This window comes from Eschrichtius robustus, chromosome 3 (genome assembly GCF_028021215.1).
Source record: "Eschrichtius robustus isolate mEscRob2 chromosome 3, mEscRob2.pri, whole genome shotgun sequence".
Taxonomy (NCBI): domain Eukaryota; kingdom Metazoa; phylum Chordata; class Mammalia; order Artiodactyla; family Eschrichtiidae; genus Eschrichtius; species Eschrichtius robustus.
Window position 1 is genome coordinate 143,134,657 of NC_090826.1, and position 288,358 is coordinate 143,423,014.

The 288,358-nt window shown below is 41.6% G+C and overlaps 1 protein-coding gene and 1 pseudogene across 3 annotated transcripts; one reads left to right on the plus strand and one right to left on the minus strand.

Moving 5' to 3' along the window:
* The first annotated feature begins 415 nt into the window (after positions 1-415).
* Positions 416-234,917, plus strand: C3H1orf21 (chromosome 3 C1orf21 homolog). 3 transcript variants are annotated; one of them, XM_068541394.1, is made up of 6 exons: positions 416-741; positions 81,815-82,033; positions 115,981-116,075; positions 203,567-203,643; positions 211,764-211,824; positions 222,894-223,488. In XM_068541394.1, the coding sequence occupies exons 2-6, from the start codon at positions 81,940-81,942 to the stop codon at positions 222,915-222,917; spliced, it is 351 nt and encodes a 116-aa protein (XP_068397495.1). In that variant the 5' UTR covers positions 416-741; positions 81,815-81,939; the 3' UTR covers positions 222,918-223,488. The 3 variants fall into 3 exon arrangements, with proteins under 3 accessions (XP_068397495.1, XP_068397493.1, XP_068397494.1); XM_068541392.1 differs by lacking the exon at positions 222,894-223,488 and adding an exon at positions 234,106-234,917 and having other exon boundaries at positions 418-741; XM_068541393.1 differs by lacking the exons at positions 416-741; positions 222,894-223,488 and adding exons at positions 26,743-26,762; positions 234,106-234,917.
* Positions 234,918-251,019: 16,102 nt separating this feature from the next.
* Positions 251,020-252,582, minus strand: LOC137761493 (serine/threonine-protein kinase PLK1 pseudogene; annotated as a pseudogene).
* Between the last annotated feature and the right edge of the window lie 35,776 nt (positions 252,583-288,358).

Here is a 288,358-nt window from a genome sequence, read left to right on the forward strand (position 1 = left end):
CGCCACCGCCCGGGTGTCAGGCCCAGGACGCAGCTTTCGCGTCGGGGTCTCCCTTCCCGCTGGCCGGCCGGCGCGGGGTGCGCGCGCGCGCGCACGCGCGCACACACACACACACACACACACACACACACACACACACACGCCCGTCCTCACTCTCCTTCCCTCTCTGCAGCCCTGGCAGCCCCGCTCTCCTGGTTCCTTTCTCCGGGGTGCGCGGCACCCTCCCGACCTCCGCAGGCCGTTCCCAGGGGCGAGGCTGGGTGCTGGACGCGCACGGGAGCCGGGCGCGGGGAGGGGCCGGCGGTGGGGGAGTGTCTGGCTGCCCCCGCCCCTCGAGTGAGTGACTGGGCGAGGAGGTCCCCTCCCTCCCTCCCCCTCCCTTTTTCCCGGTCCCCTCCCTCGCTCGCTCGCTCCCCACCAGCTCCGGCTTGCTCCCTGCCCACTCTCGGGGGGACGTTCCGTGCCGCGGCCGCCGCTTCTTTCACACTTTAGTTGGGAGCCGCGCGCCGCGCTCAGTTACTGGAGAGCTGGCCGCGCGCCGCCGCCTCCCGCACGCACGCACGCGGGCCGGGCTTCGGGGGTTTCGGCTCTTACTCCCGGCGTCTGGGAGGAGGGGGAGACCCGGACTCACTGTGGGGAGGAGGAGGAAGAGGAGGAGAAGGGAGGAAGAAAACAAGCGAGGAGGATCCGGGCGGGGGGCGGGAGGCTTACCACCTTCAGCCCCCCCCGCGAGCGCCCAAGGTAAGCGTGAGCCCACGCCGACCTGGGGCGGGGGGAGTTGGCGGCGCAGCCCGCCCGGGTTCCGCTCCCGGGCGCGCCTGGGTGGGCTGGGAGGGAGGCCTGCGGGGTGCCTGCCGCGCGGCGGGGATGGGAGCCGCGGTCGTGGCGCTGCCGGCGCGCGCGGCCCGGGCCGGGGCTGCTGCTGCTGCTCCTCCGCTGCCGCCGCTGCTGCCGCCGCCGCCGCTGCCGCTGCGGGGCTGGCGGGGACGGAAGCTGGGGTGGGGGGGGAGCTGCTGGGGGCGTCTGCTGGCCGGGGCGGAGGGGTTGGGATGCGGTTGGAGCTGCTGACGACTTTCGTCACATTGAGGCCTGGGTGGCTGGGATTCGACCCCCCTCCCTTCCCATCCGCACTCCCCGCCGCCCTCAGCCTTTCCTGCTCCTCTCGAGCTTTGCCTGTAGCCGCCGTACTTTGCAAGCCAGAGCTTGAAAGAAAAAGCAAAATTCAGAATCCTCTGCTAAATCTCCGAGTCTCTTCTCCCGCTCCCACTGATTGATGTGTTTGTGTGGGTGCCGTGATCCCCGGGATTTCTGAAGTTTTGACCTTTTTGGGGTGACTTGTCTCGATGCAGCGATTTGCCCACCTCGATGTATTTATTATTCGTGCCCATGCGAGGCAGCCAGAGGGTGCCTGGTTATTGTACTGGGGAAAGATTTCACTCCCTTCTGCAGGCAGTTCGCGAAGTGCGGCCGCCGCAGCTGCCTCTGGTCTGCTGCCTGACGTCCTTCGCCGGTCTTCCACCCTGCCCCCACCCCCTCCTCGGAGGGGTTTTTTTTTTTTTTTTTTTCCACTTACTGTTTGTGTGAGAGAAGCCCCTGGGCTTAGAGCCTTTTATCTCCCATTCATCCCTCTTCCAAAGCTCTGAATTGTCTCAGGCACGATGGTAAAAATGGGGTGGCTTTCTCTGCTCCAAGAGTTGCACGGTCAAGGATAAAAATATATACACATAAAACACGCATTAATCCTGGGAGGTGACAAGCACAGTTTGCGATAGAAGTGCTTGTTTTCCAGTAGGAAGTTGACGACCTATGTATGAGGTATCTCCCATCGCATGTGGGGTAGGAAAATTGTTTTAAAATAGGTAGTTGCTTATTTTGTACCGTGGCTGGAAGACAGCCCTAAGTTCAGCTATTGGAGCAAGTCTGAAAGTGATACACCCTAGTCACCCAGAACTTCACTAAAGACACATATACTCTGACTCAGACTTTGGGAGGGAGACTGACACCGTAAATTCCATGTAATTGTTTTTTTTTTTTTTTAAGGAAACAGTTGGGCAGTTTGGGGAAGTGACACACGTTCATTACACAGACAGATCTTATGAGCACTTCCTTACTTCATGGGCTGGGCTCACCTTCTACCTAATGGAATAACCTTTCAGTTGGTAGAATTGGGATGTACCAGGGTAGAAAAAAATTATGGGTAGAGTGGGCCTGGGCTACTCTAGCTTTCTTGGGGGGAGAAGGTGATGTTTCTGAAGGGTCTTTAAGTTCAAGATGCTCAATCTGGGGGTTTCCTCCCCTTTTTCATACTTCTAGAGCTGCATTGTAGGATCAATAGAACATGTTCTGTGTTGGCTGTTTGGAAATGCCATTGATCAGGCATGGAAATTAATTTAGACTTAATTATCTAGTTTTCTTTTGCTGCTTGTAAAGTAGTAAGTGCTGGTGATAGGACAGCTGAGTGTATTTATCTCTGCATTAAACCAGTGCTGGGACTAGCACTTCACAGATGAGAAATGCAGCATTGAAATGTAACCTCCCTTAAGTGTTTCCTGCTGTGCAAACTGGGTTCAGAGAACAGCTCGGGAGGGCTACTCAGAAAAGCAACAAAGACAAGCGGACTCAGCACTTGGATGAGAAGATGCCTGCGAAGGAGTGGGGTGCTTCTGTTGTCAAGCTTATCTCCATTCGGGCATTTTTCCCAAGAAAAACTGGCCTTGGTTGGTAGGGAGGAAAAGTTCATCGTAGAAGGATCCTGAGGTTCTAGCTTCCCTTTTCAGCTGACTCCGTTTCAGTGGTTGAGAGAGCTGATAATTTTGTTTTATTGGCTAGTAATTTACCCTTTACCCTCTCACCCCTGATCTCACTTTATCATCTAGCATGGATTTCTGGGAATTAATAGGCCACAGTCTGAAGTGGTTTGAGCTTCTTGAAGAATCACAGGGTATACATCAAAAGCTTGTTCATTAATTGGCACTGTTTGCTGTGACTGATGCAGAAACTCTACCCAGGAGGAAGGTAGTGTGTCCCATTGTGAATATCATTTCCAGGTTGATGGTGCCTCAGCACTGTGTTGGATTTTTGACCAGGCAAGACTTGACTGTCACATCCTGAGTGGCTTGCTCCAGGCTCCTTGTGGCCTCTTTCTTCTAGCTATTTTCTGTCAGGGAATGAGACGCTCCAGGTTGGAGAGAAAGAATCATGGCACCGCCCATTAGAAAAGGAGAGGGCAGGAGATTATTCACAGAGGGTCTTAAGTGTGATAAGTATCACCAGCTTCACGTGAACTTATCGATAGAATTTGGAACCCTGTGAGACACAAGCAAGTGCATTTTTGGCCATCTTATGTTCCTTCTTTGGAATTTTAGAAGCCTTGGAGCTTGGGAGAAGTAAAAGCTGTGATTACTTAGGCTCTCATTAAAACATGAAAGGCAGATTGCAATAGATCAATATAGAATACTTAGAAAACTGAGAAGACAGGGATAGGGCCTGCGTGCAGGGAGAATTGTACACTGAAGCTGTATTTTAAAATTGGTGACAGTTGTGACTTTAAGAGATCATAAATCAAGAGCTTATCTAAAGTGACATGTAAATTATATACATACATATTTTTAAAGTAGGCAGTTATTTTACTTGACTCCCTCAGTTCTGAAGTTTAATTTTACAAGTTACAATTGCAACAAGAAACAACTTGACATGCTGTGGTTATGCAATCAGGACAAGAGTGGTTGCACGTAAACTGGGCTAGGATGAACATGGAAATGAACACACAGCAGTGTCCGCAGTCCAGGTATTAACAAGTCCCCTTTTTTTTTTTTTTTTTCTTTTTAATTCATTGTGTTCCTGGAAAATGCATTTCCTAGGTTGTAGGGTAGTCACATAATGTCAAGATTGCTTTCTCTCTATACTTGTGAGAGGAGATGCAGCTGCCCCAATCTGAATGGAAACTGAGAAGATTAACTAACTGAACTAGGTAGTTAGAGGCAGACTGTTTTGCTCATCTCTGCAACCCCCATGGCGGCTTGTACACTACCTTGCACTTGGAATCACTCAATGAGTGATTGAATTGAATGGAATTCACCTAATTAGTTAAGATCTGTAACGTGTCAAAAACCTCCTTGGAAATGCATTAGATGTGGATTTCCATTTTAATAAATCAGTAGGATAGTTTATCAAGAGCTCCATATTATGCCTCAGGTAGGGTTTTTAAATGTTGAGAAGTATTGGACAGGAAAGTAAACATACCAAGCATAATGTCTTCTCAAATAGGAATTTCTAGTTAGGGTCATCTTGATTTGGAATATATATACTATCCGTAATTGACAAATATTTCTTCACTCCTGATTGTGACTGTGGTCTTTCTTTTTTTGTCCAAGGCACTCAGTGAATAACAATGCTTCATATTTATAGGGTGCTTTATGGTTTTCAAAGTTCTTTCATGTACTCTTGTCTTACCTGGCATTGTACTGCAGCCATAGCACTCAGGGTTTTCCATGCTGGGATCTCTCCCAGAAGATGCCTGCATCAGGGAGTCGGGGAGAGGTCCTGGGGAAGCTCACAGGTAGCCCCGCCTCTTGGTTTACTGGATTTTCTCAAGGGAGCCATAATTGGTATTCACTGCTGGTCCCTCTAAAATAACTTAAAACAAGCAAAGTTGAGACTTGTCTCACGCAGCGAGCACACTTAGCCTGCCAGCATTCATTCTGTGGCTCTGCCCCTACATCTGTTCGCTCTCCTTGGGCTGCCTTTTACCTTGCTCCTTTGCCAAATGTCCCTTTCATCTACCTATCCTTTCTGAAGTGTTTCCATGTTTTTCTGTCCCACAGATTTTCATCCATAGGCTCTCCTGCTTCTTCTCCCACCACCTTACTTTTGCCTGCAAGACTTGGGTTGTGTGTTTCCGAATGACCTTTTCCAGTACTTGAACCACATCTCCAGGCCCACTTTCCCTCTGAGTCCTCCCACCTCTCTACTCAAGTGTAGACTTTCTGCTTCCAGCCACTTCTCCTTTCTACCCTCAGGGCCCCTCTGCCTTGTCCTACTTTGCCCCCTACACCTCCCTTATTCCTTCCACCCACTTCTCTCCATCAAGCCCTCAGATCTTCCAGCACATGCCTGCCTCTGCCTGTTTCACAGGCTCACGCCATCTCAGCAGATGTGTTTACAGCATTCATGAGTTGAAGTCCGCATACATGCTTTGTACCTTTAGAAGAATGGAGTTAGAACACCCCAAGTAAAAAAAAAAATAAAAAAATAAAAAAAAAAAAAAGAACACCCCAAGTTTGGGGATCTTTCTGCTTTTGTTTTCACTTTTGATTCCACAATATTTTTGACTTTTAAAGGCTCTTAAGCCCTTTAATCATAGCTGAAGCACTTTGCTTCTTCACTTCACTTAGCTATTACAGCCTATGTTGGATAATAGATAAAGGAATATCTAGGTGACTATTGTTATTATTATTATTTTTTTAATTATTTATTTATTTATGGCTGTGTTGGGTCTCCGTTTCTGTGCGAGGGCTTTCTCTAGTTGCGGCAAGCGGGGGCCACTCTTCATCGCGGTGCGCGGGCCTCTCACTATCGCGGCCTCTCTTGTTGCGGAGCACAGGCTCCAGACGCGCAGGCTCAGTAGTTGTGGCTCACGGGCCCAGCCGCTCTGCGGCATGTGGGATCTTCCCAGACCAGGGCTCGAACCCGTGTCCCCTGCATCGGCAGGCAGCCTCTCAACCACTGCGCCACCAAGGAAGCCCCCTGTTATTTTTAAAGATTAGACAACATATCTTGAGAAGCATTTCAGAGATTTTCATAATGGCACCATTGAAAGGCTTTCCTGTACACCCAAATCTACTTACTAATCACAGAAGTAGAATGGTTTGTTTAATTTCATCCTCAATACCTTGTTTTTTTCTCTTTTGGTTAAATAAATGTTGGTTAAATGAATGTTGGTTAAATAAACATTACTGTAACTTGAACCAAATTTTTTCTCATTTGTTGTGGTTTTACTGCTCTCCATGAAAATTTTATAAGCTCACTAGACACATTTCTACCAAGCAAGGATTCTTTAGTTAAGACCTAACATTGTTGCTTTCCCTTATAAATTTATAACCTATGTTGGCCCTACCAGTAGGGTCAGTGGGAGAAAGAGGACTACCGCTGGAAAAACGCAGCCTATTGACTCATTGCATACGAACTTAGATTGGTCTTTTTACAAAACCATACTTCAAAAGTAGATCTAGCACTAGTTACGCAATATCCTGAGTGCTCCAGGGTTTTGGAAGAAGGTGCTGTAAAGGAGAGCAGGGACAATGTTTTTTAAGTAAGAATTCCCTTTCTTTGATGGATCTGTGTTTTATTTGAGTGCAGTGGTTATTGCAGTAGTTTCAGTTTATTGTTACACCATATATTAGGACATTTTCTACCTTACTTGGTGACTTATGTTTTTCCCTGCCTGAGCAGGGTAAAGAAGGAGAATGAGAGGTTGGTGGTTTTTGCTGGAGTGTGAGGACATTTTTCATACCCATCATCACAGATGCTGGTGGAGTAGGTGACACCCACTCAACAGTCCAAGAGATGCAGTGTGTATCATCACAGGCACACCTAAAAGCTTCTCCCTGAACCCCACAGTTGACAAGGAGATCTACACATGTCGTTTACAGTGCAGGGGAGCCCCTATATCAACACTACAGTTTCTTTCAGGAGAGGATTGAAAGGCCAGATGTAGAGTAAGGAGATGCTGCAGGCTCAGGCCTAGGTTTGCAGAGAACTTTTCAAAGACACAGATAATTAATACATGCCAAGGGGTGACTTCAGCAGTTCTATCTGAAAGTTCTGCCAAAAGCAATTTTCCTAAGATAATTTTGTAACAGTTCTTACAATTAAAAGGTTATAAAGGAATAAGCTACATATATCTAATTCTGCGTCTCAGGCAGATACTATTACTATTTTGAGGAAGGAGGTGAGAATCCAGGAACCTCTTTGAGTTGTTTAATATCTACTGAAAATTCGGATGTTCTGGTTTCTATGCCAGGAGTCCATGACAGTCTAGGTACAGCTCCCAAAACAAACGTTCTGCTTACCCTTGGTGGCCGTCCAAACACCCACCCCCGCCCGGCCTTGAGCTTTCCTCCCTCGGTGACTTCTCTTGGGGTCCAAGCCATTTCTCGAGTCTCAGTTCAAATCCCTTCTCCTTCAGGGGGCGTCTTCTCTGACCATCAGAGTGGTTTCTCCCTTGGCTTCCACGAACTCCTGCAACACTTATTTGTTGTTTATTTTATTTCATTATTAGTTTTGGTCTTCATTTATGTTTATTTGTCGCCCCACCGAATTATCAGCTCTTCTATCGTGCCCACTGGGCCTTAAGAGTATAACATGCTGAATAAGTAGCTGTTGGTTGATTGACAGCTGGTCATTGGTCCGAGGCTTAGAATTTTTCTCTGTGAAGACCTTGCTCCCATTTAAAACCCTTTAACCAAATGAGGAAGTGGAGTTTCTCAGGGATGAGAAAAGATAATGGGAATTGTTTAATTCCTTTGTTGCCCAAGGTCAAAGCATCTAATCTCCCTTACTCTCTTAGATAATATGTTAAACAAACATTTACTTTTGTTGATGATACTTTGTGTCATCTCTGTGCCTGGCACTGGAGAGATGCTGGAGATACAGATAAGAAGGGCTGGCCCTGACTTTGTGGACTTCTCAGACAAGTGTGGGAATTGGCAAGCACATGGTATGTCGTAAAGAGTCAAGGTGCTTTGGAAGTTGAGGGGAGAAAGCAGCCAACTCTGTCTAGAGGTAGGCTGACCCGGCACCCTGTCTCCCTGGGACAGTCCTGGTCTGTGCCCATTGTTCAACATAGTTATTAATGCACTCCCTTTGCCCTCAAAAGTCTCCCAGTTTGGACAATGAATGATACGATTCCCCAACATAAAGAAGTCATAGAAGGCTTCACAGAGAAGGAGGTATTCTGGATGACACTCGAAAGCTGCACAAGGGTCCCCTAGGGTATTGTTGACATTTCCAGAAATATTGGGGGACCAACATTGGTTTGCTAAGTGTTTTTCCTCATTTTACTATGGATTTATAGACTAATTCACAGACTGGCATTTGTGGATAAAGGGATTTGGGGGCAGATGGAAGATGAAGTAGGGCATTCTAGCAGAGGACACACGGTGATGTGGAGAAACGTGGATGTGGGTCATTGTGGCTGGAGTTTCTGCATCTTGTAGCACGATGCAAGATAAGACTGATCAACTATGCAAGGCTTCACAGTACCTAGTTTGGACTCATTGCCCAAAATAAGAGGCATTGAGAGATTGTGAACAGGGGAGAGACATAATTTGCATGATAGATGGTTCCTTTGTGAGTGTGGGGAAAAGACTGGAGGGGAACAGAGAGTGTCCCCAGGACACCTACCACAGAACTGGGGCCCAGCACATATTTGTTGAATGAATGAATGAGAGAGAGTTTTTGAATCTGTGGTAGTTGAAGCTACATGGTTTTGTATGAGATTGCCCAGGGAAAGTAAATATTATAGAAGAAAAACACTGAACAGTGAGTTCCAGGGAACACCAACTTTTATGGGCTGTGGATGGAAAGGATAGTGAAGGAGACTGAAAAGTGCCAGCTCCTCATCGAGGCAAGAGAACCAGGCACGTGGTGTCAGGAAGAGAGGATGGATCAAGAATTGGTGTGTGCTTAGAATTGTCACAAGAAGAAGTAAAACAGCATTGAAGAGTTTTTCTCAGAATTTGTAATTCTATTATTAAATAGAAGTGGAAATATTTACCTTATGGGAGATAACAAGATATAGGTACTTAGTGTTATTATTATATTCATGCTGCATGCAAAGTTTGAAGTTTTATCACTTTGTTAGTTTTATATGTCGGGATTCTGAGGCTTGCCTTATATAATTTATGCCAGTACCTGGTGTAGTAAAAAACCTGAGGCCATGTTTTGGGAGGATGATGAAATAACACAGTGTTTAATCATTGTGAACTTATGATCGTGCATAGTGATTTATAAAGGGGTTAAAACACCTGAGTGTTTACATTCCACCAGATGAGGAGCCATCCACAGTAAGGGCACATTGAGTGACAACATTGTGACAAAGGATGGCTAGTTGCAGAAGCCAGGCTGAGTAGCAATGTCATTAAAGGTTTGTGGTAGAAATAGAGACTCTTGTTGCAGAGTGAATTGTTACTTGTCCTCAGTCTCCACTGAGAGACCCTGGGTGGAGATGGGGGCAGCGTCATAAATGTATTGGAAAGAGTGTGGGCTTTGGATTCAGCAAATTTTATCCCTTTTCCGCCACCTCCTAACTCTAGCTTCGTGATCTTGAATATCAGTGGTAATAATTGACAATAGTAACAATAAAAGCTAACATGTATTGAGTGCTTACTCTGTACCCAGGTGCCGTGCTAAGTACCTTACATGCACTGTCTTTAATGCTTGTGACAACCTTATGAAGAACCTACGACCGTTACCTCTACTTTATGGATAAAGAAGAACTGAGGCTCAGGGTCTCTGGGACCTTGACCAAGGTCTTGTAGCCAGCAAGTGGTAGTGCTGAGACTGGAATCCAGGCCTTCTGACTCTAAAGTCAGGCTTTTAATTATCAACTCCTGGGCAGTTCTCTTTTCGCCATTCCCCCTGCCCTTCCCACCACACACACATTCCTTTCCCCTCACCTACTGCTTCTCTTTGAAGCAGATCACAGACACTATGTCATCTTGTCTGTGTATACTAGATTATATTTGTAAATGATAGCAGCTTTTTTTCCTTTTAACATAACCACAATATCATTATCATTTCTAAAAACTTTTAACAATAATTTCTTAATATCAAGTATCCAGTCAGTAATCAAATTTTCCTGGTGGGCCCAAACATTTTTTTAATGATTAATTTGTTTCACACTTGAGAGATGCATCCGTCTTTCTTTCTTTTTTATGTTATTTTTATTTATTTTATATTTTTATTTTTTTGGCTGCGTTGGGTCTTCATTGCTGTGTGGGCTTTCTGTAGTTGCGGCGAGCAGGGTCTACTCTTCATTGTGGTGCACGGACTTCTCATTGTGGTGGCTTCTCTTGTTGCAGAGCACGGGCTCTAGGTGCGCAGGCTTCTGTAGTTGCGGCGTGTGGGCTCGGTAGTTGTGGCTTGCGGGCTTAGTTGCTCTGCAGCAGGTGGGATCTTCCCGGACCAGGGCTCGAACCCGTGTCCCCTGCATTGGCAGGTGGATTCTTAACCACCGTGCCACCAGGGAAGTCCCCGTCTTTCTTTATAGGCTTCCTTTCTCTATTTTTCCCTCTTCTTTTTCTCCCCTAGCAGTTTATTTGTTAAAGAAACAGGGATTTAATCTATAGGGTTCCCTGCATTCTGTAGTTTGCCAATTGCGTCTTCTTTCTTAGTGTTCTTCACTGTATTCTTCAGATTCCAATATTTCCTGTAGTTTGATCTAGACTGGAAGCTTGATCAGGTAGTTTGGCAAGAGTACCTCATAGAAAGTGTTCTGTACTTCCTCTTATATCACATCAGGAGGCCTTCTTGTTTCTTTATTTGTGAGGTTAAGACTAATCGGTGGATTTAGGTGTTGTCAGCCTGACCTTTCCATTATAAAGCTTCCCCAGGCCCTTCAAAAACCACTTTGGCCATTGCTTAGATGTATTATTTCAGAAACAGTTGAAAAATGATGATATTCTATCATCCCTTCTGCATTTGTTAGCTGGAGTTTTTCTATTAAGAAGAAATCTACCACATCAATTATTTGGTTACCTCGGGATATAGGAAAATTAATGCTCAGTTTTGTTCCCTCTGTTTTAAATAATGTTCAGAATTATGAGTTGACTTTCTAACATCTTCCAAAGAAGACCAATGAGGTTTTTTTAAAAGTATCATTATGAGCTCATGGATTTTAACACAATTCATGTGTTTATAGTCCTTTGAAGTTATTTCTTTTGAAGTTCAAATTATCTTTGGCCTGTAGGAGACTCTTTAAATTGGCTTCTGAATCATTTTGACATGACTCTCGTGGTCTTTGAGGACGTCTTTACTTTGTGGTACAACAAGGTATTTCAGGCTGATCTAGTACTTTTCCTGTCCCAGATCTTTTTATTGGTAAATGGTATTTAGATACCACAATACGGGTGTTAGTAGTTTTCATTGCCTCTGGGCTGGTCATTTTTCCTAGGTCTGTTCAAGTGGACAAAGTTAGAAAAATATATAAGTATGTATATCTAGCTACTGAGATATGGATATATACATATGTTTGTGTATGGATGTTTTTGTATATACATGGTGTATGTATGACATATGTATATATACATATATGTGCATATTGTTTCTATTTAATGTAAGCAAACATATCTCTATTTTTTCCCTTTTAGAAAAAAGGTTGCATACTATAGTTACGCACTTTGCCTTTTGCACTTAATGGTATTTTTTCAGAGATCACTCTGAAGCCATATATGAACATTTCTTAGTGCCTTTTACAACTTCAGAGACTCCACTGTGTAAATAAACCAAACTTTGTTCATTTGGATATATAGTTATTTTCAGTCTTTTGCTCTTACATTGTATTGGGAATGATTTGTTTTTGGTGGTGGGGTTTTATTTGCAAATCAGACATAAAGCCTGAACGGAAACATTATTTTTCCTTAGCTCAATGGACAGCTGAATGGACAGTGCTGCAGTGAATAGCCTTGTGAATATTTATGTACATATTCTTGCCAGTTTATCTTTAGATAGATCCCTAGAAGTGGGATTGCTGGGTCAAAGGATGAATAGGTTTGCAGTTTTGTTCAATATTGCCGAAGTCCCTTCTGTGGGTGCTACACAATTTTGCATTCCCACGAGAGGTAATGAGAGTGCCTTCTTACCCCCAAAGTCTTACCAGTAGGCATGTTGTAAAAACCTTTGGGTCATTGCCATTTAAATGATCCTTTAGTGTAATTTTAATTTGCATTTCTTTTATTATGAGCTCGCTTGAGTTCCTTTTCATATGTTTTGGGGCCACTTGCATTTCTTTTTCTGTGAACTGTCTCTTCATATTTTTTGCCGATTGTTATAGGATTTTAGGTCTTTTTTTCCCCTTTATTTTATGAAGCTTTTTATGTTTTAGGAATATTATATACTAGGGATATTATCCCTAACATATGACAATTTTTCCCCAGTTTGTCATTTGTCTTTTTCCTCTGATTATGGTTTTTTTAGTGTAAATTTTTTTTCCTTGATTTAGTCTGTTATATCAGTCTTTTTCTTTATTGCCTCTTGGATTTGAATCAGAATGTGGAAAAACTTTTCTTCTAGATTGTAGAGCAGCACTATCCAATAAAAGCATAATAGGAACCACATATGTAAATTTTTAACAGCCACAATAAAAAAAGTAGAAAGAAAGAGGTGAAATTAATAACATATTTTATTTAACCCAATATATCAAAAATATTGTTATTTCAACAAGTAATCAGCATTTTTAATTACTAATGAGATATTTTACATTTTTTTCATGCTAAATTTTTGAGAACTGATGTGTATTTTATACTTAGCACATCTCAATGTGGTCACTAAATTTTCGTTGTAAATACTTAATCTGTATTTAGACTATAAAATTTACAGTTGAAAAAGTAAATTCACATAACCAAGTTGTTCTAAGTGTACGTAAAAGTTTTCTAATAACTGAGTTGAGTGTCAGTTTTTTAATTTCAATTTAAATTATTTAAAATAAATTAAAACTTAAAATTCAGTTCCTAGCCACATTTCAGGTACTTGGTAGCCATGTATGGATAATGACTTCCATTTTGGACAGCACAGTTATAGGATAGTCACCCACATTTTCTTTTAGCACTTGTGTGGTTTTATCAATTAACATTTAAATCTGTGACCATTGGAATTTATTTTGCTGTATGGTCTGGGGAATGGATCCAATTTTCTCTCTTTTTTTTTTTTTTAACATGGCTATTTGGAAATCACAAACCACTTACTTACTAAAAAGTTCATCTTTTTTAAAAAATTTTATTTATTTATTTATTTATCTATCTATGGCTGTGTTGGGTCTTCGTTTCTGTGCGAGGGCTTTCTCTAGTTGCGGCAAGCGCGGGGGGGGGGGGGGCGCCCCTCTTCATCGCGATGCGTGGGCTTCTCACTATCGCGGCCTCTCTTGTTGCGGAGCACAGGCTCCAGGCGCGCAGGCTCAGCAATTGTGGCTCACGGGCCTAGTCGCTCCGCGGCATGTGGGATCCTCCCAGACCAGGGCTCGAACCCGTGTCCCCTGCACCGGCAGGCAGACTCTCAACCACTGCGCCACCAGGGAAGCCCTAAAAAGTTCATCTTTTCCCCACTGATTTGGGATGTGCCCCTATCCTATAGTTAATTGCTATAAGTAAGTAATTAGCTATATTTCTGCATTTTCTATTCTCTTCTATTGGTTTGTCACTTCATGTTCCAGTACCCTACCGTTTTAATCATAGAGGCAGTATAAATATGTTTTAACATTAAAACCATGTTGAGATACCATTTCATACCTAGTAGATTGGTAAATGTCTGTCAACATCAAGCATAGGGCAAGAATGTGGAACAAAGGGAATATACATACATACAATGGTGATGACAGTATAAATTGGTATATGATTTTTGAAAGACATTTGGAATGCCTTGTGAGATGGTCCCCTGACCCCCTTAGCCTTCAGCGTAGCAGAGCAAGGTAGCAGAGCAGATCCAAGCCTGGAGTGGGAGCAGTTTTGTCTAATAACTTCAGTTTGCCATTCTAATATTATCATTTTCTACATAAATTGGATGGTGAAAAAGGTTGGGAGGCAGTGCCTTAGAGAAACTTACACATGTGCAAGAATGCTCATAGTAACCCTATTCATAACAGCAAAACACTGGAAACAACCTATATGTCAATCAGCAGTATACTGAATAAAGAAATTGTGGTACGTTTATGATAAATAGTCGTGGGAGTAACCTACAACTGTGTGTATCCATAGGGATGAATCTCACAAGCACACGATGAGTGGAGAGGCAAGGTAGAAGAATAATACAGTGTGATTCCATTTATGTAAAATTCAAAAAGTGCTAAACCAAAGCAGTACATTGTTCAAGGATTGATTCATGTATGGGAAGACTAAAGAAAAGCAAGGGAACTATTAACATAAAATACAGGAAGATAGTAGTTACTTCTGGGGGCAAAGGGGAGGGTGTGATTAGGAAGGGCTACACACAGAACTTCCAAGGTGCTTGTAAGGTTCTGCAGGTAGCTACATAGGCATTTTTTTTTAATATACATTATATTGTACATGTGTTATGTGATTATTTCATAGCAAAACAACAGCAGAAATCCAGACTCAGGAGTAGGCTAACCAAAACTCAAATAATTAAATTTATGCTCAACAAAAACTTCTGTTAGATGTGAAACACTTGGCTCTTACCATGTCTCGTTTAGTGACAATGACTTTTTAATTGGCTGGAAGAACAATTGGAGACAGGTTTGCTTTTAGTGTCTGGGTCGGGCAGCAAGAAATATGTTATTGTGTGTTATACACACACGAGTGACTGTCACATCACCAGGTACAACTATAGGTAGAGGCATGGGTTCTTTGACACTTAAGCAGTTTTTTTTTTGGTACCAGGCAATTATTTTGGGTACCATTTTTGCAAAATATAATCATGGCCAGTTTTAAACTTTATTCAGAGAGAGAATGTTTTTTGAAGGGACAGCATCATAAATAGCAAACATTTATGAAGCATATGCTATACACCAGATGCAACACATACATTAACTCATTTTATCTAGATAATAGTCCCATGTTAAGCCACACAGGGAATACATGTTGTCAGAAAGTCAACACAGGAAATACATGATGAGATTTTCATGAAAGCTTGTCTGGCCCCAAATCCCATGTTCCCAACTTATATTCCAGAATATCTTTTTAAGAACTTCAGGAACTAATCTATCCTTTGCTCAGTGGAGGCCTGTCCCAGAAAGTTGGTATTTCTAGCCTTAACATTTCAGAGAAGGAAATCCCTGACTCTAGTGTGGCAGTTCTTCACAATGTCTGTGAATTTTTAACATCAGTTTTAAGTTTGCTGTCTTCAGTAGCATTAAGCAGTTGCTCTCTACCCCTCTGTGTGATAGGTCGGTCCTCTTATACACTTGGTGGCCTTAAAGAATTTGATTGGGCAGTGGGAGACCTGCCAGGGTTTCTGTTGGTTTTCTGATTTGAAGCCTTTCCTAATTTTCCATCCCCAAGATTAGCCTGAACCCTAAAACCTCTCTTGACCATGCCTGTGCAAAACCTTTGCAGCCCATTTCCCCTTCTGGCATTAAGATTGTATGTATCTCTTTTCTCCAGCTTGTCAAAATTTTAAAACCTTTTTTTATTCTTGGTTCTTCAAGAATTACCTTACATATCCCAAATTGTGATATCAACAAATGAAACTTATTCCTGGTCTTTTATCTGAGTCGTTATTTGGCATATTATTATCAGACCCAGCACTAATAATTGTTATTATGCTTTGAAGTTACATCATGTTTAGCTTCAAAGTTCCCCCATTCCTACCCCTTCTTTCCACTGGTATTTTGAGGAGAGAACACAGCTGATGAAGGGGATAGGGTGGGAAGGAGCATTCAAATGAGCATTTGGTTGCTAGGTAACCTGGCTTACTCAGGATTTGTGACTTCCTAAAGTTATGTAGAAATTAAATGCAGAGCTATTTGGAATCTCTGTCCAATGGCACATTCCTCTTTAGATAAGTGTGCGTTCACTTTGGAGCTGACAGTAGCTTCTAAATCTACACAGCCTCTTTCTCTGGGGGCTATTAGACTCGCTGTTTCAAGGGAACATATGTGGTAAAAACCATTTTTTTAATAAAAATGAGAAGGTCAGTGTACAAGTGAAGATGGTGAATCCCCATCGCATCTTGTGATCTGTGGATGTGTGTGTCCCTTTCTGAGCCCTAGGAGGATGGTTTTCATAGTGATACTGAAGCCATCCTTGTATCTTTCTTCTATTTTCATTATATTTGAACTTCCATCAAGTTTGCTTTAGGTTTTAATGTCAAGAAATAGACTTGCCCTTTGTATAATCTCAAATGAGAGCTATATGGTATTCTGTGTGAGGATAAAATCCCTTGCATGTGTTTTGATATTTCACTTTTTAAAAAGCATAATATCTAAGACTAACAAAGTTAAAAAGGAACCAAATAAAATTAAATAAACTCCTATGATTAGGAAGGAAGTAAAATGAGTATATCCAGAAAATGAAATGCCTGTGAGATTTATACTGGTTTTCTACTACTTGGTTAGATGCTATAATAATGATTTTTGAGGGCTGTTCTTTGGATCTTAGATGTTGTCAGTTACAAAGGTGGCATTAGAGTGAGGGTGAGGGAGAAATGGCCTTGGAAGGGAATAAAAAGACGCAGTGGTATTTATGATCAAGTGTTGTTCTCTGGAAAATAACATTTCTAGTAGAACTTGTAGCAGGTTATTTGTTAAGTGGCAAAGAGGATCAGAATTATGAGGGAAATTCAGTTCAGATAGCACTGCTTGCCCGCATAGCCTGAAGATAACCTTGTAATTTACAGAAACACATTCGGACTGTATTTTCCTGATTGCTCCTTTAAAGGATTATTCCGGAAGGACTTGAGCCTCTCACTCTGTTACATTGTGCTTTAATGGGCCAGCTGCTTGCATGTGAAAGAGTAAGAGAAACTCTGAGAGGCTGTGGTCTAAATTTGGATGCATTCGTGAGATTAAGTGGGTTTTTTCCTCCTTTCTACACTGCCCCCCTCACCCCCATTTCTCTATGGAATTGAGTCTTTGGTGTGGAACTAACTGTGGCTGTAACATGAATGGGAAAAAATCAAATAGGTACCTAAATGGTATTTCCCATAATTGAATGACTACAGCTACATTTGGTAACATTTAATATGAAAAACTCAGATAACCTCTTAGGTAAGATTTTCTTTCTAAGCTGAACAGAACTTTCCCCACGGGTCACATCCTGTGCTCTGCCACCTCCACTGAGTGCCATGAATGCATCTGCTAAACAAACGCATGCACAGTAGTTCAGAAATCCACAAACACCGTTTTCTCTCTGAAGTAAATAAAATACATCATCTTGGGTTATTTTGATAGCTTTAATAGATCTCTTACCTGCTTGCCTTTGAAGTATATTGCCATTTTTTTTAGGGTGGGAGGTAGGACTGGGGCATTTAAGGAAGTATACCAGGTCTCTAGCAAATCATTCATGATGCCAAATGAACATTGTATTTGACATGGCCATTTATCTTTTTTATCCAGTGTAAAGAAGTCTAAAATAAAAAGTTCTGTTTCTTCCTTGCACTGATAAGTCATAATAAGGCCGTGATGAAGTCATGATGAAGAGGACTCAGGGTCTGGTTTTTGTACTGCATGGGCACAGGGATTCCATAGCAGACGTGCTAACGGGTATCAGGTGAGGAAGGGAGCCGTAACCTTCCATTATCAGGGTTTTAGAAACCATCAAGTGGGCCACAGGAAGTCAGAGTTCTTGTTTTCACTTTTTACTAGACTGGCTCTACCTACAGTCAACACAAGAAAGAGCAGTTGGAGAATTAATAACTCAATGATATTAATACTGAGATGGGGCAGCTAAGAATGAGAAACATGTCCTGAATCGAAATCATAGCAATTCATTATTTCCTTGCTGAGTAGGTAGATAACTCGATGCACTTGGTAATACATTAGAATTGCTCTATTAAAACTGGAAAATGTATGCTAATATTGTAACATCACAGTCAGGAATGGTTTATTTTTGTTGGTGGTAGTTTATTTCCAAATCAAACATAAAGCCTGAACTGAAACATTACTTTTCATTAACTAGACAGAGAGCTGAATGAACAGAGAAGGTGAGTGAATTTATTCTACAGCAGCAGAAGCCCTGGGTATGGAGGGTTTGTGCTTCTTGGCAAAACCCTGCACCCAAAGAGACTTCTGTGTCTCAACAGTGGGACCCATTGTATCGGTGAGAAAACACTGCTCTACTGGGCTTTTTATTACCTTGATTTTTAAAATTCATTATTCATTATTTTGAATCCAGCTCAACAAAAGGTTATTATTTGGGTCATTTACTAGGGCCCAGAGCTTTGCTAAATTGAGCTATAGGTTAAAATGTTTTGTCTATGTTAGGTATTTGTGAGGAATGAGAAATCCCTGATAAGCGCTTAGAAATAGGAATAGTCACTGAACTGCTAAATAGATAGAATGTGAAGGCACATCCCCCTGAAGGCTTTAACCATCCTTTGGGGATAGTATGACCTTTGAAAAAGCTGTTGTGGTCAGATTTCACCACCTTTTCTCTTGCATCCCAATCTGGTGAAGTCTCATGCATAACAAAAATGGTGAATTGGGATCCTTTTATTTAATTCCAACAATGACCCACCAGAAAATTTTAGAACAAAGTCTGTTCCTTAGTCACAGGGCTATTCTCACAGTGAACTAATGGGTTTCAATGTCAGTGTTCTTTCAGTACTAGACTACCAAGAGTTATTTCAGTTGAGAAGGTGAAATATGGGTAGTTTCCATCTATTCAGCACTGTTTTTTTTTCATTCTTACTCAATTTTCAAAGGAAGTTTCCTTTGGTGTTTGTAGTGTAGGGATGACCTCAGGCCAGCAGTTGGGTAAACTACTTGCTGTAGTTTCGCCTTGGTCCAGGTGAGTTACAGCTGAGATATCAGGAAGCTGCTCTCTTTGTACTTTTCAGTGAGTGGGCTCTTGTGTAGGAATTGATTCTGATCTTCAGCCTTTGTAGAAAGAAATTACCTCACAGTATTGGGGAAGAAGTAAATGAAATGAGGTAGTAATGGAATGTATGTGGGGTGTGCAGTGTGGGCTTGAGGTGGGGGATGGGAAGACTGCAGGAAATGACCTGCAGATGGATTTTTCAGGTCTCCTATTGGAATAAAGGAATTCATAATGGATTTTGGTGAATTAAAACAGAAAGAGCAAGAAAGTGATCTATACCAAAGTAAAATAACTCTCTTAGTCATGAATTAATAGCTCTTTAAAGACCCATTAATATCTCTCTGCAGAGTGAGGGTTTCAGCCCACCTGGCCCACCACAAATTTGTAAGCTGACTGTCTACCTAACACGTTGCCTGGTTAACTGCAGGTCTCAAGAAATACATGCAGAATTGAATTAAATGTTATGGTGACTCCAGGGGCTCTGGGTATTCATTGTTTCATTTCCCTTCTCTGTGGGTTTCTGAGTAATATCTTACTGTTCTAAACTGTACTCTCAGTTGGCTTTACTCTTATTTATGCCCTTTCTCAAGCAGCACTGCTGAGTTAGCTATCAACAGAAGAGGATCAAACCATTTATATAAATTTGTATAATGGCAGGGAAAGACTTATAGCAGAATAAGGATAAAGTATAAAAAATTGGCAAACTTATGAGAAATAAAAGTGATAGACTGTGGAGAAGAAAGTGTAGGGACAGTAGGAAATTTATTTTTTCAATATAATAGAAATAAAGCGTCTGTTCTTAAATTTTAAAATGATAAATAAATATGCTTCAAGATTCTTCTTTTTAAAGAATTTATTGTTCTGGGCAGCAAAAGGAAAAAAAGAACTGTAATAGATAAAAGGTCTGTGAATAGTTTGTTTATCTAGGAAACATGGCTTTGGAAGCAGTGTCCTGATAATTATGCCTGTGTCTGGATAGGTAAAAATATTTCAGGACATTAGAATTTGTCTTGGGAGGAAGGGTTATACTAAGACTAAGGATTTTTTCAGGTGGATATCTTGGATTTCATATTTTAGTCATAACTTTTGAACATGTTGAATGATTTTGACCAAATTTGTAATAGCACAAGAAATGTCTTAGATTCAACCTGTGGTTTGGTGTGCAGTGTTGAAACAACATTGAAAGCCAGTCCATTTCCAAGTGAATATATTTCCGTAAATTAAAATGAATTACAGTGAATTTTAAGTGGATAAATGTGGCTGATGGTGTATGTCCATATTGAACGAGAACGGGTGGCCAGTTGTCGAATTTTCTTCTAATATATATTTTGGATTATTTTATCTGAGGTTATGAAAGGTTAATTTGCCAAAACTACTTTTTCGCTTAAATCTGCATCAACTAGAGCTGCTTTTCTCAGGCAATTCTAAAATCCTACAGAAAAAATATAAATGAAATATTTCTAATTGGAGAAAATGCCTTATTGAGTCTCTAATTTTATTTCCATTTGTTTTAAATTTCAATATATATGGAGGCTTAAACATGAATATATGTGGCTTATGGGGAAGTTTATGATCAAATGCAATAATCAGTGGGGTCCTGTCTAGTTTTCAGGTTTGGTGTTAAGCAGGCATAGAAAAACTGCTGGTTTCTCTAGTCTTCAGAGAGCTCTTCTGCAAATGGACTAGAGACTATTACTCCCTTGTTCATGATTGCAAAATAATTAAGAATATTTATCTATTTTTTGCAGTAAAGTGTGGCAACTGGGCAGCTTTCTATGCTACTTCCAAACTAGGGTGTGCAGAGTTCAATGCTATCTTTTTCTTAAAGACAACATAACTAAAAGTTATTGGTTACATGAATTTCTTTTGAAGTGCCTCATCCTGAGTTTATCATGAGACCTTACTAGGTTCTGTGTGTTATTTCTGTTATAAGCTAGAACTTGTCTCCCATCCACTAAGCTTGCCTCATTGTTCCAGACCCGGATGCAGGGTTCAAAACTTATTTGATGCTCTCCTGGTGCTAATCATATAGTTGAGACACCTAAAATTATGCAGAGATGATTGGCTATTTAGAGACTGTTTGATATGACTGGTCATCATTGAATGAAATTTCCAAGAGAACTGGGATGTCGAGGTTTTACTCTGTGTTCCTATTGCACAAGTACAGATGGCTTTTTATCTGGGTTGGATTCTGTGGCAAAGATAACATCATTGGGGGGCTTTTTATATTTCTGTGTTTTTATTTTAGTTATTTTACTTCCCTAACCCCTGTTTTTCAATTCCTGTCAGATAAAGCAAGGATGTTCTTAGGAAATGATGTAGCCAGGTTTAATTACCACTCCAACGAAGATAGCAAACAACCCGCAGTTAAGGCGAGGGTATCGTCCCTAGGGATTGTCAGCAGGCCAGCAGGGGGTCTTCCTGTGTAAGGAATGTGTGCTTGAAGATACAATATAAATTATAGACTCAGGGTAATGTGAACACGTCTCCATGCCTGGGAACATCTTCACAGGTGGTGAACACTTAGAGGAAGCCTCATACGGGGTAAATAATGCTCAGGGACTCATTTGTCTGTTTCTTAAAGAAACACGTTAATAAAGACAAAGAAACCAGAACAAAAGTGGCATAGGGATCAAACAGATGACATCAGAAGAGAGTTAAAATCCAGAAGTGCGTTCTGGAAGGCTCTGCCTAATTACGTTACAAGTAGTCTGCAAATCTAGCCCTGAGTTTGTCTGTAGCCATAGGAGAGGAAGAAACATCATCAGTTACAAGATTCAGTTATAAAATAAAAATATATCATTTCTTTGCCCAAGTGCAACTGTCGCTGCTTCTCATATAGAAGAAATTCCCCCTTGTTAATGGACAACTGCATGATGACAGATTATCTTTGCTTGGGAAAATCCAGATTTCTTCCTGAGCCTTTTCTAGAAGTAATTCTTTGATTACTGGAGGCAGGAAGCAATGGTAAGGCATCACGTTTTACACATCTAGAAGGATTTCCCCTCAGGATACAGTTATCCTAAAACCCTGAGAGCAAATGAAAGAAATATAATCTTTGCTGTTTCCCTGTTATCTCTCTGGTGGGATTGTGTTACTGGGGTGACCCTGCAACGCCCACCATGAGTCATTTCTCAAATTCTTCAAGGGAAGGAATGATTGTGGCTTCGTGCATGTTGTGATGTGCATGTAGGTAGGTGTATGACAAAATTGTGTGTCGAGAGATTTTTAAAACCCTAATATTTGTCATCAGACTCCAGAGGTGAGGCTCATTCTCACATCCTGATAAAAATTATACAGTGTATTTATAGTCAGTTGTCGAAATTTATTTGAGCTAAATCTCACAGTATTAATGATGACCAAAGTAAGGGAGTGAGTCACTGCTTTAGATCAGGATAGGTGTCCTGTCTGAACGTCTTAAATGATGCCAGCGTTGATTTTCTTTTTAGGTTCATAAAAGCCTTTGAAATCTGTAGGATATTTCTTTGTGGTTTTGACCAGTTGCAGAGCTTGCCAGTAAGTCTCTGAAGGAGTTCTGGTCAGACCTGAGTTATCAGAAGAGAGTATGTTTCTGAAAAACGCTCAGTAACTGGAGGCATTGAGTCTGTAGCTGGTGTTGGCTGTCTCACCGACCACGAGTTTACAGAGAAGACTGCAGGGAATCTTGGAGAGGGATGCAGGAAATGAAGTGAGAGTGTGTGTCAGCTTTGCCCTGATTCCTAGAGCCTTGTGAAGAATTCTCTCTGCCCTTGAAATATGGCCTGTGTGTATGAGTGTATGTGTGGTGGGGACATCTTCAAACCTCTTTTTTCATCTGTAGTTTGACAGAGAAGTTGAAAGAAGAGTCTCCAAGTCAGAGAGGAAGGGCAAGGGAAGGTCACTCGGCCTCACATTTGAATATTTCCCTGGAAAAAAAAGGTCCCCTTGTGTGCACATTGCAGCTACTTCCTTCTTTCTTCCAGGTAAATCCATTGGCCATTGTGTACCTGCTTGAGTGATTATTAGTAATAACCTTACACTTATGTAGACACTGGGAAATCTTTGCAATAGAATATGTGACCTGAGAGCTGCAGAGTCTGGTTGTATCTCCTCCCACTCTCCGAAAGCCTAACACTAGACCCAGAAGTTAATAGTTGCTCCATAAACGCATATTGGATTAATTTGATTTTAGACCCTGGGAAAACCATCCTTGGGCTGTTTTTGGAAGAGGGAGCAAACATTACTCAGTGGAATCCTCAGAGGTCGCTGGTCATGCCATAGGTATTCCTGTGGCTGTGACTAAAGCTTGACCCATGTAAACCTGAACTAACTGGAGGAGCAGCCCTTCAGATGGAAAATTTGATTTTAGAAAGGCAAAATCACAAAGCCTAACCAAACCATGGATTTGGCAGTAAACGTTCCAATTCCATGGTCTATTTTTATTCTCTTACATATAGCTTTATTTAGTGTGCTAGAGTGACTTGCTTTTTGTTGATACTGTTCCTTTGTTAAAATCTGAGAAAACCATTTGTAAGTTTTGTGATTTAGGAAGTAAAACTGATGCTTCTCATTACTAATTTTTTTGCTTCTTTTGGCCACTGTTGTATCATTTATGTAAAGTTTTCTTCTTCTGTGGAGGGAAAGCATAGCACTTTTGCCTCCATTATTTCATTTTTCAATTTTGGAGATAATTTGTTTTGTAAGTCAGAGGTGCATTTGATGAAGATCAGTACTTATTAAATAAACAATGTGCTGGTTGTTGGATTGGCCATATGTGTGATTTTGCACTCTTGTGTTCTTTGAACTTTAATTTTCAAAATGATAAGACATACATTTCTGTGGTTCTTCCTTATCTCTGCCCAGACATGGCACTGTGCTAGGCATTGGAGATACAGCAGTGAGCATGACCATCGAGTAAAGTTGTGGGATACTGGATCACAGATGGGCATGAGTGGTCTTTATGTACATAAAGAACACTACCCAGGAATACAGCAGGCAAGGATCCCCACTGTTGGCTTCACTACTAATTAGCAATGTGACCTTGAAAAATCATGAAGCCTCTTTGGACCTATTTGCCTTATAACTCATGACTGGATTGGGGTCTAGATGAGTTTCTAAATTTCATTGCACATCAGAATCACCTAGAAAGCTTAAGAAAATGACAGGTCCTGGGCTTTAACAACAGATAATCTGTTGCAGTAGGTATGGGATGGAGCCCAGACATTTTTTTCTTTTTGCATGTTCTGTTCTGATGGAAGTGGTCTGTGGGTCACACCGTCAGAAACACCTGGTGTAGGTCGTTTTTCAAACCATGGGAGGTGCCCCATTAATGCGTCATGAAATCAATTTAGTAGATTTTGAAAAGCCTTTAAAAATGAAATAGAAGAGTGGAGAAATTATCAGAGGCATCGTAGAACAAAGATAAATAAAATTAGAAAGCCATTATGTACATTTTTGGGTGTTTGTTACAGCAGCACCCTATTTCCAGGAACCTAGAAAACTATTAAACCTACTCTCTGCCAATTGATTTGAATGTGCAAATAGATTTGGAATTCACCTTATTCCTGGAGGACTAATTATTTCAAGAAGGTGAATTTATCTGGAATAGGGGTTTTAATATTGACAATACCACCCGACCTGCCCTAGGATAGGAGTGTTGATCTCACCATTGCAGGGGAAACTTCCTCAGTATCATAACGTAGAGTAAGTAGATCCTTCCTGAGTCTTCTCCTCATGAATATAATAAGAAGCCCTGCTCCCTTTCATTTATTGAAAACAACTTGGATAACATGGAAATAATAGTCCCAGGCCAAAAATAATGCCAGGGACAGACTCACAGCAGCAAAATCATCTTCCTAAAGAGAGGATTTACTGAAAGGAGCTCTAGATGGTTACTCCCGGAAAACTGAACATCTCTCTCTTTGGTAGTATTTGCTCAATAAGTATCTTTTGGGTGAATGCTTTCTAGAGCCACTTCAATTCTAAGATGCTAAATAAGACTTTTCTTTATTCATTCAATCCACTTGTTCCTTGAAGGAATCATATACTTTAATATTTTTTTTCTGTCAGTGAATGATTTTAACTTATGAGAATGATAGTGGGGAAAAAAATAAAGTTTTGGGAAAATAATCAAAATGTTAAATTTGGAGGCAGTTGGCAGGAATTAATCATTTAATTTAACTTATTATATATACTCATATATGTGTGTCCAAATGGGAAACACTGTCTTCAAAGTAGCTTTGGTGATTTTGTACTAATTCCAAAGATCTTGCCACTGCTTAAAAACAAGAATATCTATCAACTAACACTATTTGAACTCGTTTTATTTTTATTTTTTGTATTTGCCTTCAGAGTCTAGTTGTGATCCTCAAAAGAAAACCAGTTTTATTACTTTTATGGTCACACCTCATTTTTATGAAAAACAGTATTACTCAACATGATTACCTACCTTATTTGACAAGCGTGGCTTGGAATGCCTGTTGATTGCGTCCCAAAGACATCTTCAGAGAATGACAGTGCACTGTCACTGAGCTATTGAAATGGGAGTTCAGAAAGAGGAGTTTCAAACATATTTGAGCAACCCTCTTCATCATGTCACTGGAAGAAATACTAGTTTCTAAAGGTGACTACTCCAAAAGGCTGATAATCTTAAATGTAACATTTTTGAAGCATTTGTTTTAAAACAAAACTTGGTCACGCTTACTCCATTTTGATGGACAAGTTGCCAATGATGGGTCCAAAAAGACCCAAGGAATGGTTGGAATTTAGGCCAGTTTCACCAGTGACAGGAACCTGAATAGGCCTTGTCTATGATTCCTCCAAGGAACGAATGATTGATGAATGAAAGTCACCTTTTTCTTTTGCTGGTGAATGCCCATATTCCGGTTCATCTGTACTCTACCTGCATGTTTGTGGCTCAGCTAAAAGAGTGGTGCTTGAACAGTAAGAGGGAAGGGTGACTGCCTAGGCAAGGCAGGGCTTGCTACAAACTAGGTGGATTACTGTCAAAGCCCTTTCCAGTGAAAAGAGAAGTTGCATATAAAGAATATGGCCTTTGCTAGCATAAGAAAAAACAGCCAAAATTTTGAGCTGCTTCCATAGCGACAATGCTATTTTTCAAGTACAGTTAGAGCCTAAGTACACCCCTCCCCCAAAGACATCCATGCGTCAAGACAGCTCTCAGAGTAGTTGTGGAATACTTGTGAAGGCTTTTAATTAAAAATTTTTTTCCTAGGGAAGGCGTGTTTATTTTACATTACTAATAAAGTAAAAATGTCTGCAAATAAGAGACCTCAAAAATTAATTAAGACTTAAGGATTGCCATCTTGATTAAAACAGTTTAAGCAGGCATTTTAAATTTGGGATTTTTAACAGTTACCACTAAAGGAATTCTTGGCATTTATATGTGTAACCTAATTTTAGACATTTGAGCTCACAATTTGGAATTATCAAGTAAAAGAAAAACTTCAGTTATCCATAGGATACGTTGAAGTTTCAGACATTTCATGTGGATGAGGCAATTTCCAACATCAGCATCTGCTAGATCCTCCTTTTACTTCTGTCCCTAGTCACTGAGGTTGCCACCTCCCATCTAGGAAAGGTGAAAGCAGATGTTTTCTTACGGAATGTCTGAGAAACCACCAGGCGAATTTGTGTAGAAGGTCTAATGAACTGTGTTGGAATAAGGCCAGGTCTGGCTGGGGACGAAACTTTGTCATGCTCTGTGTGTGGGAGTCAGCAGAACCCTCGGCTGGTCTTTCTCCCCGTTCCTCCCAGTGTCTGTAGTTCAGGAGTTGTTTAAGGTGGTGACAGTAGCTTGGGGAGGACATTCCGGCCTTGCCTAACCACATAGCCTACGCTGAGCCATAGAAGTGGGTTTGGACTGTTTCCTCCTCTGCCTGCAAAGAAGCTGACCCTAACAGAAACTTTTGCTTATGGACCCTGTCTCCTTTGTGGCTTGGTGGCAACTAAGACTTTGGTCCACCACTGAGATGATTCAGAGAAAAGAGCCTCCGTTAGAGTTACTCTATTTCTGCCACAGTCTGGGGGCTGCTGGACTTAGCTGTCTGAGTTGACGTAAGTTTTGCTCTGTTGGGCTTGGGTAATGGCTCTCAAACGACTCCTACCAACCTCAGAAATGGTGATCAGGAGATAATTGAATTTACAGAGTGCTTTTCTTTTGTAAATTCATTCATTCTGCAGATGGATTTTTGTCATCTTGTTTCAAAATCTGCAGACAGTACATAGGCTGGGTGGCTTCACGCCAGTTAGTTGAGGCTTAGTGAAGGGGTCAGTTCATCCTGGTCACACAACAAGTCTTCAGGGAGACCAATGCTGAAGTTAGTAGGTCATGCCATCTCCCTTTCTTTTTCTGTTACTGTGGGTTTGATTGTAACAGTAACAGAATGATTTCATAGGAGTGACTGTTTTACTATAAAAGTACAGTTTCTTTCACAAAATTTTATTGCATTTTTTTTTTAGTCCAGGTTTTCTCTGTATAATTAACTGCACTCTGGATTCTTTCTATAACACGTCCATGGGGTCTCTCTGTTATCTGGTGCTATCGAAGAAGTGAATCCATCTTAAAACGAAGGAGGGAGAATGGGGTGTCAGACTGTCCTGGGTCTGTAGAAAGGCCAGCAGAGGCACTCATAGCAACATGGTCTTCGGTTACTTAATCTTTCTGAGCCTGAATTTCCTTAGGCTCTTTAAGACAATAGGGAGGAACGGAATGTCTTTCTAACTGGCTTTTGGTGAAGATTAAATGAGAAAAATACATGTAAAAAAAGGTATCAGGCCCATGGCAAATTCTCAATACATGGTGCAACTAATCCAGTGTTTTTTGACTGTAGTAACTCAGTCTCATGGGTTGGTTTCTGTGGGGAAATAACTGGTTACCAGCTTACCAAGCAGGAAGTACTGGATACTTCATGGAATCGTAAGAAGAGCAATAAAGGATCTTATTCATTCATTCTGCAAATATTTATTGAAGACCTACTACATACTAGGCTCATGAGATACATCACTGAACAACACAGGTAAATCCCTGCCCTCGAGTGTTTACTCCAGCTGGGGGAAACAGACAATAAATAAGAAACAGTAAATAAGTCAATTGTGTCATTTGTTGGAAAGTAATGTACCATGGGGGGAAAAAAAAAAGAGCTTAAAGGCCCTGTGATTTTATAAGTTATTTATTTATTTATTTTTGGCTGCATGGGGTCTTCGTTGCTGCACATGGGCTTTCTCTAGTTGCGGCGAGCGGGGGCTACTCTTCGTTGCGGTGCGCGGGCTTCTCATTGCGGTGGCTTCTCTTGTTGCGGAGCACAGGCTCTAGGTGCGCGGGCTTTAGTAGTTGTGGCACGTGGGCTCAGTTGTTGTGGCTCGAGGGCTCTAGAGCACAGGCTCAGTAGTTGTGGCGCACGGGCTTAGTTGCTCCGCGGCATGTGGGATCTTTCCGGACCACGGCTTGAACCTGTGTCCCCTGCATTGGCAGGTGGATTCTTAACCACTATGCCACCAGGGAAGCCCAGCCATGTGATTTTAAATGAATCTAATTGGAAGGGATACATTTAATCAAATACCTGAAGGTGACAGGGTTAGCCATGCAGATATTTGGGGGAAGAGCATTCCAGGTGGCGGGGGTGTGGACAGTCAGTGCAGAGAGAGACCAGTGTGTCTGGAGCAGGTAGCAAAGGGAAGAGCAGGAGGTGAGGGCACGGGGCCAGAGTATGTAGTGGCCTGGAGGCCATGGTAGGGCTTTGGTTTTACTCTGATAGGGAAGGTGAAGGGAGAGTTTTGAGGACAGGCCTGACAGTATCTGACTTAGGTTTAATGGGATCACTCTGGGTGCTGCTCAGAGAGCAGTGGAGATGAAGAACATAGATCTTGGGGGTCACCTTTAACCCCTTCATGTTGGAATAGAATTTGGACTCAGCCTTTGAATCTGGGTCTGCTGCTGCACCACCATGGGTGTCAGAGATCCCCAAGGGAAGGAAATCTTCCAAATATCCTGTTACTGCCTGAGAACCAGGCTTTAGGCTGTGCAAGAAGGGGAGGAAAATGCTGATTCCATTGTTTTACTAACAATGTATCTTTGGGGGATAGAAAGCTGAGGCATTTTTGTAGCCTAAAATTACTTTTGGGGTGTTTGTCCACAGAGCTTTGGGTTTATAGCTTGGATACTTCAAATAAGAGATGAGATTTCATTAGGTTGGCTGTGACATTTTATTAGACTTAAATTCTCTAGCTCTGGTTAGCTGTGAAGTTAGCTGTCAAGAAGTTGGGGAACCAAAATACTTCATTGGTGTTAAAAAGGGAGGTTTGTGATATCGTTTTTACCTAAAGACAGCAAGCATGGCTGCGGTATCTAATTTTAGACTGTTAGGAGGAAAAAATAACTTAGTTTGGTAGACTTGCCTTCCTGTTAGGCCTTTTTATTTTTAACCTTGGTCAATATTCCATCCCCCCAGTCTTTCTCCTTTGGAGAGCCCTCAATATGTCTTATTTTGCATCAAAATGCACTTTTATCCTCCCTTTTGCTTAAACTGAAGTTGTTAAAAAGAAGCTAATGCCTTAAAAAAAAAACACCCCAAGGCCAAAAAAAAAAAATTCTCCTTCAATTTTAATTTTCTAAGTATTTTTAAGCCCATGATTTTTTTTTTTTAAATAAGGAGAACTGTAATAAATAGAGATTAATCAATGCTGAGAGGCCAAGTTAATTCTTTGAAAGAGGGCTGCTTATCTAATTTTGGATCTTCTTGAACTTTCTACTTCTGTTATTTTGACTATATTGTGACCACAAATCTGCCTACTCCTTCTATAATTAGACTGAAAGAGGGAAAAGAGATGAAATTCATATTTGTCCATTTCATCCATTAACTACACAGTTTCACCATTTTTTGTTGCACTTTCCCTCTGACCTGCTATTATACTTTGGTTTCATTGCATTCTTGAGGTGTTTGATCAAAAGTTGGCCGTGAGAAAAATAAAATTTCTTCAGTCTTTAAAATAAAACAATATTTGACATAGGCTGTCATTAGGAAATTTTTATTAGGCTTCTGATAATTTTTAATATAAAATTCCTTCCTGCTTTTTTCCACCCCAGCTTACAAGGAAGCCAAGAAAGCAAATGTGACAATTTCAGATAAATGTGTATTTGAGAGAAGTTTCTTTAGTTTCAAGTTCTCCTTGTCCATTTTTTAAACTATTTAGATGGAGTCACAGTTTTAAATAATAAATCACAGTTTACTTCCCCCATCAGTGAGATATTCATGATGAGTTAGGATGATTAGGGAATATTGTTTACAGTGGAGCTGTCTGCAGTTTGGGGGTAGTTTCTAAATTCAGCTCTGGAATGGTAATTAGTATAACAAATATCTCTGAACTGGAGCTGAGAACATTATCTGTGGGGCTTTATAAAGTACCTGCTCCATGAATGTGAGGCATTCTGGAAGCCTTGAAGATTTCTGTTCATATGCATACATGTGTGTGCATACTTGTGTAGATGAAAGTGTATAAATACAACCGCATACACAAGACTAACCCTGACCAGAGAGTTATCAACCAAGTGCGTGAGAAGGAGATCAGGGGCACATTCATCGAAGAAGTCTAATATGATGGCTTTGTGTGTTGGCTGATGGATAGGATTTCAGTGGGTCAGGGTTGTTGGAGAAGGAACATCAGGCAGAGAAAAGAATGAGCAGTAGTGCAGCAATAAGGCATTGTGGAATGTTGGCTGTCCCCAGAGCTGATCGCACCCTTCCCTGCTCTTATCCCTTCATTTGCCTTTCAAAGCCCAGCTCAAGCATCACCTTGTCTTAGGTGCATTCTGGAGGAAGGCTTTGTGTGAAATGGATATGAGTACTGGCATCAGACATTTACGTGCAATGCTCTTGGTCAGTTATGTAATAATAAGTGAAATTTATGTAACACTATATACCAGGAGGCATTTTTAGTGCCTTGCATAGGTTTAGTCTTTAAACACTACAGCATCCCTCTGAGATAGGAACTACTATTCTTCCCATTTTACAGATGGGGGAACTAAGGGGCAAAAAGCGTGAATAACTTGCTCAAGGGCACAGAGCTAGAAAGTAACAGTACTGAGGGTAGAACAATGGCACTTGGACACCAGAAACTATTGTCTCAACACTAAATGCACTGTAACGTTGCTGGGCCACAACTTACATTTATTTGTAAAGCCTTGTGATATGATTTTCAGCACACTTGTTTAGCATGCAGTGGATGCTTGTTAATTGGAAATCATTGCTATAATTAGTATTTCCTGTCTTCCCAATTTGATTGAAATGTTTTTCTTTTTGTGCATACCTCTCTGATAGCATTATTGCACTGCGCCATAATTGTTGATTTGTCTGTTTCACACATTGAACTGTAAGCTTCTTGAGGGCAGGACCTCTACGTAGAGAACCTGTCCCTTATGGCTCAGTAAATGCTTGTTGAATGAGTAAATGGATAACATGTTTGGGCTGTCATGGATGGTCTTGCTGCCCAGAAAGCAGCACTGTAGAGTGGTTCCTATCCAGGAATTTAGGGCATGCAGTACCAGGTTTGAATCTAGCCCCTGCCATGTATTTGCTTTGTGTCTTGTGCAAATTATTTATCTTCCCTTCAGTCTCCACTTCCCTGTTTATTTAATGGGGCCAATGGAGTTGTTATCAAGATCCAGGGAAGATATTGCATATCTTGAATTTAACAGAATTCCTGGTTTCAGATGAATAATTCCTATTTTACTATTATTGAATAACTGCTGAAAGGCAGGTTCTGTGCTATTTGGTTGGAGTACAGAGGTAAAGATTCCTCCCCCATGCAGGGGCTTCACAGCCTCATAGAAGAGAACTGTCACCAAATGCATTATAATTGTGTGCAATAGTATACAACAATGACACGATTCCGATAAACTGGGGGGGAAAGGTGAAGAGTGGTCATTTTCTTGATGGAGGATATATCCAAGTTGGGTTTTGAAAAAGGAGTAGAAGTCCTTAAGGCAAAGTCAAACGAAGCCCTCAGATATCAGGATTGTGGACCTAATTGAATAGGCAATGGGGAGCCAGTAAATTTTTTGAGTAGGAGGGTGACATCAACAGAACTGTCTTTTAGGAAGATTAATCTGACAAAAATATGTAGGATGAGTTAGTGGGGAGAAAAGTGAGGAAGTAAATATCACATAGACCATCAGTGGAACCTCCTACACGGGATAGAAATCTATCCTGCAGCACCCCTTACAGATAGATGGTCATCCAGCTCTGCTGGAACACACCCAGCAAGGGGAAGTTCACTGCCTCTTAAGGCAGCTCCTTCTTTCCTCTTTCATCCCCTCCTTCCTTCCGTTCCTCCCATCCATCCACCCACCTATTCACCCAATTATTCACCTACCCATCCATCCATCTATCCACCCACCTATTCACTCATCTACCCACCCATCCACCCACCCACCTACTCTCCCATCTACCCATCCATCCATCCTTTCTTAAGGGTTTCCTTTGTGTCTTTTACTGGGCTAGGTGACGAGAGTGCAAGGTGAATACAATATTGTTCTGCCGTTGAGGATCTCCAGTCTTGAATGATCACATGTCCGTTATTGAATAATCACATGTCCGTTATTGAATAATTTTTTTTGTTGGAAAGTTCCTTTCTCCTTAGCCTAAGCCAAAAGCTGCTTCCTTTTGAGCCTCTCTCCTACTGGTCCTACTTTTCTCATTATTTCTTCTAAAATACACTAAGTGTGCTCTTCCTTTATGTGACTGCTTTTATTATTTTAAAAACTGTATCGTGCAGCTTCTTAATTCTCTCTTCTTTTGGAAAATATACTTCCTTTAAAAGGTCCTCATAAGGCAGGATTTATAAAATTTAAGGAGTTTTGGACATGAATGGGACTTTAGAAGTCAACTAGAATTTATATCTTAACCTTCATCATTTTACAGGTAAGATCTGAGTCACAGGTAAGTTGTGACTTGCCTAAGATCACAGAGCTAGGTAGTGGCTAAACTGGGACAAGAACTCAGGCTTTAGGTGTCCGTACTTGCAAGGGTAGTGCTCTCTCAAACCTTCTCTGCTGATAACCCTTCCCAAACATTCTATAAATTTTCACTATCTCTCACAGAATGTGGAACCAGAAGTTGAGTGTGGTGTCTCAAATGTGCTCTGACCTTGGGAGAGAGCTGTAATGAGAGTTAATAAAGCCCAACATTAACAGAATGTGCCAGGCTTTGTGCCAGCCTCATTACCTGCATTTTCCCATTCAGTGTCCCAATAATCCTTACAGGATGGGTTTAGTACTCCAATTTGAAGATGGAGGAACTGCACTTAAGAGGGAAGTAATTTCCAGTCCATGACCATACAGCTAGTAAGTGCAAGTGCTGGAAATCAAACTGAGGGCTCTCTGACTTCACGGTCATAGAAAGGCCATTACTTACCATAATTTCTTAATTATATATGATCTTAAAGAAGCTTGCACTGGCTGAAGCGTAGTATTTGTGAGCATGTGTTGCGCTTGTGGTCACCTTGCGTTTCTGAAATTTTATAAAAATTTATTGTGGTCTTTATTTTTCTTTCTGTTAAATGTTGCATTGTTGGTCTTATCTGGTCTCATTGGTTAAGAGTGGAACAAGGCTCGTGCATGGGGCCCGAACACTTGGCTGTGACTGCCGGCTCTCTCCCATGTGGTTGGGTCAGTGGAGCGTCAGTATTCTCAGATGTCAATGTCATCCTACTGACCTCGGTGTGGATGTGAGATCAAATTAGACAATATATGTGGAAGGGCATTGTAAACCGGCAAGTTAATGCTAATCCTGATCTTTTAAAATGTGGATTGGGGCCTGCCTTGCCCCTGGGCTCTAGCAAACTTGCTCCTCTCTGTTCTTGCAGGTTTTTCCTGCTCCCAGGAATACCTCCCTCCCTGCCCTCCTCCAACCCCTCAAAATGTTCCTCAGCCCTGAAGGCCAAAGTCAAAGGCAAATTTTGGGAAAAAACTTCCCTTACTTCCCTGCCAGAATTAACTTTTTCTTGCCAGTGTGTGTTCATACAACTTTTTCTTTTTCCTTTCTTTCTTTCTTTTTTTTTTCTGACCGCACTGTGTGGCATGTGAGAATCTTAGTTCCCTGACCAGGGATTGAACCTGTGACCCCTGCAGTGGAAGCGTGGAGTCTTAACCACTGGACCACCGGGGAAGTCCCCATACAACTTCGTTTATAGCATCATTATAGCCCTCATCTCAGTTGGCCTTGTATTAATATTTGTTTTGCTCAGATATCCCTACTAGCCTCCTGAGAGCTCCTTGAGAATGGAGACCTTATAGTTTTCATCTTTATGAACCTTCTCTTTCCCTGAGCCTACAAGAGAGTCAAATAGTAGTTCATAACCATTCCTCCTAGATTTATGTACTAACAGCTTTGCTAGTTTCCCTTCTGACCTTATTCCCATCAAGATAAAGATGTTGGAAAGGATGGACGGAGTGGAGCTAAGGAGATATTGTGGCCCTGTGTGGAAGATCTTCCTTCAAGTTGTTACCCAAGCTTGAATGAACTCTTGGGTTATTGTTATATAATGGTGATTCCTCAGAACAGTGCTCTTGTCAGTTTGTCTGTCCTTTCAAAACTGGCCAGGATTACTGCAGGAGCCTCTTAGCTGGTCTTCTTCCAACTTTCCCCTCCAGTTTATTCTGCACACACAGCCAGAGTGGTCTTTTAAAAAAGCCTGTCTGATCATGTCGCTCTCCTGCTGTAAGCCCTTCAGTGACATGCCTCTTTGCTCTCTGGGCAGGAATCTTCAATGGGACCTGCCTGCCCCTCACGCTTGGCCCTGTCTCCTTACTGGGGTGCACTCTTCCTTATTCCAACCCCACAGGCCTCTTTTTCAGTTCTCTGAAAGCACCCTGCATCTTCCTACCTTGGGGATTTTATGGGGGATAGAGGGAAAGGGCTCTTTTTTTCTTCTAGAAATGTTCCTCCCCCTATCTTTTAATTTGCTAGTTCCTATCTTGATTCTTAGCTTAAATGTCATTCCTCAGAGAAGTGCACCCTCACGAAGCATCTGGTACTTTCCCTTAGTAACTCTGATAATTATTTGTATAATTATTTGCTTTATGCCTGTCCCTCCCACAAGACTCTTAAGTTCCCTGAGGGCAGGGACCATGTGTGTCTTGTTAAGCAAGGCACACTGGGTACTTAGCACAATGCCTGACACACTGCAGACGCTCAATAGATCATGGCTCTGTAAACAGAAGTACGGATTCATTCACTGGACTGATACTTCTCCGGATTCTCCCGTGTGCAGGGGCCTTGGATCCATCGACTCACAGACCACTTAGGGGATTCAACCAGGTAAACAAGCCACAGGAAGATGTCACCTTTGCTCACAGAGTGAGTGTACAGACCTCTGAGAGTGGAGAGGGTGGGGTTTCCAGGTCTGCGGTGGGGCTGGCGAAGGTGTCTTGAGAAGGTTACGTTTGAGCTGAATCCAGCCCACATTTTGCCATTTTCAACTCCAGGTATCAGACTACCACGTACCTTGCCTATATCTTGACACCTTAAGTGGACCAGACTTTTCTTGCTCACCAAGAACTCTGTCAAACACTGTATATAAAGTTAACTTGATGTGATACTCTTAGTGAATTATTAGTGTGTAGTGTTTGCAAAAATCTGCTAAAACTCCTTTATGGCTTGGACAGAAATCTTTCTACTGGTTTAGTTTCCTGGATCCACCCTATTTGGAAAAAAATAAAAATCAAAAAAACTCTGATTATCTCCTTTCCTTAGTCTTTGGGGATCCCCAAAGATTTCTCTAGAGAGGCTCTGAGGTCAGGATCTCCTATGTGCCCTGGATTGCTTTTTTTTTTTTTTTTTTTTTTAAAGTTATTTGGCCTTTCATTTCTCACCAGCAGGCCCAGGGAGTTAGTTGGGGGAAAGGAACCCTGGAGTGGAGTCTGAAGGCAGGAATACTCTTCAGTTGGGCCATCTTGAACAAGTTATTTAACCTTTCTTGGCTTTGGCTTCCCATTTTTTAAATGAGGGTGTTGAAATGAATGAACTTGGTGTCTCCCTCTGGCTCCTGGCGTTTGGAAGCTTTCCTTTCTGATATAGTGATCCTCCAGTTCCAAAATAATAGGCACAATAGCTCTGCCTTCAGTTTGGGAAGTGTGCATCTTACCTTTTCTATCTTTCCCATCATCTTTGCTTGGAAAAATTTCTTTGGTTGTCTTTCTTTTCTCCCCGCCTCCCCACAGACTTCGCTCATTTCGGGCATGGCCATCCTAACATTTTTACAGGTTTGAATCACTCTTGGGCAATGACCCTTTGTCCGCTTGACTCCAGGACTGGAGCAATCAATGACGTATCTAAAACAGGACCAGGTTTTCCAAGTTTACATCCTGGCTCAGCGTGTGACCTCTGGCAAGGTACTTAGCCTCCTCTAGGTCCCAGTTTCCTAGGCTGTACAGTGAAGCTGACCGTAGGTGCCACCCACTTCAGCGGGTGTTGCGAGGTGTCAGTACCCTCCCTGAACACAGTACTTTACACGTGGGGAGCACTCCTTAAGAGCCATTTTTAATATTTGTGCCTCTTTTTGTGCTTCAACCATTAGAACTTTTCCCAGCAAACTTACACTGAATTCTTTAGCTGTCCCATAATGGCACCTCACTGTAGAAGACTGTATAAAACTCTACAGGTAAACAAATTTGCTGCATGAAGCAGCATTTAAAATCAGGGCATTACTGCAACGAGCAGCTTTGAGGAGGAAGAGGATAGGAGGCAAGGAGGGACCAGGAGAAATGCTTCTTTTTCCAAACGTTGTGGGACCTGCTCTACGTGCTCTACCAGGTAATTTACATTAGAATAGCTTCAGGTGGGAGGGAGGAAGGAACATGGACAGGGCTGGTCATACTTCACAGTGTATCATAATTCATAATATGTACCCATATCTTATATTAAATATCCTTTATATTTAACTGTGTGAGCATTTGATTATTGACTTAAAGTAATATTTTGTAGACATTTAAGCAAACATTTGCTAATTTTGGTAGTTCTAATTTCCTTTTGTGTTCTGGAGTCAATTTTTTTCCGCCTCGTTGCAGATGTTTCTGTAGTTCGGTGAGAGCCTATGGGCCACTTACCTGTGCTTGTGGGGGATAAGGTGGTCCTAGAGAGGGCAAGCAGCTGGCTCTGAGCAGACACTGGGCTGAGATCAGGTTGCCTTCCTGAAAACCCACATGCAGGGAGTGATGACATCTTCGCACCATTATTGGGGGACATTACAAACAAAGGAATTTGGTTAGGAAGATGAACTTGGGGCAGGAGCTGTGGTCATCCTACCTTCTTCCATCACCCTGCCCTCAGGCTTCCCAACGTGTTGCTTTTCACCACCTCACTCTCTCTCCCAACCAACACACATTTGGTCTCGGTGACTCAAGACCATACACACCATCACCCATTCATTCATCAGACATTCATTGAGTGCCCACCAAGTGCCAAACTCTTGGATTACACAGATGAATTCAATACCCGTCCTGTCCTCAAGGAGCTCACAGTCAAGTTCTCCTCTGCTTATATCACCAGTTGTGAAAAGGGACCTTAACAAGTTGCTGACATTGGGAAAATAAATAAATTCTGGGAGTGGAGAGGCACCGGAATCTTCTTGGCTCTCCTGTGGTTAAATGTGGTGCCCACATCGCTCTCCTCACTCCCACGTTGGTAATTGGTTGTAGGAAAGTTCCTTGCGCTTGGGAATGACATAATTTTTTTCTTTAAAAAAAAAAAAAAAAAAAGAATCTATGCAAGTCTCCAATTCTAAAATTCTGCAATTGTATGATTCTAACTTAAATTAGGAAAGCAGGCAGACAGTTTCTGAACGTGTTGCCATGGATGTTGTGTTGAGATGTCTGCTTAGTCACATTTGGTGCCATCTGGCATGAAAGAGTGACTGGATTTTGGTCTGAGGGCAACTCAAGGTACTTAGAGGGATCTGCTGTCCTTCCAATATTCAGTTGAAATGTCCTAGCACCTTAGCAGACCACCTGCCAGATAAAATACAGTATATTAAAAAATATGAATAATTTTTTTTGTGTAAGTATATCCCATGTGGAATACTTCGGGACGTACTTACACTAAAAAATGATCAGTTGTTTATCTGAAATGCAAATTTAACTGGTGATTTTTTTTTTTTCGGCCTAAATCTGGCAGCCCTGGCAGCATCCACCTGTAATCTGTGATCTTGAGAACATTTCGGTACAGGTAATACTGCACAAAAGTATCTATCAGATAGTGAGAAAGTTTTCAGTCAGTCAAGTCTGCCTCATGTTCCACTGAATGTTCTGCACTCTAAGTCCCTCCTCACGTTTTACTGTTTGTGGAGCTTTGATTAATGTTTCTCTTTCCTGCACTACTAATGAAGTGACAAACAACCATTCTATTAAAATCCTTAAAATGTCCATAAATGTAATTTATATTTCAATTAGCAGTCAGTTACTTACATTCTGAAAAATAGGCTTCTCTTGACTAAATAATATTTGGTGAAATTTGAAAGTACAGTAATTTATGAGTACTTTTTGGCTTTGTTTTTCTTATCTGATAAAATAGCTCTGGAATTTACGTGAGGTCAGGACCTTTTAACTCAAGCACACGCCAGGAGCCATCCCCAAATACCAGATTTTTCTACAGTTCATCTTTGGTTCTCATTAGCCTTGGAGTATTTATAACTATACCCATTCATCATCCTTTCTTTTGAGATCTGGTGCCTCTGCAAGGAAGAAGGAAATATACAGCCCTACATTCTTGCAAAATTTATAGGCTTTTTGTGAGTTAAGATATTTGGTGAAGATAAATGGAGAACACGAGAGTTTTGCAAAATCCTTAAGATTATTAGGAACTCTTCTGCTTTGCTTTTCCTGATTTTTAGTGAAGGAAAAGAGAATATGGAATAATGAATTTGCTGGTTTTCATTATTGTATTTGATATCAAAAGACAAGTTTCAGAATATTTTTATTTTTTTAAACCTTAATTCAGTCATGGAATTTTGGCACTAAAGTTCAGGATCAGTGGTATCCAAGTCAGACCCAAGAGGCACATGCTTTTGTTCTCTCAAGTTTGTAGAGTGAGGAACCATATGTAGTGCTCTTTTTTTGAGCTGTCCCCAGACATAGGTGGGTGAACTTTCTTCAGGGCCATTGATTCATCCTCACTCTGGCCATTCCTTAGGCAGGTAGATGTCTGCCGCAGCCCAAGGCAGCAGTGCACGACCGTCTCCTCTTGGCCTCCAGTGTTACAGCAGATACGGCAGCCCTTCGCCTGTTTGCAGGGGGAGGTGGGTTGGGGTCAGATGTGTGTGCATGGTGGTCATCCTGGATCTTCCCTGCTCTGGTCCAAAGCCATAGCCACGGAAAACCCTTTTTCTCTCTGCTCAGGCTGCCAAGAGTAGCGCTCATTGCTCTCTGCTGGACCAGCAGAGAGAAGGGTAAGTACGCAGAAGGCTTTCTTTCCCAATTCCCTCTTTGCAAGGCACTGAGAAAGGACTGCTTTAAAACATACAGTGCGTATGTGATGTCCCTTATCTTTGTAAAGTGCAGATCTGAACATACTATGAGTACTTGCCTACATAGATGCTTCCAGTGGCTCCCATTACCTATGGGAAGAACTGTAAACATCTGAGGATAGCAGCATGTTGGGGACCAAAAGCCCAACGGGGCTAGGAGGAGAAGAAAATAGGATGTGAAGATGAGGATGCAGGAGAAAGAGGAGGATGCAAGAGAGACAGCCTTGGCTAGGTGAGAAAGGGAGGGGAGGTTGGCATTAGCAGAAGGCATACTGTTTGCATGGTAACCAGCTGGAAGGCAGAGTATGTGGAATAGATGCAGCGAAGTTGGTGGCGTTATCGTTGCAAAGACAGGGTAATTCTCTTTTCTTTATTATGCGTGTAATAAATATCAGCTGAGAGCAGCGGGGGAAATCTGAGATTTGAAGAAGTGGGAGTGGTCAGTGTGGAGAGTTGGCAAGTGCACAAACACAGGGAGCACAGGGGAGTGTGGGGCAAAGTTGGCTTCCCATTAGAAATGCTCAGCGTAAGGAGAAGTCATCACTTGCGTGGTCTGAGGCAGCGTGGCATTGGAACCCACCTCCCAGGAGCCCGTGACTTAGCAACACGCTTCCCTGAAGGTCAAAAAATCCATCTGATCTGTGCCATACTGCTCCGTTCTCCACGGAATTGACTTGTTGTTAGAACACATGCTGCCTTTTCCTCCCCTTTGCCCTTCCTGGGCCTTCTCCCACTCCGTTACCCCTCTAGCTCTCCCTTGGTCGTTCATTGATCACTCAGCAGCAGCAGGCATTGGTCTATGTGCTGGGAATTCAGCTGTGAACACGGCAGATGAGGGCCCTGGAACAACTGTTCTAAGAAGGGGTAGCAGCCATAACCAAGGAAAAACAGTTGAACACAATACTTTCAGATACCAAGCGCTGTAAAGTCAATAAACTGAGGCAGTGAGCTTGAGTGACTGGGGTGTGAGAAGGGAAGGAACTTCAGAAGGTCCCTCTGAGGACAGGACCTTGGAGTTGAGACCTGAAGGGCAGGAAAAAGCTGGCCAGGGGGCATCTTCTGTGCCTTGTGGGGAAGAGGAGACTAGATGAAAGAGCAATCCTGTGGGAGTGGGTGTTAGCATGGGGTGAGGAAACCCTCTTGACATTTTTGTTCAGGTGATTAAAGTGTAAAAATGTTTCAATCCCATCATGGAAGAAATCTCTCTCTTCTCCCTCCTTCTCTCTTCAAAGCTCTTGTTTCAGTAAGGCAAGCAAAGAACAATAAATAAGGAAATCTTTCTCTAATAAGTTTCACCCAGACCTTCCCTTGGCTCCTGTTTTTCCTCCTATCTTAACTCGGTATGTTTGATTCCTGTCTTACCTGAGGATCTTTTTCACTTTTTCTCTCTGGTGTCACACCCTGAATGGAAACATAGCCGCAGCTGTGGGTGAAGGTGGGCTGGAAGGCTGGAGGTACCAGGTTGTCTGTGTGCTTGTTGGGTGGGGCCCGGAGGAACTTAGGTTTAATTTGCAGCCATAACATCACTATACGGACTTTTCTCAGTGGGGGAAAGAAGAACAAACCAGGAAGGCTAAAAAAAGGTCGCATTCTGAGGCACTCTCAAAATTCACTCTCCTCCTCATTTCTGACAAATATCATAGAGAATTTAGCTTAATTCCAAACACTGGGTTGCCCTGGAAGTCCTGAGCAGGTACCATTCCAAGAAAAAACTTCATTTGCCAATTATATTTCCCCTTCAGGGATTTGAGAGCCAGAAGGGATCTTGGAGCTTGTCTAGGTCACCCAGGGCGGTACCTCGGTTCTCCTTCTGTGGCAGTGCTTTGTCTGGATGACTTGGTGCAGGCAGAGGAGACTGGCCCCTCTAGTACCAGAGTGCACTGTTTCCCGATCTTTTTCCACGTCACAGGACCCGTAGGAAGTGATCACCTGGGCAAGGCAAATTGGGGTTCATAGACAAGGTTGCTCAAGGCTAGAGATGGGAAGGGGAGCCTGGGTTGGGGCGGATGCGCAGAGCAGGGGGTTTGTATCTTGGCACATGTAGAATCCATTGGTGGCATCTTTTTAGGAAACACTCCTGGTAGATTGTAGTCCTTTACTAGATTGCGGGCCCCTTAACAGTAGGCTGTGTTTAGTTGTTCTTGAATACTTTAGGCCCTTGAAAAGTTCTTTACAACTGAGAGAGAGCCCAGGAATATGGTTGCCTTAAATGCAACAAGGATCTCTTCGGTGAGAAATAACTACAGAGAATTCTTGCTAAGCCTCATTGATAAGTTACATCTTTGGGCTGCCTGGAGTCACACTGCTCAGGTTGGAGTTCCAGTTCTGCCACCCATTGGCTGTTCCATCCTAAGCAGATTGCTTTATCTCTCGAGGGCATTGCCTCATCTGTGCAATGAGCATAACACTATTTGGTATGTGACAGAGTCCAGACCCTACCCTAGAGATATCTGACTTAAAAGCCCTTGCTCTAAGTCACTCTTTTATTAACACAAACACATTTATCAGACGCTGGAAAAGTCAGAGGTTGCATTTTTGGGGGAAAGATTTTGTGGGTTAGATAAAATAGATATTGTCCAATAATGCCTGGATTTGTAAAGCAGTTGAGAGTCATCATATCAATGCATTATTGGGCATAATATTATGTTTTAGAGTTACAAAGGTGGTCAAAATAAAGATGGTATGAAAAAGTAGGAGAAGAAGTGAGCCTGATGATTTCTTAAGGTTTTTGTGGTGGTTAACTTAGCAGAAATGAAAATGAAGTAAGAATTCAGCTTGGTTACAAGTCAATTTATCTAAAGAACCCCCCTTCCGCCCAAATAATATTAGACTTGTTTCTTGCTTCTACTTTCCCAGTTTTGATTGGGGCTGAGAGTCACGAGAGTGAGGGTCTACTATGCGGGATTTAAAATGGTTGTTGGGAGAGGACAGTAGGAAGTGATATCTGATTTCTCCACAATAGATATTGATTGCTTTGGTAGAAATTAGCATGATTGAGACTTGCCTTAAGATGAATAGCACCAGAAAATGTGTCAATTTCCTTATTTTCTTTTTTTAGTATTAGAGGAAACTGTCTAAATATTTGCCCTGAGGAAATCTGATGATTCTAAAAGCTTCTTTGAAAGAAGTTTACTAAGAAGTTGAACAAACATTCTAATATAGTAAGTTTGGGAAAACATTTCTGATACTTTAAAGGCTATAATATGAACAACAAATATATATATAAACACACACACACATATAAATATATATATGAAGGAGAGAGGAGTGCTTTGTAAAGTTTGTGAAGTGTATATCCCTTAAAAGTATGTATTAAGTTATGCATTAAGCATGTATGTTTTAAAAAAAAATTACCTTTCCCAATTAAAGGAACCTGGCTGAGAGACCAGCCAGATTCTACATTTTGCAAGAAAATCAAGTCCTAGAAATGTTGCATTTCCTTTTGAATGTTGGTGCCAGAGATACATCAAAGATACCGGGGGAAAATCTTACCACGTTCTCCCTATAATTTGAACTGAAGGGTTCTATTTGATGTTTTTTTGGTTGGACCCAACATCCTGGGTAAACTGAAATTCCAGCTACTCCCTTTGGAGAGTGTCAGGGGAGAAGTACCTCCTTAAAATTATAAGTCTTCTGATAGAAGAAAGCTTCTTCTTTTGGTTGGTGGAAATTTCCATTCCCAGGATACGTATTCATTTTTACCTCAATGCAGCTTCCGCTTGGTTTTGTGACTGAGTTATTTTTAGTGAGTTACCGTGCTTCTTCTCATTCCCTGCTTAACTACGCTGCATCTTTTACTTCTCTTTCTCCATTAATTAATTCCCGCAACTCTTTCCTTAAACCCTTCGTACACTGAGGAATATTTTAATTTTTTTATGTTCCTCTTGAAAAAGAGGGAAATACCTGGTTTGTCTAGAAATGAGGTATCAGACCTGCCCAAAATCAGATGTTTGATTCCAGGCTTATATTTTTGTGTCTTATAACGCAATTTGAATTTATTCACTATTTTCTTAGATTGTTATTCTTATTCGACCTAAAAGACCCAATTCCAGAATAAGAGGGCAGTAGCATTGCTACAATGTTGTGTGCTGATAATGTGCCAATGCTGTGCACATTCATGACTTCATTTATGATAAGTGATATCATCCCCATTTTATAGATGAGTAGGCAGAGCTAGTTATCTTAATCACTGTGCTTATACCGTCTAGTAAAGGTACAGTTCTGAGCTAGTTGGAAATTTATTTGTGCAGTTAAAGCTGCTATAAACCCAAGATAATGTTCAATTTTTTGACTCGGTTTAGAAGATGTTAAAAGCATTTGACAATAATAAAAGAAATGTATAGGCCCACTTTGCAGTGCTTCATGTCCAGCAGGTATTGTTGTTTATAGGGGTTGATAGTCGTTAGTAATATTATGAGTAGATATCAGTGAATGTCACAGCCAAACTCTTGTACTCCATTCAGTTATATTGTGGTCGATGGATGGAACAGTCCTAGTAGAGGGCACCATGGATTTTTAGGTCAAATAGAATCCCAACTTTTCCCCTACTCTTGGATGACCTTGCAAGAGTTACCCCTTCTAACCTCAATATATTCACGTGTAAATGGGAATAATAATACCTCATATTGCTATGGAGATGATTAAATTAAATGGGAAAATGTACATAAAGTGCTTAGAGCCTTACACATAATATTCAGTAGAATGGCAGTTGTGAATAATAGCTGTCATAATCATACAATAGAATCTCTGAGTTGAGAAGGATCTTAGGGTCAGATGGACTTAGTACCAGGTCTCCTTCTACTAGCAGTGACGATAGGCAAGTCACTAGCCTCTCTGAGTTTCTATTTCCTCATCTGTACAACGGAGATAATATTTAACAGGGGATTGTGATAAAGATTATATGAAATGTGACATCTGTACAGTGTTTAGCACTAATTAACCCTCATAAATGGTGGTGACCTCCTTCGTTTAAGCCGATAACCTGTGGGGACAGGGCAGCTCTAGCTACAATTGTTAGAGCTTTACTAACACTGAACCTTAGTTTCCCTGTGACATTTGCCAGTTTGGCTCTAATCCCCATGATCTGATTGGGAAAGTTATTTTTGCTCTCTGGGTCATGATTTTGATTAGATCTAGAAATATTGTTAGGACCCTAACCCACTTGCTTGATTGTTAAGATTAAAATTCTTATTCTTCTGCAGTTGATCTTTTATCTCCATCTTCCTGGATACATTCTGTGCTGAACGAAAATATTTGTGTACATGAAAAAAAAAAAAAAGTTCTAAAGCAGAGGAATGTGACAGGCAACGTATCAGTGGATTGGATGGCTGAGTGCTCTGTGTGGTTGTTACCTGTGACTCAGGATTTAATATGGAGATCAACATTTTAAATCATTTAATGCTGAGTGTGACATTTTAATTTATTGGATCCCTGCTCCGTTCTCCCTTTCTGTCTACCTTCATATGAAACACTATAGTTTGAAGTCAGTTAATAACAATAGTATTATGCGGGGCTTTGAATGTGAAGAAAACATGAATAAACCAGCTAAATCAAGCATTTTCCTGAACGGAGTTCCCCTGCTTGCAGGATCTTCCCTGAGGTTTAGGTGCAAAATCCCTTAATCATATACTTAGCGTTTCTACTCCTTACGTGCAAATTTATTTGATTTCTGTGGGCTGTTCCTGTGTGCCCTGCATAAATAGCTCTGGGTGAGATTATTATGTGTAATGTAAGATCTTACCTAACCTGCTTTTCAGTGTTTTGGAACTGAGAGTGCAGTAGCTGTTCTGATGTGAATAGTTATCTGGTTTTAAAATCCAAAGTTGTTTTCGACACTGGATGCCAGATTTTACATTCCACCGGCTAACAAGTCTATAAATACCATGTTAACTTTCCTCCCTTCTGTCTCAGAAGGAGACTTCATCTCCAGTAGCGATCATCATGGGCATATACCCAGTGGTGGGCTCCTGGAGCCCTCAAAGCAAGATTTCCTTTATAAACACCGTACCTGTAAAAGATAGTTTGACTGCTTGGTGTTCTTTCAGGTGCATTGGGAGAATTCTACACCCCAAGTTATTTTCCCTGCTAATTACACTGTTGGACATTTATTCCTCTGGGGTTCACATCTCTCCTTCCCACCTCTCATGTTTCCTTGGAGGGACAGTACTCAAGTCCCTAGTACTTGATTATTCCATCATGACCCTTTAACTATCCCCCTTTTCCAGAGCTGCAGAAATGATGAGTTCCCACTGGTCTGGAGTCCCTGAAATGGGAGGTATCAGGCACTGAAATCCAAGCAGCTCCTGAAGTGCCTGGGTTCCACTGTGTTCAAAGTCTTTGGGCAGGAAGGGAGAAGGCCCAGTCCCGAGGCTGAGGCTGTATATATGGGCAGCATTTTCCATAGTGATCAGAAGTAAACCACAGCCTTCTAGGATGAGCTGGTAATTGAAAATTCTTTCAATAGAAAAAAAAAAAAAATACTGCTTATGGGTGGGTGCAGGGAATGCACAGCCTCCTAAAATGCTTTCCATCCCAATTTGTTTAACTTGTATCTCTTTGGAGGGCTCTGCCTCCCAGTGAGGGAGTCCTGGAAAGAGATGCCAGGGCCCAGTCGGCACAGTCTCTGCAAAGGAGGATTCTGAATCTTTTACCTCCATCCATCTGTCCTCTTGCTTATCTTTATCTACTCTCAAAACGGATTGGGTTCCAGGGGCCCACTTACTAGCTGTGAGACTTTAGGGAACATTACTTTTGAACCTGATTTCCTCATGTAAAAATGAATAGGTGGTCTACATTCCTACCGTCCACCTCGCAAGGTTGTTAGGAGGAAACTGAGAATAGTGCTTCATCCAAGCATTCGACAGACACACGATGAACACCAAGTAGTGGTTTATGCTAGTATTGTACAAATGCGTAGTATAGTTCCCTATCTGGGGAGATAAAGAGAGCACTCTTCCAAGCAAAGAAGATTCCGTCTCACCTGTCATATCCTCAGCGTGTAAGCACCTAGTATGGTTACAGTGTTTGTTCAGTGGTCATGTGTAGTGTGCTTTGTGCTCTAATATTATATGTGACTCCATATGGGACGACAGCAAGATGGCAGATGAGTACTACCCTAGGTGCGGAAAGACCTCCCAGCAGAGATAATGTTTGAGTTAAGCCGTGATGGATGAGTAAAGTTTTATGAAGAATTTAATATGTCGCCCAGGTTTTTTTTGCATTTCACCGTGGGCTGTCACGGGTCTCTGGACTGGCATCTGAGAAGCACTCCTTGATTTTTAACTTGTCCATTAATCCTAATAAAATAATCTCGCCCATGTGTTTATAAATGTTTTTAGCAGGCTTGTTTTCAGATGAAAGTTTTCAGAATATAAAATTTTATAATGAAAAACCTCTTAGTTTATATGAGCCCCCTTTTTTAACCTGATACTACTGCACTTTAAATTAAGCCATGCTTTGTTTTTATTTAGGCCTGGCATTTGTTCCTAATGGCAGGGTAATTATAGTGCCCAGGAACACTCAGTGAATCGGAACATACTTGCTATAGATGTTCAAATAGAATTTGTTCTTTTGAGGCAGGGACAGGAGAAAAGTCACAGACAATGAGACAGATTTTCCAGAGGGCAGGATGACGGAATGAATGTGTCCCTTAGGGGGCATCAGTTAATGGAGATCTGTTTCTTACGGGTGCATTTTGTAAAATGAAAGTTTTGGTCCCTAGCAAAGAATGTCATGTGAGGATAATGGTGAAAATTAATTAAAAGGGTATACATAACCTTAGATCTTGCTCTTTGTTACTGTTTTACTGTAATAATTACATCAATGTTATATTATTGGCTAAATATTTCCCTTGTGGGGTTGAGGGATGTCATTATATGGACTTTGTGTTTATAAGACAAAATAGTTACCCATATGAGTTATATGGTAGAGCTCCCTCTTCCATGGATTTTCTTGAGAGATTAATTCTTTAAGCATAGAAACTTCTAATTCTGAAAATTTTAATGATAGGCTTTTTAAAAGTCAGGAAATGCTTCACACTTCATCAAAGTAAATGCAAAATAATGTAGTCTTCTTTATGACTTTACGATTATTGTGATGAGTGCCAGTTATTACCTTGAATGCTCTGGAGAGATGCTCAGGGCGGCTTGAAATGGTCCGAGAACGTGGTGCTTTATGAGTAGAGGAAGCAGTTGCTTTTTATATTTTTCTGTTTCTTTTTTCATCATCCACTGTCTTTTATGCTGTGCTTTTTACTGTTCCTCAACCTCACCTTTTTCACTGGCTTCTTTGCCATGGCAGATAAGCATGATTTGTCTGCTCCATCTTTTACAAAATCCTGCTTGTAGATCTCCTGTTGGAACTCAACACCCCCTTAGGAAGTATTCTTGCCAAAATATTGACCCTGAATTAATCAAACCTCTATATTCGAGTACCAATATATAGGACACAGAGGAATAAAGGAATAGTAATGTTAAATGATCCGTCAAGGATGCAATCAGCAAAATTAAACAAAACAAAACAACTTTACAGAGTAAATGGCCAAAGGGGTAGAAAAAAAAAAAAAAGAAGAAAGACGTTCATGGAACCTATAGATTAAAAGAGATTCGTCAGCCAGTTACACTGTGTGGACCTTATTTGGATCCTGATTTAAACAAACTGAAAACAAAATGAAAAAAATACGAGGCAATTGGGGAAAGTTGAACACTAACTGGATACTTGATTTTAAGGATTTATTATTATTTTTTAAGATGTGATAGTGCTGGCATGGTTATGTTTTTTTTAGTGTGGTCTTTTATAGATAAATACTGATATTTAGGAATGAAATGATATGAGTTTATAATTCTCGAAGTTCGGACATAGGTTACAAGGGGCTCCATTCTACGGTTCTTTCTATTTTGAATATGTTCGAAATTTTCTATAAAAACTTTTTTAAAAAAACAACACCAAACTAAAACTCTACTTTGAAGCCCAGTTCTGTCTGTGTATACAACCTGTTATTTCATGGACATTTCTAGAAAGAGTGATCTGCAGTCACTACAGAGGCATAATTTTTCTTGACAGCTCTTGCAGTTTCTTCTTCTGTGCCCTATTTCTTAACTGCCTCCATCTAAGCCCTCTTCTCTTCTTGCTTTATACTAGGAATACTTAATCTGTGAGTTCATAGATGAACTTCCTCTAAAATATAGTGCCTTTTCTGTATTTGAAAATGTGCATTTTTTTAGGGGTTAGGCTCATGGCATTGACCAGAGTTTTAAGGGTCCATGATTCTAGAAGGATAAGAACCACCTCACTGCCCGCTGTGCTCAACAGTCACATTCATGGAGTTTTCTTCTACTTGCACATTTCGCGGCTCATATCTGATCACTGGTCCACAACTCTGTCCTGTGCTTCAGTCCTGTCCATTCATTTGTCTGCTCTTTATCTCCATCAACACCTCAAAGATAACATGTTTGGTGATAGTTTTACGATTTACCCAGTTGTTCTTCATGCCAAATACCTCTGAAGTAGCCTAGATTTCACTTTCTTCCTTACATGAACATCTGCACCTAAATAATCATCAAGCTCCTATTATTTTACCTCTTAAATGATATTTTGTGTGTGTATCCTTTTCTTATTTGGTACAGTGTTTTTTTTTTTGGTTTTTTGTTTTTTTAAACATCTTTATTGGAGTATAATTGCTTTACAATGGTGTATTAATTTCTGCTTTATAACAAAGTGAATCAGCTGTACATATACATATATCCCCATATCTCCTCCCTCTTGCGTCTCCCTCACTCCCACCCTCCCTATCCCACCCCTCTAGGTGGTCACAAAGCACCGAGCTGATCTCCCTGTGCCATGCGGCTGCTTCCCACTAGCTATCTGTTTTACATTTGGTAGTGTATATATGTCCATGCCACTCTCTCACTTCGTCCCAGCTTACCCTTCCCCCTCCCCGTGTCCTCAAGTTCATTCTCTATATCTGCGTCTTTATTCCTGTCCTCCCCTAGGTTCTTCAGAACCTTTTTTTTTTTTTTAGATTCCGTACAGTGTTTTGATTTGGATGTGCACCGTCTCTCATCTGGTTACTAGACTACCATTGGAATCCTTCTTACCAACCTTCTTGCCCTCAGCCCAATCCCTTCTGTTCCCAGAAATGATGTTACTAACACAAAAATCTGATCGTTTCACCTCTCTGTTGACATCAGTGGCTTACAAGGCCCTTCATTATCCAGCCCCTGTCTCCCTAAGCAGCCTGATTTCCTGACACTCCTCTTCAGACATATTTAGAGCATGACATACTCGTCACATCTCCTGGGCTTTGCTTCTATATTCACTCTGCCTGGAGGTCAACACCCTTTCCACCAGCCTACCTTACTCATCAACATGGGAAGTACGGCTTTACCCTTCAAGTTGTTAGGATAACTCCTCTCTCAGACGCATCCCAGATGTTCCTCTTAGAGCACTTGGGAGCTTCTCAAATGCTCACTCTGCCATTTGCACAAACTGCCATTAAGTGGTGTTTTTTTAATTGCCTTGTAATTGTTTACAGGCTATAAGCTAACCTGTTATTACCTTTGTAGCATCTTTGAGACTCTAGCTTTTGCCCAGTCATGAGGGCATGAGTGTTTAGTAAGTGGTTGCTGAATGCATGACCTTGGTCCCCAGAGACCTTCTTTCCCTCATGTGGGTGCCACCTTGAGCTCTTTCAAGGAGATATTGGCAGGGAGACCACAGGGCTTCTTTTCCTCTTGGATCCCATTTCCTGAAGAGAGAGGTGTCCTGAGTGGCCACTGGGAGGGGTAGGTGGGAGACTGTTTTCAAGCAAAAGTTTTTCTTTGGTGGTTTGATTATTTCCCTCTCTTTCTAGGTTCCTCTGTTCTCTCCCATTTCTTTTCTCCTTTTTTAAAATTGAAGTATAGTTACTGTACAATATTATATGTTACAGGTGTACAATATGGTGATTCACAGTTTTTAAAGGTTATATACTCCATTTTTAGTTGTTATAAGATATTGGCTAGATTCCTGTTCCCTCCCATTTCCTAGTAATCCCTTTCAAATATGAGTAAAGGGTTTGCAATAAGACTACTCTCTTCCTAAACATCTTGCCTACATATATGTATTTTTTAAATGAATTAGGGTGGTTGGTTGAATTTTATTTTCAACTTATCTTGTAGTATTTTTAGCAATGAAAATTGGAGTTTAACTATCTTACTACCCAGGAGCCACTGAACTCAGTATTGATAGTGGAGCCGTTTTCCCAGAAAATTATTAGTTAAGTATTCTGAGAGCAGTTTTAGTCAGAAAAGGCTTTGTCCATGATCACAACATTATCTCAAAATTAAGATCTCTATTGCTAATATTTTTATAAGCGTACATATTAGCAGCTGTGAGTATATATCTAACTGTGTTATCTCCATATAGTTTTCCTTCAGTGTTTAGTAACCTCATCCTGCCAGGTCCATGGTGGAGAAGGCAGGATCTGCTAGCCCTTAGTCATGAAAATAGGAAAGCAAGGCTTACACTGGATTTGGGACATCACATAAAAGTCTTTCTGTCTGGTGTGTGGGGTGTGGGTAAGACAGAACACAAGATGGAGGGAGGTATCTTTATGGTAGGATCAGGGTGTGTGGTGTCTTCAATTCCAGGCGTATGAGTCACTTGTTTAGAAGACAGCACAGTGAGGTCGTAGGTGGATGTCTGGTACATTCATCGAGGGGATGGTGCACAGAGGTTGCATGAAAGGTTTATTGCTCAGGGTTCCATCAGAGAAGCACCCCTTTGCTAGATTCCCCGTGGTCAGTGAAATGCAGAGCACGGCCTCCACACTGTGTGCAGGCCTCTCCGGGACCAGTGCTCCTCCAGGCACGGTGCTCATTGCTGCCCTTTCTTGGACTCCCCCTGCCCCCAGTCAGAACTCGCTAGGTGTCTAACCAGTTAACCTGGAGCACCAAATCAGGGAAGGGTTAATGGTAGAATATGTTGTTAGCCCAAGAGTATGTGCATTTTAATGGATATCAACAATGCTTTGAATACAAAGAATGAGACATCTGTGAGTTTTATGGTGACAAGCAGCAGAGGTGAGGTACCTACCTGGTAGGTTGTGGCAGGCCCAAAAGGTGTACACGCGCGCACACACACAAACACACATAGCTAGGTAAAGGTTACCAACATAAACATATAACCAAATTGCCTGTCCTTTTCTTTAACTTTCCTGCTCTCTGCTATGTCCATATCAATATTAAACTTAATTAAATTTCATCTGGATGAAAGGCTTTATAAAGGTCAGGAAGAAAACCTAACTCATTTTTCTGTGCTAATGAGTTCTTTTATTCTTTAAAATCAGAAATGAGGATGGAGAAAAAAGAAGTGTCAGTTGACTTCTGAATTCACCAGCATAAAAATTGCTTATTAAAGCTCTGATTTGAAAAAATGAATTACACAAAAATAATCGCCACGCCCTTTTCTTTTTAAAATTTTTTATTTTTACCCAATTTGGGGACATTGGTTTTAATCTCAATCTGCTCATCAACAGTTGTAATATTGTGCTTTGAGGCTCTAAAAAGCTCTACACACACACACACACACACACACACACACTTCTCTAAAAACTTAGGCATGGGTCCACAGTATGTTCAAAAACAAATGAATTAAAAGTTAGCAGCTGAATTTACCCCCAAGTGAGTATCTTGCAGCGCTGGAAGCCTCTTCTGCTCCAAGTTCACAAAAAGAGCATTAGCAAATGGTAAGCATCTGAAAGCGGAAGTTTTCCATGTTTATAAACTTCATGAGCACATGCTCCACTGAGTGATTATATCCTTTATAAATAATTTCATTTTTAGAAATAAATGTTAATGTTAGTTTGTTACTGGAGATGAATAAAAGTGCCAGCCAATCCCCAAGTGATCTTTTGCTTTCCCTGGAAGGTGAAGTATTTCGTGACATTGAAATCAGAAGTCGAAGCCAACTACTTAAATGAAATTTCCCTCTGGATAGTGTACAGAATACATCTTAAGCTCCTAGACGTGTGTGTGTGATACAGAAGTGTTCCTGATGAAAATTCTATGGACTGCTTCTTGGAGGGAGGTTACTTCTCATTAACAAGATAGAAGGTTCGGTTGTCAGGAGTGATGGTATCACCACTGTGTCTCCTATGAAAGGCTTATTCCCTTTAGAAAGATTTTGGTTTCTAGAATCCCCAAAGCCTAGTGCAGAGCAAAATTCCCCATCTTTGCAATTGTGGTCTTACCAGTCCAAAGGGAGATGGCACTTCTCACATCATTGGTGGGGTCACCATCGGATGTGGGTCACTGGATAACGTTGTGTTTATCAGAAGCAGCAAAATTAAGGGTTGCCCCAAAGTAAGCTCTGTGGTTTTCTGCTTGGGAAATAAGGTCATATTTGCCTTGTGTATCATCAGCCTGACCCCAGCATACACTGGTGGCAGAAGAGGGTGTAACCACCACGTGCGTTGTTTGCACGTAGCCAGGCTGTGATTTGCATACCTTTTCACGGACGGCTCAGAACAAACTTTGGTTGGCCTTTTTGTAGCTAAATAACACATAAAGAATTTCTGTGAATCACTTTATTTAGGTGTCACCCTAGATCGCTGGGATTGTTCAGGTTCTATGAGGTAGGAACAAAATCTGTATCTTGCTTGTTGATTCTGCCTGTGCCCTCTTGAGCTCTCTCTGTCTTTCTCGTGACTCGGCACAGTTTTATTATAAACTGCTCTAGTTGATGAGCAATTTTGAAAGCCTTTAAAAAATTTAGTAGTTTTGCCTCACCTCTATTGTTTGTGCCTGGCCTTTCCCTGGCCTCGTGAGTGGAAAACTTTCAGTCAGAAGGAAGCATAAAGCCCTTTGCTGAGAGGATTGCTATGTTCCAGGGGCCACTGGTGTCTATTCGGCTAGGATCATTTCCCTCCTCGATGGTAAACAAGCTACCTGACGAGGAGCCACAGCCTGTTTCTAGAAAAATCTTAGAGCTGGGAAGTATACCGTGAAATGTCTCTAAGTGGTGAGGGACACAGCCCACATCACTTCGGGGAGAGGACGCCAGAGTTGTGTTGTAGCCAAACTCATCTGGAAGAACTGAGCCCCATTCGGTCCTCCAGAGGTTCTATGAGCAGAGGGGAGAACTCAGCTGGCACCTATGGAGCCCCAGGTAAATGCAGCATTGCCTTAACTGCAGGTAGAGCCCAAAGCCATGCCTCTGCCTGTGCTTTGCTTTTGTTTTGCAATTCTTTCTTTCCTTTCTATAAGATTTTAAAGGAACACGTTTTTGCTAAATCTGCCTTTCTTATGAAACTAGTGTCTCCTTTTCCTAAAGGAGACAACCCAGTGTAAACATTGGTCTGCCTTTCAGTGTTTTGTCTTTTCCTTCCTTTGCTGAACCTACCGATGTTAATATCCTCTTTTGTTCCAAAGCCTTGACTTTCCCTGACATTGCCACCTATTTTAGTTTTTAATCTCTAAAGAAATCTCAACCCAAACTCTTTTTTTATTAGGTTATTTGTTCAGAACTGCCGTGTTTGACTTGCTGTTCAAGAAATAGCTGTTAGTTTTATGTGTGAAACATCAGGGATTAAGGGACAGCCAGTGCCAGATATTTTACAGCTTTTGTCTACCTCAGTTAGAGTTTAAAGAGGCTGCTCTCCAGCTTTCCCCAGAATGTGTTTTTAAATTGCAATTTTGAAAAGTCAACTCCGAAAGAGAAGAGAGGTTATATTTAATCTTTGTTTCTGGCGGTTGGAGAGATGGATTGAAATTTCTCTCTAAACTTGAAAACAAGAAACACAGCATTGGGACTTCCCTGGTGGCGTAGTGGTTGGGAGTCCGCCTGCCAATGCAGGGGACACGAGTTCAAGCCTTGGTCTGGGAAGATCCCACATGCCGCAGAACAACTAAGCCCGTGTGCCACAACTACTGAGCCTGCGCACCTAGAGCCCGTGCTCCGCAAGAAGAGAAGCCACCATGATGAGAAGCCCATGCACCGCAAGGAAGAGTAGCCCCCGCTCGCCGCAACTAGAGAAAGCCTGTGTGCAGCAACGAAGACCCAATGCAGCCAAAAATAAATAAATAAATTTATTAAAAAAAAAAAAGAAACACAGCATTGTATGAATAGAAGGCTAACATGCATCATGTGGGGACTCCGAGTGCTTTATGCTAAACATATACCAATAGCAGCAGATCCATAAGGAAAACACTAAAAATTTCATATAGAGAGTGAATTTCTTTTGTTTTATTTACTTTTGGAAAGACAGTAAGTAGGGAATTGCATATATTTAAAACTTAATCCTTATACAGTAATTGAAGCTGAAAATCAAAGGAAAGGCTAGGGATATTTCAAGTTTTGATATATTTGATACACTTCATTCAGTAAGATATGGTTGAGTAGATTAGAAACTTTGAATTTTGTATGGATAATCTCTTATCAGAGTTGGTGGTATAAATCAAATCAGTAATTACAGTCACAGATACTTAGAGGTAAATTCAGTGGAAAGTCCAACAGCAGTGGGCAACATAACCCATTAGTCTCAAGCATATGAAAGAGATAGGATCTCTCAACATTGTCTGGTACCATGGTGTGGTTTCCCTAAATTCCTTAGAATTATAAATTACTGACCCCAAGCAAGTGTCAGACTGTTCTCAGATACTGACATTCTTTGGAGGAATTAGGGGGTAGTAAATATATTTCTTTTATATAGGCTATTTTTAATAAGTTAATTATATCCTTATTTCAAAACGGTCTAGATTCTGAAATTCGGAATTAGAATTTATGAAGTGTGATGGGTCGTATATGTCTATTATAACTATCCTGTCATCAGAATTTTGTATTCCTCAAAGTTCCACTGTAAAGAGTATACAGTATTTGTAGGTTTGTCCCTAACCTGACATTTTAAAAGGCTTAAGTGAGCCCTCTCCAGACTTTTGGTGCCAGTGTCACTGTACTGTCTCAAAGTTGGAAGGAGCCTTAGAGGTCACCTTCAGCCACAAATGTATGGTGACCTGTCTTGTAATTCAGCTTGTAAATAAAACCTGTTGGAACAGTGCTTTTGAAACTTATTCGTGCATAGGAGTCACTGGAGATCTTGTTAGAATTGCAGATTCTGAGGTCCAGGGTGGAGCCTGAGATTCTGTTTTCCTAAAAAGATCCCAGGTGAATCCCAATCCTGTTGGTCCCTAGATCACACTTTGAGAAATAAAGTCTTAGAAACTAGCTGTGAGATAGCCAGCTTCCCTCCCCCACCCCCAAATTAGAATCAGTCTTTCTTTTCTCCCTTTCTTTCTCCCTTTCTCTCTTTCTCTCTCTCTCTTTCTCTCTCTCTCTTTCTTTTTCTTCTTTCTTTCTTTCTTTCTTTCTTTCTTTCTTTCTTTCTTTCTTTCTTTCTTTCTATTGAAGTATGGTTGATTTACAATATTGTGTTAGTTTCAGGTGTACAGCAAAGTGATAAGGGTATACAAATACATATATTTATATATCTATGTTCTTTTTATGCATTCTCCCTATGGTGTTGTGTTTGCTTCAGTATTTTCTCTCTTTGGGGAAAGCAATGAAAATACAACCATAAATGGTTACCTTTCTGGGATTGCTAATATCAAGATTTACCATAATCTCTTTCACAGTGACCACTTAAAGCTCCATGTCTTTCTTGTTCCCATCAGATCTCAAGCACCTAGAATTACTCCTGGCCCATGCTGGGCCCTGAATAAATATCTGCTGAAAGAGGTCATGATTAGATGAATGTATAACATTCAGATTTTGGGATATTATGAGTCTTCATTTTGGGTTCTCACTGTCAAATTTTTAATATACCCTGGGAACACATCAAGAAGCTACATAATTCTCTGATGTGTGTAGTGTGTATAGTCACTCAAGTTCTTTTTCCCTCTTTTACACCCTTCTGTCCCCTTTGGATCTTTACCTTTACAGACTGAAGAAGACTCATTATATCAGCCTTTCCTAAAATCAGGGTGTTTTCATTTTGTTCTGTTTTTCTCTGGGCGGTTTCTCCTTTCATCGTGTCATTTATGTTTAGATCAGTGGACCTGATATGCTGTATCACAAATATGGCTTGTACAAGATGAGGTCAGAGTGTAAGAAACCCTTTATGCTGAATTTCCAATAAACTTTCCGATGATAACCAAAAAAAAAGCAGCTGCATAATTCTCTGTGTATGTACTAGAGTGTGTGTGTGTGTGTGTGTGTGTGTGTGTGTGTATGCATGCACTGGAACATGGTTCTTACTTGCTGTGAGTTGTCAGGTTGACACGTGATGTCTTTTCATTGCTTCCTGCTTAAATTTAACTTCCTCTTTGATTAACCAAGTTAGGTAATTTCATTATCATAGCTAACAGCTTAAAGGCAACATGAAGAGTTTATGTCTGCAATAGAAACTTGATGATCTTCAGAAAGGTTATGATATGTTTATTTTCTTTCATAGTAAAATATTCCCACTCTTCCCCTTTAGAAACAATTATGATAACACAAGCCCCAGATTTGATATTTTTCCTGCTAAAATTCTCCGAGTGTCCACTCAGATCCCACTTTCTGCACAATCTTTCTTTTTTATTTATTTATTTATTTATTTATTTATTTATTTATTTATTTATTTATTTATTTATTTATTTTGGCTATGTTGGGTCTGTGTTGCTGCGCGCGGGCTTTCTCTAATTGCGGCAAGCAGGGGCTACTCTTCATTGCAGTGTGCGGGCTTCTCATTGCGGTGGCTTCTCTTGCTGCAGAGCACGGGCTCTAGGCGCGTGGGCTTCAGTAGTTGCAGCATGTGGTCTCAGTAGTTGTGGCTCACGGGCTCTAGAGCACAGGCTCAGTAGTTGTGGCAGCAGGAGCTTAGTTGCTGCGCGGCATGTGGGATCTTCCCGGACCAGGAATCGAACCCGTGTTCCCTGCACTGGCAGGCGGATTCTCAACCACTGCGCCACCAGGGAAGCCCCTGCACAATCTTTCTTGAATCCGTCCAGGCATCCTTTGTTATTTGGTTTTATGCTAGCCATATCAACCATCTTATGGTATCACAGTTTCTTACTTGCTCATCTTTTACTCTCTAACAATTGCTCCACTGGAGGCAAATACTTTTATCTGTATAGACATATATGTCCAGGTGTGCCTAATCTAGTGCTGGCCCACAGCAGCAGCAAATGTTGACTGAAAAATTGAATGAATGGTCGCAGCATTTGGAAGGAGAGAGAAGACCAAACCAAGCAGAAGTTACCTGGGGCAGCTTGGTGGAAAAGGTGATGGTGATCATTTGGTTTGATGTTATCCCTTGCCTTATAATTATGATAACATGGCTGCCAAAATGTTAGAATTGTAAATAAATGCTCCATAAGAAGATGGTGTTGTTGCATAAAGCAGTAAGCTGCAGATATTTACAGCGTGTTCCGAATTGAGTTCTTAATAGGAGAGAACTTGTTGGGGACGTAGAAGTTACTAGAATTGCATCTGTCATCTTGAGAGGAAAATTGGCACATTCAACACTTACTGAACAAAGATGAATAACAATGGTTACCTGCTTTCAAGAAGCTTATGTTCTCCTGACACGTAGACTAACACCAAATAGACTGTAAGGAATGGATAAAGAAAATGTGGCACATATATACAATGGAATATTACTCGGCCATAAAAAGAAACGAAATTGAGTTATTTGTAGTGAGGTGGATGGTCCTAGAGACTGTCATAGAGAGTGAAGTAAGTCAGAAAGAGAAAAAGAAATACCGTATGCTAACACATATATATGGAATCTAAAAAAAAAGATGGTTATGAAGAACCTAGGGGCAGGACAGGAATAAAGACGCAGATGTAGAGAATAGACTTGAGGACATGGGGAGGGGGAAGGTTAAGCTGGGACGAAGTGAGAGAGTGGCATGGACATGTATATACTATCAAATGTAAGATAGATAGCTAGTGGGAAGCAGCTGCACAGCACAGGGAGATCAGCTCAGTGCCTTGTGACCACCTAGAGGCGTGGGATAGGGAGGAGAGGCAAGAGGGAGGAGATATGGGGATATATGTATATGTGTAGCTGATACACTTTGTTATAAAGCAGAAACTAACACACCATTGTAAAGCAATTATACTCCAATAAAGATGTTAAAAAAAAAAAAGACTGTAAGGAACCCTGTGGTGGAGAAGCAAGCAAAGTGCTACGAGAACCCAAAGGAAAGAGACCTGGATTCCAGCTGCGGGTGGTAGAGGTGAACTAGTAGGATAGAAACATTTTTTTTTTAACATAGATTCTGTCTCTCTTGCTTTCTGAAGTGGAATCAATATGCTGCAGGCAATCGGACCTCTTTGTGATCATCCACGTGAACACTGGTTTGGGGGCTCAGTCAGCTGAAAGCCGCTGTCCCTGTACTGCATTGCTCAGACTCTTCTGGACTCTTGCATCTGCTGATAGTTCTTTTTTGTGCCTCTTTGATGGGAATCTTGCCAGCTGTCAGTGTGCTTACTTCCCCATCTTCGGTCTGATTTGTTATGGGCTGTAACAGATAAAGGGAAAGTGAGATTGCATCAGTTTTGAGTGTCCTGAGGCATTTTTATGGGAGTGAAGCTTAGGGTAAATATCATTTAGGCAGTCGTAGCCTTTTTTATCATTTAATGACATGTATACTTCCTGATACATATTCTCTTATTTACAATGAGAGCTGTCTTCTATAAGGATCTACTAAGTGCATACATGGTAGTTGCTTTGTAGACACTGCTTCAAATGCTCAGAACTACCCTCCAAGGTAGATGGTTTTATATTCATTTTATAGAAGAGGAAACTGAAGTTTAAGAGATTAATTAACTTTCCCTGGGTCTCATAGCTGATAAATAGCAGATCCTGTTTCTTCCCTAATCTGTCTGACTCCAAAGCGTGGGTTCTTATAACTGCTCCATCCTGCCTCTGTAAGTGGAGTCGAGTGTCCTGTGCTAGATGTGGGCGATACTTGGGCCCTAGGAGACTCAGGGTCCTGCCCTCATGGAGCTTTGGCTGGGGGCCGAAGTATTTAAAGCCTGGATAACTGATCTCAGTAGAGGAACTATTACTATTTTGTGGTGTCGAGTATAGATTGTTCCAGTGGCGTGTGGCCTTTTGTCCATCTTCTGCTAATATTTGCTTCTCTTTGGGAATTTAACCAAAGATTGATAGGGGGAAAAGGTTTGTTACAATCTTCTAGTCATTCATTCATCTGTGTTGGGTCCCAATGGGGAAACAGATAAAAGGAATCTTCTCTAAAGGAGTTAACATATACACTGCTAGATCTACACTATTTGAAGCAATAAAAAACTATATATTATGCTTGGCATATGTGTACTGAATGGTAAATGGATATGGTTTTGGCTCTGCTATAATTTGAAACAGCTCCAAAAGTATTTCAATTTAACATCTTCATTTATTTACACCAACTCTGGCTTTTACAACAATCTGGCTTATTGCCAGTTATCACAAGCGATTGGAAATTTCTCATAACAGAATTAATTTTAATTCATGTCTAAATGTATTCCATAAAAAGAATTTTAAAAGAATCAAACTTAGACTAATTCAGAATTTAAGGGGCCTTAAAATTTGTGTCAGGAAACAAAATGATCATAGAATGCTGGAACTTCAGAGAGAGCGAGAAATTTAACTCTTGCATAAATGAGTCTGTGGCAAATTTAAATAAATAGAAATTAGAGTAGTATTCGTAGCTTTATCATGTGTCTCTGTTTTATAGGGAATTCTATCAAAGATTTTGCCATTCCTTGAATAAAGTGTATGTTTAAAAAAAAACCTGCAGGGTATCTTAGTAATAATCATATTTACTTAAACATTATTTGACTGCATTTTATGCATATCACGTTGTGTTGTATGTTATGAAATAATTTTGTTTCTTCAGGGGAACACTCACGTGATAGATGACTTTTCCTATCAGCTTGTACCGTCTTCACTAGAAAGGTAGATTAGAAAGTGGTTTGGGGAGTAATTGATTTTAGTAAATAGCTTGACATTTAAGAAATTCATTACCTTAACAGAATGGGCTATATTTTTCTAACATATAAGTTGTTCCTGGGGAAGGTGAAGGGTAAGTCAGACACTTTTAAAGCTTGCTTGTAACACTTTTAGGTCAAAGAGTACAACGTGTGAAACCTGTACCCATAGGGAATTGATGCCGGTTATAAAAATGCCTCATTTGGCCTTGTGGAATACTGAAGAAACTGCACACGGCTCTCCTTGTTTATTTCCCAGTGACTGAATGACTTTGTTTTTTTCACTTTTTTTTTTTTATTGGAGTAAAAGTGCTATTACAATGTTGTGTTAGTTTCTGCTGTACAATGAAGTGAATCAGCTGTATGTATACATATATCCCCTCCCTCTTAGACCTCCCACCCCCCTGCCCCCAATCCCAGCCCTCTAGGTCATCACAGAGCACCGAGCTGAGCTCCCTGAGCTATACAGCAGGTTCCCACTAGCTATCTGTTTTACACATGGTAGTGTGTTTATGTCACACCTAATCTCCCAGTTCATCCACCCTCCCCTTCCCCCACCCCCGCTGTGTCCACACATCTGTTCTCTACGTCTGTGTCTCTATTCCTGCCCTACAAATAGGTTCATCTGTACCATTTTTCTAGATTCCACATATATGCGTTAATATACGATATTTGTTTTTCTCTTTGTGGCTTACTTCACTCTGTATGGCAGACTCTAGGTCCATCCACATCTCTACAAATGACCCAATTTCGTTCCCTTTTATGGCTGAGTGATATTCCATTGTATATATGTATCATTTATCCATTCATCTGTTGTTGGACATTTAGGTTGTTCCCATGTCCTGGCTATTGTAAATAGTGCTGCAATGAACATTGGGGTACATGTGTCCTTTTGAATTACGGTTTTCTCAGGGTACATGCCCAGTAGTGGGATTGCTGGGTCATATGGTAGCTCTATTTTTAGTTTTTTAAGGAACCTCCATACTGGCTGTATCAGTTTACATTCCCACCAACAGTGCAGGAGGGTTCCCTTTTCTCCACACGCTCTCCAGCATTTACTGTTTGCAGATTTTTTGATGATGGCCATTCTGACCGGAGTGAGGTGATACCTCATTGTAGTTTTGATTTGCATTTCTCTAATAATTAGTGATGTTGAGCATCTTTTCATGAGGGCTTTATTAGTTTGTTGTGCTCTGTATTGGTTTAAGATTCCAAAGCTGCCCTGGGATTGTTACAGCCAGTATCTGTTTATTAACATCTCCATTTTTAAGATTCATGCTATTTGGCAAACGTGTTGGACACCTTCTATGCATCAGTGACTGTGCTAGGAGTTGGGGATAGATTATTATTTTCTTTTTTTTTTTTGGTGAATAAGAGAGTCTGTGCTTCTGTCCCTCATGGTCTAGTTTGGGAGACAGACATGAGCAGGCAGTGCGGACGCGGGGTGGGAAGTGCAGGAAGAGCTGAGGGCACCCCGGCGGTGGGGGCAGGGAACAGAGATCACAGGAGGCTTCCTAGAAGCCCGACACTTTGAGTGGAGTCTAGGTATTGAGTTGACCCTGCAAGGAAAGCAGTCGTAAAAGCTTCTGCCTCCATCCCCTTATTTTTCACTTTTCCTATGGTGGCTTCCAGTCTCCTCCACCCTGACGGCTGCTCAGCATGTCTTTTCCTTGCACCCCATTTCTCTCCAACTCTTTCTGTTGTTCTTCAGGACTTTTCCGCACCGGGACTACCTGCACAGCCCTTCCCACAACCAAGAGAGCAGAGAGCGCGAGGGCGCATCCTAGAGAGAACAACGCATTTCCTCTCTGTTATGCTGGAAACCATCATTGCTTTTCTCTAGCCATCTTAGCCACAGATTTCATTCAAAATCATCTTGGTAGGTAGTGATAGAAACAGATTAGGGGTGGGGGACTAGCAAGCCGTGGAGGGAAGTCACGCAGTGTGTCCCCCAATCCCAGGGTTCACTCTGCTCCTTCAAGCAACTGCTACCATTGTCAGGAGAATCAGGATCCTTCATGGATGTTTACATCCCCAATAAAGTGCAGCTTCAGTAGACATTCAATAGAAATTGAGTTGGGGAGGTGCCAGCAAGAGGTAACAAGGTCAGTGATGCTATAAATGCCATTGAATATGCTCTGATACTCTTATCGATTTTTTTTTTTTTCACTAAAATCCTGTTACTCTCAAGCAGAGGAAATCAAAATGGGGTGACTACCCCTTTATCTGAAGGAGCATTTCCCCTTTCTTACCTCTCCAGCCAGGGGTGCCCTAGATCTGGATTAACTCTACTGGCATCTAGAGTTGCGTTGTCAGTGTCTTCCGAATCATCTACTGAAGACCCTGGCAGATTGACAGAGCCAGCGTGTGTGAAAGGCTCCACACATGGTAAAGTGGTATATAAGCATCAGTTGTTCTTATGTCTGTGATGCCAGCAGAATTCCGTAGCTCTCCATCACTGTTTGACATTGAGGACAAGTTTCCTTCCTTGTCTCCAGCTCGTCTCCATTTTCCCTGTCTTCTTTGTCTCCATTTTTTCTCCAGAAAATGTTGATGTTTGCATGCCTGTCATCTGAGCATCACTGGTAGGGGTAGCGTTTTCAGTATCAGCACCTTGCCCTACTCCCGTGACCCAGGAGCACCCACGTCATCCCTTCTGTCGGCCAGACCTCTTGCTTAGGACCTCGGAGCACCAGTCAATCAGGGCTTGAACTGGGTGTTCCTTATATGCCAGTGTGGTAGCCTTGTGCATCTACTAGACTGTCCTAATGTCAGTGGGCAGGGCTCCCCCACGCCTTACATACTCTGTCTTTGGTCTTCTTGACAGAATGTTGCTGGTGTCCAGCTTCTAATAATAGGTGGTTGAGTTGGAGGGGAGAGAAGTACCATTGCATACTTCTTACTGGATTCAATGAGTCTAAGATTTTTGACCTTAAGCACACTGTATAGGCGGTCACCTGGTGTGGAGAGCCGTGGCGAGGTTGGGTCCCCCTGTCCTAGGGTGCTGCTACCAATAAATCCTCCGGATTCCTGCCGCTACCCAAAGACCTCTTATCGGTGAGCCCGTTTCCTGCGCAGCAGAGCCAGAGCCACCAGCCAGGAGTCAGCTCATGTTTCAAAAGGATGCAAGTCTGGCTGCTGCATTTCCTGTCTTACAGATTGATGATCTTTGACTGTTTTGCTGATGTCATTGTACATCTGTTTTTTGGAAGTGAGTGTAACAAGGAAGGAGAATGGTTAATCGCAAGAACTCATTACACCATGAATGATGAAGGGTAGGCTCCTGTTTTATTTCTATTTCATTTGTTTGCTTCATTGGGGAAAACAAATGAACGTGTCACCCTATGGGGAATTTCACTTTCTCTTTGATATACAAATAAACAGCCTTCCACAGTTCATTCATTTTTGCCACTGCTGGAGTGGTTGATTAAAAAAACACATTGTTATGCTGCTTTCCTATATCATGACCTTCACTATTGGGTAGGGAAAGGAAACCAATGAAATATGTATATTTTTTAAGAAATGGAGGACCCTTCACTACAAATGGCCCTAGAAACCCAGGTCCATTAAAGCGAGATGGATGAGGTGATGACAAAACCAAACTAAACAACGGGGAGGAGGGCATGAGTCTTCATTTTCCTTCTGGTAATATGTCTCAGAGATGAGAATTCAGTTTTCATTAATTTATTAGAAAAAAAATGAAAGTGTCCCTTTCTCTCCTTCTTGTCTTCAGCTAGGAGAACGTTCCTGGTAATGGAACTAAAATTCATTCTCACTAAAACGTGTGTTCAGCCTTTGGCATATAAAACACATGTGAGATGTGGGTTGTTAGAGGGTTCTTGATGCTGACTAACTTGGATTTTCCCAGGGCCAAATCCTAACTGGCAACTCTGTGGCCTCTAGTTCCTAGTAGTGTGTATGCTTCCTAGGTTCCTATTTATATCCCTTTATCCCCTGGCTTTTGGAGCCCAGCAAAGAGGCTCCTCTGTTTTGTGATATTTCTGTTGCTGGCCACTATCGATTTGTGATTAGCCAACACTGATTTGAACAGCGGGTTTGCAGGCCCGTGTCTTTGGGGTGTGTGGCCATTTGGTAGTTGAGGGTATAGATTAGGAGGTCTTGACATACTGTTGCTAGGTTACTGAACCCTGACTTACTGATCTCCCAACACAGCATTTGTATTCTAAAGTTGCTATTTATGGTTGAAAGCAGTTCCTGTACACACTGGGGGGGGGCAGAGTATGGTGAGATATAAAATAAATAAATAGTTAGACCCAGTCCATCAAAAAGTAATTACTGTAAGGAAATGTTTATGACAAAGTAGGAAAAAGAGATTGATACTCCTCCCTCCTCTCCCTGCAACCCCGGAAGAATTATTTTGTTCATGTTCAGGGAGTTGTTGGGCAAGCGTTTGTAGAAAGCCATGATGTTAACTCAGTCATGAACTAGACCTTGTCATAAAAGTCAGCTGATGCAGTTGTGGGTGCTGCAGCCAGCCCTCCTGACGTAGGGGTAGGGGCAGGGTGTGTGTGTCAATCTTGGGTATATGTTTTTATTTCTTTCCTTTTTTATTCCTTTTCTATTGTTTTCTATTCATAATTTTTTATCATATGGACAAAAGTTTCTATTTAAAAATAACCTTTATTCAGAGAGTAATTTTACCAAATGATGGTGTAATTATACTATCACCATTTGACCTTATTAGACAGCCTCTAATAATCAGAAACTTCAACTTCACTTTTGGCAAAAGTTATTTTTTATAATTTCCGTAGTTCTCTCCTCCTGCACATCTTTGCTTTCTAGCTAACATGTCAAGTAACGAATATTTATTCATCTCCTACTTTGTGCAAAGAATTGCAGAGGATCAAAGACATCGAAAGCATGACTTGCCTTGAAAAATTTATAAGTAGACTAGGATACCAAGACAAAAGTGCACAAAAGTTAACAATATAGAACAACGGTGCAGGAGATGTCCCAAGACCATGTATATAATTATGTCCTAAATGGAGAGGTGAGTGCTGACTTCAGAGGAAAGGGGATTCCGTAGGCCAGGTTCCACCGAGATGGAAAGATAACTGTGGACTTGCAGCAACATGAACAGGTGATGAATGAGCCATGTGGACACATGCTGATGAATTTAGAGAAGGGAAAGATCTGTGTGGCCTGGAGCAAGGTTTCTTAGAGGTGATAAGACTTGTTCTGGACCTTGAAGGATGGGTAGAATTTGAAAACAGACGGAGATGAATAACAGGAGGGCTTTCTATCTAAGGTGAGACCGTGAGCCAGAGGCAGTTCGGGTTAGCATATGAAAGTATGTTCAGGGGTTAGTAGCTAGAGACTAGACTGGCTAGAGCAATATGCCTGTAGAAAGCTGGATGAGATTGGAGATGTGCATGGAAAGCCTTGATTTCCATGAGGGGTTCAGACTTTCTTCTGGGGGCCTTCATTCCTTATTTATTTCCTGAGCACATATCCTGAGCCGTTGGAAGCTAGGGATACAATAGGAAGCAAGAAACTCATAATCTGTGTCTCCCAAGGAGTTTATACCCTAGACGTATGGAACCAATAGATGGGCAGTTAGGAATTAAGAATATCCTGCCCTATATGCGGGCTACGAAGGGGCCTATCAGGTATTCTGAGACCTTTGGGGAGGGACAGCTCATACAGACCAGAATTTCGACCAGGCAGAGGTAAGGAGGGAGAACCTTCAAGGCAGAGGATAGCAGGTGCAGAGGTGGGAAGACAAAGCCAGCCTAATGCTCGCTATTTTGAAGCGGGTTTATTGAGTTCCTACTCTGTCTAGTTGGGCCTCCAACATAGCAGGGGAGACATACAGGAGGTGGTTTCTACCCTCCAAGTACTTAGTGTCTATTTAGAGAGAGATGCCTGAGAAACACCAAATAATTGACTCTATAAGTAAGAGTTTAGGAAAGAGAGGATTGAAGGAAGGCATGAAATGGTGTGACGTCTTCTTCCTGGAAAAGTAAAGGCTTAAGCAGAAGTAGAGAGGCAGGCATGTGAGCAGAATATTGAGGGAGAAGGGTGGTCTGTGAGACCTACCTGATGAGATGGAAAGGATGCTGGTTACCTTGGAGCAGTAGCAAGGGGCAACAGTGAGACCATGGGTCTGGGTCCTGGGGGACCCTGAGTAAGTTGCCTAAACTCCTTAGACTTCAGTCTTCTCATATGTAAAATTAAGAACCTTGACCTCAGTGGTCCTTGAGGCCGTGTCTAGCTTGAAAGTCCAAGTATCTCAAGCTTTACCCTAGAGGCAGAGTGAGTCTTGGAGGGTTTTGGGCCAGGGGAAGGACTTGACAGAATCAATGCACTAAGAATCTTAATTTGTCTTAGTTGTAGAAAATTAATGGGATAATTACTAACTTATGAGAAGTACAGTTTTTTATTAAAAATTTTAATCATGTTCTGATGTTTTTAAAACTGCCAATAGGACCATCCTGATGTCCATTGGACATTGCCTTGTGAATTTTTTCCTTTCTCAGAACAGCAAAGACACAAACAAAACCTGTGGCCTAGAAAATGCTCATGAATAGTGAGAGGTTTAAAGGGTTCGGAACATGATTTCCAAATACAAATTTGAATTTGTGAATCGTGAAAATTCTTTAACATGTTCAGGGAGATCTTGGAATTAGAAAATTTATGTCTTTTATTTTTGCAGTACCATTCCTAGGGTGGTAATGGCAGTGATGTCATAGAGACGATATGGGGGTGACTTCCTCCCAGATACGGGAATACTAAGCAGCTTGCCAGATGTGCCTTTGTCATATCCAGGACCAAAACTGCCTCAGCCTGGACCCCACTAGAGGTCCCACAGAGATGACAGCTGGCCAAAGGCCTTGTTAGAATAGAACGTGGTCAGACCCTAAACGTAATCCGTTTCTGCCATGTCTTTCTGCAATAGAAGTGTTTACCATCAAGCCATGCATTTAGTTCTCTTTTCAGACAAAGACTTGAAACCTTCATGTGTCAGACTGGAACTGAAGGTGGATCTTTGGAGAGTGTTAATGCCAAGAGGTGCTGGCCAGGTTGTCTGGATGCTGAGCTATCGTCTCCTGTTGGTGGGCCCCAGTCGTGTGGCTCCTGCCCGCATTGTCTGGTCCTACCAGGCTTGTCCCTCTGGTCTCTTTCTCTAAGTGCATTGTGTTGGACAAGCGGGAAGGAACACCATGTTCACTAATTATGCTACTTCAAATGGGGAACATTTGGGCTGATTTCAAATAATTATTTTAGAGTAGACTGCAAATGTTGGTAACATTTACAAGGTCCTAATAACTCATAACCTGTAACCCTAGATGTTCCTCAATAGCTTTTCAGTGGCTGAAGATGAACATCAAGGCTAGGGAAGAGCTTCTTGCCCTCCCTTTATGTGTCTGTGGTCTCAAACCCCACTAAACATCACCGAAACGATGGCAGGTGCATGGAAAGACTCCACAGTGCAGAGTCAGGAGCGAACTCGTCAGGAGCAGAACAGCATCTGCTGGTGTACATTAGGGAGGAGTGGTCATTCCTCACCTGGTTTTGCTTTGTCCTCCTAGGTCTGTTTTCTCAGCTTCTTACCTTTTGTTTTCTTTAAGTAGATGATCACACAGAATGTGTTTTTTGGCTGAGCTCTACAAAATCGATGAAGTTCCCAAAAGTCCTATGCATTTCTTGAGAGCAGCATGAGAACTGAAGTGCTTTTTTTGTTTGTTTTTTAAACTCAGTAGGTTAAAGGGACATTGATTTTTGCTACCTGAAAATGGTTATTTATAATTTCAGTTTGTTTCGCCCTCTGAGGACATCATCCTTAAAAAGTTCTTTGTCATGCAAAGCTTAGCAAAGATTTAAATTTCAGCAAAAACAGAAACAAACCCTTGATTTTTCAGATGGTTGAGTTTTAGAAGCACCGCTAAACGTCTCTAGACTCTAACTGACAGTCAGGAAATGCACAATCAAGGTCTGGCTGACTTATGCATTTTGGAATCTCTGGTCCCTAGTGAAATGTTGAGAACTAAACAAGTTACCAAAAAATGGTTGTTGAAATAAATAAATAGCACAATTTTCTTGGGCAGATTAGGGACAACTATACAAGTGCCAAATGCTTCCAAAATTCCATTATACTAGTATAATATTACATATAACTCCCTTCCTGTCTTTTTAGGGAGTATATACTGAACATAATTTTAAATTGTCTTTCATGGCTCAGATGAACCTTTTTAACTATACCTATTGGTGATATGCTAAAGAGGTCACTGACCACGCAGGTGACCTAGGACCTGAGGCAGAGGAGAGATAGATCCCTTCTTTTTTTTTGAATTTGTTTTTTTTATATACAGCAGGTCCTTATTAGTCATCCATTTTATACACATCAGTGTATACATGTCAATCCCAGTCTCCCAATTCATCACACCACCCCCACCCCCAACGCTTTCCCCCCTTGGTGTCCATACATTTGTTCTCTACATCTGTGTCTCAGTTTCTGCCCTGCAAACCGGTTCATCTGTACCATTTTTCTAGGTTCCACATATATGCGTTAATATACAATATTTGTTTTTCTCTTTCTGACTTACTTCACTCTGTATGACAATCTCTAGATCCATCCACGTCTCTACAAATGACCCAATTTCGTTCCTTTTTATGACTGAGTAATATTTCATGTATATATGTACCACAACTTCTTTATCCATTCGTCTGTCGATGGGCATTTAGGTTGCTTCCATGACCTGGCTATTGTAAATAATGCTGCAGTAAACATTGGGGTGCATGTGTCTTTTTGAATTATGGTTTTCTCTGGGTATATGCCCAGTAGTGGGATTGCTGGATCATATGGTAATTCTATTTTTAGTTTTTTAAGGAACCTCCATACTGTTCTCCATAGTGGCTGTATCAATTTACATTCCCACCAACAGTGCAAGAGGGTTCCCTTTTCTCCACGCCCTCTCCAGCATTTGTTGTTTGTAGATTTTCTGATGATGCCCATTCTAACTGGTGTGAGGTGATACCTCATTGTAGTTTTGATTTGCATTTCTCTAATAATTAGTGATGTTGAGCCGCTTTTCATGTGAGAGCTCCTTTCTTTAAGAGCCCCCCATGTCTCTTTGTGAAAAGAGGTTTCTAAGAGAATTCATCTGCTCAGCATCTATTGCAGACCTACTGTGTGCCTGACCTGTGCCAGAGGGAATATAGAGAGGAATAATTAGGACATGGTCGTGACCTTGGAAATCTGTCTGGTGAAGGAGACAGACACATAAACACGTAAGAGTGGAAGATGTGAGTGGCACAGTCATCCAGGCTGTGACAAAGCGTAGGAGAGCTCACTGACCTTCGATTTGTCTGCACAGCGGCCTCTGCCTTCGGAGCCCTGGAATGTCCTCACAGAGGCTGGCCTGCCCACCCCCAGTGCTGCAGAAACACCGGCACTGCTCAGGGCTCTCTGTGCAGGAGCTGCAGTGGGGCCATGAGCCTCTCCTGCTGCAGAGCTGCTGTTTCTTGGTTTCTGTCTGTATTCGGTCCTGTCTGCTTATCTTTGGTTTAGTTCCTAAGGAGAACTAAGCTGCCACAGTTTACCTCTCATCTCTCTTTCCATCTTTTCTTTCTATTCTCTTTTGCCTCTGCCCCTTTCTTTGTAAAGTTCATCACCATCCCATTAAATCATGATGATGGTGATAATGGCAGTAACTATCATGTATTGATTTTTTTTTTTTTACTAATTGCCAGGTGCTGTGCTAAGCACTTTACATCTATCGTCTCATCTGCTCCCCTCAAAATTCATGCAGTCTTATCCCATCTTGTAGATGAGAACCCAAGGCCCTCTGAAGTCAATAACTTGCCCAAAGCCACACAACTCCTTTTCTTTACAAAATCACAAAATGCTGGAGGTAATCTTTGCATCTCTAGAATTTTTAGTGTGTGTGCGTGTGTATGTATGTTGTGTGTGTGTAAGAGAGGGAGACTGAGTCCTTCACCAACAAAGAGGTTTTATCTGTTTGCTTTCTCTACGTTTTGGGGCCACTTCCAGAAATTGAGCTGTTCTGGTAGGAACTTGAAGGTTCTAGCAGGCAGAATTTCAGATGGCCAAGGCTTTCCCCGAGGGACACTCATTTCAGTGAACAGCTCTCAGTCCAGCGGGCAAGTGATGGGTTTACTCAATCACTGGGTCATTGCTGACTTCCCCTCAGACCTGGGATTGTGTGGCCTGAGGCAGAGCACTGGGAGAAAGAAAGCGCTGTTAGGCCAGACTTTGCAGCAGTCTCTGATGGATGAGTTCATTTGTTTCAGTAGGGAGGGGCAAAAAGGAGGAAAGGGGTTATTGTGAGAGGAAAGAGGGATGTACGTTTAGATTTGGAGAGAAGCACTTTTTCTGGTGTTCACATCTTATCAAAGTGTTACTACATTGCTTCGTTAAAAGTTTTTTATAATTCTGAGGATATTAAACATACACATACTCAAATATTAGCACCAAAATCCACAAATAAAATAGCAGCAGGCTTTTCTTGTTTTTATACAATTCTCACATGTGCTTCTAATGGTTAGTTTGGGTAATTTGTATCTTTTGTATCTGTTGGTCCTCTTTCTTTGTATCTACCACAGTAACCAGTTTAAGGCTGAGATACAAGTCTCTGCATTAAGTTTAGAGATTGAATTGAGTCAGAAATGTGGACTACAGTAGCCTTGTATAAAAGTTGAGACTTTGTAGTTCAGTAAGGAAAACATCCCATGTCTTTTTCCAGTGTGTGCATCAGACAAAGATCAGTGGCATTCAACTCTTGTCCTTAGCACCACAAAAGTGACATCCAGATTTCCGAGGGATTAATCCAGCTGCAGTTCTGTTCTAGTTTATGTTGTTAAAGAGGATCGGCAACTCGAGACTGACATGACATCTGGTTCACTGTCCTCCTCCTCAGTAAACGAGGGTCTCTTACCCGAGGGTCCCTTTCCAAGGGTCTGCTAAGAGTAGCACATTTGCTGGATGTTACTGCATTTCTTGTTGCATAAAATAAAGCTGAGACAAGCACTAATTTAATTAGCTTGAAATATCCTATGACTTCGAAGAACATCTCTGATCCTTTTTTTCCTTGCCATGTCCATTAGTCATTGGAATTTTATTTTACTTTTACTTTATTATGTTTATGATCTGTCAGCCATGTCTGAATGCTGGCCCTTCAAAGGCAGGAATCGTTATCTGTTCTTCACAATGCATTTCAACACACAGGTCGCCCAGGATGTCCTTCATCGGCCGTTCAGGAAGGATCATGACTTATCTGCTTAGGTTAGAATCAAATTGCGCTTTTTTAAGTAACTCATACTTATTCTATTTACATGTTCTAGTCATTTCTTGATTTTTATTTTTTCCTTTCCAACTGTTTTCTCTCTCATTTTCTCCAGGGCCACATATGGGGGGGGGGCAAACTGATTCTACCCAGTGCTCCTGAAAAGCCATGAGTCCGATAGGTAATGTCAGGCACCTGGCAGAGCAGAGCATGCACAGAACATTACCTTGCATTTTATAAGTGCTTTGCGCAGCACTTCATAATCTACCTAGATTTTCAAAACAATCCAAAAAAAGAAGGAAAACAGCCGTTACTACTAGGATACTGACAAGGAAGTCACATGGATTTGTCCCAAGTGACATGGTGAACCAGCAGCACAGCTGTCAAAAGATCCTGGTCATGGGTGTCTTGGTACAGAAGTTTCCCCACTGACGCAGGTTGGCAGCTTCCTGCAAATCCCCTTGGTATTCTGAGTCTTGGAAGTGGAAAAAGAAGGAGAACTCAAAAAGTCCATGAATATCCACCACTGGCCTTGATCACAGAGGAGCAAATCCAGAAACGGCCTAATTCTTCTGCATAGGTTCACCCTGGTGTGGATGGGTGGCTTTAATCAAGATCTGGTATTTTCGTCTCTTGCCTTCACGGAAGTAGTGTCAGCCATGCGTGAACTGTGTGAACACATATAGGTAATACAAGAATAGAGTTTTCAGCTACAGGGTAAAGGCACCAAACTCTTCAGTCCTTAGCTGAAGAACAATTATTCCATAAGCTTTTTCTATCCAGCTCTCTGTAAGAAACATTTAAAAATTTTATTTTATTTTTATCCATTAAAGGCAGAATAGAAAAGAGGAAATAAGAGAGCTAAGCCTTGTTCATTTTTTCACTTGATACACAATTGAAATCAACACCCTTGGGCCAAAACATAATTGGTAATAATCTTTAGACCTCATAGGGCTTCCTGAAATATTTTGGAAAAAAAAATTTGCAAGTATGTCCTAACTGGGTAAGTGCTGAAACAAAGTTCCTAAATAAACCTAGTCTAGGTGAGAAATGGCCTTTTTATAAGTGGTAATTTCATCCTCAGCATCACTTGGACGTGAGTTCAGGTAGGTCATAGAATAAAAGGAAGAGGCTCAGAGAGAGGCAGCCCAGCCTTGGTACTGAGGCAGACATGTAACCCCTGCGAGCGACCAGAGCTCAGCATTCTCACTCCCCTTCCAGTGCTCTTTCCACTTGTCACCTTGCCTCCTCATCCTCATACCTCACTGCGGAAATCCAACAAAAATGTATCATCTTGCATTGGACTTAACTATTGTTATGTTTCGGAGAGACACCTCTGTACAATTATTGTTTGTGGAAGTGAGAGTTTTCCCATAAAGAAAGCAGAAGCAGATATTCCTGTTTCTTTGGCGTTAATAGCATATTGTCAATTGTCATGCCACCAAATGAGTGTGATAAGAGGAATGAATATCTTCTGTGATGCCAGCAATTGCTGGGTAATAGGAAGGTTTGACTTTTCCAGAGTATCCTCACGTCAAATGTGACATCTCTTTGTGTATTATCTTTAACATGCACAGTGAAATGCGAAATGGTGTTAACAGTAGCCCAAGGATACCAAAGCTTCAAGATTAGAAATCACTTTCAGGCTGTCTTTCTTCTTCCCCCAGTGGGCTGCTGTATTAACACTCATTACAGTGAAGCAGAACAGATGGGCAAACAGACTGATTAGTTATTTATATATATATATATTTTTCTTTGTGAAGCTTAGATGTTGGCTCTTTCTTCAATAAAAGAAAGGAATTTTTAGATGTTGCCTTGTCTTGATTTCCCTTTTTAATCAAAGGAAGAAAGGGGGTACTTTGCTCCTGATCTATTAATAATGTGCCTATTATCCTTTTCTTAATTGCTGACTTCATAGCTCTCTGTGTACCCATTGCAATCAGAATTCGATTTTCTCCAACCCTCCAAGCTGCATGTGGTGTCTTCATGTTCTTTCTGCCCTAGGATTTCTTTATGGAGTTTATCACTTTTTTTAATTCATTTTTCAGAAGTGTCTTTCTTGACAAGGAAACTGTCTACAGTATTTTTGGCTTTTCCATCCAAAATGAAAAAATACATGATTAATTGGTGGAAAGTGAAATTATCCATAATATTACATAAATAGAAATATTATCCATAGCCTTTTTTAAGAAGGTCAGATATTTCTTTGATTTTTCTTAAAACAGATTTTGCATGTTTTATTCCTTCCCAATTTTATAAAAGTAGGTTTTTTGATGAAATTATGCTTCCAGTTCAAAAAGTTAAGGTAAAGAAAAAAGCCATCCACAATTCCACTTCTGGATATATATATTCAAAGGAAATGAAATTATTATCTTGAAGAGATATCTGCACTCCCATGTTCATTGCAGCATTATTCACAGTAGTCAAGGTATGGAAACAAGCGTCCTTCAGTGAATGAATGGATCAAGAAAACGTGAGGCGCACACACACACACACACACACAGAGGAATATTATTCAGCCTGATTATGAAAGAAATCCTGCCATTCCCAACTATATGGATTAACCTGGAAGGAATTAAGCTAAGTGAAATAAGCTAGACAGAGAATCTTATATGTAGAATCTTAAAAATAAAAAAGTCAAACTCATGGAAACAGAGAGTAGAATTGTGGTCGCCAGAGGCTGGGGAGTGGGAAAAATAGGCAGAGGCTGGTAAAAGGGTACAAACTTTCAGTTATAAGATGAATAAGGTCTGAGGTATAACATGGTGACTATAGTTGATAACACCGTATTGTATAATTGAAAGTTGCTAAAAGAGTAGAACGTGGGTACACATCAAAAAAAAAAAAAAGTAAATATATGAAGTGATACATGTGTTAATTAACTTGGTGGGAATCCTTTCACAATGTATATAGTATATTGAATCATCCTGTTGAATATAGTATATTGCAGTTTTGTCAGTTATTCCTCAATAAAGCTGAAAAAAATAAAACTAAAATAAAAAGAAATCCATCTGCACTGCAAAAAAAAAAGCCATCATAAATCCATAATCTTTTCTTATAAAAGGGAAAATGTATCACACATATATAACATGCATAAAAAAGTAACGGACTTACTTGTATACAGAAAAGAACTTCCTCATGTTATAATGTGAAGTGTCCTGGAACAATAATTCCCCTAAGGATATCTAAAATAGTACGCGAAGAGTCTTGAGGCATAGTGTAAGGAGAGGAGGGATAAACGTGCACAGTTAAAGGTTTTTTAGTCTTTTTGAAAAATTTTGAATTGGATTTACAGATTTGTTAATGTATTTTATCAAAGCAAGAAAATTATTCTATAAAGATGGCGCTATATGAGGTTAATGCATAGCATTATGAAGGGATTACAGCTTCTAATTTCATGATATAGGATAATATAGCCATATAGCCACTTGGGGAGATTTTTACACAAAGCTGTGGGCTATTAATTGGAGCCCGTGTGTTTGAGGTGCCCAATGATCCTATCATATAGATTATTTAGTTTTAAAAATCATCCTCAGTGGGACTTGGTATTAGAAGATTCCATCAAACATCAAAGAGATGCTTCAGTTTAATTCTCACACTGTGATCTGTGACATCAGAAATAGCATGCTGTTAATCACAATATGTGAGAACGAGACTCAGATCTTCTTGGTGCTTTCGGTCTCTGCATGCTCATTTGCACCCTCAGTTACCTCTCTAAGTGGGCTGGTTTCAGGGAGGTGAATGAATAGATGATGTGGGAGTTGGGAGAGAAAAGCTGAGCAAAACTAATGGAAAAATGGAAGCTAAAAAAATAGGCTCGAATTTATGTGAAGGATGGATAGTAGAAACTGAAGGGAAACTTTCTTGAGCAGATGATGGTGGCAGTCATTAGGGGTACATTTCTGAAGGTCTCCTCAATTTGAGGTCTCAATTGGACTGAGGTTAATTAAGGGAATTTTCAGTAGAAATGAAACCTTGACATTACATCAGGCTATAAAAGAGATGCAGTTCAGAAGTGTTTTAATGATGTTTATTCAGCTATCGTCGGGTCTCAAACTCAACCTTTCTTGACATTCCCAATCTCGAGGCTGCATCAGATGCCTGTGGGGTGAACTCCCCTGTCGTCCTGTATCTAACCGGCAGTTGCTGTAACACATTGCTGTGAAACTGGTCTTTCTCACGACTTCCTTTCTCTGAGTGTTCGTATTCTATGGGGATGGAGAGGACACTGTATCTTGTCCTGTTTATCTCTATATACCCAGTGTCTGCCAAAAACGTGTCTGTGAGTTTAGTAGTTTTCAATAAATATCTATTGATTAAATGAATGAATGAATGGACAATTGTTTATGTGCAGAATCCAAATGACATAGTAAAAAACTTTCCCCAGTGATCAATGGTTAATTTTGAGAGTTGGAGATCCTCTGCCTCTCAGGTAACTTCATAATTATCTCCTTCGAAATGGGAAAAATATTAAAATACATTTCTGTCAAAGTTGTAAGACTTGAAAACCTCACTCTTCAAATTAACTTACTGCTATAAAATACATAATGTGTGTGTTTCAAAAACAAAACTTGCACCTAATTGTGATTTGGAGAGAACTCACATTGAGTGATAGTGCTTTTTAAAAAATATAATTAAATGAAGACTTCTCAAGTCATCACTTGAATTGGATGTGTCTAATTAGAATCGTGTCTAATCTGCTTATTAACATGCTTCTCACTTCCATGCCTGAATAATAGAGAAGTCCTTTGAAAAGTTTTTTTTATGTTTTATTTTTGTTTGCCTGCTGCAATGTGTTTGATTTTCATGTGATTTCAACTTTTTTTTTATTCAGGTAAGATTTGTTGCTACAAACAGAACTTTTAAAACAGAAGAGACAGCACACAGCGCTTTTCAGGAATAGCAAAGATTAATTCACGTCTTAGATTCTTACATTAACTTCTTGGGTAGACTGTGAGGCTGTCAGCGTGAAATAGGAATGAGGAACAGAAAAGGAAGAGGACTCCCAGAGAGGAGGGTTGTAAACTGTCTCTGGATTCCTACTGTCCTTCTGGATTTTGCTAGGGTTTCCCACTCTCCTTCCTGTTTTTTACTTTGTTCATTCTGAGGAGGCGGCAACAGACTGGGAGGGGAGGCGAGGTTTCCCCTCTCACTTCGGGTTGCTCTGCGTGTGTACCGGTGTACCGTGTACGTGTGAGGTTGTTTTCCCGCATTCCTTTTTGAAAAGTAAGGAATTCATTCTGGGAGCCAACACCTGTCACCTTACGTGGTAATGCTGAAAGGGAACGAGGGAGATGGGCCAAGCAGCAGCAACAAGAACCCTTAGCAGCCACCTGCTTACAGAGGAGTCTTCTCCCTTCTGCCTTTAGAACTGATTCCTGTCTCCTGTCCTTCTTGTCTCATATTTCAGTGCTGTTTCTTTAAAAACTGTAGTAGGTCGACAGAGTGGATTTCAGCACTACTAATTTAATGTCTCTCAAAGGGTGCTCAAATTTGGATCAAATGGACTTCCTATGTCTTAGGAGCTTTTATAGTTTATCTTTATTAAGTTGGATAAAGTTAGCAAGGCCTCCTCCAGGGCCTTCACAAGCATCAGCAGTGCAGTCCTCTTCCCTGCCCCGCCCCGACCTTGACCCCTCTCAACACACACACACACACACACACACACACACACACACACACACACACACACACACACACACACACACACACACACACACACATCCGCCACGCGCTTCCAAGTTCCAGCGTCTTAGCTCTGGCAGTTCTTTACATCTGGATGATGGCACTGTCCTTTCAGCCTGGCAAGTTTCTACCAAACGTTAAGACCCTACAGAATATCACTTCTTTTAATTCCTGCCTTTTCGCAATCATCATTTAATCTGCTTCTTTGAATTCTATATTGCCATAGATTCCTGTGAATCATTTACCGTGGCACTTAATACACTGTATTGTGTAGGTTAAAAAAAAAAAAAGTCAGCACATCTCCCCGATCTGGCCCGGGAGCTCTATAGACCAATATGAGTAGACCATCAGTGGAAATACTGTAGCTTTAATGACATTGCTGCCAACTATCATCAGAATAGTTGTGTGTGTGTTTTCCATAGAGCTTTAAAAAGGGGAAAATGTGTTAACCTGAGGTTACCTAATAGTGTTGAGAAACTGTGATAAGCATTAACTAGGAAAAAAAATCATCCTTGTTTGTAAAACTTTACCAACTAACCCTATACTTTCTGTTAATGATTTTATATAACCAGGGATAGAAACTAGTCTGGAGAACTATACAAAGACATGGCTAGTATTATAGCCATTGAGTTGATGTTGAAATTTGTATTTGCTTGGCTTGATTTAAGATCATTACCTGTGTTATCTAAGTTCATTTATTAGATTGATTTAGAATTATCTCTTAGTATTGGGCTAATTTGAAATTTTCCCTTTGCTGAGATTAGGTGGTTTAAATGATAGAGTTTCTATGTCCATAGGTGTTGTCAGTGCTCTAGGAAGGAGGGCTTAGGGGCACCAATTTTGCTGGAAGAGAAAACTTGCAGCTGCCTTTGGGTAGCACTGTTCTTGACACTGAGAGACATCAGTTGTTCCTAAAGCGGAGAGGCGAGTAGTGGAATACGGGTGCTGATGAAGATTAAGAGGGTGGCTTGGCAGCTTCTTTTGCTCTGCCAGGGGTGTGAGGGGTAAGGGCCTGTGTTACAGTGGGATGGGTGGAGATGAAGGCATGGGTAGATGTTTCAAAGTAAACATCTGCAAGACTGGAATGGCTTGATAAGGATGATGAAAAAATAAAATAAATAAAAATGAGCAAGTTGAGCATGACAGACCTTGCGAATTTGGATAGTGACCTTGAGTGGGGCAGGGGAAGGTAAATTCACTCCGGTTAACTAGGGGATTATCTCCCTTGTGGTTTATCCGTAAATGCTCTTGCAGCCTTTAGTAGAGGTCAAACAGAGGCATAAAGACTCTGAAACAGGTGGACGACCACCTCGTTTTCTTCCCTTCATATTCCTACATCTGCTCAGTCCTTAAAGCATTCAGCTAACTAAGCAGAAAATTGACAAAAAGTACATTTAAGTCCTTTCCTCCATCTCCTTCCTTCCCAAACAGTATCGCCTCAAGTAAAATAAAATATTGAATCATTTATGGAACCCACTGGAAATGCTAGCCCATGTTCCAACCCACCTCCTCCTGGCAAAATCTGAGGAGCCAGGAAGAGCTGGCCTGTGTGCAGGACGGGATGAGGAGGTTGGAGGACTTCTCCCAGCCTCTGGAACTCGATGGATCTCATCAATGTGCTTTCCTCCCTCTGAAGCTTTTTGAGATTCCGGAACATTAGCAAACCTATATAGCCCATTAAGTTTGTGTGTGGCAAGTAGGAGTGCTCAAATATTTATTTGAATAAATAAATAGAAATTTTTTAGCTCCTCAAAAAGTTCAGCCACACCTAGAGTCTGTCATACAGAGTGAAGTAAGTAAGCAAGAGAAAAACAAATACTGTATGCTAACACATATATATGGAATCTAAAAAAAAAAAAAGGTTCTGAAGAAACTAGGGGCAGGACAGGAATAAAGATGCAGACATAGAGAATGGACTTGAGGACATGTGGAGGGGGAAGGGGAAGCTGGGATGAAGTGAGAGAGTGGCATGGACATATATACACTACCAAATGTAAAATAGATAGCTAGTGGGAAGCAGCCGCATAGCACAGGGAGATCAGCTCGGTGCTTTGTGACCACCTAGAGGGGTGAGATGGGGAGGGTGGGAGGGAGGGAGATGCAAGAGGGAAGAGATATGGGGATATATGTATATGTGTAGCTGATTCACTTTGTTATAAAGCAGAAACTAACACACCATTGTAAAGCAATTATACTCCAATAAAGATGTTAAAAAAAAAAAAAGTCCAGCCACAGAACACTCTAAGACATAAATCACAGCAAGATCCTTTTTGACCCACCTCCTAGAGTAATGGAAATAAAATCAAAAATAAAGAAATGGGACCTAATGAAACAAAATCTTTTGCACAGCAAAGGAAACCATAAGCAAGACAAAAAGACAACCTTCAGAATGGGAGAAAATATTTGCAAACAAAGCAACTGACAAAGGATTAATCTCCAAAATATACAAGCAGCTCATGCAGCTCAATATCAAAAAAAAAAAAACCCAATCCAAAAATGGGCAGAAGACCTAAATAGACATTTCTCCAAAGTAGACATACAGATTGCCAACAAACACATGAAAAGATGCTCAACATCACTAATCATTAGAGAAATGCAAAGCAAGACTACAGTGAGGTATCACCTCACACCAGTCAGAATGGCCATCATCAAAAAATCTACAAACAGTAAATGCTGGAGAGGGTGTGGAGAAAAGGGAACCCTCCTGCACTGTTGGTGGGAATGTAAATTGATACAGCCACTATGGAGAACAGTATGGAGGTTCCTTAAAAAACTAAAAATAGAACTACCATACGACCCAGCAATCCCACTACTGGGCATATACCCTGAGAAAACCATAGTTCAAAAAGAGTCATGTACCAAAATGTTCATTGCAGCTCTATTTACAATAGCCAGGACATGGAAGCAACCTAAATGTCCATCGACAGATGAATGGATAAAGAAGATGTGGCACATATATACAATGGAATATTACTCAGCCATAAAAAGAAATGAAATGGAGGTATTTGTAATGAGGTGGATGGAGTTAGAGTCTGTCATACAGAGTGAAGTAAGTCAGAAAGAGAAAAACAAATACAGTATGCTAACACATATGTACGAATCTAAGGAAAAAAAAAAAAAAGCCATGAAGAACCTAGTGGCAAGATGGGAATAAAGACACAGACCTACTAGAGAATGGACTTGAGGATATGGGGAGGGGGTGGGGTGAGATGTGACAGGGTGAGAGAGTGTCATGGACATATATACACTACCAAACGTAAAATAGCTAGCTAGTGGGAAGCAGCCACATAGCACAGGGAGATCAGCTCGGTGCTTTGTGACCACCTAGAGGGGTGGGATGGGAAGGGTGGGAGGGAGGGAGATGCAAGAGGGAAGAGATATGGGAACATATTGTATGTGTATAACTGATTCACTTTGTTATAAAGCAGAAGCTAACACACCATTGTAAGGCAATTATACTTCAATAAAGATGTTTAAAAAAAAAAAAAAAGATACATGGGGCTTCCCTGGTGGCACAGTGGTTAAGAATCCGCCTGCCAATGCAGGAGACATAGGTTCGAGCCCTGGTCCAGGAAGATCCCACATGCCGTGGAGCAACCAAGCCCATGCACCATAACTACTCAGCCTGCGCTCTAGAGCCCGCGAGCCACAACTACTGAGCCCGCGTGCCACAACAACTGAAGCCTGCACACCTAGAACCCGTGCTCTGCAACAAGAGAAGCCACCACGATGAGAAGTCCATACACCGCAACAAAGAGTAGCTCCTGCTCGGTGCAACTAGAGAAAGCCCGTGCACAGCAACGAAGACCCAATGCAGCCAAAAGTAAAATAAATTTATATAAAACAAACAAGTAAAAAAAAAAAAAAAGATACATGTACCACAATCTTCATTGCAACACTATTTACAATAGCCAGGACATGGAAGCAACCTAAATGTCCATCGACAGATGAATGGATAAAGAAGATGTGGCACATACATACAATGGAATATTACTCAGCCATAAAAATGAATGAGATTGAGTTATTTGTAATGAGGTGGATGGACCTAGAGTCTGTCAGACAGAGTGAAGTAAGTCAGAAAGAGAAAAACAAATACCGTATGCTAACGCACATATATGGAATCTAAAAAAAACGGTACTAATGAACTTAGGGGCAGGGCAGGAATAAAGATGCAGACATAGAGAATGGACTTGAGGACACGGGGAGGGGGAAGGTTAAGCTGGGACGAAGTGAGAGAGTGGCATGGACATATATACACTACCGAATGTAAAATCGATAGCTAGTGGGAAGCAGCCGCATAGCACAGGGAGATCAGCTCGGTGCTTTGTGACCACCTAGAGGGGTGGGATAAGGAGGGTGGGAGGGAGATGCAAGAGGGAGAGGATATGGGGATATATGTATACATATAGCTGATTCACTTGGTCATACAGCAGAAACTAACACAACATTGTAAAGCAATCATATTCCAATAAAGATTAAAAAAAAAAAAAGTCCAGCCACGTGTTGTGCAGGGCGCAGGCCTTCTGACCTTGCTTTTCAGGCGGGGGTCAGATGAGAATGACCGGTGCTGCATTTCCTTCTTCAGCGCCTGGTCGCACCCCAGTTCAGTTGGGTCGGGCGGGAATCACCACGGAGACTGAGACACTGGCTTCGTGTCCCACATTCTGATCTAGTGCTCTCTTCTTGCAGGTGCGCACATTTTGACCGACTCAGCAAGAAGGTGGATTTTCCTTGTGTCTAAAGAGAAAAAAATGTCCCCGTGTCTGTAGAGATGCTTTGCAGTTCAGCCCGGCTGAAGCTGACCGAATGAGACTATGGGCTGTGCCTCTGCGAAGCATGTTGCCACTGTTCAAAATGAAGAGGAAGCCCAGAAAGGGAAGAACTACCAGAATGGAGATGTGTTTGGTGGTAAGTGCCGTTGAATTTCATCCTTGGCCCCTCCATCCAGGCCTTTCACATGAGCAATTGCAGTGTTCCTGTGTTCTGTTTGCTGAGGGGCGGGGCGGGGTGCAGGGGTGACGGGGGTGTGTGGGTAGAGGGCTGATGAGAGATGATAAAAATCAAGGCAGATCTTTTACACTGGACAGTTTTCATCATAATTTATACCTAGAAGACTTTGAGGAGGATCATGGAGGTTTTAGGCAGAGCTCACATTTAAATCAAGCTTTGAAGAACTAGTAGGACATAAACAGGTGCACGGGACAGCGGCCACAGGGTGTCCCGGTCCAGAACCGTAGGGCTGAACACATGGAGGTCCAAAAGCGGGCGAGGATTTATAATGGAGGGAATGACGTGTGTTTTGGAGTTTATTATAAGTTTATGAGGAATTACTCTTTCTGTGAATTAGAAATTCTCGGTTTCAAAAACACAATTACAGTGAACTTAGAAATCGTCTTTTAACCATCCTGTGATGATTCATAGTGACTTGAGACTCTCTAGCGCAGAGGTCACAAACTGCCAACCCACGGCCACGTCTGGTTTACAAATATCTTCTCTTTGGCCCCCAGAGAATTTTAAGATAAGAGAGCAAGGTGACCTTTAAAAATCAGGATGTTTCACACAAAACCCCACATGTCTTGAGAAGGTCTGACAACACTGATTTTCCATTTCCTGAGGCAACAGTTGCTGGAATGGGATAGCAGTTGCCGGTTCAGTCAGAGTATGGCCTCCGGTAAACGGGCTGAGCCCTCCCCGTGAACGCACATCAGGCCCAGTTGGCTCACTGACGTTCCATGCCTGGCCACTCACAGCCTTTTGAGTTTGCCTAATCTTGAGTTTGTCCTTTGCAAGATCAATGATTACCCTGATGCAGGGTGGCTATGGGTTTGTAGAAAATTCCAGCTAGTCCAGGCAGATGAAGCAGTTTTTGCTAATTATTTTAACAATAATACCCAAGACTTGACATTTTCATGGTACTTCTATTCATAAAAGCACCTCTACATCTCTTTTTTTTTTTTTTTTTTTTTAATTATTTATTTATTTATTTATTTTTATTTTTGGCTGTGTGTTGGGTCTTCGTTTCTGTGCGAGGGCTTTCTCCAGTTGCGGCAAGTGGGGGCCACTCTTCATCGCGGTGCGCGGGCCTCTCACTGTTGCGGCCTCTCTTGTTGCGGAGCACAGGCTCCAGACGCGCTCCTCTACATCTCTTATTCGATAAAGAACCTCATTGCAATGATGTTTACATGTAAACAACTCAAGTTGCACTATTCAGTCTCTGTCAAGGAATTCCACTGCGTTTCAACCTCTAGCTTCTGATCCGTTGCAATGGTTGTTTCAGTCCCCTGGGGAAGAATTGGGAACAATGTGGAAGGGGTAATGCTCTGTTACGAGTGGGCTCATGTATATGGAGGGAGGAAGATTTCATTTTGGTTTGTTTTAAGGAGATGTATTTGTTGCCTGGAACAAATTTGCTTCTAGTGGTCACTACCGATAGAAACAAGAACTGTGGAGAAGAGTGACATATGAGCGTCTTAATAAAGTAGAATCCAGCTCTTTGAAACCACACCTTCTGGGAAGACAGCTAATGGGAACTAGAGTCATTACTGTTACTCTCAAACACTTCACTTTTAAGAGGAAATAATCTAGTATCAGGAATTTGTTTAAATTAACTTCTATGTGAGGTTCTGTGTCATTGTCATTTTTGTAATTAGAGCTACCACTTACGGAGCCTTCACCATATGTCAGACACCGAGAAGCATTTACATTCATTTTCATGTTGAATTTTCACAACAATCCTGTGAAATCTGTGCCATCTTAATTTTACAGATTTGGAAGCTGGGGCACAGTGTGACTAACTGGTCCAAAGTTACTCAGCTACTAAGTGATAGAATCAGATGTCTCAGACTCCAAAGTCCACATTTCTTTCTCAATGTCATTTCCTGCTGCCTCCCATCCGTCATTCATTCTTTAATGCGAAAAAGTATTGACTGGCCGGTACACGATGTGTCAGACCATTTGCTAAACGCCATGGAGGATACAGAGATAAACCTTGCTTTCTAGGACTTCGTAAGAGGATGAAGAAGTGTTATGAGGCAGAATAAGCCAAATACCAGAAAAGGAAAAGACATACACATCATGATAAGAGTCAGAGGGTTGAGAGACTGCCTTAAAAGGTGGGATCAGAGCAGATTTCTTATAGAGGTGACAGCTGACCCTGGCCCTAAAGGACTGGAGAATCTAAACCTGTCGGATGAAGGGTGTAGGAAGGAACTAGATGAGGAAAGGCTAGATGTGATGTGACCCATATTCAAGAATTACAAGTAATCCAGTTCGAATGGAATATAAAATATACGTGAGAGGGAATTGGGTACGAAACTAAGTTAGGGTTAAATTATGGAGAATGTGGAATACCAGATTACAATCTGTAGAAAGGTAACCTTAGATTTGTAAGAGCAAAGATTTAGTGATATTCAGTATATTGTATTAATATTTTGCTTGGCAATGAGGCCATCTAACCATTCATTTGCTAATATGGTTACAACTTTTATAGCTAAGAAGACTTTCTGTTGTTCTAAAGTACCATGTGTAGTTTGCAAATGTTAGCATCTAATAAAGGAGCCTTGTATTAGTCAACTATTGCTGGGTAATAGACAGCCTCAAGATCTTAGTGGCATTCAGCAATAATCATGTCTTTCTTGATCACGAGTTGCTTGGTCAGCTGGAGTGGCTCTGCTCCATGTCTCTCTCAGCTTCCTCCTGGGACCAGTGAGCCAAGGGGGGGTATGCTCTTCTTTTGCAAAAGGGTAAAAGTACAAGTGATACACATGATGCCTCTTAAGCTTAGGCTTAGACCTGGCACACTGTCACTTGCACCCACGTTTTACTAGCCGAATCAAGTCACGTGAACAGGCTCAAAGACAAGGGGCAGAGAAGTCCATCTGACCACGGCACATTCATGGCAAGGGTATGGATGTAGAGAAGGGTCAAGAATTGGGGCTAATTATTCAGTCTGCCCCATGCCTGCGCAGTCATTGCTGTCTGTGTGGCTCCGTGCCATAAAGTGCACTCAAGGCCTCTGCCAGCTTCTCTTCACCCTCCTGGTACTCACACTGAAGTTTCATTCACTCCAGCATTCGTCATCTTGTTACTCTTTCTTACATCAGCATTCGCAGGTTTGTGGCACTGTGTTACATAAAGCAGGAATACAGGGAGGGAGAGAGCTTCATGTACCAGTCAAGGGAGAGTTCTCCTAGCCCTACAGGGTTCTGGGAGTAGAATTGTCAGAATCCATTGTGAACATCAGTACCAGTATCCTAGATGTTACTGAATGCTAGAGTTTGAATATGACAAGAGAAGGTCCTGTCTGTGTCTCCACTTGAATTAGTTTGCAAGCAGAAGTCTACAAAATCCCAATAGAATCACAGATGGTCACAGATGAATGGTAGATCTGGCTCACTTTTAGCCATTTGATATCTTTTGTCACCCATTGTTTCAGTGATCTATTATCACATAGCAAAGGACTCCAAACTTAGTAGCACTGATTTATTATTTTTCCCAATTCTGTGGGGTGACTAGGGTTCATCTGCTGGGTTTTTTTTTTTTTTTTTTTTTTTTTGCCTGGGCTCAGCCATGCAGCTGCATTCAGCTGGGAGCTCAGCTGGGCTCGACTGACCATGATGGCTTCAGACCTCTCTTTCCATCTGGGTAGTCAAATTTTCATGTGACAGCTAGCTTCCAAGAGAGGAAGTAGAAGCTTCCAGGCCTCTTAAGACCTGGGTTTGAAAGTACAAGAATGTTGTTTGTGCCGTGTTCTGTTGAGCAAAGCAAGTCACAAGACCAGCCCAGAGTCAGGGGAGCACAAAGGCTCTCCATCTGTTGAGTGTGTGCCTATAGGGAGGGGAAGACCTGTTGGGAGCTGTCTTTGGAGATGGGTTACCACACCCATTGACAGAGGCAATGAGAACTCATGACTGGATTGTATTCCAACCTGGACAGTTGTATTCTGCTTTCTAAATCACGCCTCTCTTTTCCACCGAATAAAATGGCCTCATTCACTTTTTAAAAGCTTAATGCTTGAAAGATGTTATTACCACATGTTGTTGAAGAGTTGACCAAGTCTGTGAAAGGTAGCATATTCGGGGACAGCTCTGAAGTATATGTCTGTGAGTGTGTGTACACACACACATTCGATCCTTTTCCTAAAAGTGTTAATTTAATTTCATAGCTTCTAAGGACGTGCTGGGGAGCGTTGATAAGCAGTGTGTTTTTACAAATAGTAGTTTCCATCTATATGAAGCATTTTGGTCTCTGTGATATTTTGGTTATTTACAAGATGATGCCGAAAGCTCAGCTTCCCTGTACACCGGTGCTGAGTTGAATCTAAGAGACATATTTTTGGGTGAAGTAGAAAAGGATAGCTTTATTACTTTGCCAGGCAAAGGGGGACACAGCGGGCTCCTGCCTCGAAAAACTATGTGTCCCCACTTGGAGAGGATAGTGAGAAGTTTTATTGGAATGGTTCAAAGAGGGCATGATGAGCTTGTGGACATTCTTCTGATGGGTTGGTGGTGAGGAAAGTAGGAGTCAGCATCAACCTTCAGGTTCCAACTGGTCTGGGGTCTACATGCTTGTGGGTAGCGTACCGTCATTAACTTCTCCCACCTGGAAGGGGTTTCAGTATCTGCAAAACAGCTCAAAGATATTGTTGTTTGTATCCCTTGATGGGGAACCAGGACCTTGCCCCAAGCCTGCACTGTTGTTTCTCTTGACTGTTTGTTTCTCCCTGGTCTCGCATCCCCTCCCTTCCCTAATTAACAACTGCTTGAGTCTGCCCACTGGGACTCAGGGAAGGTCATGGAGGCTGAATGAAAGCTCCTTCCTGTAATCAAAGAAATGGGGGACACAGAAAGGCTTTGTGCCCAGGAGCCCCAGCCCAGGGCCCTGCTCGGTATCAGAGACCCACCACTCCAAATGCGTGGGACAGAATTGCTATAGAATATTCCACCATTGAGGATTAACTGACAGATGGGCATCTTGACTCCTAGATTTCATAGACTTCAGGAGATCATTGACAAGGAACTTTATCCCTGACGTTCACCTGTAGACTTTCTTTCACTTGAAGTATAGAAGCATAAAAAGTTTCAGATCTAAAGTTGTGTCTCATTTCTGTGGCCCTTTCAGAAGTAAAAGCCGGGCCAGAAAGCTCCATCTCCAGATTGGAATTTTCTTTCCCTCAGTGGTTAGGGCAGATGTGAAAAGTGATCAGCAGATCTGCTGAGGTCATTCAGAGGACAACTGAGCAGATGGCCAAGACCAGCTTGCATAAAGTAAGTGACCAACAGGCTCAAGTTATCAGGAACTAGTAAGGCAAGTTCGAAGAAAAGCCAGGTGCTTATTGGATTTCTTTCAACCATCATTCACTTAGACTATTAAAGTAGGTGCACAGAACAGATTCAGGCCTTATTAGGGAAATTTTCATATCAAACCTGAGATCATTATCTCTTCTGCAGCCCATCCCCAAGGGGGAAAACTCTTAGTTACATTGACTTTCCTATTTGCGTGAAGGTCACCATCATTCTTCCAGTAAGGTAGGCTTTAATCTTGCAAAGGCTTTAAACTTGAGGCCTTTGTCTCTTCCAGTTCCCAGACCTGTGAATCTCACTCTCTCCTCTCATCGCTTTTCCTACCACCAGCGTAGTTTAGGTTGTTATAGTGCATAACCCAGAATAGCGCAGTGTCCTCTGAACTGATGCTCAGTTAGCCCTCTTGTTGTTTGTTTGCTTCTTTGCTTTTGTTTTTAACTCTGAATTTTTTTGCACCCTTGCAGATGGTAGCAAGTTTTTCTAAAGCACTCCTCTGTCCGTGTTAATTCTCCTGCACTCAGTTCTTAGACAGTAAAATCCTAAATCCTTAGTGAACATTCAAGACCTCTGACGATGGGTCTTACCCTCTTACCCACCTTGGCAGCCTTGTTTCATACTCTGTCCCTCATGTTTCCCTGTTCTTCAGCCAGAGGGACAGCTCACCCTGTGACCACTTTGCACGCCTGTGTCCTCCAGGTCAAATACACCGTGACCTCTGCTTGGCATGGGCCCTTTCTCCTGCTTTCATCTCTTTAAATCCTGCTCTTTTCCCAAACTTGCATAAAGCTTTCCTAATACCTTCAGAAAGAATCTCTTTCCTGCCATCCCAGAGTACATTTTTACATACTTATGTATTTGGTTTATTTGCTTATATGTTTAATCTCATTATTTGTGTGTGTGTGTGTCCTCTGTCTTATGAGCTGCAAAAAGCCCCTGGAGGAAGGGACTGTTTGACCTTGAGAGGACGCAGGCTTCCAGGAGCCGGGGCCTGACCATGCCAGCTCCCCTATGATGAGGTGGCCTTGACTGACTAAGGACCAGGACGGTCCTCTTTTTTTTTTTTTTAATTTCCCTCCATCTTTTTTTTTTTAGAACATTTATTTTTTTATTTTATTTATTTATTTATTTTTGGCTGTGTTGGGTCTTCATTTCTGTGCGAGGGCTTTCTCTAGTTGTGGCAAGTGGGGGCCACTCTTCATCGCGGTGCGCGGGCCTCTCGCTATCGCGGCCTCTCTTGTTGCGGAGCACAGGCTCCAGACGCGCAGGCTCAGTAGTTGTGGCTCACGGGCCTAGTTGCTCCGAGGCATGTGGGATCTTCCCAGACCAGGGCTCAAACCCGTGTCGCCTGCACTGGCAGGCAGATTCTCAACCACTGCGCCACCAGGGAAGCCCCAAGACGGTCCTCTTGTTTGTACGTGTTCTCTTAAGTGGAAGTGCTTAGATTATTAGAGTAAATTCTTCTGGAATGATGGTGTATAAAAGAGGAGCGGTAAAGCAAGAATTTGGCTGCTTTCTTTCACTTGGGCTCTATATTGCTGTGTGGCTTCAGTTCTGATCTGGTCCTTGGCTACATAAATTGAGAACATGTAACAGGGTGTGTGTGTGTGTGTGTGTGTGTGTGTGAGAGAGATGGTGTTATGCCAATCTGTTATCCATCTAAAATACTATAGGAAAAAAAAAAATACTATAGGGACCAACTTCACAGGTTATGGTGAAGATTAAATGAGAAAATAGATTTATACAGAAATTCAAAGCAGTTGGAAGCAAAGTAATAATTCACTGTTTCTTCCTGTAATAATTTCTGATTGTGTAAAGTGAAGATTAATTAAAGATGAATTAATCTGTGTTTGTGAGATAGTAGCAGAGAGTATAATGTTTAACTCTGTGCCATCCAGTACAGTAGCCGCTGGCCACGCGTGACTATTAAGCACGTGAAATAAGGCTAATCCTGATTGAGATGTGCTGTAATTGTGAATTACACACGCGATTTTGAGGACTTACTATGATAAAAAAGTATAAAATAGCTCACTAATTTTCTATTGATTACATGTTGAAAGGATAATATTTTGGATATATTGAGTTAAATAAAGTATATTATCAAAATTAATTTCCCTGGTTTCTTTTTACTTATTTAATGTCGCTGCTGGAAATGTTTCAAGTACTTACATAACTCACATTACATTTCTATTGGATAGTGCTAGTTTAAGTCACTAGAAGGTAGTGTTGGTGTTGACAGTTTCCTTCCCTTTCAAGTTTCAGTTTTGGAGTTTACTTATTATTGAATCGAAGAGGAAGGGGGTTCGGCTGAGGCAGCAGCCCTCATTTTCTGCTTTGACTCTCCAGGTGGGAGGTGCACGCAGGTGGAGAGCACAGGACAACGAGTGAGACAGAGATTGGGAGCCAGCCTGGCAGAGGAGGTAGAGCAGACTCTGACTTGCTCACCTCTCAATGCTAATTAGTGGAAGTCTTTAGCTGCCTCCCCTGTAGCTTTCCTGCTGGCCTCCAGAAGCTTCTTTTGACTTCTGAAGTTATTTCCCAAAGGTCAGAGAGGACATCTTCCCCTCCCCCCCTCCTTTTTTTTTTTTTTTCAGTGAGTTGGTAAAGAACCTTAAAAGAGAAGTGTTTGATGGGTGTGTGATAGAGCTGGGTCACAGTCATAAAAGCTGAAAAATATTGAAGTCAAGATGAGTGAGGAACCTGGCCCTGGGTTTAGTCTTTGAAGATTCCACAAGGTCTTGAGCTGAGCCTCAGAAAGGTCTTAAAGGCTTTTAGTGCACGTGGGGCTAATGAAATGATAGAAATCAGCCCACCTTGGCCCTGAGTTTCCATCTCACACTTCCGAAGGGAAAGTGCTTAGGCCAGTGTCTGACTCAGAGAAGGTCTCACAGTATCTTAGTTTCATTTTCTGCTTTTAGATCGTTCCTGGGCCATTCTGATAGGTGCTTATCACTTTGACGGGAAAGAAGAGACAGGCCCAAACCGTGAGCACGTAAGGCAGTGATTGTGAGTTCCCTCCTACCAGCTGGGTTCCTTCCAGCTTCCCCACTTCCTGTGTTGTCTTTGACAAGGAACCTCATCAGTGCCTGAGTTTCCTTGTCTACAGTTATAGAGATAATAATGGTATCCACCACTCAGAGTTGTGTGGAGGATCAAACCACGGAAAGCACTTAGAAAGATGCCAGGTGTAATTAGCAGTTGAGCATGAGTTGTAAATAGGAGTAGACTGGCCCAGCCTCTTCACTTTGGCCCCTTGCCCACCTCAAAACAGACCGCACCGGAATGCCACGTGATGCAGAATTTAATCTAGCTGAGGTAGAGTCAGTCTGAATTTCTGTTTGGAAAAATTGTCTATGACAGAAAGTCTCGAAATGCGCTATACTTTCTATATTTAAAGAAAGAAAAATCCAAGTGCTGTTTTTCCTTCCCTTGCCAACGGTACCACGAGCCTGTTCTTTTAATATTATATACAGAGGTAAGCCGAAAAGTAGGACCATCTGTCACTTATTGCTACAAGGCAGCCTGACAGCAAGATGAGGGACCCTCCGAGTTCTCAGATGCCATCGACGGGGACGTGCTGGCAGGGCCCTCGGTGGTGTCACTTCAGTTTTATGTCTTGAGGGTTTCCTTCAACTGCTCCCTTGCCCCTCTAGGTGCCTGGTCTTCTCTGTAGCTGCCTGGAACCCTTCCTCAGGCAGAAAATGAGACTGAATTTGGCCCTGGAGAAGGCAGCAGAGATGCTGCTGGGTGCCTCCCGGTGTCCTGGTACCATCCAGCGGAAGGCACAGAGGACTGGAGCTGTGGGCAAGGCTTGTTCTCTGCTGGGGGAAGTTCTAAAAAAGTGACTCAGCCGCAAGAGAGAGGGTGGGAGGGTTTCTGTACCCATAGCACTTCTCCTCAGAGTTATTTTCTCATGAATGACGTCAAAGAATTCAGAAATTCAAAACAATGTCCTCTTCCTGGAATCCTGGCTGATGTGGCAGAAAGGACCTGTTTTGCCATCAGCACCTGCCAGGTAGCCCTTACCTAGCAGCACCTACCTGGTAGCAACCACCTGCAGTGCACACCTGGCCATACCTGTCTGGTGCTTAGACCTCATTTAGGCCCCAGCTCTCTACAGAGAAGCACAGTACCTACCTTCTGCACCTGGAGCCTTAAACGTGGCTGTTTCCTTTGCCCCTGAATTGTTAGTTGGCATCAGAAGCACAGACTCACACTTTACAGTTTATAAGGCCTTTTCACGAGCAGTTATAATCCCCACTTGATACAAAAGGAAACTGAAGAGCCCCGCCAGTTCACTTAACTAAAAAAGTGGGACTGTGCCTAGAATTAAGGGTGCAGACTCTTGACGAAGGGTGATTCCACTCTCAGGAATAAGATATCTGTCTTTGTCATTAAATCCGAACCCACTGCCAATGCAGGGGACACAGGTTCGTGCCCTGGTCCGGGAAGATCCCCCATGCCGCGGAGCAGCTAAGCCCGTGCACCACAACTACTGAGCTTGAGCTCTAGAGCCCGCGAGCCACAACTACTGAAGTCCGCACGCCTAGACAACTAGAGAAAGCCCACGCACAGCAACAAAGACCCAACGCAGCCAAAAATAATAAAAAAACAAAACAACACAAAAAATCCAAACCCACTTTTTGCTCAGGAGTCTTTACGAAGCAGTTGTTAACTGGCTGCCCGAGTTCAGCCTCAGCCTTTTTTTTTTTTTTTTTTTTTTACATGAGGATGTTGCAAGACTCTAATGTGGTAGTTAGGGCTATTTTCAGTGGACCTGAAGTTCACTCTCATGGTAAATGCCCAGGCCTGGAATCTGACTAATTGGTTTCAAAGCCTGCCTCGGCTACTCACTAACATGTAGTCTTGACAAATTACTGAGGCACTCCTTGCCTCAGTTTCCCCATCTGTATAGTATGGAGAATGCAGTACTAGTACTTACTGCCTTCAGAGGACTTCAATGTATCAATGAATGGAAAGTCCTTAGATTAGGACCTGCCACATGATATGCACTGAGTGAAGCCCATTTATTTATTTATTTATTCATTCATTTATTTTTAGCATTTTATAAATTAATTAATATCTGGATGCATTGGCTCTTCGTTGCTGCGTGCAGGCTTTCTCTAGTTGTGGTGAGCGGGGGCTACTCTTCGTTGTAGTGCGCAGGCTTCTCATTGTGGTGGCTTCTGTTGTTGCAGAGCATGGGCTCTAGGCAGGCGGGCTTCAGTAGTTGTGGCATTGCAGGCTCAGTAGTTGTGGCTCACGGGCTCTAGAGCACAGGCTCAGTAGTCGTGGCACATGAGCTTAGTTGCTCCGCGGTATGTGGGATCTTCCCAGGCCAGGGCTCGATCCTTAGTCCCCTGAATTGGCAGGCGGATTCTTTTTTTTTTTTAATGTATTTATTTTTTATTTATTTTATTTTTGTCTGTGTTGGGTCTTCGTTGCTGCAAGTGGGCTTTCTCTGGTTGCGGCGAGCGGGGGCTACTCTTCCTTGCCGTGCTCGGGCTTCTCATTGTGGTGGCTTCTCTTGTTGCAGAGCATAGGCTTTAGGCATGCGGGCTTGAGTAGTTGTGGCACATGGGCTTAGTTGCTCCATGGCATGTGGGATCTTCCCGGACCAGGGCTCTTACCCGTGTCCCCTGCATTGGCAGGCGGATTCTTAACCACTGCGCCACCAGGGAAGTCTGGCAGGGAGATTCTTAACCACTGCACCACCAGGGAAGTCCCAAGCCCAATTATTATTGTCATCATCATCTGGCCCTAGTTTCCCTTGACTGTGCTGGGGGAAAAGCATAACCAGTCTATTGCAGATGTGGCATTCTCCAAACTTTAAAAGCTTATTGATTGTCTACATAATACTTAGCTCTTTATTTTGTATTTTAGAATATTTGTGTCCCTATGATTTGTTCTATCTCTGTTTTGATCTAGACCAGCTTATGTTCTGTGTAAAATGTGAGTGTGTATGTGTCTTTAAATCAAAAGACTAAAGTATATGATTTAAGAGTGGTGAATATAATATTATGCCTTATCACTATAAAAGTTTGGTTTAAAAAATAGTACCAACATAGAAGTTAGCAAACATATTTTCATTTATCAAACATTAATTTGTGTGTGTTGTGTTTTTGTATATGGTGTGATCCAGCATTTTCCTAGTCTTGGGTTTATCATGTACAGTGAGGATGTTTATGGAAGGAAGGACATTTCTTTGTGAAGCACTGTGGAGAGGCCAAGAGGCAACAGACACAGATTGTAATGGGATAAATGCATTCATAGCTAACTGAAGTAAAAAGATGCACAAATTAGATACTATTTCAATTCATGTTTTATTCTTTATTCATATTCAACTCTATTTTATTCTTTAAAATATGAATCATTTTATAGAACTTATATGAACTTATATTCATAAGTATAATATTAAAAATTGAATTTCTAACTCATCCCTTCATACTAGTTTTCCAGATGAATCTAAAGGTTGAATTGTAAGATATGAAACCATAAAAGTACTATAAAAAAATGGATGTTTTTATAATCTTAGGTTGCAAAATGTCTTCATAATGCCACAAAACCCAACACCCTAAAAGAAATAGTTGACTACATAAAATTTTTAAATCTCTGCATGGCAACAAACACACCACCCGCCATGGACTAAGTTAAAAGACAAATGTCAAAGTGAGTGAGAGTAATATCTGTAACACAAATAGCGTTAAAATGACTAGTATGAAAAGACTAAAATCTATTAAAAACATTTCCTTAAAATCTACAAGGAAAGAACTAATAACTCCAATTGAAAAATGGATGAAATTTGTGACCGGCAATTGACAGAGAAAAAATTTAAAAGGTCAATAAACATACAGAAAGATATTCAACTTCTTAGCAATCAAACAAACCACACCAAAACCCAAAGCAAAACAAAACGTGTCACCACTCAAATTGGCAGGAACAGGCATCTGTCTCATGCTGTAACTGGGAATGTCAAACCAGAACAATTTTTCTAGGGCACCAAATGGTAATATATAACATGTAAAATTTAAATGAGCGCAGCCTTTGCCCCAGCAGCCCCACTTCTAGGAATTTATCATAAGGAGATCATTGGACAAGCATGCAAACGGGTATGCTCAAGGGTCTTTCTCACTGATGAGGCATATATCGAATGCAGCCATTAAGGATTAAGGTACTCTATTTATTGAGATGGAAAGAGGTCTATAACATGTTGGTAAAGGGTTTTACACAGCATATCTTGTTTGTAAATTTTATATGTTTAAAATACATGTAAAATTCTGTGCAAGTTCGTAAAAGAAATGCTTGGAAGGCTGTTTACCAAAGCGTTAACAATGGCAACCTCTCTGTTGTGGAGGTTCAGGTGATTCTTAATTTCTTTTCTTGTATTTTCCTGTATGATTTAACTCTTTTGTGGTTAATATTTATCATTAATACGGCCATTTATTTTGCTAAATATAATTTTATGTTCCCATCTTCTGAAGGCCTTCAGTTGTGCTTTCAGGGTAATGTGAACTCTGTCCCACAGGAGAGAGCTCTGTCTATCACTGGAAATACCCCAGGGCAACAGGGATTGAACTGATGGTCTTGTTTGTCCAGGTAAATAGATGGAGTCTGATCAGTGGTGCTTGTTGGTTTCATTTAAAACCTAGCAGTTCGTTAAGTCCACGAAACGCTTAGCATCTCACGTGGCTTAGACACGGTGCGAGGCACTGAGGCTATAAAGATGGATTAAATCTGGTCCCTGTCTTTTAGGAACTGATAATGATGCAACAGATGGGCATCTCAACAAAAAATGTCAGTGTCCTATGATGATAATGCAAAAGGGTCTCTTATCTTAGGAGTAGGAAAAGACTCATGAAGAGGATGATTGCAGTTATACTCCGGTAAAGGTGTTAAAAAAAAAAGAGGATGATTAAGGCCTCAGCTGAGTCTTAAAAGATGAAAAACAGACAAAGGAACAGAGATGTGGCAGGAGTTTCAGGCTGAGAGACAGTGAAAAGGCTCAGAGGTACATTATGCATCAAGCATGTCAAGGGGAGACTGGGAAGCTTTACCAAACCAGTGGGGAAATAACTTTAGAAAATTTCATATTAGGACAAGTATTTTAATATTTGGAAATTTTACACTGTAATTTTTTTTTCAGAACACCAAAAAGCTCACACAGACAGTATGGGAATCATAATTATGTTGCCTGGAAATTGGCCGAGCATTTATTTATTTTTTAAAATTTATTTATTTTATTTATTTTTGGCTGCATTGGGTCTTTTTTTTAAAAATTTTTTAATTTTTATTTATTTATTTTTTAAAATCAGTCATCAATTTTATACACATCCCTGTATACATGTCAATCCCAATCGCCCAATTCAGCATACCACCATCCCCACCCCACCGCAGTTTTCCCCCTTGATGTGCATATGTTTGTTCTCTACATCTGTGTCTCAACTTCTGCCCTGCAACCCGGTTCATCTGTACCATTTTTCTAGGTTCCACATACATGCGTTAATATACGATATTTGTTTTTCTCTTTCTGACTTACTTCACTCTGTATGACAGTCTCTAGATCTATCCACATCTCAGCAAATGACTCAGTTTCGTTCCTTTTTATGGCTGAGTAATATTCCATTGTATATCTGTACCACATCTTCTTTATCCATTCGTCTGTCGATGGGCATTTAGGTTGCTTCCATGACCTGGCTATTGTAAATAGTGCTGCAATGAACACTGGGGTGCATGTGTCTTTTTGAATTACGGTTTTCTCTGGGTATATGCCCAGTAGTGGGATTGCTGGGTCATATGGTAATTGTATTTTTAGTTTTTTAAGGAACCTCCATATTGTTCTCCATAGTGGCTGTATCAATTTACATTCCCACCAACAGTGCAAGAGGGTTCCCTTTTCTCCACACCCTCTCCAGCATTTGTTGTTTGTAGATTTTCTGATGATGCCCATTCTGACTGGTGTGAAGTGATATCTCATTGTAGTTTTGATTTGCATTTCTCTAATAATTAGTGATGTTGAGCATCTTTTCATGTGCTTCGTGGCTGTCTGTATGTCTTCTTTGGAGAAATGTCTATTTAGGTCTTCTGCTCATTTTTGGATTGGGTTGTTTGTTTCTTTAATATTGAGGTGAATGAGCTGTTTATATATTTTGGAGATTAATCCTTTGTCCGTTGATTCGTTTGCAAATATTTTCTCCCATTCTGAGGGTTGTCTTTTCATCTTGTTTATGGTTTCCTTTGCTGTGCAAAAGCTTTGAAGTTTCATTAGGTCCCATTTGTTTATTTTTGTTTTTATTTCCATTACTCTAGGAGGTGGATCAAAAAAGATCTTGCTGTGATTTATGTCAAAGAGTGTTCTTCCTATGTTTTCCTATAAGAGTTTTATAGTGTCCAGTCTTACATTTAGGTCTCTAATCCATTTTGAGTTTATTTTTGTGTATGGTGTTAGGGAGTATTCTAATTTCATTCCTTTACATGTAGCTGTCCAGTTTTCCCAGCACCACTTATTGAAGAGACTGTCTTTTCTCCATTGTATATCTTTGCCTCCTTTGTCATAGATTAGTTGACCATAGGTGCGTGGGTTTATCTCTGGGCTTTCTATCTTGTTCCATTGATCTGTGTTTCTGTTTTTGTGCCAGTAGCATATTGTCTTGATTACTGTAGCTTTGTAGTATAGTCTGAAGTCAGGGAGTCTGATTCCTCCAGCTCCGTTTTTTTCCCTCAAGACTGCTTTGGCTATTTGGGGTCTTTCGTGTCTCCATACAAATTTTAAGGTGATTTGTTCTAGTTCCATAAAAAATGCCATTGGTAATTTGATAGGGATTGCATTGAATCTGTAGATTGCTTTGGGTAGTATAGTCATTTTCACAATATTGATTCTTCCAATCCAAGAACATGGTATGTCTCTCCATCAGTTGGTATCATCTTTAATTTCTTTCATCAGTGTCTTATAGTTTTCTGCATACAGGTCTTTTGTCTCCCTAGGTAGGTTTATTCCTAGGTATTTTATTCTTTTTGTTGCAATGGTAAATGGGAGTGTTTCCATAATTTCTCTTTCAGATTTTTCATCATTAGTGTATAGGAATGCAAGAGATTTCTGTGCATTAATTTTGTATCCTGCAACTTTACCAAATTCATTAATTAGCTCTAGTAGTTTTCTGGTGGCATTTTTAGGATTCTCTATGTATAGTATCATGTCATCTGCAAACAGTGACAGTTTTACTTTTGCATTGGGTCTTCATTGCTGCGCGCGGGCTTTCTCTAGTTGCGGCGAGCGGGGGCTACTCTTCGTTGCCGTGTGCGGGCTTCTCATTCTAGTGGCTTCTCTTGTTGCGGAGCACGGGCTCTAGGTGCGCGGGCTTCAGTAGTTGAGGCACGTGGGCTCTAGAGCACAGGCTCAGTAGTTGTGGTGCACGGGCTTAGTTACTGCAGTGCATGTGGGCTCTTCCCCAACCAAGGCTTGAACCCGTGTCCCCTGCATTGGCAGGCAGATTCTTAACCACCATGCCACCAGGGAAGCCCTGGCCGAGCATTTAGAAAACACTGGACAGATAGTGTAGGAGATTCGATGCTAATTCCTTAAGCTATTTAAATGATCAGCCTCACCTCAGGTTAGATAATTACAAACCTTGAAATACTAATGCCAGTACATGGTCTTGCATACATGTTGAGACTGTATTATCATTAAAGCATCATAGAACCAGCCTAGACCAAGTATGATGGTGTGGTATTTGTCCCATGCAGGGATCAGAACATGACAGTTACTTATTATTGCACACTGGTGATGTCTACAAAGTTGATTTTATATGCATCATATGTCACGTGTAAATTCTTCACATCTGGTGAAATAAGAAAGACAAGTTACTGCCTTGAGAGGCATGTGGGAAGTTGTGGCACGTGAGCCCTGAGTCTTTGCCCAGATTTTAGAGGGGAGGATTGGGACAGAGTAGGAGATAGCAATAGCAGGTCCATCCCCGTGGGACAGAGCAGAAGTAGTCTATCATTCATTCACCCACCAGGCCTTCCTGAGCTTTCAGCTGTGAAATATTTCCAGTTGAGTAGTTTGTGATCATAAATCGGTGTCACAGTTTAATTGTGTTTCTGATAACACATTCTAAACAGTGAGGAAAATTGCTTCATCCAATTAAGTACTCCTAAGGTAATAATCCTCATTCAGTGGTTGTTGATAGACCAGTTACAAGGTTAGAATGGCTCCAATTGAATCAGTGTTTATAAACAGGCCCTGTGTGCTCGTGGGTGGTGGATACACAGGAAACAAAATCAAGTGACCTGCTCTCAAAGAGTTTACCTTATTTTAGAAAAGACACCATTTATGCATGGGAAATATTCAGCAGGAAATAGAAACTTGAAAATATGTAACAAAGTGCTACGTTGAGTGTCTGTTGGCGCAGAACATCCTTGGGTACCATGTCTGTTGGCGCAGAATATCCTTGGGTACCATGGGTAATGGGAAAAATTAATGTAGGCCTGCATTGGGGTAGAGAGAAGAGTGAAATGTGATGGGAAAATAAAGACATTTCCCTTCTAGAGAAAGATCTAGCCACTCTTCAGTAAATCGTTATTAGTTCATGATCATTGACTCTGAGCTCCTTGAAGATAATGCTTATAATTTAATCATACACCGCTCTTACCTAACATAACATAATGTCCGATATTTAAGTTATTCAATAATAATGAACTGATATTAATGATAGCTATTATTTACCGGGGGCTGTTATGCCCACTTATAGGTGAGGGGATGGAGATGGTGAGAAGTTAAGCAACTTCCCCTAAGTTTACACAGGTAATATGTTAACCTAGGGAACTTGGCTGTGTCTGGTTTCAGAACTTAAGTGAACAAATGTGTGCTTTAGGAAGGGGAAGCAAGGAAGGCATTCTGTTAGGCATAGAAAGAGATTTTTAAAAGTATACAAGATACAGTTCCTCTGTGCCAGGAACTTTCAATCTAATGGAACAGCAAAGCCATGGATCACCTACCTCTTCCTTTCTCAGCCTGGCTGTCCGTCCATCAAGCACTGATTGCTGGAGCCCTGATACATGCAGGGCCCTTTGGTCCTGGCCCTCACCCTGTGATCTGATGGCAGCCCTCTGGCCCAGTCCTCTCAGTGCCATCTTCACTGCCACGGATCATCCCATGACAGTGAACTTCAGGGCTCTGAAGGAAGAGCACACAGATGTGACGTGCCATGCTTTACACTGAATTTCTTTTTGTTGTTGTTGGCAAACAATCACTGAGTACTGGTAGGAAAACACCCCCTCTTATTGTACCCTGCTTCTGAGCCAGCGCCTGTTGACTAGGGTCTGGGAAACTTATATCTGAGCCAGAGTAAGGTCAGGGGCACCTCTGTTTTAGAGTCTGGGAACTCATCTGCATGTCTGGCTCTGTCTGGCTTTGCAGTTCCTTGGACCAAATGAAAACCTAAGTGTACCAAATAATTAATCCTAAGCTCTCTAGACTTTGGGATAGGAAGACAGTAGAGTTTACTATAGTTGATGCTTCATTTCCTTGTTCGGATATTTCTATTTGTTCATTTCATTGTACTAAGATGCTCTGATGTTAAATGGAGAAAAACTGGTTATGAAACTCATATATATATAGAATGTCATGGACTGAAAACAAGCCTCTAGGTATTTACCAGGAAAGGTGAGTGATGATTATCTCTAGGCGGTGCTTTGCACTTCTATTTCCAAATATCTACACCTTCTTTTCTAAAGGAAGTTTTTTGAAAAATAAAATAAATTTTATTTTCAAAAACATACTATGATGAACATTACTGTTTAAGATGAATATGCTGTTTATGAAGGAAAGAATAACCTAGAAATCTTTCTTAAAGGAGTTTATTTAGTACTTTTTATGTGCCAGACATTATTTCAAGCATTTTGTTATTTATTCGTTCATTTAATCCTCAGAATACCTTATGAGGTAGGTTCCAATAGAAACCTATCAGCATGGTCCCTAAATCTGTACCTTCAGCCACTATGCCATGCTATTTTATCTTCAAGTCCTTTTTAACTTAAAGTTACCACGTGCATAGGTTATAAAATATGAAAAGCAATGTGGTCAAGGTGCTGGCTTATTAAGAAAGTTCTGTATTTTCATATACCTGTTGCCACTGGAAACATCAACACGTGTAGTACTTTCCCTCATTAGCAATTATTGCTGATAGCAAAGTTCTTCTGTCTCCTGCTTCTCAGTGTCAACTTCACCATGAGCCATAACATGGAACTCCAGGGCTCTGAAGAAATTGCTCACTTTCCTAACTCCTGGTACACTAGTTAAACAGTTCGGTTTCATTCTGCCTGTCTTCAGCCCGGCACCCAACTGGTTGCCTAAGATTGAGACTAAATTGAAAGATAGGAAATAACTATCATATAATTCCCTCTGTGAAGTTTATTTTTAGCTAATGGGCCTTGTCTTGCTGTTCATGTCAAAGCGTAAAGAGGAGAAGTCAGGTGGGGCTCGACAGATTACTAATTCGAAATTGCGCCACCTTAATCCTTCGTGACTTGACTCTCAGTCTCTCATTTCTCACATTTTTCTACTGTAAGTAATTCTTTGCAGAAGTAACTATCTTAGAGAGCACAGTGGGCTACATACGGCTTAAGGTTTTGTTAAAACAAACAAAACAAATGATTGTGGCCCAGGAAGCCCAGCTTATGGAGAAGCCCTTGACTCAGTGGCTGGAGATCTTGGGTGTGGTTGGATGCTGCCGCAGATTAGCTGCTACAAGGCGATCTCTGTCATCCTCAGTTCCACGTTTTGGGAGTGAGTGTTGAACTTAGGTTGGAGAGTGTTGAGCGCTCGTGTTCAAAGGTTCTGCTTTACCTGCTTCCCAGACTGTGGACGCTTCACATGACTCTGTGGTCTCAATTTCTCTCAAGCCATGGGGCCATTGGAAAGACTATATATGATACTGTTCTGATGAGTTGTTTTTTTAAAGAAAAATGATGGTGGTGGTAGTGGTTAACAAAATAATAGCTTTATGGTCCCAAGTTGACCAAGTGTTGATTGCTTTATAATTTTTTTCTTCCAGGAATTTAGAGAGAATTATCCCCAATATCTTCTGTAGCTTCAAAGCATTACCACGAGTAGGAGGCAAGAAAGCTGGAAGTGTGGGTGTTAACTATCCCTGCTTCCATCTTGGCTGGCTGGTGTTTAGTTTATCTTTCATGCAGCGATGCTTGAATTGGTACAGTGTAGTTGCTGGTCAGTGTGAGATTTGTGTTGCTGACTTTCTGTTGTAAAGTTTTGTTAGAAGTAGTAGTGGGATATGTTAGTTCTATTTTTGAAAAGGGTAATAAAATGTATGCTAGGACATAGTTTTAAACAAAATTTAGACAAAAGGGAACCTTTAATTTCCCAGGTTGATGACTTTATACTGTACTGTACTCTAACCTGGTCACTTTCAGAGTGTGATTTTGTTGTTGACTTAACGTAGCTGTCTGTGTTGGTCCAGCCAGACTCTAAAAGAGCAAGAGAAAGTCACAACTTATAGAAAGTCAAATTCTAAAGGGTAACAAAGAGATAATAGTCTCGTGGCTGTTATATTAAATATATGCATAAATAATATTCTACTAACGTATAATTAACAATACAGTTTTAAACAATGAATAAAAATGGTCTTTGGTTTATAAAGGTTGCATAATTAAAGTTTTTATTGAAGTATAGTTGATTTACAATATTGTGTTAGTTTCATGTGTACAGCAAAGTGATTCAGTTATACCTATATATATTTTTCAGATTCTTTTCTATTATAGGTTATTACAATATATTAATTAAATTTTCTTAGCTAAAAGGGCCATTGCTGGGAAAGGAAATTGGTGGAGAGAGGGACAAGTATATGCAGTTCAGTTCCTTAAAAGTAGTAGTCCAGGGCTTCCCTGGTGGCGCAGTGGTTGAGAGTCTGCCTGCCAATGCAGGGAACACGGGTTCGAGCCCTGGTCTGGGAAGATCCCACATGCCGCGGAGCGACTGGGCCCGTGAGCCACAACTACTGAGCCTGCGCGTCTGGAGCCTGTGCTCCGCAACAAGAGAGGCCGCGATAGTGAGAGGCCCGCGCACTGCGATGGAAGAGTGGCCCCCACTTGCCGCAACTAGAGAAAGCCCTCGCACAGAAACAAAGACCCAACACAGCCATAAATAAATAAATAAATAAATAAAAATTTAAAAAATAGTAAATATATTATAAAAAAAAATAAAGTAATAGTCCATGCTTAAGTTATAATGTAAGTGGATATTTACATTTTAATTTAAAATATATTTTCAAAAGCTATGTGCGTGGCTATTAAGAACTGAAGGTAAAAGATTAAGGGTGAAGTGAAAAAGCATGGTGCTAAAATACCGATCTGTGAAACTAATGAATTTTTTTCAGACTGTAAAACAAAGCCAAACTGGTACAAATCTGTATTTATATTATGTTGCATTTCCATTTTGAAAACCACATTCAAGACAAGCTACATTTAAATTCCCTTCTAGCTACAGGCACCCATGCTTCAGTGTATAAATGTCACTGTTGATTTTGATCTATAACCAAAGAAGAAATGATCAAATTATATATGAAATAGGATTTTATTTTTAATGTTGCACCCAGCATTTTGGCCTTTAAAGTGTCAGCTGTTCAACACCATATTTATTCATTAATCTTTTACTTCCCATTGCCTTCTTTCACTCCAGAAATGTCTCTTTATTTAAAAGTGTTTAGGTCTTGAGTTTTGACCACGGCTTTCCTCCTTTGTTCCTTGCCTTGTTTCCTCTAATGCAGTTGTTCAGTTGCTAAGCATTAAAATGAAAAGCAATATGCTTTTAGCTCAGATAGAACTCTGAAAATCACAGTTATTCATTCAAGAAATATTTATTGAGCAATTGCTAGAAACTGGCTTTTACTAGGGGATGTAACAGGTAAAAAGACAATGACTGCCCTCATTTTGTTCACATCCTAGGGAGTGACCCAGGCAGTAAACAGAGAGACATATAATACACTATCAGGTGGGGATGAGCACAGTGAGAAAAATAACAAATGCAAGAGAGTGATGCAGTGGCTTTTTTTGGGGGGGGGGGTGGCTGTGTTGGGTTTTAATTGCTGCGCACGGGCTTTCTCTAGTTGTGGTGAGCAGGGGCTACTCTTCGTTGCGGTGTGCGGGCTTCTCATTGCGTGGCTTCTCTTGTTGCGGAGCACAGGCTCTAGGCACACGGGCTTCAGTAGTTGTGGCATGTGGGCTCAGTAGTTGTGGCTCGCGGGCTGTAGAGCGCAGGCTCAGTAGTTGTGGCGCACGGGCTTAGTTGCTCCGTGGCATGTGGGATCTTCCCAGACCAGGGCTCAAACCTGTGTCCCCTGCATTGGCCGGCGGATTCTTAACCACTGTGCCACCAGGGAAGCCCCGCGGTGGCTATTTTAGATTCATAGGTCAGAGAAGGTCTGCCTGAGCAGTTGACATTTTTGAGCAGAGACCTGAAGGAAGGAGCAGGCCCTGAGAACACCCAGGAACAGTGTTTTAGGCAGAGGAACACCAGGGCCAAATCCCTGAGAGGGGGCAGCTGGTGGTTCCCAGGAAAAGTCGGAGGCCCTCAGGTGGGGAGAGTGGTGGGTGATGAACTCAGAGAGGCAACCTGGGGTTAGACCAGGGGTCCCCACCCTCTGGGCCGCAGACCGGTACCAGGCTGCACAGCAGGAGGTGAGCGGCGGGCTAGCGAGCGAAGCTTCATCTGCCGCTCCCCATCGCTGCGCTGGCATTACCGCCCTCACCATCCCCCCACCCTCCCCCCCCCCCCCCAAGTCCGTGGAAAAATTGTCTTCCACGAAACCGGTCCCTGGTGCCAAAAAGGTTGGGGACCACTGGGTTAGACTGTGTGTTGCCCGAAGCTCAAATATGGGCTCTGGATTCTATTCTAAATGTAATAGAAGCCAGGAGAGGGTTTGGGGAGTGGGGGAGTAATGTAGTCTGACTTTGGTTTTAATGTAAAGGCTTACTCTGGCTGCTCTGTAGGGAGTAGACTGTCAGACCTGGCCAAGGCCAAGTCTACCCATAGAGCTTCCTGAAGGAGACAAGTGAATCATTTCTAGGCCCTCCCCAGTTGAGGGGAGGTCAAAAGGATTTCAAGGCTTGAAACCCACACCTAAAAGTGGGTGACGTGGCTTGATCCACGGGAAACAGGTGCCTCAAACGGTGATGTCGGCTGTTTCTGGAAACTGACACGGTGGTGGTGTAAAAGGGGTGAGCTTGCAATCCTTGCCCTTCTGGTCTGGCAGATACTTTGTACACCCAGACCTTGGGTGTACCTCTACCAGATCCTGCAGGAGCAGTGGGGAACCTTATCACCCACTGGCCTTGGTCAGGTTAAAAGCCTCTTTACACCATGTAAAAGAAACTTTGGAACATGTCCAGGCCATGCATTATACTTGAAGATCTTTGAACTCTCGAGATTTTACCTAACTGAGGCCTTTGGGTGCAAGCAGTATCTTAGAAAGGTAGCTGAAAGAAAATGGTACAGAAGATGTAAGGAACTGTGGCTGTTCTGTGTCTCTGTGTGAACTGTCCTCCCAAATTCTCCTTTGGCCTGTTTGTATAGAATGGTGTGGGCCTTTCATACTTTTCTATGTGTTGAAAATGTCTGATTTAAGTCATTCAAAGGCTTAGAAGTTACAGCAGTTCTTTTTTTTTTTTTTTTTTTTTTTTTACTATTTCCAGCTTTATTTACATGTAATTGACATAGAAGGTATAATTGAAGGTGTACAACGTGACGATTTGATATAGATATACATTGCAAAATGATTATCACCATAAGGTTAGTTAACACTTCCATCACGTCACATAATTAATTATCTTTCGTGTGTGTGTTTATGTGTGTGTGTGTGTGTGCACGCGTTGAGAACATTTAAGATCATTTCGTTAGCAACTTTCAAGGATATAATACAGTATTGTTGTCTCTAGTCACCATGCTGTACATTACATCCCCAGGACTTACTCACCTTATAACTGGAAGTTTGTACTCTTTGACCAGCATCTTCTTATATTCCCTTACCCTCTAGTTGCTGGCAACCACTATTCTACTCTCTGTTTCTATGAGTTCAACTTTTTTAGATTCCATATGTAAGTGATATACAGTATTTGTCTTTCTCTGACTTATTTCACTTATCACAATGCTCTCAAGATCCATCCATATTGTCACAAATGGCAGGATTCTTTCTTTCTCATGGCTGAATACTATTTCATTGGCTATATGTACCACATTTTCTTTATCCATTACTGCATCAGTGGACATTTAGGTTGTTTCTATACCTTGGCTCTTGTGACTAATGCTGCAGTGAGCATGGGAGTGCAGATATCTCTTCGAGATCCTGATACCATCTTTTTCGGATTTATACCCAGAAGCGGGATTGCTGGATCATATATATGGTAGTTCTATTTTTAATTTTTTGAGGAGACTCCATACTGCTTTCCATAGTGACTGCATCAATTTACAATCCCACCAACAGTGCAGGAGGGTCCCCTTTTCTCCAAATCCTTGCCAACACTTCTTATCTCTTGTCTTTTTGATGATAGCCATTCTAACAGGTGTGAAATGATTCAGCAGTTCTTTTTTGCTACTGTACATCCCTGTGGAGGAAGCAAAATGGACCCTTAAGAACTTTCACTATTGTAATCTACATTTCAGTAGCTTACATATAGATGGTGGGTGAGGGTCACTGAGGACCACTTACCCATCAGCTCTGTGTCCTCAGGCTCGCACTGCAGAGCCTACCTCGCAATTGCGATACTGCACAATTTGAATTTAATTGAACCACTCAAATGCCCTTATGAATCCTTCCCGAAAGATAAATAATAAAACCAGCTACCATCTCTTACAAACAAATTGAGCAGAATGTGTTACTAAAATAGTCTCGTTCAAACCGACCAGGTTGTGGAAGATGGTGTGTTCTTATTTACTGTGCTGTTCACCATTAAACTGTCCTCAAATATGCTGTTCCCCCCACTCACCCAGACACGTTATTCCTAAAGAGCTATTCTTTGTCGCTGTCAGAACACACTTTAGTCTCTAAGGGGAATCTAACTTGGCGATTCATAGCAACTGGAAATGATCTTTTGTTTTATGTGAATGAATCTCTTGTGAGAAGAGGTACAGACTTGGCAGGAGAGAGAGAAAGAGAGCGAGAGCCCTCCTCGCCCCTCATATGCACATGTGAATGAGCTCTCTCCTCGCCTTCTGGGACCTTTCTTCATGAGATCCGCAGTGAACGTCAAGTCATGAATATTTTTTATAAGTAGGGAAGCTGTACTCTTTTATCACAAACTGTATTTTAGCCGTGTTTTTCCATTTTAAAAATTCAGTGGCAGTGCTTGTAGCCTTGGGAATTACTTTAACTGAAAACAACTCTATCCAATTTCTTCCTATTCTTGCTAATGATTTTGCTGCCACTAAATTATTTCTAATGGCTGTAGAACCCAGAAGTCAGCTTCAGTCCAGAGGCATATTAAAAGAATCACCAAAGATCACTGAAAAGCAATTTAAATTTTTACTGGATAAAGAATCCCAGAGGCATCTCATTCATAAACCTCCTTCACAATGTACTGAAATCTATTCCCGTGAATCTCTAGCTCTCTGCCACTCTGGTGACTTTTTGTCTGTCTTTCTTTGGACTGCCTCCAAAATCTCCCCTCTCTAATCTTCTGCAAAACTTTCCACTCCAGCTCAATTCTTCTCATTAGCTCTGCTCTTTCTGGTGTAAATCCAGGCTGCTGCAGTTTCCCGCTAACCTCCTCACCCCGTCGCCAGACTGCATCACAAAAGAGCACAAGCACGTCTGGCCTGCTGGTGAGGTTCCTTGGGAGAGGGGGAGGGGCCTGGGATGCTTAAGCATCCGGATTATTATCTGAGAATCTTTTCCTTCACAGAAATCCACTTAAGTCAGAACCCAGTTAAAGGAATTACATCAGATCAACATTAAGATGTCCTTCGTCCTTAACACACACACACACACACACACACACACCCACCCACCCATTGGCCAAATGGTTCAATGTTTCGGATAACTCTATGGCAGTCACACTAAATGGGAAGAGTTTCTGGAATGATCATAGAATTTCCTAATCCTGACCAGCCATCCTGCAAATTCATGACCCTTGATCTTGGGCAGCAGTGAAGGATTAACTGTGAATGAATCAGCAGAAATTTATTGCCAGTCCTAGAAAAGCAACTCTCATTTCAAGCCCTCTTGACAGTGGAATGACAGTGGAGTTTTATCGACTTCATGTACAAAGGAAGGCATGTGAGCCCCTCTGTTAGTATCTGTTCGTATTTGCTGTTATTGCCTTATAGTTTACCCCTAAAAAGAAAATAACTGTTTGCATTTATTTTAGATCTTCTTTTATCATAATACATTTTTTAATGCCTGACCTGAAAAGGTTTATCTTTATCTTAAAGGTGACTTCCGTTCGGGGAGAGGATCCATGTTGTGATAACATTTTCTACTAGTTCTGTAACGGAAATCAGCAAACAAAGAGAATTTTTGTTTTTATCAGAAATTAACTTTACTACACGTTTGTGGGAAAGTCAAATAAGAGCCTGGGGTCTGAGTCAGACTGCCTGGTTCAAGGCCTGGCCCCACTCCCACCACTTACTGGATGGTATAGCTGGATGAGTGAACGTTTCCTTTTGATGGAGACATTGACGGTTCTCTGTCTTAGGGCCCTGTGAGCATTAAATGGGCTGTTGTATAACAGATTTTCTGAACTGGATCTGGGACATTTAAAGGGCTCTATAAACGATAGCTCTCTTCCTCCGCCTCTTCTTCCTCCAATCCCTCCTCCTTCTCCTCCTCCTTACTCCAGTGAAGGAAGACATCCTTGATTTTATTGCTTGGTCTTAATGCTAAGATCATATATCAAAATTGTAGTGTATAACAGAAGGCTTAAAAGGAAGTTATCTTTCAAAATACAAAGTTTTTGTAAAGACATTGCAGTATTTACTGTATACTGTAGAATAGCTTCCGTTTTCTTCCATTAGATGCGGTGGTGGTCAAATCGCCATTGTAATGAGAAGTCTCACAACCCTTACTTTGATTGGTATGTTAATTCCTAACTTAAGGAGCACAGGGATGATATCTTCCGCTGACAGAAGCTCCAGACGCCTGACAAGGGAGGCTCTGAGAGTTTCCCTGATGTTACCCATGAATGTTAGTTGTCTTTATAACTTTTATTTATGTCACTGTGATTTGCAAATATGTCCAAATCCTTTCTGAATCCATTCATACTTTATGCCTGTACCGTTTCTCAGAGTAATTATTTCCTGTGCTTTGCGGTTTAAAACAAGAACTGGCTTAGTGGTTAGAAGCCTGGCCCTGGATTCCAACCAACCTGGGTTAGAACCAGCACTGCCACTTGACCAGCCAATCAAGGACTAATCTCTGCAACTGGAAAATGGGTTATAATACCAGCCTCATAGGGCTGACATGAGGATTAAATCAAAGCAGGGGAGAGGACAGACAGCTGGGCGGCAGGCTTTCTCTTGAACGGTTATCAAGGATAAGAGGAACCACACCAAGAATAGTAGAGAGGACTTAGCTGGCCTCCAGCTTTCCTGTGGTTGGTGGAGAACCAGCACTCCAGAAGAGTCAGAGCAGGGCTCTTGAGAAGCTGGAAAAATGGCTGTCAGAACCACCATGCCTGCCCTCCCTCTCTGGCAGTGGCTCGCCACTCATTCTCTTTCTTGGTTAGGAATTATTACTGTGTGACACAAAAATTAAACCCCCTCTCCATAGGAAAGCCTTGGTTGCATATGCATTCCTAAAGGAGTCCAGGCTGGATCTGCTTCTGGTTGCATGTCTTTTGTCGGAGCGTGTCAGAAGATGCATGTTCCGGGGCCCTTAATGACTGGCTAATAGTTCCCTGGTCACTGAATGAGCCTCAAATGAATGGAGGAGATGTGCTCTCTGGCCTCTGAAATGATGAAATGATTCAGGAATGGGGCCTGCAGGTCCAGTCTTAATTATTGAGGGTGCTGTAATGAGGGAAGCTTTACCACCCTCTCATCCTTGCAGCTGTGGACACCTCTCAGCTTGTCCTCTTCGAAGGCGTGGACAAGACCCTAAGAATGCTGAGAGGCCACAGCACCCGTGCACAAGCATCTCAACGCACTCCGTTCACTCAGAGAAGTCTATCCCCTGCCTCCACGGCACACAGCTGGGAAGCCGCCAAGCCAGGCCCAGAAGAGACAGGCCCTTTGAAGCCGGTGCTCTGTCCCTTGTGATTCACTGCTGTCCCGCCAGAGGGGAAAGAGCTGGGATCAGGTTCAGCGGCAGCTTCTCTGCCCCTAGGATGGATCACACCCCATCCCCACCACTCCCTGTTCTGCATGTCGTGATATCTCCCCATCACCAGTTGAAGGCATACCTGTCAGGGAAGCAGGAAACAGGTTCTGGCAGATGTTGTGTCTTAAGCTCCAGCCCCACCAGTGCCCCGCCAGCTGACTCCAGGTAAAAACTCCACCCTCGTGAGACTCTTTGTGGCTGCTTTCTCTGGCTCTTGGCCAGTCTTCTCCGTGTGTTGTTCTTCCTCACCTGACTGGTCCACCTCCACTGCTCCAAGTAAGTTCCACCTTTGCTACACCTTCTTTCAGAGAGAGGGAGAAAGCCTTGGATTGCGATGGTTGGGGGGTCTCTCCAGAGGAGATGGTTGAGGACAGGCCAGAGGACAGAAGCTTAGCCTGTAACGGTGGCTTCACTCTGGGCCCTGGTTGGGGAGACCGTATCCCCTCAGAATGGAGCCTGCCTCTGGTGGGATTCACATGCCAGGTCTTCCTGCACCGGCCCTAGCAGCCTCTGCTCCTTACATCCCTCGAGGCCCCCTGGAATCTGCGTGTTGGCCATGCTAGACCACTTGCAGTTGCTCCTGTTTGCCGTGCTCTCTCTGGTTGTTGAACTCACCGTCGCCTTGCCTAGAACCTGTCCTTCCCACACACACACTAGTGTTCCTCAGCGCTCCAGTGAGATAACGTCACCTCCTCCAAGACTCTCCCCATCCTTGCCTAGGGGGGTCCCTCCCTTCTGTTCTTATTACAGTCGCCCCACACATGTGCTTCATGGCTGCAGACATTCTGCACTCTATTTGCTCATTTTCTTAAATCTTCCCCTACTGTCTGTGAGCTCCTTGAGAACAGGACCTGCTTCCCTTCCCTAGGCGTAACCCCAGGACTGAGTACTACGATCTCTGGCACGCGGTAGGTGCTCAATGAATATTGCTGAAATGAAGAAGGAAAGAGACCCAGAAAAGACAGCAGGGGATAGCTCAGCACTTGCCTCAAAGACAGAAAGCAGCTAGTTCCTTCCATCACCTCATGTCTGAACGAAAATCAAGAGGTGTTTTTGCCCAGACCTTTTGGGGCCAGAAGTATGTCCATAAATTGGTATAGTTTACAGAGAGCTCATATCACAATGAATAGGAAAAATGCTACAACTCCAATTAGAGAAAATGGGCAAAGGATATGAAGAGATATATCACAAAGGGCACACATGAATGATCAAAACAGGGGGAAAGTATTCAGTATCACTAGTAAATTTTGAAACATCAAACTAAAATAAAAATTAGATACCATTTTCTCCCTTCAATTCATTGCATATTTTTAAAAAGGATAATACCCTTTATTAGTGAGGGTGTACTGAAATGAGTTTTACATGACTGAAGCAAGACTATATCTTTTATCTACCTCTGGTTTTCAAATATATCCAAGCATTAGGTTTCACTAGTGAATAAGGGTACAGTAGACATATGAGACTTGCCCTCTTAGTGATATTAACAGTTTTCAATTATGAGATATCATAAAAGGAGATATGTACAAAATCTTCCTAATTCCCCTAGTGGAAACGCAGTGGCCAGGGTTTAATCTTCCACAAATATGAAGTCTGAAAACATAGTATTTCCCTGCTTGTTATTTTTTAACAGTTTATATTTTTAGACCATGAGCACTTAATGTATTAGAGAATCTTATTTTGAAATTAGTTTGCCTTTATTAGGTTGATTTGAGACACACTCTGAAAAAAACTGAGAGCATTTTTGTTATATTTTAGTTAAAGCACTCTATGCATTTAGTTAAAAAATGCTAAAGGCTTATCATGGATGATAATATTCCCTTCTCACTTTATTTGTTAACATAGTTAAGTCAGAATTTTCAGTTAAATTAATTCTTGATGTTTACATTATGCTTTTTGTTTTTATACCTTGATGGATTTTGTGCATTAGAAATAGTGTTCCCTGCAGAACCAGCACAGTTTTTCTAAAGCAGCAGCCAACATTTATTGAGCATTTATTATGGGCTAGGCACTGTTTCAAGTGTATTCATATATTAATTCATGTGACTCTGTGTGTGAGATTAGGTACTATAAATATTCCCATTTTACAAATGAAGAAACCAAGGCACAGAAAGCATGAGTAAGTTGCCCAAGGTCATATGGCTAGTCATTCAAGCTCTAGAGGCTAAGCTCTTAGCCACCATGAATACTCACCTCTTGAAAAAAAATCTCGCCAAGTAAAGAAATAAAGATCCTAGGCATGAATTTGAAGTCGTACCAAGATTTGGGGACGTGAATTTAGTTAGCTTGGGGGACAGGATGTTCAGTGGGAGAAACCCAAGGGAAGTGAGTTTACACTAAAATGCAGAATAGTTTAGTCTTTTATTTGGTTTGTTTATTTTTATAAATACTTCTTTTACCTCTTGTTCCAAGCCCTCATATTTTCCTGAGCATATAATAATAATAAGTCTACCAGAGAATCTTCATGCAAAATTTGGATGATGAACCAATCCGGAGCATTCAGTGAAGATGCCCAGATGTAGGATTGTTTGGTTTTTTTTTTTTTCTTTGTAGGATTGTTTTGATATGAGGACATTAGCGCAGAGTTTTTGAAATCGGAAGAGTCCTGGGAAAGATTCATTCTGGTACATATGTCATTGATCAGAAGAAGACTTGAGTGTGAAAGTATCAATAGATACGAATTTCACCATTCTAGGAAACAACTGTAAGATCCCTTCCTGCCTCAAAGAGTAGCGTTTCTACAACTCTTGCCTGTCTTCCTCCTTCCCCATCTAATATGTGCTTTTATGAGAACTGTTAACTTTTTAATAGTTATGGCATTATAAACTCACTCCAGCACTCATCTCCTTCTAATTCACTCATTTTGAAGTCAGTTCCGTTGATTATAAATGTAACCTTGTAGCAGATCTTCCATCTGCAAAGCTTGGGAGGAGGACAGGATAGGGGCCAGTGAGTTGTTGACAATGGAAGAATTGACAGGATCCTGAAAATGGGGATGATTCCATAACATCTGAAGCAAGTCCAACCAACTGATCCCCTTCTAGTTCTAAAAACCTAATTTTATGTACATATATATGAGGCACTTTACGTACGTCAAACGTGAGGTGCAGAGATTTGGTGGGAAACAGTGTGTCTTTAACATGATAGAGCTGCCACAGAAACAGTGTAGCCCTCTCTGATGGAATCTGAGGAATAAAATGCTAAAAATATCACCATAGCAGTGCTTTTACCCCAGATCTATTTTTTGTGACTGGCATAGCCTGCAACTGTTTACATAGAGAGAAAGGGGAGCAGGTTGGAAACGGGGTGTTAGCCTACAGCTCCTGACGTGCATTTTAAGAAGCCACCTGACAAGATCAACAGTAAGAAAAGAAAAATTGTGAACAGGTGTGAGGGAGCTAGAGGAAGACAGTCTGCTTGTGGCTCCTCTTAATCAAGTTGGCAGGTTGTTCTGTTGCCGGGCGGGGCTCTCTGGCTTGTGACAGTGGCTCTGCTACTTGCAGTTGCCTCCAGTGTGTGATCTGATGAAGGGGCTGAAGTCCCACACGGATTCCCCTGTGCCCTCACCAAAAGGAAAAATGGATTTCCGTAGTGGTTGTGTCACTGCCATAACCCGAAATGCTCCATTGGTCCACACAGAGTGCCGTTCCTGACGGCTGCATCGCCATGGAAATGTGTGACACGTTGGTTGACGAGTTGTCTGTTTCCAGATGGGCATCTTCATCCCCAGCACCCGCCTTTGAGAGACTTGACAGACCGTTTTTAAGTATTTGCTTTATACGAATTGTGGTTTATCTAAGGGTCTTGCTGGCTTTTTTGTTTCGTACCACGATGGATTCTGTGCAGTGTGTTATGTAAGTAATAATGATAGGTCTGGCTTTGCAGTCGTGGCTGTTTGTTTTTCTTTTTTATCCAGTCATAGCGTGTTCCACAAAGACAGCATTGGCTAGCCAGGCGTGTTTGTTAATGACACGCTAAAACCTATCCTCTTTCTAAATTGGCGACATTATAAAAAGTCTGTAGGTGGGATAACACTGCTTTGAAAGACATGTAGCCAGCAGCTTTTGTTCATTGTAGAAAAATATTAATAGTTTGTCTACTATTGATACTTTGAATTCGGCTGCGTTTCCTGGAGGGATAAAAAGAGAATGAAGATTGAATATCACTCAGCTGTTTAGAGAGTTTCTGCTGTGGGCTGTGGCTTAGGGGTGGGAGAGGACAGCGGGCAAGGCAAGGGTGGGTCCCCTCTGGAAGAAACCTTTTGCTATGCCGCAGGCAAAGGGCCATCTTTCGGAAGGCTCTTTCAGAAGGTTCTGCTTAGGTCCTAAAATGTTGTGCTTTCCCCATCTCATCATGTGAGGTTTTGTGTCCTCTAGACAAAATCATGGAGTCCACTGGAATTGTGTTTAAAACAAATATGTATGTATGTGTGTAATTTACATTTAAATAATTAGAGACTCGACTCACCGTAAGTAATTAAGATCACAATTTAGTTCAGTTAAATGTTAGTAATTATCCCAGTGAACCATCATTTATAAATATCAATGTTCCGAAGTGAAGTTAGGGAGACCCATCTTTAGCTATTATTTTTTTCCTTTATTTTTGTCTCTGTTTAATTGTATGGGAGGCATAATTAGCCAGTGTCTTTTCTTTTTCAATTAACAAGTGCTTTTCCAACTTCTGAGTAAATAATCCTTAATTAAATGTGCCAAATTTATTAATTTACTCTTATTTTTTTCTCTTCTGAATACCAAATTGGAATGTGAAATTCTGTATTTTGTAATTGTGGATCAGAACCCATTGATTAACTTGTTAATACATTTAGGACGTGGTATTCCTAAAGGACTCATTACTGTAACCTCATACCAGTCTTTCTAATTTCTTTAGAAAGAAGCAGAATCAATAACTACCTTGAATTGTCAGATGGAAAAAACAATTGGCTCAGCTGTGAACATGGAGTCTTTATTCAGATATATGCAAATGTATTACTTTCATAAGGATGATAATTTTGAGAAACATTGGAACAGCATAATTACTTGAAGAACTATTACTGTAACAAACATCTTTGGGGGTAGCGTGTTAAGGGATAGTATGAGGAAGCCTGAAACTGTATAGGAAATGGTATTATAAATAGTAAGGCAAGAAATTATATAAGCATATAGTCATTGTAGCAAATTAACCACAGGCAGTAAGAAAATATATTGCAACTTCCTAGTGATAGACATCTGTCTATTAGGTAGCCTTTTATAGACATTATTCCATGTCATATGCTAGGCAATCATCAGTTTGTTGGTTGATGAAATTTTCTAATTCCATAATGTCTGTGATTTTTCCTATACACTGGACTAAAGATGACTCAAAGTCACACCTGTTTTTGACCTTGACATGCCCAAGTCATGTCATTTCCTGTTGACAGAAATCTGGTGAATATGTCATCATTGTCATCACCAAACCTCTACCCTGGAGAGGAGCTTTAATTGCAAGTTTTCCCAAGTTTGTCCTATGATGTATTTTGATACTGGAATTTGTTGTACTCTCTCTCTGGCTGTTGCAAAGTCCAGGTCCCGTCCATGGCCCACTATACTCTCCTGCCTTGCGTGATAGATATACCTACCAATTAGAGCCGTGTGATATTATGGCTCTTCATGTGTGTGACTTTACAGAGAGATTAAAGTCTGTATGTATCATATGAAATCGTTGCAGACTGTTCCACATTTAATAGGGGGATCACCAACAGGAAAATTTCAATTTCCAATTGTTTATATCTATTTGTTGGTCAGTTAAGCTCTTTAGTCTTACTTTGTTTTTCCAAAAGAAAGAAATTCAGGTGTGAACGTACTGCATAACGTTGCTGCCACAGGCATTTTGAACTAATACTCTCAAGGAGAAAAATCTCCTTAAACCATTATGTGGTATGCCCTAATGCGTATAAATTCCGAATAGGCTTTAGATATGGAATAACCTCTGTTTCTTCTGCCACCACCTGCTCTCTGTGAAAGGACCAGGCAGTGCCACTTTCATTAGCTGCCTTCGTGGTGCTGAGCTTTTCCCAGTAGACAGAGGAGAGCGCCTCATAAAAAGAGGCTGGTTAAGCTTCTTCCAGATTGTTTCAAATGAACCACATAGAAAGGCCGCAGGGAAAAGGCTCTAACAAATTATGCTGTTGGGCTTTTCTTACTGACACTTTTCTCCCATTGTGAAAAAAGTTATAAAATGTCTTTTCTTTTTTGGCACTCAGATGAGTATAGGATCAAACCGGTGGAAGAGGTCAAATACATGAAAAATGGGGCAGAAGAGGAGCAAAAAATAGCAGCCAGGAACCAAGAAAACTTGGTAAGCATTGAATTTCTTGTATAACAATGAATTTTGGTGACAGCAGTATAATAAAATCTGCACTGCATGTTTAAACTGCAGCTTACACACTGGCACGAGATTTCTTGAAAATGCCGTTGCTATTTATAGCTTGCCTGGAAGCTGTACCAGTACTCCTGTATCCTGTTTGTTTTTGAACAAGCTCTTCTTTAATCTTCATAAAGAATGTTTCAGGGGAAATGTAGCAAAATTATTAGTATTTCAAAATGGTTAAATTTAAAGGAAAAAGCATAAAGTAGGAATGAGTTTTATGGGGGGGGGGGGCGGGGACCATTACCTTTTTTCTTTTTCTCTGCATCCTTTAACTCGTGTCCAGATCACAGTGGATGGCTAAGTTTCGTTACTCTCGATATGTAGTGTTGTTAAGGAAGTTGCCTTTCAAAGGAAAATAAGGTACTTTGAAGGTAGGTCTTTATCAAATTTGTACTTCACATTCACACTGTTAAGGTATTGTGGGTTTTGAGTTAACGTGAGAATTCTAATGATCTGAAGCAGATAGTTGGAACGTCTTTCTCTAATACAAATCAATATACATGTTCCACCTTAATATTCCATCTCTTAGACTTAGTAAATTATCATATTAGCTGACTTCTTAAGAGATTACAGATTGTTAAGAATATGCATTTATTCAGTTATGTTGGAGCAGAATTGTTTTTCTCTTTTATTTTGGGATTAATTGCTTGCTATTTTTTTCATGTTTGAGTGAATGTATTTTTTAAGAAGTTTGCAATGTCATAAAATATTTTCACTTGACTTAAACTCCTTTTTCCGTTATGTGCTTTGTTTTTGTTTTTCTGATTTCTGCGGCAGCAGAGGGAGTCGGCAGAATATTCACCAGTGCTCATGAGTATTTAAGGCTGTCATTTTTCCATGATACACTAATGAACATAACAGGCTCACTCTTTTTCCTCTATTCTTTTCTGAACATATGATCTACAACTTGAAAAACTCAAGTATCAACAACTGAGTATTTTAGATCATTTTAAAGGAGTGAAAAATACTCTGATAAAATTTTGCTTTATAAATGGGATTTGGATTTTAAGGTATCCCTCAAGTCACAGAGGTTCATCATACCTGTGGTATATTTTAACATCAATACTTAAATCCAGAAAAGGTAGCTATGACTAAATAGTGAAGTTAATATTATCAGACTTTTTACATGAATTTTTTTTTTTTTTGCTTTGAATAGATAAATAGAAGATCTGAGTAGTCGAAACATCAGTAGTCAGTTTTCTACTGTATTTTATTGAACAAAGTTTGTCCTTGCTTGATATAATTTCATCTTAAGTTATGAATCTCATCTTTAGTAATAGTGTTTCCATTGGAGGCTAAAGACACATTGGTGACCAGTCCGCTGGTGGCTCTTTCTTAGATGTAACTACTAGCGTCCATCTCTACTTCACATGCTTGCATCTCTGAAATCCTAAGGAAAGCAATGACTTTTATCTTACAGCTTGTGAGTTTTTCCTCAGTGTTGATCTCATCATATTTAGGGCCAGTACGACTTTTTTCCTTCTCTCTCAGTTTCATAGTCTATCAGCTCCTTGGTGCTAGTATATTCTTTTTCAGCACTGTGGTCAGAATTGGCGCTAGTGCTTTTCCATGAAGACTGAATGGAGATTCAAAAAGAGAGCAATTCTGGCCTATTTACTCATAGATTATCTATGTCAACCCCACACCCCTTTACTCTGCCAGCGAATCAGAGTCCAGGCCACCGAGAGGAGTTTTCAAGTATATGAAGACTTACAAGGAGAATGGGGACTAAATGGTTATTTTTGGTTCTGAGATTTCTAGACTGCGTTCCAAAATTAAATGATTTTCAGTTATTTGGAAGTATGTTACCTTTGTCACCTCCATTTGGGGGCATGCATAACCAAGTACTGACCATGCATACCGTTGGAGAAAACAGCCTCCTAAATTTGAAGCTTACATTGGAAGGTGGATGAGATAGACTTAACAATTCTTTATTTTTACGTCCATTAAAATAATCTGAGAGTCAAGATGTTCTTATGTTTCAAAGAATGATTTTAAGATGTAGCTTGAAGTATTTTTTAAAAGGTTTTTTTTTTTTTTACCCAAACTGTTGAAATTAAGAGGGTTGGCAAACATAACCAAGGCATATGGCATGATGGTGACAACCATGGGTTTTTGGAGGCAGAAACTGCCTGGATTCAGATCTCAGCTCTGCCACTTACTCATTGCAGGATCAAGTTACTTCACTTCTCTAAACCTCCCGCCCATCCATTGGGGAAAAAGACAGTGCTTCATGGTGCTCTTGGGAGGATTACACGAGGCGATTGTTGTAAAACTTTGAGTGCAGTGCCTGGTACGTGATAAGCACCTAATAAGAGTTAGGCATTATCACATAAAACGAAAGGAAAGAATAATGAACGTTAGAGTCAGTGTTCCTTTTCTTTTTCTTTTACGTTAATCGGTGAGAGAGATTTAAGTGAATGTTTTAGGTTAATGCCAGTGTTACATCTGTTTTGAAAAATCTTGCTCTGGAACCATGAAATTACTTAAACAAGTATGTTTTGAGTACCTGTTATGCACAAGGCCCTTACTTGTGTTGAGAGACACAGTGGACTTAAAGTTAAGGAGCTTACAGTAAAGTTGAGGGAACTGTTCAGGTCAACCAGTAGCTTACTGGGTGCCTCTGTGTACAAGGCTCTGTCCCAAACTCTGCAGATAAACACAAAAATAAGGAAACCACTGACTCTTACCACAAGGCGCTTGTATTGCAGTAAACAAGGTAAGTGCCAAATGACTATAAATAAAGCAGGGTTAGATAAATAAAACAAGATTGATTCCAAGAAGACAACACAAAGAGCTGCCGATATCAAAGAAGGCAGATATCCTGTCTGTTGTGGCATCAGGACCTACTTGATGAAAGAGCTGGTGTTTACAATGGGCCTCAAAGGATAGAATGAGGGAGAGTGCCCCAGGCTGAAGTAACAGAGATGGAAAACACAAAATGTATTTAATAAAAAGCACATGGTCCTGTTTGATTGCGGAGCGGGAGGGGTCAGGAGAAGGCATCAGTAGGAGAACAGCGGGAAATTAGAGGCAAAACGTAGATGGGGTCATACACAGAGCTTTGATGTCTAGCTGAGAGGTCCAAAATCAATTCAGTGGATTAATGGGAGCCTTTGAAGTTTTTAAGCAAGGGATTGTCAGAATGAGATTATGATTCAGGAAAGTTTATGTGGAATCAGCAGGTGTAATATGGAGTAGTATGGGGAGCCTGGGTGGGAGATCATTCATAATAGTTTTTGCAAGAGACAGTGAACCTGAACCAAGGTAGTGGCAGGGAGAATAGAAAAGGTTTAGGCAAGGTTGCAATAGAAGCAACAAGATTTGACAGCTTGTTATAGGTATTAAAGGAAGACAGAGGAGTCAGGAGATAATGGTAATAACACGACTGTGACACCTGGAAAGATGACCGGTAGTGATGAGAATAAATAGTGACCGCAATGAAAAGATAAAATCACTAAGAAGGCTGTGTTTGATGAAAATACAAAGTGTTCATTCATTCATTCATTATTCATTACTCATTCTTGCCCACCCTTAAAAGATCAAATGTGGTCCACAAGAGAGGAAGTGAAGCATCCATCACATGACAATGTAATAACTGCAGTAACAGAACACCTGTACTGTCAGGGCCTTAGGCTCTGTGCTTTGGGGGATGCAGAGGCGCATAATGTAAATCTCATCACCCCAGTGGGCTCACTTTCTGCTAGCACATAGAAGGCATGTGACCTAAAGTGACCACAACTCAAGGTACATTGCGAACGTAGAGGTTGCTTTTGAGCAAGCAAAGCTTTAGGAACTTGCAGACTATCCATGCGAAGGAGTCTAGCAAAGTCCACATCTATGAGTGTGTGGCGCTTGTTACCTGGGACATGCTAGGTGTTCGGTATATTTTTGTTTGCTTGAATGTGGATGGAGGAATGTATGAATAAGAGAAGTTGGACCTCGAGGTCCAACTATTAGTTTGTACCTAGTAGTTGCTCAATAGTATTTAGATGTCCAGTCACTTGGGACATCTAAATACTATTCACCACAGTTTCTGTGGGTGGAAGAGATTGTGCTGGTTTTCTGTGGCTGATGATGAGTCATTTATATGTCAACCATTTATGTACTCAGTACAAACGTGTGCATTCATCCAATTTTTACCACTGTTGGACATCCATGTATTTCACTTTACTTCTCTCAGACTTTAATTCCTTCTTCAGGAAGGTAGTATAAAGTAGTAGCATTGGCTTTGGAGATTATATATAATTATATATCAATATGGATCCCAGGTTATTTCTAGCTTTATAATTTTGGTCAAATATCTGAAACTTCTGAACTTCAAGTTCCTCATCTGGAATCTGGGAATTATAAAATTATTGAAGTATTAGAAGAAAACATAGGAGAATATGTTTAGAATCTTAGCAAAGCAGGGGAGGCTTTCTTAAGACATAGAAAGCAAAAGCTATGAAGAAAGAAAAATAGTGGGACTTCCCTGGTGGCTCAGCGGTTAAGAATCCACCTGCCAATGCAGGGGACACGGGTTCAAGCCCTGGTCCAGGAAGATCCCACATGCCGCGGAGCAGCTAAGCCCATGCGCCAGAACTACTGAGCCTGCGCTCTAGAGCCCACGAGCCACAACTCCTGAGCCCATGTGCCACTACTACTAAAGCCCATGCCCTAGAGCCCGTGCTCCGCAACAAGAGAAGCCACCACAATGAGAAGCCCGCGCACCACAACAAAAAGTAGTCTCCACTCACCGCAACTAGAGAAAGCCCGCACTCAGCAATGAAGACCCAATGCAGCCAAAAATAAATAAATAAATTAAATTTATTTAAAAAAGAAAGAAAAATAGTTTATTTCATTAGATCAAAATTAAGTACTTCTGCAAGACAGACTAACTACAGAAAAGTAGTTAATAGATAGGCAACATCCTGGGAGAAAATATTTATGACATAAAAGACAAAGGATTAGTACTGGGATTTCTAAAGAACACTTGTAAATAATTAAGAAAAGGCTAATCCACCAGAAAAATAGGTAAATGAAATGAACAGATGGTTCACAGTAGAGGATATTGGGTAATAAGCATATGAAAAGATGTTCCACATCACTAGTACAGTGGCTACTCTCTTACCCAACCTGCTGTGTTAGAAGACTCTCACAAACCCCTCTGAAAGATGCTGACTTCAGTCCAGGGTGGGCTCACAGAATGGCTGGTGGCCTACTCTCTAGAATACCCCTGTGCTTTTGCTGTCTCAGTTAAATGTCTGTTTTCCAAGCGCCAGTACGATGGTTTCCAAACCTGCTTATGCTGGTTGAATGTCATTGTAATTATGTAATTTAGTTAGGTAATATGTAAACCGATGAAACACAGGTGTGGAAAGAGAGCTGTTTTTGTGAAAATTAAATTAAATGCTTTGGAAAATCTTGATGAAGGCAGTTACTAAAAACTTGCGGTTAAATTAAATTAAATTCTGCACTCAGATTATTTCACAAGGCTTTTACGTTCTCACTTAGATGTACATTATAAGGGTGCGGTTACATTATCTTAGATGTACATTATAAGGGTGTGGTTAATGCAGAAAGTATATGTAGAGCCCCAGTCAGTGATCCCTTACTTGAGAAGCCTTGTTCCTGTGTCAAAAGATGGGAGGGGGAATGCACATCTATGTATTTTAAAATAAATAATACGCTTAATGTACATATACATTTTTTATGTTGCCCTACTTTAACTCACTTTATCATTTAATTACCAGTCCAGATGGTGTTGCCTAACACAACCTTTATGGTAATCAGGGAAATGCATATTAAAACATGATTCCTTAGCTTGGCAAAAATTTGAGGATTGATAATATCAGAGTTTGGCATGGTCATAGGAAAATATGTATTTACATACTAGTGGTACCTATCTTGGAGGACAATTTAGCAGTATCTATTAAAATTTAAACATGCGCTCAGCATCACCCAGCACTTCCATATCTTGATATCCACCCAAGCAGCTGCCCTTGTGAATGAGAAAGCTTGCACAAGACTTTCACTACAGCATCGTTTCTATAAGTGAAAAATCAAAAATAACCTGCATGCTTGTCGCTAGGAGAATGCTACAGCTGTAGTACACGAGACAGCAATTAAAAAGAATGAGTTAGAATTTATGAACTGTCAGGGAGAAATGCAAATTGTAGATTGGATATGTATAGTATGATACCATTTAAGGTTTTTTAATGAAACAAAACAGCAACACCCTACATGTGCCATGAGTACTCATAAATGTACAGGGATCCATAGAAAAACCCGGATGGATGTGTCCCGAACTACTAAGAGTGGGCACCTGAGTTAATGGGGGACATAAGTGTGCCATGGCTCAGTTTCCTCCTCTGCAAAATGGGGATAATAACTGAACCCACTTTAGCAGGAATTTGCGAAAATTAAAAAGGTATTCCTGTAAACTCTTAGCACGGTTTCTGGCATAGAAAATGCAGATGTTGGCTATTGTCAACAGTGGAGTTGGATTGGGTGGGAAGGATGAGAAAGGATCGGGTGTGGTGGTTAGGGGATTTTTATCCTTATAAAAAATATTTTAAAAATTTAATATTTTTAATCTTTTAAGGAAAATATGAGTATATTATTTGTGTGATTTAAAATTTATTTTTAAAGGGGATAATAATAACAAAACTCCAGTAACTACTTGCATACCTGGGATCTGTAATGTTAAGTAGGATTGTCATTTTCTCATTATCTTAAATACCCTCAGTTTTTCACCATTCTCTGATATCTGATTAACAGCAGGCAAGCTCAAGGAGCTCAAGGAAGCTCAAGGATCATCCAGCTTCATTTTATGTAGGTTAATACTTTTGCATATAAATAATTTAAGGGTAAATTACTCCAGTCTTGGCACTATTCAGTCCCCTTCCCTCTCCAAAGACAAATAAAAGACCTAGTTTTGAAGTGCTCCTCTCACTACACGCTAAGACATTGTCATTTTTTCCTTGATTAACATTTGTCATTCTTAAGCTGTCCTCCCTTAGGAGTTAATGAATCATTTGACGCTGGTTTTTTGTTTTGGGGGGTTTTTGGGTTTGAGTTTGGGGTTTTGTATGTATTTCCTAGATTTACACGTATTATAATAGTTTTTGACTCACTATTTCCAGGTATCTTTGTATAAATGAGAAGGCACTTTTCTATCAAATGAGACATATCATGGTTGGGTGAGCTTTTCATTTTAGTATTATCCATAGAGTTGAAGACTGAGTTGAAACATGCTTGTCTAACTCACCAATTCCTGAGTACAATCAAGTGACAAGAAATAGAGCATTCTAATGGGCTTTAGTGGAAAAGGAGAATGAATCAAGCTCTAGGTACGCCCTCTTCCCGCCCGTTGAGTTTGTGAGAGCTCCCATACCTATCTCTGGTACATTACATTTCCAGTAAATGTCAGGACATCCAGTTGGAGAAATGAAGACTTAGAGATTAGGAGACATCTTTGATAAGAGGAAAATTTCCAGCAACCTACCAGAGCTCTCTTTGGAGCAGTGGCATTCAGCTGGTGAAAACTGGGAAGTGGCTCTGACCCACGGAATGTGCTGTGGTTGAAGCAGTCGCCTGGAGGGGGCTAATGTTCTCCAAAGCATTGGATTGATTGACAGCCTGAAACAAACCAGAGAACAGTCTGCAATTTCACTCTGTACCTGTAGGTCAGTAGGAAAGCTAAGTGCTCAAGACCACAGTCACCATATCACTCTTTCTCGAGTATGCCGGTGAGGAACAAGTCATGTGAATGAACATTGTAAACTTTGACTCAATAACGTTTATTATGCTAAGATTTATAATTGCCATCTAGATGTTCTCTAATGAGGAACCCTCTAAGAGTCGATTTAAACTCTTCTTTTTGACAGATACGACCATGTTTACTTATCCTATGACTCTGCAGAGCAGCTAATATAATGGCAAACTGACTTTTCGGTTTAAAGGTTGTTCTTGGTGATCTTAGGAGTGACTGTTTATCTTTGAGTGCTCATCTCACATGGAAGGTCAAGTAATTATTTTTGGAAACCAGATAATGCAAAAGACCGTGACATTGAATTGTCCCAGTTTCCCAAGTCATTTATACATTCCTAGCACTCTTGAGAATAAGGTAAAATAAACTGACAAGGGTAAAGCTGATATTACAGGCAAAGGGTCAAGCTCTACAAAGCACCTCCTTTCCCCTCCCCTCCCTCCTTCAAGGTGCAGGTTGGATGTGAGCTCAGGCTGGGGCTGGAATGAATTGTGGAGGTGGGAAGAAGTGGGATTTGGACTTGAAGGAGTTAACTTCCTGGGTTGCGGACATTCTAGAAGGTTGAGGGTTCCCAAACCAAAGTGAAGGTAGGGGGTGAAGATGCCCCCGAGAGCATCTGTTTTATTATTTTTCTTTTTTTTTTCTTTTTTTTTTTCTTTTTTTTTTTTCTTTTTTTTTTAATATTGCTGGAAGGCAGGATTGCCAGCCTGTGTCTTTTTGATTCTCATCTTCTCAGGTGATAAGCCCAGCAGTGTGTATGCTTGATTAAATGGTAGCTCAATGTTTACCTTTTCAAGGCACCTCCATATTATTTTCATTAGTGGGAGAACATCTGTTTTAGACGAGAGAAACCTCTTCCTAGAGCAGCTTCATAAACATCACTTAAGCCCAAGACTCATCCCCAGGATTCCCTGCTTTTAACTCAGTGGTCTCATTCTCATTTCCTGTTCTCGCATGCATAGGACATGGGCACCAGCCTCGGGTTCTTCCAGATAATTAGAGAAACAGCATAAGGATCTCAGACACGATCTACCTGACCGGAACCTTTTAGCTTCTGAGGAGAAAAACAGCTCATGTGAGCTTTAGTTCTGGCGGCATCGTTCTCTTTTGTTTGTTGCGGCACAGACGGAACAGGAGGGAAGAATTCTGTCTCTTCACTGATCTTGGAAAACATTCTTTATCCAACTAGTATTTTTGTGTTACTTGAGCCAGGCACATTCAGGGTATTACAGATTCTCCTGGCACTGTGGTAGTTTATTTTAGAGAAGAACAGGAGTAGAGTTTAATTCACTAAGAAGGAGGGATTTGTTGAATCAACCGTCTAAATTTTAAGTGTTGAACAGAAGCAGAGTTCCTAATTCAGGAACAGAATGTTATGAGAATAAAAGAATACCCACAAAGTGCTTTGTAAACATAAAGTCCAACACAAATTATAGTGGTTATTGTTGTCACTAGTTAAAAGGACACTTAGATTCGTTTCTGAGGTTAGTTGCTATTTCATGGTGGAAACAAAGTTAAGGAACAGCATTCTTCTGGTTCTAAGTAAGAGTTAATACCTAGTCCCCTCGAAGAAAGACTTATATCATCATAGCACACTTCATTCTCTCACGGAGAAAGGGCAATAGTAAAGTGTACACAGGTTCCCCCCGCTATCCGAAAGTAGTGTTCCTAGGAAACTTCCCGTAACCTGGAATGGTGCAAAGTGAAGAAGCAATTACCTTCGGACACATCTTGCTAACGGATGCACAAAATAAATGGAGGTAAAGCACAGACACCCACAGACACAGTTCACAGGTACAGCAGCGTCATGCTGAGATTCTGAGTGTAGTTTCTGGGGAAGGAGCATGGTAGTGCCACTCTCACTGCTGGGGGAATGCACTGCCTTTCTAATGGCTCCTGCAAAACAAACGCTGCGTGCTATTTTCGCTTTTTGCCTTTTTTCCTAAAAGCAAAACTCCTCTTCACATTTCTTTCGGTTAGCAAAAACAGGTACTCATTCTTTGGTAAAAGCAAAGTGGTGTAAAGCAAACTTTGAAAAAGCAGGGGATACCTGTACCCAACAGATACAGAAATCAATGAATCGAAGGTGGTTTTTGGAGCAACTACTATAATCATCCCAAAAGCTAGGCATAGCAGAACATGACTGAAACCCTATTTCAAATAGCTTTTTCTCTTTTCCATACTAATACACTGACACGACCTTATGCAGGTGAACACGGTGTTAGGGTCCTGGTACAGCATCTCTCTTTTTTTCATAACTATTTTTTAAGTTGACGTATAGTTAATTTGCAATGTTGTGTTAGTTGCAGGTATACAGCAAAGTGATTCAGTTATACATGCATGTATATATATTTTTTCAGATTCTTTTCCATTATAAGTTATTACAAGATATTGAATATAGTTCCCTGTGCTGTACAGTAGGTCTTTGTTGTTTATTTTGTAAATAGTAGTTTTTATATGTTAATCCCAAATTCCTGATTTATCTCTCTCCTCCCCTTTCCCCTTTGGTAACCATAAGTTTGTCTTCCATGTCTGTAAATCTATTTCTGTTTTATAAATAAGTTCATTTGTGGAATTTAGATTCCACATATAAGTGATATCATATGATATTTGTCTTTTTCTGTCTGACTACTTCACTTAATATGGTAATCTCTAGGTCCATCCATGTTGCAGCAAATGGCATTGTTTCCTTCTTTTTTATGGCTGAGTGATATTCCATTGTGTGTGTTGTGGGGGGGGGTGGTATACACACCACATCTTCTTTTTATCCATTCATCTGTTGAGGGACATTTAGGTTGCTTCCATGTCTTGGCTATTGTAAACTGTGCTGCTGTGAACATTGGGGTACATGTATCTTTTTGAATTATAGTTTTCTCCGGATGCATGCCCAGGAGTGGATTGCAGGATCATGTGATAAGTCTATTTTTAGTTTTTTACAGTATATCTCTTGAATAAATTCCTATTTCAATGTACTCAGTTCTCACTGTCCGCTAGGTATTGTCTGGGTGCTGACGGAAAAAAAGGATTAACGAGGCACCAGTGTAACTCAGGAAACTCAGGGGGCCACAGATACGTACACAGTAAGTCTCCAGTAGAGGCCCTAATGAAGTCTTTTGGGAGAATGGGAATGGAATGGTGGACCCTGATTGGGAGATCTGAGGAGATTCACAGAGAGCTAGCACTGCAGCAGGGCCTTGAACGAAAGGAGTTTGCATTGGCAGATGAGGAGGGGAAAGGGATTTTGAGCAGGAGGAATAGTGGGAGCCAAGCACAGAGACGTGACATGAATAGTGAGTGGATGGGGAGGCTGAGGGAGCACATTGTGAAGTGTTTATTGGGTAGTTAGTGTGTTTCAGCTGTTTTTTTTTCCCAAGCCAGCACATTAATTTCTGGTATACAGATAGCCACGTTCTCTAGCCAGTTTGCAGCTACAGAATAAATAGAACAGATCTCTGCTCATCTAATTTAAAGATTGAGGGTGTTGATAATGACTTCCCTTTTCCCAGCATTGTTGCAAAATGTGATTGCTTTTAAATATGCCTTCCTTGGATGCAAAGTGTTTTCTAAAAGTTGCTGAACATAGTTACTCTTGATCTCCTCTGCCCTGTGAAGCATAGCTTCTTATTTATCCTCCAAAACCTTCCCTGCTTAACTTTGGGAAGTACAGCAAACACAAACCTTATACTTAAAATTATACCTTATATTTAAATATTAAGGTATAAGGTATACCTTATACCTTATATTTAAAATTTTGGCCTCTTCTCCAAGAGCCATACCATGATATTTAAATAGACAATGGAAAGAAGCCCTCTTCAAACCTTGATTCTGTTTGATCCACATGGTCATTTTAGATACTGGATTTATTTGTCTCGCTGTTTTAGCCTGGGTATTTTTTTACCCAAGTGGCCCAGATACAACAGTGGAGTGGGGGAAATGAGTGACAAGTGAGAGGGCCACCTAAGGCTCACCACCGATTAGAGTATCTAGAACAATAATACAGTCATGTGCCTTTTCTGCAGGTTGTTCGTATTTCTCTCTTATCTCCCCTGTGATGCTAAAAATAAAACCAAAGCATATAAGTTTCACTCATCGATTGGCAAAGTCAGTGAGGTAGCTTCACCCAAAATTAATAATTTATGCCCTGGAGGTGAGAACATCAAAAACTGTGGTAATGTTTCCAAGAGTCTGGGCTTTGAGTGGTGTCTCTTCTTATAGACTTTATTTGTGAGTAATTAATACTTAGTATTAACAGAGGTGTAGTACTCAACAGCCTCATGATTTGTTTCTAAAAGGTTCTTGGTAATTTTGACAATGGATTCTATACCTGTCATTCAGAAAAGATAGAAATAAATAACCAGGCATAAAAAATTCATACATCTTCTTTGAAAGGGGGTGGGATGTATTGTTTAGCTTGTCAACATTATAATAGATACATGAAGATGCCATTGTAACTGCCTGCTTCACGTTCACAATAGATCTAATTTATTTACTCTGTATGATAATAGGTGCCAAAGTTCCTCCTTCTTTGAAAATTAAAACAACTGGTAATGACAGATATATTGTCTAAAACTTAATGAGCTGGCTTCATTTTTTTGTTCATGTCAGAGTGTGATGTTATACTGCAGATTTTCATTTGCTGACAAAACTCCTCATAAGTAGATTATTTGAGGGCTTGCCTGATTGGAGGCAAACCTTTTTTTTTTTTTTTTTAATACGTTATGGATTTGTACAGTTGAGGGCACTTAGACCAGAAACAAGACAGGAATCTGGTGACTAGAACTGGAAGATGAGGTTTAAAGGTTGGTCTCAGAAACAAGGCAGAAGAAAGACAAGTGTCACATGACACCACTTATATGTGGAATCTAAAAACATGATACAAATGAACTTATTTACAGAACAGAAAAAGACTCACAGACATAGAAAACAAACTTATGGTTACCAAGGGGGAAAAGGGGAGGAGGGATAAATTAGGATTTGGGATTAAAATATACACGCTACTATATATAAAATAGATAAACAATTCAAGGACCTACTGTATAGCACAGGGAACTATTAATATATTCGATATCTTATAATAAGCTATAATAGAAAAGAATCTAAAAAAGAATGTGTGTGTGTGTATATATATATGTATATATATATATATATATATATATATATACACACACACACACATATCACTGAATCACTTAGCTGTATACCTGAAACTAAGAGGTTTTATAAATTTAAAAATAAATAAAAATAACAGAACAGAACGTTCCTTATTAGAAGTCGAGTTCAGGCACACTGACAGGAATCTGGGTCTCCCAAATGCTGACCAGGGTTCCATTACTTCTCCTGAGTCTGAGATACACAGAGCCTGAAACAAATGTCAGGGAACACCAGCTGTAGGCAAAGAACGGAGAATCTCTTTATAGTGAAATGCTTCACAGTCTGTGTGATGCCTTAACAGTCACAGTGTGTAAGCTCGTGTCAGAGAATCCCTGCTGGCCAGGAGCTGGTAGTCTAGTGAAACAAGATAAGCAACACGGAGCCATTGGATTTGGTTTACTCCTGTTACTCTCTTACTTAATTGTACTTTTTAAATTAATTTTTCCCTGTTTATAAATGTACTGCTTGCTTGAATTACTTAAAAACATCCTGGGAAAATATAAAAGTGAGTAAAAAATAAATAAAATTGGTCATAAATCCCATCACAGCTGTTTATGTTTTATGCCTAAATACATAGACATATAATCTTTTTCTGAACAGAAGTGGACCTGAATTTCTTACAGAGCTATGTATGGTATTTCTTACCGTATGTCCAACAGCCATACTTCTAGGATATTGAAAAACTGTGATCCCACAAACATCTTCATATGAGTGTTGATAGGAGCTTTATTCACAATCACCAAAAAACTGGAAGCATGTAAGATGTCCTTCACTGGTGAATGAACAAACTATATACAATGGGGTATGATTTAGTGATACAAAGAAATGAGCTACTAAGCCATGAAAAAGCATAGATGAGTCTTAAGTGTACATTGCTCAGTGAAAGAATATAGTCAGAAAGGTACAATACATACGATATGATTCTATTTATATGACATCTGAAAAAGGCAAAACCATCCAGATGGTAAACAGATAAGTGGTTTCCAAGGGTTTGTGGGAAGAGGAGGGCTGAGTAGGAGAAACACAGGGAATTTTTAGGGGAGTGAAACTATTCTGTATAAGACTGTAATGGTAGATACATGACACTATGCATTTGTTAAAATGCACTATGCATTTGTTAAAATGCATAGAACTTTACAACAAAGAGAGTGAACTTTAATGTTTGTAAATTAAAAAAAAAAAAAAATTTAAGAGGTCAGGGGATCCCAAGATGGAATGTAGACTGACAAAAGAATCTAACAGTATTACAAGTATATGAAATAACCTCACTGAAGAGGGTGACCTAAGTAACTTTGGAAATGATGGATGGAGACTGTAAAAGTAAAAGAAACTTTACGTAAGCACTGTACTCTTTTTTTGCAGTGGCGCTAAGAGTTAACAATTCTGAAAACACTGTAATTAATGAATTTGTGGATGCTGGAGGGTGGAGGCAGGTTTCTCACTGTTGGAGTGAGAGGTTAGACACACACGAGAGGTGGCTAGAAGCATCCGGTGGCAGTGGTTTAGAGTTGATGATATCAGTGTGAATTAATGTTTAGCCAAATATTGATATAGATGGATACATGTAGAAATATTGATAGATACGTGTAAACACATGTGTAAGCATATACACACATGTATGGGCATGCATATATTTATATACATGTATGTACATACATGTGTTGATACCTGTATTTTGGGTATATGTATGCGCAGGTGTAGATATGCATGTACACACACACACCACTTTCTTGCTCTCTCAGCTGAGAGGACCTAGAGTCAGTGACACTCCAGTAGCAGCAAACATACCCAGCACCCGGATCTTGTTTCTAGTACCATTCTCCAAAAAAAGGAACCAAGACTTTTTGGACAAATGGCTGATTATAGGGGCTGGGGAATATGTAAGATGATCCTAGAGTATTTTGTAGTGCCCAAATTAGGAAGTGCTAACAATATATACACACAATGATGGGGTATGTCACAGGGACACAGGAGCCAACTGAAAGAGCTCCGAGCCGTCAAAGCTGAAAGAATTGAAGCAACAAAATTAATCATACAGTATTAGATTGTGCTATAAATATGGAATAGCGCACAATGCATTTACTTTATACAAATTATAAAAATAAATACCTATGGGTCCATACTGATACACATAAATGATTGAATAAATAGAGAAGAATTGATAAATCTCCTATGCAGAATAATTCCAAATCATTTATGTATTACTCTGCCCTCAAGGAGGCAGAGTATAACTTCCCACTTCTTAAGTATGGGCTGTGCGCAGTGACTTCCTTAGAGAGAGTACATTGTGAATATGGGGCAAGAAAGGTAACGTTACAGTGGAGAAAACTGACAAACACTACCCCAGCCAGGTGATCAGAATTAACAGTGACAGTGTTAAGTTTATGTTGATAGCATGTACCCTTGTTATGATGTGATGAGAATGACCTCTGTGGTCTTCCTCCCCAAAACCCATGACCTCAGTATAATCATGAGAAAAAAATTAGACAAATCCCAATTGAGGGACAGTCTACAAAATACCTTGCCAGTACTCCTCAAAACTTTCAGGGTCATCAAAACCAAAAAGAAATTTGAGAAACTGTCACAGTCAAGAGGAGCCTAAGGAGACATGACAACTAAATGTAATGTAGTGTCCTGGATGTGCTCCTGGAACAGGAGAAGGACACTAAGTAAAAACTATGGAAATCTGAATATCGTTTCAATGTTTGGTTCATTAATTGTGACAAAGGAACCATCCTAATCTAAGATTTTGCCAGTAGAGGAAACTGGATGTAAGGTATATGGGAACTCTTTACTATTCTCACAACTTCTCTGTAAATGTTAAACCATTCTAAATTATAAAATTTAAGTATAAAATAATGGACCTGTCCTGTACACACTATGAATATACTGTTTGAATATGCCATAATTTAATAGTGTAGAAAACAATTTTTTGAATTTTATTTTTTTTTATACAGCAGGTTTTTATTAGTTATCTATTTTATTTATATTAGTGTATACATGTCAATCCCAGTCTCCGAATTCATCACACCACCATCACCCCTCCCCCCACTTTCCCCTGCTAGTGTCCATACATTTGTTCTCTGCATCTGTGTCTCTATTTCTGCCTTGCAAACCGGTTCATCTGTACCATTTTTCTAGATTCCAAATATATGCGTTAATATACGATATTTGTTTTTCTCTTTCTGACTTACTTCACTCTGTATGACAGTCTCTAGGTCCATCCACGTCTCTACAAATAACCCAGTTTTGTTCCTTTTTATGACTGAGTAATATTTCATGTATATATGTACCACATCTTCTTTATCCATTTGTCTGTCAATGGGCATTTAGGTCGCTTCCATGACCTAACTATTGTAAATAGTGCTGCAGTGAACATGGGGGTGCATATGTCTTTTTGAATTATGGTTTTCTCTGGGTATATGCCCAGTTGTGGGATTGCTGCATCATAGGGTAACTCTATTTTTAGTTTTTTAAGGAACCTCCATACTGTTCTCCATAGTGGCTGTATCAATTTACATTCCCACCAACACTGCAAGAGGGTTCCCTTTTCTCCACATCCTCTCCAGCATTTGTTGTTTGTAGATTTTCTGATGATGCCCATTCTAACTGGTGTGAGGTGATTCCTCATTGTAGTTTCGATTTGCATTTCTCTAATAATTAGTGATGTTGAGCAGCTTTTCATGTGCTACTTGGCCATCTGCATGTCTTCTTTGGAGAAATGTCTATTTAGGTCTTCTGCCAGTTTTGTGATTAGGTTGTTTGTTTTTTTAATAATGAGCTGCGTAAGCTGTTTATATATTTTGGAGATTAATCCTTTGTCCATCGATTCGTTAGCAAATATTTTCTCTCATTCTGAGGGTTGTCTTTTCGTCTTGTTTATGGTTTCCTTTGCTGTGCAAAAGCTTTTAAGTTTCATTAGCTCCCATTTGTTTATTTTGTTTTTTATTTCCGTTACTGTAGGAGGTGGATCAAAAAAGATCTTGCTGTGATTTATGTCAAAGAATGTTCTTCCTATGTTTTCCTCTAAGAGTTTTATAGTGTCTGGTCTTACATTTAGGTCTTTAATCCATTTTGAGTTTATTTTTGTGTATGGTGTTAGGGAGTGTTCTAATTCATTCTTTTACATGTAGCTGTCCAGTTTTCCCAGCACCACTTATTGAAGAGACTGTCTTTTCTCTATTGTATATCCTTGCCTCCTTTGTCATAGATTAGTTGACCATATGTGCGTGGGTTTATCTCTGGGCTTTCTATCCTGTTCCATTATTCTATATTTCTGTTTTTGTGCCAGTACCATATTGCCTTGATTACTGTAGCTTTGTACTATAGTCTGAAGTCTGGGAGTCTGATTCCTCCAGCTCGGTTTTTTTCCCTCAAGATTGCTTTGGCTATTCGGGGTCTTTTGTGTCTCCATACAAATTTTAAGATTTTTTGTTCTAGTTCCGTTAAAAAAAAAATGTCATGCTAATTTGATAGGGATTGCACTGAATCTGTAGATTGCTTTGGGTAGTATAGTCATTTTCACAATATTCATTCTTCCAATCCAGGAACATGGTATAGCCTTCCATCTGGTCCTGGATTTTTGTTGGAAGATTTTTAATCACAGTTTCAATTTCATTACTTCTGATTGGTCTGTTCATATTTTCTATTTCTTCCTGGTTCAGCCTTGGAAGGTTATACCTTTCTAAGAATTTGTCCATTTCTTCAAGGTTGTCCATTTTATTGGCATAGAGTTGCTTGTAGTAGGCTCTTATGATGCTTTGTATTTCTTCGGTGTCCGTTTTAACTTCTCCTTTTTCATTTCTTTTTTTTTCTTTTTGTTAAATATTTTTTTTTAAATTTTTTGGCTGCGTTGGGTCTTCGTTGCTGTGCGTGGGCTTTCTCTAGTTGTGGTGAGCAGGGGCTACTCTTTGCAGTGTCCATTGTTACTTCCTTTTAATTTCTAAATTTATTTGTTTGAGTCCTCTCCCTCTTTTTCTTGATGAGTCTGGCTAAAGGTTTATCAATTTTGTTTATCTTCTCAAAAAACAGCTTTTAGTTTTATTGATCTTTGCTACTGTTTTCTTTGTTTCTATTTCATTTATTTCTGTTCTGATCTTTATGATTTCTTTCCTTCTACTAACTTTGGGTTGTTTGTTCTTCTTTCTCTAGTTCCTTGAGGTGTAAGTTTAGATTGTTTATTTGAGATTTTTCTTGTTTCTGAGGTAGGATTGTATCGCTATCAACTTCCCTCTTAGAACTGCTTTTGCTGCACCCCATAGGTTTTGGATCGTGGTGTTTTCATTGTCATTTGTCTCCAGGTATATTTTTGATTTCATCTTGGATTTCTTCAGAGATCTCTTGGTTATTTAGTAACGTATTGTTTAGCCTCCATGTGTTTGTGTTTTTTACGTTTTTTTCCCTGTAATTTATTTCTAATCTCATAGGGTTGTGCTTAGAAAAGATGCTTGATATGATTTCAGTTTTCTTAAATATACTGAGGCTTGATTTGTGACCCAAGATGTGATCTATCCTGACCCAAGATGTGATCTATCCTGGAGAATGTTCCGTGTGCACGTGAGAAGAAAGTGTAATCTGCTGTTTTCAGACAGAAGGTCCTATAAATATCAATTAAATCTCTCTGGTCTATTGTGTCACTTAAGGCTTGTGTTTCCTTATTACTTTTCTGTCTGGATGATCTGTCCATTGGTGTAAGTGAGGTGGTAAATTCCCCATTATTATTGCATTACTGTTGATTTCCTCTTTTATAGCTGTTAGCATTTGCCTTTTGTATTGAGGAGCTCCTATGTTGGGTGCATATATACTTATAATTGTTATATGTTCTTCTTGGATTGATTCCTTGATCATTATTTAGTGTCCTTCCTTGTCTCTTGTAACATTCTTTATTTTAAAGTCTATTTTATCTGATATGAGTATTGCTACTCCAGCTTTCTTTTGATTTCCATTTGCATGGAATGTCTTTTTCCATCCCCTCACTTTCAGTCTGTATGTATCCCTAGGTCTGAAGTGGGTTGCTTGTAGGCAGCATATATATGAATCTTGTTTTTGTGTCCATTCAGTGAGCCTGTGTCTTTTGGTTGGAGCATTTAATCCATTCACATTTAAGGTAATTATCGATATGTATGTTCCTATTACCATTTTCTTAATTGTTTTAGGATTGTTTTTGTGGTCTTTTTCTTCTCTTGTGCTTCCCACCTAAAGAAGTTCCTTTAGCATTTGTTGTAAAGCTGGTTTGGTGGTGCTGAATTCTCTTAGCTTTTGCTTGTCTGTAAGGCTTTTGATTTCTTCATCGAATCCGAATGAGATCCTTGCCGGGTAGAGTAATCTTGGTTGTTGCTTCTTCCCTTTCATCCCTTTAAATATATTCTGCCACTGCCTTCTGGCTTGTAGAGTTTCTGCTGAGAAATCAGCTGTTAACCTTGTGGGGGTGCCCTTGTATGTTATTTGTCATTTTTCCCTTTTTGCTTTTAATAATTTTTCTTTGTCTTTAATTTTTGTCAGTTTGATTACTATGTGTCTTGGCATGTTTCTCCTTGGGTTTATCCTGCCTGGGACTCTCTGCACTTCCTGGACTTGGGTGGCTATTTCCTTTCTCATGTTAGGGAAGTTTTGAACTATAATCTCTTCAAATATCTTCTCAGGTCCTTTCTCTCTCTTCTACTTCTGGGAACTCTATAATGCGAATGTTCGTGCATTTGTATTATGTTTAATGTTGTCACAGAGGTCTCTTAGGCTGTCTTCGTTTGTTTTCATTTTTTTTTTTTTTATTCTGTTCTGTGGTAGTGAATTCCACCATTCTGTCTTCCAGGTCACTTCTCTGTTCTTCTGCCTCAGTTATTCTGCTATTGATTCCTTCTGGTGTATTTTTCATTTCAGTTATTGTATTGTTCATCTCTGTTTGTTTGTTCTTTAATTCTTCTAGGTGTTTGTTCTTTAATTCTTCTAGGTCTTTGTTAAACATTTCTTGCATCTTCTTGATCTTTTACTGCATTCTTTTTCTGAGGTCCTGGGTCATCTTCACTATCATCATTCTGAATTCTTTTTCTGGAAGGTTTCCTATCTCCACTTTGTTTAGTTGTTTTTCTGGGGTTGTATCTTGTTCCTTCATCTGGTACATAGTCCTCTGCCTTTTCATTTTGTCTATCTGTGAATGTGGTTTTCGCTCCGCAGGCTGCAGGATTGTAATTCTTCTTGCTTCTTCTGTCTGCCCTCTGGTGGATGAGGCTATCTAAGAGGCTTGTGCAAGCTTCCTGATGGGAGGGACTGGTGGTGGGTAGGGCTGGGCGTTGCTCTGTTGTGCAGAGCTCAGTGAAACTTTAATCCGCTTGTCTGCTGATGGTTGGGGCTGAGTTCCCTCCTTGTTGGTTGTTTGACCTGAGGCGACCCAGCACTGGAGCCTATAGGCCGTTTGGTGGTGCTAATGCAGACTCCAGGAGGCCTCACACCAAGGAGTACTTCCCAGAACTTCTGCTGCCAGTGTCCTTGTCCCCGCAGTGAGCCACAGCCACACCCTGTCTCTTCAGGAGACCCTGCAACACTAGCAGGTAGGTCTGGTTCAGTCTCCTATGGGGTCATTGCTCCTTCCGCCTGGGTCCTGATGCACCCACTACTTTGTGTGTGCCCTCCAAGAATGGAATCTCTGTTTCCCCCAGTCCTGTCAAAGTCTTGCAATCAAATCCCTCTAGCCTTCATAGTCTGATTCTCTGGAATTCCTCCTCCCAGTGCCGGACGCCCAGGTTGGGAGGCCTGACGTGGGGCTCAGAACCTTCAGTGGGTGGACTTCTGTGGTACAAGTGTTCTCTAGTTTGTGAGTCACCCACCCAGCGGTTATGGGATTTGATTTTATTATGATTGCTCCCCTTCTACTGTCTCATTGCTGCTTCTGCTTTGTCTTTGGATGTAGGGTATCTTTTTTTGGTGAGTTCCAGTGTCTTCCTGTCGATGATTGTTCAGCAGTTAGTTGTGGTTCCGGTGCTCTCGTCTGAACAATTTTTCATAATACTTTGTATCTCCCGTCATTCCCTTAGCATAAATCCCCATGTATAGGATGACTGAGACAAAGAGATTTTTTTATATATGTATTCCAAATTACCCTCTCTCCAAAAACAATCTTTTACCAACTTATCTTCCCATCACCAAAGTATGAGTGTCCGTTTCTCTTGACCCTTTACCACATGGGGAACTTTATAACTTTTAGTTGTTGCTACCCTGTATCTTTTTGTTTTGATTTGCTTTTTTCTGGTTACTAATGAGTTTACACTTTTAAAAATGTGTTTATAACTTAGAATGTAAGGTCCACAAGGATGAGATCCTATTTGTTTTATTCAGGACCTAATATTAATACTAATAATATGAATAAACATTTAATGAATAAATCATATTTCTTATATTTCATTTTTGCTGGAATTGAAGGTTTTCCTTTCATTGGACCCTAGGGGTAAAAAGGCAGGAGAAAAGAATTTGTTAATTCTATTCTTACAGGTGAATATGAAACTATAAAACTGGATATCTTCATGAGGAATTCCTAAGTAATGGCCTCCTTGGATCTTATTCAGATAAGTTGGCCCATCCTTTATTATGCTGCATTTGAGTTTTACCCAAGATCCTGGCTATTGCAATAAGAACATTGCATAAGATGGGAACAACCGTGACCTTTGGGGAATCATGCCATTATGTGAAATTAATCCCAGATCAAAATATTCTTCTAGAATCAGTCATCCACCCATCCATCTGTACCTCTTTCCAATCAATTAGGATACAGAACTGGGATAGCAGTATTTTTTAAACAGGTTTGAAATATTCAGCAGTTATTCCAATAGTGCTGAATTAAACATATAAATATGGTTAGGCGACATCGCTTCCCTGACTGCTGAGAGATCTACGTCATTCAGTAGGTTTCATACTCCTGAAGAAGAGCGCCCTTACCCAGTGTTGTGCACTGAAAGCATCAAAACTTATGTGATTCCTGCTTTAACCTCAGGATGATGAGATAACTGAACTGAGATGAAACTCTTTGAACTGGATATTATTGGTCTTACTCACTTTGTCATAGAAAATATGCTCAAAAGTTACTTTTAAGGTATCTCTCAGTTTGGGGAGTACATTGACATTACCTGCTAACAGTAACAGTATTTTCTGAGTTGGAGCAATGGTGAATTTTTTTACTCCTTAAATAGTTCTGCATCTAAGTTTCTGTAGTACAGTGGTATTTTACTTTGTTTTAAGGCAAAGATACATGTACCTGCAGAGATGAATGGAAAAAAACAGCTTTTATTTTAAACTTAACATTAGCTATTAACACCTCCTTTGTTTTATTTTTGTATAAATTTTGGTTATTATAATAATTATTTTCATGCCATTGGTTTCCATGGAAAATTAACTTCCAGTTGTAACATCTTAATTTGTCATCAAATTTTCATAAAACTTACGCAGTGTACTCTTCAGTGTGTGGTTGAGTCATAAGCTTCCAGTTTTATCTGTTTTAATTTTATCCCTTTGTTTCATGACATCTTTCTTTTCCATCATTTGATTTTTTGTTTTTTTTTTTAAACCAAGAAATCATATCAGCATTAAGAAAGATTGGATTATGGTTCTGATTGTGTAAGCAGAGGCCATATCAGTGTTGTGACATACACAGGAATTTTGTGATCAGATCATGAAATGCATCTAAAGAATCCACAAGAGAAGTTTGCTTGTGTCAACTGACCAAAAAAAAAAAAAAAAATTATGGGGGCAGGGTATCTCTGGGTTGCAGGGTTATGGAAGATTCTTCTTTTTTAAAAATTCCTTTCTGCATTTAAAATGTTTTCCTCCTTAATGAACATTTATTACTTTTACAACTCAGGGAAAGGAAATTATACAAAAAGCATTTAAAAGACAAGGATTTACAGCAGAAGAACAACATTCATGCTACCACAAATATTAGTTGCTTTTTTTCTGGAAATGCACATCTCTGTGAGAGGAGGGAAAAGGACCATTCACCCAATTTCCATCTCAGTTGAGAACCAGTGGAAACTTCATTCTGCTATAGGTGGTGTGGTAAATGAATGAATGCAGCCCTATAACTTTTCAGGGCTTTGCAAACTAGGAAGGTAAAAACAATTTGTCCATGTGGACAAATTGCTTTGCTTTTTAGGAATTCTTTAAAAGATACAATGAAAGTAATGTTGTGAAACTATTCCCATTATTTAGCAAAGTGGCAATAATTTAAAATTTTTATTGTTGGAGTTAATGAAAGAAAACTTGAGTTAACCAAACTGCCCAGGGTTTAGAGTATATCGATCAAGCACCGTCATTCCTTTATTCCTGCCTTGTTATTGAAAGTTTTTTGAAATATATTTTATTTGCCCTCTTTTTGTTAGTAAGTACAGGATTTTGAGTATTAGTAAATTTTTCTTTCATGATTCACTATCTTGCCCTGGCCTTAAGGTTGTTAAAAACACCAAAAACTGAACAATATATCCAGAGGCTGAGGAGATTTGGCTAAATCTGTGCTAGCCTTCTGACATCCCCTAGAAAAGGGTTTATTTTTTATCTAAACATTATTTTCTCTTATACTTAACCTACAAGTATTTTTGGAGTATCCTTCTGTTTCCAAAATTTTATTTTTTTACTTTAGAATCATTAGTGCTGAATTCTCTCTTATCAGCTCAGGTGGAATTTGGCAGGTAATACAAACAAATCAAGTTATTGGCATCCTGAAGTTGTTCAGGGACTAAATTGTGTTTGATTACTGCTTTAAAAAAATGAGAATTGTTTGGCAGCCTTATGGTAAACTAACTCCAAATATATCTAATCATTTTGCTGTGAACCCACTGTGTTTAAGAATGTTCACATAGATACATTTTCACAGTCTCTCAATTCTTTAAAGGAATAACCCTCAACAGGAGAATTTGCTTAGCTACCATGGCAGGGATGTATGATATTTTAATATATCCCCCCAAATATCTACTCCCAGTTGCTTAAAAGAAATAGTTGCTTCACCCCATAGAAGAAAACCAATACCACCACTGTTCTGATTATCTATTATTGTTGCATCACAAACCACTGAAAAATGTAGTGCTGTAAAATAGCAAGTTATTATTATCTCATGGTTCTGTGGAGCAACTGGGTTTAGCTAGACAGTTCCTGCTTAGGGTCCCTCATGCACTTGCATTTAGTTGTTGGCTGGGGTTGCAGTCATCCTAAGGCTCAACTGGGCTTCGTCACAGGGCTGGCAATGGATGTTGGCCGTGAGGTTCAGCTGGGGCCATTGACAAGTACCTATATATGACTTTTCCACATGGCTTGGGCTTCTCACAGCATGGTGGTCTGAGGGTAATCATGCTTCTCACCAGATAACTGGCTTCCCAGAGGCAGCGGCCCTTCTTCCAATTCTATTTGTCAGAGCAGTCACAGAGCCTGCCCAGATTCAAGGGGGTGAAATTATAGGCTCTGCCTCTTGATGGGGGAGTGGCAAGGTTATATTGCAGAGCACAGGGCATGGGTGATACTATAGCAGCCGTCTTTGGGAACTGCCATCTGCTACAACCACCAACCTGTTCAGGTGTTTCCATGGGTAGGGACCACTTTATGAGAAAAGCCTTGTGGGAAATCCCACTGACTTCAGAAACCTGGATTGTGTCCTTGGATCTACTTTCTATTTTAAAAGAAAAGCTGACAGACACATCTACCTCATGCTTGGGTCCTGAGCAAAACACCTCTATAAGTACCAGATACCCCAAAGGCTAAATGTATCTAATTACATCGTTCCTAAGTCTTCTCAGATATAAGATGACATCTAAACAAGCCTAAGAAAAGCAATCTTCGGCATCAAACCTAGCCAGGCTACTATCTAACTGGATGACCTTACTCAAACTGCATGAACCTTGGTCTCTCATCTGTAAAGTAGGAATAATGATTTCCCCAGGTTGATTTGAGGAATTAGGTGATTTTTGTAAAACACCTAGTATACTGCAGCACATAGTAAGTACTTAACGAAAGATAGCTGTTTTCCTCTTATCTCTATTTTCCTGATTTCTGTGTGCTTCATATGCCCTCAAAACCAGCTCCTAGAGAGTTCCAGGCACTTCAGTGTTTACTAACTTAGGTTTTACTATTTTGTTGAACATCACCCATAGAATTTTTTAGTGAAGTTTTCTAATTAATTTCAATTTCAGGTCTTTGAACTTATAGTATCAAAATCAACATTAATAATTTTTTACTTTCCTAAAAACGTTTCCAATGTGGTGCTTGATGTTGGATCATTGTGTTTAAAGTGGAAGATCTCCATTTTAGTCCTAATGACTAATTTTCAAGTTTAAATTAGCTCATGTTATTGGAATTTAAGAAAGAACAAATAAAGTGAATTTATAATGGGTGTTTAACTAGAATTTGTCATCAGTCATAATGAGGAAAAACTGTGTAGCTCTAGGCAGCTCTCTTGTCTCAAGAGTCTGCTAATTAGCTAAATGTTTGGCATATCTCAGTAACCCTAGTAGCCTGTATAATTAAAATTAGCTTTGAACGCACTGTATCCCACATCATGTTTTCCTTTTTGAAGGCATCTTCTTCAACTGGGAGCTTTCTAATAATAGTTCCTCAACCCTGAACTGGTCTCAGGATAAGGAGGGAACATGTCCACCAAATGAATCTTTTTATTTTGTGTGCTTTTAAAGAAGGTTCAAGTGGGAAGCATTTTTTAGAGAAGAAAATAAATCCTTTTGGGGGGTTAGAGCTTGCAGTGATTTCCCAATCATTGAAGAGAGCACAGAAAGATTCAACATAGATGGACAAGTAGTTTATCCTTTTTAGTTCATTTAACTTTTTCACAGAATTTTAGGAATATCATGAAATTGAAGATTTTTTTTAAAATCTGGCACTGGTATAATAGAGCATGCTACAGGTTGAACTATCTTGTCAAGACTGTAAGGAAAGAAAATGTCTCAACCCCATTCATTCAATCAGTCACTCGACAAATATTCCTTAGTCAGTTACATGACAGTTACTGTCGTTGGATTTGGAGATTATGAGGAATACCCACATTTCTGTCCTTGAGAAGCTTACTGTCTAGAAGGAGAAGGTAAGCCAGTGAGCATGCAGTTTCCAAGCAGCAGGCTAACAGGCCTAATGAGTAAACCCATGGTACCATGCGCACTGAACCCAAACTTACTACATCTGGGAAGTCTTCTTGATAGAGAGGTCCCTTTTATATTCTCATTTAGCTAAACTACCTTCAGCATCAAAGCTCTGTGAAAAAGAGCATTGAGAAATATGGGCTCTTGATTCTCCATCCTTTGTACATAGCAAATGGTGCTTTGATGTTACCGGTGATTCTTGGGAATATCCTCTGCGCCGGAGGTGTGTGTTAATTCAGCAAGTGGTTGTTCGGTCCTTGTCATGTTCTGGGAATTGTGCTGAGAGCCAGGAATACAATGTATACCAAATTGTATAAAACATGGTCTTTGCCTTTGTGAAAGTCATAATTTGTAAGAAACAAGCTGGTAAAAAGTGTAGAAACAATATGGTACATGGTGACTTACAAGCATAAATTTCTAACTGAAAGAGCAGCAGATAAGGGAACAGTTAACTGTGCCTCTGGAGGTCCGGGGAGGTGGAGCCTTGAGGGATGAATAGGAGTTTTGAGGAAGACCAGGTGAGGAACAGTAGGAGCAGAGGCCAGGGGCTTAAAAGGTCTTGGTGTCAACTCAGAACTCTCCCAGATCTGGAGTGAGGTAGGTGTGGCCAGGTTCAGGGTCTGAAAGACTGTGTACACCATCCTAACAAAATGGAACAAACTGTCATGTAGTGACGAAGCCTCTGAACTCCCACAGACCCATGTTCAAAATCTTTGCTCTCTCGCTCACGAGCATGTTACGTAACCTCTCTGAGCCTGAATATCCTGAGGACACACTTACAGTACCTACCTAGGGGACTGTTCTAAGGGTTATAGAAGACAGTGCAAGGAAGGCACTTAGCACAACACATTCCGCATTAGCAGACACTCAGTCAATGTTAGCAGTTGCTCTTACTGCTGGATTTGATCCCATGGACGTCGGAAAGCTAGTGAAAGTTATTCTCTTGCTCTTGTCACTGTGGATTACTGAACCTCTTTTTTTTTTTTTTTAATTTTATTTATTTATTTTTATTTATTCACGGCTGCATTGGGTCTTTGTTTCTGTGCGAGGGCTTTCTCTAGCTGCAGCAAGCGGGGGCCACTCTTCACCGCGGTGCGCGGGCCTCTCACCATCGCGGCCTCTCTTGTTGCGGAGCACAGGCTCCAGACGCGCAGGCTCAGTAGTTGTGGCTCACGGGCCCAGCCGCTCCGCGGCATGTGGGATCCTCCCAGACCAAGGCTCGAACCCGTGTCCCCCGCGCTGGCAGGCAGACTCCCCAACCACTGCGCCACCAGAGAAGCCCCTGAACCTCTTTTTGCTTCATCTTAAAATGTTGTTTTGATGATTTTAAAAGGTAATATTTGTCAAGTGCTTAGAACAGTGCCAGGATCATAGTTAAGTGCTATGTAAGTGTTTATCACATGATTTAATCTGCTAAGGGATAGAAATATGGTTTTCTCATTTTATAGGGGAGTAAGCTAATTTCAGGGAAGTTAAACTTCTTGCCTAAGGTAGTACAGCTAATAAATGTGGAACCTGTGTTTCATATTATAGCAGTTGCATCTTAAAATTTGATTTAAAAAGATGTAAAGGCTGACCATCACAGCACGTTTTTTAATTTTGTGAATCCTTCTCAGGTGCTTTCTGTCTTCGCTCAGGTACAAGTAATAGTTTTTTTTTTTTACAGAGCGGGAGTCATAGCCAGCGTGTAACTTTGCATTACAGTTTTTTCTTAGCATCATATCATTTTCCATTTTCCTTTATAGTCATCGTGTTAAATGTTAATGGATGTGTAAAAGTACTTCAAATTGATTTTCCTTAGCTTTTATCCTGCTGTTGGGTATTAGTCTCTTTCCTGTTTTTCATTATTATATAGTACCTGGTGCCACTGTAAGCAGATCCCTAAATACAGCCATTTTCTTCTGTTGATTTATTTCCTTACATAAGTTTCCAGGGGGTGGGATCATTGGGTTGACCATTATGAATAGTTTTATTGTTTTTGACATACATAACCTGGTGCCTTCCACCAGCAGTGAATGGAGACTGCCAATTTCAACACCGAGATAAAGGGACAGAATTGATAGCCTCTCTAGCAATGAGTGTTTCATTTTTTTAAACTCTTGCTAATTTAGTTAAGAATAAAAATGGTACCCCAAGGCCAGTTTATTCTTTTGCATGTTTTGATTGTTTTTATTTTTTGAAATGGATTGTCACCTAATTTGTAATGCCCTCTTTTATGCCATCTTCTCTTACCTTCTTTTTCAACGTCTAATTACTTTTTCAAGCCTCCATATATCTATCTCTTTTATCTATTTCTGATTGACTAACCCAATTTTCTGCAGCACTGATTTTAATATTTATGCAATGATGATCTTATTGCTTCTGTCATGGAGTGAGTGCATTCTGCTGTTCCTGTTTCTTTATAGGGATATTTCTTTTTCTTTCCCTGAGAATGAATAACAGCTGTTCACTGAAAATTTCTCGCGTGGCGTGCAAGACTTATTTCAGGGGGGTGATAATTGCTTCTAAGACTTTTCTTGTTTTTCATTTTTTTTCTGGGTACATAGCTTTCTCATTAGGGCCAGATTTTTTCTTTTTTTTCTGTTTTCTTATACTTCCTCTTCAATTTTTGGAGTGTTTACTATAAGGAAGCTAATTTTAAATTTCATTTCTACCTGTTCGGGGGTTGGGATCAGGTCTGTCAGAGGTGCTCTTTCTTTCTCCATTATCCCATTTGCTATTCAGTAAGCAGCGTTGCAATTCTAGTTGAGCCTGTAGACCAGACCATTTGAAGGGTCTCTTTTCATCTTGTTCCAGCCATGTGGTTGTTGCCAATATGTATCTCCTGAAACAGGCTGATGGAGCATTTTAAAAATGTGCCATTAGTGTGGTAGATTAAAAATAAAAATTTTCTTCTGAAGTTTTTCAGTTCTTACTCCTCCTTGTATTTAGCTGTATGTATTTGATTTATTTATGCATTCAGTTAGTTAACTTTTCAGAAAATTTCCTCTAGGTGTTTTTGCTTTTTTAAATTTACACCAGGAAAGCTTTTCCTTCCCATTCTGATTTTTCACAAAATACAAGAATTGGGCATTAGATAATGATACAGGCTAGAGTGCGTGTGGCATAGTAGCATTGGTTTGGAGCCAGAGGAGAATGGTTGTGGATTCTGATCACACTTAACTACCTGTGTGACCGTGGCAATTTAAAAAATATTTCTGAGCCTCAGGTTTTTTTCAACTGTAAAACAGTAAAAAAAATCATACCCACCTTACAAGATTGTTAGGAAGATTAAATATGGAAAGCACCTAACAGGTTGCCTGGCACAGGGCAGGTTTCTAATAAATGACTGCTGCTGTTTTTAGTAGTATCATGACGTTTAAAGTGGTGAGAAAGCAGTCAGTGCCGTGATTAAGTAGATGTGACTCGAAGGGTAGGAGAGCTATGACTCCAGATTCACAGTTAAAGGGTGGAGGTTGCTCTTATAGAAAAAACAAAACAAACCAACAAAAACCCCACTGGACCAAGAGTCATAAAAAGGAGGTTCTGCCAGTATCTCTCCGTCTGTGTTCTTGGTGAAGTGACCTCACTTTTGGGGCTGTGTCTTGATGCATAAAATGAAGGGGTCCTGCCACCATGATGGCTCCCCACTCTCAACTCTGTCCAAATTCTCTGTGCTTCTTACCACTCTCCTAGGTATGAAAGTCGCCTTTTGTTTTTGCTTTTTACTGCATATCTGATCATGTTACTGTTTAAAGCCCTTCCTCCAATGGCTTTGTGTTGCTCTCAGGTTCTGACCTGAGGAGGGGTTGACCCCCCAGCTGCCTCTCTGGGCTCCTCCCCACCACACACACTTTGGCCGAGCTCCTTCCCACCTGGAGCCTGCAGTCCTGCAGTTCCCACCCCTGATTGCTTTCTCTCCCACTTCCCCTGACCAGCTCCACCTACCCTTGTCTCAGCCCTGAGGTCCTTGCCTCAGGAAAGCATCCTCTTACCCCTCCGCCATCCTTCCTTGCTCCCCACAGATTTCCCTGTACCGCTTGGAACCCTGTACCGCTCTTTTGTAATGTTTACCACAATGGTAAATAAAGTTACTTGCGTAATATTTGCTGTAGGCCACCTCTGGTTGTAAATGGCTGTTTCCCCAGTACCTCACTTACTGCCTAGCATTTTATAAGTGCTAAAAAAATATTGGTAGGATGAATGAATGGATAAATGAATAAACATAATCTTTAACATAATGCTAAAAGAGGCATAGTCTTTGATTTTTAATACTTTCTGTAGATCCAAGACTTAGCCAGGTTGGATGCGAGGGAAGAATGAATGCTTCATAAACAATTTTAAAAATAAATTGGTTAAGAATCCGCCTGCCAGTGCAGGGGACACGAGTTTGAGCCCTGGTCCGGGAAGATCCCACATGCCGTGGAGCAACTAAGCCCGTGCACCACAACTACTGAGCCTGCGCTCTAGAGCCTGCGAGCCACAACTACTGAAGCCCGCGTGCCTAGAGCCCGTGCTCCGCAACAAGAGAAGCCACCGCAATGAGAAGCCCACGCTTCTCATTGAAGCCCATTGGGCTCTCGTTGAGCCCATGCTCAACGAAGAGCAGCCCCCGCTCGCCGCAACTAGAGAAAGCCCGCGCGCAGCAACGAAGACCCAATGCAGCCAAAAATAAATTAATTAATTTTTAAAAATGTTCTAACGTTTTATTTGGAGCTGTTGGTTCTTTCACATAAGAAAAATGCAAAATTAATTTCTATTTCAGTCCTCATTTCCAGTAAGAAGTGACCAGCTCTGCTATACCCAGTCAAATTGGGAAGTGAGGGGTGCTTGGTGGTGGTTCATGGTGGAGCCTTTTCTTCTGTATTTGGTGCATGTCTTGGCCTTGGAGGTGCATCTGTTCCTTTGCTGTATCCAGACCTGCCCTCAGACCATGACACTCAGACCCATGGGGACTGAATTAGTTATAGAGTGAGTACACCTGAGAGTAGGTGAGATCTGTCTGGGGGAGAACCTGCCAGAGCAGTCCTGATCTCCATATTTTCTTTGAATCCCTAACACCTGCTACCTTGCCTGGTCCACAGTAACCACTCTGAAGAGGATTGTTGAGTGAAAGGTACTTGTTTCCTTTTCTTTCCCGTCTATGGGTGATGATGCCTTTCATTTACATCTCATTCTATAGTTTATAGAGCGCTTTCACAGCCACCAGCTCATTGGAACCTTGCATGCCGTGAGGAAGGTACGGCAGGTATTTTCATCTCCATTCTAAACTGATTTTAAAAAGGAAAAGGAAATCTCAGAGGAAGAGTATTCCTTGCCAACTGTTGCCTGAGAGTTACTTTGTGTGTTTTTTTTTAGAATGAGGTGGGATTTATATTTTAATTTTATAACTGTAAACTGCCTAGAGTTAAGGAGCTGAAACTCAAAAAATCTCTGCCTTCTAATTCCTAGGGTAAAGACATCCATTACCTCTCATGCAACTTTTCTGCTCCATAGATTTTTTTGCTTCTTTCTCTCAACATAAAAGATGGGATAAAGAGACACTATTATAAATTATGATTTCTTTTACACATTTAGGGGTTTTTTTCATTTTAATGATTTAGACTCTGTAGTTTAGGACCCTCTCTGTTCCTTTTATTGCCAAGTATCTGTTGATTCAGCAAGCATATATTGAACATCTTCTGTGTGCCGAGAACTGTACCAGATGTTTGGAGTAAAATTAGGATATGATTCCTCTCTTTGAGTTGCTCACAACTTAGCAGGGGGTACAGATACATAAATAATTAAAATACAGTTAAACCAGTGATATTGTAGAGGTAGGAAAAACTAGGAGAGAGGCCAAGCAAAAAGATAACTTCTCAGAGAAAAAAATGGGGGGGGGGCGCAGAGGGGATCACCCCAGGCAGAAAGTACAGAAGGATGGGTCCCTGATGTGGAGAATAGTCCAAGGTAGTTGTGGCAAAGAGGAGCAATGGGGGACGTTAGGGCTTGAGAGGCAGGATGGGTAGATTTGAAGGTCTTATGATGGTAAAGCTCAGGCATTCTCTAGGTAACAGGGAGCACTTGATATTTTTTAAAGCAGGTATGTGACATCAGATTTTTAAAAAATAACTGATATTAACGTGTTCCCTTCTAGCAATTCTGAGTTCCAAATTAGAGATTTTGAGAGCAAGAAGTGAAGTGAAGCAAAAAGCAATGATTTGTTGTGGGAAAGTGAGCCCCACTTACACTAGCTGTCATTTCTGCTAGCAGCGAAAATGACTCAGGACAGCTGTGTGGGAGATCGGAAAGAGGAGTGGATAAAATCGAACCAAATGGCTTTGGCTGGTCCCCTGAGGTCTTAGTTGTGATGTTAGGGCTCACTATCAGCCATCCAGACACAAGGACAACTAAGTAGAACCTAAAAGAAATGTTTCTAAAGTATATTCCAAAGGAGAAAAAGAATTCTCATTTTCCATAAACTATTCAAAGCTTAAACCAACAAGGTCAGATGTTTTTGCTCTTTGAAACAGTTCCCAGTCATTTCGCAACTCTACAGCATCAGGTGCTCAAACCACGTCAAACAGCATAATTCCTGTTGAGTGGCACTTTAAAACAGCAAATGAGGATGTCAAAGAAATGGTGAATTGAGAACCATTTTTTTCCTCCTTTCTTATGACAAAGTTAACTGAAAGCAAGTGTGGTTCAATGGGTGGACTTCATTTTAGGTAATTAAGTTTGTGGTTTCTTGTATGTGTACTAAAAGCTGGGTGCTTACACCATCAGAGCCAAATTCAAATTCCATCTGAAGCCTTACTGTCCCTTCTCGGAAAGAAGAACAAATACAATACAACCCACTGGTTGTGTTCCGGTAGACTTTAGGAAATGTATGTCGAGAATATCTTCCAAGAGTTTGACTGCTTCCTCAATCTTCAGAATTTCCCATTAGCTTTGAACCCTGGCAATCTACATTGAATTAAATAATTTCTATTAATAGGACATGTTGATTATCCTAGGAAACTTGAAGTGATGTAGTTATTAGCATTAAGTTTTATTGTTCCCTCTGCTGAATATGACATTAAATCATTAAAAAAGAAATTGTAAGAAATTTTACTCTCATGGCCATTAACATGAGAGATGAGTCATTTTCCATCATTTTAATGTACAGTCTACAGAGGGGATAGCTGTATGGCCATGGACACATCTTTTAGTCTCTCTGGCCTCAGTTTCTTCATCAGAAAACAGGAGATTTGAACCAGCTGGCATGGAAATGGTTGACATTTTACTATAAGCACGTATTTCTCTTACATATAGTCCTTGCATACACGCTCCAGGGCTGTCATGGAAGCTTCATAGTTTCAGAGACTCAGAGTCCTTCTCTTCTGTTGCTGTGCTATGTTCAACACACAGCTTCCATGTGGTGGTTAAAAGTGCTGCCCTAGCGCCTGCCATCATGTCCACATACCAGCCAACGAGAAGAGAGAAAGGGCCAAGGGGAAGACGCATCCATTCCTTCAAAGGCGTGATCTGAAAGGCGTGATCTAGCTTCCACTCAGACAGCCAGCTAGTCATGTGGTCACAGCTAGCTGTGAGAGGTGTCAGGTGGCTGTCCGGTCATGTAGTTGTCATCTGTGCTGCTCCGTATAGGAGGAGGGGGGCAGATGTCTGAGGACAACTAGCGGTCTCCTGGCACGACATCTGAGGTCCTTTCCAGTTTTAAAATAAATGATAACCAGTTGCAGGTTCCAGGTCTAATTTCTCATCTGCCTGTGAAAACAATTCAGACCACGTCTGTTTCCCGCAAGTACCTGTTTGAAAGTGCTGGTAACAGAAGAGGCAGGCGGAGAAAAGCCCAGCAGAGGGTGACATTGTAAAGCCCGTGGAGAGTAGCCCGACGGAGCACATTCTCTGTGTGAAAAAAAACTGATTACTTGAAAACAAATAAGAAATGTATTTGTTCCTCTCTCTACTGCCCTTATCATAAGCTCAACAAGAAACAAATTAACTGAGACCTTAATTTCTTCTTACTACGTTCATATCCAAGTTTTGTCTCCAGTTAGAAGGCAAAATCAAGTTAGCTTCTGTTGGATACAAATTACTGATTTCCTCCTTTGCCCAGCCCAGGATATGGCTGGATAGAGCAAGGGGGCATTGAAAAGGCAGACGTGTTACGGCTGATGTTTGAATTAGCTACAGCTGCATGTTTAACCTTTAAAAGCAAAAGGATCCTGCAGAACTCCTTTTCACAGCGTGTATGTTTACCCCTGGGGATGTTCGCTAAATCTCCTCCTTCTGAGTCCATGGGGCACGTCTTTGCCCATGGGACCATGTGACTTGCTTTTCCCAAGGGAATATGAGTGGCGATGATACGTGTCACATTTAAGGGAAAACCTTAAGAGCCAGTGTAGAATTCTACATACTCCATTCTGCCTGCCATGGCGACTGACAAAGTTCTTGCTTACTGGTCACTTTGCCTCTGCATCCCGGAGTGAGGACGTGACATGGTGACATGGAACAGCTCCCCTGCTGACCTGTGATGGGCACGTAGCATGAATAAGAAAGAAACCTTGTTTATAAGCCACTGAGTTTGGGGGATGTTTGTTACCACAGCATAACCCCCTGGCTGATACAAATAGAAACTAAAAAATGCCCCACCTGTGATGGGGGTGGGGGACAGTTACCACTCTGTTCATGAAAGTGAAATCATTAAACAAAAACCCTTTATTCTTAATAAGTGCCAAAGAAATCCAGTGTATAATGCACACATCTTTTTGTCCCTTCTAAAAGCTTTTACCCAAATACTAATGACTAGTGCTCAAATTATTAAGTCAATTTAGTTGTCTTTTCGTAGTAGTTAGTAACAATATTTTAGGTAAATGCCAATTCCTAAACTCTCATCTTAACATAATTTTTAGGATATATGATATACCAAGGTTTTAAAAGAAATTGACAGACGTAGTATATCCTTGAGTCTGGCAGTTTTCAGTATTTTGAGTTATAGAAACTTGTAATCTAGTTTTGGAAAAGTTTTTTATGCTATAAAGTTCTGTTTGTGGTTCTGAGGCCCTGTAACTTGGAGCAGAAATGGTGACTTCTTGATCTGTAACCTGTGAATGGTAGTGCCGTGAACAACATAAATGCCATCATACCAGTTTTTCCCCCAAATATTTAGCATTTTTTAACCGTCTAAAACAAGTATAAAAGTATACTTGTAAATTTTCAAATAACTTTTAAAAAATTATTTTATTTGAAAGCCAACTCCAAAAACAAATAATAATAGCTAACATTCATTGCATCCTTACTATCCACCAGGTATTCTAAGTGATTCCACAAATTATCTCTTTAAATCTTCATAACAATCCTCTTATACATGAGAAAATTGAGGCACAGAAAAACTAAGAAATTTACTGAAGCCCATGTAGTTGCCAGTGAAGGAATTGGTTTGAACCCATGTCATGTGGCCCCCTGAGGCTCCATTTATACCCACAGTGCCTCCTCGGGGGGTGGAAGTGTTGGGGATCCCCAAAGTCCTCCTGTCTATTGTTGATTTTGCCCAACTGTGTAAGTAGCAGTGCAAATGAAATATCGATTACACGTCTTTCCTCATTTTCCAATTACAACCAGTATGTGATCACCATGCCCCACCTCCCAGAAATACTAGTTTTATTTGTTTGGGTTTTGTTTATTTAAGTAAAGCTCTCTAAAGGGCTAACTTATAGCATCATCCTAAGTGAATATGCTTCCATTGTCATTAGAATAAGCCTTGACCTGGTGATCTGCTGTGCATCTGGCCGGCTCTTCTCATCTCAGCAGGTAGAATCATGACTTCACTTCCGTAGGTCCTAGACTAGGACATTTACAGGTGGCCTATCTGGATATCTTCAGGTGACAGAATAAGGATATAAATCTTGTGCTCAGACCCTAGCAAAAATGATAGGAAGAAAATATCAGATCCTTAAATATTTACTTAGGGATCTCATTGTGGTCCCCTGATGATGCGGCAGATCGAGAGCCTAAATTGCTCAGAGCGTTCTCCAGTTAAAACTTTAAAAGCAGGGCCCTGGATTCCTTCTTTTGCGTGATAAGCATAGCAGACTTGGCAGTCCAGATGGGAAGTGCTTGATCTTGGTTGGCTTTTTGAGAAAGGTGTGCCAAGGAGTGTGTCTCCATTTAATGATCTGGAAGCCAGCGGGTGTCACAGGCTGGTGTGCAAAGTTACTGAGTCAGAACTGTCTGAGCTTGAGTGGGAAGGTGGCAGCATTCCACGTGGCTTCTGGCAAGCGTGGCGTGTCCACGTGGCCAGCTATCGTTTTACAATCTCTTGTGCAGAAATTGCTGAATTTGCTGAAGTTGAATGTTCTGGGGGAAAAGGAATGAGGGTGATTAATTGCCTGAACTGTACTCTTGTTTTTGGTTTCAGGCAAATTCCTCCTCCGTACGGGGTGCAGTCATCCTTAGCTTGTCAGCACGTTATTGTCACAACATGTTGGGAGACTTATCAGCTTAGCCTCTTAACAGCTAGGCCAGTGATGGAGTGAAAACCCCATGCCTTCTGCATGATTTCACCTGCAGATCTCACCAGATGTGGGGATCCTGCGGTATAGCACAGCACAGGGCGATTCATATAGTAATGCTAATAGCAAATACTGTGTGCCGGGCCCAGTTCTAGACACTTTACATGCCTTAACTCATTTCTTACTAATAACAACCTATAGAGAAGATTCTTTTAATATCTCTACTTTACGGATAAAGGAATTTTAGGTACTTAGGGAACTTGCCTGGGGTCATGCAACCAGTAAAAGTTGGACCTGGATTCACACCCCGACAGTCTGGCTCTAGGAGCTGAAATGACCCAATCACAGTTCACAGCAGTGTTCACTAGAGGATGGTAAAGTACAGGATCAATAGTGATGCAGAGGAAGGAAGGAAGTATTTTAGCAGAACATGTTACTTGTTATCAGCAGAAGGTTATAGATTTACCAGACAAGCAGGTCAGAATTCTGAGCTGCCATTGGATGAGACAGTTTCATGTAGGAGAATCTTTTATCCCCTCTATATGCAGAGTTAGTGGAGTTTGTGGGTATAATAACAGAGAGTTGTTACATAACAGAGAGTTACGTATAAGCTCTAATGAGCTTACACATAGGTAGCTCCTTAGAAAATCTCTACAGAGTACGTGTGTGTGGATCATGTAGCAATGACGAGACAGGAGTGGTGGTCTTCGTGTTTGCCTGAGGATCCAGCAGACCTCTGGGGAGAAGGAGTAATGTCCACTGTAATGGACCCCGAGGTCCTGCAGAGCTCAGAGACTGCCGGCCTCCATGGCTACAGCATCCTGAGGGAGGAAAGAAAGAGTTGCAGTTCCATGGCCTTATCCGAAACTCTCTTAGACTGTGAACAGGGAAGAATGCTTTAAGGATGACACTATGTAGTATGACTGGAACGTTCTCCCACCCAAACCATAGAGGACTGAGAGCATGGCATCCACCTTACTGTGGGAGCCGAAGACAAGGGCCGGGGATCACTGAAAGAGCAAGGTCCCATCGGGCGGTGGCCCAGATGCACCACTGCTGGGGAGGGAGCCCTCCCTCACCTCAGGAAGGACAGACCTGAGTGCTGACAGAGGGGGTGGTGGATGGGGAGGTATGGCTGGAGCTGGTCACAGGAGCCCACAGCCATGGCAGGAGCACCTAGGCTGACCTGGGCCAGGGCCAGCTGGGGCAGGGGCTGCCCATTAGAGGTGACTGCGGAGCAGGGCAGGGCAGCAAGGAGACCTGAGTGCCCTAATACCCGCCCCGGGTTTCCCTGCCAGGAAAACTGGGAGGAGTCCTGGGGGGTCCCAGAGCCTCTCCTGAGAGGAGGCCATGTTTTTACTCACATCCTTGGGTTTTCCTTCCTCAGACCAGTGTAGCCTGGGAAGCAACAATGATAATCAAATTATATTGTCACTCACTTGTCATGTACTAAGTGAGAAGTCAACTGGTTGGTTTAATAACCATTCAGGGCCTTCTGAGTTGCTCATTTATGTGTTTAAAGTGATCATTTGATATCATCTGCAACCAATTTGTCTTGGTTTTTGGCTGTAGACACCTGGATATTTTGGCTCTAGACATACTGTACCAGGGAAATTCTAGCTTTCTAGAATTTCCCTGGTACAATATGTCCACTGTATTGTTACAAGAAGTAGATTTTTTTTTTTTTTCTAAAAATGTTTTTTATGACCTCTGGCAGTAGAAACAGATAGATATATTTAATAATTTGGTGAAATGTCATCAAGAATATCGTTTATTTTAAAAAATAACTAAATATGTATTTGTCTTCATTATTTTGAAACTCCAAGTTTGCTGGTGGTGGAAGACCTGTAGTGATTTCACATGCTTTTCTCTCGTAAGGAGGATTATTTTTGCTACTCTCAAGCATCACTGACTTCTAGTCCTCTTTATAGTTTTTTGTAAAAGATAAGAGGTTTTCCCAGAACCATTTATTCTTCCCAGGAATTGAAGCCAAATAAGGAATTAGTTGAGTTCATATTTGGTTTGAGACTATTACGATGTTTCCTTTAAGTAGTTTTGGAAAATACAGATACATTTGATCCCCATCACTCACTCTCTTTTTGTTTTTAAACTTCTGGTTCAGCAACATTAAAGGGAATTAATATTTGGATTTAGATCACTTCTGATTTAAGGCTGATAGCTTTAAGGTTCAAGGTCACGCCTCTTATTGAAATCACTTAATGTTCTGTGCGTTTTTGAGAAAGCAGTCAAAACGAGATGTTGACTTCTACTGCCAGACTCAAACTTCAGTGGTTATTTCCTTTATAAAATTAATCATTTAATAGAAATTTTAAATGATAAGATAGTGGCTTAGAGCTTGAGGCATGGTGGCTCGCTCTGTCATTTTTTAAGAAATCATTTAGAACTCTGCAATGCACCTTTTCCTTTTCATTTCTGATGATGCATGGTATGTGTCCAAAAAAAACTTGAAATTCAGGAAACAAATCAAAGCAACCAGATGCCATTTTTCACCCATTAATCTAGCAAAATTGCTTTAGTTTGACCATATCTGGTGCTGCTGAGGTTTGAAGAAACCAACACTCTTGTGCTTTGTTGGCAGATTATAAATTGCTACTACTCTTTGATAGACAATTCGGCAATGTCTTTCAGATTTTTGAATGCATGTACCTTTTTTCTAAGTAGTCCACTGCTAGGACTTTACTGTATGTGGTGTATTAGTCATCTGTTACTGCATAACGAATTACCACAAATCTTAGCAGCTTAAAACAACAAACATCTATTATCTCACACAGTTTCTGAGTTCAGGAACTGGGGGCAGTTTAGCTGTGTGGTTCTGGTTCAAGGTCTCTCATGACGTTTCCGTCAAACTGTTGGCAGGGGCTGCAGTCACCCCAGGGCTCGCCTGGGGCCGAGAGTTCTTCTCCAAGCTCCCTCACCTGGTTGTTGGAGGCCTCGGTTCCTCATCACTTGGGCCTCCCTGCAGGCTACCTGAGTGTCTTCATACCGTGGGTGCTGGCTTCCCCCAGAACAAATGAACCAAGAGAAACAGAGCGAGCATGTGAAAGAAGCCCAAGAGGGAAGGCACAGTCTTTTATAACCTAATCTTGGAAGTGACATACCATCATTTCTGCCGTAGACTCTGGGTCACATAGAACAACACTGGTACAGTGTGGGAGGGGACGATGCAAGGTGTGAAAACCAGGAGGTGGAGATTCTCAGGGGCCCCCTTGGAGGCTGCCAACGACATGTGGCTACTTTATTTATTTTATTTATTTATTTTTGGCTGTGTTGGGTCTTCGTTTCTGTGCGAGGGCTTTCTCTAGTTGCGGCGAGCGGGGGCCACTCTTCATCGCGGTGCGCGGGCCTCTCACTATCGCGGCCTCTCTTGTTGCGGAGCACAGGCTCCAGACGCGCAGGCTCAGTAGATGTGGCTCACGGGCCTAGTTGCTCCGCGGCATGTGGGATCTTCCCAGACCAGGGCTCGAACCCGTGTCCCCTGCATTGGCAGGCAGATTCTCAACCACTGCGCTACCAGGGAAGCCCTGTGGCTACTTTAAAACAAACAAAAACTAGAACTATATCACCAGCCTGAATGGTCGTCTCTATGTTACGTAAATTACAATATACATCATACTGTGGGATGTGTTGCAGCTGTTAAACAAAGGAAAAAGATCTCTGTGCGTAGCTATAAAAATCTTTAAAATATGCTATTAGGTAAAGAAAGAATTCACGTAGAGGAAGCTATATAGGATGATATATTTTATATGAATGTTTTAAAAGTATGGATGTGATCTGGCAGAGCATACATTTTTTTTCTAGAATGAGAAACTGTTACTGGTGATGGACCTTTCATCTTTTTCCTTCTCTCCATTTTCCTTATGAGTAATTTTTTTTAAATCTGGAATTGGGGCACGGATGTCTGCCGTAACACTGCTGTTGTCCTGCCCCTTTACCATCAGCGCCTCAGGCCTGCCCCACACTGATCTTTCTTTTCCAAGTCCCTGAGGACTGCAGGAGTTGCTGGACTGGGACTGTTCCTACACTGGCCTCAGCTGTTCATTTGCAGCCCGTTTTCCTGTGGCGCACAGACTGGGTGACACGTGGACGCTTTCTGCCTCAGTGTCTTCAGCCAACTGGGCAAGAATTTTTGTTTGAACAAGTTTTGCAAGTTCCAAGATGCCTGGTCTACCTGCAATCTCATGAATCATTGGGTTTTTGTCTCACTGAGGTTTCCTCCCAGCTGGCTATCCTGCCTTAAAACTCCTTTTCTTCGGAGGCAGGCTCTTGAGGCATGACTGGCCTGACTCTGCTTTCTTCTAGAAGCAGCATGTTTCTTTCTAGCCCTGGGGTGAAATGCTCCAATGAAAATTCTGCTTTCAGTTGTGAAGTTATGAACTCAGTCTTCTGGTCTGCCAGCTTCTGCTTCTTACTACCCTTCGAATCCTCATTTATTCAGTAGGAGTAAGTCAGTTTGCTAGGTACTTCCATTGTGCCCAGAGTCTGGTTATTTCTTCCATTAAAGCATCTCCATGGCTCTCCTTTTTATTAATTCATTCCACAAATATGCAGTTAGCCTCGACTCTATGCCAGGACACTGTGTTAGGGACTGGAGAGAGAATCGTAAGCAAAAAAGCCCTGTCCCCTCCCCGAACCGACCTTAGTGTCTAGTGGGAGTGACCGATACTACCGAATTAAGCATACAGATCAAAGACTACAGACTGAGAAGTGCTATGAATGAAGAGCCCAGTTGCATATGTCAAGCAGGCAGACTTGCAGAGCCAATGATAGGATATACAGTGTCTTTGTGCAAGTTAGAAAAAGCCATCCCCTCTCTGTGGACAAATTAAAAGGCAGCTCCTTCAGGTATATGCAAGCGTATAGGCACAGAGTTTGGCAACAGATGGAGCCTATTTCTAGTTCACACAAAGGAATCATTTTTCCCAGGGGGATGTAGCCCAGTACCAGGGCATGTGATGTGGCCAGGAGAGCAGCCTTCCCGTCCCCCACCTTTATCAGGAGCCCTTATTTCGAATACAGTCTGCCCAACCAAAGGGGAGCTGGCTGATCTGGAGGATTGGGTAAGGCCTAAAGGCTAAGTTAACCAGACAAAGGGGAGGGGGCGGAGTGATGAGGAAGACAATCCAGAGCCTTCCAGGCAGAGAAAACTGCATGCTAAGGCCCCCAAAGTACAAGAGAGCCTAGGATATTCCAGGAACAGAGACTAGAGGAGAGTGAGCGGAAGGGTAGGTTGAGCTGAAGCCGGAGCAGCCAGAAAAGGCCACACCACGCAGGGCAGGGTCTTCCTGGACCAATCAGGAGGCCCAGATTGAGGATGGCCTCAAATGCCAAGCTAGGAAATTTGAACTGGAGTACCATTCTTTTATTTGCAGAGGGTCTGAATTATTCTGCCTCCTTTTTGTCTTTAGGTATAATCATTCTTTGCTTGTATAAGTTTGTGTTTATGATCCTCCTTCCTTGCCAATTAAATGCACATAAATCCTTCTTTCTCTCTTAAAGAACTGCAAATGGCATGCATGCTCAAGGCAAGTTCTTGGGCTTGCTGCTGGGCACATGGTTTCTGAGAACCACAAGGAGGAAATCGAAGGAAATCATAAGGAAAGTCTGTGCCTTCCCCCATGACCAGCTCCCACACACATGTACACACATGCACACAACCACAGGAATGTTCTCTGCCACGTACCAAGTCGAGAAAATAAAGCCAAATGTGTTTGTCTGTTTTACTCTGGCAGCATTTCAGGTATTTAAATTTTTAGATAACATCTTAAATTAATTTAGCTTGAATACGTTAAGTGAACATATCCTATCAGTTATGAGGAGAACAATCAAAATGAATATGCTGTTCTCTAGGAAGGTGGTGTGGGTGAATATCAGACATTGTTTGGTATTCACGACCATCTGAAATGTTGACCTCGGGTGTCAGAATGTGCAGCTGCAAGGCAGGCGAATCAGGTGATTGGAAACAGATACCAGCCCCCTGCTGCCTCATCAGCACCCACTCCACTGCCTCCTGCCCCTCGTAACCACTGCTGGAGGTTGCTACAGCCCTGTGAAGGCCATTACTCTCTGCTGGGCCTCACCTCCCTCCTCCCCCCTCCTCCTCCAGGTACCCTAATAGGGTGTGCTTCCCAAAGACCTGCTGACACCTCCTGGTGGTGATACCTCAGCTGCACACTGTGAAGGAGAGAGTCGGCGGGTACCAGACACTGGTCAGGCAGGACAGTAAAGGTGCCTTTCGGAAGGGTAGTAACTCATATCTCCCATCTCCAACACACACACACACTCACACACACACACACACCAGACACACTCACACACACACACACACACACACACCCATGTACATGCACAAGCCCACGCTAGTCGGGAAGGGGAGGCTGGTTACCTTGGCCCTGAAAGAAGTGGGCCAGCAACCTATACTGCCTGACCCTGCTCAGTGTTCTGGTGGGAGCGTTCATTTGTTTGACTCACCCTCATCACAGTTTCATTGTAGGTGTGTTCATGCTGTATACATGGAATCTACGTTGAGTACTTAACCAGTTCCTAAGGGGTCTGTAGACAGAATTCAGGAAGTCTATGACATGATTGAGGGAAACAAATTAACATCTTTATTTTCACTAACCTCTGACGAAAATTTAGATTTCTGATTAGGACAAATAGGTAGGGTACCTTCCTTTGGAGAAGGAAATAAGGTGTCTAGGAAAACAACACAGTAATTATGAATGTAGGCAACAAACCAGTAGCACTACCTATGACTTTTCAACAATCGAAATCAGATGTTTTCATAGTACATTGAAGTTATTGTAGATATTATTATTTGTTAAAGATGTTGAAATATTAATGCTCATCACTGCTTCAAAATTACCATAGTTATCAGATCCTATAGTGTATCTTCTATTAATAAAGACTATATTTGCTATATCACATATTTTTTTCCTAAAAATATTTTGATAACTCTATTTTGTTATAATTTTTGTCCTTTATAACCCCATGTGTTTATTTTAGGAATGTTAGAACACAATTCCAAGAAAAGGTACATTGGCTTTACCAGACTGCCACAGGGGTCCATGGCACAAAAAGGTTCTGAACCCTGTGTGGTGGAAAGCCCTTGAGCTCCAGGCTCAAATCCTGCTCAGTCCCCTAGCTGTGTAACCTTAGAATAGTAACTACTGAGCCTCAGTTTCATTATCTGCAAAATGGTTTAATAACAGTGATGATGTAGGTAAAGTAGGTGAAAATCTCAGTTAAGGAAAGGACTTATTCTTTTCCCTCTAGTTATATACTGAAAAGTGTGAGGCCTTGTTTAGAGTACTCTGCTTTTAAATTGATAAAGTAGAATCACTAAGAAATCACTTAAAATCCTCAAATCTGTTTTCTTTGCCTTTTGTTTTCTCTGTTAACAGCAGTGTTTTAAAATATTAATAAATCTGTATTTAAATATATGTATTAAATATATAAAGTCAGGGAAAGTATCATATATACTAACATTTATACCTTTTTAGTTGTTGCATTTTAAAATATTTTAGTCTCTCGTTTTCTGTTAAGGAAATAACATTGGATTGCCTACCCATTCTCTGCATGTAAGATAATATCTTTGTCGGCCTTTTTGTTTGATTGCTTTTGTGGTGTGTAAAAATTCAGGTGTGGAACAGCAGGGACGGTACCGCCAACTAGGCAGTTCTGGGACATTCCTGGCAGGTGTTTTTTCCCTAGTCCATCACTTTTCTTTCTAATGAAAAATTTATCAGTAAAGTCCCAAAATTATTCTGTTTATTTTATGTATTCATACAGTGCTAATTTTCGATAAGTATATACGTCACCAAAAAACCTAATTATATATAGAAAGTGCCTTTAGAATGATAGTTAAAAAGCAAAATGTAACCGTTGATTGGAGATGTTAATGGTTATTTTTCCTTAATGTACCAGTAACTATTGTATGTTGTTGGGTAAAAACAAATGGTGTAAATAGATGTTTAAATATCAAAAAGATTTAAATATCAAGGAAAGCATTTTGTGCTAGATCAGATTGTAAGGCCTGTTAACGCCTATTTTTAAAAACCTTTTGAAAGGAAAGTACATTAATTTGTTTTAATTTTGTTGACTACCCAATTTTCTTCACCCAATTTTTAAAAAAGAGGCAAATTGTAATGCTGCCCACAGCACATTTGCTACCTAAATGTCTCTTAGCTACCTTCTGGATTTAATCTGCAGGACTGATGAGCAGAATTTGTGGCAGTAAACCTGGCCGTCCAGAAGTCAAGTTTCTTCTAGTTTTGTGAAGATGGACTTATTGGACTTGGTTAAACCATAACTGGCTGTTGAGAGCTTGAGATAGTCTAGTCAGTGACATGAGGAAAGACAAGGACATGTATTTTTTAATAGATTTTTTCAGCCCTATTGACGTATGTTTGATGTGTCTATACTTAGGTATACAAGGTGATTTAATCTATGTATACATTGTGAAATACCACAGTCAAGTTAATTAATACATCCATCACCTCACAGTTACTTTTTTTTTTTTTTGTAGTGAGCACACTTAAGAACTACTCTCTTAGCAAATTTCGAGTATACAGTACTCTATTGTATAGTAGTATTCACTATAGTCGCCATGGTGAACAGTAGATCCCCAGAACTTGTTCATCTTATAACTGAGAGTTTGTCCCCTTGACCAACATCTCCCCATTACCGCCACCCCACAGCCCCCCACAAAAGATATATTCTGATAACCCAAATAATTCTGGACAGGGTAGCTATGAAAAATTTTAAAAGAGCAACAAAAAGGAACTTGGTATCTCAAATATCAAAACATATAATAAATCTGCAATAATTAAAACAATGTACTGCAGGCATAAGAATCAATGCAACAGAATAAATAGCCCTGAAATACACAGAAAGACACACACACACACACACACACACACACACACACACACACACACACACACACACACACACACACACACACACACACACACACACGTTGATGATCACTTGGAACACAGCAAACCAGTAGGGGAAGAAATGGATTATTCAGCAAACCACATACCAGAATACACTCCAGAGAACTAGAGAATTATGTGGGGTTTAAAAAAATTTTTTTTTAAATCTAGGAGAAAAAAATAGGTGACTATTTAACCAATACTGGGATGGGGACGGATTCTGAAATGTAAGAGCAGTGGAAGAAACCACAAGTGAAAGAATTACTTTATTTCACCATGTTTCATTAAAGATATAATACTTATGAGTGTGAGGAACTAAACCAAGAATACCACAAGTAAATGGAGGGTTTACTAGAAAGGGATCTTGGATTAATCCACAGGGAAGGACAGTGATTGGTCTGGGCCTTCCCGAGGCTAAGACAGAGAAGCTACTCTAGAAGGACCAGGGATCTGAGCACTGGACCCGGGCTCAGTTACACAACCAATGTCTGCTTCTTTCTGGCTAGCTCTTCCACCCTGGACCAGCTATTCCAACCAAGGCCAGCAGGAGGGAGGGCCCGCTGCCTTCTCTGGACAGGAGCAACTTCTCTGAGAAGAGAATGTGAGTTGGACAGAAAAGGGCTCAGAGCAGGGCAGGCGTGATTCGTGCCTAATATATGCACATTTGAAGCTCCTTAGAAAAAAAATACAGTAAATGTTTAAAAGATAAATACCACCCAGTTTAAAAAAAAAAAAAAATTTGCAACAAATATTACCCCCAAAAAGATTTAATATCTTTAACATAGAAAGGGGTTTTGTCAGATAATAGGGATATCCTGAACAATCTAGTTTTTCAAATGGGCAGAGGACATGAATAGACAGTTTATACAAAAAAAGAAAAAAAAAAGAGAGGAAAAGAAAATAGTATACATGGAAAAAGAAGATTAACCTTATTAGTAGCAAAAAAAAAAAAAAAAAAAAGCAGGGGAGCAGATTTAAGAAAACAATAAGATACATTTCTTGGTCTAGGAAATTGACATTTTTTTATGCCTTTTTTTTTTTTGGTGTTTTTAAAATCATGCTGTCAGTTCTGGCAAGGGTAGAGTGGGCTAGACACTCATATCCTTCCGCTGAGGGTGTAAATTGTTACAACCTTTCCGGATGAAAATATTTTAAGCCCTGAAGATAGGTGCTCATGTTCAGATTGATCAAATAATTCTTAGAAAAAGGCTGTCAAAGATGTGTATAAAGAGAGCTATTGTAGCATTATGTGTAATGGTAGAAATCTGGAAATAACCTAAATCCCCAATATTACCTAATGGTTACTTAATAGTTTATCCATATAATGAAATAAACGAAATAGTGTAAGCCATTAAAAATCATTTGTTCAAAGAATGTTATTTACATAATTCCAATTTTGTAGGTAAACAGAAGAGAGAGAGAAAAAAACAGAAACAAAGAGATGTAAAACTAACAAAGAAAATATTCCAAATTGTTAAGGCACTTGGTAGGACAAGTTATTTATTTCCTACAATGAAAATGTTACTTTGGTTATCAGAAAAACAACAGCAATGACGTATTTGATATTTGTATCAAAAGTAAAGTAGACGTTTTTATCATTTGGCCTAGAGAAGGAACATACTTGTTCAGGAGAGTTGTTTCCATATATTCCTAGCGTATTAGTTTAAAAGGATTAAATTAGCGAATCCATCTCTAAAGATCTAGGTCCATGCCTGGTACTCATCATAGTACTCAGTAAATGTCCACTGTACATTCAGATCTCAAATCTCTATTCATACATGTGCAGAGAGCCCAAAGCCTGCTGTGTATATCTCCTTGATTCTTCATGCAATCTGGATGTGACTTTTCACAGGTACCAGGATGAAGGAAGATGTATTTTATTATTTTAGGTTAGGAAAGAACAGTTAGCTTTAAAAATAAATCCAAGAGAAATAAACTAATTCCATTTTTTTTTCTTGAGCATGACTGCTGGATTTCTATTAATAATCCTAGGCTCAGTAGTTATTTCACAGTCTGTCTTTAAATAAATTTTTATTTAAAAAAACTATTGATAGTTTAGAATTCACAAAAGTTACATCCTGCTGTTTATTCTTAAATCAAAACAAGTCAGTGCCCGTTTACTGTTTGCCTAGCTCTGTGCTACACACTCTAAAGGCGCTATCTTATCCTCACAATCCTATGTTTATGGTTTTTACTCCTCTTTTCAGAAACAGAGGTTTCAAAGTCAAGTTAATAAGTGATGGCTTTCAACCTGTCTGCTTAACTGGGCTATCATGCATCATACATTCATTCATTTATTCACTCATCCAATGAATAAAACACATCAATTCAAGGAAGTCTGTGTATAGCAAAGATTTTTAAACTTTATGGTCCATTTCCTTTGTATCATAATTTATAAAATAAAATCTAAGTATAATAAAAATTATGAACAGTCCCTTAATAATTTCTTGTAACTTAAATTGGCCTATAATAGATTGTTTAAATTGTGATGGTTGGAAATGGACACAAAAATTGAAGCTTTTTTATTGTTTAGTATTCAAAAGTGTATGTATGTGTGTGTGTCTAAGAACAACCTAAACATTTTTTCTAATTCTGGAGACCTCGACCTCTAGCTAAAGAGTAGTCTTCTCCACCAACCCCCCACTCTCTATTATCCTGTTGTATTTTCTTCTTACTACCTCTCACTACCTGACTTGATATTATCCATGTGTTTGCTCATTTGCATTGCCCCTTGCTTCACTACAATGAAAGTTCTATTAGGGCACCAGGTTTTTGTCTTTTTTTTTTCCCCCGGTGCTCAGAGCTACTCGGTTCCATTTATGCAGAATGAATGAATGAATAGATGGATAAATGAATTTCTCTGCCTCTATCTGCTATGTTGGAGCAGAGGACTCCCCCCACCCCTGCCATTTTGAGGTTTCTAAGCTGTACCAGGGCTTTCCAGGAGATACCTGATGGTGACTTTTCCCAACACTACCGTGTGGCACCACCGTTCCCCCTACCCCTCACTGTGCTCTGACTTCCTGTGGGACCTGCTGCTGGAACCCTAAACCCAGGAAGCCATTGGTGCCAGGCAAAGCCCCCATGAGCTGCTGCTTCCTGCACCTACACAGCCCCTCAGGGCCCAAGCGGAGGGACTGATGTCCACAGCCAGAGGCTGCCTTCTTTCGTTATGGAAGAATCTTCACCAAAGTCCACCATTCCGTGGAACTGTGCTGTGAGTCTTCTCTGCCGGTGTGGGAATGAGCACACACAGATTCACACTCACATGCAGAGACACCTGTTACCTTCCTATCCCAAAGTTCTGGACCAGAGCTACCTTGTGCTCCTGAATTCTTCTCAGGTTCTGGTGAAACCTCCCTTTCTATTTTTATCCCTAGGGCAGGGATTGGGACTAAGGGCAGAGATTATTGTGAGGTGGGGTGGGAGGCTTGACTCAATCAGAAGTCCTGAGTGAGGAAAAATTCATCACAGCTCCACTTCCACACTGAGGCATTAGCTAACAAGCCTCCGGCAGGAAAAATAACTTCCGCGCAGGCCACGTGGTACCTCCTGCAGATTGTCACGGTGTGGAACAGCCCGCTGGCCCTCCAGGCCATCTGGATACAATGGACCCCTGAGATGAACTCACTTTAGCCCCAGCTAGGACGGCTGCTAGAGGGAGATAAAGCTTAGCTGCTTCCTTTCTGCTTCATTTTGGACTGTACTCTAGAAAGATATGTAAGAAATGGTATCCTCATTAGTAATTGCCCACTCCACTCCTTCACTCCCCAACACACACACACACACACACACACACACACACACACACAAAGACATTCACAGTGTTCACCATAGTATATATTCTCACGGAGTTTTATTTGGCTTCTTGGACAAATAAGCCAAGGCAGGTGAGAGCTGGATAAGCCGTGGGGTAGGTCAGCCACAGTGGTAGGATTTGAGTCTCCCGACCTAAGAAAAGGAACGTGCAGTGCCCGTTGACAGGCATGACCTTGTTCCATGCATGCTTCTTGCAACTTAAAGCATATCCAGAAACCTGTTCTAGCTTCCAGCGCAGAGAGTCACAGAGCCTCTGCTAGTAAAGGAGGCTTTGTTCTAAGAAGGCTGGTGCCTCTCGTGGATCTGGGCAGAAGAGAGGGCAAGGGGCTTCTGCCAGATGCTAGGCCAACCCAAAGAAAGGGAATCGGGGGTCTGCCCCCTATTTATTTAAAAAAAAAACAAGAAAGAAGGAACCTTCCACCATCACCACCACTGTGACCACTGCTCACTATTTTTTCAGATTTGTGTACCCATATAATGCTTTTAACTGGAAAAGGCTATTATGTTTTATTTTGAAACAATTTAGTATGTTGAAGAAGATGAAGGAAGGGAAAACAGAACCAGCCTTAGAAATCCTGGAATAGTGACAGGGCCCAACAGGACCAGACCTTTCCTATGGGGAAAATCCATACTCCACGCTTTGTAAAAACATGGTCCTTACTATTAAGGAGGATGGCTATGATATTAGAAAGGAAGAGATGAATGGAAGACTGTCTTGGCTTAGAAAATCCATTTCTATTTTTTGTTCAACTGTGTCACTGTGATAAAAGTGGCCTGATTATCACAAGGCTTGCTAACCTTTTGTCATCTCCCCTCCCACTCTGTTCCCGAAAATGTTAGTGTTTTTTTTCTATCGGCCTTTCTCTTGCTTCAAACAGTAGTTTCTCCTCATAGACAAACATTACATTAGTTTATGAATTATCACTGATTTTTTTTTTTTGCATGTACGTGAGCTGCCCTCTGTTCCCATCTTTGCACTATCCAGTTGGAACTCTTAACCAAATGCCTTGGCCTCCTGACTCTCAAGTATATTAGTTTGGGGGTCATGAATTGATCCATTATTGTTCTTATAGTATTGAGTTAGCCTAAGAAGCCCCATTTGCAACATCATTCCCGTGCAGTTTTAATCTCCACTTAGGAAGTATTTAGATTAATTCTGGTGCTCATTGATTATATGTTAGTTTGGATTATTTTTAAGTAATTTTGTTTTAACTTTGAAAAACCACCACCAGTAGCTTGGCAGTACTACCACAGAATGTTCTGAGTGAGGAGCTTTGTTTTCAACAACCCCACTGTGATTTGGATACAGCCATTCGCTCATGAAGTGGGGAATTGCAGTGGAACTTCACCAACATGCAGTTGTCCTAAAAGGACATCGGGATAAGCCCCTGTTTGTTAAATGAATTCAGGCGTAGGTCTATATACAAAATCTAACACATGTCCTGCTTTACCTGCTTGGTTTTCAGAATGCTAAGAGCTAAGGGCCTCTGGCTGCAGTGCCCAGGTCCAGCTTTCTGAGGGCCAGGCCGTTCCAGCCCATTTCCTGTCTCCTCTTCCTTCCCTTCTCACTAATTCATTAGCAGTCATTAAAGTGGAAGCTTAGCTTACAGTTTTCACCTTAGCTTTCTGTTTTCTTCTTCAGCTACCACTTCACAATTTCCCCAACACTCACCAATAAGAAACTTTCAGCACGTGTGTCACAGAACATACAATCTTTAACGTTCATCAATAAATGATTTCTGTGGCCCTGATTTGTGTGAATAATGACTGCTAATTTCACTCAGGCTCACTGAACATTTGATCTTGGCAAGGTGACAAGTTGTAGATTTTTTCTTTTATTTCCTGGGGTAGTCACTAGGATTTTTTTTTTAACATCCATTTTCTATGCCAGGAATTCCAAAGTCAAAATATACGTAAACCATTAGGTTGTAAACAAAAGCATCTAGCTGGAAGACAGTCTGAGGTCAAGTGTAACCATCTACTGCAGTACAGGGACCTCTCTCCAGTACCCCCAACACAGGGTCCTTTGGTGGCCAACTGCCACCCCTGTGAGGGGAGAAAACTCCCAGTCACCAGGCTGTGCACTCTGGTTGTTGGGTTGTCAGGTGCTTTGTGTGAGCTGAGGCCAGGATCTTAAGCTCTCTGTTTCTTCATATGAAATGGTGACTGTAATAAGAGCAGTTATTTCCCCATGGAATTGTTGAGTGTGTTAAATCAGTTAACACACATAAAACCTGTGGACAGTGCCTGGCAAGAGCTCAGTGCACAATCACTGCTCGTGGGTAATGCTGCCTCTGTAGGGGGAACCCTGGAGTAGCAGGGAGAGGAGGGATGAGAGTCGGTCTGACCCGTTAGAGCTCAGACTCGGCCAGTACCTAGCTCTGTGAACATGCTTAATTATTTTCTGAGCTTGGATTTCCTTCTGTGTAACATGTGGATAAGGAGTCCCTGGTATGTACTTGATGTAGCAGGCGGTCAGTCAAATGCCAAGTGCTTTAAAGGGTTGGCGAGAATTCATGTTAAATTGCCCGATACAGGGTAGACATGCGTTAAACAATCATGATTCGTCACATTTCCTACTTAGTTGAAGAGGCCAAAAAAGAAGGTTCTGTTTGCTTTGCCTTAGGAGACAGTATAGCACGGTGCTTGTCACATTAGTGCCTAAATAGATATTGGAGTATTTTGCTCAAAGGAGTAAATAAAGGAGAATAAAGATGAAATTGAAGAGTAATTCAGGTTTGGAGCTTCTAAGAACCGAAGAAAGGATGTGAAAGATTTTTGCAAACCTAGAAATGAAAAACCTGTTACATTAACCTGCTAGAATGTATGAGATTCTCTGATGTGTATAAGCTCAGAGTTTCTAGTAATATTTCTCTTCAATGATAGCAAAACTACACTGGTTCATGCGAGCCAAAAGAAAAGGCAGATTAGTATACTTTTAAGGAAGTTCAGGCTTTTTCCTTTCAAGTATTATAGTAACCCCCCTTTCTGGAGAATCCAGCTGAAAGAGTCTTTGTTAGGTGTCTTTTCTGCAGGTAAAGGAGATCCTAGCTGGTGCAACCAACCTCTTCCCCACCATCAACTCCAGACACCCCAGACCAACGAGTCATGACCTCCAGAATCCTCCAGAATCCTCAGGTATCTGCTGTGATACCTGGTTCACCACCTCTAAAAGGAGCCAGTCCCTGGCAAAGATGCCCCCATGACATTAATTCTTCTCTTTACCTTGAATGATCTGTTGATTGTAGATTAAAGAGATGGTGACTAAGGGCAGCTTTTACATTGCCTGTTTTAATGAATAAACGGGAATTATTTTTAATTAGTGCTTCAGTTGTCTATGTAAACGATGCCCTCTGATGTGCTTAAGGGCCTTTTGAAAACCGTTTATTTCCTTAATTTTGTTAAGCATTGCTTGTTTGCAATGCTATTTGTGTTCTCTATGAGAAATCTTTTAAGTAGAGATCATTTCCAGCCTTTGTGGACTAATCCAATTTTAGTGGAGATCATCTTGACAAGAACATTTACCATATTTAGAATACATTGCGGGGCAGTGGGTTTGCCTAGTCCAAGGGGAGTCTACCAGTGCAGAACAAGAAGGCACTTTCATGTAATTCAGAGCTGGCTCCATCTCCCAACCCTCTGCTCTCCTCAAAGACACATGAATGCGCCCCCCCAGTTTCCATGGCTGCAGGGGTAGGGAGTGCAGATCCCTGGTAAACCTTGCCAAACCACCTTGAGCAGGGCTCTAGGCCCTTGGCCTGATAAAATCAGGCAGATGTTACCCAGGTGACAGCATACATTCAATGACAAGATGAAGCCACAGTTTGGCATTTGGGGATGAATAGATGTGAGTTAGTTATAGGACATAATCAGATCACTTGTCTTAGCCCCAATATCACATTCAAAATGTTTTCTCTCCTAAATTCTGGAAATTGCTCCCTGAGAAGTAACTTTTGGTTCCAAAAGTCCGATGTTGCCTATTAATAGATATATTTTTAGAATGTTTTTAAATATGACACTTTGGGTATTTCCCCCAGTTTCTTTTTTTAAAAAATCACCCTAGAATCAGTTTTCACCCACTAAAAGCCTTTTTGAGTTTTCTTTTTTTAGTCTATATTCCAGAATAGTAGCTTCAGAGTTGCCAACTGAAAAAGGACCTGTGTGTTGTGTATGCTGCTGGAAGCTATTTCCAAACACAAACTAAATAGTTTTAAAATACTAGTACATGGAGTATCTCATGGGGTTTTGTGACTAGCAGGAAAAACCACTTGGCCTCAGTGCTCTGAAATCTGTCAGGTCTTCTGATCAGGAGCAGTAATTATCTTGAGAACTGAAAGGAAAAAAAATTACATTTGTCTTAGTAATTTCCAAGAAGGTAAATAAATGGTCCTTTTAGCAAAATGGTGTTAGGCTGTTCACTGCCAACTTTAAACTGCAGTGATAGAATAATAGCTCTCCCTGAACTGTAGGAATGCTCCCATCAACTTGGATAAACTCCATAGGAACTAGCCCACATTTCTGTCCGTACAATTTGTCCATCAGCAAGTGTTCACTGGGTTCCTTTTGCCTAGCACTGCTCTAGCAGCTGCATAAAATATCAGAACAATTCATTTACTCCATAAGGGAGAGTGATGTGCTGGAGTTAATAGATAATTGTTATTCATTCAAAAAAATTTAAACATCCACTACTAAAATTATTTTGTGTAGAACTAGGCACAAGTCTAGAATAAATAATGTTTTAGACCACAGTTGAAGGTTCAGAGAAGGATATCTATTTATACAAATGCTTAATTCCTAATTGTGTGGCCTTTGGGGGTGGTTCTGCATGCTCTTTGGCCTTTTATGTGTTTAACTACATCACATTTTCTATTTTAGACTGAGCTCATGTGGCCAAAATTGTATCAGTTCAGCACAAGCACTGCTGTGCTTGCTAACCTTCCTAATCCTGTGTATTTCCTGCATTATGATTTATTTAACAAGTATTTAGCTAATTTAGCTTAATTGTGGAGCAAGGTAGTTAGAACTAAGATTTCCTGATTGCTAGTGTTTTGGTTCCACTAATTTGATCTTGTGCTTCCTTTAGCTCACAGATTCCATTAACTACCCCAAGACACAAGTCTTTACACCGTCGGTAATGCTCTAGAGACATTTCCACCTTCTTTAGGTTTAACACCTACATCTCATTATCTTTTAACTGAGTTCTTGGACATACAAGTGGAAAAGAAAATAATGGGTGATTAATGCTTCTACCATGAATAAGAGCTAACTGTACATATAAAGAATATAACTTATTTTAAAATTTCTTCTGCAGTGAAATATTGTGTTGGTTAACAGTTACCAGACTGAGGTTAAACAGACTTTAATTAAAAACTACAAGCCCATAGCACTACTGCATGCAAATCTAAGAACACCAAATGGGCGCAAACCCTAAACTTGTTCAGCAGCACCCCCTAGCATATATAATTTTAGGCTGTCAGTCTAGGAAGCAAATTCTACTTCTCATGTCCTATCTAAAAAGTATGTTCTTTATACATGTCTAGTTATAGTGGCACATTCTTCACATTATTCCTGAATTGAATGTCTGAAGGTAACTATAAACAGAGGGTAGTGTAATCTAGTAGAATAATTTCTTGTGCAAATATTTTCAAAATGATTTTACTTTAACTGTGGCTGTCTTCTATTCATTGTCTCTGCTTTGGTTGGCTGATTTAAAGAGATTTTTGTTTTCTTTTGGAGTCAGTCATCTAGGAAAGAGGAAAAGCATAGCTGGGGGAGGTTCCTAAAGCAGATCGTGGAAATCCACAAGGTAGATGCAGTATGTTTAACTGCCTTTGGTAAGTGTTAAGAACACAGCCTCTGGAGCCAGACTCTCTGAGTTTTGTGGTCTTGGGCAGGCTCCTTAACCGCTCCATGACTTAGTTTCCTCCTGTGTAAAATGGGTTAATAGTAATAGTACCTGTCTCAGGGAGCTGCCACAGTTAATACAAACACTTTGGAAACCTAGCTCCTAATGAGTGCCCAGTGATGATCGACGGTCATTGTTATCATTATTTCACCATGAATGTTTGGATGTGGTCATGACCTACAGTTTGGGCCCTGACATCAGAAAGACCTGAATTCAAACCCTCTGAGAGACCTTGGGCAAGTTGCTGAAACTCAGTTCATCACCTCTAAATGGGCATAATAATAACAACTACTTCATAGAGTTGTCGAATTAGACAATGTATGCAAGGTGCCTAGATTAGACTAGGTAGGACAGGTGGATCATAGCTGTTACCCTTTATTTCCTTCTGAAACACTGATAAAGCAACAGTTAAAGAACTATACAGAATAGCAATAATCCTCTATGACTAAGAACAGGAAAGAATATCAACATTCTGTAAGCTGGAAAGCAGAGAGAGTGGAAACTAACTTAGCAAACCCAAGAAAGCCAGTTACACTGTAGAATGAGCAAAAGGCTCAGGAATTGCTAGCAGAGATATCTCTGGAAATGGAGGGGAAAGTGGGGCTGAAAGCAAGAGGATTCATTGAAAGTCAGTGTAAAAAGCAGATTCCCAGGTCCCCTTCTACATTCCTTCCAGCCGGGCACTATTGAGGGCTAGGATGCCAAAATGAAATCAGGGCTTTTAAGTGAAAGTCTGCATTCTGAATGCCAAGGTCCTTGGTTGTCTTCCCGTATCTGGCTCCCAGAGTGCTGGCAAGGAGGTTGAGACTCTCCAAGATGAGATGAGATGCGCCTTCTCTGGGATCCCCACCAGCCCAAGTACATAGATCCAAGTACGCTGCCCTTGGAGGTTATTGAGCTAAAAAGCCCTGTCGTATCCCTGAAGCCCACAGTCCACATGCACAGCCTGTGTGCATGGGGCTTCCAGTCGTCTGACTAGCGTCCCATGCTTCACTGGGACAGAGAGTCAGGGATCCCAGACCACGGTCCCCCAAGGGTGCATCGTAGTGGGGTGTACATGAGGCAGATCATTTGCTTGTGCCATTCAGGCCTCTTAGGTATGTTTGTTTAGGTTTTAGGATCCGTTCATTGCTTCAGTCCTAGCGTGTTCCAAGCGTACCCCTGGATTTGTCCTCAGGTATACCTCATACCTAGCTGGCACTCAGTGAATGTCAGCTGGCATCGTTACTCATTCAGCCATCACAGGACAGAGCAAGTTACCTTCCACTAGTTTCACCTACTTCCAGAATTAGAAGATGTGATTTGAACATTCAGCTGCTTTTATAACTCTGCCACTTGTGGAAGTTCCGCAGCAGAGAGGAAGAAACCCTGGATTAAAGGACAGGTTTTTAATTCTGCCACTAATAGTATGACCTTCGCGAAATCCTCTGATCTCTCTAGACCATGGTTACCACCAATGTAAAGGGGACAGATTAGACCATCTTTAGACGTGGCTTCCTTGCTCCCAAATACCCCACAATATCAGGACAAAAAGTGTTTCAGAACAAGTCTTTGAGGCTGACCTGGTTACTTTTCAGAAGTGTACGTGCATACTACTATAAGTATAAAAAAATGTATCTGTAGTAATAAATAACTTTAAATCATGAAGATAAAAAATAGTAAAAACTGATCCAATATCTACCATGTTCCAGATGCTTGCATTATCATATTTAATCTCATTTCATGGGATACTAGTGCTTTATGAAAGACATTCTGTTACCCCATTTTGCAGAGAAAGTAACTGAGGCTCTAAGAATTTTTTTTTTTAACATTTTGCCTACCTTCTGCTTTCATTTCATACCAAAGTGGATTATCACAGACATTGCAGTTAAGGGGGGAAGGTGTATATCTGCTAGCATCTATGCGTGTACATACATGTGCAGGTAAATGCTTGGGGTTGCTGTGTGCCAGGCGGTTGACATTCATCATCTTGTTTTTACTTTTGGGTTTGTTTGTTTGTTTGTTTGTTTGTTTATTTATGGCTGTGTTGGGTCTTCGTTTCTGTGCGAGGGCTTTCTCTAGTTGCGGCAAGTGGGGGCCACTCTTCATTGCGGTGCGCGGGCCTCTCATTATCGCGGTCTCTCTTGTTGCGGAGCACAGGCTCCAGACGCGCAGGCTCAGTAATTGTGGCTCACGGGCCCAGTTGCTCCGCGGCACGTGGGATCTTCCCAGATCAGGGCTCGAACCCGTGTCCCCTGCATTGGCAGGCAGATTCTCAACCACTGCGCCACCAGGGAAGCCCCTCTAAGAATTTTTACGTACAAAATTTACAGACAGTACGTGGCACAGTCTGGATTTTGAAGATCTGGCCACATCTAGAGGCCCAGTTCTCCAAACCTCACCATGCACCTCTTTTCTGAACTCTGTTTGGTGCTTCCCCAGTAAGATCATTACACTCATTCTAGTTCCCTCTCAACTGCTGTCAGTTTTTAGTCTGGCTTTATTTCCTTTCCCTGGAAGGTTGTATGTTTCCCCCTAAAGTTGATTGGCACTGGAGTCATAAACAAACCAAGACCTACAGGCCTTTCACAAAGTTAGTTTGCTCTGAGTTCTTAAAGTCCAAGGGCATTTAAAATGTTCTGCCTGTGTGTGGGACTTCCCTGGTGGTACAGTGGTTAAGACTCCTCACTTCCACTGCAGGGGGCGCAGATTCGATCCCTGGTCGGGGAACTGAGATCCCCCAATCTGCCCTGTGTGGCCAAAAAAAAACGTTCTGCATGTGTGAAATAACACAATGTTAAAATTTCTGCATAGCTGAACTTCTATAGGATGTGTAGTTTTTCCCAGTGCGGCCAAACTTGCAGATCATTGTTTTTCAGTGGATTATGTGACATACCAATTGCCCTTTGAGATTGCAGACTATATAGAAGTACAAGGAAATATTTTAACAGATCTTTGTACATAAATCTGTTTTCTGTTTAATGTTGATTTTAAAGTGTATAAAAATAAGGAGAGAACATAAAATAGATTTGATGAAGCAAACAGGAAAATCTTTTAAAGAAGTTTGGGGGTGGCTGGAGGTGAGAACTCCCTCCAAACTTGGCTGTGCAATTTTTTCAATTGGGTAAAAGATACTTAACTTAAAGTTTGCTATTTTAAGCATTTTTAAGTGGACAGTTCAGTGGCATTAAATACACTCACGTTTTTGTGCAACCATCACCATCATCTATTTCCAGAACTTTTTTCATCTCTCAAAACCAAAACTCTGTACCCGTTAAACACTTAACTCCCCATTCTCCCCTCCCCCTAGCCCCTGGCAACAACCGTATGCTTTCTGTCTCCATGAATTTGACTACTCTAGTTTGCTGTGCATTTTGTAGAAGGTCTTACATGCCATGATCAGTATTATAATTAAGAGAGTAACAGCTGACGTGTATTACTGTTGGTACCCAAAAGGTTTATGGTGAAAATATTTCAAAGGTATTTAGAGTGAAGTGACATATGTTAAGCTCTTTATCCTTCTTTGAAATAAGTAATGAACTATTTTTTTTTAAAACTCCTGAGGTTCTTATAACTCAGCTTCTTAAAAGTGTTGATGCCCATGTGCTCAGACAGGTGTTATCCCTTGCTCTTTTCTCCCATGGGGCCCCAATCACAATTTTAGTGAAAACTACAATAAAAGCACCATTCCTTCTTCCCTTTGGTCCCCCCAGCCCCATGCCCCCACTCCAAAGTCCATTCCCAAGATCCTCCTGCCTTTTCAGGGCCCAGCCTCATATTCTGAGTGGGATTAATGTTGCCAAACAGTGTAGCATGCAAATAAAGGAGGACAAATGTTCATTCATTCTTTCCTAAAACAGACCTTTATTGAACACCTACCACTGTCACTTACTGCTTGCAAGGATAGACAAGACACTAGCACTGTCTTTAAGGGGCTTACATTCTATTAGGTTGAAGCATTTAGAACTCGTGTGGTAAGAAGAGAGAGATGTGTGAACAGGTAAGCCGAGGCGCCATCACAGAAGTCTGTGCCAGCACCACTGAGGGAGGAAGTGGTTCTACCCAGAAGGGTGTGGGTGTCGTCATGGTGTTTTCTTTGGCCTTTTGGCCTTTCTTCACAAGGCTGTCGCAGTATACCATGCTACCTTGACTTGCTTCTGCAACTCCTGTTCATGGTCTCCAGATAGATTTGGAGTTGTTTGGAAGACACAGAAGCAGAAGACTAGGTGGTGGTTCACTCATTTGGACAAGGAAGCAGCAGTTCCCATTGCCACTTGTCTCGCATTTCCATCCTCCTCAGTCATTGAATGGAAGTGTAAGAATTTTCTAGAGCAGGGCTGAATGTCCTATTCTACATGCATTAGCTGGATTCTGTTATTTGCCTCACATTTCATTGGAGACTGAGCTTTTCTTTAGAAGGTTAAACAGGGAACACTAATTCATATCCAGGTTAAAGTGTTCTCGCAAAGGAAATTCCTAAATAGACAGCTGCCTGATTTGGGGGAGGGCAAGTAGAGCTTTCTACAAGACATAATGATGATAGAAACGGGTCTTGCTTAGGTAGTAGTTGGAGATTGGGACCCAAGGTGACAGAACAGTGAGATAGGGATGGAGAAGGATGTCACTGCCATCAGTGCAGGAAGAGGTTGTATGCTGTGGAGAGGGCCATGGCATTGTCCTAGGAAAGCCAAGAATTTAGGTCCTCTTAACCCAATTTTTAAAAAGCAGCATGATGACACTCCAGTCTGGTCCATCTAAAACATTCCCCTGGATTGTGGTTTCCTCTTGACCACATATAAAGTGTATTTATTTCAGGGGGAAAAATAGACACACACACACACACACACACACACACACACACACACATGCATACACACACACAGTGCTGGTAAACCAGGTCTCTGGGTGAAAAAAGTCCTGATTTATACCATTTGTGAATTTCCATAGTGTAAATACTCCCACAAAGGCTGATTTCAAACCACCAGCAGTTCACTCACAGAATTCCTGAATATTTAACAGTTGGCACTCCCTAGTAAGAGCCAGCTCCAGCATACCACTGGATATGTGTATTATTTGGCCAGCATAAATAACCATTTTTAAAAATTTAAATTTGAATGCCTTTGGACAGGCACTCACTGATGACTGTTGTTACCAGTTGTACCTGCTCCCTTTATTCCCTCTTGTTTACTCAGGGCCTCCATCCCTTCTCGTTACTTGCCTGGCCTTGACTTGCTTTGGTCTGGGAGGTGCAGATGCTGTTTTCTCAGTCATGGCCATGGGAGGATTGCCAAGGTTCTTGCCTGTGTCTTTAAAATTGTATGTGCCTTCCAGGCCTGTGTCTCATCTTTAGGTATTAGAACATAAAGGGGAAGTTTGAGATTGTGTGAGCTACTCTTACTCCCACCCTCTTTAATTCATATAGATTTGGCTTTTTTAAGAATGTGAAATACTTATTGAAAGATGTATATGTGGTGTTCTTATCCCCTTTCAGCCAATAACACTCTGACCTTGGGCAACTTATAAAATATCTGTTCACATTTGAGATTTTATGTCAGTATCCCATAAAGTCTTTAATGCAGGAAACCTTGGATTTTGGTAAAAGATATCCTTTAAATCGCCTTCACGTGGTGTTTCCACAGTGCTGTGGTATATGCCAGGATACAAACAGGGTTGTTTGTTTTGTTTTTTAAATTATCCTTCAGAAAAGTGATGCCACCTTGTATTTGAGTCACGTGGTACGGGGCTCTTGTTTTAAACACGAAGTTTGAGAGAGACATATTAGCCTAAAACACTTAACTTTATTAGTTAGGGATCACTTTAGATGCTTTTAGAGATCTGACAGAATCAGTTTTGCTTCTAAGTGAGGAAAAAATCACTGTGTCATTGTAAACAACCTTTTAACAGTTATTTTGAAAGAACCATGCAATAAGTGGTGAACAATGTGGAGGTCACCACTCCTAAATGTTTATTTATGGCTTGGAATTAAATTTCCAAGGCCACAGCATACAAAAATTCAAAATGCATTTTATTTCAAACAAATTAGAAGAGAAGATGGAAACATTAGAAGACTCAAAAAGTTAGTGACTCTGATTGTGAAAGCACCGATGTCTGATGCACCCGAAAAGTTTAAATTAATTCCTGAGATATTAGTGTGAAAAAAGTAGTATTTCTAAATTAATATGATTTTTTACACAGTATGTGATTTTACATATTATGTGTAGCCGAATTAATAAATTATATATTACAGTTAGTCACCTGAAGGTTCCAACCACATACCTAAAAGATTATAAATTTAAGCTTCCAAGACACATTTCTGAGGATATTTTATTTGGAAAAACGGGGATCACCTTGTATTTAGGCCTGTGTTGTTCATTAAAGCTCTTAAACATGTATTTTAACATATTTTTCTCCCGTTGCCAGTTACCTTTTTTTCCCTAATACTCAGATAGGAAAAGATTTTCACCTAAATAAGAGGCAAAGAATGAGGGAACAAGCAAACTGGCTCTTAAGACTTATTTGTGGGACTTCCCTGGTAGTCCAGGGGTTAAGACTCTGCGCTTCCACTGCAAGGGGCGCGAGTTCGATCCCTGGTTGGGGAACTAAGATCCCGCATGCGGCGCGGCCAAAAAAAAAAAAAAAAAAAATTTTTTTTTTTTTAAAAGACTTATTTGCCTAGGAGGATCTAGAGAGTTAGAAGAATGTAGAAAATAGATCGAACACTCAGAAACCATTTTACATAAGGTAGACTTAGTAAACTAAGGCTTATTGCACCATTAATAAACCCTAATTTGAAAGCCTCCTAATTAAAGAACCTCAGAGAGATAAGAAATGACAGCAGCTGGGGACACAGGTCACTTCTTCTTACCTTGTCTCCCCAGCTTGGTGGCAGGCTGCCGAAGGGGACCCAGTCGCATCATGGTCCCACATCAATAGCAAGTGCTCAGCTCTGATGTCTGATGGGAATGGACGCCCAAGTTGAGGGCAAATGTGGAGAAAGATCAAAATGAGAGCTTCTCTAGAAAGCTTCCAAAAGACTGAGAAGATAAGCAAATAAAGACAGTCATGGTCAAACACACTCCTTTAAAGCATCTCAGGATCAATTCTATTTGTGACATTTAGAATGAAGATATTTCTAGCGGCACGTTTCTCCAAAAGGAGAGAAAAAAAAAAGGATGTGCTTATTACTCTTTATTGCCCTAAGTACCATATTTCAATTTTAAAGAGCTTTTTCAATCCAGATGCTAGCTGCAACCAATCATTCTTTTCCTAGCTCTGGGCTAAAAGTATGTCAATAATGGAACAACACCAGCTTTGATTATTGACTGTCAAGTCTGTGTCTAAAAATCTAGTGACTGTGTCCACATTGTAAAATAATCATACCATGGCAGAACTAATGCTTGTAGTAGCAAGACAGCCTGGGGGTACTATAGAAACAACGACTTCCCCTCATTTCCTCTGACTTCTGGTGGGAAGAGGTTACAGAAGGGTAAAGCAGAGAGTGTACGGGCTGGGAGCTAAATTTAGAATTAGCCAGGATTCATCATAGAAGTGAAGGAAGAGATGATAAATGAAAAAAAGAAATCAGTTCTTTTCCACCAATCGGAAACTTAAAACACCTGTATGTGAAAACATAAAAAGATTTTTTTAAGCATACTTTAAAAAACTCATAATACATGCAACAGAGAATTTCTATATTTTATAAATATGTATAGTAATAGAAAAGGAATTCATACAAAGAGTTCATAGGCAGAAGGGTAAAAGATGTTGTGGTCTCTATTGCTTCTCTTCCCCCAGCAAGCCCCCTGACTCCTGCTAAGAGACCCCACCCCGCTTTCCTAGTGGTCGGCACCTGATGAAAGGCAGGCTCAGCAGTGTTTCCTTGGGATCCTTGTAACTGGAGCTAACAGGGGTCCCTCTTGCCTGTTGGGTCACAGAGTTGGAAGGATTGAATCTGGGGTTGCCATAGGGTCTTTCTTGTTTTTAATTTTTATTGGAGTATAGTTGATTTACAATGCTGTGTTAGTTTCTGCCGTACAGCAAAGTGAATCAGGTATACATATACATATATCTACTCTTTTTTAGATTCTTTTCTCATATAGGTCATTACAGAGTGCCATAGGGTCTTGAAAAATGAAACCAAGGTGATAAGCAAAGATGAGAGCCAGGGAGAGAGGGAGCATTGCTTGGCCACCTAGATCCCTTTCGGTCTGAGGTCAGATTCACTCCTGTGAAGTAAGCCAGTAAATTCTGGGCCTTCAGACAGGTGTTCTGTCCGTCTGTAGTGCTTCTCTGCCATCCCTCTGACACAGATGTGACCCCGCTCTCACCTGCCTTGCTCCTGCATGAATGTCTGTTAGGATCCACGTGGATAGACTATGTGTAATAAGTAAAGGATTTATCTAAAAAATAATTGCCTTCGAATATATACCCATTCAGAAAGACAGCATTGTCTCCTAATTTATTCTGATTCTTTAGGACATCTAGGAACAGGCCCTCAAGCTTCAGTTTCATTCCCTTCTAGAAAAATGCACCACTGCCCAGACCATTTCTGCGTTAACAGACGTGTCAGCTTTCCGTTGCTTGCCCAAAAAGATACCTTTACTTGAAATGTCAACCCACCCATTATGCATTTGTAGCAAGAAAGTAAAAGCACTTGTTTATATCCATATTTCACCCTTTTAATCAGTAACCCTAAACGTCCTTTATTTCCCATTTAGTCACCACCATTTCCTACTGTCAGCTAAGCCAAAAATCTGGCTGTCATCTTTCACTATACTTTTCCTCTTCCGTCTCCTGTATACACTCAATTAACCTCAAGTCTTTTCTATTCTTATATTATCATTTTGCATTTGGAGTTTTTTCTCAGATATTTGCAGTTGCTCGCTGAGGTCAGGGATCTCATTGGTCTTTTCTTGTTGTTACCCTCAAAGCCTAGCAAGGTGCCTAGTACATAGTGGACACTCAGTAATTTTCTTGATAGCTCTCAAATCTGTTCCCTTGTCTCTAATTCCCAGAGTAATTAGCTGTCTTATCAATACAAGCTAGCGTTTGGTATGCACTTCCTATACAACAGGCAACCCAGTGAAGTAGGTACAACTTTTATCCCCGTTTCATAGGTGAGGAAACTGAAGCACAGAGGTTACATAACCTGCTCAAGGTGACACGAGTAGAAAGTGAAGAGGAAGTCTGACTGCAGAACCCATACTCTTGTTATCTGCTGTGCTGTCCCCTCTTGTCTTGCTAGCTTCTCAGAGAATCTCTTCTGACTTACAGGGACAGCTTCCTGACAAGCTCTCTGATCCCATCTTGTTTTCAAGTGGAGTATAGTTGATTTACAGTATTATATTAGTTTCAGGTGTATGACATAGTGATTCAATATTTTTATAGATTATACTCCATGTAAAGCTATTATAAAATATTGGCTATATTCCCTGTGCTGTACGTTATACCCTTGTATCTTATTTTATACCTAGTAGTTTGTACCTCTTAATCCCCTTGCCCTATTTTCCCCCTCCCCCCGAGCCCTCTCTGATTCCATCTTTAAAACGCAATTCTGACATGACAGAGCCTTCATAAACTCCTGCAGTAGTTCCACCTTATGTCAAAGGAAAATCTAAATGCCCAACATGAGCCATTCATGGGCCAGCCCCTGCCCACCTCACCGCCTTATCTTTCACACAGCCTCCTGGCACCCCATGCTCTCTGTGGACCTACCAGGCTCCATACAACCATACATGCCTGGTTCTCTTCTCTCCCTGCCAGGTATACATTCTTCAAGACCCAATCCTGCCTTTCCGTCTCCAGGAAGCTTCCCTGATCTCTTCCTGTGGGTTGTGTCATTGCAAGTGCTTCCACCACACATACTTGTATCTTCTTTTTAACTTCTATTTTTTTAAATGTATGTTGACTTTGTTTTTAGTAGGTGAAGATCATACCTTTGATTCCCTAGTACAGCCTGGCACATAAGTACCATTAAATAGTGATTTCGTGAAGAATGGGCCATTGGGTTTCTCTACTATAGTTTTCTACTAGTATTTTTTAATACATGTTTCTGTCCCTGTTTGACTTTTCATTGTGAGCCATGAACCTGGGTTTTGATATTTGTTTGGCCTGAGATGACTGAGTTTTGCAGATGTGATGGGCTGAATAATGACCCTCCCCCCACCTCCCAATTTGTCCACACCCTAATCCCTGGAACCTGTGAATATGTTCCCCTACATGGGAAAAGGAACTTTGATAAAACTAAGGATCTTGACATGAAGAGATTATCCTGGATTATCACAAGGACCCTTACAAGAGGGATGCAGGAGGATAAGAATTAGAAAAAGAAGATATAAGGATGGAAGCAGAGGTCAGAGAAGAGAGATGCTAAGCTGCCGACTTTGAAAATGGATCAAGGAGCCATGAGTCAAGGTAAGCAGTCTCTAGAAGCTGGAAAGCAAATACTCTCCTAGAGCCTCCAGAAGGAAGAAAGACTTGAACACCGATTTTAGACTTTTGACCTCCAAATTTATGTTTTAATCTAAAAGTCTGTGGTAAATTGTTAAGCAGCGGTAGGAAACCGATATAGATTTTGTTACCGTGAAACATGGCAGTGCTGTAATAAATACCTAAAAATGTGGAAGTGACTTTGAAATTGGGAAGTAGACAGAGACTAGAAGAATTTTGAAGAGCTTAATAGAAAAAGCCGAGATTGCCTTGAACAGCTAGTAGAAATATGGTTATGAAAGAATCTGCTGGTGAGGGTTCAGAAGGAAATAAGGAATATGTTATTTGAAACCGGAGAAAAGGGGACCACTGTCATACAGTAGCAAAAAGCTTAGCTGAATTGTGTCCTACAGCATTGTGGCAAGCAGAATTTATAAACAATGAACTTGATTATTTAGCTAAGATTTCCAAGCAGAGTGTTCAAGTCACAGCCTAGTTTCTTCTTGCTGCTTATAGTAAAATGCAAAAGAAAAGAGATAAATTGAGGGCAGAGCTGTTCCTTAATCAAAAAGGAACCAGGACTTGATGATTTGGGAAATTCTCAGCCTATCTAGGTTGCAAAAGACACTAAAACTAAGAGATTCACTCTCTGGAAAGCATGCTCTGGAAAGAAAACCAAGAGTGTAGCTGAACAATATTTTGCTAGTTTCTGGAAAGGATTAAAAAGTCAGAGCATTTAATCACACAGATGTCTCTTTGAATAGATTAGGCATGTGATTTAGGCATGAATTCCCTCAGCCATCTCAGCAGAAGCCAGCAATAGAGATAGGGTTATTCAGGAAAGATCTGTGGAGGAACATCCTGTGCTATGGAGTGAATATCCGTGGCATAGGCAGGAGACCCATAAGGATCTCAAGGAAGTTATACCAACAGAAATACTGCTTCTTTGAACTGAAAAGAACAGAGAGAGGGTAAAATGAAAGAAGGCTGTTGCACTCCCAAACTTCTGTAGGCAGGAAACGATCTGATAAAACAACTCAGCTGCAAACCTGTGCTACCCTTCAAGAAAAAGGAAGAAAGACTACAAAGATGGAGCCACAGGCCCAGAGGGCAGAGTCTTAGACCACAGAGGATTATTCCAAGGCCTTGAAACTTGATGGAGTTTGCACAGTTGGATTTTGACATTGCTTGGGACTGATGACTCCCTTTTCCCTTCCATTTTCTTCCTTTTTGAATAGGACCGCCTGTAGCTGTAACTTTATGTCTGTCCCACCACGTATTTTGTGATCAGATATCTTGTTCTGAGTCCCACAGGTTCACAGATGGAAAGGAATTCTGCCCTGGGATAGATTATACCCAGAGTCTCATCCATATATAATTTAGATCATTTAGGTAATGAGATAATTACATAATGGGACTTTTAAGCTGATGAAATTTAAGTTTAAGACTTGAGACTTGAGTTGATACTGTAATGGGCTGAGACTTAGGTACCTAGGGATGGAGTGAATGTATTTTGCATATGGGATGGGTATGAATCTTTGGGGCCACGGGGGACAGTGGTAGGCTGCATAATACCTCCCCACAAAGATGTCTACATCCTAATCCATGGAACCTGTAAATATATTACCTTCATGGGAAAAGAGATTAAATTAAGGATCTCGACCTGTAAAAATTATTTTGAATTATTTGAGTAGGCCCAATATAATCACCAGGATCCTTATAAGAGTAAGGCAGGAGTGTCAGAGTTAGAAAAAGAAGGTGTAAGAAGCAGAGGTCATAGAGGAGAGACAATGCTTCACTGCTGCTTTGAAGATGGAGGAAGGGACCATGAGCCAAGGAATGTAGGTGAAGTCTAGAAGCTGGAAAAGGAAAGGAAACAGGTTGTTTCCTAGAGCCTCAGAAGGAAGGCAGCTCTGTGAACTGTTTTTAGACTCTTGCCCTCCAGAAGTGTAAGATCATAAATTTGTGCTCTTTTAAGCCACTAAAATTTGTGTTCATTTTCTATAGCAGCAATAGGAAATTAATACACCAGATGTTCTGGACACTGACATATTTGGAATTAAAGAGAGTTGTGGGTATGTCCAGCTAGATCAGGAAGGCTGGAGTCTGATTTTTGGCTGGCTTAGCACAGTGAATGCAAGAAAAAAGATCATGCCTGTAGGAAAAACTGGATCATTTAAGTTTTTGTTTTTTGCTTTGACATTTACGGTTTCTCAACTTAGGAAAACCTGCGAGATTTTGGTTTACCACAGGAAAAGTTTAGCAATTCTGCACAAATGATGGCTTTTTATTTGTTAAAATATTAAAGGCATGATGGATGATACAGCTCTTTGTTCTAATATTTTGTTAACTTTGATTCTGATTTTTCTGCCTGTGTTTTTACCTACCAGAAAAATCTAACATAAAGCATGTTTACTATGGGCTAGTCAGCTCTTAAATGCAATCTTTTAGGGATCATAATCCATTGATAGTTGGATTCTTAAAATCTTTGGTCTTCTTATTATGGATCACAATGATTATGATTCACATTCCTATGTGTTTTGTTTTATTTGATGGTTGGAGAGGAGAAGTGAAAAATGGAAAAATCAAGAGGTGTGTAGGTGTGGGTGTCAGTGCAGTTTTCTGAGTGGGGAATAAACCACAGATTTTTGTCTCTATTCTGTCTTACTGTGTCCAGGTGGCATTTAACATAATTTATTAATGTCAGCTAACCAACTAGTTTCAGCTTTGTTTTGAAATCTAAACTCTACGTGGCATTTTGGCCCAATTTAAACTTTCAATAATTAAGTGTTTTCCATGTTTAGTACAAATAAGATACTTGATGGATTTACACATGAGACTGTTCAGAAAGGAAGATCACAATGGTTAATGTTAGGTAGTTCTTGATTAAGAAAATATACTTTTTTTAAAAATTAGCATTATGGTCATCATTAGGGCTATTTGTAAATATTCCAGTTCGGCTCCTTCTAAGCATGTAGTAGGATTGTACTTTCTCCAGTCTCTTGACTAGTGTGGTCCTGTGACATGCTTTGGCTGAGTAAATATGAGCACTTAACCTTACTCAACTCTATCCTCCCCTCCCCTGCCATGGTGATTATGAGAGCACATGTAGACATGTGGCCTCCACTGAGTGACTAGGATGAGCAGAGCTCTCCTGCCAGCCTGTACTGGACATGTAGCAGGTGTAAGACATAAACTTGTATATGATTAAACTACTGATATCAGGGGTTGTTTTTTACTGCAGCATAACCTACCCTGTCCTAACTTTTTGGCACCTCGGCCAAAAATTGAATTTGGTTCTTCCAAATTAGAAAAACCTGGAGATACATCATCTTGTTGAAAACATCCTTAACTTATAATTCTCAGTGTGATTTATAACATTATAGCTTGTTTCTTTTTTTTTCAAAACTCACACACACACACTGTATTTTATTTTTACAAGAGATAAGTAGACTGACACCAAGCATTGTAAATGGATGACCACAACAAAAGCAACAATGATTGCAATTACCAAACACGAAACACACTCATACTACGTCATAATATTGACATTCAGTCCAGTAATCCTCCACTGTAACAGCTCCTTTACTTTGCAGTGAAAACTGATTTGTATATTTTTTGCCTCTGAGTCCTTGTGGGATTTTTTTTTTTATTCAAACAGAAAGAAAGTCACAAATATTATAATCATCCTCATCAGTTCACTCAGTTCCATGTAATTATTTTTTTCATCTTGATCTTTCGTTAGCACTTTTATGAATTCATCAGTTGTCCATTAGAGTTCTGAAAATGCTTATCCATTCAGTTCAGCAGTATAGTCAGTTACCAGAAACCTGTACTTGTCAGAGTCTTTTCCATGAATTCCTTGAAGATGAAACCCTTATAGGAACATATTTGCAAAAGCATCAGAGTACACCCACAACTGTCTGTAAATGACCAAAGACTTAAAAATGACCACGGTTAAAGATTTGATGAAAGTTCATAACAATGCAATTGACAAGGAAATTTAGTTATTTCTGAGATATACATTTTAAAGTAATAACTAGAATTATGACTTATAACATTATACCAGAACATATAAGATTTTTAGAAATTTCATGTAATGTCTGAAACATTTATATTAACATATTTCCATACAAATAACCCAAAGAAAGTTTAGTATTAGTTGTTTTTTTTGTTTGTTTTTTTATACTGCAGGTTCTTATTAGTCATCAAATTTATACACATCAGTGTATACATGTCAATCCCAATCGCCCAATTCAGCACACCACCATCCCCACCCCACCACGGTTTTCCCCCCGTGGTGTCCATATGTTTGTTCTCTACATCTGTGTCTCAACTTCTGCCCTGCAAACCGGTTCATCTGTACCATTTTTCTAGGTTCCACATACATGTGTTAATATACAATATTTGTTTTTCTCTTTCTGACTTACTTAACTCTGTATGACAGTCTCTACATCCATCCATGTCTCAACAAATGACTCAATTTCGTTCCTTTTTATGGCTGAGTAATATTCCATTGTATATATGTACCACAACTTCTTTATCCATTCGTCTGTCGATGGGCATTTAGGTTGCTTCCATGACCTGGCTATTGTAGATAGTGCTGCAGTGAACATTGGGGTGCATGTGTCTTTTTGAATTACGGTTTTCTCTGGGTATATGCCCAGTAGTGGGATTGCTGGATCATATGGTAATTCTATTTTTAGTTTTTTAAGGAACCTCCATACTGTTCTCCATAGTGGCTGTATCAATTTACATTCCCAACAAGAGTGCAAGAGGGTTCCCTTTTCTCTGCACCCTCTCCAGCATTTGTTGTTTTTAGATTATCTGATGATGCCCATTCTAACTGGTGTGAGGTGATACCTCATTGTAGTTTTGATTTGCATTTCTCTAATAATTAATGATGTTGAGCAGGTTTTCATGTGCTTCTTGGCCATCTGTATGTCTTCTTTGGAGAAATGTCTATTTAGGTCTTCTGCCCATTTTTGGATTGGGCTGTTTGTTTCTTTAATATTGAGCTGCATAAGCTGTTTATATATTTTGGAGATTAATCCTTTGTCTGTTTATTCATTGGCGAATATTTTCTCCCATTCTGAGGGTTGTCTTTTCATCTTGATTGTGGTTTCCTTTGCTGTGCAAAAGCTTTGAAGTTTCATTAGGTCCCATCTGTTTATTTTTGTTTTTTTTGTTTTTTTTTAAACATCTTTATTGAAGTATAATTGCCTTACAATGGTGTGTTAGCTTCTGCTTTATAACAAAGTGAATCAGTTATACATATACAATATGTTCCCATATCTCTCCCCTCTTGCATCTCCCTCCCTCCCACCCTCCCCATCCCACCCCTCTAGGTGGTCACAAAGCACCGAGCTGATCTCCCTGTGCTATGCGGCTGCTTCCCACTAGCTATCTATTTTACATTTGGTAGTGTATATATGTCCATGACACTCTCTCACCCTGTCACATCTCACCCCACCCCCTCCCCATATCCTCAAGTCCATTCTCTAGTAGGTCTGTGTCTTTATTCCCGTCTTGCCACTAAGTTCTTCATGGCCTTTTTTTTTTTTTCCTTAGATTCCGTATATATGTGTTAGCATACTGTATTTGTTTTTCTCTTTCTGACTTACTTCACTCTGTATGACAGACTCTAACTCCATCCACCGCATTACAAATACCTCCATTTCATTTCTTTTTATGGCTGAGTAATATTCCATTGTATATATGTGCCACATCTTCTTTATCCATTCATCTGTCGATGGACATTTAGGTTGCTTCCATGTCCTGGCTATTGTAAATAGAGCTGCAATGAACATTTTGGTACATGACTCTTTTTGAACTCTGGTTTTCTCAGGGTATATGCCCAGTGGTGGGATTGCTGGGTCATATGGTAGTTCTACTTGTAGTTTTTTCAGGAACCTCCATACTGTTCTCCATAGTGGCTGTATCAATTTACATTCCCACCAACAGTGCAAGAGTGTTCCCTTTCCTCCACACCCTCTCCAGCATTTATTGTTTCTAGATTTTTTGATGATGGCCATTCTGACCGGTGTGGGATGATATCTCATTGTAGTTTTGATTTGCATTTCTCTAATGATTAATGATGTTGAGCATTCTTTCATGTGTCTGTTGGCAATCTGTATATCTTCTTTGGAGAAATGTCTATTTAGGTCTTCTGCCCATTTTTGGATTGGGTTGTTGGTTTTTTTGTTATTGAGCTGCATGAGCTGCTTGTAAATCTTGGAGATTAATCCTTTGTCAGTTGCTTCACTTGCAAATATTTTCTCCCATTCTGATGGTTGTCTTTTGGTCTTGTTTATGGTTTTCTTTGCTGTGCAAAAGCTTTTACGTTTCATTAGGTCCCATTTGTTTATTTGTGTTCTTATTTCCATTTCTCTGGGAGCTGGGTCAAAAAGAATCTTGCTGTGATGTATGTCATAGAGTGTTCTGCCTATGTTTTCCTCTAAGAGTTTGATAGTGTCTGCCCTTACACTTAGGTCTTTAATCCATTTTGAGTTTATTTTTGTGCATGGTGTCAGGGAGTGTTCTAATTTCATACTTTTACATGTTCCTGTCCAATTTTCCCAGCACCACTTATTGAAGAGGCAGTCTTTTCTCCACTGTATATGCTTGCCTCCTTTATCAAAGATAAGGTGACCATATGTGTGTGGGTTTATCTCTGGGCTTTCTATCCTGTTCCATTGATCTATATTTCTGTTTTTTGTGCCAGTACCAAACTGTCTTGATTACTGTAGCTTTGTAATATAGTCAGAAGTCAGGGAGCCTGATTCCCCCAGCTCCATTTTTTGTTCTCAGGATTGCTTTGGCTATTCGGGGTCTTTTGTGTTTCCATACAAATTGTGAAATTTTTTGTTCTAGTTCTGTGAAAAATGCCAGTGGTAGTTTGATAGGGATTGCATTGAATCTGTAGATTGCTTTGGGTAGTAGAGTCATTTTCACAATGTTGATTCTTCCAATCCAGGAACATGGTATATCTCTCCATCTATTTGTATCATCTTTAATTTCTTTCATCAGTGTCTTATAATTTTCTGCATACAGGTCTTTTGTCTCCTTAGGTAGGTTTATTCCTAGATATTTTATTCTTTTTGTTGCAGTGGTAAACGGGAGTGTTTTCTTAATTTCACTTTCAGATTTTTCGTCATTAGTGTATAGAAATGCAAGAGATTTCTGTGCATTAATTTTGTGTCATGCAACTTTAAAATTCATTGATTAGCTCTAGGAGTCTTCTGGTAGCATCTTTAGGATTCTCTATGTATAGTATCATGTCATCTGCAAATAGTGACAGCTTTACTTCTTCTTTTCCAATTTGGATTCCTTTTATTTCTTTGTCTTCTCTGATTGCTGTGGCTAACACTTCCAAAACTATGTTGAATAATAGTGGTGAGAGTGGGCAACCTTGTCTTGTTCCTGATCTTAGTGGAAATGGTTTCAGTTTTTCACCATTGAGGACAATGTTGGCTGTGGGTTTCTCATATATGGCCTTTATTATGTTGAGGAAAGTTCCCTCTATGCCTACTTTCTGCAGGGCTTTTATCATAAATGGGTGTTGAATTTTGGCGAAAGCTTTCTCTGCATCTATTGAGATGATCATATGGTTTTTCTCCTTCAATTTGTTAATATGGTGTATCACATTGATTGATTTGCGTATATTGAAGAATCCTTGCATTCCTGGGATAAACCCCACTTGATCATGGTGTATGATCCTTTTCATGTGCTGTTGGATTCTGTTTGCTAGTATTTTGTTGAGGATTTTTGCATCTATGTTCATCAGTGATATTGGCCTGTAGTTTTCTTTCTTTGTGACATCTTTGTCTGGTTTTGGTATCAGGGTGATGGTGGCCTCGTAGAATGAGTTTGGGAGTGTTCCTCCCTCTGCAATATTTTGGAAGACTTTGAGAAGGATAGGTGTTAGCTCGTCTCTAAATGTTTGATAGAATTCACCTGTGAAGCCATCTGGTCCTGGGCTTTTGTTTGTTGGAAGGTTTTTAATCACAGTTTCAATTTCAGTGCTTGTGATTGGTCTGTTCATATTTTCTATTTCTTCCTGGTTCAGTCTCGGCAGTTTGTGCATTTCTAAGAATCTGTCCATTTCTTCCAGGTTGTCCATTTTATTGGCATATAGTCGCTTGTAGTAATCTCTCATGATCCTTTGTATTTCTGCAGTGTCAGTGGTTACTTCTCCTTTTTCATTTCTAATTCTATTGATTTGAGTCTTCTCCCTTTTTCTCTTGATGAGTCTGGCTAATGGTTTATCAATTTTGTTTATCTTCTCAAAGAACCAGCTTTTAGTTTCATTGATTTTTGCTATTGTTTCCTTCATTTCTTTTTCATTTATTTCTGACCTGATCTTTATGATTTCTTTCCTTCTGCTGGCTTTGGGGTTTTTTTGTTCTTCTTTCTCTAACTGCTTTAGGTGCAAGGTTAGGTTGTTTATTCGAGATGTTTCCTGTTTCTTGAGGTAGGCTTGTATTGCTATAAACTTCCCTCTTAGCACTGCTTTTGCTGCGTCCCATAGGTTTTGGGTCGTCGTATCTCCATTGTCATTTGTTTCTAGGTATTTTTTGATTTCCCCTTTGATTTCTTCAGTAATCACTTCGTTATTAAGTAGTGTATTGTGTAGCTTCCACGTGTTTGTATTTTTTACAGATCTTTTCCTGTAATTGATATCTAGTCTCATAGCGTTGTGGTCGGAAAAGATACTTGATACGATTTCAATTTTCTTAAATTTACCAAGGCTTGATTTGTGACCCAAGATATGATCTATCCTGGAGAATGTTCCATGAGCACTTGAGAAAAATGTGTATTCTGTTGTTTTTGGGTGGAATGTCCTATAAATATCAATTAAGTCCATCTTGTTTAATGTATCATTTAAAGCTTGTGTTTCCTTATTTATTTTCATTTTGGATGATCTGTCCATTGGTGAAAGTGGGGTGTTAAAGTCCCCTACTATGATTGTGTTGCTGTCGATTTCCCCTTTTATGGCTGTTAGTATTTGCCTTATGTATTGAGGTGCTCCTATGTTGGGTGCATTAAGTATTTACAATTGTTATACCTTCCTCTTGGATCGATCCCTTGATCATTATATAGTGTCCTTCTTTGTCTCTTGTAATATTCTTTATTTTAAAGTCTATTTTGTCTGATATGAGAATTGCTACTCCAGCTTTCTTTTGATTTCCATTTGCATGGAATATCTTTTTCCATCCCCTCACTTTCAGTCTGTATGTGTCTCTAGGTCTGAAGTGGGTCTCTTGTAGACAGCATATATATGGGTCTTGTTTTTGTATCCATTCAGCCAGCCTGTGTCTTTTGGTGGGAGCATTTAATCCATTTACATTCAAGGTAATTATCGATATGTATGTTCCTATTCCCATTTTCTTAAATGTTTTGGGTTTGTTATTGTAGGTGTTTTCCTTCTCTTGTGTTTCTTGCCTAGAGAAGTTCCTTTAGCATTTGTTGTAAAGCTGGTTTGGTGGTGCTGAACTCTCTCAGCTTTTGCTTGTCTGTAAAGGTTTTAATTTCTCCATCACCTCTGAATGAGATCCTTGCTGGGTAGAGTAATCTTGGTTGTAGGTTTTTCTCCTTCATCACTTTAAGTATATCCTGCCACTCCCTTCTGGCTTGCAGAGTTCCTGCTGAAAGATCAGCTGTTAACCTTATGGGGATTCCCTTGTGTGTTATTTGTTGTTTTTCCCTTGCTGCCTTTAATATGTTTTCCTTATATTTAATTTTTGACAGTTTGATTAATATGTGTCTTGGCGTGTTTCTCCTTGGGTTTATCCTGTATGGGACTCTCTGTGCTTCCAGGACTTGATTAACTATTTCCTTTCCCATATTAGGGAAGTTTTCAACTATAATCTCTTCAAATATTTTCTCAGTCCCTTTCTTTTTCTCTTCTTCTTCTGGGACCCCTATAATTCGAATGTTGGTGCGTTTAATGTTGTCCCAGAGGTCTCTGAGACTGTCCTCAGTTCTTTTCATTCTTTTTTCTTTATCCTGCTCTGCAGTAGTTATTTCCACCATTTTATCTTCCAGGTCACTTATCCTTTCTTCTGCCTCAGTTATTCTCCTATTGATCCCATCTAGAGTATTTTTAATTTCATTTATTGTGTTTTTCATCGTTGCTTGGTTCCTCTTTAGTTCTTCTATGTCCTTGTTAAATGTTTCTTGCATTTTGTCTATTCTATTTCCCAGATTTTGGATCATCCTTACTATCATTCTGAATTCTTTTTCAGGTAGACTACCTATTTCCTCTTCATTTGTTAGGTCTGGTGTGTTTTGACCCTGCTCCTTCATCTGCTGTGTGTTTTTCTGTCTTCTCATTTTGCTTATCTTACTGTGTTTGGGGTCTCCTTTTCACAGGCTGCAGGTTCGTAGTTCCCGTTGTCTTTGGTATCTGTCCCCAGTGGCTAAGGTTGGTTCAGTGAGTTGTGTAGGCTTCCTGGTGGAGGGAACTAGTGCCTGAGTTCTGGTGGATGAGGCTGGATCTTGTCTTTCTGGTTGGCACGTCCACGTCTGGTGGCGTATTTTGGGGTGTCTGTGGCCTTATTATGATTTTAGACAGCCTCTCTGCTAATGGATGGGGCTGTGTTCCTGTCTTGCTAGTTGTTTGGCATAGGGTGTCCAGCACTGTAGCTTGCTGGTCATTGACTGAAGCTGGCTCTTGATGTTGAGATGGAGATCTCTGAGGGATTTTTGCCGTTTGGTATTACGTGGAGCTGGGAGGTCTCTTGTGGACCAGTGTCCTGAAGTTGGCTCTCCCACCTCAGAGGCACGGTCCTGATGCCTGGCTGGAGCACCAAGAGCCTTTCGTCCACACGGCGCGGCCGCTCCACTGGGCTCCGGGCCGGGCGCGTCGCGAGGGCTCCACCGAGGAGAAGACGAAGGGACGACAGGAGCGAAAGAAACTCCAGGCTCCGATTCCGGCGGGCTCCTCGGCCTGTCCAAGCTTCCAACGCCGTTGCTGCCGCCGCCGCCTCGGGCTTTATATCGTTCATTTTTGTTTTTATTTCCATTTCTCTAGGAGGTGGATCAAAAAAGATCTTGCTGTGATTTATGTCAAAGAGTGTTCTTCCTATGTTTTCCTCTAAGAGTTTTATAGTGTCCGGTCTTACATTTAGGTCTTGAATCCATTTTGAGTTTATTTTTGTGTATGGTGTTAGGGAGTGTTGTAATTTCATTCTTTTACATGTAGCTGTCCAGTTTTCCCAGCACCACTTATTGAAGAGACTGTCTTTTCTCCATTGTATATCTTTGCCTCCTTTGTCATAGATTAGTTGACCATAGGTGCGTGGGTTTATCTCTGGGCTTTCTATCTTGTTCCATTGATCTATGTTTCTGTTTTTGTGCCAGTAGCATATTGTCTTGATTACTGTAGCTTTGTAGTGTAGTCTGAAGTCAGGGAGTCTGATTCCTCCAGCTCCGTTTTTTTCCCTCAAGACTGCTTTGGTTATTCGAGGTCTTTTGTGTCTCCATACAAATTTTAAGATGATTTGTTCTAGTTCTGTAAAAAAATGCCACTGGTAATTTGATAGGGATTGCATTGAATTTGTAGATTGCTTTTGGTAGTATAATCATTTTCACAATATTGATTCTTCCAATCCAAGAACATGGTATATCTCTCCATTAGTTGGTATCATCTTTAATTTCTTTCATCAGTGTCTTATAGTTTTCTGCATACAGGTCTTTTGTTTCCCTAGGTAGGTTTATTCCTAGGTATTTTATTCTTTTTGTTGCAATGGTAAATGGGAGTGTTTCCATAATTTCTCTTTCAGATTTTTCATCATTAGTGTATAGGGATGCAAGAGATTTCTGTGCATTAATTTTGTATCCTGCAACTTTACCAAATTCATTGATTAGCTCTAGTAGTTTTCTGGTGGCATTTTTAGGATTCTCTAAGTATAGTATCATGTCATCTGCAAACAGTGACAGTTTTACTTCTTCTTTTCCAATTTGTATTCCTTGTATTTCTTTTTCTTCTCTGATTGCTGTGGCTAGGACTTCCAAAACTATGTTGAATAATAGTGGTGAGAGTGGACATCCTTGTCTCATTCCTGATCTTAGAGGAAATGCTTTCAGTTTTACCCCACTGAGAATGATGTTTGCTGTGGATTTGTTGTATATGGCCTTTATTATGTTGAGGTAGTTTCCCTCTATGCCCACTTTCTGGGGAGTTTTTATCATAAATGGGTGTTGAATTTTGTCAAAAGTTTTATCTGCATCTATTGAGATGATCATATGGTTTTTATTCTTCAATTTGTTAATATGGTGTATCACATTGAAAGATTTGCGTATATTGAAGAATCCTTGCATCCCTGGGATAAATCCCACTTGATCGTGGTGTATGATCCTTTTAATGTGTTGTTGGATTCTGTATGCTCGTATTTTATTGAGGATTTTTGCATCTATATCATGAGTGATATTGGTCTGTAATTTTCTTGTTTTGTAGTATCTTTGTCTGGTTTTAGTATCAGGGTGATGGTGGCCTCATAGAATGAGTTTGGGAGTGTTCCTTCCTCTGCAATCTTTTGGAAGAGTTTGAGAAGGATGGGTGTTAGCTCTTCTCTAAATGTTTGATAGAATTCACCTATGAAGCCATCTGGTCCTGGACTTGTCTTTGTTGGAAGATCTTTAATCACAGTTTCAATTTCATTACTTGTGATTGGTCTGTTCATGTTTTCTGTTTCTTCCTGGTTCAGTCTTGGAAGGTTATACCTTTCTAAGAATTTGTCCATTTCTTCCAGGTTGTTCACTTTATTGGCATAGAGTTGCTTATAATACTCTCTTAGGATGCTTTGTATTTCTGTGGTGTCTGTTGTAACTTCTCCTTTTTCATTTCTAATTTTATTGATTTGAGTCCTCTCCCTCTTTTTCTTGATGAGTCTGGCTAATGGTTTATCAATTTTGTTTACCTTCTCAGAGAACCAGCTTTTAGTTTTATTGATCTTTGCTCTTGTTTTCTTTGTTTCTATTTCATTTATTTCTGCTCTGATCTTTATGATTTCTTTCCTTCTGCTAACTTTGAGTTTTGTTTGTTCTTCTTTCTCTAGTTCCTTTAGGTGTAAGGTTAGATTGTTTATTTGAGATTTTTCTTGTTTCTTGAGGTAGGCTTGTATAGCTATAAACTTCCCTCTTAGAACTGCTTTTGCTGCATCCCATATGTTTTGGATCATCGTGTTTTCATCGTCATTTGTCTCCAGGTATCTTTTGATTTCCTCTTTGATTTCTTCAGTGATCTCTTGTTTATTTAGTAATGTATTGTTTAGCCTCCATGTGTTTGTGTTTTTTACATTTTTTTCCCTGTAATTGATTTCTAATCTCATAGCGTTGTGGTCAGAAAAGATGCTTGATAGGATTTCAGTTTTCTTAAATTTACTGAGGCTTCATTTGTGACCCAAGATGTGATCTATCCTGGAAAATATTCTGTGCGCACTTGAGAAGAAAGTGTAATCTGCTGTTTTTGGATGGAATGTCCTATAAATATCAATTAAATCTATCTAGTCTATTGTGTCATTTAAAGCTTGTGTTTCCTTATTTATTTTCATTTTGGACGATCTGTCCATTGGTGTAAGTGAGGTGTTAAAGTCCCCCACTATTATTGTGTTACTGTCGATTTCCTCTTTTATAGCTGTTAGCAGTTGCCTTATGTATTGAGGTGCTCCTATGTTGGGTGCATATATATTTATAATTGTTATATCTTCTTCTTGGATTGATCCCTTGATCATTATGTAGTGTCCTTCCTTGTCTCTTGTAACATTCTTTATTTTAAAGTCTATTTTATCTGATATGAGTATAGCTCCTCCAGCTTTCTTTTGATTTCCATTTGCATGGAATATCTTTTTCCATCCCCTCAGTTTCAGTCTGTATGTGTCCCTAGGTCTGAAGTGGGTCTCTTGTAGACAGCATATATATGGGTCTTGTTTTTGTATCCATTCAGCAAGCCTGTGTCTTTTAGTTGGAGCATTTAATACATTCACATTTAAGGTAATTATCGATATGTATGTTCCTATGACCATTTTCTTAATTGTTTTGGGTTTGTTTTTGTAGATCCTTTTCTTCTCTTGTGTTTCCCACTAAGAGAAGTTCCTTTAGCATTTGTTGTAGAGCTGGTTTGGTGGTGCTGAATTCTTTTAGCTTTTGCTTGTCTGTAAAGCTTTTGATTTCTCCATCAAATCTGAATGAGATCCTTGCCAGGTAGAGTAATCTTGGTTGTATGTTCTTCCCTTTCATCACTTTAAGTATATCATGCCACTCCCTTCTAGCTCGTAGAGTTTCTGCTGAGAAATCAGCTGTTAACCTTATGGGAGTTCCCTTGTATGTTATTTTTCGTTTTTACCTTGCTGCTTTCAATAATTTTTTTTGTCTTTAATTTTTGCCAATTTGATTACTATGTGTCTCGGCGTGTTTCTCCTTGGGTTTATCCTGTATGGGACTCTCTGCGCTTCCTTGACTTGGGTGGCTATTTCCTTTCATGTTAGGGAAGTTTTCGACTATAATCTCTTCAAATATTTTCTCTGGTCCTTTTTCTCTCTCTTCTCCTTCTGGGACCCCTATAATGCGAATGTTGTTGCATTTGATGTTGTCCCAGAGGTCTCTTAGGCTGTCTTCATTTCTTTTCATTGTTTTTTTTTTTTTTATTCTGTTCTGCAGCAGTGAATTCCACCATTCTGTCTTCCAGGTCACTTATCCATTTTTCTGACTCAGTTATTCTGCTATTGATTCCTTCTAGTGTAGTTTTCATTTCAGTTATTGTATTGTTCATCTCTGTTTGTTTGTTCTTTAATTCTTCTAGGTCTTTGTTAAACATTTCTTGCATCTTCTCTATCTTTGCCTCCATTCTTTTTCCGCGGTCCTGGATCATCTTCACTATCATTATTCTGAATTCTTTTTCTGGAAGGTTGCCTATCTCCACTTTATTTAGGTGTTTTTCTGGGGTTTTATCTTGTTCCTTCATCTGGTACATAGCCCTCTGCCTTTTCATCTTGTCTATCTTTCTGTGAATGATAGTTTCTTTTAATTCCTGACATAGTAACTTAGAGACTTGGTTCTAGGTTTGTTGGTAAACAGTGAAATCTGTTCTGAGCAATTTCTTAAAACTCTGTTTGCTTTTTAAAGATTATTTTAAATATTTCCAATATACCTTGTGAAACAACTATGTGAATAATATTTGGTGCCTTAAAACTGATTTGCTCCACTTAACATTTACTTGATATAGAATGAGGTACATAGTTATATTTTAATTTATAGAAAGAATTTCCATAAAGCTGAGACTTTCCATGCCAATTTCATCACTACTAAATAATTCTAACAAAATACTAATAATTCTAATAATCTCCATGGACAGGTAATTATAATTACATTGACCTCACGTAATTATGATAACGGTGGGCCCAAGTCAACAGTTGCATTGCGTAGCTTGGGCCTTGCCATTTGCTAACATCCAGAAATTCTGGTAGAATAAATGTCACTCAGCTAATCACCATCACTCAGAAGAGAGAGGATACTATTCCTTTATAGTTGAAGGAGGTGGTGTCCTACTCGTGTTAATACTTCTTAGGAAATCACACAAATTTGTAAAACATCAAATGAGATTGTTTTCTCAGAGAGTATATCGTATGGGACACTCCCCAGAAGCTGGAATGATTACTCATTATTTATGTTATAGCTGAACATGTTCTTACTTTTAAATGTGTGTGTACCCCCCAAAAATCACCTAATTCTAGTTAAAGTGTTTACCTTTTCTAGTTTTCAGGTACTTTGTGAAATGCAGTGGTTAAAATGCACACACACACAGAGTCTTTGTATAGAGGGAAACCCACTGAGAGTTCGTACTTAGTGCTTTTGTATCTTTTATCTGTGTCGGCCCCTCATTAGCAGTCCCAGAAGCTAGTACTCCAACTCCCACTGTTTTTCTCTAGGCCTCCAGCTTCCTCCATCCATCTGGCCCCTGAGATTTCTTTGTAAGACAGAACTTCCTGCCGTTGGGCACAGAAAAAAGAAAATGAAATTCCTCCTCACACTTCCAACCCAGACCAACTCTGGGAACCTCCCAGGACCCGGACTCAGTGGGACAACACAGGCAAAGAAGTGATAGGAGGAAAGAAGCTCCTTCCCTCACCAACAGGGAGTGGGGTACTTTCTTCAACTCCCTGAATGCGTTGTGTTGCTTCCTTCAGAATTAAGGAGCTGAAGTTCAAGAAGACTTTGTAAAGAAGCTGTCAGTTTTTCTTGGTATTCTGACTTTCCCTTTGGGAGATGCCCCTCGAGATTGGAAGCAGCAGAATAAATATATTTTGGTTTGACTGTCTTCAACATGAGAGAAGCTAAGAAGAGAATGATAAGTTTACTCTAGACACTGACGAGTGTGTTCTGTTCATAAAGAAATAAAATTCCAAGCAAAGGAGAAGTTGTTTGATTTGCTGTTTAAATACACATGTCACTACCTGACATTAGTTTGCAAACATTTTTGAGAAGTGGATGCTTTTTTCCAGCATCATTTGAAAACCCCTGAATGTACAGTTCAAGGGATTGCTGCTCTGAGAGGCCTTGCTATTGACCCCTGAGGCAGCTCTGCAGAACACCAGGGCTCAGTTTGAAAACTGCTCTGTGGAAGACCAAGAGGGAGAATTCTAAGCACAAAGGTACCTTTTCTCTGAAATAAAAGTCCTCAAACTTTGAGTTAAGAGTCACCTAGGACTCTTGTTTAAAATGCAGATTCCTGGGCACAATCCCAGAGTCTGACACTTAGGAGGTATTGTGTAGGGCCTTGGAATCTGTATTTTAACAAGCATCCTAGATGATTCTGATACCAATATGGATGGATCATAAAAACACAGCTCTACAAACTGCCTGCTGAGGGCCCTTTCAATGGCTTCATCTTAATCCCACTTGGTCCCAGTTTATTTTAGGTACTTATTTTATGAGTGTCAAATGCCATTAAAATAGTTTTTTCTTGCCAAGGGAAATAATATCTTAGTTACCTCTTCCGTCATCTCCCAATTTAATTCTCTGTTCCTATTCCTGGAGCACCCCAAATGTGGCATGGCTCTCAGCCCTCCCTGTTGGATCTGCTCCGTCGGAGACTCCCATCAGTCTCATCCTTCCTCTGGCCTTTCTTGGTTTTGTTTGTTTGCTTGTTGTTTCTTTTTTTAAAGACAGGTCTCCTTAAACTTCTCCTTCCCCAACAAACAAACCCAAAGCAGAAGTTAATTGGTGTTTGTAAGCAAATATAAAACTGACTTCTTGATGTAAATACAGCGAACCAGTAAGCATATAAATGCTCCCATGTAGCAAGGTGCTAGGTGTTCTGATAGAAAGACATATAAGAACAAATCCAAATAAATAAAATTTGTAAAATAAATAAAGCCCACAATGAGACACCCACTTGAATGACTGTAATTGAAGAGACAATACCAAGTGTTGGCAGGGAGGTAGAGAAACTGGAACCATCATGCACTGCTGGTGGGAATGTAAAATGACACAGCCACTTTGGAAAACAGTTTGGTGACATCTTAAATAGTCAAATATAAACTTATCATATAATCTGGCAGTTCCACTCCTTAGAGTCTACCCAAGAGGAATGAAAATGTATGTTCACACAAAGACTTGTATATGAATGTTCATAGCAGCATTATTCATAATAGCCACAAACTGGAAACAGTCCATATGTTCATCAAGTTATGCATGGATAAACAAAATACAGTATATCCATACATTGGAATATTATCTAGCGATTAAAATAAATGAAACACTGAAATATGCTGAAGTATAGATGAACCTTGAAAACATTATGCTAAGTGAAAAATGCCAGATGCAAAAGGCTATATATTGTATGATTCCATTTATGTGAATCTAGACAAAGCAAATTTGTAGAGACAGAAAGCGGATCTATGGTTGCCAGGGACTACAGATGAGAACAAATGGGTATGACGAAACTTTTGGGGCTGATCTAACTGTTCTAAAACTGGATTGTGGTGATAATTGCACAGCTCTATAAATTTACTAAAATCATTTAATCATTTATAATGCGGGAATTGTATGGAATATAGCTTTTATCACAATAAGGCAGTTAAATATTTTTTCTTAAAGCGTATACCACAATTAAATAATTGAAAGTTCTTTTCTATGCAAAAGAAATAGAAAGGCACTATGTATAGTTCAGGTGTGGCCTGCAGACCCCTGGAGGTTCCTGAGATATTCTCAGGGAGCCTTCAAAGTCATTTTCCTAATAATAAAGAAGCTATTTGCCTTTTTCAAGGCAGATAGCTGTTGACATTTGTACTGATGGTACAAAAGCAATGGTGGGTAAAACTGCCTGTGCCTTAGCACAAATCCAGGCATTGGCACCACACCTTATTAGTAATCATAGTAGTACTATTATTAGTAGTACTAATAGTAGTTATTATTAGTAGTCACCACCACCAAGCATAGTGGAAGAATATATTCTATTTTCACTTAAGAATGCCCTTGATGGGGACTTCCCTGGTGGCGCAGTGGTTAAGAATCTGCCTGCCAGTGCAGGGGACACGGGTTCAATCCCTGGTCCAGGAAGATCCCACATGCCACGGAGCAACTAAGCCTGTGTGCCACAACTACTGAGCTTGTGCTCTACACCCTGCGAGCCACAGCTACTGAAGCCCGTGCGCCACAACTATTGAGCCTGTGCTCTAGAGCCTGCGAGCCACAACTACTGAAGTCCACATGCCCTAGAGCCCGTGCTCCGCAACAAGAGAAGCCACCGCAATGAGGAGCCCGCTCGCCACAACTAAAGAAAGCCCGTGGGCAGCAACGAACACCCAACGCAACTATAAATAAATAAAATTGATTCTTAAAAAAAAAAGAATGCCCTTAACGAAGCAGTAGAAATTGTTGAATTTTTTAACTCTTAGGCCTTAGATGCATATCTTTTTATTTTTGAATAAGATCGTTATCTCAAGGAAAAGCACTTCTGCAATTGATTGAGTTGCAAGCTGAACTTGCAGCTGTTTTTTGTGGGACACCATCTCTACTGTAGAAAAAAAGTGCCTGACAGACAAATTATGGATATTCAGACTTGGGTATTTGGCAAACAGTTTCTCAAAAATGACCGAAGAGAGCCCATTATTCCACAGAAAACAATTGTCCGTGTTTATTGCTGGTCATAAAATTCGAATGTTAAACCAAAATTAGAATCTTGGAAAACTTGTATCCACCACCATGAGCTTGACACCTTTTGTCAAGACTTTTCTCATGAGGGACTTCCCTGGTGGTCCAGTGGTTAAGACTCTGCACTTCCAATGCAGGGGGCGTGGGTTCGATCCCTGGTTGGGGAACTAAGATCCCGCATGCTGCGCAGCGCAGCCAAAAATAAAAATTAAAATTAAAAAAAGGAAAGATTTTTCTCATGAGATTGATGCTGATTTTAACAAATGTGATTTTTTTCATATTGTGTGATGAAATGTATCAAAATTTGCGGAATATAGGTAAGAGGTCTTGATACTAAAACTTTGAGGACTGCTGGCCTGGTGGCTAATAGCATGAACTCTGGGGCCATTCTGCATGGATTCAAATCCCAACGCTATTACTTATTACTTGTAGAATCCCAGTAAGTGTTTCACCTCTCCATGCCTCAGCTTCCTCATTTATAAAATGGGGAAAATAACGATACCTATCTCAGAGAGGTATGTGGGCATAAAAGTAAATTAATATATATATACTTGTGAACATTAAAATGAGTTGATATATGCAACCAGTTAGAATAACATGTGGTGAATTGTTACTGATCTTGATAAGTGGTAATTTGTAAAAACAAATACATTATAAGTACAAAAGAGATAGAAATCTCTATGTAGTTATATATATATTTGTAGCCAGGAAATCTCCAGCTGCTTCCTCCTCATCCCCCATGCCCTCACCCCCCCACCTCTGCCTCACCTTGGGTACTCTCACTTCCTGGAAGGGCACGTCTGTGCCTGATGTCCTAAAGTGTCCTACCCATCTATTGAGTCTCTGTTTGGGGCAGTTCCTTCTTTTTTAGCAACCACACAATGTGTTTTTAAGGAAGATTTGGTGAGGCAGTATAGTTATGAAGGGTATAGTTTAATAAATTGAATAGAAACAGAATACAATTATATGTCTTTGCATTATTTGAATTAGAAGTCTCTTTCCTGCCTTAGCAATATTTAAAATTATGATGCATCATTTAAGTTCAAAGAGTTTAGGAAATTATGTGAATAGAGAAAAAGTATAAGGTTCTGTCACATCAAATACATCCATTTTCAGTGCTTAGTCCAAGCACACATAAAGTTTAAGGGAGAAAATCACTCATTTGGAGGGAACCTACATCTTCAGTCCTGCAGAGAGACTACAGTTGAGCTATTTTTATCTATGTTTAGAAAAGTTAATTATGTGCTGACATCATTTATTTGTTCTACCAATATTCGATGAGTGCCTCCCATGGAGTGCCAGGCCCCTAGCCAGGCACTGTGGTCCCAGTTGCAAAGAAGGGATGTGGGTCCCGCCCTCCTGGACTTAGTGCATTAAAGTTTTCTAATTGTTCTCCCACCTTCTTTGTAAAAAAATAAGGTAGTTCATCTGTTGTTCACTGACTACATCAGCAGAGGGAAAAGTATATATTTTATACTTTTTAAATGTTCATGAAAACATTCTCGAGTTTAGTGTGAGGTAAAGAAGGTAAGCTAGACTGCAAAAGAACTGTAATGATTGTTTCTTCTCCTGGAAGGTCACAAACAAAATTACCTTCTATTTTGGAGGACTGACGTTGTACAGATATGCTTATGTTTGGTGGTAAATAGCAAACAACCAGGCATGTAAGTCGTTGCAGTTTCACTGATTTACGTGGCTTCTGCTATCCTAGGAGAAATAATGAGCTCTTGAAAGAGCTCATTTGGGGACCATCTGTTTATGTGCCATCCCACATCACTCTGCCTATGGTGAGAATGGCGGGTCGGCCCACAGGACTTTTTATTCCTTGCCCCCCTACCTACCCCAGGTCTTTAATTATTGCCACACCTCAGGTTGCTTGAGTGTATATAGTCACCTGTTAAGTAGGTTTAGAATAGTCCTTCCTTTCATTTTCGGGGGTATATTTAGAGAGCAAATTTTAAAGCACCTTAAATATTTTTTTAAAGATAATGTAAAAACACAAAGCAGTAGTATTATTGAGACAGTGTGCTTACTGATAAACTTGTATTTTAAGATTTGAGAGTATTTCTTTCCTATGCGGCTGGTTTACTGGGAGTAAGAAATCAGATCAGGCTAAAAGCCAAAGAAGTATTTCTGGAATACAGGCTAGTATTGAGTTTCATTAATTTAATTGAATTCAATCTCAATATTCATTATACATGGAAAATATTAGCTATTTTTAGTCATGTTCTTGTCCCTGTCGCTGCTGGGGCCTTATGCAAACTTTATGTGTCAGTAACTGCAGTTGTCTTTCACAAATAAAATGCACAAAGTCACTTAACGTGGGCAAGCAAACAATGGCTGTGGTTGTACTACTGCTGTTCTTTTTCACTAGAATCTTCTGTTCTTTGATTCTCTTACTGTTTTCAGTAACTCCACCTAAAAATCAAACATTACTCACACGTTATTTTCTAAAAGGAGCCATAGCTGTTATAAAAGTTAATTCCTCTTTTCATGACAATGTTCCCTGTTAAAATATTTGGCAGTTCTACTTGTACTGTGTGACATCTTTGTAAGGACTTTTGTCCTCCCCAACCTCAGAGGCTCCCAAACATCAACATCTAACATTTTGTTGATGAAAATTTATGCTCTTGTTTAATTGCTGATTCTCATCTTGTCTTTTACATGTGTGTTTATGTGTTTCAGGAAAAAAGTGCCAGTTCAAATGTAAGACTTAAAACTAATAAAGAGATTCCGGGATTAGTTCATCAACCTAGAGCAAAGTAAGTTCTAGTTCCTATTTTCCTATATTGTTTTTAAAGCTAAAAATGTTTTTAGAGTGAGCTCCATTTTGCCTGCCAGATAACCAAGACTTATGATAAGCCTCAGTAATTGAGACAGTGTGATTTAGTCTAATGGAACAAAATAGAGAGACCCAAAACAGACCCACAATATATGACAGAGCTGACACTTCACATCAGTTAGAAGAAAATGAAGGGGAATATCTTTATAACCATGGGGTAGGGAAAAACTTTGAATAAGTCACAAAGGATGCAAATCTTAAGAAAAATGATTAATTTTTGTGACTACATTAAAATTAAGAACTTTTGTTTATCAAAATATACTATAGGAGAGTAAAAGGCCACAAAATGATGGAATATATTTATAATACGTATAATTAACAGTAGTTGGGTTTCCAGAATATATCAAGTAATTCTATGAATCAATAAGTAAAAGACAGAACTCATAGAAAAGCAGGCTAAAGACATAAATAACCACTTGACTGAAGAGGAAACATGAATAGCTAATGCATATGAAAAAAATACCATTTCACACCACAAGATTGGCAAAAATTTAGAAGTCTAATGATACTAAAGTGTTTACCAGAATGTAGGGATATAAACTGGTACAATTACTTTGGAAAACAACTCCACTCTCAGGTGTATACGGTAGAGAAACTTGTGCATGTGTGCCAGCAGGCATATTTTGAAATGTCCATAGCAGCACTGTTTACGTGAACTCTTAAAGCTCTTGAAGATATGGGACTTCCCTGGCAGTCCAGTGGTTAAGACTCCACGCTTACACTGCATATGGCATGGGTTCCATCCCTGGTCGGGGAACTAAGATCCTGCGTGCCTCATGGCGGTGACATGGCCAAAAAAAAAAAAAAGAAAGCTCTTGGAAATAAAACCTGAATGTCCATCAGACATGTAATGGATAACAAAAATGTGGTATATTCTTATGATGGGAATGCTACATATCAGTGAAAATGAATGACCAGTAGCTACCCAGATCAAGATAGAGGAATCTCATGAAATGTAAGGTTGTACCAGTAAGGTAAGTGGTAGTACCTGCCTATGTACAGTTTCATGCATATAAAGTGCAAAAGCAGGCAGAGCTAAGCCATATATTATATATATGTACTTGGTAAAACAATAAAGGCAAGCAAGGAAATGAAAAGGCATTAAATTCAGAATAGTGGTTCTTTCTACTGGATAGAAGACAATGGGACCAGAGGTTCTATCTCTTAATCTGAGTGGTGGTTACATGCGTGTTCCTTTAATTATTATTATTTGAAAATGTACAAATAACATTATATGTTTCCTTTTTTATGTGTTAAGTATTTCACAATTAAAATGCTAAAAAGAATAATGAGTAGTTTCTATATTGTTCTAAAACTGAGTCTACCTTGGTGATAAAATGCACTTGTGTGACTTTGAAGCTACCTGCCCTTTCTTCAAAGAAGCTGTAATCCCAGAGGCTGCAAATCTCTTTTGTGTTGTTCTGCCTAAATATGAACAAATTTCCTAAGGGTGCTGATCACACGAGTACATCTGACACAGTCACCACCATCCCCAAATAAATTTAACTATGACATATATGTAAATCAATATCGTAAGTGGAAAAAGTTGTGTTCTGTGGTTCTTCCCAGGAGGTTGAGACAAAAATAACATAATCACTTTAACCTGGCTGAGTGTCTGGAATTGCTGCAGCCTTGGCCACTGTGATATGGTGTTTAGGGCTCTTCAGGGGGTGGTGAATGAGCTCAGGGATTGAAGTTTTTACTTCCAAAGAAAACTGGACATTTTAAAATCCATTTATCATTTACAGTGTCAGTATAATGGGACAACCGATTTTTTTCACCCTCAGGTAAATGTCATGCTATAATCACAACCTACCTAATCCACTTCACTTGTAATCACTTTTATCTACACTAATTTTATCTGCCTCTGGGGACAACAGATACCTGATAACACTACCAAATCATCTTTTCATCCAAGCCATTAGATATATGCTCCTTTTAAATGCTTCTAGAAAAAGACTCTATTGAGAATTTCTTTTTTCCTTTAAAGCAAATACTTATTTAACTTTGACACATTGAAATAGCATGCTTTGCAGACTGGCATGTGCTGAAGCTTTCAGAGAAGTTGATTAAATTGGCTCATGTGTTTACATTAAAATTATGAAGAAAATCCCCTGTTTTTCACACAGCATAATGCTCGTGTGTGTGTGTGTGTGTGTGTGTGTGTGTGTATTTTAAACTGTGAGTCAGATCATTGGGTTTCCGGAATTCAACTAAGAAATTTTTCTAGAGGGCTAAGAGAAGGGTTTTACTTTTTCTACTCGTTGACATAATATAGTATCCAGGAAATTATTATTTATCATGCAGCTGTATAAAATAAGATGAGGCTTTTTTCCCCATGAGTGGACGGACAATCCCATACCTGATAATGGCAGATTTATTAATAATGAAGGCAGATAATGCTCACACCTTCATTTGATGCACCACGTAGAGCACATTCTTACTGACTTTGTAATCTCAGGCCAGTGACGTTATGTCTGTGAGCTTCAGTTTTCTCCAAGAAAAATGGAGGTGAAAAATCCTGTCTTATAGGGCTGGGGCTTAAATGAAATAATGTATGCCCAGTTCTTATCACAGTGTCTGACACTTGGTAAGAACACCTTAACAATTAGAAACCACCCAAATGCCCTTTGACAGGAAATTGGATAGATGAACTACACTGTATTCACACAGTGGAATATTAGCAGTTAAAACGAATGCACTGCAGCAATGCACAATGCTGGATGGACCCTAGCAACATAGCACTAGAACAAAGAGTAAGTCCTGAAACATTACACAGAGCATAATTCACTCTATAAAGTTAAAAACAACTAAAATAAATCATCTACTTTTTAAGCACATAGAGAGAGTAAAGCTATGTAAAAGGAAAGCGGGGGCATGATGGTTCCCTTGAGTTGGGAGAAACACACATGGGTGGGACGTAAGTAACCTCTAGGTTGTTGTTAAGATCGCAGCTTTGTAGAGGGAACTTAACCTCAACATAATAAAGGCCATATATGACAAACCCACAACATGGCCAACATCGTTCTCAATGGTGAAAAACTGAAACCATTTCCTCTAAGATCAGGAACAAGACAAGGTTGCCCACTCTCACCACTATTATTCAACATAGTTTTGGAAGTTTTAGCCACAGCAATCAGAGAAGAAAAAGAAATAAAAGGAATCCAAATCGGAAAAGAAGAAGTAAAGCTGTCACTGTTTACAGATGACATGATACTATACATAGACAATCCTAAAGATGCTACCAGAAAACTACTAGAGCTAATCAATGAATTTGGTAAAGTAGTAGGATACAAAATTAATGCACAGAAATCTCTTGCATTCCTATACACTAATGATGAAAAATCTGAAAGAGAAATTAAGAAAACACTCCCATTTACCATTGCAACAAAAAGAATAAAATACCTAGGAATAAACCTAAGGAGACAAAAGACCTGTATGCAGAAAACTATAAGACACTGATGAAAGAAATTAAAGATGATATACTGAGCCTGCGCGTCTGGAGCCTGTGCTCCGCAACAAGAGAGGCCGCGATAATGAGAGGCCCGCGCACCGCGATGAAGAGTGGCCCCCACTTGCTGCAACTAGAGAAAGCCCTCGCACAGAAACGAAGACCCAACACAGCCATAAATAAATAAATAAATAAATAAATAAATAAATAAATAAATAAATAAACCCAAAGTTAAAAAAAAAAAAGAAAAGAAATTAAAGATGATATAAACAGATGGAGAGATATACCATGTTCTTGGATTGGAAGAATCAACATTGTTGATTCAGAAGCTGCTTAGTAGGTAAAGGGTTTTACTTTAGACTAATGGAAATTCTTTGGAACTAGATAGAAGTGATGGTTGTACATTTTGAATGAACTAAATGTCGCTGAATTGTTCACTTTGAAATGGTTAATTGTATGTTATGTTAACTTCACCTGAATAAATAATTTTTTTACGTGGTGACGGACTTCCATTTCTGGACTAGATGGAGTAGACACACTTTCCCCATTCCTCCTACTAAATAAATTCCTCCCCTGGATGTTATATATAAAACAAATTAGGAGGCAGGGGGCAGTTTGCTAAATATGATAGGGTGCCTCAGGGAAGACGTCTCTGAGTAAGTGACATTTTAGAGACTTGTGTAAAGGGAGGGAGTGGGCCATATAGACATCTGAAAAAGGATTTTGGGGTGGGGATTTATCTTGTTTGAGGTTTTTTGGGGGTGGGGATTTATCTTGTTAAGGTGCTTGGTGGTTACATATACTACCCAAAGCAATCAACAGATTCAGTGCAATCCCTATCAAACTACCAATGGCATTTTTCACAGAACTAGAACAAAAAATTTCACAATTTGTATGGAAACACAAAAGACCCCAAATAGCCAAAGTAATCTTGAGAAAGAAAAACGGAGCTGGAGGAATCAGGCTCCCGGACTTCAGGCTATACTACAAAGCTACAGTCATCAAGACAGTATGGTACTGGCACAAAAACAGAAATATGGATCAATGGAACAGGATAGAAAGCACAGAGGTAAACCATCGCACCTATGGTCACCTTATTTTTGATAAAGGAGGCAAGAATATACAATGGAGAAAAGACAGCCTCTTCAGTAAGTGGTGCTGGGAAAACTGGATAGCTACATGTAAAAGAATGAAATTAGAACACCTCCTAGCACCATACACAAAAATAAACTCCAAATGGATTAAAGACTTAAATGTAAGGCCAGACACTATAAAAACTCTTAGAGGAAAACATAGGCAGAACACTCTATGATATAAATCACAGCAAGATCCTTTTTGACCCACCTCCTAGAGAAATGGAAATAAAAACAAAAATAAACAAATGGGACCTAATGAAACTTAAAAGCTTTTGCACAGCAAAGGAAAACATAAACAAGACGAAAAGACAACCCTCAGAATGGGAGAAAATATTTGCAAATGAAGCAACTGACAAAGGATTAATCTCCAAAATTTACAAGCAGCTCATGCAGCTCAGTATCAAAAAAAACAAACAAACAACCTGATCCAAAAATGGGCAGAAGACCTAAACAGATGTTTCTCCAAAGAAGATATACAGATTGCCAACAAACACATGAAAGGATGCTGAACATCACTAATCATTAGAGAAATGCAAATCAAAACTACAATGAGGTATCACCTCACACCAGTCAGAATGGCCATCATCAAAAAGTCTACAAACAATAAATGCTGGAGAGGGTGTGGAGAAAAGGGAACCCTCCTGCACTGTTGGTGGGAATGTAAATTGATACAGCCACTATGGAGAACAGTATGGAGGTTCCTTAAAAAACTAAAAATAGAACTACCATACGACCCAGCGATCCCACTACTGGACATATACCCTGAAAAAACCATAATTCAAAAAGAGTCATGTGCCACAATGTTCACTGCAGATCTATTTACAACAGCCAGGACATGGAAGCAACCTAAGTGTCCATCGACAGATGAATGGATAAAGAAGATGTGGCACATATATACAATGGAATATTACTCAGCCATAAGAAGAAACGGAATTGAGTTATTTGTAGTGAGGTGGATGCACCTAGAGTCTGTCATACAGAGTGAAGTAAGTCAGAAAGAGAAAAACAAATACCGTATGCTAACACATATATATGGAATCTTATAAAAAAAGGTCATGAAGAACCTAGGGGCAAGATGGGAATAAAGACCAGACCTACTAGAGAATGGACTTGAGGACACGGGGAGGGGGAAGCTGGGACGAAGTGAGAGTGGCATGGACATACATACACTACCAAATGTAAAATAGATAGCTAGTGGGAAGCAGCCGCATAGCACAGGGAGATCAGCTCGGTGCTTTGTGACCACCTAGAGGGGTGGGATAGGGAGGGTGGGAGGGAGACACAAGAGGGAGGAGACATGGGGATATATGTATATATATAGCTGATTCACTTTGTTATAAAGCAGAAACTAACACACCATTGCAAAGCAATTATACTCCAATAAAGATGTTAAAAAATAAATAAATAAAAATCGCATCTTTGTTTCTTTGTTTTGGTTTCATGGGTGCTTATTATACTATTATTTTAAAAAATAACTAAATAAAAGTGAGCCATAAACTACTAGCCAGGGTGTGTCCTGCTGTGAGGATTAGGATTACGCCACTTCCCTGAGGTGCAATTCAAAAATAGTAATGATGATCATGAAGAAATAACCGTGTTTAGGCTAAGATTTGTCAGGAGTAATGGAATTTCATTTTTGCAGGTGAAGTGTTTGGGAATTAAGACCTTGCCTTCTTACACTTTCACAGTTTAGCTGTTCATTGTTTGGAAGCTTCTTTTTTTAAGTCACTTAAAATGGGAGCTGTGTATCTTTCAGCTCTAGAGCTTATTTTGTCCATCTTTCCTTCGTTTGATTACTTGTCATTAAGATTCAATAGCATCATCACCCTAGTCTCAGGAAACTGACAAGTCACAGAAAGAAGAGGCTCTGATGGCAGGGTTAGCTCACAAGAGCTTTGCCGGGACCAGCTGGGAGCCACAAGAATGCTCCAGGGTATAAATGGAGGATAATCTATAAAAATATTGAGTCACTATGTTGTACACCCGAAACTAATTATAATATTGCAAATCAACTATACCTCAATAAAAAAGAAATGTTCCAGGGAAGCGTTGTGTTTTCCAAGGTGGACTTTTAGTAATTAGAGAGAAATAGGAATAGCCGAAATTGTTAAGCTGTGGTAGTTAAATCCCAACCTACAGGCTTTTATAAAAGATTTTTAGATCTAATTAATCTTAGCATCCAGTGTTCATACTTTATAAACTAAATGAGAAACAATCCAATTATCCCTTCCTAAATCTTGAAGAAAGACAGTAAAGCCAGCCCAGCATGCTTCTCCGTCTCCTCCCCTCACTCACAATCATCAACTTGTCCATCAGAAGGTGTTTAAGAATCAAGTTGTTACCTAGGGACTGTTTCTCACGGTGCGGTGTGTACCCTGGAAGGTAAGAACTATTGTTAATGCCACTGTGTTGATAGTTTCCATGTGAGAGGAGGGCATCCCTGTTTACCTAGGCGGGAGTCAGTCGATAGGGGGTAATTTACTTCATCAGAGTGAAAGTTCTGTCTCTGTCCCTGTGGAAGAGATTTAGGGCTTCTCTCTGAAAGGAATGCATGAAGAATAGCAGAGTAAGCCCCACGCTTACTGTCTGGTTACACCATCTCTAAGACAACACACAGGTAACGAGGATCTCGTGGTGGGTGTTTGCTCCACCTGGCAGGGTCTGCTGCACCTCTAGGGATAACTTCAGAGTTTATCTGAAAGAGCTCAGTTAGTGCATCGGGGTTTGAGAATACAAAAGTCACCCTTCCATTCAAGGTCCTTTCCCTCCTGTCCGTGAATCCTCTCTGCTCTCCTTACCTTCTTAGTTTTGTCCTCACTAACCACGTCCGTCTCATTAAGTATGCCGTTAAATAGCAAAGAACAGGTAAACACACAGGGCGAGGGCTACTCAGACATGCCTCCTCACTTACTCTCACGTTCCAGTGGATTTCAGTTCCAAAGAGGTGCATTTGCTGTCACCAGTACAGGAGATATTCAGGTCAAGTTCTCGGCTTGTTTGCTGCCAGCCCACACCTATACAGTCAGCTGAATACCATGCTGATGCTGACAGCCTGTGTAAAATACACATTTTAATGTAATAACTAGGATATATTTTCTTTTTATGGTTACACACAGGGTTGAAATATGCCATGTACTGCTTGCCTGTGCTTTTTGTTTTAATTACAAGGCAAAAATTGGGCACACACCTGCCAGTAACACCACTATAAATAACGTGTACATTGAAAGGGAATTACGTTCCTTAAATCATAGGAACTGATAGACTATTATGAAACACGTTTGCAGGATTACTGTAATGACATTTATCCTTAGTGTGACTTCAGAGTACTTCAGTGGAAAAGTCTGCAAGAAATAAATGACTGCCCCAAAGTTTAGGGACTCAGCATTTTTCATCTGAGGGAGCTAGGTTTAAGAAAACACTGAAATATGCACTTAACTACTCTTTGTTTTTCAGCATGCACATCTCTGAAAGCCAACAAGAATTCTTCAGAATGCTGGATGAAAAAATTGAAAAGGTAAGAAGTAAAATAACTACGTGTTTCAAGGGAAATATTGCCTCATGATTTAGAGTAACGATATTCTGGTTTCTGTTACAAAGCTTTTCTTGCAAGGGGATGGTTAGAGTTAAAACAAACCTCCCCACACCACAACGTGGCTAGGAGAATATTTAATGTATAACAGAGCTTCCCAGGATCCTGGGCTACCGTTGATCATTCATTAAAGTGTGGCAAGTCAGGTAGAGACTGGTAAGAGCCTTTGCCTAGAAACAGAGCGTTGCTATCTATCACTGTGTATTGTCTGCACCTGATGCCCTGCTCGGACCTCAGACTGCAAGCAAGGAGGTCCTTAGTACCTGTCTACTACATACCCAACGCTGCTCTGAGTTGTTTACAAATGTCGCAAACATGTTGCAATCAATACCTTACCTCAGGGAAGTGACCATGAGACAGGTAATACTTGCATTTTACAGATAAGGAAATTGAGGCTCATGCTTGAGTAACTTACCCAGGTTTGCAAGGCTAATAGCAGTAGTGTTAGAATTCCAGCCCACGTCTGTCTGACTCCAAAGCAGAGTCTCCGGGTTGCTTCTCTAAAAGTGTGTGGATTTTACAGTGACAGTAAGACACAAAGTTGATTCATGTGGAAATTTAACCCATACTTATGATCTCAGAGTGCCATATGCGAATTAACTGAATGAAGGGTTCAATATGGTAATCATTAAAGGCTTACATGCTTAGAGAATTTAAATTTATCACTGCAGGGAGTGAATTTTAAATACTAAAGTTATACATCTGAGAATTATAATTTGAAAACCTTATTCTGAGGAAGAGTTAAATTCTAAATTCAGAACATATCACGACTATGGTTAAGGCATCATGGGCCAATTTTACCTTTGAAATGTTTTCCATTTTAATTTTTACTTCTTTTTTACTTTTTGTGGCCCTTGAGCATTTCTTCCTGAATTCCTAGGTTATATACCTATCAGTCAATGGAAGATAGTGAAAGAGGTCTTAAATTCATCCGTATTTCAGTTGCAGACTCTTCTCTGAGGTGGACCTCTCCTGAAAGAATCATTATATAATCTTCTAATGCACCATTAAAAGACCAGCATATATTACCAATGTGAAAAATAGAAATGGGTAATGAACTAAAATAATAGTTTAATCTATAGTGTTCCTTGGCTATGCTTACATTCTCATTTGAGTATAATTTTTTTTTTTTTTACTTTTAGTGAAATTTTAGCTTATGCATGACTTTTTAGATTGAAAACATCATCTAGGAATAATTACCAGGTTTCACATATTGGTTCAAAAGCTGTTCAACTTGCCAGTAACATTTTGTTTTCAGTAAAGAGAAGCATAAAAAGCAATATTTTGTTCCTACTGTAATGGTGAAGATCTTTTCCTTCTCTGGATTATTTCTCCTCCACTAGCTTTTTGGCAATAAAAATATTTGCTTAGTAGTCAGAGGAAGTCTGTAAAAATTGAGACCTGAATTGTAAGTTATCTTTTGAAACAACATTCACAGACCCTGACAAGGTGTTTTAAATGATCTAATCTCTTTCTGGTGTGTTTCCATAATTGAAATTCTACCTCTTGTTACTCAAAACTGAAATTCATTGTTCCCATCTGAAATTCTACTTCCCTTCTTACTTTGCATCCAGGATGTAGACTATGATGTGTTTAGCACAACAAAAGCAAAGTTCATAACTTGATCATTTATTGGATAGAACTTTCCTTGGACGAAGGAGCATTGTAGATTCAGCATAAACAGTGTTCCCACTATATATTGAATACATTTATATTCAAAAACGAGCTGTTATAAAATCTGTGATACGTGCCCAGTTACAAATTTCTAAGGGAATTTTTCGTCTTCTCTGAACCAGACTTTCCTATTTCTGCTCTCTTACCTAAAGTTCATCCTTCTGAATTTTGTGAATATGCTATCCTATGTATCATCTAAACATTAAGCCTCCCCAAATTAAAATGTTCCTTTTTAATATATGTGTTCAGCTTAATATAATCTTCACCATAGTTTACATAACCAAAATTGGAAGTTGGATTCTTATGAATCATTTTCCTGACTTTTTACCACTGCTAAATATTCCTTTGGTCCAACTAATATTTGGACAACCATAAATGCAATTCATATCTATTCTTTAGGTTATATACGATTGATTTTAAAAAACTAAACTCAGAGCTTCATGCTGAAAATTGGAGTCATTCTGAGAGGCCTTGAGTTTTGAGATATAATCTTTCTCAGAAATGTCCAGGAATTCCTTTTTTCTTCCTTAAATTGGTAAGAAGCAAAATTGAGTGAATCTGTAGAGATTTAAAGCTGCCGTTCCTTGATTCATCCTTTGTATTCATTGAATGTCTACAGGGCATAGTTTGATTTACCTTTCAACTCTCCTCTCCATACTAAGAGAAATCTCTGTTCTGTCTCTCTCAAGATATATGCAAAAGTACCATTAGTATAAGGAAGCAAGGACTGCTAGATGGTTTAATACTTACAGTGAAACTTAGTGTGGACTACTCTAAATCAAAAATGATCATGGTGCCGAGCTGCAGTTTACTTTTGCACCACAACCGGGCAAGCAGTTTTCTAAGAAGTTATTGGTGTCAAAGAAAAGCAAGTAGCAAAAATGCATTAAAAAATTATTTAGGGGGCTTCCCTGGTGGTGCAGTGGTTGAGAATCTGCCTGCCAATGCAGGGGACACGGATTTGAGCCCTGGTCTGGGAAGATCCCACGTGCCGCGGAGCAACTGGGCCCGTGAGCCACAACTACTGAGCCTGTGCGTCTGGAGCCTGTGCTCCGCAACAAGAGAGGCCGCGGTGGTGAGAGGCCCGCGCACCGCGATGAATAGTGGCCCCCGCTTGCCGCAGCTAGAGAAAGCCCTCGCGCAGAAACGAAGACCCAACACAGCCAAAAATATAAATAAATTAATTAATTAAAAAATAAAAGTATATTATAAAAAAAAATTATTTAGCACTTTTGATGCTAAATTATTTAGCATCATTTAATTATTTAGCATACCAGGCATTATGCTATGACTCAGGATAGAAAAACAGATAGGAAATAAGGGATACAAAATAAGTAGGAAAGAGTCCCTTGACTTGAGGAGCTCAGTTTTAAATGCAAATTTCTTTGAAAAGGTAATTATTTTACCAATGGAGGAGTCCTTCCTCCATCACCCGTTACACCATTATCACCGTGAGTCAGGTCCTCCTGTATTGAACGTAGGTGTTTCAGGGGTCAAGTGCTGAAACTTGAGGTCCATGAACCAGGCAGTTGGGACATCCTTGGACACTTGGCACCATTTCACTATGCTGGCGTGAAGAAGGCCAGGACACTGAGCTGCATCTGGAGATGACCCCGGGAGAGATTTTTGTCAGGAGAGCAGTGAGAGTTCAAAAGAGCATTGTAAGCTCTGATCTACTTTTGCTTTTCCTTTTGGAGAGTAAAAAAATGCTGTGAAACAATGGGAGCACCTCATTTATCTTCACCTCGTTATTTTTCACTCTGATACCTAACCATTATTCCATTACATTCTATAGTTGTCCCTGACAATTCACAGGCTCCTGAACTTTATGTGAAGTGGCGACATTTGCCTAATTTTACAGCTTAAAGAAAATGACAGTTTACTGCAGAGCAAGATAATGATTTTAAACTCTCGTCTTTCACTATATTTAGAGGAGAGAGAAGAGATCTAGATTATTAAAACTTGGCCCTGTGGAGGAGTTTCTGAATATCGTACCAAAGACAGATCACATCAGATTTGAAGATATGCTTTCTACTGTATATTTGAGTTTACTTGTAAGAAGCAGAAAAAGTAAATACATTTTTTAAGTATCTGCATTAATACTATCTTTCCCAGGCAAACGCAGGGATTTATATTTTGCTTTAGGAAGATGTAAGAACAGCTGACAACTGAGAAGTCTTTTGCTCTCTCAGAGAGAACCCTGAATGTTAAATAAAGAATGTCTCAGTACAATGCCAGTTGCATCTGGTTAGTTTTCGTCATGAAAAGCATCTTAAGCTCTGTTGGGTCATGGGCATTTTTTTGGAATGTTGTAAAAGTTATAAAGACTCTCCCTATAAAAATGCACATGATACCATATACACAAAATTCTTAAGTAAAATTTTAGAGTTTTATAACTGTCTGGAGCCTGTCCTTGGGCCCCAGGCAAAGAACCTGTGCATTTCACTGATGGGCTTTGCTCAGATCCAGGGCCCGACTACACCCATGAGCACCCACGAGTCTCGTCAGGGTCTGATCTTATCCATATATATCTCTGACTGTAAAGAAAATTAGGAAACTGAGCACAGATAACTCCAAGAAAACCCACTCTCCTTCCTTTCATAGCTCCCTTCTCCTCTTTGAGAATAGCTCATAGTACTTCACCCCCCGAGGGTGCCATCAGAGTGCCACCATGCCTTGCATATTCCTGTACGATTTTGAGACGCCGCCTCTGTTGACTGGAATTATTCAATGTGACCTTTTGAGGAGATGTCTTAGAAAGAGCAGTGTATGGTTTTAAAACCAGCTGATTTTAAAAGATGTTTATCTGTAGACCTTTACATCTGTTGAAAAATCATTTACACTTCGAAAATGTTTGGGTTCCTGAAGTGGCCTGATTTCCTTGGCCCCAGAACTAACCTAGTTGGTGAGAAACATGGTAAGTCTACATTTATAAATTTATTTCAAGGGCTCCTTTTCTTAATATTATGTCAGATCAGTCTGAACTACGTTATGAATCAGTGTGTCAGAGATCCGAAGGTGTTTGCTTTTCATCTGGTAAAGAGAGTGACTTGTGTGTAATTATGAGCCATGATTTTTGGTTCTATATATAAACTCTTCCTGAAGTAGACCATTTAACTGCAGAGCTGCTATAGAATCGAATATAATATTTGGCACCTGCAGGTGATGATAGGTTTTACTTTCTGGTGGTGCGTTTAAAGGCCTCCTCAGTGCCGCTAGTGATGAGAAACATGGGACTGTTGTATCAGATCCTGAAGAATGTCACCCGGCCTGCCCCATGTGTACAGAGGAAGTCATAGCATGTCCCTCCTACCAGCTTGTCAATTTCCGTAACAACCAGGGCCTTCAGCACTGGCAGAGAGACGCTCTTGCTGGCACGTGTGTTTTGGAACTGGGCCGGGCTGCCGATATTCCATTAAACAGCTCCTTGCTCCATGGGAAACACAGCAGGGCCTTAATTTTGCCAATAACCAAACCCTGCCTTGTGTCTCCTTTCCCTTCATCCCCCTGCCTTGCCTCCTCTCTCTCCTGTATGTACCTTTCCTCATTCGCTGGCCAAAGTAAAGCTGTAATTACAAGGGTAAGGCTGTGACTCAGCCCTGTTTTGTTTCTCTCCCCACTGCATAGCTTTATGCAAGTGACTTCTCAATAGTTACTATGATAACATTGGCGCAGGAGCCACTGGCGAAGTGCGTGCACACCGTGGGCTTTGAGGATCCTAGCATTCCCCAGCATTCCATGTAGCTACTAGTCATGGGTCACGCAGCCAAGGAAAATAAAGCAGGCAGCAAGCCTGGAAGAATGCAACACACCCAGGCTCTGCTCACTTTCTTTTTTCTGGAGGGCTTGATTTTCAGAGAATTCTTGAGGTTCTATCAGCCTGGCGCCTTAGGGAATAGCAAAGGAGAAGAGTCCAGGTTCCAGAACAGTGGAGTACATGAATACAAATAAAAACCATGCCATTTTTATGAATGCAGTGAGGCCGACAGTGCTCTGAACTCAACAGCAACCTGGGGCACAGTCGGTGAATGGTGTCATTTTGCCATGGGTGTAGTACTTGGGCAAAGGAAGGCGGCCCAAGGTGCCAATCAGAGCAGAGAGACAGTGATGCTGGCTTGTGTCGTTTTTTGGTCTTGCTCCCATTTGGTTTCTCCTTCCCGTCCTCTTCCTGGGCTGTCTGTTTCCCCTCCTCCCCATGGCCTTTCCACTCTTTGCGCCTAGCATCCAGGGGCATTGTTTTAGCCCTACAGAGGGCCCTTGGGGACAGAGAGGGTGCCAGCCTCTGTCACTGCTGATTTATTATTTAAGCATCTCTAAAAGAACTCGAAGCATTACATAGACGGTTCCCTAAGGGTAAAAATTGGGTCTCTTTGTTTGCCTAGAACCTAGCACAGGGCCTGGGACAGAACAGAGGCTTAATAAATTTGTTGAATGAGTGAATGGGGCAAATAAGACCACTGGGCTTAGCAGAAGCACACGAAGGAAGGAGGTGTGATGGGGCAGACTCCTGTAGCAGAGGGCTCAGCGTGATAGGAGGGGCTCTTAACAGTTAGGAGCCCCATGGCAGGTATGTAGTAGGTACAGTGCCAAGAAACAGAACTGACAAAGGTCAAGAAAAGAGGCAGCAGGGAGCAAGTGAAAGAGCCTGTGCTTCAAACCCCAGGCAAATCCGAAGACCCACTCCAGTAGTAGCTGTGTGACCCCAGGTTAATTGTTTAACCTTTCTGATCCTCAGTTTCCTCACCAAAAAATTTGGATAGTAATACTAACTTGTCCGGGAAATTAAAGAAAATTCATGTAGTCTATAGCAGAATGTTTGATGTGTTGTATGTGCTCTGTGATTGGTAGCTTTTATTTTGGTTGAAGTTGCCTGTATCCACATCAGAAAGGCCATTTGTAGAGGAAGGATTTGGGGGAGGTGGTGACTGAAACTGAACATGCAGAACTTATCAGCTTGAACCTTGCTTGAGCAAGTGCCTTCCTGTGGTATAGATGTCTCCTTGTAGACAGAGAATTAGAACAGGATATTTTCCAGTGTACTGGCCCATCTCCCTCCTGTGTGGTATGAACATGTTAAGGAATTAGATTTGTGTGAACATTTATAGAGCCATTAAATAACCTGTGCCAGCTTTTGAGCTGATTACAGAATGAGTCCATGAGTCAGTGGCCTGGGTACAGCTGAATCCCTATCTGTATTTTTGCTGTTTGAAGGGTTCATTCTTTTTTAATTCTTGTGGGTTGCTTAAAACCTGCTTTTGCAAATATTCATTAATACTAGTCTTAAAATGTTTATAACAACAACAAAAAGTTAGGAAAGGGGATCCCTAACAAGATCATTAAAGCGATAAGCACCATGAGGAATTAGGAAATTGGGTCCTTGCCTTTAGGGAGTTTCTAATCTAGCAGCATAAAGTTTTGAGTTGCGAGGGACTTCAGAGAGTACCTTATCTGATTTACCCCCAACTTTCCAAACTCCCACTAAACAGAACCCTCTGTAGCAAAGAATGAGGCATGCCCCTTTATATCAATTGGGAAAGAATTATAAAACATATTATGTTTTGTACATTTCTTGAAATGTTTATTCTGAGATATCTTGTTATTTGTGGGATACTTATTCCTCTCTTTGAAATTCTGTGGAGAGCTAGAAGAAGCATTCTTGGGGCAGACACTTCTAGATTGCCCTCATTTTAATCCCATTTTTCTAAATAGAGTCAAAAGAGGAGTACCAAATACTTTAACCTCATATTCTCGAAAATGGTTGTTGGAGGTTTGGAGATGTTTAATCATATTCTGCCTTCCTTCTGGGTTCTAAACAAATTTAAAATAGACACAGAGAGTCAGGTGAGTATCATGGGTCAGTATCTATCTTATTAATAAGTCTCATAATTCCCAAATGCAGAGCTTCTAGTAAACTAGTTTGGAATATATTTGCAATACTTAAAACATGAAAAGGATCTGTAGCCAGCATATATAAGGAAGTACTATTAATACAAACCAATAAAAACCATCAATTAAAGTTATGAGTCTATATCCTTGAAATTCTCTTACATGTGTACAATAAAGTTCACGGAAGCATACATACTATGCTCAGTAGCAAAAAAAATTTTTTAAACCTGGAAGCAGTTTAAGTGCCTAGCACTAGAGGAATGAATAAATAAAATCCTTTATAGTCCCACAGTACAATATCATTCAGCAGTTAAAAGAAATGACCCAGGCGCATATATATATATATCCACAATTATAGATCTCAAATCATATTATTAAATGAATAGAGGAATAAGCAGAGTGATAAAAATCATATGACACCATACAAATTTTAAAAACCATACACTGTTTTTAGATGGACATTCAACAAATATTTATTAAACACCAGTTATACACACACATACACGTGTGCATGCACACATTACTATAGTACGTTTTTATATGATATATTTATAAATGGCATGTATTTATATCTGTTATATATGTAAACATTCACATACAAGATGTATAGTTTATTTGGTATATTATGAATATGATACAAATATTAAAGTATCAAAAATGATCATACCAAACCCATGACCATTGTTGCACCTGGGGATGGGGGAAGGGGAATGGGACTGGGATGGTAGTTTCATTTCTTCAGGGAGAGAGTGGCAGCTAGAAGCAATGTTACAAAATATTACTAGTTCTTATGCCTGTGGTTGAAATGCAGTGTTTGTTACATTCATTATACTTTTCTGTATCTTTTAAATTTCTCAAAATTCAGAGAAGTCTATGAAAAGAGGAATATGTGTATGGCAAAATGTCAGGTGGAAAACAAGCAGATTACACTGTGGTCACTGGCGTTGCTCACCTTCCACTGCATCCGCATATGTACGGTTTGGTGGAAGAAAACCTTCAGGAGGAACTAATACACGGGCACCAAGGCATGCTCTAAGTCACCTGAAGTTCTCCTGGGGTTTTTTTTGTTTTGTTTTTTTATTTAATAAATTTATTTATTTATTTATTTCTTGCTGCATTGGGTCTTCGTTGCTGCGCGCGGGCTTTCTCTAGTTGCGGCGAGCGGGGGCTACTCTTCCTTGCAGTGCACGGGCTTCTCATTGCGGTGACTTCTCTTGTTGCAAAGCACAGGCTCTAGGTGTGCGGGCTTCAATAGCTGTGGCTCACAGGCTCAGCAGTTGTGGCTCGTGGGCTCTAGAGTGCAGGCTCAGTAGTTGTGGCGTACAGGCTTAGTTGCTCCGCAGCATGTGGGATCTTCCCGGACCAGGGCTCGAACCCGTGTGCCCTGCATTGGCAGGCGGATTCTTAACCACCACGCCACCAGGGAAGCCCAGTGCTCCTGTTTTAATTTCATTTGAAACCGCTTCCATTTCCAAGGGCTCTGATAGTCATAGCCGCAGATGGAGCTGACCTCTGTTCATTGCTGTTCTTATTGGCCAGTTGATCAAATGTGTGACAAGCCTTAATATAATCAGAGCTTCATAACTTATTAGGCTAAACAGTCCCCACAAATTCAGTTAGTTCTGTTTGCCCAGCTTCTGATGTGTCCTCTGGGCCTCCCCCAGTTGTCATCCTCCCAAAGTGTTAATTCCCAGGAAATGTATTAGATTCATCAGGCCAGTGGAAACCTCAGGATCCATCATGAAATCCCATGGACGCTGCTTTTCTTCATCTTTCTAAGGTGCAGCTTGCCCACCTTAGCCATGTCCTGGAAGAGGAAGGAAGCCAAACGGACATGTTCTCCCCAGCCATGGGCCCAGGACACCCACTCCTCACTGCTCTCTGGGCCTTTTCTCCCTCATATCTGGCTAGTTCACTCCTCTGTGCCTTCTGAGGGCAGGGACGTCTCATCAGTAGCTGCAGTCCTCTCCCTGGCCAAATGCATGTGCTTCCTATTCTGAAAGCAAAGAGGAAGGAAAGGGAAGGTGAGCACTGTGGTCCAGCAAACAATGTTTCTCTTCTGTGTAGGCAGGAGGGAAAGGAACCAACTTGTCACTTTCTCCCCTGTCTGGTAGGGTAGCCCATGGAGCATTAAGAGGGGCAAACCCAGCATTCTCTACTCTCTCCACCTGTCACTGGGTGAGTCAGTCACCATCCATAAGGCCTCAGGGAGGTGGGAGGAGAGGGGATAAGGAGAGCCTGCTGGGTTCTCTAATCCAGCAAGGACGCTGATTCTCATCTGACTGACTGTTCTCAGTTAAAAACTGTAAGGAAAGGAGGTGTGTGCTTAGTCTCCCCAAACCTCCAGCCATGTTCAAAATAAATTCTAGGGTATAAGCAATTAGTTCAGAGCAAAGAGCTCTAAAGAGTTTGTCTGGAAGGCACATCTTTGTCAAGAGGCAGATGGATTGAAATCCCAGGCCTGCTAAAGCCATTGTCCTGAAGGAAGTGAGTCTTAGAGGAGACCCATGAAGCTTCATGTCCTAGAGGAAGTGAATCCTAGGGGAGACCCATGAGGCTCCAATCCACCAAGTGGGTTCTCCTGGCTTAGGGGTGAGGGGGTGGTATTTAAATCCTAACTCTTATACCTGAGAATAGACTAATTTAAGACATCTCTTTGAATTAAGTCCATCAAATGACCTGGAAATCTTCTGCAAAGAATTACGCAAAATTTTATGGTGTATCTCTTTATCGTTATAAGGAATCAGGTATAACAGGGAAATTTTTTATAAGGTAATATCAAGTAAAAAATAAATAAAATTAAAAAATTTGTTGTCTATCATAGGATTGAAACTACATAAAAATGACATACATATGGACAGAGATTTAAATGAAACTTGAAAACTTTCTAATTTATTAGCAAGACGGGGTTGTAAGAAAATTTTTAAATTTAATTTTGATTTCGATCGATGGTTTTCTTGTTTATAAGATAAGAACAATTTTATAAAACGACCTTTTGGAGAAGAACCCTGGCCCCATCTTGAGAGAAATGTCTCTCAAGGTGGAATTTATCTCTGCTGTGTGAGCACTTAGGAAGAAGGCCCAAACCCGTGACAGAGTTAACCTCTGAACCTACAGATAGTAATTGTATTTTCTGTGACAAAAGTGGGCAGAATATACAGCCCATGGGCCAAATCTAGCCTGCCAGACAAGAATGGTTTTTACGTGTTTAAATGGTTGGGGGAAACAAAAGGCCGAATAATATTTTCTGACATGTGAAAAATCATGTGAAATTCCAGCTTAAGGGTCCACAAATAAAGTTTTGTTGGAACACAGCCATACTCGTTATTTTACTTTTCTCTGTGGCTGCCTTCATGTTTATAGCTGGAGCTGAGTTGCAACAGAGACCCTTTAGAAGGCAAAGCCTAAATTATTTACTCTTTGGTCCTTCACAGAGAAAGTCGCCAACCCTGCTCTAGGACATCAGTTCAATATGGCCCAGAGACATGGGCATCCTGCATTCTGTATCCCTGCTTTTTTTTTTTCTTTTCTTTTCTTTTTTTGGCCTTGCCATGCGGTGGCTTCTGGGATCTTAGTTCCCCGACCAGGGATCGAACCTGTGCCCTCTACATTGGAAGCACAGAGTCTTAACCACTGGACCGCCGAGGAAGTCCCATCCCTGCTTTTCCCCGTCCTCACTCCTGCTCACCTCCTCGTGGGGAAAAAAGCATCATCGAAGTCATCTGAGTGCCAGCATCAGCCAAAGCAGGACCTTGAGAAATAGGTCCCTTAAAGCTTCTAAAATATCCTTTTTAGAAGGATAGAATCAGTAGAATGAGGATTTGGGTGTAATCAACGCTTCATGGGAGTTTTAAAGCTGTTTAGTCAAGATATTCTCTCTTGGAAATGAAAAGGCCAATATACAGGGTTCTTGTCACTGTGGCTGTTATCGTGGTGATCATTCCTATACATGGTCAACACAACAGTCAGAGGCTGTCATACTCCTACTGCTAATTACAAACGATTCCTTTTTCCAACTGAAATGATAATGCACGAGTCTAATTAGAATAAAGCTCATTAGAAACAGACTTGGCCATTAATGTCTTGATTGATTTTTCTAATGAAATAAGCCAGGGGAGGAGACTTGAACAGCACAGCTAATTATTTTTGCTTTTCTTCGGCATTGCCTCAAAACTTGTTATAAATTGTTGTTGTGCCGTAACGAAAATGCTGCTGAAACACTCCCTGACTGAAGAGGCTCTGACACTTGCAGCCCCGAGGAGGCAGTGGAGGGCGCCTGACTCCTGGCCCACAGCCCTACAGGAGGAGGATTAAACAGCAGCCCCTGGGGGGTGTCCTTCATTTCACTTTTCCACCGTCGTCCCGCCTCCTCCTCGTCATCTTTGTTCTGGATTCTGGCTGGTGGTTCACAGATGCTCAAGCTGTGGAATGCAGCTCTCGTGCCCCTGTATTCCTGTTTCGACAGAGTTTAAATGTTCAGGCTCCCATAGAAACTTAGATCCGAGGTTGCCACTGGATGGTGATACATGGGGGAAAAGTTTTGGGGAAAAAGATGTTAGGTGGGCAGAGAAGCAAGACGGCCCATTAAGTGTCTGTACCAAATACTGTTGGGACAATTGTGTTTCATTAATCAAGATGTTCTTTGGTGCCCAGAAAGCCAGACCGCCCCACACTGCAGGGTAGAAGGCTACCAAAGAGGCACGACTAAGTCAAGAAACAGACTCACTAAGCCCACAGTTAGGAAGAGAGAGGAGGAAGATGAATCATGTAAAGGAAACAGACAGGAGGTAGGAGAATCCAAATAATGCACAGGTCAGAAACCTGTGGAGCTTCCCTGTCATCCAGAGAGGTTCAGGAGAGGAGGAGGAATTCTTCATTTGTCAGTTAGCCTGCTGTATGATCAGTATAACAGTGCACACTTCCAGGCAGAAATAAGCCTCATTAAAGCAAACTTCTGTGGGCCACACAAGGATTCCATTGAGTGTCAAAAAGACAAAGAGGGCTTCCCTGGTGGCGCAGTGGTTGAGAATCTGCCTGCTAATGCAGGGGACACGGGTTCGAGCCCTGGTCTGGGAAGATCCCACATGCCACGGAGCAACTAGGCCCATGAGCCACAGTTACTGAGCCTGCGCGTCTGGAGCCTGTGCTCCGCAACAAGAGAGGCCGCGATAGTGAGAGGCCCGCGCACCGCGATGAAGAGTGACCCCGGCTTGCCACAACTAGAGAAAGCCCTCGCACAGAAACGAAGACCCAACACAGCAAAAATAAATTTAAAAAATTAAAAAAAAAAAAAAAAAAGACAAGGAGGAGAGAGCAGTTCTCATGGGTTCCCTTACCCTGCTCCTCTCCACCCAGGTGCCCCTTCCCAATAAAGTCTTTTGCTTTATCAGCAAAAAAAAAAGACAAAGGGGAATAAGAGACATGTTCTGTTCTGCCCCCTATAGTAAGGGAAGCAAACATTTTGGCTAAAATTACTTTTAAGACATGGTGGGATGGAAGGACCACTGAGAGGGGAAGAGACCAATTCTCCCTAGAGCTTTCACTTGAAATTATGATGTTGGAACAAGATCGTAAACTAAGTAGCCATTAAGAGAAGTCTGGGGAGGAGGGAGTATGAGAGAAGAAAGCAATATATGTGGAAATGCAGGATGTACAAGAAGGATCTGCCAGTTTGGGACATAGTGGATGACCGATCCTGTTGTTTTGTTCGTCTTTTATGTTTTAACCATTTTTTCTTTGGGATATTAGATGGTTTTTTCCATGCCTATAAAAAATGCTGCAATGAAAATATTTGTACACTTGTGTAAGAATTTTATAAAGGTATAGTTTACATGCCATAAAATTTACTTATTTTATATGTACAATTCAGTGATTTTTAGTAAACTTACCAAACTGCATGACCATCACCACATTCCAGTTTTAAAACATTTTCATCACATCAGTAAGATCCCTCCTGCCAGCTTACAGCCAATCCCCTTTCCCACCTCCAGCCCCAGGGAATAAATGCATATATTTTAAAAAACATATATTTAGGAGTTTATCATTAATATTGATGTCTATGATTGCTATAATAAGGGTATGATACTTTTATTGAGTCTTATGACTCCTAATACATATTTACCAAATTACTTTCCAAAGCAGCCATACCACTTTACAAGGCTGCCAGCAGTGTATGGGAGTTGCATTTCATTGTACACTCCCAAGAATTGGGTATCGCTATTTTTAAATAATATCTAATTGTCTTCATTTGTATTTTTTTTATTTCTGAAGCAGACCATTTTTCTATTTGTGTGTTTACTGACTTTATTTGTTCTGAATGAATTTCCACTCTGTGCCCTTCCCTCTTGTTGAAATCCTCTTAAATTAACTTTTTTTTATTGATATGAGCTTCTCATGTAACTTGTCACTTACACATTGTATGCTGCAGGTATTTTTCCCATTGAGGTTTGCCTTTTTATTTTGTTTTATTCTTTTTCTTTTGGTATGCAAAGTTTCATTTTTACATGATCAAATATGTTCATCTTTTTATTTTCTATGTGATCTTTTTTATGCCTTTGAGGCTAAGAGTTATTTCCTTCTCCAGAGCTTTGACAGAAGCTCAGTTTTATGTTCTGTTTTGTATTATTATTAAGATTTAGCACATCATTTCTCTTGGAATCTGTCACTTCTGGTGACCCTTTTTGTCAAATACTTAACTCTTACATATCTTAGGCCATATTACCAGGATATCTTATTCTGTACTGGTGATGTTTCTCGGTTTTTTTGGGTTTTTTTAAAATTTTTATTTATTTATTTATGGCTGCGTTGGGTCTTCGTTTCTGTGCGAGGGCTTTCTCTAGTTGCAGCAAGTGGGGGCCACTCTTCATCGCGGTGTGTGGGCCTCTCACTATCGCGGCCTCTCTTGTTGCGGAGCACAGGCTCCAGACGCGCAGGCTCAGTAGTTGTGGCTCACGGGCCTAGTCGCTCCGCGGCATGTGGGATCTTCCCAGACCGGGGCTCGAACCTGTGTCCCCTGCATTGGCAGGCAGATTCTCAACCACTGCGCCACCAGGGAAGCCCCTGGTGATGTTTTTGATGGCTCCACTTTAAAAAGAACATGAGAGAACTGACACACATGCAAGGGAGCGAGACCTAGGTGGAAACCTCATTATTCACAGGTAATGGACCGAAGGATGCTATCAGTCTGGGAAGACCTAGCCTCTGGTTACAAAGGCCCTGACTATGCCATTCTGTGGGAGTTACAGAGAGGCAGGGTTTGGGCTCAGTTGTGAACAATTTCATGAGCAGCTTGGAAAAGTATCTGACGTGTTCCAGTCGTAAAGAGAAGGCTCCCTGCCTGTAATATGGTCAGTGGAGGTCGTTTCTACATTAGATGCAAGGTAAGGGAGGAAGCCCTCTGGGTCCCCTTCCAACTCCCAAATCTCAGAACTCTCTAGATACTGTTCCTCCTTTCGTTTAGTCAACAAATATTTATTGAGCATCTAATATGTCGCCAGCACTAGTCTAAGTCCTAGGGATGCAGCAGTGCAGAAAACACTTTCTGCCCACTGGATGCATCTATTCAAGGGGGAAGACAGCCAATAAAGGAACAAAGCAATACATTAATGATGTCAGGTAATGATAAGTAATATAAATAAAAATGAAACAGAGTAAGAAGTGCTATTGTATATAAGGAGCTCAGGGGAGACAAGGAGGTGACATTTGAGCAGAGGTCTAGAAAATGTGACGTGATGGATGGGGTGAGGGCTGCGGGCAGGAGGAGCCAGCCAGGAAGTTGGAGGAAGGACAAGCATCCGGGCCCTGAGGTGCCGGCTTGTTTGAGGGCCTGAATGTAGATGAGTAATCCAGCGGTGGCCCAATTTCTCACATAGTCAGTTTATTAACAGTTGGATCTGTTGACCTCATTTTTCAATATTATCATAAGAGCTATAATTTATTAAGTACCACGTGCCAAGCTTTGCTAAACACCTATGTGTATTACTCCTAAGTCTCACAACAGCACTGCAAGTTAGGTCTTACTGTCCCCATTTTACAGATGGGGAAACTGGAGCTCGCTGCTTCCTCTCTGGAACTTTCGTCTTGTTCTAGTCTACTCCATTGGGGAAATACTCAGTTCACAGCTGACTATTAAATGCTTGAGGTGTATGTATTAGGCCAAATGCACACACATCTACAAAGAAGTACTAGAGACTTCTGTGATAAACTCACCCCTGAAACTGGACAGCCAGCCCTAGACTATTTGCCTGCTTAAACTTGAGGAGAACAAGTACTGTAGGCACTTTGGAGGAATAATTCCTTTATTTAAAGTCACTCTTTGAGCTGTTCCTCTTTAAACTAGCAGAATTAGGACAATGTCCTTTCCTTTGCTACACCTTAATATCGCTAATTCTAAGCCTAGACATTTCAACAAACAAACAAAAAATCCTGACCCTAGAACCTTAGAAATGTATGAGTTGGGGCTTCCCTGGTGGCGCAGTGGTTGAGAGTCTGCCTGCCAGTGCAGGGGACACGGGTTCGAGCCCTGGTCTGGGAAGATCCCACATGCCGCGGAGCAACTAGGCCCGTGAGCCACAACTACTGAGCCTGCGCGTCTGGAGCCTGTGCTCCGCAACAAGAGAGGCCGCGATAGTGAGAGGCCCGCGCACTGAGATGAAGAGCGGCCCCCGCTTGCCACAAGTAGAGAAAGCCCTCGCACAGAAACGAAGACCCAACACAGCCATAAATAAATAAATAAATAAATAAATAAATGGATCATCACTTTAAAAAAAAAAAAGAGTCTGGGGTCTACCTGCTGGTGGGCAGCAGTCAGTTAACTTTTCCCACCTGGTTGGGGTTTCAGTATCTGCAAAACAGCTCAAAGGTATTGTTGTGTGCGTCCCATGAGGGGGAACCTGGACCCTGCCCCAAGGCTGCTCTGTTGTTTCTTTTGACTGTTCCTCCCAGGTCTCCACATCCCCTCCCCTCCCTAATTAGCAACTGTTTAAACCTGCCCATTGGAACTCAGGGAGGGTTATGGAGGGTGAATGAAGCCTATTTCCTGTAATCAAGAAATGGGGGACACAGGAAGGCTTTTGTGCCCAGGAGCCCCACAGGGTCCTGCTCGGTTCCATCACTTGCTGCAAGTAATAAATCTTTCCTCCTCCCTCTCTTTGGCTTGGTTATGTCTGTTGGCTCAACAACCACCAAGAGGTGAACCCAGTTTTCAGGTAACAAAACTTCTATGTAGCTCTTTGAAAGAAACTCTATTTTCTTAAAATTTGCATTGAAAAGTTGATATATTTTTTTAAAAATGGATACAGCTTTAGGAACAATAAGACCAAGTTTAAGAAAAGCTGAGAAAATTTTAGACTATAAGCCCTTGATAAAGTTTGCTTAACTTATTACTGATTCTAAATGCCTACCATGCAGATGGAACTCAATAAATATTTGTGACTGAGCACATTAATGAGTAAATGAACTTCAACATTTGAAATAATTAAGAATCTAACAACCTAATATTTAATGGGCAGGATGAGCAGACAACATGAATAGAAGGAAAAATATTCTCCTGATTGAGAAAAAATGTAATGGAGGAATATAATGTATTCACAGTAATATTAATTTTCATTTAAAATTTTCTTTCACTTAAGGGAGGAATAATGATGCATAAAAAAAAAAAAAAAAAAAAAGAAATGTGTGAGTTGACATAAACTTCCAGTTTCCAAGAAAATAATGCAGACAATTGAAGAGGGCATGGAAACTCTACAGAGTAGGGGTGAGGTCGGGGAAACTGGTAGGCAAAAAGCTCCTTGAGATTTTTGAGTCTACACCAAAACGCCTCTGTGGTTCTTCATACGACCCTTCCTTGTCAGCATCATCGTGCGTTTCCATTCTTCCCACACGTGGGGTCTCGTGGGGACCTGGCTGTCTGTAGCTATCAGTGTGTCCTTTGCACAAGGGTGGAATTGTGTCTAACAGTCCCTAATGCTGGCTGCATACCGTGTCTTTACGAAGACTTCCATTTTGTAGTCCCTTTAAGGGGAAAGGGCATGCTTTGGGCTAAGAGAATTGCTGTGTAGCTCCCAAACCCAGCTCACTCCCACTTCCTGCCTTCTGACAGCTGCAGGTTTTAAGGTTCTCTTTCTAGCACAGTTCTTTAAAAATTTCAATGAGACGTGAAGTCATATTATAGAAGCAAGCTCCCTATCTGGCCCAGTAGAGCCTGTGTGCAGGTGGGGCCCTTGTGATGCTGAGATGGGGCTGCTTCAGTACGTTTTCTTAGGTTCCCCTTAAAATGACACTGGCCATATGGGAGCTCTTGCTCTCCTTGTTTTTTTTTTTTGTTTGTTTGTTTTTAAATTTATTTATTTATTTTTTATTTATTTATGGCTGTGTTGGGTCTTCGTTTCTATGCGAGGGCTTTCTCTAGTTGTGGCAAGTGGGGGCCAGTCTTCATCACGGTGCGCGGGCCTCTCACTATCGCGGCCTCTCTTGTTGCGGAGCACAGGCTCCAGACGCGCAGGCTCAGTAATTGTGGCTCACGGGCCCAGTTGCTCCACGGCATGTGGGATCTTCCCAGACCAGGGCTCGAACCCGTGTCCCCTGCATTGGCAGGCAGTTTCTCAACCACTGCGCCACCAGGGAAGCCCGCTCTACTTGTTTTTGATTTCCAAGTTTTCTGTTCGTAAAATAATTGTTTCTCAGAGCTGCTGACAGGTGATAATAACAAAAATAAAACTGATTTGAATTTAGTTATCAACTCTACAGTCATAACAAAAGAGGCAAGGATTAGCCCTGTGTTCTGGGCTTCTCTGAGGTTTGCCCACAAGTAACAGGGCGCAGGACTCCTACCTACTTTGTAGGGTTGGTGTGAATAACCAATGAAATAGTGTCTGCAAAGCAGCTGATGCAATTTTCCTTCTCCTTCTCATAGTAATTATAATAATTTCAGAGGAGCAAATGCTTGAGAAATGAAAGTTGCAGTTTGGGTTGACGCAGAGGGTTTACAAGAGATTTGTCCCTCAAAAGAGGGCACTTTCTTTTTTTTATTGAATGATAGATTCTTTAAATTCTATAGTGCTTTACAGTTTTCAAAAGTTTCACACACATGATTTCATATAATCCCATAATAACACTTTTTTCCCCTACCCCTCAAAAGAGGGCACTTTCTTATGGTAACAGTAAACTTGGAGGGTCTGAAATGCTCCTTCTGTTTAACCCTATAACTCATTTACAGAGTTGGAGACACCGCTTTATCAGTGAGTACACCAGTTCACGTGTGTGTCTGTCTGTCTGTCACTGCATCCAAGTTCTTCCTTGTGGATAAGATGCCCTCTGAACCCCACATTGGCCACCTAGGCCTTTGCTTTGATTGAGGCTTCTTAAGAAGAGAAGGGATTGAGGTGTCTGCCATAGAAGCTTTATTTGAGCACATGGGGTTCTGGCCCGTCTGGGGTGCAAGGCTGAGGTGGAAGGAAGGGCTCCCTGACACCTGGCAGAGTACAATTTGTGACGACAGTTCTCACCCACCCAACCGCCATAAGGAAGGCGGTCCCTATTCTCCTGCCAGGGCCTGGACAAACAGGGGGTTTAATAGCAGTAGTAGTAATAATAGCAGCAGCTAATATTTATTGACCACCTGCTAGAAACGGTATTTTTCCCATGTAATCCAGATCACAACCCTATGAAACAGAGACCATGATTATCCCCAGGAAACCAAAGCCCGAAGATTTGCCCAGTGTCTCACAACAGTGTGTGTGTCCACATATACACTGGAGAAGTCCTCTTTCCTTTCCTAATGTAAATTCCATGAGCACACCTTTCCCCTCCAGCCAGACACTCAGAGGCCACTCACAGGTCTACTGTCTGAGCCCCATGAGTTGAGGATACGTGGAGAGCATCACCTGATATATTTCTGATAGGTTTGGATGTGTCCTGTTGCCCACAGTGGAGAATAAACTCCCAACGGTCAGGGTCCACGAGGGTCTCCTTTCTAGCTCTCCATCATGTGGCTCAGGGAGTGTCTCCTGGGTGGTCTGAGCCAAGGCAACAGCTGGCATCTGCTTGGACACTGTCACCAGGGTGGTGTCATTGGGGACACACTTCTCTTGTCAGGAAGATTGGCCACCCAGCTTCCCTGCCCAGGAGACTTTTTTTTTTTGCAGAAAGTAAAACAAGCCTGGAGATGACACCAGGCTCAAAAACTCTGCAAGGAGCAGGGGTGAGAGTTGGCAATGTGATAGTAGAAGAAACCAAAATCTGCTAATTGGTGAATCATTCAAAGAGAACAAGCAATCTGGGGCCGGTTAGCATGGGAACGGGCCACCCTCGTGCTTTTGCAGGCCCCGAAGACTTCTTGGTGTGGCAGCACTTTTTTATTTGTCAAACACACGTGTACACATGTGTACACACATACATGTATAAAATTATGTGCCAGGCCCGATTTCATCACTTTACTACTATTAACTCACTTAATCTTCAGCAACCACATGAAATTATTAGTACTGTTGTTAAATTCGTTTTACAGATGGGGAAAGTGAGACACAGAGAGGTAACTTGATCAAGATCCCAGAGCTAGTGAGTCACAGCCAGGATGACTGCCCAGCCAGGTGGTACCGTCATGCATTAAAATGAAATGCTGAAATATTAGGAGAATGTGAGCTACTTCCAATATACAGATATTGTGACAAAGAAACATGTCATGCATTTGAGAAATAGTTGTATGCAAAATTATTATTTCCTTTATGTTTTAGATACTTTTAGTAATAAGTCCCAGTTATAAAGAACATTTTATTTTTAAAGGAACTTTCCCCCCAGAATTGAAACATGTAGTGTGTATTTAAAAAGAAAGAAGTCAGCCCCCTCCCCTTCCACTGCTGCGGAGCGAGCTGTCTTTGCTCCTGCCCATAGCCATGGTCAAGCCTACTCTCCCCATGTTTCTCCCGCCCTTGTCTAGGTCATGGGGAGGCTTGGATGCCAAGCACTTTAGACAGTCAGGACATGGCTCTGACTTCTGTTGGAAAGAAGACATAGACTGTGATCACTCATGCAAAACCCTAAGGTATTAACACGGGATGTTTGCAGAGACCAAACTCCAACTGCCACCTATGCTGTCTAGTCAGAAAGTTAAAGATATGTGCGTGGCATGCCAAAGGTTGGGTGTCGGGTAAAAGCTTTATGACTTTGGAAAACTTCTGGGCCTCTCTGGGCTTTGTTTTTCTCATCTGAGGAATGGGAGACACAGCAGTACATAAGACATAGGGCTGTGGTGGCAGAATCAGCAATACTTGAAAAGTGCTAAGCACAGTACCCAACGTGGAGAGAGCATTCGGCAAACTTGAGCATCACGGGACGTTACCTGTTCACACTTGTGTGATCCAGGGGTAGAGGGCTCAGTCCAGTTGAGCCAGTATGACTGTCACTCCAGGAAATTTGAAACAACAAACAGACACAGAGACTGGAAGTTACTGGAACTAGGTCACATTAATAGCCACTCTCAGGAGGTGGGGTCCATGTTGTTCCCACATCTATCCTTCCCAACCTTGGTTACTGAGCCTTCACTTCTTTGGGATACCTTTGTATCTTTCCAATACATTCCTCTTTTTTTTTTTCTTTAAAAAAAAAAAAAAGAAAGTGGTCAAAGGATATAAATAGTATGAATACGTGACTTTACACAAAGCCTTTATCTGTGACACTGTGACACAGGCAGGACAGGGACTTGTTTCCGTGCTCTCTGTGAGAGACTACAGACCAAGGAGGCATGTGCTTTGACCAAGACAGCCCAGTGATGTCAGACGTGGAGCTTAAATCCCAGGCCTAACTGTGCCTTCACAGAGTATATAACCTGCTGGAGAGAGGATGAAATATGTTCAAAAGTTAACGGCTGGATATAGTTCTTAAGCCCTCAAGTAACCTGTTTTGTTAGGGAATGCATTAAAAGCATTTTTGCCTTCCTTGTGCATCCCACACATACCAAACATAGTCCTAGATATGTTATACATATTCAGTGAATCTTTTGTTTTTTAATCCCTGTTTTAACTTAGAATGGATTAAGGGACTTCCCTGGTGGTCCAGTGGTTAAAACTCTGCACTTCCACTGCAGGGGGTGTGGGTTTGATCCCTGGTCGGAGAACTAAGATCCCACATGAGGCACAGTGTGGCCAAAAAAAAAACCCAACACATTAGGGTGGATTAAAACTAAGACATCCCTAGATTATGCCATCCTCCTCTGTAAAAGTGTAAGTTCTGGGCTTGGAGATACAGCTGTGGAGTGTGAGCCACCCTGGCCCGAGCAGAAAGGGACTCGTTCACTGTTCATTTTGGTTTCTCCTGTTCATGACAAATTGGTCTCCTGAATGGGTCGTCCATTTGGTAACTACTTGGTGAAAGGCTGAGTCTTTCCTGTGCCTAGTATAATATAAGTTCTTACCAATACAAAATAAGGGCTTACTGGGGGCTTGGTAAAACTTCCATGCTATGAGGTATATACAGTTTATAAATCAGCCAACACGTATTTATGACTTACCTACCTGGTGCTCAGTAGTCAGTGACGGAGCCTGGCTCCTGTTGCAGGGAGACATATACTGAGAGAAAACCGATTGCAAGTAACTATCTCCAGCCTTGCTTTGGATTCTCGGTCACATCTTATTCTTTTCTTTTCCTCTCAAGGGTCGAGATTACTGTTCGGAAGAAGAAGATATCACATAGCACCAATTCTACCACTCAAACCGGGAGCTACTACTGTGTAAATAGGTTACACCCCACGTTGAAATCTTTGCAAAGGTCGGTTCTCTTCAGCGAACAGCACTATAGCAAAAGAAGATCGTTCCATATCGTATGCCCCATTAAATTACGATGTTTCTTAATGAACTTGCAAAGGAATATTGCTAAAAACAAACAAAAAAAAAACTGTTATCGAACTTTCTTTGTTGCTGCTAGTTAAAACTTGTTGCAACTTTTCACTTCTCTCAGTGTCCAGGTCTGCAGCAAAATTCTGCAATTTCACCTTAAAGATACTGTTGGTTTTACAGATGCTCTCCAACCTATTTTCTATAAGATGAGGTAGTGGTGAACTCAGATATCCAACTTCTGCTCTAGACCGGTTCCGCTTCTAAGACAAGCGCCTCCTTCCCTCTCTCCTCCCTCCCTGCCTTCCCCCCCACCCCCCACAGCAGTCCAAAGCCTTGCTTCTTACTGGCAGTGTTGCGCTTTGGAGATGGGACGGTTGCTATGGCAAAAGCCTTGTTTCTCTGCGAAGAAGAAGTAGAGGCGCTGTTATCGATTAAAAGCATGTTGTGACATGACTCCTGGAGGTGACATAGGAGCGAACGGCAGGTGGTTTCATTTCCTGGGTCTCTTAATCAAAGATCAAGCTTGCAGCGTCAGTTTTGCTCAGATGCAGACGGAAGTGTGATCACAATCATTTTGGATCCCTCTTGCCTACTTTTTTTTCTAAGAAAATAAACATTTTACTGTTTTTATGTTTCCTTGTCTTCTCCCATTCATCCAGCTCAGTGTTTTACGATGCTCCTGGGTGCGGAAGACGAGCCCTCCTTAGCAGTGACTCCTCCGTGGCTCCCTACCATCCCACTTATAACCCCACCAGGCATTCGCAGTACTGACAGTGGTCAGAGGAGGTGAGGGGACATCCCACGGCTTTTTAGGAGGGCCTGAAACCACCCTGTTACCTTTCATCTTGTTAGCAAAGAAACCACCCTACTTCCGAATCCTCTCCCTTCAAAATGTCACGCGGGCCTTGCCACTTCCTTTTTCTTACTGGCAGTACTGGATGGTGTGGTGAAAAGCGTGTGCCGACTGAAAAACATAGTACATTGACCCTGGTGATGATATTCGGAGATGCGAAAGCCAAAGCCCCGGGCAGTAGTGGGGAACATGAACTGTGGGTTTGGTAGAGTTTATTTTTCCATAATTCTATGAAGAGAATGGTCTCTTCTCAAAGACAGAAATAATATTTTTAACAAATGTTGTCACAAGTAAATAGCCATCAAAAGGAGAAAATAACTTTTGTATTTTTTTAACACGTTCGATAGCTTTGACAGGGGTTCTCTTTGTTACTTTCAGGGGAGGGCACCCTATTCAGTGCCACGCCAGCAGTCCAGGTTTGGGTTTGGCCCACAAAAAAAAAAAAAAAACAAAAACACAGCAAAAGCACTGTGTGTTTCTCTGTTTGCAGGGTTGTGAACGCGAAAGGCCTCAGTATCAGCCACACTGCCCCCCCTCCGAAGGTGGGTAGTTAATACGCTCTGGGTAGTCGAGAGATCACCTGCCACAGAACAGAATAAGAAGCTTAGTGTGTTCTTGCTGTGAAGGTGAGCCTTGACTTGAAAATCCATCCACAGAGCTGGTGGCACCACTAATGTGTTCAGGGGGAGATTGCTTATCTCCTTTTAGACCCGGCACACACCAAAAGCGAGGGGAAGGAAACTCAGTCAGGCGCTAGAGAAAATGGACTCAAGTGTTAGCAACAAAAGCCCTTCCTTCTTTCAGCCGGCAGCAGCAGCTATTTGGGGGGGGGCAGCTGTGGTTGTTACATAAATAAGAGACGCAGCCAAAATTTCAGGCTTTTTACCCAGCTTCGAGCAGAAAAAACGCAGGGAGAGTTCGCGTCGCCTAGGGTTTTATGTCCCCTCCCTTTCTATGGTTTTTGGCCAAGTGACTAAAATAGTTTTCCCCAACTGTAAACGAACTGCTAAGCCCCACCTTAAACTTGTGCGCCAGTGACTCGTTCACTGTTCCGAGGGTGACCTTTTCCCGAGATTCCTTGTTCTTATCCAGCAAGAATGAAGCAAACACTGAATGTCTTCCATTTGGCTCCTCTATTTGGTGTCTCAGATAGTGTCTTCCCAGAAAATCACCACCTTCCACGTGGAGATGAAACAGGCTCACATCATTTTTCTTACGGTCACGTTTAACATTTTGACATGATACACATGTACCCAGAACCACGTGTCTCTGGAGAATCTGATTTTTGAGGGTTACGTGAAACCCAAAGTGTTGTGCCCGTGAGCCAGTGGCTTTTCACCTGGAGTTCTGTCTCCCGGGTTTAACACGGGGTACCTCTTTGATGTGCAGAAGCGATGTCATCTGCGGACACATTCGGTACATCTAGAAACGGAGCTGAGAAATGGGGTGGCAGAGCCGGTTGGCATGAAATGCTTGATTATGTTAGCAACACTCAAAACTGTCTGTTTTCCATTTGTTGGTTTTAATCATAAAATTGTCAAGGGATCTGTGTTTGTACTTCATTTTTTTATGCCTTCTGAAAAGGTCTAATGCAAAAACATTTTGCCTTTTTTTTCCCCTGTGTATCTGAACATTAAGCCCATTGTCTCAGATACAGTGAAAGAATAATCCAGAAGCTAGTGCTTCTGCTGGCTGTCATCTCTGAGGACTCAGGGAGATGGAAGGAAGGAGGGAGGGAAATGGTCTGGCGGATGGAGGTATAGAAAAAGGATGAGAAATGGACTGAGAAGTATTTAGGACAGAGAGGGGCGATGGGATGGCTGTGTGCCCGGTGCGATTCAAAATCCAGCTGCTTAGTGGCCAGTGGGTGGGGCAGACTGTCGACAAGATTTACAGCTGGATTACACACGCCTTATGGGCTCTGAGTTGTAGAATTGTAAAAGTTTAGCAGTATGTGCGTAGCTTTCTTTTGGTTGGCAGAGATTCAGGATCATGGAGTACTGCTGTCATAATTGAATGCGTGTTTGTTACTGGCAGAGAACCCTAAAAGAGGCTTTTACCTCATGATGCCTCCTAGCCCCAGGCTGGAGTGTAGGGTGGTGTTATGGTCTATTTAGGGACAAAGAAGGTACAAAGTCTGGAGAGGGAAAACTAGGTCAGCCCTCAGACACAGCAGCGGCCACCCACCAGCCTGCTGGGAGACAGGTCTCTCCCCGTCCGCAGTGCCCAGGTCTGAGACGGAGCTTTGATGCCCTGATTGAGGAGGAGCCTTGGTTCTTTAGTCCTCCGTGCTGGTGCCAGCCTCCTGCACCTCCGTGTCAGGGCCTCACCCAGGGTCAGAAGCAGCCATAGCTGCAACCTGACAGCCCCCGGGAGCAGGTCCAGGGATGATGGCGCCCCCCCCCCCCCTTCGGTCCCAATTTGAGTTATAACTTTGTCTTCCTCACAGTCTCGTTGAGACTTATTTTCTCTTAGGGCCGCACCCTCCCATAAGCCTGCTAAGAGCAGAGATTATACCTCTTATGCAGTTTACCTCAGCAGCCTATGAGGCCCGTTGGCATATTGATTACAAGTCCTGCTTAGACACTGGGCAAGAATTTAAAAGAGCGTTTCCATGTCTGCTGGTCTTAGAAAAGAAACTTGATTAAATATGTCAGTATCATAGGAAGAAAAATTATCAAATTCTTAATCTAGGAAAATACTGACTCTGAATCTTGGACTCCGGGACTCTGATATATTTTTTATGAAAGGCAAAACAACTGGTATCTAAGGCTCTCTCCTTCCTCCTCCCAGCTCCCTCATAAAAAAAAAGGTATCAGATTGCACTCTATAATTTTACATAAAATCTGCCTTGCATGCTTTTCCCCCGGAAGACATGCTCAGAGCTTTATTTCTTTGTACCTCTCAGAAATTAAACTTTTTGCTAAGTTTTGCTTAAAACCCTAGTAGAAGAATAAGGCCTGGTTGGGGAGAGGGAGTATATATTGAAGGGCATAATGAAAGGGTAGCTCGAAGCAGGAACATGGCTTCTCAATGTCATGGGTGGATTACTGGACCTCCCCACCTCCACTCCCGGCGCTTGTATAATGCCGGGTGAGGCAATCGACTTCCACCCTGCAAATATGACCCTGCCGTAGACCTTTGGAATTTCATGGATAAGGTCTATGAATTGCCTTTTACCAATGAATGGACATGTTTTTCCAAGGGGGAAAAAATACCCTTGGCTTCAGTCACCTTTTTGTATGTCTCTGGAAGAGGGTCGAAAGCTATGGAAGAAAATGAGGATTGTGGGTAAACAGATTTACTTTTGTGACAGACCTTAGGACTCGCTCACTAGCTATGCCATGCTTTTCAGAAGACTCTTGTACCTTATCTGGGATCTAATCTAATCTTGGGGAAAGAGGAAAAGGAACTAACATTTATTTTTTAAACTCACTCTGTGTCAGATAACTGTGCTAGGCATTTTTATAATTGTCTTGTCACAGTAATCCTGGGAAGTGAACCTATTACCCCCATGTTCTAAGTGGTATATCTTAAGTGTAGAATTCCTATATCCAACATAAATGGCCATGTTGAAAGAAGGAAAGATGTCATTCAAGTGTTTTCCTATATTTTTTTATTATTACTATGCCCTTTGCAATGCGACACTGTGAAAACAGCCCTTTGGGGGCATCTCCCTTTTCCAGAATCTCTCCTTGGCTCACCACCAGCTTGGTTTCCTCATGGGGAGTGTTTTACTTGGCCTTCCTATATCTGATAAAGCTACACACAAACCAGGAGAGGCCAGCAGGGTGTTAGTGCCCAGAAGGGAACGGCTTTGGGATTTTAGGCGCATATCTCTTTCCTTGGAATCCTTTCAGCATGTGGAAAAGGAGGCTGGTATCTGCAGTTAGGTATCAGATGTGACCAGAACAGGCTTTTGAGTATTCTGATTTCTTTCCTGGGTCCCAAGGCTTGTTTCATCCCAGGATGCATCTTTTTAAGGTGAAAAGCCTTTACCTCCGGAGAAGTTTAGGAGAATCTGATCTCCAAAGGTGGAGGAAAGGCAATACCTGGACCATTAACTTGAAATCCTTTCTTGTGAGCTAGGGTTTGACATCTCTTTTTGATCTTTGGACTGGGGCCTCTATATTTTCCAGGCTAGTTTAAGCATTGAAAATAGATGTGAATCTCTTTCAAGACCTTAAATGTTTTAGATAGTCATGTAGTGACTTGGATAGGCATTTAACTAATTTGTTCCAAGGTCAGAAGAGCCCAATAATTCCCCAGAGTTCCTCTCTTTGCTTCTAAAGGCACAACCTCTAAAGAAGATGACTCATGTCTCCATGGCAACTGTTAAAGGTGCTGCCTAGAGGGGACCCGCCTCCGCCCTCACTTACTTAGCTTGAAAGAATCAAAAGAATTTCCATGTGTCAAGGGGGTGCTATGTCCAGTTTTCTTATGAAAACTGTTGCCAAGATTCCTGCCTCTTTCTAACATGGTAGCTGTCAAATTCCTTCAAGATGATGTAGGAAATGGCTCTTATCTCTTGGAAGCCAGAGAAATTGCTTTAATTCACCAAGACTCACCCCTAAACCAAAGGCCTTATTCTAATACTGTCTTCCCTCTCTACTCTGAATTCTCCCTTCTTTCCTTTCCAGGGGTTGTTTTTAGCCCAAGGCTTTGCATCTGATTGAGTAAGACTTAGAGGCAGTAAAAAGAACACCGTGAACTCAGCCAGAACCGCCTTAGGGTCCCTAGGGTTGAGAATAGCTCTAGAACCTCGGGGACCCCTGGGCTTAGACCCAGAAGTGATAGAACAGCCCCTGATTTCTGGCATTTCAGTCCAGATCTTCAAGGACTGTTCTCCCTTGACAGTCAAGTGAGCAAGGAAAGTTTCGCAGTAGATTGCAAGCCAGCTTTTCTGTATCTATTTTCCTAGAGCAGAACAAGGCAGCTGCCTTATAGGACTCTAAATTTGGATCAATTTCCTAACACACACACACACACCCCACAGAAAGATACATGGAGAAAAAATATATAACTACTTTATCAGTGAAGTACTTCAAGGAAGAGCTGCATTTTGCCGTATTGTAATCTCTAAGATAATGTCTAGGAAAGCATTAGTGTAATTATAATAATACCAAACTAGGAAAAGCTAGTGATCACTCTCACGAAAGTCTGAGTTAGACTCGAATAGGAGGATGAAGGTCTGCTGGTCGTCAGGTCTTGTGCCCTCTCCGTGCCAGGGTGCCTGCCACTAGCATCTTTCACTCACCTGGGCTTTAACCTGGACTCTGGCAGCCTTTCCCAACTCCAGGCACATATAGGACCCATCCCTCAGGACACGTGCCAGGTCTAGCCGTATACCCCAGCGTTTCTCACACACTCTTCCACTCAGCCAGTATGTCCCTGACTGTGGCACTTCAGCAGCTCCACTGGGGCACTGGGACACCAGTGACTGGGGTTGGGGCCCCTTCGTCTAGGTTGACCCCAGATGTAACATTTTTAGCATTGCCTCTTCCAGTGTCGGGGACTCATTTATTCGACAGATTATTTGGAGCACCTAGTATACTCCAGGCACTGAGCTAATCCCCAGCAATACACGGTTGACCCAAGCCCAGCTCCCGCCCTCGAGGAGCCCACCATTAGTGGGGAAGACAGTGTGGGAAGTGCCACTGCAGGGAATTACTGGGTGCCGTGGGAGGCTCTCAGAGGCACAGCCGCCCAGCTTTGGAAATCGGGGGCTTCCTAAAAGAGGGGACATCAAAGCTCCAGTTTGTCAGAGGCCTGAGGGAGAGCACTGCAAAGGGCCTTCCAGGCCGAGGGGACAGCATGGCGCTCGGCCAAAGGAGGGACAGGGTGGGTTGTCAGGGCCTGTGTGCAGAGAAGCAGCTGGAGCTAGGAGTTGAGGAGGGAGAAGAGAGGGACGTGGCCAGGGCAATCAGTGACCCAGCCCAGGGGGCATAAAGAGAGCTGTAGGTGACGCTCTGCCCCCTCTGAAGCCCACTGCCGAGGCCACCCAGCGAGGTAAGTGTGATCCCCATCAAGACCAGATTTTCCCTCCTCGCCGTGGAGGTACACAGTTGCTCGCTGAGATGATTTATTCCTGTGTATCCTCCATCCCTCCCCCAGATCCTTGTCCTCTCCCCCAGAGGTGTTTGATTTCAAGAGCTTTAACCTGGGCTGGATTTAGAGACATACAGGGGACAGCTCTGGGTCATCCTGACCTGGCTGTAGAACCACCAAGGCTAAAATTACCTCTTGGGAACAAGGCGGCCCAGACCCCGGGATGAGGGTGCACCCTAAGATAAATACACGGGAAGCCTCCTAGGGCTTCCCAACTCGGGGTGTGAGGTCTCCATTCATTCTACCGAAGGGTAGCCTCCCTTGGACAGCCTTTCCCCGGGTTGGGTCATACCTGGCGGCCAAGCCTCTGCTGTGTCTGCAGTGTGCACCTGTGTCCTGCCAAAGAAAGGGGAATTAAAAAACACAAACAAAAAAGCACAGATGGATTGCGTGCACATGGAAAATACCCGCAAGCCTAGGCAGCTGCCGTGAGCCTCGTGGGGACGGGGAGGCCCCTGGAGCCCTGCGCTCTTTGGGAGGGACGCAGGGAAGGCTCAGAGACAGCAGACAGAGTCTCTCTGTGCAGACAGCTCGCGGTGCCTTTTAGGTTTTCCAGAGAACATATTCAGAGCTCAGAGCGTTGGGTTTCTCTTCCCTTTGGCCCCAGACAAATAATTAGAAACTTTATAAGGAGAAGAAAAGGAATTAGATGAATCAAAATACCAGCTGTGAGGCAGCATGGTTGTGAGAAACTCAAGAAAAGGCCACATAGGTAACAATTTCCTTGAGAAGTTGGAGGCACTAGGGGCTGAAGGCAGTTTTCCTAGCTGAGGGGCTCAGGTCTCCTGACCCCAGAGGGCCCTGAGGACGGCTTGGGGCTCACCTCTTTTGCAAGACCTCCACACCTGCCCTCCTGGGTGCAGCCTGGCATATTCACCAGCCTTCTGGACCCTTGGAAAGATTGTCGCTCAAACACCTACTCTTTTCCCAGATACTCCTCTGGCTCCTTACTGAGGAATTTCTAATTCTGTGTCTTGTGGTTCCCACGCGACTATCCCACCAGCCTAGACGTTTTAATTAGAATTCGGCCTGTAGTAATCACGATGCTGGAAACTGACAGAATATTTGGCCTCAAATACACCTACTTTAAAATGAAGGTCCTGGAAGGTCCCCTTGGTCGGGGCGTGGTCATGGAATACGGTCAGGTTTGCCTTAGGGCGCCCTCTCCCCATTGTCTGCCCTGGTCCAATTCCCTCTCCATCACCAGGAAGAGATCAAAATGCTTCCCTGCCAGGTGTCAGTGGCTGTGTATTTGCTCTTCCCAAGGGCATTTGTGTTTTATTTAGGCTAAGGCGTTACATTCAAGGAAAATCTAGTGGCAGGATCAGGAGACATCAGCTCTCATTCAGGTCTGGGAGATAATCTTGACGCATTGCTCTCCTGAGCACCTGAAGAGGCTTCCTCAGGTGGGCATGGGAGCCCCGCAGGGAAGCCTGCCCAGCCCTCCACGTGCACGTGAATTCTGTAAAGCGGTGGGTGCCCATCTGTTTGGACCACACGTGGCTGTCAGCAAAAACCTTGTGAGATGCATCCCCCCCACCGTATGTTTATTAATTTAAAGTATATATTCATATACTTCTGTACTAAAACATTAGGCACATTTTTAAAAGTGCAGAACATAGAAATTTTTAAAGAATATGATACAAAATATTATAGAGGTTCTGGTATTTTCACTCTTTGAAGCCCTGAGGGTTTGGGTGCCCCCTAGTATTAATATGTGCACAGCCACTTTGGACACCAACCACCATTTCAAGAGCAAATCCTCACACCTTGATGGCATCCATCCCAAACTACTGTGCTGGCAGTTGGCCTGAAGCATAGGAAGGTCTTAAAGCAAAATCCCCAGGAGATTCTAATCTGGGAGACAGGGCAAGCAAACTCTCAAATGGCATAAACTTAATTCAAAACCCCATCCGACAGGAGAGCGGACTCCCTAGGCAGTAGTGGCTATAGGTGCTAAGAAAAGATCAGGTATACTGTACAGAGCCATGGGGTTGCTCATATTCCCTCTCTGGGTCTCCAGAAAAGGACGTTTGGCAATATCCCCAGCTCTCTCATGATTGGAATTCTTTGAACCCTCAAAGTTCTTCAGTAGTACTATTATTCCCCACAGCGCAAGTGGGTCCACGTCGCTTGAATATTATTTTTGATTTGACCACCAAGATATGATGATGATTCTGTTTCATTTGAAAAGGGTCTGAGAAGGTATACAGGTCTAATTATATATACATATTTATACATGTGTATTTTTGTTTATTGTTACATTTTGACATTGGACTTTCTATTAAATAATTTTTAACAGTTGACCTGGCTTTGTTCTTTTTTGTGCCTTTCTTTCTCCCTGGATCTCAGGGAAGGGGCTGTTATAAATGTCTGCAAAAGATCTTGGGGCCTTCCTGTCCGTCCACTCTTCTGTCTTCTTCCCTACTGTGTGTACATAAGTTCAAGTTCTGTTTTTACAGGAGATGTACTACATCAAGCACCCACTTGGAAAGCCCCCAACCTTGTTTTCATTGCCTCCAACTTTCAGGGACAGCCCCCACTCAGTCCCTTCAGCTTCTGCAAATTCATAAATTCATAGATTTGATGAAGTTGCAAAAAAGAGCAATGACAAAAAATGATGCCATGAGCCTCTCAAATCTCTTGTACACCCCTTTCCCTCCACCACACACACACACACACACACACACACACACACACACAGTCCTAGATGTGAGACCTTGGACAAGTTACTTAACCTTCCTGAACCTACTTGAAAACAATACTTTTCTCATAGGTTTGATTTGAGGAGATCCCATAGTAAATGCTCAGTAAACAGCCACCCACTTCCCAAAGGCACTCATTCAGCCAGCTGACATTTGTTAATTACACAGTATATGCCGGGCACTGGGGTCTCCCAAGTAGGGGGTCAGGGATGTGAGGAATTAAGGAATTCCCCTCTGCAAAGTCAGATGCAGGGGGAGCAGTATGAAAAATGAGGTATGTGCCTTAGAGTTTCTCTCGTCCCCCACCCTCAAACTCCATGACTATCTGGCACATTCTGGACGCTGAAAACAATTGATTCTCCCACTACGCTCGCCTCCCAGGATCTACCAGAGAGAAATACACACACACATAGTCTCAAAGCATGAAGCCAAAAGCAGTTTCTCTTGGTTCTGTCTTCCCTGTAGCACCAGCCTGTTCGCCTCTGACAGGCGTTGGTCTGATCAGCCAGCCCAGCCAGCCTGTGTGCTTCACCGTGGCTCTTGGGAACAGCTTTTCTTCGTGATTTCCTAATGGTTTGGTAGTGAGAATAAGGGTGGGAATGATGAAGGGAATGGAAGGGAGGGTCTGCCAGCCAAGGGGAAAGAGTTGATAATTATTCCCAGGGTTTTTCCTGCCAGCAGTGGAGCTGGAAGTTCAGATTTACTGCTGAGTTTTACAGGTTGTCAAACAAGGCAGAAGCCCAAGCTTCTGCCCAGAGGAAACCTGGGACCCAAGCTTGTTCTTTCCGAAATAGTAAGCCTGTTTCTCCCTGCAGAAGCTCGCTTGAAATCACAAGGCCAGCCAAGCTTGAAGGGTTTCCTAACCCCACCTCACTCCCGACTGCACCCCACACACATACACACATGCTGGTCCCCTGTAGCCCTGACTGGGAACTTTGGGAGCTTCCTTTAACCTCAAGCCACAGAGAAGTCAAGCTGCAGAGGAGACCGCAGGACCGCCCCTCGTGTCTGCTCCCCAAGCTCTTGTAAGCAATGTCAGTGTCCAGTCCACTGGTCATAGCTGGACTGAAGCCTGCACGTGGTTGCCTGGAGTTCTCTTACTTGGAAGCGGGAGTGGCGGGAAGGGACACGTGAGTGATGGAGGGAAGAGGAAGACCGATTGGATAAAGCCTCATCAACAAATCAGAGGGAAATGAGTGAAACGAGACCACAAGTGCTCACACTCGGCCTGGCCCAGCGGATGGCTGTAGAGGACGGGCGCTTCTCCTCAGGGGTCTCCCGGCCACCATCACCCCTGCCACTGGCACTGCCCACCCACCATTTCCATCCCGAAAGCTCAAAGTCACCTGGTGGGGAACATGAAGTTTTAACTTACTAGATTCACATCATGTTACCCACTCTCTGACAGAACCCAGCTTCCATTGGCCACTGCTCTTAGCCGGGTCCTTACCCTGTACTACCCTGCCATGTTTATTTTCCTACTCTGGTTCCTGCTCTCCCCTCAGAAAGACTATCCCATTTCTCCTTATTACAGAAAATTGAACTTCCTTTGAGGTTCAGTTAAAACTGACCACTTGTATGAGACCTCGTCTTATGGCCCAAGACATGCCAATCTTTCCTGCCACAGAACTTCCCTTTCAGCAGAGGCCAGGTGTTGGTGGGGGGTAGAAGCCCCGAGAGGCTTGAGCCACAGAGAGTTGTGGTGTAAGACTAGGTCTCCAAGTGTAAGGTGAAGCCTAGAAACCAGGTCAAGTTCAAATACTTACTAAGAGCCGAGTTGCCGGTACTGAGGAAGGGTGAGCCCATGGCAGAGCCCGGAGCAGGCAGGTAGCAGGTCTGAAAGCTGTGATGGTCATGGAGGGAGTATTCAGGGAGAGAGTGGAGCATCTGTGTGCAAGGAGATGCGTAAAATAAATAAGCAACAAGGAGATAATGTACAGCACAGGGAACTATACCCATTATCTTGTAATAACTTATAATGGAGTACAATCTGCAAAAACACTGAATCACTATGCTGTACACCTGACACCAATACAATATTGTAAATCAACTGTACTTCAAAAGGAAGAGAAAGAAAGGTAGAGAAAGGAAGGAAGGGAGGGAGGGAGGGAGGAAGGAAGGAAAGAAGGAGGAAAGAAAGAGAAGGAAGGAAAGAAGGAAGGAAGGGAGGGAAGTAGGGAGGGAGGAAGGAAGAAAGATGTGCGCCAAACTATACATTACTAACAATGTTGTAGCATTATTTCTAACGGAAAAACAGAATGCACTCTTAATGCCCATCAAAAAGAGAATGGGTAAACAGTAGTTTAGTTAATTTTGTATCAACATGAATAAACCTCAAAAACAGAGCAGTGAGTGGAAAACATGCAGAGGATACAGTATGATGCCGCTCATATAAAGTTTGAAAGCTTTCAAAATCATATATATTGTGCGTGAATGCCCTACGTGTATAATAACGTGCATAGGAAAACATACACGGGAACGACAAATACCAATTTCAAGAAAGGGAGGGGGGAGGGAGGGCAGGAAGTGGCACAGGGGAGGGTTAACAATGTTTCAGTCTTTTAAAAACTTAACTGAAGCAGATATGGGGAAATAGGGTGTGTGTTTGGAAAATATTCCCTATACTCTTTTGTGTGTTCAAAAAAAGACCTCATGCCAGTGACCAGCTGCAGCTGGTTTAGACTCAGAGGCTGCCGTCAGCCACGGATGAGACACCAAAGCTTTACAGGGAATGGACATCACTCCTCTCAGAGCTCTGGTAGCTTTGGAAATCTGTGCTTCATCTCATATATTTAGGTCCTCTTCTGTGGTTTTCCCACACAGAGGGCAGATCCCCTGAAGTCCCACAGCCCCTAGCAGTGAGCTGCGCATAGAACTGGACTGGACAAACTTTTTTTTTTTAATTGAAGTATAGTTGATTTACAGTGTTGTCTTAATTTCTGCTGTACAGCAACATGATTCAGTTATACATATATACATTCTTTGTCATATTCTTTTCCATTATGGTTTATCACAGGATATTGAATATAGTTCCCTGTACCATGTAGTAGGACCTTGTTGTTTATCCATTCTGTATAAAATAGTTTGCATCTGCTAATCCCAAACTCCCAATCCATCCCTCCCCCATCTCCCTCCCCTTTGGTAACCACAAGTCTGTTCTCTAGAGCTGTGACTCTGTTTCTGTTTCGTAGATAGGTTCGTGTCGTATTTTAGATTCCACATATAAGTGATATCGTATGGTATTTCGACAAACGTTTTGTGGTCTGATTTCTCTCATCATTTTCTCCCTGAATGAAACTCTATCAATCACTTCATGTAATTCCCACTTGCGTAACACACGCTGTCCACGTGCATCTCCGTCCAGGCTGCTCGGCCCACCTGGGGCCTCACACACGGCCCCTCAGACTTGCCCATGACCACTTCCCACAAGGCTCAGAAACCATGGTCTGCAGTCTAGAAAACGTTGAGGAAGAGGTTTAGCAGGTATAGAGTGACGCTGAAGGATGAGAGAGAATCCCACGTGCTGGAGGCGGGAACTTCCTAAGACGTAGTGAGTTGTTCAGCACAAACATCAGAGGAGAAATGCCTGCCAGTAGCTCTCCTTCCAGAACTTGGTTCCCCCAAGAGTTTTATGGCTCAAACAAATGGCGTTAACAGGGGATAAATGCTAGGGGTGAGTAGGGCTTGAGGATCACACACATACACACACACACACACACACACAAATAAAAGAGAAGGTATCACTTGGACAAACGTCATTAGTTCATTCTAAGACAAGCTTTCATTAACGGTCGACTCGGGGGGCTCTCAACACGGGCTGCACATTAGGTCACATGGGGAGCTTTTCAGACCACCAGTGTCCAGACCTCAGGTCACTTAAGTCAGGATTTCTGGGAGCGCGGCTGGGCATTTTTAAGCATCTCCCCAGGCCACTGTGAGACACAGGGAGGGTCCCCGGGCTATTTGTCTACCTAGCATGCCACTGAGATGGGCACCAACAAACAAAGCTGGACAGGATAAACCCTGCTCCCAGGGAGCTACAGAATAGTAGGGCGTGGGTCTGTACACACACTCCAAGGGGCGGTGAGAGCCCAGCAAAGGAAGCACTCAACTCTGCTACCAATCTTGATGGTGAGAATGAGCCAGGAAAGGCGGGGAATGAGGAGGACCCCCGGTGACACATGAAGGTGAGTCTCTCTTGTTGATGGGACAAGAGAATGAATCAACCCCTAGAAGTCGAAGAGCTCAGGCTAGGGAAAGGCCTCAAGGGTTCATCTGGTGTCCAGACACGATTTTGCTCAAGCCATTCCAAAGAAAGGGAATTTCATGAACCCACCCATCCTGGGCAGGAGGTTTAGCCCTCATCGCTGACCTCAGGCAGAAGCCTAAACCTGCTCCTACCTTGTGGTGTTCCTCACCCAGCTGCCCTCAGCCCTCAGTACACCCCTGGCTCTGGCAGGTGACTTCAGGATAAAACACAGCATCTAGGGAATGAGTTCCTTTGCCCCAAATTGACAAACCTCAGGGAAGGCAGATCCCACCCCCAGAAAAGCTGGGTCCCTGGTTGCAAGGGACTGAGGGCAGTGGCTTCTCATCCTCTCTGCAGCATCCCTCAGCTGAATAAAAAGAACAGGATTTACACACCCAGGACGTTCCGTGGGGCAGAGCTAGAGTGGGGTGATGGGTGGTGTTATAATGATTAAAATTGAGGCTGCAGTGGTTGAATGCCTGGTGAGTTTGGGAATTGCCGGCTGGGATGTTACCCAAGATATATGCATCCCCCCATGTGGGTCAGACGGGCTCACGGCTGGAATTTCAAGCACTTGCTCCAATTGTTCCCGGCGTTCTGGTCATTGATATGCTCGGCGCTTGGTCACTGACCTGACGCGGGGTTCTTGTGGTTTGCTCTCATATCTCGGACTGAGAGCCTTGAATACAAGCAACGCAGACAGGATCCAATAAAAAGCAGTTGTAAAGACTGACCTGCCACCACCCTGCTTCCCAGGGCCCCAGCTGTGGGGTGAGGCTGCCGGGAGGGAGGGATGCTGGCTGGTTTCCCCACAGTCCTTTTGTGTCAGCTGAAGGCTCCCCTGAACACTTCCCGTCTGCTACAAACCAAGGCTGGGCCCCACAGGGATATGAGTCTCCCATGATCAGACTGGAATACAAATGGAGTCGCCAATTTAAAGATCAGGTTAGATGGCGTGGAACGGGAGGGGCACACAAGGAGAAACTCCTTTCCAAAGCTCCGTCATTCTACGTGTGAAAATTCAAGTCACTAACAAGGCTCTGTCTGTTTTCAGTTCCCACCCCCTCTTCCCAGGCCCTTGCCCAAAAAAGGAGAAAAGGAAGCTTTAAATCATCACCCTAAATCCTCTTTTATCCTTGACATAATCTGCCAGGATTTGTGCCCCTGCCAATGCAGTGGGATTCTGGTGCCCCAGGGGCCCCTTTGACTCCTGCCAGGGCCCACAAACATCTCCCCATTCCCACCCCTCCTCCCCGCAGCACACAACTGGAAGGAAAAAGCTTGAAGATTTTCCAAAATATAAGTAAATAGTGTCATCAGGATAAGTAGGAGGACCTGGGTAAGCAAATCTCTTCACATTCTGAAACCTGGTCATAGTCAGAGCTGAGTTCCCTCCCTCAAGTCCCAGATGAGATGAGCTTCTTAGCAGAAGCTGAGTCTACCAAACACCGGCAGAGTCCACATCATTGGGGGGAAGTCTGACATCAAAGCCATCAACTGGTCCCCAACTGATCCATCCTCCTAATAGTCACTGCCACATATGGAACAGAGACTAAATGTTCTCTCACATAGTCCTCCAGATAACCCCTCTAAAGTAAGCTCTGTTCTCTCATTTTACAGTTGGGGAAACTGAGCCTCAGAGAGATTGAGTAACTTGTCCAAGGTCACACAGCAGTATGTGGTAGAACCAGGATCAGGTCATCTGACCCAGAGGCCTGGCTTATAACCATTCAGCCATAGTGCCACCGACATGTGTGCCTTGGGTCAGTATGCCATGTCATCTCAGTTCGGTCATATTCTTTGCCTGGGCCACCACTGAGCGAGCTTCTCGAACTTCTTTCCAGTATGCTCTCGCCTTCCCTTCCTTCAGCTGAAACAGGCACCCTAAATGTGTCTCTCCTGGACCGAATCCACAAAGTACTCCTCACTAGTGGACATATGCTGCTGTGAGCACATGGAAGGGACCCCAGGCAGCCCTTCCCTCGCAGCATCTACCACAGGGGGTTCCTTGCTTTTCTTCCCTCCTTCCTCCCTTCCTCTCTCTCTCTCCCTCTCTGCCTTCCCAAGCTTTCGGCTAGCGTTTCCAGCATTTCTACATGCCAGCTAGATGAGCCATCGGAGTCGGCACTGGTCATTCAAAGGAGGTCTTATAAATTCCATCCTCTTCCCCCAAGACCATTCCTGACAGACCTGTCCCCATGACAGGGTCACTGTAGCATTTTCAGGGCCCTATCAGCTGAGAGGGTCCCACAGCTCTCAGCAGATGACCGCCTTTTATCAAAGGCACTTTGTGAAGGACTTAATGCATTGTCACTGAATTTGTTTACCATTGCTACATGACTTATTGGGCTAAGGGACAATGAAGGCAGGCATCCCGTATAGCCCATATAGCCACCTCTGCACAGCACCTCCGGAGTACTCAATTCTTGCTGCTGACTGGCTGAGCCAGGTGGCCACTGAGTGCACGTGACAACTAGCAGCCAATCAGCGCTCCCCACACCTTTTTAAAAAGATTCACACGTGTTTAATGTGTATAAAGCCAAGAAAAAGACAGTCCCAAATTCGATAGCAGTATTCTGTACAATTCATACGGTGGGGTTGAGAGGGAAGGTGAAGAGGCCGTAGAACCTACACCCCAACATGTACAAAAAATGACTTAATAGCAACTCCCACCTGCAAGGAAGACATAGCTCTTTTTCCAGCCACCCGGTCCGAGTGAGGGGACATATCACAGAAAACCCAGCACGGTGGGAGCTAACCCATAGGGGCCCAAGGGGCTGGTGGGGGTGAGGAGGGGCAGTAGTCCTAGGGGAGGGGCTATGAGGAGGTCCTGAGGCGGTCGTTGGCTGTGCGAAAGCTCAGCAGCTTGTCCACCATGGGCGGGCATAGAAGAGCTGACTTGCCAGACTCTTGGGGCGGCTGTGCTTCTCCAGGAGATTCAGGCAGTACTCGTGGAAATCCGGCTTCTAGTCGATGTAGGTCACAGCTGCCATGCTGGGCACAGGATGAGTTTGCTGTGGTCCTGGAAGACGTCGCAGGATGCAGGATGATGGTGCTGTGCTTGCGGAATCAGGTAGGCAGGTAGGGTTGTTGGACTAGTTCATCACCTTCCCGTGGGTACCCACCTTCAGCAAGTGTTCACTCATGTAGTTTTGAAAGTACTTGGAGAGTGATCTTCATGGAGGAGTTGGGATGGGAACTCACGGCGAGGGAGAACTCTGCACCACCGTGCTCTATGAACCACAGACTGTCACCAAGGCACCAGAGGATGAGGTGAGTCCAACCATCGGAGAACACCCCCGACACTTTGCTACACAGCTGATGCCCGAGGCTGCACTTGTCCCAATCGTCCCCCACTTGCTGACTCGGAAGATGGGGGTGCCGGAGGGATCCTCAGCCTCCTCTTGCCTCACCAGCCCGTCTCAGAGGGCCTGGAGGCATTCACGCTATGCAGCCACTACAGCATGTCACCAAGGTGGCACTCTCTGGTCTCCTGGACCACTGGTCCCTCTTTTCCCCAGGGAGTCTTGGGCGTAGAGTTCTCTAGGCCTTTATTTAGGACTGTGAGAGGCTTCCTGTTGCTGGGATCCAGGCTTCTGGGAGCGATTGAATGCCTTGATGGAATGGTGGGGCAGGTAATGGGAGATGGGCTGGGATGTAGCCAGAAGTAAAGAACTCGTCTTGAGCTGCTCATGAATGATCAGGTGGGCAGTGGGACCTGTCTGCGGCATCTTCTGGAAGAGGGAGGTGGCCACGGGGTTGATGTGCTTGGGGATCCTGCATTCATTCTTCTTGATCCAGAAGTAGGTCAGTTTTAGGCAAGAGATCTCAAAAGGTGATCTACCCACCGACAAGGTATATATCAACATGATGCATCCAAAAGGCCCCCCGTCCACCAGGAAACGGTGCCCTTTCTTGCTCAGAGCCTCAAGAGCTACGTATTTAGACAGGGTTTTCTTCTTCTGTTCCCCATCATATTCACCTTTGGTTGCCAGGCCAGATCCCCTATTTTCACTTCCAGATCGTCATTCAGGAAGAGTTTGCCCAGCTTGAGGTCCCGGTGAATAACCTGGTTTGGGTGCAGGTACTGGCAGCCGAGGACCATGTGCTGCAGGTAGCGGCGGACCTCGGGCTGGGTCGTCACCTTCCTCCGCCGGTGCGGCTCCAGGGGAGGTCTTCGGCGGCAGCAGCGCCCCAGCACCACCAACATGAAGTTCGTGTCCACGTGCACCTACGACTCCGTGCTGGTGGGCGAGAGGGCAATGAATAGACATCTCCAAGGACATCTTCTCCTTCCGGTGCGGCCTGAGCAGCCGCGACTCAGGCAGGATCTTGCGGCCAAACGCCTCCTCTTGGCGTCCTCATCCTGTCAGAGATCTCAAAGCACTTGGCGAAGCCGCCCCTCCCCCAGGAAGCGGCCCGGCAGGCAGCACCGCCGACCGCGCGGCTCCACTAGGACCTCCAGGATCTCTTTTGCCTGCTGGATGGCGGTCGGGGGCCCTGGGAGCCACAACTCCAGAGATCCCGGCTTTCCCCGGTGGGCTGGTGCCCGCGCCAGCGTCTCTGCAGCGCCGCCGCGCTCGTGTTCCTGGAGTTGCTGGGCAGACGCAGCAGGGTCCTGGCAGAGGTTTGACACCGCTCCGCTGCTCCCCGAATCAAATGCTGCACCGGGCCTGTTGCAAAAGCCTCTCTTTTCTCTCTCTCTCTCTCTCTTTTTTTTTTTTTTTTCCCCACTACCGGGGAGGAAGAAGCGGGGCAGGAGTGGCTCAGGTCCTCCAGGTACCCTGGGCGGCCCCGCCCCACGCGAAGCCTCCAGCCCCAGGACTGGGTTTATTTCCTCGGGCAGAGGGGAAGTGTAGGGAAGGTGGCTTTATCAGATTAAGTCTCACTGGTAAAAATGCTCAGTCTCCCAGCCTCTGTGAGCAAGGCGATCAGCCTCCTGTGTACACAGTGGTTTCCAGGCTGGTAGGTGGTTGTTTTTCCTCCAAACCCTTGGCTAGCTCGGTCTCTCACCCGAGGGCTGTGGTTTGGGGAATGTTTTGACTTGAAACATTCAGGCCCCTGGTGGTATTTGGAGTTGTGAGACCCTTCTGTGCTAAAAGGAAAAATGAATGGTCTATTTAGAAACTGCTAACAATTCACAGTATAAAGAACAGGCAACAATTCTGCTGCTGACAGGCTGGTTTTCTAAGGGTAGTCCCTGGGGAGCTGGCTGGGTGGCAATCATGGCCCCTACTCTGGATACTTCATCTGGAAGACCCCCTGCTAGTGGTGGCAATGCTTCCAGAAAGCCTCTGCCCTGGCTTTTTCTGGGCCTCTCCTCAATCCCTTCCCAGAACACGCTCTCCTGGGGCCTGTGGTGTGCTTGGGCTGTGAATGAGACCACTTTTCCTAAATCCAATGAACTTTGCTCTTGACAAAGGAGGGAAGGGTGGTTATTTGGGAATACCTGAAACAGCTTCTCTTGGGTTTGAGTTGTGAGATTTTACCTATCACAGACATAGACAGAGTTCCCCTGAAGGAGGAAACTGCCTTTCCTCTCAAGGACAAAACACATTCCCGGGTGTTTCTGTCACCAGAGTGATGCTTCTTTCCATTGCATCCTAGACTCAGAAGAGAAGGTGAGAATCACAGGCTTCGAAATAAACACTCAACCTAATTAAAAACTGAACAGTTTTCTAAAATACCAAAGCTTGTTTCAAAGCTTGACCAAGTTAGGAATGGTGTTCATCTAATTTATCAAAATGAATTCCTTTATAGATACAAGTAATCCCTATCAAACTCCTGATAGGCTTTTGTGTAAAAATTCACGAACTGATTCTGAAGTTTATATAGAAATGCAGAGGATCTAGAGTAGCAGAAACAATTTTGAAAAAGAAGAATGAAATTGGAAAACTAACACTACCTGATTTGAAGACTATTTTTAAGCTACAAAAATAAAGACAATATGGATTTGGACACACACACATAGCATAGGCACACAAGTATAGAAAGATAGATTAATGGAACAATATAAGAGTCCACATGTAGGCCCACATGTGTAGTGTCAACTGATTTTAGACAAAGGTGGCAAGGTAGTTTGATGGGGGTAATTTGATGCCTTTTTAATGCATTGTGTTGGTATATGATTGGACATTCATATGCCTAAAACTAACCTTGACCCTTACTTCAAACCACATACAAAAATTGACTTGAAACGGATCATAGTAGTAATGCAAGAACTAAAATTATAAAGCTTCTGGAAGAAAAATAGAAGATAAAACCTTGTGACCTTGGATTAAATAAAGATTTTTAGCCACACACACACACAAATCATACATCATAAAAATAAAAATTGATAAATTAGATTTCATCAAAATTTTAAACCCCTGCTTTTCAAAAGATAGTGTTAGGAAAAATGAAAAGACAAGGCACAGACTTGAGTGTAAAACACTCAGCCAATGGGGGTGCAAAATGGTACCCAGTTTGCAGTTTTTTAAAAAGTTAAGCATCCCCGTATCATAGCACCCAGCAATCCCATTCTAAGGTACTTATCCAAGAGAAAGGAAAGCATACGTCCACAAAAAGACGTGTACTCTTAATGTTCATAGAAGCTCTATTCATAATCACCGAAAAGTAGAAACCATTCAAATGCCCATCAATTGGCAAATGGTTTAACAAATTGTGGTATCTTTGGTATAAATTGGTAAAAAAAAAAAAAAGGTGATAAACGGACAACTACTGAAACTGATACATGTAGCTGTGTGGATGAATCTCAAAAGTATTATGCTAAGTGAAAGAAGTCAATCACAAATGACTACATATCAAATGACCATTTATATGACATAGTGGAAAAGTCAAAATTGTAGAGACAGAAAGATCAGTGGTTACAAAGGGCTCGGAGAGGGGGGAAATGGCAAAGGGACATGAGGGTACTTTTTGGAGCAAGAAATGTTCTGTATATTGATTGTAATGGTGGTTACACGACTATATACCTTGTCAGAACTCCTTGAACATATATTGAACACTTTGAAAGGGTGAATTTTATGATATAGAATTATACCTCAATAAATCTAATTTTTAAAACATGAAATCCCCAAACCAGTTTTGATTAATAGAAGCTCATTAATTTGGATCCCCCTTATCCCTATTTAGTAACAATTTATACCCACAGGAGCCAGAGTTTATACTTGCTCCATCTAAAATGGTTGTTTTAAACCTTTAGTATCCTACTAGCAGGAAAGAGGGGGGAACTCAAATTTGTAGGATGTTACCATGTGCCAGGCAGACATCATGCTAGGCATTTTGCACGTGATTTTATTTGGTTCTTGTTATGGGCTGAATTGTGTCCCCCAAAATTGATATGTGGAAGCGCTAATCCCCAGTACCTCAGAATGTGACTATACTAGGAGATGGGGCCTTTAAAGAGGGGATTGAGTTAAAATGAGGCCATTAGGGTGGACCCTAATGCAACCTGAATGGTATCCTTATAACAAGAGGAAATTTGGACAGACAGGGAGACACCAGGGTTGCGTGGGCACAGAGGGACGACCATGTGAAGAGGCAGCAAGGGGGTAGCCATTTGCAAGGCAAGGCCTCAGGCGAAACCCAACCTGCCAACACCATGATCTCAGACTTCTCACTTCCAGAATTGTAGGAAAATTAATTTCTGTTGTTTAAGCTACCCTGGCTGTGTGTTTTGTCTTGGCAGCCCTCGTGGACTAATAAAATCCTCCCAACACTCTGAGGTGGGGAAGGCAGGAGGAAAAACACAAGGCTCTGTGAGTGCTGGTAGCTTGCTCAACTCCAGTGGCTGGTAGGGCAACCTGGGGAGAAACACAGAACTGACACCCAAAGCTCACCACCACCTAGATTGCAATCGTTAGGAAATCAGAGCTGGTTTCTTCTCATCCTTGAACAATCTGTACTCCTTTTTCTCAATAAATGTTGAATTGATGTAAACAATTAGAGTAACAAGATTTCAGGATGCAGGAGAGACCTACTTTATTTATTTTTATAAATTTATTTATTTATTTTGGGCTACATTGGGTCTTTGTTGCTGCACGTGGGCTTTCTCTAGTTGTGGCGAGCCGGGGCTACTCTTCATTGCGGTGCGCGGGCTTCTCATTGCAGTGGCTTCTATTGTTGCGGAGCATGGGCTCTAGGCACGCGGGCTTCAGTAGTTGTGGCATGCGGGCTCAGTAGTTGTGGCTCGCAGGCTGTAGAGCGCAGGCTCAGTAGTTGTGGTGCATGGGCTTGGTTGCTCCGTGGCATGTGGGATCTTCCCGGACCACGGCTCAAACCAGTGTCTCCTGCACTCTCAGGCGGTTTCCTAACCACTGCACCACCAGGGAAGTCCCGAGACCTACTTTAAATATTCAGCTATTTTCCAGGACAAAGTAATATCACTGATTTTTATAAACAGTGACTATGATCATAATAATTGATACCTTTGCCCATCCATTGTGCCCTAGGGGTGGCACCCAGACTTGCTCTCAAGCAGGTCTTATGGGACCTGCGCAATGAATGCTTTCTTAGCCTAGATGTTCATTCATTCCACAAATAGTTATTGAGCACCTATGATAAAAGCAAAAGTCAAATTAAAAAAAATTTTTTTCTCTGTAACAGGTTTATCACCAGATCCTAGATCATGCTGACCTTTCGCCCATTAGAACAAATAATTAAGGGAATTTTGCTGTTGTTCATTTGTTTTTTTAAGTCAGATTTTTTTTTTTTTTTCATTCTGGGTATCAAAGCAAAGTGGAGAAAAGAACCCAGAGGTAAGGACTTGCAGTTCAGAAACGGAGGATCCCTTTATACTCTGGGGACCTCCGGGGGCAGAGACTGACCTCTTGCCATGGTTGGATCCTGGGAGCTCGACAAATAGTGATTTTTGGGTAAATGTTTGTTGAACTGAACTAAATTTTGAATGATTCAACTGGTCAGCGTGGGGAGCAGCCACTCCCAGGGAAGTGACTAGATGTGCCTTTTGTGTGTGTGTGTGTGTGTGTGTGTGTGTGTGTGTGTGTGTGTGTGTGTGTGTGTGTGTGTGTGTGTGTGTGCCTTTTAAATTCGGCCTCACAAAAATTCAGGTGAGTTGGGCCGGCCTGAGAGAAACCATCAGCTTGGCCAAGGAAGGGAACCACTGAGTGGAACCAGAAAATGAAGCAGAGGAGACAATTCTGTGAAGAATCAAGTAGTGCTTCTGGGTTTGAGAGGCCAGTGCTTATCCGCACAGAGATATCCAGTGAGCAGCCAGGAGCCTGGAGGAAGAGACGTCAGACCACGACGACAAGGTGACCCTGGGGGCTCAGCCTGCTCCTCCATTGCCTCCTTGTCGCCTCCCCACCAATCGACAGGCGTGCTGATGTTACCTTCTAAATAGTTCTTGACTCTTTTCCTGCCTGCCTGCCTGCCTGCCGTGCACAACTCCAGGCCCTCGGCCCCTCCTCCTTAGATCACTGCCTTCCGTCAGCTCTCCCCTGACTATCTCTGCCCCTTTAAATCCCCCCATCACACTGTCACCAACGTCTTATCCAAAATGAAATTCCTAGGATCTCCCTTTCCTGTTTAAAGCCTGTCGCATGCCTGTCTTCCTCTCATTCTTCACCCCTGGGCACAAGTGTCCCCTCCTCCAGAATGTGGTCCCTGATGCCCCCGGATCAGCCGGGGGACCCCTGTGCGCTTAGATCTCACGTGCATCCTGCCTGACCACACGGAGGCTTCGTTACCTAGGGGTAAGTGTTCCTCCCCCAGAACGCGGGAGCCCCTCGGGCTGCAACCAGACCTGGCATCTCCACCCTCAGCACCTCTCCCAGTGCCTGGGGCACACGGGTGTTGCACTCGTCTTGGGAGGGAAGGAAGGGGGCGGAGAAAAAGCAAAGAGGGCCGGATACCAATCTTGAAAATTGTCTGCGTGTGGTGGAGGAATTGTCACAGTTCCCACGTCCTACCTGAGGGGGCTCAGCTTGCTGCAGAGGCAGGAGAACTTGGGGCTAACTCCTGGCTTGGCCTCCTCCTAGCTCTTTGGCCTTTGTCAGGCTGCCTAACCTCTGTGGGTCTCAGTTTTCTCTTCTAAATAAAGGGGTAGGACCAGATGAACGCCACAGTCCCTTTAGCTCTGAAGCAAAGGGCACCACGGGTCACCAGCCACAGGAGACTTGGCCCCATCTCAGCACTCAGCAACTGATCACCCAGAACCTCCTGCATCTGCCCTGCGCCCTCCTGCCTGGTCTCCTGACCTCCCTCTCCCCAAGCTGCAGGGAGCCCACGGCGGAGTCATTAGAAAGCAGTGACAGTCACAGCCTTGCCCATGGACCCCACCAACAGCTTCCACGGGGGATTAAAGTCGTGTGGCTTCTCTTCAGAGTTTAACCAGCTGTTGTCTGGGGCTGGGCTTCCCTTCTCATAAACTGCTGAAGCCCAGATGGCCATGTCTTTGGATCTTCTTTATTGCCTCCTTTTAAACCTCATTAAATTCCTCTTTCCACCTACTGCTGGAGAGGATTCTGCCAAGGCTTGGGGAAGCACTGCCCTCCTCCCACAGGTAGCCCCTCCTCCCCGCCTCGCTGGGCAACAGCCTCTGTGAATAAGGAAGCGCTGGTGGGCTCAGGCTGGGCATCGTGTGGCACTGTGGTGTCCTTGGGCCCTGCGCCACTGCGGAGAGGTGGGGTGAAGGACACAGCCTCTCTCCTCACATTCTAGTAGGAAACACAGGTAAGAAATAGCTACTGAGAAGGATGGAGATAAATGACAGGAGAACACATCCCACTCCTTCATGAATTCTATTTTTTTATCTCCCGATAGAATCTAAGCTCCACAAGGGCAGGGACCTTGTCTTACTCACCACTGGATTTCCTGCACCTAACACTGCAACTGCCACATAGCAGACCTTCAAGAAATACCTGTTGGTTGAATGAATGAACGTCATGTTCCTTGCCATATCCCCAGCTCCCAGCACAGCACTTAGTTCAGTAAATTCTTGATAAAAGAACAAATCAATGAGGGAGTGTCAGAGCAGGGCTTTATAGGATGAATAAGAGTTAACCAAAACAAAGGACATAAAAAGAAAGGGGCAGGAGATTCCAAGGGCAGAAAGGATAACATTTACAAAGGCAAGTGCAAATGTGCAGTTTTCACGGAACAGCAGCTTGTTGGAAGTAATCCAACATTTGACCTGAAAATAAATTTAACTAAAATTTTGCATAAGAGTAGCAGAAGACCACCTAGGTGTTCTTTTTTTAAAATGTTGAACATTTGGGGAACAGTTGAATAAACTGCCATATGACACAGGGGAGTGTTGTACAGCCGTTACCACGATTCAGATGGCCATTTTTTGTGTGTTTCTGAATAATACATAAAGTGAGCAGCAGAATTCAATAAGGCCTGTACATCACGACTGCCTTGTAGCCAAATCAACAGTTGCATTTGGCTGCTGGACATTGTAACTTTTCAAAATGTTTGTATATTTCAACATATTGTCAATGTTTTTAAATAGACAAAAGGGGGGTGCAATAAACAGTAAAGGCCCACAGTCTCCTCCTAGTGCCAAGTCCCAGGGAACACATTCCAGGTGAGGAGAGGGATTCTATTTACATTTCTTTCCCTTCTACCACCAACTTATCAGCTTTAGATCATTAAAAAGTCACAGGGCCATTGTGTTTCTATTATATTGATCACAACTTTTTTTGTTTGCAAGTGACAGAAACTGAATTCAAACTAGCTCAAGCAAAAGAAGTAGCAAGTGCAGAAGCGGGTTCTTTCTATGTTTCTGTGTGTATGTGTATCTATCTATCTATCTATCTATCTATCTATCTATCTATCTATCTAATCTTTATCTATCATCATTTATCTACAGTCTGTCTATCTAGGGTTTTCTTCCTTCAAGAATAGCCTCATTTTCTCCTACTATAAATAGCTTCCTCTTTGCAGTCAAGGATGCATGCTTCTTTGGATCCATCCACATAAAAATCCCAGGAAAAGCCTTTGATGAGTTCTGCTTGGATCACATGCCCACTCCAGACCAGTCCCTGTGACTAGTGACCAACCCGGGTCAAGTGTCCTCCCATGATGAACAGCACCTTGACTGACAGATCCAGGAAAATAAGAGAAGTGTTCTCCCAAAGGAAGAGATGCTGAGGAAAATCAAACCACACGTCACCCCACGGCAGCCTTGCAGGTGTCCCAGGCAGCCAGGTGCCATGTGTGGGTGGACACGCTGACATCATATCCTCATTCAGCGTAGGAGAAGGTAAACTTTGCATATGCATTTTTCATTTCTTACTGTAACCTCTTTTCTGGGTCTCAGTTTCTTCACCCGTAAAGTGTGTATGTTGGGCTAAATTCACCTTTAAAAGTCCGTTGCAAATATGACCTTCTAGTACTTCTGAGATATTTACACTTAGAGTCTTGCTAACATCTGAATAATGGAAATGTCTGTTTCCTTGGTTGATTAATTCATGAGGTAGTTTTGGATATTTTAACTTTGTTGTTGTCAGTCATTTAAAAAAAAAAAACCTAATCTGTTATTCTGCAAAGAAATCTAATCTTCTTCCCAAAGAGCATTTTTCAGTCTCATTCAGAATCTCGATTATTCGGATCATCATCTTTGAAAGAATGAGATATTTGGGGGTGAAGTACTTTAGATCCATCCCGATTTTTAATTCTTAGCCCCAAACATTTTATTATTTCTAATCTATCCTGGAAGCTGCAGGAAGGGAAATCATTGCTCCCTTAGATTATCTGGAGCCCCCTTGACCTTGGTAGAGAATAGTATTCCAGGAGGGGAGGTCTCTGAGCCTGAAACAGTGGCTGTGTTATATTTACTGAGTATCCATCATGTGCTTACGAAGTGCAAGGAAATCGAAATCGCTGATGCATCAGCCCTTCACAGTGGTGTGGGACTCTGTGCCTCTTCCAAGCCTATCCATCTGTCCTACTCCCACCCCCACCAAACCTGGGCCAGAGCAGGACAGGTGTAGAAAAGGGGGCCCAAAGAAGGAAAATGACTTCCGGTCAAGCGCTAGATGGTAAAACTTGAAATTAAAACCCAAGTCTTCTGACTTCCTCTCTAGTTCTCCTTCAGTATGATCCTCCTCTGTCTCACCTTCACCTCCAGCCACATTCAGAGCCTCCTTCTCCAAGACTTAAAACCAAGCCCGACCCTTCCTCACCCTCAGCTCCCAAGACCTGCTTAGTAGCGCCGCGACCCTGACCACCTGCCATGCTGGGCCTTTCAGCCTTGCCTCCCACGAACATCTTGAGTGGGCAGCGTCACTTCCAGGCGTCTGTTGTGTTTGCAGAGAAAGCCCTTTCCTCAACCCAAGCCTAATAATCCAAAGTCTCGCTCCCCGAGGGATCTTCCAACAGCCAAGCCTTTGTTTATTGTGGAGCCTGCCCCCACCCCGAGGTGTGTCTCGGTTCTGTCTGAGGCTCCCCACCTACAGTCCCACTGCCCTGCACACAATGGAAGACCTGTGGCTTTCTTTCACAACCCTGAGGATGTGACAGCAGATACTGGGGCCGCCTGCCAGCCCCTGGGGCTGCGGAAGCTTCCGCTGGCTGGCTGGGGTGACTGGCAAGGTCAGCATCCGGGCCGATCCTGGACCACAGGGGCTGCCACCTGTTTGGTGTTTCCTAGATCACTGGCTCAGGGAAGGGGTGACCTGACTGCTCCCAGAACCTCCCCCTCACATCCAGCAGAACCTTATTCCTCAAAGATCACAGCTTTCTTCAATGGGCTTGAGTGGCCAAAACCTGATAGAGCAACAGAAACTTTCCAACTTGAGAAGAACCCCCAATTGTCCTCCCATTCATTCTTCCGAAGAGACTAGTACAAACCATAGCTAACTGTCCATTTCGTAATTTATTTTTTCTTTCATAAAAATATTTATTGGACTCACTAGATTCTTGGCAAATTAATGAAGCTGACATGCTTTTTCAGAACCTTCATTTTCCTCACGTCTCAAAGCCCATCATAAATGCTCCCTCATCCAGGAAGCCTCTCCTAGAGTTTCTATTTTAATTCAATTTCATAGGACATAGAACCCTCAAGGGTTTGCTGCTCACCTCTGTCTTCTCCAGTCAGGCCTTGCCTTGGTGACTGGTACTGCAGCTAACTCTGTTATCACTAGACTAGACTTGGATGGAAACATCCAGAAGCAGAGTTTCTAATTCTCCACTCCTCATGCAGATGCCCCCAACCCATCAGCCTTTTGAAGCCCATTCCTTCCCACAGGACATCTCTACCCTCAGTCACAGAGTACTTCGCCAAGAAACCCAGTCTCTCTTTGTCCTGCTGACTCTGGCCTTCTGAACCTGATAACCAGATTAGTCTGAACGAAACACAGTGATGGTGCCTTGCACTGACTCAGAAGCATGCATTAGTTTTCTACTGTTCATAGAATTTTTTCAGTCGTTCATCAAGGATTTGTTGAGCACCTACTATACTAATTACTCTGCAAGACCCTGGGGATATAAAAGTGAGCAAAATATAATTGCAGTCTAGATGGGAAGACAAAAATAGGTAAGGAAAACAATAAGTACAATTGGTGCTGTGCCAGGCACACAGAATAGGAGCATCTAAGCTGGCCTAGGAGGGTTTCGTCAGGCAAGGTGGAGGTAAGACAGATAACCTGAATAAAACCTCCCTTACCTGCGTTCTGTGTCCTTCCATCCTCCAAGCTGTCCCCCCACTAAGAGTGTCTGCTCTGAGCATGCCACCCTGCCACCAGCTTAAACACGTTGGCCCCCCTGCCTTCCTCCTTCTTCCTCTAGTCTAAATGGTTTCTCCTGGTGTGGAACTTAAATCTACAACTAAATGGTGAATTCCAGCAGCGCAGGACAGGCAGTCTTTGAGCCAAGTTCAGCTCCATGGTCTGCAGAGGACTGGTTTCAGTGCTTGGAGTAAGTACTCTGGCAGAGATGGTCAGTGTTACAGCCAGGCGATGGTTGCCCAGCTAAAGACGACATTTCCCCACCAATCAGAGGGCATGTAAAAGCGGAACGGAGGTGCACCGCTTCCGGGTCTGGACCTTAATGATGCTCATGCTCTCCTCCACGCCGTCATCCCTCTTCTCCTGGCTGACATCCACATGTGGCTGTGGCCCTGCCTTGATCAAGACCTTCAAAAGAAATCAATATCCTGGTCCTTAAGCCGTTGTATTGTTGGCTCTCTTTGTTGGAGGCTTACCACACCTAATACAATTGCCAGCACGCCGGCTTTCTAGCTTCCACTGCAAGCATGGAAAATCTAGCAACGCTATGCCTGCAATCTTGCAGGGCCACAGTCAGCAGGCCATGAGCCCCAGCCAGGCGCAGACCCCACGGTGCCCAGTGAGGCTGAGAGCTGGTGCCCCTGCCATGGCCCTTGAACTCTTGCTTTTCTGCCCCTTTACTCTTCCCCATGAACTGCCTGATTCTCGCAGGCACATTTGCAGAAGCATTTGAGCCTCAGAGCAGAACATGATTCAGAGAGTTCTGTGGCTGATAATCCATTTGCCTGGCTCTTCTCTCAGGAGTTTGTCCTGTTTTAAAATCTAAACCAGTTATCTCACCCCTGTTTTAGGACCTGGATCAGACCCAATGCCTCCCCCACAACAAATATTCTATAATATCCCCTTTATGTTCCTTAAATTAAATTAATATTATCCACCTACATACGATTCTAAAAATCAGTATGATGCCCTAATGGAATGTAAAGGCAAAATAAAACCAAAGTCGCTTAGGATAACATCAGATGTGTTTCAATATGTAAAGGTTTGGTGCGACTGCGTCAGGAGCCAGCAGGAAGTAGTCAGATCCTCCCGTGCGGAAATCTGACAGCTGCAGACGCAGACCGGCACAGGCATGTGGTTTTGGTAACAAATACCACAAGTGTCATTGCCATCAGGGATCTGATTCTTCCGAAAGATGAACAAGTCTTGGTAAAGCCCCAAACAAAACAAAAGTCTGTCTTTCCTTGATTTTCCACAGCCGTTAAAACATGAAACAAGTACTGTTTATGTTGATGAGTAAAATGGAGTTCAGGTTTACTCTCAGACCATTCCAAACACATCCTCCGCTGAGAATACACAGAGGGGCCCCAAGTAGTCATGCAGGGCAGGGGCAGTTCTCGGTTGGGGACACCAGCCAGAGCGTTTCAGCCTGTCCAGCATCTCTGCCCTTTCCCACTAAATGGTAAGATCATCCCAGGCCACTATTAAGACAGCCAAATACACTCGGGCATTTCCAGAAGTCCCCTTCCAGCAATTCTTTCCCCATGAGAACCGCTGCTTCAAACCCAGAAGATGCACAGAGAGGCGACGGCGTTGTCGAAGCACATATGAATAGGAATCGAGGCATCGCCTCATCTTGATTTTCTGTGACTCTCTGGACTTGGTAGGCTTGTGTTCAGCAAAGCCACGGGCGATGGTCAGAAAAGGACTGTGCTGGGACCCGCGGTGAGTGCGCTGCTTTTCCCTCTTTGACTCGGGAGAGGAGGGGGAGGTGGCCAGCTTTCTCCCTGATCCCCTGGAAACGCGGCAAGACAAGCTCTCCCTCCTCGTTTCTGTGTTGAAAAAGGAGGTATAAATAAAGCGAGAGTCCGAAACTGAATGAAATCCAGTTCTCCCATCCCTCTCATCTCCTGCCTATTAATAGCTTCTTGGAACGAGTCACATTTGAGATGTTTATTCACCGCCTCTGAGAGCGCGTTCACCTAAAATAGTTCCCCGGGCCATTTTTCTCGGCTGCTGTGATGGTGTACAGCCCAGAGGGACACCGTTTCTCAAAGAAATGTGCATTCAAGCCGGTTCCACCCGGCCTGAGGTGGAGCCCAGAGTCAAAACACCAATCTCTCCTCACAAACTTAGAAAACAAGGCATATGAACGCTTCATCCTCTGGACCCTTCCCCAGGCACCAGCCTCTTGGCTTCTCCTCACTGAAGAAACCCCCTACTTTCTCCTCAGGCCTTGGTGTTGTCTAAGCTCTTATATGGCTCCCAATGGCCTTCTGGACAAGTGCTGCGGTGGTTACAGATGTGTGCAATGGAGGAACAGTGACAGAGAGAAAGTGAGCAAGGTGTACTTCTTCTCAGGACCCTCCTTGGTCCTCAGATCCGATCCCCTCTGAGCAAATGCCTCACTCTCCTCATTTCATGCCATTCCACCCCCTCATTTCCTCGTCTGTCCAAAACCATCTTTAACTGTCTGATGGGGAAGGATCTGACCTGACAGGACAATTAATATTAATACTGTGATTGAAGAGCCTGTGTGCAAATCAATTAAAAATAGGACATGTGGAGCTGAGACGTTTTCAATCTATTTTTTTCTTTCTGTCAGGAAAGCTGTGGAGCTCAGACGCCGGTGCCCTGGGGCTGGGATGGATCCCAGAGAGCACCTACACCTTCTGCCGGTTGGGTACCCAGCCACTACCCTCCTCGGTTGGGGCAGGTGAAGGGGCTGATGTGGCCTTTCTCCTGCCAGGAAGACGAGCAGGGACTTGAGCGCAGATCACCCCCTCCGTCAATCTCCTCCAGGACCAGATGCCGCCCTCTCTGGCTCCCATCCCGTGCCAGCTTTCATCAGATGTTTGTCATTATTTGCTAGTTTTGTTTACACCTTGTTCTAGAAGGTGAGGGAATACATTAAGGGCAGGAACTGTCCTCTTCATCTTTCCACGCAGATCCCCCACCCCCCAGTCCCTGGAATCTGGTGCACAACTAATAATTGTTTGTGAAAAGAATCAGGAGGGCAGAAATCTGCCACTTTGTTACTACTTCCTGTTTCCAGCGGTAAATCTGTTGCGTAACAATTAAAAGCTCAATTCTTCTACTTTCTTCTAAGTCGACTTGAGGTGGCATATGAGTGACAATATAGCGTACTCTGAGAAAGTCCAGAACAAATGAGGATTTATTTCTGTAAAAAAGAAGAGAGGACAGCTCCTTCCAGACCCCTGACACAATGTGGTTCTTAGGTAGATGGACCCCAAAATAAATTCATCGCCAAATAAGATCAGAAAAGGCAACAAGATCCATTGCAAAATAAAGGCTCTGGGACATTCTGTGGTCAAGAAATCCACTTAACATCCTTTAATTTGGCATTTCCCAAATTTTGTTCTGTGGAAATGTGTTAACATCCTGTAGAACCAGGCAAAGGCTGGCCCAGCAGATCTCTAAGTTCCCTTTCAGCTCAAGTATCCCATAGTTTTAGGTCTTTAAAAGGCAAAAAAAAAAAAGGCAACAGTAGGAACAAGGAATTTGAAGTCAGAACACTTAAGCTTGATTTCAAGCACTGCCTCTCATTAACTGAAAAACCTGGATAAAGTCAGTCTCTCAGAACCTCAGTCTTCTTATCTGTGAAATGGGGATAATGATGGTATCTGTACCATTATGCTGCTTTGAGGATCACATTAGGTAACTAATGTATGCTAAAGCAATTTATAAACTGGACATGGCAGATATATATCAGCTATTACTATTATAAATTAAGAACGAAACAGAACTAGAAGTTGAACCTGAACAATTTCTTATCACCTGGTCACCTGCTGGAAACTGGTTTCCGACAGCCCTGACTGCTCTTAATACTTCAGAGTAAAGACACATATTTTTTTAAATGGAGCAAATCCCTTGAATTCTTTCTTTTTCTTTTTCAGATCAATACTTTCAACATCATTTCAATTTAGTATCTGTGCCAGGAAAGGAAAGAAATTAAAAACAAACAATGATTTGTTCTTCTATGCAGTGACCCTCCAGTTGAGTGAGTTTGGGGCTTTTCATTCAATGCCAAATGCTGGTGGTCAAATTAAAAACAGAGTACAAGACAAAGAAGACACTGATAGAGAAGAAATTCATTGCAGAGAACCAAATTCCACTACAGCAAATTCAATACAGACAGTCCTAAGACCCAGTTCTTCAGCGGGAAAAAATTGTCCTGCTGCATTCAGAACAGCTCTCTTCCCGGGTAGAAGGAATGTTGCTTTTTCACACCTCGTGCTGGTACCTGGTGAGAGTCATCCTGGCCCAGACAACACTTTCCTGTCTTCTGCACATAATAAATAGTATAAATTTATGCCATGAAAAAAAAAAATCACATCCCAAATTCTTCCACCTTGTTTGTTTATTTTCCTTCTTGGTCTTTACTCAAAACATGACTCTTGGCCAATTCAAACCTATTTGTGCAATGTGTTTAGTTTTTTAAAGAATTGTTTCTTTAATGATACAATGAAGTTGAAGGTCCAGTATTGAGTCTGCATGATGCAACTTTCTAACTGATTTTTTTCTGTGAGACTATTTCAGATTCTGATTGAATCACTGACTTAACATTGAAGGATATTCTCAGACGGGCTGGTTCTCAGCAGCAACTGGAATTCCTCAGAGAAAACGTTACAATTGTTAAGAAATGAAATAGCTCTCCTCCCAGGGCAAGATGTGGCCCTGCAGGTACAAAATGATGGCATCAGGATTGGGAAAAAATGGTTTCCTGCATTTTATTTGATTTATGGTGTAAAATCAAAAGCCCAGGTTCTGCATTTCTAAAATGTTCTGGTTGATGAAATTCTGCTCATAACTTTTTTTTCTTTCAATTTTATGAAAAATGTGATGCATTAGCACAGGGGAGAAAATGTAACCTCTCAATATTGCTGAAACCCAGGAAGGTTTCATTCAGCAGTGCCTGTTTTTGTGAACTTGGACAAATCTCTCCAAAATAGAAAAGTTCCACTGGTAAACTGTTTAGAAATGAATTCTCTGAAAAAAAATGCAAGGATATTCTGCTGTTTCATCACTTGCTGATTTTCCCCCACTGAATTTCATATCCTATTTTTAAACTGTTTCACCTTAAGATGACAAAGCAGAGCTTTGAAAATAATATGGAGTCCATTATTTTAATTTGCTTATTAAAGTAACTTGTCTCTTAATTCGCATTAGATTCAAAAAAGAATGCTGGTATGTATGCTTAGTCCTTTATGTTTATTTTCCAGTCAATTCTTATGATTTTATAATATAATTTTTATTTTCCCATTTTTCCAACGAGGAACCTCAGTTTTTGAGAGTTTAACTCTTTAGCCCAAAGATGTGCGGTAACAACAGCCTTGGTATTGAACCCAGTGCTGTCTGATTCTACAGCCTATGTCCCCCCTCTGTACCTCATGCTGACTTTCTCACAGCTAACAATACATCGAATTCTGGAACAGAAAGGAACCTCAGAGATCATTTGCGGAAAACTCCATTTTATGTGAGGAATTGGAGCCCAGAGACATGAAATGATTTGCTCAAATTCACGTAGTTATTTACGGGATAAGAGCCATCACTTCTCAGCACCTTCTGACTTTTCTTTCAGAATTTTTCTTGCACAGTAAGCACTCAGTGTGAGCTTTTGTTGGGATTTCCCTTCCCAAATGAAACTAGCTTTATTGTATTATATTATATACATATATATAATACATATATATACATACACACAAATGATAAAAACAGCATTCATGCTTGAGGATCTGTTTCTACACATAACACTTCTGATGCCAAATGTGTGGGTTTTCCACACCAAGCAATGCTCCAGCTCTCTGTGGAGACCAACAAGGTATCCTCCAATTTAATTCAGTTCTGACACTAACTTCCTGGAGTGAGTGCAGACCCCAGAGGTCAAGGGCTCAGTCCCACCAGACTCCCCCCATACCCCTGCTTCAAATGCTAGTCACAACTAGTAGGTCCCCAGGTTACCCGCACTTCTATCTGACTTGCCTACAAATCACGGGTTCCCATGACCCCTTCCTCCTCAGGTTTGAAAAATTTGCCGGTAATAAATGGCTCTCAGAATTCAGCGGAACAGTTTACTTACTATTACCAGTTTATTACAAGGCTATTATAAAGGATACAAATGAACATCCAGATGAAGAGATACATAGGGCAAGGTCTGGAAGGGTCCAGAACACAGGAGCTTCTTCTGACCCTACAGAGTTTGGGATGTATCCCCCTCCTGGCATATGGATGCTTCTCCAACCCAGAAGCTCTCTGAACCCCATTTTCTTTGGCCGTGTCGCATGGCTTGTGGGATCTTAGTTCCCCGACCACGGATTGAACCCGGGCCCCAGCAGTGAAAGCCAAGGCTTAACCACTGGACCACCAGGGAATTCCCCTGGATCCCATTGTTTAGGATTTTTATGGAGGTTGTATTACTTATGCACAATTGATTAAATCATTGGCAATTGGTGATTAGCTCAATTCCCAGCCCCTGTCTCCTCCTAGGAGGTTAGAGGTGAGCCAGTGATCTGTGAATCCTTCCAGCACACAGACCCTATGCCTCTGATCCTTGTGACATGTTGGAAGAGAGCTTGCTGTGTGCATCCATTCTTCATCTCCTTCCCACAGCCTTCTCCTTGGGCAAGGATTTCTCTCCAGCTGTGAGCTTCTTATTCACTTACACTAATAGGTCCTTGTCACTCCGGTTGACAAGTGTCCCCATCTCCTGCACTTTAATCCTCTAATCCAGTTATTTCTGTTTTAGGAGCATAAACAAAACTCTTCTGGTTTGCCCTTTTGGTTCCCCATTGCTTATGCTTCCCTATTTCTCCTTCCAGTTAAAGCAAGAGAAATCAGACCAGGATCTCAGCTCATGTTAATCCCTTTCCATTTTTGCAAAATCGACTAATGCTACACGAGCCCTCAGAAGCATTTTCTTCAGGGCTCCACCACTTTGAGAAGCAGCAAAGCTTGTCTTTGTGTTGTCCCTACCAGTGGTGTGCTGCTAAAATACATACATAGGGAAAGAAACAAACAAATAACCCTGATTTGTAGCTTTTGCTGATGTCCAATTTCTGTGGTGTAAATACTCCCCTCGTGACAGATTTCAAGCAACCAGTGGTTTTATAACCTTTACCACCAGCCTGAAAATTTCCTGAGTATTTAACAGTTGGCTTTTGAGAGCATATAAGGGCTGGCTCCAGCACATCACTGGCAGGGCTGCCCTCCAATTCTCCAGGGCACCCCAGTGAATGCCCACCTTGTTCTCCTTGCATTGTCATTGACTGACACAATTCTATCATTACTGAGCACTCACCATGGTCCACACTCTCCTGGGGACATTGCATACCTGATCTCATTTAATCCTCACAAAATCAACTATCCCTAGCTCCACTTCGTATGTCATGGTTACTGCTGGGAGAATATCACCCTCCACTTGGCCTGAGTGAGAAGTGAACATAGGACACTACACCTACTGAGTAAAGCAACACACCCCTCGCAGAAATATATTTTTTAACAAATGAGTTCTTTTAAGCATAATGTTTTTCCATTACAAAAGTAATGAGCCAGTTTGTAAAGAAAATTGGAAAGCAACTATTCATTCTCATATATTTTAAGAATTATTTGGTGTCATGATAGTGTTCATGATACATTGCATTTTAAATGTGGGATATAGTACAGTAGCATGCAATATGATACCAATTCTGTAAAAAAAAAAAAAAATATATATATATATATATATAAATGAAATACCAGAAATAAAGAAAAAAGAAAAAATGTCTCAACAGTAGTCATCTCTGAACACTGGGAAATAAAGATTTTTCTTATTTTCTTTTTTACAGTTTCTGTATTTTCCATAATTAATGCATCAACATGTATCACAATTTTAATTAGAAAAATATAATATGTATGATTTTAATTTGGACAATATAAAAATGAAATGAATTGAGACAATTGTCCTCTTCTGACTTGAAAATCTTTCCATTCTGATTTAAGGTAATGTTTTTGCAGGAGACTTAATTTAAAAGAAATAGCACCAATGAGCATGGGCTCTGTAGTTCTCTGCCCAGGGAGGTATCGGGGACTCTCTCTAGGCCTTAACCCTCAAGGAACTCTCCCATGTGCCTTTTTATATTATCTCTAATTTTCACAAAAACCCTGAAAGATGAATATGGTTAATCCCCTGTTAGAAATGATGAAACTAAGAAACTCATTCTCCATGAGGACAGGTGTTGTCTCAAATATCATGTCGCCACAGAAAGCATCTTTGTATGGGAGGCCTAATGGTCAAGAGCATGGCCTTCCACCAGGCAGCGTCAAGTTCTAGGCCCGGCACTGGTACTCTCGGGTATGTCTCCATGGGCAAGATGTTGAACTAAGCTTCCGTTTCTCATAAAATAAAGATTAAAAGATAATTTCCCTTAAAGGGTTGTTGTGAGAATTAAATGACATATTGTTCAAAGCCCTTAGCACGATGGTTAGCTAGGTTAGCTACAGGCTGTCGCAGCACTGAGGTTGGAACATGGATATATCTGGCTACAAAGTCCACAGTCTCCACTCTGCAAAACTTCTTTTCTCCAGCAGGACTCCTCTTCTCTGTGAGGGTTTTGTTTTTTTTCATCCAGGTCAGGGAACTTTGCCTTGCTTCCAGCATAGCAACCCCAACCATCACCAGGCCCTGTTTTTGTCTATGTGAGGTAAGGTGTTTGCCGGGGACCTGGGGCTGGGGTCTGGGGGTGGGAAGCTGGGGAACTAGGGAGCTGGGGAGCTGGGAGCTGGGGAGCTGGGGGGCTGGGGATTGGGGGGCTGGGGAGCTGGGGGTTGGGAAGCTGGGGGGCTGGGGAGCTGGGGGGCTGGGGAGCTGGGGGTTGGGAAGCTGGGGGGCTGGGGAGCTGGGGGCTGGAGAGCTGGGGGTTGGGAAGCTGGGGAGCTGGGGAGCTGGGGAGCTGGGGGCTGGGGAGCTGGGGGCTGGGGAGCTGGGGGCTGGGGAGCTGAGGAGCTGGGGGTTGGGAAGCTGGGGGGCTGGGGAGCTGGGGGCTGGAGAGCTGGGGGTTGGGAAGCTGGGGGCTGGGGAGCTGGGGAGCTGGGGAGCTGGGGGCTGGGGAGCTGGGGGGCTGGGGAGCTGGGGAGCTGGGGGCTGGGGAGCTGGGGAGCTGTGGAGCTGGGGGCTGGGGAGCTGGGGGGCTGGGGAGCTGGGGAGCTGGGGGCTGGGGAGCTGGGGAGCTGAGGGGTTGGGGGGCTGGGGAGCTGGGGGCTGGGGAGCTGGGGGCTGGGGAGCTGGGGGTTGGGAAGCTGGGGAGCTGGGGAGCTGGGATGCTGAGGAGCTGGGGGCTGGGGGGCTGGGGAGCTGGGGAGCTGGGATGCTGGGGGGCTGGGGGCTGGGGAGCTGGGGGCTGGGGAGCTGGGGAGCTGGGATGCTGGGGAGCTGGGGGCTGGAGAGCTGGGGGTTGGGAAGCTGGGGGCTGGGGAGCTGGGGGCTGGAGAGCTGGGGGTTGGGAAGCTGGGGGCTGGGGAGCTGGGGAGCTGGGGGCTGGGGGCTGGGGGCTGGGTACCTGGGGGCTGGGGGCTGGGGAGCTGGGGAGCTGGGGAGCTGGGGAGCTGGGAGTTGGGAGCTGGTGGCTGGGATCGACCTTCTCTTCAGCCCTGTGGTCTCCCAGGAACCTGGGGGCTCAGGATCCTTCTGTCTGCCAGGTGGATGGAGGACAGGACCAGCTCTCTCTGTCCCTATAGGAACTCCTTTCTCTCTCCAGGTCAAGTCTCCTCCTTGCTGACCAAGCATCTTGAGCAGCTGGATTTCAGCTGCGTCCTTTCCTCTGGGGGAATCTCTGCCAAGCTGTCAGGACCTGAATTTCCGTGTTTACCCTTTCCCTGTTACACCTTCCTCAGGCGGGTGGCCTCGCACCAGAGACTGTCAGAGCGCTGGCTGGGAACACGCCCTCCCGCTAGCGCGCAGGCAGCTCCCATGCTCTTTAGTCTTCGGAGCAGCCCTGCCAATTAGCTTGTACTCTGCCCACATGCCCAGGGCTAGAAGGGAAGCAGGCCACGCTAAGCAAAACCAGACAATGGGCTCCCAGGACACCGAGGGCGCGGGAGCACCCGCTGTCCTCTCCTCTGGGCTGAGGTCGGGGTGGGGTTGGAGGGGGGCTTGCAGGGAGGGGGTCCAGCTGTGCACTCACCCCAGGAAGTTCTTCCTCCACATTCCAGATGGGGCTCCAAGGGGGCCGCCCAGAGGAACGGGGTGGGAAGGGGATCTCTCCGGGCCCGGGGGTGTTGGCACTCACACCTGGGGGCAGTCACATTTCTGTTCAGCCAGGAAGAATGCCTTTAGAGCAGGGCTATGGCTTCTCCATCTCTGTGTCCTGTGGGGTCCCCGAGACTGCGCTGGCCACTGAGACGGTGCAGGTGGAGGGCAGTGTGTGCGATGGTTGAGGTCGAGGACTGTGTGAGGGAAGCAGGTGTGGGCTCTCGTCCCACCTCCCTTGCTCGCCCGCCCTGTAACCTCAGCTACTTGGCTTCTCAGCCAAGGTTCCTTTCTCGAAAAAGCAGGGAGGATAAAAATGTCTACCTCACAGTGTTACTGTGAAGATGAAAAGCAATCCAATGTGGGAACACTTGGCACATAGAAAGCACTCAATAAATTGTGGCCATTTCATTTACAGAATCCATGTAGTCTCTGTTTATAGATTTACTGGACTCTCTCCCGGGATGAAGAAAAACGTAAGCCTTACCAAGGTAATATTTTATCTCCGAGGGTAACTAAAGCACCAGAAGTCAGAAGACAAAGATAAACAGGAAGAAGTAATGAACATTCTCAGAGAACCCTCAGGTGTCACACACTGGGCTAGGTGCCTTACGTGTGATATCTCATTTTACATGGCAGGTAATATTTCTGAAAGATCAGGCAGCTAAAAGTCAGACAGCTTGCTGCCACATTAAAGAAACAAAAGAAATGTTCGTACTGGAATGCCTGCTGTGTCAAGACACCTAGTTAGAAAACAACGTCATAGTGAATAGTAGAGTGGGACGTCCCTGGTGGCGCAGTGGATAAGAGTCCACCTGCCAATGCAGGGGAAATGGGTTCAAGCCCTGGTCCAGGAAGATTCCACATGCCGCGGACCAACTAAGCCCGTGCGCCACAACTACTGAGCCCATGTGCCACAACTACTGATGCCCGCGTGCCTAGAGCCCACGAGTCACAACTACTGAACCCTCGTGCTACAAGTACTGAAGCCCACGTGCCTAGAGCCCGTGCTCCGTGACAAGAGAAGCCACCGCAGTGAGAAGCCTGTGCACCACAATGAAGAGTAGCCCCCGCTCGCCTCAACTAGAGAAAACTCGCACGCAGTAACAAAGACCCAACACAGCCAAAAATAAATGAATAAATTTTTTAAAAAAATTTGTTTAAAAAAAAAATAGTAGAGCAAGTCTCCAGCTCTGCCAGAAGAGCTAAAATAAATGTGCCAACAGGGGAGTCACAGAGTAAAGTCAATTATCATCCTGGTGATTCCGCTGATTCCACATGCACGACTTGGAGGTTTGACAGAACTGGGCATGTGCTGGGTCTTGGTGTCATGCTAAACGGTAGTGCTTCCAGACACACTTGTCATATCGCCGAGAGAATCCTATTCCAGTCGGAGATCGTCACGTCCGTTGAACTTGTCTAGTTATAAGGAAACATCATGGTAACTCAAACCACCAAAATAAAACGCTTTGACAATGACGAAGCAACAATGGGATGTTGGATTTATAGAGAGATTTTTATTTCCAGCTCATCGAGACATTTTACAAAAGCAAGGTAATCATTTCACAAAGATTATCTTCACCTTCCATATTGGGACTCAGAGACATATTCTTACAAAGACAGTGCTGGTATTATTCATTCATTCATTCATTCCATCTCTCACTTATTTTTCCATTCATTCAACCACGTGAGTTGAGTGCCGTTTCATAATGGGTAGAGGTAGGGTGACATAAAATGCCAAATAAGAAATGGTACAGTCCTTTAGGAACAAAGCCTGTGAGGGAATAACCCAGTGGCAAAGACTGGCAGTTATGCAAACAACTGTAAGCCAGGTTTATGCCAGGATGGGATGTCTGTGCTAAGAATTCTGACATTTAGCGCGCAGGTGATAATGGCACCGTGGAAGGATTGTGGGCCTGAGTGTGAGCGCTCTAGGAGCAAATGGTGTGCAGGATGGAGGAGAGGCAAGGAAGCCAGTTAGGAGGTGAGTGCAGTCATGCTTCATGGCGTCTACTCCCACTCCCTGACTGCCTCATTGTCAGTTCCCTCCTCCACCCATGGCATCCAGGCCTTTCCTCCACCTCTTGGCTGAAACTATGTTTCCTGTGTCATGAATGAACTTCTCCTGGCCAAAGCCCAAAAAATACTTTCCCAGTTTTAGCTTATCAGATCTCTCTACCCTACTTGTATGGTTAGCCAGTAACTCTAGCTGGAAACGTTTCTCCGAGCACAGCCTCTTGCTGCTTTATCTCCTGCTTCTCCCGGGGGCTGCTGCTCTGGTTCAGGTTTTTCATGACTTGCCCGTCCACAAGGCCTGGTGTTTGTGAGTCGCATCTAACACTCTCCCTGGGGAATGTCTTGCTCATATTTGCAACTTCTGCAGCTAAAATCCCTCCTCTGTAGATAATCTGTTAATAAAGAGAATCTGAAAATGAGGACTCTCTGAGGGAAATTTTTATCACACAGGTGCTCTCAGCATTATATTATCATGAATCCATCTCTACTTATCTATCTTAAGATGAAGATTTGGGGTCAGATAGACAACGTCCTCCTCCACTTTGCCCTTGTCAAGCTGTACTGGGGCCTATTGGTGCCTACCATTGAACTAGTAGATTGAGTAGTTAAGAAGGGCAGGATGCAGAAGGAGACTTTCTTTCTGAAAGTCTTTAGAGAAAGATCTAATCTTCTGGGTGACTTTTTGCTGAATGAAGGTCATTTAAACGTCATCTCTGGTGTTTTAAATCTATTTCTGGTCCCTCAAGAGATGTTCTGCTTCTCTCTGGTCTCCATAGTGAATTGTTGACTGAAATACGAAGGGAAGCTCCATGGGGGTTGGAACCTCACTTTGCTCATTGCTGTTTGCCTGGGACCTAGAAAAGCACCTGGTACAGACTAGGGACTCATAATTAGGTGCAGAGTGTTTCGTGTTTGGGGAGATGCAAGCGGTCCCCACGTGTTCATGGTTTGTCAACACAAAGGAAATAACAATAACCAAAACTTTGGGTAAACTGTTGAGATCATGGATTAAGAGAATTTAGAAGAGGTCACTTTAGGATTTATCAGCTTCAAATCTTATGTAAACTTATTATGGCCTCCAAGAAACTTGAATCTTTGTGGGAGGCCCAGGATTTGGCAGTTACAACCACGAATGGGGTAAGACCTTGGGACCTAATCAACCAGGCATGAACTGGCCAAGTGTAAACACGGAAGCTCAAATCGAGACAGACACCTTTCTTCTTTCAGCCCTTTGACCTCAGTGCAAATGTCTTAAAATTCGTAGATCACAGGCTTCTCTCTGGTTGGATTTTGGTCATGTCTTCTCATAGAGTTTAGTTTATTTTAAAGACTCAAAAAAAAAAAAGTAATCTTCGAATAAAGACTTTCCACCTGAGACTGTTTGTGGTCTGCTCTGACAGGTAGGGTCCCAGGCAACCTGCTTACCAATCTGAACCTACTGGACAGTACAATGAACGGAGTTTATTCCCTTTGAATTAGTGCCCTATCAGTTTGCTAAACATGTGTTACCCAAATGCTGTGCTTGTTTCCTTCCTGGTGAGGGTCAGCTTGAAATTCCCAGGGCTGCTTGGCCTGATTCCAGGCCCATGGAGAACTGATATCTTCTTGATCCACTTGTTCAGGAATCTCTCATGAACAGTAGGTAAGATGGTCTGTTGTCCCCAGGTTGAACTTTTCTCAACCTTTCATTCTGTAGCTTGAAATCAGTTTTTGGATTTAGCTGCTTATATTCAAAATAGAAGCCTGATAACTGATTCTTATAATGAACCAGCATTTTACACCACCTTCAGAGTTGGAGTCAGTTAAGTATTGTTTCTGGAAAACACACACAGTTTTCTTTTTTCAGTCAAGGAGTGGTGCCAGATCGAGCGATGTTATGTTTCATGCCCTTTGTTAAAAATATGTGCTGATTTATGGCCCCTTTTTGATCCTGGCAAAGAATGCCTGCATTCCCACCTGCTGTTGAGAACAGAAAAGAGAGTTCTCTCTTTTGCACTGGTGATCAGGAACCAATTGTGCAGCTTCTACCTCTCTACCTTCTGGTAGAACGGCTTAGCAACAATTGCTGCCCAAATCATTTTTGGCATATGTTCTTTAAAAACATAATGTATCTATTTACAACTCCAGATAGCAGGTGAGCTCATTCAATTTCCTAGAGTTTCATTTTGTAGTAGGAAAGAATCTTTGTATTCTATTACAAGTTAATCACTAAAGGGGTGTTGCCTGTAAGCTTAAATTATACATAATGGCCTATCTCTGGGAACCCTGCCTCCCAGGTAATGAGCATTAAGCTAAAATACCATCATTTAGCTCACCTGAAACATCCTGACCAGGCCCACCTGTGAATGACTGCAGGCAGGAGGAAATGAACACATCCCCTCTGGAGGCTGACCGGAACCAGGAAATGTTTGGCTTTACTCCCTCCCCTTTTAGTATAAAAGAAGCCTGAATTCTAACTCAGGTAAGGTGGTTCTATGGGGTAAAAGCCCACCATCTTCTCGGTCTGCCGGCTTTCCGAATAAAGTCGCAATTCCTTGCCCTAACAACTTGTCTCTCGATTTTTTTGGCATGTTGTGTGGTGAGCAGTACAAGCTTGGGCTCAGTAACAATTTTTGGTGGGCAGCTGGCCCCAGTTGGGGAATTTTGGGGTAAGGTTCTAGCAGCTGCCAGGACCACTTGTCCTGAAGACCTGCCCTTCCAAGTTCCCCAAAGCAGCACCCGCTGCCCCAGAGCTTGGCAGTTGGATCAAGGAATCAGCGTTTAAGAACCAACAGGCTCCGTGCAGTAGGGTAAGTCGCTCCGGTGTGTGCAGCTGGAAACTTTATTTTCTCTCTGTTTGGGGCTTTTGCTCCAGAATAAGCAAGTTTGTTTTGTATTTGAGTGGGGTACCCTGTTGGAAAGAGGGAAGGGTTGTTGGACTTTTACCTGATTTGTGAACCAGTTCATTTCTTTGGATGCTAGCATTTGTGTGTGCTGTTTGCGTTTTGTCTTGTTTTCCTGTCTCTTAAAAAATGGGGAATATTTCAACTATCCCTAAAAAGTTCTCTGAGGCACATTTTGCATAAGTGATCTGATTAGAGCCATGAATCCATGAGTGAGAAGGTACTATTTTATTGTAGGTGCTATTTTATTGTAACAATGTGTAGCCACAGTACCTGTCAGGACCTCCAAAGGGGTTTAGGCAGGATTATCTTGGGACCCTGTGCACCATGTACTGCTACCCTTGCTGTGTTAATTACATCGTTTGCAGTCTCCTGTGTCGGTGGTATACGTAAAACCCCAAGACCAAACTTGAGGGTTTATTTAGGATTTTCTGTTTTGTTCTTTGGGTTGTTCATTTCAGTTTGTTTGGTACTGTTTCTCCATTTACAGCCAAATCAGTTTTGTGATATTTAAAACTTTTACTGATGCCAAATGGGGGAGAGGAACAAAAAAGAAAAAACCTGTCTATGGGACATTCCCTGGGAGAAGAGAAAAGTTCTACTTGGTTCCTAAAATCACCAAAAGCCCTAGCCCAGAATTCAGCCTGGTTGGTTGATGCCAAGGCAAAAGGGCATCCTTTTTAATGGTTAGAGATGATCAATTGCTATTTATGGTTTTACAGTGGTTTTTGAATGACTCTATAGCTATTTTCTGAAGAAGTGGGGAAGAATGACGAAGTCCTTTATATGCAAGCATTTGTGCTACTACCTCAGGGAAAATAAGAAAAGGAAGGGAATGAAAGTGAGGATATGTTGCTTCAAACCTTAATTCCTCCACCTGGGCTAGCTGTCTTAGCCGCTCTGATATATCCACTCCTTCCCCCACCTTCCATTCATATCTAGCCCCAGTTCCTGACACTGGGGCTCAGGACTGCCCCTCCTTATAGGGACCGATTAGAAAATCCTGTGTTAGTTTCTGGTTACAGGGATTTGGTCTGGTATTGCCATCTAAGTCCTGACAAGGCACCCAGTTTGGGCCAGGAGCCAGTCTGGGGCAGGGCAATTTCCTTTATGTCTTTATCTCATGGGAGGCTAAATGCAAATGACCAGCCGCCTGGGTTTCTCAGACTTGTTTAATTGGGAATATCGCAACCCTCCTTACAGGAGGATCTTCTACACTTGAAGCTCATTTGGCAGTACCCATAGCTGAACCAAACTGGGACCCCAATAAGGGAGGAACACCATTATTAGGGCACTGCTTATTTGTGCATCTTGGCAGGGCTTTGAAAAGGGGAACCAAAGCAAAAGAGTTTGAACAAAATTCAAGAAATTCAGCAAAAAAACGAAGACCCTTCTGAATTTTTGGAAAAGATTTACCAGGCCTACAGACAGTATACTAATGCAGATCCTGAGACCCCTGAAAATATTAGAATGGTAAACTTGACCTTTTTGGGCAAAGTGCCTCAGATAACGGGAGAAAGTTGCAAAGATTAGATGATGCACTTGGAATGAATCCTTCTCAATGGGTAGATGTTGCTTTTAAAGTGTTCAACAGGGAACAGCGACAGAAGGAAGATGCAAAGCGAAATGCCACTTTTTGGGCAGCGGCATTGGATTCCCGGAAGGTGAGTAACCCCGAGAGAGAAGTCACCACTGGGGAAGGAACAATGTGCTGCCATAAGGAGGAAGAACATTGGAAAACAGATTGCCTAGACTAAAACATAAGAAGAAAAACAATAAAAGTTGAGAGCCTCTCATATGGTAGAAAGAGAGTATCACTCTGATGAACGAAGAGGCCCAGGGGCTCCCTTGGACTTGAGGCACCTAATTCCCCACAGGAGCCCCAGGTGAAATTGACAGTGAGGAATGAGCTGATGAACGTCTGATAGACCTCACCCTGAAGTTTTTCACCAGAACAGCTTGACATCAGAGTCCCACCAGAACATGCTTTAAGCCTACAGTTGGCGCTCGTAATTAGGTTACTCTGTGGCTTCAATTTCTACTGGAAAGAGTGTCCACTTTCTTACTGGTGCTCCTCGGGTGAATTATGCTAGCCAGATAGTACTACACAGTGTTCATGAGAATGACAGTGTCAGTTACTCAGTCTCACAGAGGTGACCAGATCGGCTATATTGGTAGTGTGCTGTGTTCAGTCGATGTGGATAGAGACACCATTACAGATGTGCTCTTGATAGGTGTGCCTATGCACATGAATGACCTAAAGAAAGAGAAAGGAAGAATCTACCTGTTTACTATCACAATGGGTGTTTTGAATTGGCACCAATTTGTGGAAGACCTCGAGGGTGTTGAAAATGCTCAGTTTGGTTCAACCATTGCAGCTCTTTCAGACATCAACATGGATGGCTTTAATGATGTGATCGTTGATTCACCTTTGGAAAATCAGAACTCTGGAGCTGTGTACGTCTACAGTGGTCATGAGGGCACCATTCACATGAGGTATTCCCAGAAAATCCTGGGATCCAATGCAGCCTTTAGAAGCCATATTCAGTACTTTTGGAGATCCCTGGATGGCTATGGAGATTTAAATGGGGATTCCATCACTGATGTGTCCATTGGTGCCCTTGGACAGGTTGTTCAGCTCTGGTCACAAGTATTGCTGATGTATCTGCAGATGTTTCATTCGCACCAGAAAAAAATCACTTGGCTCAACAAGAACTCTGAGATGAACCTCAAACTCTGCTTCAGTGTGAGTTTAGACCTACTAAGCAAGACCTACTAAGCAAAACAATCAAGTGGCCATTGTACATAACATCACAATTGATGCAGACCAATAATCATCCAGAGTAACCTCCAGGGGTTTATTTAAAGAAAATAATGAAAGGTGCATGCAGAAGACCATGACTTGTGCTAAAAATAACACAATGACTACTGTCAGACCTCCCCAGATGGGGATTCAACACAGGAGCACCTGCCCTACCAGGGACTGGAAAATAGACTTTACTCAAATGCCTCGAGCTGCAGGAAATTTTAGATAATCTGCTAGTGTTTATCTTTTTCAGGATGAGTGGAAACATATTCCACCTGGACAGAAAGTCTTGAAGTGGTTAAAGCCCTCCTTAAGGAAATTATCCCCTGATTTGGGTTAAGGCATTGAAACTGCATTCAGCCTGGAGACCACAATCAACAGGAAAAACCAAGAAAAAGAATCGTACATTAAAAAGGAACATTGTTAAAAAGGAACACTATTAAAATAATCTCAAGAAACTAATTTTCTTGAGACAGGGCCTTGCCAGTTACCCTGCTGTGGATCAGTGGCTCCCAGAAGCAGGCTTAAATTAAGCCCCTTTGAAATATCGTATGGTAGGCCATTCCAGGTGTCTGCCCTGGTGAGAGAATCTATAAATGCTCTAAAAGGCATAGCAATTGCCCATTATGTTAAAAGTTTGGGCACTATGTTAACCTCTGTTCATGAAGTTGCCTCCAACAGGTCTGCCTATCCAACTAAAGTAGATGGTAATTTCATTATAACTGGAGAAGGGTCAACCTATTTGTTTAATTTTGTCCAAATAAATAGCACAGGAATTTAGTATATGTATTGGGAGCTGGAACCAAAACTCCAAGTTCAATTACAAAATAGAAAACAACATGCTAAGGGGTTTCATCAGGTTTAAATAGTTGTAGATAAAAAAGGAAAGAGGATTTTACTACTGACTTAAAGATTCTAAAGAATATTTATCACCCCCATTCAGCAGGAAGTAGTCAGAGCAGTCTTGTCCCTTTCCCCACAAGACTGTAGAATGGACATTGACAGTAGGGAATTGTAATAGAGAAGAATCTTTGTGTTCTATTACAAGTTAATCACTAAATGGATGTTGCCTATAAGCTTAAATTATACATAATGGCCCATCTCTGGGAACCCTGCCTCCCCAGTAATGAGCATTAAGCTAAAATACCATCATTCAGCTCCCATGAAGCATCCTGACAAGGCCCTCCTGTGAATGACTGCAGGAAGAGAGAAATTAAACTTCCCCTACAGAGGCTGACTGGAACCAGGAAATGTTTGGCTTTACTTCCTCCCCTTTTAGTACAAAAGAAGCCTGAATTCTAGCTCAGGCAAGATGGTTCTTTGGAACACAAGTCCACCATCTTCTCGGTCTGCTGGCTTTCTGAATAAAGTCACTATTCCTTGCCCCAACAATGTATCTTGCGATTTATTGGCCTGTCATGTGGTGAGCAGTATGAGCTTGGACTCAGTAACAATTTCACAACCAATTTTTACTGGAAGGAACCATTGCTGTTTAAAATGAAATGTGTGACAGGTATGTTAGAATTTTTCCGTAGATGAGGTAAATGTTTGCTAATTAGTATTCTGAATTTTTCTTCATTGTACTCCCTGGTGAAAAACTTGAGATTCTCCTGTGTGTGTGTGTGTATTTTTTGGAAATATCTTAATTATTTTATAAAAAGACTCTTGGTCCTGCCCACGTGATATGCCTCCCTCCATCCTTTTTCTTTCTTCCTTTCTCAAGTCTTTCAACACCCATTATGTACCAGGCACTGTGCTAGGCACACAAGACAATGGTGACCAAAAGTGGCACAGATTCCTTCCCCCTAATAATTTTACTCATGTTGAATTAAGAGTCTTATGTTCAGCTCCTTAATTTTTATCAGAAGAGTCAAGCCTTATTTCCCACTTGGCTGGTTTTGAAATCACATGGACCTGCCTTCTGCAACATAGAATCCACATCTAACTTCATCTCATATAACTCTGCTGTTCCAAAGTGTGTTTCAGATCTATACCTCGGTTACTCTTAGACCTTAAGATCTAAGCATTGTCAATGGTCTCTAAACTTTCTTTAAAATAGAGGACTATTGGGAATTCCCTGGCAATCCAGTGGTTAGGACTCTGTGCTTCCACTGCAGGGGGCACAGGTTTGATCTCAGTCAGGGAACTAAGATCCTGTAAGCTGCATGGCCAAAAAAAAAATTTTTTTTTCATAAGAAAATTGATTTTGACCAAATATGTTAAAGACTTTTTGAAGCTACTCTATTTCTATCTCAAAGTGGGTTTCTAACTGCCTCCCTGACTCTCCTCCTTTCTCCAGAGCTCTGAGAGGACCCTGCTAAACCTATTTGGAAAACCACTGTCCTGAGGCAGGCTGATTTACCTTGTGAAATTGCTGTGGAGCTCTGCCTCTGCTGTCTGCCCTCTAGGCTGAATGATAATTCCAGGTTGAGAATCAGTTTGGCCCTCAAGCTTATCCTGGTTGTTCTTCTGTATATTTAAAAGTGGGCTGCCTACCTTTCTCAGAATCAATGGGCAAAATCACAGATTCTCGTGTCCATCTGGTGTTCTGTATCATGTCACAGGCTACTGCAAAGTGATAGAAACTAGGACTCAATTTTGAAAGGAGAGGCAAGCAGAGTGCTGCTGTTGAAATAGGTTTTCCAATTCTTATGGTTCTGAATTTCTCATTCTCTGCAATGCTTGTTCAGGGAACCCCTCACCCCACTTAGTGTAACTGGCAGGTTCTTACTCTGTAGCCAAGAAAAAAGAAAACACTAGATAGCAGGTCATTTCTCTGATATTTGCAGAGGATTGCAAGGTGAGTATTTTAGGAACATACTGCAGAGAATAAAAATGATATATCTGGTCGAGTGTTTGTATTTCAGGAGAGGAAGAGGAAAAGGTGGAAAGACAGAGACAAAAAGAAAGACAGAGAGAGAATAAGAGGTTTCTAATTTTAATTAGAATTCTAATTATTCAGAATAATTTCACCATCTGCTGGAAAGAGTCCTCATGACACAAAATTCTGCATTTTTCCTACTTCTCACACCCCCACACTGTTTCCAACTCACTGCTAGAAGAGGGTTTCTAGAGCTAGAAAAAGGTGAAAAGCTGTTGGTGGAGGAATAGTTTTATATACCACCTCCTGTGCCCCGAATCTTTCCTGGAGTTTGGGGGAAGGGAGGGCAAGGCAGTTTTGTTTTTGTTCTTAGTTTGTTTTAGAAACCTTCTTTTCCTGAATATAAAAGCAATACATCTGGCAATACCAAATGCTGGTAAGGATACAGATTCATAGGATCTCATACACTGCTGGTGGGAATATGTATTGACTGATGCGACCACTTGGGAAAAAGAGTTTGAAGTTTCACATACCCTATGACAAGCATTTCCACTCCCAGGTTTATATCCAAATTGGTATACAGGGACACTGGGAAGACATGTACAAGAATATCCATAGTACTGTTCATAACAGGAAAAGTCTGGAAATAACCTAAAATACAGGAAAAAAAACAGTAATATAGTTGCACAATAGAATATTACATAGTAATCAAAATAAATGATCTCCAGTGATATACGCATCAATACAGATGAATTTCAGCAATATTAAGTGAATAAAGTCCTAGAAGATAATATATAACATACTATGCTCTTAAAAAAGTTGAAACAACCAAGATAAAAAAATATATAGTTTATATAGCTTTACAAAAGCATGTATCCATATACAACTTTATTAAAAGGAAAAGAAGGGAATTATGAGATTTGGGAAAGTGGTTATTTTGAGTAAAGAAAAGTAGTGAGTGGGATAGGAGAAGATTCATGCCTAGATGCAAATTTTTATTTTAGTCCTAGCTTTTATATTTAGCATTGGGTGTATGAGTACTTACTACACTGTAATAAACAAATGAATAAACAATGGCTATGCATGGACCAATGAGGAGACTGTTTACTGAATTGATTAAGATTAACCCAATTCAGAGTGTCTCTGCATCCAAAAGAGAAACTGAAAGCTAAAATCATACATTCCTGTGAATAATTTAGAACCTCAGCAAAGAATGTGAAGACAGACTCATCCCTAATTGTATCACTCCAGAGATAATCATTATTAATATTTTGGTATATTTCCTTTTTGTTTGTTTGTTTGTTTTTTTATACTGCAGGTTCTTATTAGTCAATTTCATACACATCAGTGTATACATGTCAATCCCAATCACCCAATTCACACCACCATCCCCACCCCAACGTGGTATTCCCCCCTTGGTGTCCATATGTTTGTTCTCTACATCTGTGTCTCAACTTCTGGCCTGCAAATCGGCTCATCTGTACCATTTTTCTAGGTTCCACATAAATGCGTTAATATACGATATTTGTTTTTCTCTTTCTGACTTACTTCACTCTGTATGACAGTCTCTAGATCCATCCACGTCTCAACAAATGACTCAATTTCGTTCCTTTTTATGGCTGAGTAATATTCCATTGTATATATGTACCACATCTTCTTTATCCATTCGTCTGTCAGTGGGCATTTAGGTTGCTTCCATGACCTGGCAGTTGTAAATAGTGCTGCAATGAACATTGGGGTGCATATGTCTTTTTGAATTATGGTTTTCTCTGGGTATATGCCCAGTAGTGGGATTGCTGGATCATATGGTAATTCTATTTCTAGTTTTTTAAGGAACCTCCATACTGTTCTCCATAGTGGCTGTATCAATTTACGTTCCCACCAACAGTACAAGAGGGTTCCCTTTTCTCCACACCGTCTCCAGCATTTGTTGTTTGTAGATTTTCTGATGATGCCCATTCTAACCGGTGTGAGGTGATACCTCATTGTAGTTTTGATTTGCATTTCTCTAATAATTAGCGATGTTGAGCAGCTTTTCATGTGCTTCTTGGCCATCTGTATGTCTTCTTTGGAGAAATGTCTATTTAGGTCTTCTGCCCATTTTTGGATTGGGTTGTTTGTTTCTTTAATATTGAGCTGCATAAGCTGTTTATATATTTTGGAGATTAATCCTTTGTCCGTTGATTCATTTGCAAATATTTTCTCCCATTCTGAGGGTTGTCTTTTCCTCTTGTTTATGGTTTCCTTTGCTGTGCAAAAGCTTTGAAGTTTCATTAGGTCCCATTTGTTTATTTGTGTTTTTATTTCCATTACTCTAGGAGGTGGATCAAAAAATATCTTGCTGTGATTTATGTCAAAGAGTGTTCTTCCTATGTTTTCCTCTAAGAGTTTTATAGTGTCCGGTCTTACATTTAGGTCTTGAATCCATTTTGAGTTTATTTTTGTGTATGGTGTTAGGGAGTGTTCTAATTTCATTCTTTTACATGTAGCTGTCCAGTTTTCCCAGCACCACTTATTGAAGAGGCTGTCTTTTCCCCATTGTCTATCTTTGCCTCCGTTGTCATAAATTAGTTGACCATAGGTGCGTGGGTTTAGCTCTGAGCTTTCTATCTTCTTCCATTGGATCTATGTTTCTGTTTTTATGCCAGTAGCATATTGGCTTGGTTACTGTAGCTTTGTAGCATACTCTGAAGTCAGGGAGTCTGATTCCTCCAGCTCCGTTTTTTTCCCTCAAGACTGCTTTGGCTATTCGGGGTCTTTTGTGTCTCCATACAAATTTTAAGATGATTTGTTCTAGTTCCGTAAAAAATGCCATTGGTAATTTGATAGGGATTGCATTGAATCTGTAGATTGCTTTGGGTAGTATAGTCATTTTCACAATGTTGATTCTTCCAATCCAAGGACATGGTATATCTCTCCATCTGTTGGTATCATCTTTAATTTCTTTCATCAGTGTCTTATAGTTTTCCGCATACAGGTCTTTTGTCTCCCTAGGTCGGTTTATTCCTAGGTATTTTATTCATTTTGTTGCAGTGGTAAATGGGAGTGTTTCCATAATTTCTCTTTCAGATTTTTCATCATTAGTGTATAGGAATGCAAGAGATTTCTGTGCATTAATTTTGTATCCTGCAACTTTGCCAAATTCATTGATTAGCTCTAGTAGTTTTCTGGTGGCATTTTTAGGATTCTCTATGTGTAGTATCATGTCATCTGCAAACAGTGACAGTTTTACTTCTTCTTTTCCAATTTGTATTCCTTTTATTTCTTTTTCTTCTCTGATTGCCGTGGCTAGGACTTCCAAAACTATGTTGAATAATAGTGGTGAGAGTGGACATCCTTGTCTCATTCCTGATCATAGAGGAAATGCTTTCAGTTTTTCACCATTGAGAATGATGTTTGCTGTGGGTTTGTCATATATGGCCTTTATTATGTTGAGGTAGGTTCCCTCTATGCCCACTTTCTGGAGAGTTTTTATCATAAATGGGTGTTGAATTTTGTCAAAAGCTTTTTCTGCATCTATTGAGATGATCATATGGTTTTTATTCTTCAATTTGTTAATATGGTATATCACATTGATTTGCATATATTGACGAATACTTGCATCCCTGGGATAAATCCCACTTGATCGTGGTGTATGATCCTTTTAATGTGTTTTTGGATTCTGTTTGCTAGTATTTTGTTGAGGATTTTTGCATCTATATTCATCAGTGATATCGGTCTGTAATTTTCTTTTTTTGTAGTATCTTTGTCTGGTTTTGGTATCATGGTGATGGTGGTCTCGTAGAATGATTTTGGGAGTGTTCCTCCCTCTGCTATATTTTGGAAGAGTTTGAGAAGGAGGGGTGTTAGCTCTTCTCTAAATGTTTGATAGAATTCACCTGTGAAGCCATCTGGTCCTGGACTTTTGTTTGTTGGAAGATTTTTAATCACAGTTTCAATTTCATTACTTGTGATTGGTCTATTCATATTTTCCATTTCTTCCAGGTTGTCCATTTTATTGGCATAGAGTTGCTTGTAGTAGTCTCTTAAGATGCTTTGTATTTCTGCTGTGTCTGTTGTAACTTCTCCGTTTTCATTTTTAATTTTATTGATTTGAGTCCTCTGCCTCTTTTTCTTGATGAGTCTGGCAATGGTTTATGAATTTTGTTTATCTTATCAAAGAAGCACCTTTTAGTTTTACTGATCTTTGCTATTGTTTTCTTTGTTTCTATTTCATTTATTTCTGCTCTGATCTTTATGATTTCTTTCCTTCTGCTGACTTTGGGTTTTGTTTGTTCTTCTTTCTCTAGTTCCTTTAGGTGTAAGGTTAGATTGTTGAGTTTTTTTTTTCTTGAGGTAGGCTTGTATTGCTATAAACTTCCCTCTTAGAACTGCTTTTGCTGCATCCCATAGGATTTGGATCGTCGTGTTTTCATTGTCATTTGTGTCTAGGTAATTTTTGATTTCCTCTTTGATATCTTCAGTGATATCTTCGTTATTTAGTAACGTATTCTTTAGCCTCCATGTGTTTGTGGTTTTTATGGTTTTTTTCCCTGTAATTGATTTCTAATCTCATAGCGTTGTGGTCAGAAAAGATGCTTGATAGGATTTCAATTTTCTTAAATTTACTGAGGCTTCATTTGTGACCCAAGATGTGATCTATCCTGGAAAATATTCTGTGCGCACTTGAGAAGAAAGTGTAATCTGCTGTTTTTG

What these genes read in the sequence shown, in the direction of transcription:
- C3H1orf21 (XM_068541392.1), top strand. Translation starts at nt 81,940, where the DNA reads ATGGGCTGTGCCTCTGCGAAGCATGTTGCCACTGTTCAAAATGAAGAG. An exon ending in CCAGGAACCAAGAAAACTTG is followed by an intron (nt 116,076 to 203,566) that starts GTAAGCATTGAA and finishes TATGTGTTTCAG; the next exon opens with GAAAAAAGTGCCAGTTCAAA. An exon ending in TGGATGAAAAAATTGAAAAG is followed by an intron (nt 211,825 to 234,105) that starts GTAAGAAGTAAA and finishes TTTCCTCTCAAG; the next exon opens with GGTCGAGATTACTGTTCGGA.